Source organism: Camelus ferus, chromosome 10 (genome assembly GCF_009834535.1).
Source record: "Camelus ferus isolate YT-003-E chromosome 10, BCGSAC_Cfer_1.0, whole genome shotgun sequence".
Classification (NCBI taxonomy): Eukaryota; Metazoa; Chordata; class Mammalia; order Artiodactyla; family Camelidae; genus Camelus; species Camelus ferus.
The window spans coordinates 49,301,212-49,510,828 of NC_045705.1; the positions used below are offsets into that span (position 1 = coordinate 49,301,212).

At 37.4% G+C, this 209,617-nt stretch overlaps 2 protein-coding genes and 1 pseudogene across 9 annotated transcripts; 2 read left to right on the forward strand and 1 right to left on the reverse strand.

Moving 5' to 3' along the window:
* Positions 1-47,115: 47,115 nt before the first annotated feature.
* Positions 47,116-110,033, reverse strand: FAR1 (fatty acyl-CoA reductase 1). Of its 2 annotated transcripts, XM_032488975.1 has the most exons (12): positions 109,881-110,033; positions 84,313-84,508; positions 76,398-76,573; positions 70,003-70,182; positions 67,111-67,288; positions 65,978-66,022; positions 65,737-65,855; positions 64,654-64,721; positions 62,978-63,149; positions 54,668-54,797; positions 52,354-52,481; positions 47,116-50,616 (listed from the first exon to the last, which is right to left on the reverse strand). In XM_032488975.1, the coding sequence occupies exons 2-12, from the start codon at positions 84,499-84,501 to the stop codon at positions 50,454-50,456; spliced, it is 1,548 nt and encodes a 515-aa protein (XP_032344866.1). In that variant the 5' UTR covers positions 84,502-84,508; positions 109,881-110,033; the 3' UTR covers positions 47,116-50,453. The 2 variants fall into 2 exon arrangements, with proteins under 2 accessions (XP_032344866.1, XP_014420788.1); XM_014565302.2 differs by lacking the exons at positions 62,978-63,149; positions 109,881-110,033 and adding an exon at positions 62,500-62,671.
* On the forward strand, positions 100,198-100,848 carry LOC102504456 (annotated as a pseudogene).
* Positions 110,034-110,376: 343 nt separating the features above from the next.
* On the forward strand, positions 110,377-206,278 carry PTH (parathyroid hormone). Of its 7 annotated transcripts, XM_032488978.1 has the most exons (7): positions 110,377-110,707; positions 114,817-114,948; positions 155,202-155,290; positions 202,392-202,585; positions 203,670-203,862; positions 205,516-205,606; positions 205,723-206,278. In XM_032488978.1, exons 6-7 carry the CDS (start codon positions 205,521-205,523, stop codon positions 205,982-205,984), a joined length of 348 nt encoding a protein of 115 aa, XP_032344869.1. In that variant the 5' UTR covers positions 110,377-110,707; positions 114,817-114,948; positions 155,202-155,290; positions 202,392-202,585; positions 203,670-203,862; positions 205,516-205,520; the 3' UTR covers positions 205,985-206,278. The 7 variants fall into 7 exon arrangements, 6 of the variants coding, with proteins under 6 accessions (XP_032344869.1, XP_032344870.1, XP_032344867.1 ...); XM_032488979.1 differs by lacking the exon at positions 202,392-202,585; XM_032488976.1 differs by lacking the exon at positions 155,202-155,290.
* Positions 206,279-209,617: the final 3,339 nt, after the last annotated feature.

A 209,617-nucleotide genomic window follows, 5' to 3' on the forward strand; every position in this document is an offset into this window, starting at 1 on the left:
GCAAACAGTTAAATGCCTGTGTATCAGGCTCATGTTAAAAGCTTGGGAGGACTTTTGAGGCAGCTAAGGCAGTCTTCACAGGGCTCTTGATGCTGACACTGGAAACCTTCACAACTGTAAGTCAACCCTCTTGCATTTTCCACACCTCAATCTTTGCGGTCAAAACAGAGCCCCACATGCTTAACGGACAAATAATCCTTTAATCTCTCACCTTATGAATGTGGCCTTCTACACCTCCAAGAGGAGTCCTGACGATGCAACAGAGCTCACAATCTTCCTTGACCAGAGCCCTAACCTTCCTTCCCCATCAACACAAACAACTTCAACCCAACCATCTATCTGTATGTTCTTTGTCTCCATTTTTTTTTTTAATTGAAGTATAGTCAGTTACAATGTGTCAATTTCTGGTGTACAGCATAATGTCCCAGTCAGGCATATATATTTTTGTCTCCATTTTTATTAGTCATTGCAAGAAGCCTAGGTCCCCAAGTTCATTCCTGTAGATCCCCAAGATCTAATCCCCAAAATGTTCTAAATGTTCTTACCCCATCTCATCACACTCTCCAACTTCTAAAACCACTGACTGTCTGGAAATCATGGTCATAATCTGCAATGTCCCCCAAACCCTCAAGCCTTCTCTATAGGCTGCCTTCACCTTCTGGCTCTAACTGAAATATATGTACACACAGTCTTGGGGGACTGAGCCTTCACCTGTGGGATCTGACACTGTCCAGGTAGATAGTGTCAGAATTGAGTTAAATTTGTGGGACACCTGGTCAGTGTCCATGGAGAATTAAGTTAATTGCTTGGTGGTGTGGAGGAAAAAAAACATGGAATATGGATAGCATATCATAACTCACAGATTTATTTCTGCAACTTAAACTCCTCCCCTAACTCCAGATTCGAATATCTGTCTCACCATATCTGTCTCATCTTTATGGACGCCCAATTGTCTTCTCAATCTTAACATGTACAAATGGACCTGTTTGATAAGAGTGAACCCAGATTTGGGGGACCTAAAGCCAAAAAACAAACAAACAGGAAATTATTTGGTTGGCTGCAGTGTAAAGCATAGTGGGCTATTTGTGACTGGTTGTTCTTACGTTTCAATTTTGTATCCTTGGGGCAAAGGCTTACACTTTGGTTTGCTACACAGGTCACCACCTCATTAGAGCCACCTCAGCCTAATGACCTCCCTTGTTTAATTAATTTAGCAAGAATGAGAAAAAAAAATACAACTAGATCCAAATTTTAAAAAGGTAAGAAAACCCATAAACATCATAAAATCCAGAAACATAACATTTTGATGAATTAACTGCCTGGTACACCTTTATAATACTTTATCCTCCCATTTTGGGGTACATAATCTTTGATCAACTCTTCATCTCCTACAATTGGGTCTTTCCTCCAGCATGGTTTGTAGAAAGCAGAGTTTTAATATCGGTATTTTAGAAAAGTTCCTTCCAGTATCACAACTTATTAATGGTATTGTCATGTAAATTTTTAGGTTTGTTTTTAAATTTTGGAAAACCTCTATCAAGTTTATTTCACAAATGAGCTGTACAATTTCAGAACATTTCAAGCTTTTCTGTTTCTGATTGAACATAAATATTTTTGAATGGACAGTACTCTTTAGCCAGTTTTTATTGATATCTTAGTGTGTTGGCATATTTTGAGTTTTACATTCTCTTCATTAATTTCAAAGTTTTTTGCCAAATTAGCAGTGGATTTATTTAATCAATTCTCTTCATTAACTGGATTATCAAATTTACTGGATTAAATTTATCTCTTTCTTAATGAATTTGGGCTTTAAGTATAATCTGAAAAATTTGTCACAATTCATTTCTCTGTATTAAAATAATTTCTATTGATTTCATTATTCATCTTTATTGTTTTTGCTTTATATGCCATTGATTTTTATTTAAATCTCTCAGTTCTTTTAAAAAATACAGTTAAAGATGACAAATGATAGCCTTCAAAAACATTCAAAAGAGCAGTCTATAATTTCTCACTCATTTTATTTAAACATTCCAAAACATCTTTCCAAATGGCAGTTACAGTAGCATATTCATGCATTACCATATATATTTTTTCATCAAGAAAGAAGAAAATATCTATTGTGTAATTATAGTTGTACCTACTCTATCATCAAATATATTCCTGAAAGGAGAGAACTTCTATTTCTACTCTGCCTCTGTGAAAACTGAATCCTCTGTTTATGACTGTGTCTATCTGATGACTACAATTTCCCATAGGCTAGCTCTGGTTCCATCTGTTTCTGCTTTTTATCCTTCTGTCTATTTCCAATAAAGCCATCAAAGTGATCCTGTTAAAAAGCAAGTCAGGTATGTTCATGTATGACTGAGGCATTACGCTGTACACCAGTAATTGATGAAACATTGTAAACTGACTGTATTGCAATTATATATACACAGAGAGAGAGAGAGAGAGAGCGCACACACGCGTGCGAGCGAGCAAGTCAAACGTCAATCCCTTGCTCAAAATCACCAAACAGATTTGTATCTCACAGTTAGTAAAAACCAATGGCCTATAATGTCCCACACAGCCTGGACCAGCTACCTCTCTGATCTCACCTCCTACTGCGCTCCCCTTTTCACTTTGCTCTCGCTACAATGTGCTCCTTGCTTTTCCTTGAGTTCTCCCAGGATTCTCTGCCTCAGGGCCATTGCACATGTTATTCTCCGTCTAAAAGGCTCTTCTGTTAGACCCATGGTGTACTCCTTCACCTCCAAACTCTTCTCACTTCATCCCTCACTCCCTCACTTCCTTCAGATCTTTACTCAGACATCACCTCAGTGAGACCTTCCTTGATCATTCTATTTAAAATTGTCCCCCAAGTACTTCCTACCACTTTTCTTTATTTTCTTCTAGTTTTCATCATTGAAAGTACTATATGTCCCTAAGGTCTACATAGGTTTTCAATGAAAATTAGTTGATGGAATGAATGAAAGTCCAAAAGTCTGGGCCTTTTTTTGTGGGGGGGAGGGCAGGTTAAATACAACTTAAATGGAATCATTCTGGAATATTATTGCTCATTCTACAGAACTATGTGTTTTATCAAGAATTTGCTCATTCCTTTTCTCAGTCAGCAGATCAACAAGTAGGGTTTAGTTCATGCCTAACACTGTGTAGGTGCCGAGTACACATGGTTAAGGAAAGGAAGCATGGTCTCCGCCCTCCTGAAGCTCATGGCTTCTCAAATAAGAGAAAGGTGATGAAGAAAAGTTGATAGATATCTTGGCAAATCACTACCTGAACATGGATTTACTTAAAACTGAGCAAGCCAGACTCTTGGAAATTTACTTTTGGCATATGCTACAGCTGCATGAGTCCCAAACGTGTAATTAAATAAGACAGCACCGTCGTATGCACTGAACTTCAAGTCAGGCATGGAAGATAATAAAAGACAAGTTTAAGACACAATAAATGTCTTCTTAAGTTTCTTTTTAGTCTCATGTGCTGTGTTAATAGCTTTCATTATTGAGACTTAATGACATCTACAGTCCTAAAGAAAAGAGGGACTGGTGGGGCTGTACTCGGGGTTTTTGCAGAGCTTTCAGGCAGTAAGATTTAGAATCTTTACCTAAAAGCTTAAATATTCAGAGAACACGAACATCAACTTCCCGACTCAGGCTGCTACAGATTTTCAACAGCCTTTCTCACCCTGATCTCAGATGGCCATGAAATTTTTTTGAATATGTGCATCTTTTAATACGTATTTCAAAAGTTTTAATCATTCCAACCAGAGTGTGGGCAAAGGTGGGGGTGGTGTGAGGGAAGACTCGCTGTGCAGAAACTTGAGATTAGAAGCTATTCAAACTGAAAATTGTCTCTATTTCCTCTGAACTCTGTACAACACAGCTCAGAGGAAAGGTGCATCACAGTGTCCAGCACATTGTGGGTTCACAAAAACATACTATTGAATAAATTAACATTTTCCAACCTGTATTCAGGAGATACTGCAGGCAGAGCCACACCCATCCAGGTTGTTAAATGGAACTGAAGACAATATGCTGTTTCCACTAAACTTAATTACACTTGCTTTGGTTTGGCTCATCTGATTGTAAATGTAACCCAGGTGGCCTCAAATCCACTAACCTTCTGGATTCACTTTTCTTTCTTCCTTTAAAAAAAAAAAGTGCAAGCACACACGTGAGAAATAAAACCCATGTGCAGAAGAGTAAGCAAAATAAAGGTACACAGTAGTACCTCCATATCCTCAGTTTTGCTTTTCACGGTTTCAGTTACCTCCAGTCAACCATGGTCTGAAAATATTAAATGGAAATTTCCAGAAATAAACAATTCATAAGTTTTAAATTGTGCAAAGTTCTGAGTCACGTGATGAAGTCCCTTGCTGTCCAGCTCCATCTCGCCAGAACCTCAACCATGGACACTGTCTGTCCCTGACATCCATCTCTGGCCACAGCATCATAAGGGCGCCATGATCCTGGATCACCGAAGGCAAACATCTTCTGATGTCAGGTCAGTGGGAACCTACCGCTGCCTCACAGAGCCTGCGTTATTCCCCTCACGCCATCTCAGCACACAGACATTTTATCATCCACATCATCAACTCACATACTAGTGAGTACAGTTCAACAGGATGTTTTGAGAAAGAGGGTCTGAGACCACATTCACATGACTTTTATACAGTACATTGTTATAATTGTTTTACTTTGTTAGTTTTTGCTAATCCCTTACTGTACCAAATTTGTAAATTGAACTTTATCATAGGTATATGTGTATAGAAAAAAACGTAGTGTATATAGGGTTTGGTACTATCTGCCATCTCGGGCATCCACTGGGGACGCAACGACATAAACTTGGAGACAAAGGGCATACTGAAAGACAATTGTGGTGAAGTTGTGTCCCCCAGAGACAAGGGGGAACTACTGTATGACCACATGATTGGTCACAAAGTAACCAGCATCCAAGTGAAGTCATAGACCACTGCCCAAATCTAGGGAACCCCCTCATGCCCCTTCCCAATTGTATCCCTTCCCTTCCTCCACAGGTAACTATTATCCTGACTTTCATGCTAATCATTTTCTTGAATTTCTTTTTAGTTTAATCATCTGCACATATATCCCCAGATAGTAAAATACAGCTACGCCTGTTTCCTTTTTAACTCTTAATGAATGGATTCATCCAATATGTATTCTTCTCTGTCTAGCTTCATCTTATTATTATGTTTCTGAGATACGCATTGTTGTGTATAGCTACAATTTTCTCATTTAAATAATTGTATAGTATGTATTTTATTGTATGATTCTACTACCACAATTTATTATTAATTTAAGAGATGTATCCAGTTTGGGGTTATGACAAATAATGCTGTTACGTATCTTACTTACACATGCCTCATGGTATCACATGTACATGTATTTCTGTTGGATCTTGTATTGTTATGGGTTGAATTTGTTCCCTAAGAAGATATGTTGAAAGCCTAACCCCTGACTCCTGCAAATATGATCTTATTTGTATATAAGGTCTTTGCAGATAGTTAGTTAAAATGAGATCTTAATGAATTAGGGTGGGCCCTGGATCCAGTATAACAGGTGTTGTTAATAAGAGGGTAAGCTGGACACAGAGGGAAGATGCCCTGTCAAAGTGGAGGCAGAAATTGGAGTCCTTCTGCCATGAGCCAAGGAATGCCTATGGCTACCAGACCCCAGAAGAGGCAAGGAAGGACCCTCCCCTAAAGGTTCCAGAGGGAGCATGACCCAGCCAACACCTTGATTTTAGACATCGAGCCTCCAGAACTGTGAGAGAATAGATTTCTGTTGTTTAAAGTCACTTCGTTTGTGGAACTCAGTTGCGGCTATCCTAAGAAAGGAATAAAGGGGTATACCTAGGAGTGAAACTGCTGGTTCATTAGGTATGCACAGCTTTGGGTTTAATAGATAATACTAAGCAGTTTTTCAAAATGGTTATATCAATTTCTACTCCCACACAGAGATAATAAAAGACAATAAAAATTGTTCCCCATCTTTGGCAAATTTGATATTATCCACCTTTCAAATTTTAGCCATTGTGATGCATAGTTAATGACATCCAATTGTGGCTTTATTTTGCATTTTCCTGATTACTACTGAGATTATGCACCTTTTCATATATTTTTTGGTCAAGAGCAGATAGGCTGTTGTGAGGTGCCTCTTCAACCTTCTTGCTCATTTTTCTATTGGTTCATTTGTCTTTTTCTTATTGATGATAGATATATAATATATATAATAAAAATATACAACCTATAATATTATATATGTAAATATAAATATATATAATATTAATATAATCTACTACATTATCATATTTCTGTATCTATTACATAAAACACATATAATGAATAAGGGGCTCATATTCAGAATATACATAGCTTTCTTTTGATAAATATATGTACAATATATCTTTTTTCAGTCCTTCCCCTTTTTTCTGTGTCCTTATGTTTTACATACAACTCATCTAAAGCATGGAATGAGTTTTTAATCAGGTCTGGTAATCTTTGTATTTAGTCCATTTGTTTTTATTATAATTACCTATATTGGGGGGTTTAACTTACCATTTTACTGTTTGTTTTTCTTTGTCCCATATATTCTTTCTTTTTTCTCTTGAAATTTTTCTAATTGTTCAATTTTTCTTTTCTATTAGTTCTTAGTCCACGACCTTCAAATATATTTCAAATATATGCTGCGCATTTGAAGGTAATATATCTTTGTTCTATTGCTGATTTTAAGATTATTCCCTTGTGTTTCATTTTCAGCATCTTTACTAAGATGTGTTTAGTGTTCTTGGAATTCTTTTTATTGATCCTGCAAGACATTTGTAGGGAATCTTAAAAACACTAGATTTATATCTCTCATCAATTTTCAAAGTTATCAGCCACTGTCTCTTCAAATATTGCTTCTTTCTCATTCTTTATCTCTCTCCCTCTCCCTCCTTCCTTCTCCCTCTGCCTCCTGGCATGTCAATAATACAAATATTAGAACAATATAAGATATTCCTATACCCTTGTGTCTCTCATATTCTACTCTGTGTTTTTCCTCCTTCTGTTTCTCTGTATTTCAGTCTAAATGCTTTCTTTCAATCTATCTTCTAATGTATTAACTCGCTTATTAGCTCTTAAGTCCATTCATTGAATCCTTCATTTTGACTTTGATATCTAGGATATTCATTTGGTTCTTTTTTAAAACATAGCTTTTAGTTCTCTTGCTAAAATTCTAGACATTGTATTTTATTCCCTTGAGTAAGTAATCACCATTATTTTAAAATCTAGATCTGATCATTCTAATATATGAAGCCCTATTGGTTCTGCCTCTGAGGGATTTCATTCTTACTGTTTTGTCTCCTTATGGTCCTAGCCAGTTTTTATCCAGTCCAGGATGCTATCTTTACAAATTGCTTGTGAAAATAATTTGTGACATACATGATCATGTCTTCTTTCAGAGAGAATTGACATTTAATGCTGCCAGGTGCTTGGCTCTGTGGGTTCACCTTCATTTTCAAGAATTGGGTTAGCACAACAGAGTTATAGACCCTGTAGATAGGTTTGCAAACTTTTAATGCTTACTCCTGGAGTACAAAATTTGGGGACCTAAGCCTATAACAAGTAGGGCTCACTAAGTTTCCCCCATGCCCAGCAAGTGAGTTGCTTATGAAGATTTTGTTACTCAGCTTCAAACCCACCCTTCTCCTCTACTCCTCTCTGGATGCTAGCGCTGAAATTCTGCAAGCCACATTGCAAATTGAATAAAACAGTTATTCTATAATTTTCAACCTTTATTACTTTCGTCTGTTAAAATCTGGCATAACTGCTGTGCTAGTAAATGGTTGTGGGTGTATATATTTCATATCTGTACTTGACAAAATAAAAACTGGCAACCTTATGTTTGTCCTTGTTGATGTTTTAAAAATTTTATTGGGCTATGAAACTAAAAGTCTTGGATCAAAAATGTAGTCGACATCATGGGTCTGGATTTCTGTTGGGTATTTGGCAAGCTCTTTATGATGTGCTAGTGGCCAAAATGGAGACAGGAATTAGAAGCAGAGCCTGAGGAGGCAGGGTGACCTGATGGCAATGTTTTATAACATGTCACCCGGACAACTAAACCTCACACATTATGACACTCGCTATGACACTCCAAGTCCCTCTTCCTGTGGTTCCCAATCTCTCTCCTCCACCTCATCCCATCCTCCTCCTGACCCTTGGCTTCATTTCCCATTTACAGTCTTGCACCTGCTCTTTCCTTGGTATTTGCATTTGAAAATGTGAACATAAATGTGCTAAGCATTCAAATTCAAAGATTAAAACAAAGCAAAATAACCTAAAAAAAAATAGGAGGGGATTAATAAAGATAAAATGCTAAAAATAGTGAATCGCAAACAAATTGCCAGCCACAAAAAAAAAAAAAAAAAAAAAAAGGCAGATAAGCCCAATACTGTATAAAGTTTGACTAAGAAAAAATGCAGGACAAATATACATATTTGGAAAGAGAAAGAAGATAAAACTATAGTTGTGAAAAATAGTAAAAATAATTATAAAATGTCATGTAAAGTGTTGTCAATACATGTTCAAATCTAGATGAAATGGATGATTTGCCAGCACAATATAAATTACCAAAATTAATTCAAGAAAAGTAGGCTATCTGAACACACAAGCAACCACACAATACACTAGCAAGGTTTTTCACAGATCCATCACATTAAAAAGTAAAAATAAAAAAGAACAGAAGACCCTGGTGGTTTTACAGGTAAGATCTAACTAAACTAACCATCAAGGAATATATAATTCTATCTAAATTATTCAAACTGTTCCATAATACATAAGTGGATGGTTTCCCAAATCATTTTCTAAATCCAGTATAAGCTTAATACAAAAACCTAATAACATCCAAAAGAAAATAAGCCAGTCTTACTTATGACTATCTGTGCAAAGATTTTAAAGAAAATATTTAGCAGATATACCTACTTGGAGTCTTGCCCCCACGCCTTCTAGACCGTGACCTGGGTGTATTGGACCCTGGATTTCTCTGCACAAATGTCCCTAAAACCATCTGCCTGTCCTGTACAGGCCTAACCATTCTCCTAAGGGTGAACTATGCTTTTAGAATGTCCATGCCCAGCCCAGAAGTGTGGCCAAGGATGGCTCTTTGCAGGAGGCCTAAATGATGCTTGAATACATGGGTTAGTGTGTGTACCAGTCAGGGACAGAAAGACAAGGGGGGCAGGCCATGGGTCAAGGACTAGCTTTTCCCATACCACCACTTCTGGTACAGAACTTGGAGGGATACAGGAATTCTAAATTTAAACCTGGCCTTCCAGGTTATTGTGAAAATATAATTGTCAAGGTAGGAGAATAGGACATATTTGGCTTAACAATTTATTAACTTGATTTGTAACTTTTAAATATTTAGTCATATGATAAGTAAACCTTCACTGTACTCTTACCACAAGCCCCACAAAGTTAAGAATGAAGCAGTCCACCTCTTCTAGATTTGGCACAGGTGAAAACCAATAGCAGGCTAATAAATATAACATGAATAAATACAAGTGGATATATATATACTTGGCATGTATGTGCTTATATACCTGTGTGTATATATACATACATATATATGTATGTGTGTATACATCTATTTACCTATTTATCTATAAAGAGAGAGAGGATGTATCTGTATACTTGTGTGTAAATATACACACAAACATTTACACAATGCACACACACACACACACACACACACACACATGCCAGCACAAACACAGGAAAAGTTGGAACTTCCAGGTCCAGATCAGACAGAAAACTAAAAAGTGCTGCTGTCCGCCTTCCCCCTTTCTAAACTGGAAATGCCAGGAAAGATAAAGGGAGAATAACCAAATTCAGAGCCAGTCCCAGAAGTCTCCTCCTTGGCAGATTGGAGGTAATGAAGTTTCATATAGGAAGGGAATGACATCCTGAAGTTAAGGGTGTCCAAATTCATGGGTGAATGTTGGGGGCCAATATAAAGCTGCTGCATGCCAATAGAGGCTTTTAAGTGCAACTCTACTCCACATTGCCCTGGGTAATCCCTGCAAAAAACAGACCCGGTCAGGTTCTGCCCCACCACCCCATTTACGCTGCCCCTCCTCCAACACTTGGGCACTCTCTGGCCAGATGGGCACCCAGGAAGCCTGAGCTTTTTGCTAAGGGATTGTGTCAAGACAACTCTGTGAGCACACTCATCAGGCTGACACTCTAATTGATGTCCACTGTCACTGTTCCAAGGGAAGAAAAGTAATGGAAGGAAGGGGACACAGTCCAGATAGTGCTTCAGCCCAAAAGAGCAGAAGAGCCTACTGGAGTGGGGACAGACCAGCTGGCTAGGCTTTGGGCATCCACTCAATAACCTGTCATGGAGACTGGCTGTACCAGTTAGCTTTTATATAGCAAATCATTCCAAACTCTCAGTGGCTTAAAACAAACAATTATATATTTTTGATGGACGGTCTGGAGGTTGACTACACATGGCTGATCATGTTTAAACTCCACCCCTTGTGTTGCACAACCTCCCCGAGCCAGCAGGCTAGTTCTGGCATGTTCTTCTCATAGGGATGATGAAACCTCCAGAAAGCAACTGGAAATATTCAAGGCCTTGTGTGCCTAGGCTTGAAACCAGCATGCCATCGCTTCCATCTCATTCTATTGCTTGAAGCAAGTCACATACTCAGCTTGAAAGTCAAAGGTAGGAAAATATATTCTACCTCCTTTGCAAAACAAATGGCAAAGCCACATGGAAAGACTGAAAAATAATCTGCAATAAATTTCAAATGATTAAAATCTTATAGAGTACAGAATCTAGCCACAACAGAAAATAAAACTGAATAGCAATCAATAAAAATAAAATATCTAGAAAATTTCCCCAAATATTTGGGAATTAAATAACACACTTCTAAATAATCCAAGAGTCACAAATTACAAGAGAAATTGGGAAATGTTTCAAAAATGAAAGATAATGGGAGGGGAGGGTATAGCTCAAGTGGGAGAGCGCATGCTTAGCATGCCTGAGGTCCTGGGGTCAATCCCCAGTACCTCCTCCAACAACAGATAAAGAAGTAAACCTAATTACCTCCCCCCACCAAAAATAAATAAATAAAATTAAAAATCAAAAATGAAAGATAATAAAAACACAACATATTAAAATGTGTGGAATGCACCAAAAACAGTGCTTAGAATGAAATTTATAGCTTTAAAAATTAAAGCAGAAAAAAAAGGCTTAAAATTTAAAAATCAGAATTTTCACCTATTCTTGGGGAAGCTAGGAGAAAAAAAAGTAAACCCGAAGGAAGAGGAAGGAGAGAAATAATAAAGATAAAAGTAGAAATAAATGAAATAGAAAACAGACAAACATTAGGAGAAATTAAAAAATCAAAAGTTGATTCTTTGAAATATTATTAAAATTGATAAGTCTCTGGCAAGAAAGAAAAGTAAAGAGAAAGAGAATTCAAATTGCTAATATAAAAAAATGAAAGTAGGGATATCAGTAGATATCCTACAGACATTCAAAGTATAGTAAGGAAATGTTATGAACACATTTATGTCAATAAATTTGAGAGCTTAGATGAAATGAACAAATTACTTGCAAACATGACATACTAAAACTGATTCAAAAAGAAACTTTAAAATCTGAATAACCTTATACCCATTAAGGAAATAGAATTTGTGATTAAAAACCTCTGACTCAAGAAGAAATTAAAAACTCTAAATAGCCATATATCTATTAAGGAAATAAGATTTATAATTAAAAACCTTCTAACAAAGAAAATTCTAAGCCCAAAGTCTTCACCAGTGAATCCTATCAAATATTTAAGGTATGATATCAGTCTTACATAAAGTCTTCCAGAAAACAGAAGAGAACACAACTCCCCTCATTTTATGAGGACATCATTGCTCTGATAACAAAACCAACAAAAATACTGAAAGAAAATAAATTAATGATATAAACATAGACACAAAATCTTCAAGTAAATGTTGGCAAATTATATCCAGGAATATATAAAAAGGATAATACATTGTGACTAAGTGAAGTTTGTCCCAGGAATTCAAGGTTGAGTCAACATTTGACAATCAATTGATACAATCCACTACATGAATAAAATATATGGAAGAAATTATGGTGATTTCAAAAGATGCAGAAAAAATATTGAAAAAAATCCAGCACATATTGGTAGGATGTACATTTGGGGTAATGTGATGAGAGCAGCATGGTACCTCTATGATATTCCTCTCCAAAACCCCAAACCCTAGTCTAATCATAAGAAACACATCAGACACATCTCAGCTCAGCTACATTCCACAAACTATCTGACCAGCACTCCGCCAAACTGTCAAAGTCATAAAAAAACAAAGCAAGTCCAGGAAACTTGTCACAGCCAAGAGAAGCTTCAGGAGTCATGACAACTTAATGTATAAGGTATCCTGGATGGGATGCTGGAACAGTAAAAGGACACTAGGAAAAAATGAGGGAAATTTAAATAAAGCATGGACTTTAGTTGATAATAATGTGTCAATTTTGGTTTGTTAATTGTGACAAATGCATGATATTAATACAAGTTGTTAACAATAAGGAAAGCTGGATGTACGATATACACTCTTTGTATTGCCTGTGCAATTTTTCTATATATCTGAAACTATTTTAAAATTTAAAAGCTTATTTAAAAAAAACTATACATGACTGTTCATACCAGCTTTATTCAAAACAGCAAAAACTGGAAACAACGCAAAGGTCCATCAACAAGTGAATGGATCAATTATGGCATATTGATATGATAGCATGTTATTCAACAATAAAAATGACTAAATTACTGACACACAAAACATAGAGAAAAGAAAGCGTAGTTGAGAAGATATATAAGAAATTCGCAGAAACTCCTCATAGGAGGGAACACATTGCATGCCAAGCAGGACCATAAACTCAGTTTCTATTGTGCCCCTCTCCTGTACTAGGATGTCAACCCATGGGTCAGGGTACAAGACAGGAACACTCTCAGACACCGCCACCAGCAATGAACTTTGTCTCCTTCCTGAATTGCTTTCTCAATGCTTCAGCCCAGACACTTTTGGCTCCCCAGTGTGGAGGGGAAGCAAGCTTACTCTATAAGCATTTTTCCAAACTTATTGTTGAAGTCCAAACACAGTTCTAAGGCTCCCAAGCCAAAAAAAAGGGGGGGCTTATTTTGATTCTCTGCATTTCTGCTGCAACAACTCAGTGAGAGCTGGGACACTGAGGTCTTGTTTGAGATAAGTTTGGAAATAAAAGAGGATGAGACTACAGGAGGAAAACATGTCAGTTATTTTTTTAAAAAAATATTAACCCACCTCCTATGCTTCTTGCATAAATAAATGTTTCTTTTAACCAGAGTTAACAAAATAATTGTTCTGTTAGAGAGGGAGATGAATCTTCCTTAAGGCTCTCCATTCTATGAGTAGACAGTATGAGTGGGAAATCCCTAGTTAGCACTCTTTGGGTCCCTTTATGAAGTTGTCAGCACTTTTCATAAGCTGCATTTGCTCCTGCTTCTCCCACGAAACGCTGCTCTGAAAACATTCTCAATGGGCAGCCTTGGGGTAATAGAAAGAGACAACAATGGCTGTTGTTAATCACTTCCTGTAAACCCCCTGCTGGCCCCCAATACGTCTGACTTCTTAGGCATCCTGAGCTCTAAACCCCTAAGGGGGAGGAGGGTGACCATATTTCAAATATTCCTCATTAAAAATATAGGAATGATTCTAGAACCCAAACAATCCAACACCTGAAACTAATTTTCCTGACACAGTCATGGGCTTTAATGACAGCTTCATTAATTGAATGGAGTCACATGGAGGCAAAATCATGTTTTCCTTAATGACCTGCCAGGTGATGGATTTGTTTGGTTACTTCCTTTACTACGAACATTTTCAGAGGAAGGAAAAAAAAAAAAAGGACTAGTTTTGGATGTCGTATCACCGCAGAGCTTGACCAAGAGGCTGCTTGGGATCTCAGTGGTAAGCCAACTTGGAGATGATGAGGTGGGCTTGGCAGGATAGGGAAGCAGTAAGACGTCATTGTAGGAGACTTGCTACTCAAGGTGAGGCTCATGGACCAGTAGCATTAGCATCACCAGGAAGTTTACCAGAAATGCAGCATCTCAGGCCTCACCCCAGATCTACTGAATAGGATCCTGCTTTTAACAGGATCCCTGGGTGATTCTTAGGCACATTAGGCACATTGATTGGAAGCACAAGATATGGGAGTCCAAAGAACTTAAGTGAGGATTCCTGCTCAACTTAACTGCTGGCTATGAATAGGGCATATTATCTAGCCTAGCTCAGCCTGTTTTTCATCTGTAAAATAGTTATAATGGTATCTACCTCATGAAATTGTGAGGATTAAACAAAATAAGCAATTAGCATATTTCCAAGTATGCAATCTATGTTGAATAAATGGTAGGTAATAGTACTACTGTGGCTTCTCCTGTCTGTCCCATTTGGCAGAGAAAGTGTTTTTGGAATCAGAACTGAGTCCAAATCCAAGTTTTATAACCTGTGATCTTGGTCATGTTACCTCACCCCCTTCTTAGCCTCAAATTCTCTGCCTGTAAAATGGGTATAATTTAAATGTCAGTTAGAGCCTCCCAAGTCTAAAGATAGAGACCAATTACACAGCCTAAAGAAGTCATAAAACTCCAAGATTTCTACTACCAAAGAGTTTACCCTCTCTGACTCTCGTGTTACATCCTCAGATGCTGTCCTTATTCCTCTCTAAGTCTCTCCTGGTGCAAAGTTCAGACCTTTTAACGTTTCCACAAGAAATCTACTCATTTCAGATGTTTCATGAGCTGGGTAGAATTTAGAAAAGAGATTGGAGAGTGGGTAACAAGGAATAATCATATTACATATGGCAGAGCCTTACGCCCACTCCCTGGCTCTTTCCTGTCTTCCTTCTTATCTCCTCTCGTGACAGCCCCCCTCAGAGATAAGGAAACTCCTTCCCTTGTCATCCAGAAGAAAGCTTCACTTCAGCAGATGTCAGTGGAACAAACGTGAGCACAAGGTGAGAAGATGTGTGTTCCCATTCCAGGGCTGCTAGGATCCTTTACTCTCTCTGGGCCTCCACTTCCTCTTCTATGAACTAGGGCAAGAATTCCTCAGTCACAGGGGTGGCAGGAGAACTAAAGATCTCATATTTGAAAAGGCTTGCCTGATACATGGTGGGTTGCCGGTTATTAAGTCATTGTTTCTCGGCTCCAATTTTCCCCTCCTCCTCACTCTGCTTTCTGATACTGGGGCTGAGCCTGGGCAGATGACATGTTTCCTTTGCCAGGTGGCTCCCTGTCAGGCTCTGCCTATCAGGGAGATAGGGAGCTTGAGGGTCGGAGGAGGGAATGCAGACTTTCTCCTTTGTTTGCTTCCCATTCCTATCAGCGTTGCCCCAGCAACATTTCTCACCCTGCAGGGCTTCTGGTTCCAGCAGTGCGGGTGGTTCTGGTTTGCTGCCCTTCCACACTCTTAGAACCGACTGCTTTGTGCTGTCTCAGAAAGACAGCACCAGCCACCAGCCTCTTCTCCTGGGGAGTCAGAATCCCAGCTCCCAGGAGCCTCTTCCCTGGGCTCTGTACTCAGAGCCTTAGTTCCATTTGAGCATGCCCCCTCCCTAGAGGGCTGAGTCCCAGCTCTGCAGCCCTTTTCTGCAAACTTCTAAGATTTAGTAATCCCAACCTCTTCCCTTTGTTCCCCCATCCTTAGGGGAGGCAGCTACCTCCCACAGCTACTGCCTTCACGAAACCTCAGTTTCCCCCTATTTCCTGTTCAGTTATCTTCTATCTGGGAAGCAGTTCTCTTTACATTAAATTCTCTCCACTGAAATAATGGCACGCTTTCTGGCTTCCACCAGGGTCTTGTCTGATATGAAAAGTATGTAAAAGATACTAGTTTCCTTCCAAAAATAAAATCTGTTTTCTAAATACCAGTAAGGAGATTCAAAAGGACAGACCTATGGCTTTTGGAAACAATTTCCAAGGAAAATTTTCCAAGCTATTTTGGGCTCTGACAGCATTTTGGAACAAAGCAGTAATCCTGCGCATTTGGAACAAAGAGTCAAAACATGTTACTAGGGAAAGAAATGCGGAGTTAGACATAACTCCCGTGGCAGAGCTGATACGCAATGTAGAGAGATGCCACCTGTGTAGACAAGGGCAGAAGAGAGGGGAGGGGAGGGGAGAAAGGGGAAGAGCCCCATGAACCTGGTGCAGGGCATCACATTTCCAGTAGTCAAACAGGTCTTGAACCAAAGCTGAGTTGAATAGGATTTAAAAGAACTTGGAAACAGCAGTTTAGTTATTAGTTAGTGACGCTTGAAAAAAGTCTGAGTTAAATTAGTGGTGCTTAAAAAGTCTGAGTTGACCATGCCTTTATAAGAAGTTGCACTTTGAAGATGCTGGCCATGGCTTATATAGAAATTGGAATGGAACTGAAAATAGTATTTTGTATGCACTTAATTAATAAAGACAAATTGATAGCCAAAGCCCTCAGTGTGGGTGATCTTGCTCTCAAACAAGCACCTGCACATAGTTGGTGCTGTATATATAAGGCAAGATATAATAGCTAGAAAGAGTTATAGTGAATTTACAACAGCCAAGACATGGAAGCAACCTAAATGTCCAACACCAGATGATTGGATAAAGAAGATGTACATATATATATATATATATATATATATATACACACAATGGAATATTACTTGGCCATTAAAAAGAATGAAATAATACCATCTGCAGCAACATGGGTGGACCTAAAGATTATCACACTAAGTGAAGTAAGTTAGATAAAAACAAGTATCATATGATATTGCTTATATGTGGAATCTAAAGGAAATGATACACACAAACTTATTTACAAAACAGAAACAGACTCATAGACATAGAAAACAATCTTACAGTGACCAAGGGGGAAAGGGGGAGAGAGATAAATTCGTAGTTTGGAGTTAATATGTACACACTACTATATATAAAATAGATAAACAAAAAAGACCTACTGTATAGCACAGGGAACTATACTCAATATCCTATAATAACCTATAATGGAAAATAATCTGAGAAAGAAATGTGTGTGTGTGTGTATATATATATATATGTGTGTGTACACGTATATAACTGAATTACTATGCTGTACACCTGAAACTAACATATTGCAAATCAACTATACTTCAAAAAAATTTTTTTAAGAGTTATAGTGATATCCCTCTCTTGTGACCCAGCCATTCCATCACTAAAAATTAATCCTAAGGAATTAAGTCAGAAGAATCTTTTTAAATCTATTTTTGTGAAGATATTCATTGAAGTGTTATGTATAAGAGTGAAAAATAACATCATATAATTCATAAATAAAAGGAGACTAATTTAAAATGAGAAGAGTTAAAGAAAGAAGGTTCAACAGCGTGACTCTGCTACCCCAGGGATGAGCCCATAGAGTGCTCTGAGAGGCCTGTAAGGCATCATGCCAACAGAAGATGGTTGGAGCAGGTTAGACAGAATGGAGAAGCCACTTATGAATAGCTGAATCCTCCCTATGGATTTTGTATAGGCTAGAATAGATCTCTTGATCCTAAAATAAAGAATCATCTTAATAATGTCAGGAATGGTCTGTGTGTTTAACTCAAGACAATTTTGTTACAAACTGCAATTCCTCCCTTCAATCACAAAGCAGCAGAATCTTAAGGTGACCCTGAGTTCTTTCTCTCCTTGGGTCAGCACTAAAGGTGGTTTGGCTCCAGAAGAAGGAAGGAGAGAGAATAAAGAGTAGAGACTGAGCCAGACAGGAAAGGCATTTGTGGAAGATTAATTATATCTCAAGTGGGGAAGGAAGCCATAGACCACCGAGTTAAACAGCTGGTTTCTGCAAAAAGCTGTAACAACTGACCAACCAATTAGTTCAAGGTACAATTGGCTGCAGGTGGCAAGTTAAGAGCCAAGTCTGGCCTCTGACCAAAGGGATTTTGCCAGGGCTTGATGCTTGACCTTCTTGGTCAAACCTGGACATTCTGGGGACCTTTGCTTGTTATAGGAAAGCTTGGAGGACTGACATCCTGTGAGCTTTAGAGGCCACCCCTTCCGCAACCCCCAGAGTTCTAAAAGCTATACAGAGTTGGGCTGTCATCTAAGGCACAGAAGTTGTTATTCCACATAGAGGAGGGGATGAAGCGATGATTACCAAGTACGGAGAAAAATTTAGTTTTCCTGGTGGTATTTGCTATTTCTTCAGAGAATCTATGAGGGTCAATTTGTTGGTTGAGATTATCCATCAGCGTTTAGAGTTAGAGAATAACCAGGGTTGGAAGTCCCCATATGAAGAGGCTGGCTTTGTTGGTTGCTCAGTGAGGGACTGGCCACCAAAAACATTCATTTGTTCAGCAAGTATCTTCTGAGCCCCTGTTCTACATGAGGTCATCATTCCACTAGGGGAGATGAAACTGAGTCACTTCCAATAGAGGGTAACTGCTTTTTACAATCCAATTAGCATGGCTTCAAAAAGAAGAGGATGGCTAACTTTTTTAGGAGAGATTTGGGGGGAAGATTTCCTAGAAGATATGTCCTCTGAGCTGAGTTTTGATATGAGTTGATATTTTCTCCAACAGTGTATTACAGAGAACAAAAGGGAGCTTTGTGTAGCTGGAATGTTCAATACGAAGAGGGAAGAACAGGAAATGATATCAGAGATGTGGTCCTGGCCAAGGTCATGAAGGCTCTTAAATGCAGTTAAGGAATTAGACTTTATCTAGATGTTGAGAAACACTGAATAGGCTAAAGCACAGTAAAGAGGTGGTTAGACTTGCATTTTAGAAAAAGGACTATTTGGGGGATGGAAAAGAGTGGGACAAGGCGAGAGGCAGAGAGAATAAGTAGGGGACTCTTCCAATAGTCAAGGAAGAAGATAAGAAGCATCTGAACTAAGGCAGTGGAAACCTTGCCTTTCCCCCACCTCTCCTCCCCTGACGCAGATGGTGTAGCCCTTCCTCCCAACACTAGCAGTCAGCTCAGAATCAGCTGCCCACCTGCTCTAGGCTGGCTGTGGTCTGGCCCTGGCTCAGAAGATGGATGCCAGCACGTGGAGGGGTCATGTGATGGGACAGGCTTGGGAGTCAGAGGAAAGGAAGTCAAATCCCAGTGTCACTGTGTTATGGGCAGAATTGTGTCCCTCCCTCCAACTCATATGTTAAAAAAAACTCCAACCCACAACATGACTCTATTTGGAGATAGGACACATAAGGAGGTAATTAAGGTTATATGAAGTCATAAAAGTGGGGCCCTAATCTCCTAGGACTGGTGACTTTATAAGAAGAGGAAGACTCACCAGAGAGCTTTTCCTCTCCTCATGTCTGCATAAAAGGCCATGTGAGGACTCAGGAAAAAGATGGCTGTCTACAAGCCAGGAAGAGAGGCCTCACCAAACACGAACCCTGCTGCACCTTGCTCCTGGATTTCTAGCCTCCAGAACTATGAGAGAACTTCTGTCATTTAAGCTACAGTAGGGAGGTAAAATATGCCACCTCATATTATACTACTAGGGCATGAGGATTACTTTGAGCTGAAGGCAACTGAGAATAAGCAGATTCAAGAAAAGATCTCTGTGCTTACCCTATTTGCCTAAAAATAGGACTTAAATTCCCCCCCCCCCCCCCCCCCCCCCCCCCCGTTCTACCAGGAAGGACAAAAGTTAACCATTGGAGACAGCTTTTAACCCCTGAGCCTGGAGATGGCATCAGAGAAATCTACATAAACTTCACTAACTAGCCCAGAATTTGTTGCCCCTGGAGTCTCAAGGTTCTTTTGCTTTGTCTTGTCATTTCTAGAAAATGTATTGTTCCTTTGCAACATGACATATGGCATATAAACCTAAGTTCTAACCAACCCTTTGAGTTACTGATCTCTGAGTGCTCCCATATGTAAATATGACACACATGCTAATAAACTTCTGTTTTCTCTTGTTAATCTGTCTTTTGTCATCCCAGTGCAGGCAGTCCCCAGGCACAGAACCTAAGAAGGTTGTAGGAAAGAGAATTTTTCCTCCACTATACCACCCAGTCTCTGATAATGTTACGGCAGCCTGAGCTGACTCATACACACTCTTTGCAGCAAAGTCTCTTGAACAAATCATTTAGGCTGACTGAGCCTCAGCTTCCCTATCTCTGAAATGAAAATGGTAAAATAATAATCCTTAAATAATTCTTACTTTACAGGAAAATAATTCTTACTTTATGTGACTCATGAGGGTCAAATGAGCTATACAGTTAGCAAATGGAGTTTACTTGAAAGCCCTCTGTAAATTGTGCATTAAAATAAATAATAAATATTCCTTCCATGAATGCCCTGGATTGATAAAAGATTAAAATATTTTCAATCATAGCATTAATTTAATTATTATACTTAACAATAATTTCTGTCTCTTGGATATATTTTAAATGCATATAATTAGCCAATAATCAAAAGTTAATTGATCACAGATGTCTAATAAGCTTTCAGTTCAAATTCTAGGATGGTAACCAATGCCAATAAAATCACTTGGGAAATTTCTATATTTTCATTAAAAAAAAAAACCCCACAGAATTCCAAATATATGGAGTACTCCAAATACAGCCTATATAAGAGATTTCTTTGAAATGTTTAACATCTGTAGGCACATTCAGAAACAAGCATCTTCAATATTCATTTTATTTTACTAATATCTCTGTTACATGGAAAGTGTCTGTTAATAAGTATGGACAGAAAGATAATCACATAGGAAGTAATTGATATAAATATTCTTTTTATCACAGAGTATTAAGAATATCTCAGCCTTTTTTCATTATTGCCCCTAAGTAGCCTTTTAGACATTTTTCCCTAACATCTTCAATGAAATTTTAATGTCACCAATATATTGTATACATACATACTATTTACATGGGTGTCTGTGCTTTATACCATGTGAAGCATATAACCAAGAACCAATTTTCACCCCTTTGGGGTGATATTGCCTCTGTTGAGAATGCATGGCTGTAAGATGATTCTTAAAATAGAGCATGTAATTAGTCTTTACAATAAAGCCAATGGAAACTGCATTCAGTGTGAGACATGAAGCCATTTTCAGAGGGCATACCTGGACACGAAGACAAATGTGGCTGGAGGGGCCTGGCTCAGAGCTACACATGACTAGCCTCAGAAGGGACTCTCTACTGAGAACCTATTTGCAGGAGGAGGCCAGGAGCCTTCCAGGAAAGCACACAAATTTGGTTCAGAGTCAGTGAGCCAGTGGAAGAGGTAAGCAGAGGACTAAGCACAGCAGTGTGGTCTGTCCATAGACTGTCCCTCATCCCATTGGGCTCATGCTGAATCCTAAGGCAAAGGAGCTTCAATGTAAGAGAAATAAAAACTGAAATCTCCTACATAACCTCCCACCCGTTGTTCCCATGGTGTGCTGAGAAACAGTGCAGGGACTGGGACTGCGTGTGTTCAGCTGGTGGGGGGGTTCTCACAGCTACTGCAGGTGACTTGTGACTACTGTCCTCATGCCAGTCTCAGCTCCACTCAGCTGGTGGCCTGGGAGCCCTGGACCATACCCATATTCCAAGGGATGTTGAAATGCCCACCCAGTAGCATCCAAACATCTTAGCGCATCACTCAAGGCTCTTTATGAGAGAGGCTGAGCCTTTCTATTGAGCTCCGGTGTTGAAGTCAGTTAGACTCAGGTTTGATTAAGCGACTTCCCCAAGATCACTCAGTGGCAGAAATGAATTCAAATCCACATCTTCTGACTCCTAGTTCCTTGTTCTTCTGTTATATCATGTTGTCTGTCTCTGATACTAAAGCAGACTTGAGGGTTGAGAAATAGTAGAGTCTACTTGTTTTAGGAAGACCTTTGAGGGAAGAATGGACGTGTTTTGTGCTCACAGGATTGCTGTTAGGGAGTGAAGAGATGGTAGCAGGGATTGTCCACCCACCCAGAGGGCCACCACCTTTTTCATAGGTGAGGGGCCTGAGGCCTCCTGTGACCTCTACTCACCTGTATTCCTGTATGCTCATCCTTCCCAATCCCAGTCTCTCACACACACACACACGATTCAGGTAAAATCAAAGAAAGAGTACACCTTTGAGTAAACATCAGTCGTCAGCTAGAACAAAGCTGAACCCACCGCCCAGCACAGGTCTAAGGAAACTGCTTCAGTGAAAAGATCAGGCTTGTGATGAACCCAATAAGGGCAGCTTCAAAACAAGCAGAGACAACTGATTAAGATGTGTATACTTAATCAATTATTTGGGGTTCTATGCAAAATTTTTGCACAAATTGTACTTTTATAAATAAAATCCATTTATGTGCAAAAAAAAAAAAAAACCCAGCCATCCTAATTTTCTCATTTTGGGAATGATGGACAATAAGTTTTGAACTTCCCAAAGAATAAGAAAAAACTGAATTTAAAATAATCTTAATCTGCATTTTCTGGTAAAATAACTAAGTTCATTTATCTTTGTTCTTTGTTGTGATAATCCTTTAACTTATCTTAGATTTTCAAATGTGTTGCCCTTTCCCATGGGTAGCATCCCCAAGATCTGAACCTGCCTCCGGGCAGTAGCACCAATTAATTAAAGATTGACTTGAGCTCAGCGTCCAGTGAACTCAGCCTCCACTCCACCAAGACCAAGGAGAGAAACACACTTGGGAGAAGAAGCTTCTGACCAAAAAAGAAAACATATTTCTTAACAAGTGTCACAAAATAATGACCCAAGGGATAGAGCGCAGGGAGAAAGTGTGTGCTTGAGGACTTTGTAAGAAATGCTGACATCTCTGTAATGCCAGAGTAGGAATCAAAGCCCAGCAGTATCTCCTCCTTGAACAATTACCTACTTTCTTTGTGTTTTTAGGAGCCAGTTAAGCAAGAGCAGCAGAATATGCTGTCCCCAGGACCCTCAAAGGATTGGCTATGTGAACAGACATTCCAATATGGGAGAAATGCCAGGATCAAGAAGTCTTATCAGGAGTTTGTGTCAAATGGGACTCTATCCCTGGTAGGTACAGACTGATTTAGAAATACTTCTTCAAGAGAGTAGATGTTTGCCCCTCTGGGCACCAGCATTGTGACTCTACATAGAGTCACTGATTATTATTATTATTATTGTCATTGATTCAACAAGCACTTATTTGTTGTCCACTTTCTGCCAGGTACTGAGATAATAATGGCCCCAGCTAACATGTTTACTAAGTGCAAAGCCCGGGGCCAACTTCCTTCCATGTGTTACCCAGTTAATCCTCAGGATAATGCTGATTGGTTGCTATTTTCCCCATTTTACAGTTGAAGTCCCCAAAGCCTGCTGAGTCTATGTAATTTGCTCAAGATCACAGGGATAGTAGCAGAGTGAGGATTCTAACCCAGGCATCTGATTGGAGAATCCATGTCCTTAACCACTTTGATAGAATGAGAACAATCACTTGGGACTATTAAGGGTACAGATTTACTAAAGATTGTTCCCCATTCCCCCCGCCCCTTGCTAGAGCACTCAAGAGTCCCATCAGGAAGAGTCAAGGTGATAATATTTCAATACTATCTGGTAAGAGCTATTGTGTTATGTTGTTCAAGACACACAAGTGACACCAAACACACAAGTAACAAGAGGAAAACACACTCAATGGACTTCATCAAAATTAAAACTTTGGGACTTCAAAGGACACCACCCAGGAAGTGAAAAGACAACCTATAGAATGGGAAAAACTTTTTTGCAAATTATATATCTGTACCTTATATTTAGACTATATAGATGACTCTTTATCTAGAGTTCAAATACCCTAAGGATAAAAGTGATACATCGTATGATAAAAAGACATACACCACAATCAAAAAATGAGCAAAGGAACTGAACAGACATTTCTCCAAAGAAGATGAACAACTGGCTGAACAAACATGTGAAATGATGTTCACCACTGTTAGCCATTAAGGAAATATAAGTCAAAACTACAGGGAGATCCAACTTCACACCCACTAGGATGGCTACAATAAAAAAGATAACAAGTGACGGCGAGGATATGGACAAATCAGAGCCCTCATACACCACTAGTTGGAACGTAAAATGGTGCAGCTTCTTGAGAAAAAGTTTGGCAATTTCTCAAAAGGTTAAACACAGAGTCACCAGCTGACCCAGTTTTCAGATACACAAAAACTTGTACACGGATATTTATAGCATATGAATATTCATATTCATGTTACTATTTATGTAGCCAAAAGGTGGAAACAATGTAAATCTCCATCAAATACTGGATAAATAAAATGTGTTTTACTCATAAAATAGAATAGTACTTGGCAATAAAAAGAAATGAAGTACTGATATAAGCTACAACAAGGATGAAATTTGATCACACATGTTGTATTATCCCATTTATATGAAATGAACAGAAGAGGCAAACCCATAAAGACAGATAGTAGAGTAGTGATTGCTAAAGCTGGATACTGTTGGAGGAAATGGAGAGTGACTGAGAATAAGCACAGTGTTTCCTTTAGGGGTGGGTGATGAAAATGTTCTAAAATTAATTGTAGTGATGACTGCACAGCTCTAAATATACTAAAAACCACTGAATTATATATTTTAAATGGGTGTGTTGTATGGTATGTGAATTATATCTCAATCAAGCTGTATTTTTTAGAAAAAGATACGCTGGTAACAAACAGAAGTAATCAGAAGATTGACGCCCACTGGGAATGCCTGCATTTGGCGAAGTTTGCTGATGTGTCGGGGCCGCAATGTGTGTGCGGCGACACAGAAGTGAATCAGATGCCACTTCTACCCTCAGGTTGGTCACAGTCTCTCCAGATGCAAGGGGAGTTCAGACAACTGTGAAAAGATCAGCATTTGTGGGCACCGGGTGCATGAAGCCTAGGAGCTCTTGGGAGGGGCATCCTCACCCTGAGAATATGGAGCGAGGGGCGTGAGGTCACCTTCGGGGAGTGAAACTAGAAATAGGTGTACTATGTCGGAGAGCACAGTGAGTCCCTGACCCCAAGGCTCAGCTGCTGCTCATTTCACAGTATTGCAATACCTACAGCAGTGGTGCTCTAAGGAAATAAATTTGCCCCCAGACCTTTGACAACGCCTGGAGACATTTTTACTGTCACAACTCAGGGGGTAGAGTGCTACTAGCATGTAGTGACAAGGCTCAGTACAGCCACCCAACAACATAGAATCACCTGGTCCAAAATGTCAACAGTGCCAAGAGCTTCAGAAACCGAGATCTGAAGCAAGTAAACACTGTTCAGCAGGGGAATGATCAGCCACAGATAATGCTTAGAGAAGGGAGACTCACAGAAGCCAACTTTCAACAGAAACCATAGGCTGAATTGTGTCCCCCAATCAACAAAAAGATATGTTGAAATCCTAACTCCCAAGACCTCAGTATACAAGCTTATTTGGAAATAGTCATTGCAGATGTAATTAGTTAAGATGAGGTCATACTGGAATAGAGGGGCCCCCCAACACATGACTAGCATCCTCATAACAAGAATGCCACTTGAAGATGACAGCAAATATCGGGGTGATGCATCTACAAGCCAAGGAAGACCAAAGAGTGGCCACAAACCAGCAGAAACTAGAGAAGAGGCATGGAACTGTATTCTTTCTCACACCCTCCAAAGGAACCAACCCTGCCAACACCCTAATCTCAGAGTTCTAGGCTCTAGGCTCCAGAACTGTGGAAGAATAAATTTCTGTTGCCTAAGCCAGTGTGTGGTAGTTTGTTCTGGCAGCCCTAGCAAACTGATACATCCAAGCACTGTTTATGGGAGACAGCATCTTGGCCAATGGACTTTGCACATCCTAGACCCTCATTATTCAGTCCCTACATGTCCCTTAGTTCTGTTTCCAGGCTTATCAGGTTATAGATAATTATGATACTCACCCCCTCCCCATCCCAGGGAAAGGATGGGCTGATTGTTCAGTCCAAGTATGCCAGGCCCAATGTGTCTCTGGCTCGAGCTCTCCTGAACATTGACTAGGGAGAATCTCTGAATCTCTGTCTCAGAGCAGAGAGCCAGACCCAGCTGGCCTCACCTGAGGCTGGTGGTTTCCAAAGTCTGCACAGAGTGTGCAAGGCAAGGGATGAACAAGAACTTCCACTGGAGTGAAGGAAGGAAACATTAGACATTATTTAGAATTTCTTTTAAATTAGAAATAAAGTTTAATAATAGTCAATGCATGAATTGACAAGAAAACCTGTAAATAGCTTGTGGGTAAATATTCACGTATTGTGGACGTGTACTTCAGAACAACAGCAGTGACAGGAGTGGTCACTGCCTTACATCATATCACTGTCATTTCTCTGCTCTGGCTTGAAACTGATTTATTTAAGACCTTAACTGTCAGGCTAAGGGATCTGGCTTCTATCCTGTGGGCTGTGAAAGCCCTCAGAAGGTTTTAAGAGGGAAACAGTAGCAATTCCGGAGGAAGGTTAACAGCATGGCAATTAGTGTGGATTCTGGAACCAGGTGAATAATTTCCAAGCTGTAATATTTACTAGTTTGTAACATCTACAAATATTTGTAATATTTGCTGTTTAACCTTGGGCAAGTTGTTTAGCCTCTTCACGCCTCTGGTTTCTCATTTGTAATATGAGGGTAATAAGAGTAACCACCTCTTGATATGGTAGTAAAGACTGAGAGAGAAGACACATTTGGAGCACCTCACACAGGGCATCTGGCACATGGCAGTCATCAATAAGGGTTGTGATCCTGTTTTAGGATATCACTTTCTTGGACCCACATTTCAAAGTAAGATGCAGACCTCAAGCCACCACATTCTAGAACTAGTTCTTCAAATTTAGGTGGAAGCTGCCTAGAAAACAGTATTTGAAGATACATGAATTCTTTGGCTCCAAAACCTTCTGGTTTATTCAGTCCTGGGCATAATGGCTTTGAATGCCTCTGATAACATGCAAAAGCATGCCTGGAAGGTGTAAGCCATTACATGCCTCATTTTGTGCGTATACAAATTTAAATCCAGGTCTACCATACACCAGTGTACCAAGCTGTCTTTATTCTAAACTGGTAAACTCTAGAACTAGTGTCTCCCCAAATGCCTTATATTTTTACTTCAAAATATTTTTACTTCCTGGTTTCACAGCCTTGGGGCTACACCTGCCCCATCACTAAACAGCCTTAATTGGGGATTTTGAAATCCAAATGAAAAAATGACAGGTGGTGTTATGTTCTTAGCCACTCAGTCTCTAACTGGTTTTAAAATTCATCCCTTTCCCCCTCGGAAAATTCAAGTCATTTTCTCAGTTTAAGGAGTGTTTGCAGGAGCTGAATTTGTTCTTGTTAACTCCGATTCTGAGGGGTCCTCTGACAAATTACGTTCAAGAGCTCCATCTGCTGGCCAAAGTTTAAAATAAAAAAAATGAAAGAATAAGCAGGAGCTTAAATGGTCTTATGCCTTTAATCAGCAGCTTAACTACTTAACCATGAAAATGAGCTTCCCCGGGCTAATGAGACTTGCCCAATTTGCAGAAACCCGGTGTTTATTTTTGTAGCACAATTTTCCAGCTGCCTGCATCCTGCGTTCCTTTACAGTGTGGAGCATCTGCTTATGCTGCGTTGTTGGTGTATACAGGTCTGCTTAAAGCTCCCCCTGGATACTGAGAGGCAGAGGATGAGCTAGGTGTCCCAGGTTTGAAAACTGGATTATGGGATCCAGATTCTGGGTTCTGCCTATCGGGACCCAGGAATTAGGTACAAGTCGCTATATTTCATTATTAAACAAAAAAAAATGGTAAGAAGACAAGGTGAACTTTGATGATACGGTGTAAAAGCAAGGAAATCAATAAGAACTGAAGCAATGTGGTCCACGGTCAGCACATCTCCGGCTCTCTCTCACTCTGCTCTTTAAAAAATGCAAGGATTTCTGCAATAACGAGATCTATGGGTTCCTGGGGGAGAGGAGAAAAACACAGTTTCTGCAAAATGGCAAACTAAAAATAAAAGACTTATGGGCACAATAGGACTGAGGCAGACAGTTTAAAGCTCACACAACTTTGCAACCAGAGCCCTAACCAAAGCAATAACAATCTTAATAAAAAATACCAGCAGAGTTAAAAAGAGCTTAGCACCTAATAAATAAAAAATTCTGCAGAAGACAAAGGAACTTGCCTGAAACAGAAAATAGAAAGAGAACGTAATTTGGTAGCAGGCAATGTGGGAGAAGCTGTCGCCTCCTGACTCTTGGAGGTAAGGGGAAAATGGGCAGGATCGGAGCACTGAGCAGGGAGCACTTCTAGACAAAGACGATGCTAAGGTGACAGGGAGACAGGAGGCAGGGAGAAGTGCACTGCCCTGCCTCCCTCCTCCACTTGCTGCCATCAGCCTTGGTCCTAAACCTTGCCTTCATCTTCTGACAGGCTGGAATCATCACCTACAAACCAATACGATTTCCACGTTTCACTGACATTGTTCCACTCCGCCATTTACTCATCACATTTGAGCTAATTTATGTTGAAATCACGCACAAACACACCAGCGTTATAGCAAAACAGACTGAATGTGGTATGCTTCCCTGGCATACATTTGACACAAACCCCTGCTGAAAGGCTAGATCCATCAGGCCTGCATCTTCCTCTTGCCTCTCTCCTTACAAACTCAATGTTGGGTTCACAATGTCCCCACCTCCTGGCTACAGGGGCACCATCAAGGCTTTGGGCTCCTGGGCTCTTCAGTTATGTCTGAGGTACTATCAGGTAGTTAGCAACACTGTGGATATTTGACAAGCTTATTTTGGTTACTAGTGAGAGACTCCAAACAACAACTATCTTAAGAAAGGATAACATTTTGCTAACCTAGTCAAAAGTCCAGCTGTACATACAACTTCAGGCTTAGCTGGAGTCAGAGGCTCAAATTTGGTTCCTGTCTCTCCTTCTTACCTTCATTCTCCACACTTTCTGCTTTCCTTGGTGATAGTGTCATTCTTTTCCAGGCCCTGTCCCATCAATGGCACCTGGACCTTCCAGACCCATAATCCTCATAGCTAGCAATGCCAGAGAGAAGGGAGCTTCTCCTCCCCAATAGTTTTTGTAATAATAATAATAATAATAATAATAATAATAATAATAAGGAGCAAACAGGAACAATCTCATTGCCGTGGCTTGATACACGTGCTCCCCAACCTTGCCTTAGTCCACTAGGGATGACCGGAGGATGAAGTCTCTGACTGGCTGGGTCAGGTTGCAGGCTGATCCTTGGATTCAGGGGCTGGGTCAGCCCCAGCCAAACCAGCTGTACTTGGAGAGGGAGCTGCTCCCAAGGGAGAGACAGGTCCAGTGCCTGGAAAGGGGGATGGATTAACACAGACACCCATCACCCATAGAGGTCTAAGCCAGGCACTTGTCTAGTAGCTTGGGAGGTCTGGAGAATCTGGTTTCTGATGAACACGGTATCTGAGACAAACTATTTACCTTGGATTTAAACAAAGAACAGAAAAAGATGGATCTGGCCTGCTTGTATATTTTGTTTGGCCTGAGAGTGCTGTTTTTTATTTTTTTAATTGGCTGCCAACAATTAGAACTCGCAAAATTCAGGGCTTCTCTTAAATGGGAGCCACATTGTGCCCATTTTCCCACATGGAGAGTTGAATAGGAGCTGCCCCTTTATTGACCCGTCCTCTCCTGTTCACAGTAGTCCTCACTGGTCCCTGTGCTCCCCCGTCCTCCCCCAGGTCACTCATTTTGTTATCCACTTGGCCCCTGGAGGCATCTGGATTTGCAATCTGCCATGTGAGTTTAACTCTGGCAGCCCGGTGGCAGTTGGCACTAATCAGAAAGGGCTGGGTCAGATGCCATCTGTCTCTCTCTGCTGTCCTGTCTTCATAGTGTTTCAGACAAGCCTGCAAATGAGTCAGTGGTCAGGTGCTCTAATACTAGGACTTGCTGCCTTAGTATGGCACCTTTAAAGCCAACTAGCAGGCATTTACTGAGATACTTACTTTTTCCCCCAGCTGTAGGCAAATGAAAAGGTAACTTTGTCCTCCCCTATTCCTGGAAGGACAGACATGCATTTCTGTCCAAGAAAACTAAGCAACCTTTGCCTTATAGGAAAATTAACAGGCTTTTGTTTTCAAAGACCTAGTCACATAGACCCTAGAGCTGGATTGTTCCAGGGAGGAAAGTATCCCAAAGGCTGAGGAGAGGGAAAACCCCCAAACCAGAAGAGAGGCTTCTTTGAGACTCGAGGCTAGAGGGGAGAAGCTGGATTCATAAATGACCATGACCTTCACTTCACTTAAAGTCCTCAGGAGAAGCAGGAGTCAGTATCTGTTAGAATTTCTTCTATTGTAAATGATAGAAGATACAGCCAAACAGGCTTAAAGAGGAGAAAAAAAGATGAAGAAAGTTGGGTAATTCATTTGTTTGTTACTAAAAAGTGTATGGGTAACTGACTAGTGGTATGGCTTGATCCAGGAATCTAAAATATGCCCTGAGGACTATTTTTATCCATCTCTCAACATTGCATTTCCCTCTCTCCATTGACTTCATTGTCAGGATCCATGTAACGTTCCTCCAGCAGCTGTCTCAAACAAACTCTCACTGGCTTCTCAACAGAATAGAAGTCAATCACTGAGCCAATTACAAAAGCTATGAAACACAGTACTCTAATTGGCCAGTCACGTGCTTCTTCCCTGAAACTGAGAATTGGGTACTATAACTGGAAGAAGTCAGGTATGGATGCTGAGTAGCAAAAAACTATTAGAGGCTCCAAACAGGGATGGCTAAGGACACTGGGTACATGGAACCACGGCTTCTGTTAAGAATCTTGGCAAAGATCTCTGTGTGCAAGCTTGCTGCTTCTGAACATGGGCAAGGAGTACCAAGAGCTGCACCCACCTGCAAAAAGCCTTCTTTTGGGGATACCCATAAGCCCCCAGGGCTCTTGCACAATCACTAGGCAGGAAAGGTGTGTACATAGGCATGCATGTGTGCACACACGTGCACACACATGCACAGAGAGGCACATGCAATGATAGGCTTTGCTTCCCTGATTAATTCTGGCAGATAAAGGACTGAGTTTGTTTTGGACTGTGATGTTTCTAACACTTAAATAACTGGAGTAGATTTGTTTTCATCCTATATACTAAGATCTCCAATCTATTGTCTCTTCCCTGTGGTCTCTGAGCGATTACAACTGTATTCCACTCCTCTCTCTTGCTACTTCCATCATCTCTAAGTCAACTCTTTCCAGGGCTCTTTCATCACCCAGTGCCACATCTCCCTGCCCGCACTTGTCTTTGTTCTGCTGGCATTAAAGCTGTGTACTCCACGTAGTCCTGGCTAATCTATAATCGAATCCTAATCTACATAGCCGAAGGAGGTACTTACATCCCTTCAAAACGCTTCTTCATTTTTGTTAGAAAGACGTGGCCAGAGGACAGACAGCTGTGCCCGACAGAACTGTATATTAACCCACAGGCGCAGAGAGCAGGGGCAGCATGGTTGGCAGGCACCCATTTGCATCAAGGAGTGGAAAAGCATCAATGGACACGCCCTGAGCACAGGAACACAGAAAGAAATACCTGGGAGGGGATTTTGGGACCACCTGGAACTCCTTTGCGAGAAGATGGGACTAGGCAATCAAGATGTGGGATTGTATGTTAATTCAGTGTATTTTACACTCTCAAGCCGTGAAGCCAGGAGGCTCTGAGGTAACATAGATGAGGTTAGCAGTGGCCAGTAAACAGTAGGTGTGGCCTATATGGTCCCCGACCCCGCCCTTTCCCCCTTTACAATAAAGCCCCTCTGCCCAGATTCTGTTTTTGTGTTTCAATAAAAACTCTCCCATTCCACCTTATTTGCCTTGTAGCCCAGCTCCTCCAGGTATACTATGTATAAAGTGAACACACGTTCTCTGCTGCCTGGCAACGTGAGAAAAAGCTGGTGTATGAGGCTCAGTGAATAAGCAGAGATGATGTTACTCATTCATTCATTCATTCAACAAATATTTAGCTTAATATGCACCAGGCATTGTGTCAGTTCCAAACCAAATTGTATATTTGCTTAGAAAAAAAAAACCTAATAGAACTGGCACACCTAGAAAATGCATTTTTTTCTTCCGTATTATGTTTTCTACCTTTCCTATGAGATTTTACAATTGGAAGAACTAATACTTACCACTGACATTAAAACACACACACACACACACACACACACACACACACACACACCCCAAAACCTTCGCAACTTCTGGCTAAATGTCAAAACACCCAGCACATCTTCCTGCTTTCAAATGTCATTCACTCTTAAAATCATGGTTGGACAAGCTGTCCCTCCAGTGGGTAATTACCAAGCTTGATCTGAATTCAGACATACACTAGAAAGAAGCAGTGCAAAAATAACTCTGTCCCAAGAGAGCTTATACCCTAGTTGGAAAGACAAGAGAAATACCTGAAATAACTACATTGCCCCAAAAGGGACAGGCACTCAGCAGGACTACCTTCCTGGCCCCCTTGTGCAGGGGTGGGTCCTTGTGACAAGTTTGGTGTCACTTGCAGGCCAAACATTCAAAGGAATGTCTGTGGAGGACCCTCCAGAGTTCTCTTTCCGTCTGGGACTGGCTGCCAAGATGGCGGAGCAGGAGCCGCAGCTCACGTCCTCTCAGACACACCGAGATCACAGCTAACGCCAACAACCGTCGAGTAAAAAAAAAAAAAAAAAAAAAAAAAGACTGGAAACTACCAGAAAAGATCTTCTATAGCTAAAAAAGGAGGCGGCAGCAGGGGAGGACTCGCGATATAATCAGGTCCCACACCCGCTGGGCGGGCGACCCACGAACTGGAGAATAATTACAGTGCAGAGCTTCTTCCACGGGAGCAGGAGTTCTGCGTCCCAGTCAGGCTCCTCAGCCCGCGGGTCCGGCACTGGGAAGAGAAGCCTCCAGAGTGCTGGGCGTTGAAGGACAGCGGGGCTTGATTACAGGAGCTTCGTGTGACTGAGGACACAGAGACTACACTTAAGGGTTGCAGAGAAACTCTCCCGCTCGCTGAGACCAAGGACAAAAGCGGTAATTTCATAGAAGCCTGGGTCAGACCTACCTGCTGGGCTTGCGGGTCTCCTGGCCAAGCGACAGGTGGCTGCGGCTCACCCTGAGGGCGTAGACATGGTGGCCGACATTCAGGGCTGTTCTTCTGAATGAACTCTCCTTCCGGGAGAATAACATCTTGCTGGGACTTTAGCAGCGAGACTTGGCCCCACCCAACAGCCTTTAGGCTCCAGAGCTGGGACGCCTCAGGCCAAACAACTAACTAGCAGACAGACTGCCTAAGGCTGACCCCACAGCAGCCTCTCCACACGCCCCTAGACACGGCCCTGCCCACCGGAAGGCCAAGAACCAGCTCCACCCACCAGTGGGAAGGCACCTGCCCCTCCCGCCAGGAAGCGGGCACAAGCCTCTAGACCCGCTTCACCCACCAGGGGCAGACACCAGAAGCAAGAAAACTTCCATCTCGCAACCTGTGGAACAAGCTCGCAAACACAGGACAGAAACTACCCTGGGACCAGCTGGTTACAGGCCCCTGGGTGACGCGAGAGAAGTGCACTGCTGGGACGCATAGGACGTCTCCTACAGAGGGCTCCCCTCCAAGGTCGAGAAACGTAACTCACCTGCCACACACATAAAAATACAAATAGAAATTTAGACAAAATGAGGCGGCAAAGGATACCTTCCAAAGGAACAAGATAAAACCCCAGAAGAACTAAGTGATGTAGAGATAGGCAGGCGCCCGAGAATGAGTTCAGAGTTATGATGGTAAGGTTGATCAAACATCTCAGGAGGAGAATGGATGAACAGAACGAGAAGATAGACGTTGTTAGCAAACAGATAGAAAAATAAAGAATAACCAAACAGAAATGAAGAATATAGAATTCTCTTCCCTCTGGCACAGTGACCGGCACCATTTGAGTTACAGCAGCTCCATCATTTGGGGTCCCCGCATGTCTGCCATGAGCACAGCCCTCTGCCAACCCATGATGAACGTGTAGTAGAAACGAGAAATAAATCTGCTTTGGTTTTAAGCCACCAAGGGTTGGAGGTTGGTTGTTACCACAATATAACCTGGGTTATTCTGACTGAAACATGAAAAGGACGTAATGGTTAAACCTCTAGAGCACTCTAGGGTACAGGGAAGGATACGAAAGAACTGAGACTAGCAAACGCAGTGACTTTTTTAAAAAGAGTGTTCCAAAGCTACAGGCTGCCAAGCTTGACATGGACCCTCTACAAGAGTCTGGAAGGAATAAGTAAAGAGAATGGTCTGTGAACACTTAGGGAAAAAAGCCGAGACCATTAAAGAGTCAATGTGGTTTAAAGACAATCAAAACCAACTAATTTTCATTTGCTTTGCAGACAGGTCTTAAGTCCTTCTGGGTCTTGGCAGGTAACAGTGTACTCAAATTAGAATGGCTACTAAAGAGAGTTTTATAAAGGGACTATACACAAAGATGAGCAGGCTGCAGGAAAACCACAAGAAGTAGTGTAGTCCCATGGGCTAGAGTAGTGGGGATGTTACCATCAGAGCCTGAAGGAGGGAGGGGTGAAAAGGCAGGGCACACCGCCTGGCCGGCTATCGTCATCTTGCATTAAGGGAGCTTGGAGAATAAATATCCCAACTCGTCCTTCTCTTTCCCTCCAATTTCTTGTCTCCACTGGCCAACCCAACCGGAAAGCCACCTAGAGGGCAAAGGAGCCATTGATGTAGTCTGGATAAGTCAGAATCCTGGGTACAGAGCAGGACAGAGAAGGGCAGAAAGCAGATCTGGAGGGGCAAATAGAAGATATCCAGCTGAAGATTACTAGGCAAATTGAATATACATGATGCATCTGGACTCGAGTGAGGTATTTGACAAAAGTTGTTAGGAATTTCTCAAATAAGCAGTATTGCTCGCACCCTCTTCTGTGGGCCCATAGCACTGTGTACTTGAGCCCTGGAGCGGGTGGTGGTCACTATAGTTTTATCTTCTCAGCAGGCTTCCCCAACTCCCTTCTGGCCATCTCCCTCATATTCTCCAAGGAACTTGCCCCCAGTCCTTGTGTTTTGGATGTGGTCAATTGCCACACCCTGTCTATCCCTAATTCTCAACTCCAAAGGGTGGACACCTGGGTCAATCAAGCTAGATAGAGTCTTAGGAACATGCCTGCTGACAGTAACAAGAAAGATGCTATCTTGACTCCAGGTTACAGTGCTGGAAAGATGCAAGTTTGGAGCAATGAATAGCTATCTTCCATAGCCTGGCAGGAGACATCATTTACAATAAGAGAGTTTGTGGTCTTCACACAGAGAAACCAAAAAAACAAAACAAAACAAAACAAAACAAAAAACTAAAAGATGAAAAAACATTATATTGCTTGAGTTTCTGGATTAAACTGTTTCTGAGGTTAAGTCACTGCTAAATTTCTCACTTACATGATCCACTCCATTGCCACGTTCACTTTTGCTAGTTTGAGCTGGTTTTCTTTTGCTTACAGCAGAAATCTCTCATTAATCTACCTGTATTACAGAGCTTCCATCTTAACCTCACAGTGGTCTCAATAGTTATTTAATAAAATACATTTTAACTTGAGTGATAAAGGCTAGTACGTGATAGTAGCAACTACTACTGTGGAGTGCTCCCTAAATATTCAAGGGATGAATGATCATCACCCAAGAAATGAAAGCCTTGTCAAAAGACAGGGCAGGACCCAGCTGAGACTACAGAGTCCTGTGTCCCTCTCCTGGAATTACAGTTTCTGCCTGTCCTAGGCCCTCGTATAATGTCTGCCTCTGCTGGAGAAGCCACAGAAGGAAAAGAAGGTCGTGGTCAGTTTCTCCCTTCTTCCTTGCTCCACTGTCTTCCAATTGTTCAAGCTGCCATTTTGGGACTTCTTTCAGCTCATAAACAGGAAGGAGCAGGAGGTTTGAGGAAAAAGATAATGCCCTCCAGAAATAACGTTTTTTTAAATTTTAAATTTACCCATCATCTTTGGGTAAATATCCTTTACCCATTTTATATTATTGAGGTATAGTCAGTTTATAATGTTGTGTTAATTTCTGGTGTACAGCACAATGCTTCAGTCATACATGAATATACATATATTCATTTTCATATTCTTTTTCACTGTAAGCTACTATAAGATATTGAATATATTCCCCCATGCTATACAGTATAAACTTGTTTATCTATTTTATATATACCAGTCTGTATTTGCAAATCTCAAACTCCCAGTTTATCCCTTCCCACCCCCCTAGAGATAACGTGTTAACACAGCTTTAAGACCCAATGGGTAGCAGGTACCAAAGCACTGGCTCTTTCTCCCATGAAGGACTTCTATGGGTTTTTCAAAAACTCTCTTCAGTGGGGCTCTCCCATTGCACCATCCTAAGCTGTGAGTGATGCAAACTCTGGCTGACTGCTCACCCCTGGCTCCTCTCCCTGCTCCCCACAGCTCCCTTGGTACATTCCATGCAGCCTTTCTCTCCTGGTGTGAGGTCCTATGGGTTGGCTTCTTCAAGGTGACTAATGTCCCATGGAGAACATGCCCCTTGCCCTGCCATAAGCACAACCCACCTTATTCACTCTGCTGCTCTGTCTCCTTCCTCTGCCAGCAAGGTCAGCTCTAGCCAGGCTCACTCTTTGACTTTCCAGGCACTAGTCAGGCATCAGCTTCTGTACTATACAGAAGCTTCTCTTGCTTGGTTCAAACTGGAGGAGTGGGACAACTCTCCTCTCCATTAACAGGGGAAGGGAATCACACAGTTCTCCAACTATTTTCAAAGAAATTCTCCAGTTCTCCAGAGTTATTCCAGTTCTCTTCCTCTGATCCCCTAGATTCCCTTACAAATGGTCTAGACATTGATGGTGGTGAGCTGAGGCTCATGAGCTGACTGGAGACTTCCAATTAGCAAGGTCTTCCTGGACGGCAAAATTTCTTTCTTTAGAACCATACCATTCAACATGGCAGCCACTAGCCACGTACAGCTAATGAGCACTTGAAGTATGATTGGTTCAGAGTGGGGTATGCCGTGAGTGTCACCAACACACCAGCTTTCAAAGACTTAGTGTGAATAAAATAATGTAAAATATCTCATAAATATCTTGTATATTCATTAGATGTTGAAATAATATTTTTGATACATTGAATGAATTGAATAACTCATTAAAATTGATTTCACCTCTGTCCTTTTTAATGTGGCTACTAGAAATTTTTAATTACACAGCTCACATATTTCTGTTGGATAGTGCTGCTTTTAAAATGAATGGGAAAAAAAGAAGATAAAAATTTAAAAAGATAAAATGCATGCGCACATGGCTTTAGGGACTGGCCAAACTCTGAGACAGGAAAAGTCTCAGTCAAGAGGCTGTTAGGTGATATTTGTAAAATCCCTTAGACCGCTGCCTGGCACATATTAAGCACTCAATAATTACGATGGGGGAGAGAATAGAGGTGGAAGAGACGTTATTGTTGTAGTAGTAGCTGATGTGGTTAATGATATTCATCTCCCTTCTCCCATCTGTAAAACAAGAAAAAGAATTTATGCCCTGCCGATGTCTCAAGGTTGCAGTGCAGTTTGAGTGAAATAGGGTGTACAAAAGCTCTTTAAACTGTAAATAGCTGCATACACAGTGGTTGCCACAGTGATAATAATCATGATGGCTGCTGAAACACCCTGGCTCACGCGGGGAGCGCCTCTGGAATCGGGCTTCTGGAACCCAGGGCTGGGGCAGGCTGGCCATGGGCCCAGGCACTCCTTCCATTGCATCAGAGCGAATGCTGGGCCACCGCCAGGTGGCAGTGGAAGCCCAGCTGCGGTCCCCGGGATCCCTGCCCCGCTCAGGAAGACGCACCCACTTCTCTGAGGCCCCCTGACTGAAGCACCTTTTGCATTTCAAGCTGGATGCTAGGCACTGTGTAGAATACCAAAGGGGAAAGGGGCAGAGAGTATATAAATTAGGGGTTTGGGATTAACAGATACACACTACTACATGCAAAACAGATAAACAAGGACCTACTATATATATCACAGAGAATGATATTCAATATCTTGTAATAACCTAGAATGGAAAAGAATCTGAAAAAGAATATATATCTATATCTGTATCTATATATATTCTTATATATATTTTCTGTGTACCTGAAACTAACACAACATTGTAAATCAACTACATTTCAACATTAAAAAAGAAGAAGAAAAAAAAGTTTTCTAAGACTTGGTCCAGGCTTCAGGGGCTTCAGGGTAAGGAAGGAAATCGACCCCCAAACAACTGATAGAATAGTGATGATCCCTGCAGGGTCAGAGGATGGGTCTACGGCTGTGACTTGGCTTGCGGGGAATTAGAAGGAGCTTCCAGAGATGTGACATTTGAGCAGGGTTCTCAGGAAGGAAGACTTCTCTCAGTGGAGACGTGGGGGTGGGGAGGGACATTCCAGGCAGATGATGGAGCAAGAGCAAATAGCACCTGGGCCATTTGGAAAAGGGGGAGGGCGTTTGAAAATGAACAATAAGGGTGTGCGTGCTGTAGGCGCTTAGTGCTTGAAGGTTAGTGAAGCCAAATGTCCCGGAATGGGCAGGATTATGTCATGTATTATGAATAAGTGTCCTGCCTGAAATGGCAATAGCAGCCCCATTGAGAAACTGAGAGTCTGGGTGGGGAAGGAAAGTTTGAGTGTGAGATATGAGTGGAAAGATAAATTAAAGCCAAACTGTAAAGGGCCTCATGGCTAGACACGGGCCTTGGGCCCTCTCGCAAGTGACACAGAGACTCCAAACTCCTTCTCATTCGCAGAGAAGGGCTCCCATCATTTCTAAAACCCAACAGACATCCTCACACAGCTCTAGAGGGAGCTGCAGTGGTGGGTGTGCTCACACGGCGCCCAGCTGTGCTCCCTAGGCTCACCTGCTCCCCCATGGCTCTTGCTCCAATTTCTAGTGGTCCTGACTCTGGCCCCAGAATGATGCCATCCTCCCTTGGAAACTACAGACTAAGTGCGGATACAAATTGACACTCAAAAAACATTTGCCAAATTGAATTCACATCCAAGACCTGGTACACCAGCTCAGTGACATATTTAGGTCGTGTATATTTCGGTCACATAAAGGTGGCATCACTGGATTGTCACAGTATTTGCTCTGAGTCTGTAGGAGGGTCTTCATTTCTGGAAGAGGCCAGAGAACTTTCTCTGTCAGCATGCCTGTTAATGATGATAAGAGCTAGCATTTATTAAGCAAGCTGCTTTGAGTCAGGCATTGCTCCTGGTACATTACGTAAATAATTCTACTTCATCATCACCATGACTTGTGTTGCAGGTGATAAAATTGAGGCTAGGAGAGGCAAATGAGTTGCCAAGGGTGCCCACGTGGAGTACCAGGCCTTTTTGTTTTTGTTTTTTTTTGGTTTTCTGGAATTTATGCCTCTTTAATGCTGAATATAAAATCTGAGATTTCACCAATAACTTGAAAGACAAATGCATACAAATTGAAATCTAAAAACAATAATTATGCAAAGTGCGCCCTGACACTTTAGAAAAGATGTTACATGAAAAGCATTTCTAGAAAAAGTAAAACCGAGATCTGTCTGACTCTAAAGGCTCCTGCCCTTTCCCCTACACCAGCCTGTTCCTCTCGGTCACAAGGAAATGGCGCTTTCTTGAAAGGGAGGAAAGGGACCCAATGCTGGCTGACCCCAAGCAGTGAAGACAGGCGTCTTCTTTCAGCCACCTGATAGGACAGGGTCTGCCGTGGGTTCCCTGCCAGATGGTTCAAGGGCTTCACACCTGCTACCCTTCAGGGCCCCACTCAATTCAAAATGGGGCCAAGGGGCCCGTGAAACAGAAGCAGGAAAGGGAGTGAGCTTGGGCAGGGTGTTCTCTCCCAGGACCACCCAAAGCTGCCTCTGCCAATTCCACGCTTTGGGCTGGTGCCTTGGCTGCGTGGAGTGTACTGATTGAGCAGTCTTTTCATGGGGGAAGAGGAGCCTGGGGCCGTGGGGCCAGTCTTCTCGCCCCGGGGCACCATAAAGGCCCATGGCTCACAGCCACCAAAGCCATCGCACAAGCCAGGTCCACCACTGCTGGTTTTTCTTTGCTTCCTCCTGGGTGAGGGCTATTCCTGTCAGAGGGCTATTATCTTGTATGAAGAAACAAGAGCGATTAATTGCCATTGGGGCTAGCCTGTGCCGGGCTGCTCTGACCTCCTTAAATCCCTTGGACTCAGGGCAGGGAATCAACAGAACAGTCTTTTCATCTGGCCAACCATCCATCTATTTATCATCTGCTGTGTCCAGCCACTGTGCTTAGCCCCAGGGAGCAGAAAAGGAATAATAGTCCACTCCTCAGATTTCAGGGGTCCAGTATAGGGAGACTGGAAATATAAACTCAGTGTCCCCAGTCTTCAGCAGCTTATGAATACAAATGGGGGCTCATTCATTCAAATAACTTCTCACTCAGAGACTTTAATCCCCTGCAGTGTCCTTCAAATAGTTATTGAAGTTTCCAAGGAGTGTTTGACCTGTAATCATGAACCAATCCATCAGTTTAGCTGACACTGAGCCCCTACATTACGGCTTGTCGTAGTTCTCTCCTGTCAATGTCCCGTGTCCTCAAAGGGAGACCCCACACAGCACTCTTTCTGGAAAAGCCATGGCTACTCCAAAAGGGCTGCCACAAGACCATAAAGCCTTCTGTGCAAAGCAGAGGAAGTTCTTGCTTGCTTTCAGGGGACTGGAGCCCCACTCCCAACCCTTTGTCTGGGTGCCCACGTGCAAGTCACAACCTGGGCAAGCATACATGGTAGCCTGCATGCCAAGGATGCTCCCCACCACTAGGCCTCAGGGTGCCAGACTGATACCTGGTTCTATGCCAAGGAGAGAATAGCCTCTCCTCACATTTGTGTCGGACTTTGTCACCTGGGGACTTCAGAGTGGTACTACCAGAGCCCAGAATTTCACAAGGTCTGTGACTCACTGCTCCACCAGGACTCACAAATATTTCAAGGGGTTTGGCAGAGAATAAACTCCTCTTCTGCACAGCCCCGATGTCCTTCTGTCTCACAGCTTTCTCTCCGCTGTCCAATCCCACATTCAATGCTTCTCCCCAAACTACCCTCACATACATCAGTTCATGCAAACAGAATCCAAGCAGGTGCCCAGTCCACCAATTCTGACTCCCATTCTAGGCTCAGTTAGAACACTCTTTTGCATAAGTAACTACAATGCGGTGATGACAAAAGCTATCATAGGTACAAGAACAGAGGAGCGTGTAAATCAGATGTGTCTTGGAGAAGGAACATCGGAATTGAGCCTTAAATAAGGAGTAGGGAAAGTTAAAGGGGGTAACATTCCAGACAGAAGGATCAGCATGAGCAAAGCTGCAGAGGCATCAGCTTGGTGTTGCTGGAGTATAAACTGCAAGGCAGGGAGGGAGAAGGGAAGCTGGATGACTCAGGAGGGGGCGGGTCAAAGATGGTTGTATAGACTATATTGAGGAGATCGTACTTTGTTTTAAGGGAGCCACTGAAGGGGTCTAGCAGAGAGTGAGAGATTGGCTGTGTGCTTTGGATAGACTGTTCTGGTTATACACAGAATGAGTTTTAGAGTGCCAGAGAGGAGGAAGTGAGTCTACCAGGGGGTGGTTGGAGTGTTTGGGGTAGGAAGTGATAAGGACCAGAGTAGAGCAGTGGTAGACAAGGAGGACAGAAAGGAAGAGGGGAAGGAGGAGAAGGGGAAGGAGGAGAAGGGGGAGGAGGAACAGGAGAGGGAGGAGGGGGATTGAGGCAAGTCCACAAGTAGAGCAGTGAGGATGACTCCCAGGTTTCTGGCTTGGACATCCATGTATAATGAGTGACCAAGACAGGTAACACAGGAGCAAGAATTGGGGTGGGAATATGACCAGTTCCTTTTATAAAGTGTCTGTGTACATCCTCAAGGAGTGACAGGTGGACTCTGGAGATACGGATCTGAAGCACAGGAGAAGGACCTGAGCCAAGGCTATAGATTTGGAATCACCAGAAGGGCAATCAAGCTTATGAATGGGTCACTGCCAGAGAGCATTTGAAGGAGAGAAGAGGGCTAAGCACAGAGCTTGTGTAACGAGAAGGAAAAAAGAAAAGCAACGTCAATAAGAGGTAGGGAAAACCCAGCATACAGTTGTGTTAGGGAAAGCCAACAGAGGGGAGAGATCGAGGAGAATGGAGTGGTCACCCGTGTCAACTGGTGCAACAAGGTCAGAGGAGATAAGGACTTGCTGACAAGTGCCCGTTAGGTGTTGGATGTGACTAGCCAGAGAACAATGTGCTGAAGTGTGCGTGGCAGGGAGGGAGCTGAGATAGAAAGGCAAGAGAGAACTGCTATTTCAAGATTGGAGGTGACAGGAGAGAAACAAGAAGGAATTTGTGTGAGTAGCCAGTGGAGGGAGTTCCTACCTCTACATGAGGTATGTTTGAACAGGTGGCTAGGGGAAAGGGAAGGAAGCAGGGAGAGCGAGAGATTAGAAAGAAACATAGACAGGTAGGTGTCCTGGAACAGTTAAGGCAGGAAGGGCACCTGAGCAGGGGGTAGGCCTGGCCTGCACCAAGTGGAGCGATGCAGCTCCTGAGACCCAGGGAAGGGCAGAAGCACTGAGGTGAGTCTGTAAGTAGAGGGGTTCACGCCTGAAGGTCTGTGATGTGGGGGGAAGGAGTCTGAACTGATGTGGGAACTCCAGGATACTGGAGAAGACACTAAATGACCACCACAGAAGGGGGCAAAGCAACCCACCAGGGATGCTCAGAAGAGTTGCGCTTTGTTTCTGTTTGGTTGCCCCAGAAGCCTAGGTGCAAGAGAATGTGCCCCGGCAGAAAAACAACAGCTTGAGTATTCGTGTGAATCCTTTCTTTTTCCTTTCGCTTTTCTCCAAAAGGCAAGTGTCTTGCGAAACCTTAAGCTGCCTTTTTCTTCCCATAGATGCAGCAAGTGTCAGGGATTTGATGGGAGGCCTACACTGCCCAGAAATAATATTACTGCTTAAGTTTCCAGAAGGCCTCGTCAGGCCTTCTTCTGGTCCCGCCTCCTTAGGCCCCGGGCAGGCAACGTCTATTGAAATATTGGCTGCAGGGTGCCAGACCTCTGAAGGCCATTTTTCCTTACAGCCTGACTGGACCTGCCTGGTTGAGAGGTGGCATAAGCAGGTATGTTTCAGACATGGGAGCTATGTCTCTGCAGCAGGCGGAGAAAGCATTTCCTGGTTGAAGAGTAGTGTAGAAGGGTTTGGGGCTTGTCTCAAGCTCCCCAAACAGCAGAGGCCTGAGAAACAATCTCAGGTATCTCCCTCTGCCTCCCCTCTGTCGGCTGAAACCCTCAGCAGAGGGTCTCCATCAGCCAAGTGAAACCCTCCAAGACAGGTGCCCATTTCAGGGTAGATCGTCTTTTTTCTCATTCACTGTGGCTTTCTCTCTTGGAAGATCATGATGGGTGAGTCTGCAGTCAACCCCTTAATCTAACCTCCTCCGAGGTCAGCCCTGGGTGGGGACAAGGAGCAGGCACACGAGGGAGAGTAAGGAGACACTAAGTAAGCCCATCTGAAAAAGAACCTTTAGAAACAGGAACCTCAACCCCAGGAGGGAGTTAACCTTCCTCAGCTGTCTGAATCTGGGCCTCTCCCACCTGTCACAGTCTCCATTGGTGCCCCTCACCTCACCCTGCTCCTACATCCACCCAGCCTGTTTCCTCACCCCTCATTTCTGGATTCACTGCCCTTTCTCCAGTCCCTCAAAGCTCGGCTGCATCCTGTGCCAGACACCTTCTAGCAAATACTTCTTGATTGCACAATCTTATATATGAGCAGGAAATGGGACAATTCTGGGACTGATGGAAGGAAAGACAAACTTCAAGTTATCAGTTAAGCTGAAACATTTACTGAGCATGCCAGGTACTTTAAAAAATAAACCGTCCTATGGGAGAGCTCACAATGGAACGGAGAAAACGAAGTAAAAGGTATTTTCAGTCTAAATGGGGATAAGTCCTGTTTTCACATAGCTGAAGGCAAAACCCCTAATCATTTCAGATTTTCTCAAGCAAGACATTCTAAAATTAGCAATTTGCAACTGCCTGCATGCTATGGTAATTATGAGAGATTCCAGGGCACAGGCTCTAGAACTCAGCTTTAAGGACAGAAATACCTTCTCAGTCTACCAAGAATTGAACAATCTCTACAGGAACTGATTTTCCATATTGATATATGTAAGCATTATAATGGGAATTACAAAGCTAGCTGTAGGACTGTAGTTACTTGGCTACAAAGACAGGACCTACACTCCTGGTTGGCACCAGAGAAGGACCGAGTAAGAACCAGTAAGCACAGAACTAAATGTATTTACCAAGTATATCAAAAACAAATCAAACACCTGGACAATTTCAAGAGCTATCATAGCCTAGTAAGTTGCTGTTCTCTAGTCATGAGACAAAAGTGCCATCTCAAGATCTGGAGTTAAAAACCCAGAATAAATGGACCTTTTTTTTTTTTAAACACTTTTGTGATTTTTCCAGATTCCACGCACCCTAATCTGTAAGTTACTTAAAATAAAAACTACTTTGGTTTACCAAAAACTCAGGTCATTGCAGAAAACGTGGAAACTATGACAGAATAGGGGACAAAAAGCTAGACCATCCTTAATTATCACATAAGGCTAACTTCTTGAACATTTTGGCATTATTCCTGCAAGGTCAGATCTTTTTCTATATAGGTATTTTGTGTCATATTTTACATACTGATTTTTAGTTTCAAGTGGGACTTTCCAGACCTTGTCCTAGATCCTAGGAATGGACTCTACTTGGACCTTGTTGGTATCTCATGAAGATGGACTACACATATACAGACCAGGGTTCTCCAACTTTAGTGTGCATTGCAATCACCTGGAGGACTTTTAAGAACAGGTTGCAGGGCCTCAACCCCAGTTTCTAATTCAGTTAAGTCTGAAAGTTGCATTTCTATTGCGCTCCCAGGTGACGCAGATGCTGCTGCTGCTGCTGCTGGTCTAGGGATCACACTTTGAGAAATCACAGAAAACTGAAAAACAGAGATGAACTGTTTAAACACTGGTGTGGTTCTGTATTCTCAAAAACACTTAGTGACACTCTCTGAGTAGAATTTTTTCTCTTAAACTGATTTCATTTAGAAAACAAATACAATGGGTCAGTTCGTTGAAAGTCCAACATCTATTCAAATTTAATAGGAAAAGATGTGCATTAGCTAGGAGAATCTTCTGAGAGTTTTTGACCACAGCCATTCCACAGCCCACAGTGAATTCCAAGCAGGCAAAGCCCTCCGCTGGTCCCCAACTGCCTCCCTAGTCTCATCTTTCCTTAGCCATTTTATCCTTTATCACCAAAATATTTCCTCACTGCTCCTCACACTTCCCTTTCCATGTGCCCTTCTCTGTGCCTGGAATGCTCCCCAGCCCGGCATTCTACCAATCAGACTTAAAACCACAATTCAAATGCCGTGTCTGTATGAGCTCTTCCCTGAAATACTAAGCAGTAAATCAATCCTCTGTGCTTTTAGTACTTTGTTCTTTACTTTATGTTATATTAAAACTATGTTTACTTACCCATGTTAAGTTATACCACCCTAAAGGGTAGGTGGCATGACATATTCCGGTCTGGACCACTGAGAAGCTTACAGTGTGCTGAGCGGCTGAGTGACAGACAAATGAACTTATAATTGCAATATAAAACACAGTGCCTAATCCAAGCACATGTCAGAGAAAAACCTGTGTTCCTACAGTGAAAGACAGTATACTGTGATGGACAAGTGCAGTGGGCTTTGGAACTAGACTACCTGCCATTAGCAGTTTAACGTGAGTAAATTACTAACTTCATATACCTCAGTTACCACACCTATAAAACGTGGGTAACAGAGATGCCTTCTTCAAAGGGTGTTGTAAGGCACAAATGGGTTAATATAAGTAAAATGTTTAGAGTAGTGCTGGGCATTTTTGAGTGAGTGCTCAACAAATGTTCACTAGTGTTATTTCTACAAACTGAAAGGTACAAAGCTGGTTTTCCTCTCAAGAAATCAACAACCAAGTTGGGAAAAAAAGACCACAACCTGTGAAAGGTGTAACATAAAGCAGAAAAGAAGGTATTAAATGTCAAAAATTAAGAACTGATGAAATAAACATACAATCTCTTGGGATGACTATTTTAAATAAAATCCCATTCATTTGTATGTTTAAGTTCAGATGAACTTATTAAAACATAAAAACCAAGAAAGCAGCTCTAATACTAGGTTGAATCACATGAAATTATCTTTATAGGTTAAGATTATCAAGTATTAGCATTTTAATGTGTTTCAATGTAACACTTTCTAGTTGTGTACTTTGCTCTCAAAAACTGAAGATAAGCTCTCCACAGATTTACATGAAGAGAGAGACAGAGAAAGAGAAAAATAGAGAGAAAGAATTAGGTTTTCTGTACAAAAGCAGAAAATTAAGGAATTCTATCTCAAAATCACCTCTGGACACCTAATTCAACCCCATAAAGATAAAACATAAAACTAAAGTCAAATGTCTAGAAGAACATCTTAAGGTAAATATTTTGAAGAGATTAGAAATACTTGTATATTTTAATGAATTCAAAAAAATCTCCACTGCCTCTCTTAATGTATAAAAGTATAAGTATTGTTATGTGATCTGTGACCAAAAAAGGAAAAGAGAAGAAAGAAAAGAAGACAATTAATAGTCTCATTCGCCCACAGTAAAGATATTAAACTCATACTTATCACTTCACATTTTTCTATATGAGTGTATTTTATAGCCATCAACTGCAAATGAGCACTTCAAACCTAATATTACTCAAATTTTTCTTTAATAAAGAAAAATCAAAGGAATTATTTAACAAATATGCACAACTATGCTCAAATGACAAAAATGATCTGTTTAGAAATCTTAAGGGTAGCAGAGATGTATGCTAAGAGGGTACCACCATTAAAAAAAAGCCCCAACAAATTCATTCTATGACTAGAAAATGTCTTAAGAATATTAATTCATTAAGAAAATATTTCAATTTTCTTCTATCACAGAGACTGTAAATTTAATCAACTCATTTCTATATCAAGTTACACAGTATATATTCCTTTCTCTAGTTTCTCATGCAAAAGATTTGAGTTTTTCTCAAAATAGAGCAAGTCAGTGCTAATGGTTTCAAGTCAGGGCTTGGAATCAGCCTAGAAAAGCTAGCTTGGAAGGTCTTTTATATTCACTTGTACCCTAGCCTAATAAGAGCTCTCTCCTTTTTTACAGTTAATCTCTATTACTAACGAATGATCCCTTATACTTACTCAACAGATAAATTACAACAAACATACCTATAGATTAATACAGTATCGTTCAATGAGAACAGCTGGAGGCTAATGACACCCTGGCAGTCTCCTGGTACTGTTTTTAGAAATCAGAAAAACTACCTCATTCCAGCTAATACATAAGAATAATACTTTAATAAAAAGCGTTTATCCTGCCTATGTGCTTCCCCTAAAAGGCAATGTAAGGCTCAGAACTAAATAAAATTAGAATACAAAAAGTAATGAGTACACCTAAAAAAATGTAAGAAGAAGTGTGAGTGAGAACTGTTTCCTATAATCCTAACCACATTACCTCATGGGTAACTTTCAGAGTAATTATTGTAAAAATACAATAAATACTATAATGGAAATATAGGGATTCATTTATTACTTTTTGGTTTACAAACAAAGGCACCCAATAATGCTTCTATTTGCTTTTTATAAAAGACTATCAATTTACATTTAAAACAAAAAAGCAAAAAACCCTGAACCAGTTCCTACAGATAAGCACAAAAAGGAGGAGAAATAAGAATTTTTCCTCCCTGCTTCCAAGCTTTATCACACAGATTCAAAAAATGTTTATTTTACACCATCCTTAAGTCAAAGAATATATTGCCATGCTTCTCTGTATTGAGTTTTAGGACGTATTAATGTTGCCAAGTCAAATTTAAATATAGTTACCATGACATCACAATGACAAACGCATATGCCAGAATTATAATTACAAGAGTGAAAAGGGGAAAAAAACCCAAATGTTTCATAGTATCGCTTTATCAAATGAGTTAAATGAAATATTAAATTTATTTAATAGGCTATCCTGTTAAAATTTGAGTTCACATATGAAATAAAATCAAACAGAACTAAAAACCATGTGTACCAAATAACATAAATAAAAATGATTTCCAAAATCTTTGAGTTAAGCTTAAATTTAGTTGGTGAGGAATAACAACCTATATACTTTTTATACTAATTTTAGAACTTTAAGTTCCAGAATGACATATTAATTTATTCACTAGTTTTCTTTTGACAACAGAATTCTAAACAAACACACAAAATTAATGCAGTGGCCTCAGCACCCTCCCAGTTAGCACTTTTTTAAGTTAAGATTACAAGAACAATGACAGAGTTCAGAAACATACACCTCCCATGTACTTCATATGCCTGCCAAAGTTGTTCCTGATTCTTTTTCAAGACACAAAAACAATTCATCTGATTCTAAGTATATTCAGCAGATGTATAAAAATCATACAAGTTAGCATGTTTTCAACACATTATGGAAATGTATTTGGAGAAATGGAGTATTCAATGTACAGAGCATCTACTGTTAATTATGTGGGCCACTTTAAATCAAAGGCATCATCATTTATTCCATTTTTAGACACTGTCATGGTCTCTCATAACCTTACACAAGGTATGGTCCTGGACCAAAGACTTGAATATCATCCAAAGAAAAATATATATTTATATACGTATTTCTTTTAAAATAACGTTTCAAAAGTTTTACTACAGAAAATCTGGCTTCAACATGGAAGCATTTTCCTTTTCAAGATTATACACCTGCATGGAAGAAGGTGATTTCCTTTACATTTAGTTTTTTCACAATAACAAAATAAACTTCTTATACACTGCATTTAAACTGACAAAGAAAATTAAGTTCCATGTAACTTTTTGTATTGTGAACTGATTTCATTACATATATTCAAGATACATTGTTAATGACTTAAATATACTACAACTTGCTCAGCTAAACTGGAACATGTTATGCTGATCTGTTAAACCAAATTAATGTTAAAACAGTAAGGAGAGTTACCATTAAGGTTGAAAGTGAATTATAATGTATCATTAAAATATACATTATTTTTCTTGCTATTACTTGTTTCTATAATGCATTTCTTTCTAAAAGCTAAAATCACATGCAGAAAAAAATAAATGATATCTTCAAACTCATCCAACAGTTTGCTACTTTATATGGTACGTAAATAAAGTCCTTTATTTAATTTTATACACATTATTTTACGCATTATTTTTCTTGAAGGAATTCAGCTCTAGAGGTCAAGAGTTAGTATGTGTTTACACACGTATGAGAACATTTTCTTAATATTATGACTACCTGCAAATACATTCTTTCATAATAATGTACTTTCAGTTTTCACTGGAAAGACTGTATAAGCCTTTAAAAGTCCTATTAATAAAACTTATAATGGGAGGAGAGCACAAGTATGGTAAACTTCTCCCCACATACACACCTGCTTGTCAAAGTCTCAAGTAGTCATCCAGCTTCAAAACATGAACAAAATGTCACAGGACTGATTTTTATTTGGTCATAATGTAGACAAGAAAAGTGTATTCCTATTCTTTTTGATACTAATAGTCTTACTGAATTTTCATTTTCCTTCTAAAAAGACATAGTATATGTTGATATGGAGTCTCAAACTCATTTAGATCCAGTAGGGTCTTTACATAATAACATACAGCCTTCTGATTATGAAAGCAATTGATTGCTGATAGAAAAGTGATATGCATCAGACCTCTAACCAAAGAAAGGAAAATGAGAACATATCTTTCATGTCTGAGACCACTCAATAACTTACAGGATGATGTGAAAATAATTTGGCTGTAATTTAAACAAAACTAAAACCCACGTCAACTGATGAAAAAAAATCAAACACTGAAGAATCAAATATCTACCTACTTAGCTAGTATTCTTGTCCAAATAAAATGCTTTCCACTGCACTAAATATTAGAATTAGAAATTTACTATACGTTAAGGCATATTTTAATTAGTATGTTCCAGAATTGCACAGTTATACTGGTCAACGTTCCTATTTCCCCACTTCTACCCTCACCCCATCCCTTTTCCCCAGGAATCAAAACGTTAGGTCATGGTTTTGGTGGCTACTGTAGATTTGAGCTGGCATACCACAGTGTATTCACTAGGTTTTCATGAGCATAAACATTAAAATGTTACATAAAATGTACCACACTCTGATCTAAGACGGTTTAATATCTTGACAAAAGGTGAGATGACTTAAGTACATTTTACATTTTGTGCATTTAGACCACCATATGCATAGATGTTCTAATGCTAAATTCTTGTCTTCAGTATCTCATAGTGCTGGATGCTCGAAAGTATGACAGAAACTTGTAACACAGACTAACCACAAAATACCAGATGTTTCTTGCCATTTGTGATCTTGCGATAAAAATGCGCCAAATCAGGATCACAAGGATAGTATTGAAACCATAACGTATGTTCCTCAACCTGGAAAGCAAATCAAGAGATAAATTGGATGAATACTGTTGGATAGCAAATAACTTGATGTTCAGTTTTTAATCTAATCGAAGTTCAAATATGTATCATTATGAAACTTACTTAAAAACTAACTAGAAGTCCTTAAATCAGAAAGTTAACAAAAGTCAAACAAACTGTGCACACACTGGACAGCAGTCCATTAAACAATGCATTACCTCTATTAACAATGAATAACACAAAGGTTTTTTTACAACGGCATATTTGGGATAATTTATTTATTCAATAAGTATTAATGTGCATTCTTCTGTGTGCCCAGTACTGTATTAGGCAACAAGTCTATTAGTAGGTAAAACAACATGACCCTCGCACTTCCAGAGTTTCCTATCTAATCTAAAAAGGTATATTCATTATATATATCATCCTACAGACAAAATAAACACTTTTTGGACATCTTTATCTGCTTAGAAGTTGTCAGACAAGTGAATTTACTCCTTTAGTTATACCTGACAGTCACACGATCAAAGGCCAACTGGACACAAATGAAATATGGCACCTGCTCTATGCAGGAGGACCCAGTCTCAAAGAGCAAAATGCACATTATCTTGCTCACGTTTCAAAACATTTTTGATGTTTTTTCAGTGGTGTTAGAAAGGAATACAAACACAAAACTTTAGATATGCAATAGTGCTACATATATTCCATTAACTTCAACAGGCAGTTTGAGATATAGGACCACAGCTGATCTTTGAACAATGCGGGGGTTGGGATACCAACCCTCCACACAGTTGAGAATCCAAGTATAACTTTACACTCAGCGCTCCTTATCTGTGTTCCTGCATCAGCAAATTCAACCAACATCAGATTGCGTAGTCCTGTAGTATGTATTTATTGAAAAAAATCTGCACGTAAGTGGAACCCTCTCAGTTCAAACCCATGTTGTTCAAGGGTCAATTGTACAATATATGAATAATGAATGTAAATAAAAGAGCTTTGAATTAGGAATCAAAGATCAGTATTCTAATTTACTCTGCCACTTAATACAATATGACCTTGTCAAACACAATTTCCTAAGCCTCAGTTTCCTCATTTATACAACTAGCTGCCCTGTAAGGCCTCATAGAGTTGAAAACACAAGGAAAATGTGAAAGTTCTGAAAAATTCATAAAAATTGTATTAAAAAAGCTACTACAAATAAAAGAGATTACTTTTAAAGTTAACTGCATCTTTGAGTGATAGATTAACAGTAATTTTTCCTTTCCTATTTTCTGAATTTTTAAAAAACAATCAGTACGTATTACTTTTACAAAGGGACTAAGGGAATATTTATAATTATTTTATAAACAAAGAAAAATATTCTACACTTTTCCTCTTCCAAAGATGTATTTAAGTAGGGCAAAAAAACAAACAAAAACTAATCTTTAAATTACCTCCAGTTTAAAACACATTTTTATTTTCTCCTAGTATCTTTACTACTTTAGTAGCAATATAAAGGAAGGTAACAGTGATTATTAAAGCTAAATTCCACCTGAACTTAGTACTAAGGAACAGTATAAATAGATGAAAATAGTAAGTTTCAACACTCATAGGCTAAGTCAATACTACCATAGTTACAGTCCAAAGGCAAGCACTTTTCCTAAATACAGTGAATGAAAAGATACTGCTAATAATATACTGTATCAGCTTACCAAAAAACCTCTAACATTTCATAGGGAAGACAAGATAAAACCAAGCCCATATAAAACTTACTTGTTCAGATGTTTTCTAGCTGCAGGGAGGCCAGACATTTCTTCATTCAATACGTATTTCTTAGTTCCCATACAGTAGTTCTCTATATATTCTGCCCAATGTAACTGCCGTACATCAATATTAAAGGTCTACATAAACAAATATTATTGGTTATTTTCGTAAATAACTTTTTTCACAACCAGTCAAAAACTCGTACTTTTTCTAAAGGCTAGTTCCACATGACATGATTACAAAATGTTTACAGTATTAATTTTGAATGCTATTCACAGAAAATTCTTATTCCTATTTCACATCTTTCATTAAACACAAAACATTTTAGTATAATCTGAAAACTCATGTCAACATTTAAAGAAGACTATATGAAGTACACGTGATTCTAAATTTGAAAAGATACTTAACCTCATTAATAAAAATGGATATGCAAATTAAAACTAGACTGAGGTATTTATTACTTACTAGATTTGTAAAAAATGTAGACTTTGACATCATATTCTGGTGAGGCCTTGTGCAAGTAGGCATTCTCATACATTGCTAGAAATGTGTATCATTCTCCATTCTTTTATTTTCAACTTTGCTGTATCCTTATCTTTCAAATATTTTTCTTACAAGTAGCATACAGATTTTTTTTTCAGTTTGAGTTTTTGACCGTTCCTTCATCCCACTGTACAACACATACTGCCCAATGGATCATTAGAAGGGGAGTACCCAGGTGAAGAAATAGATTATTATAAAACCCAGAAGATCCCCTCATGGCCACTCCTAATCACTATCTCCTCTCTCCTCCCACTAGTAACAACTGTCTTGAATTCTAACACTAAATGTTGTGTTATTTTTTCATTCTTTTGTTGATAGACATTTGAGTTTTTTCCAGTTTTTGGCTATTGGGAATAAACCTTCTATGAACCCTGTACACACATTTGTGTATGGTATGTATCTAGAAATAGAATAGCTGAGCCAAAAGATATTCATATGTTCAATTTACTAGCTAATGCCAAACAGTTTTCCTAAGTGGTTGTATCAATTTACATTCCAAGTGGCAATGTATGAGAGTTCCTGTTAATCCACATCCCTCCCAACTCTTGGCATTTTAATTTAAATTTTTAACTTTAGCCACTTTGGTGGTTGTGTAGTAGTATCTCAATGTGACTTTAGTATGCATTTTGTATTACATAAAAAGCTTATATAGAAATGGTAAAAGGTGTTAGTAATCCTACTGAAAAATAGTCTAGAGAGATGAACAGTTTACAAATGTGCACGTGTCTAAGACATTCAGATCCAGGAAGCGCAACTGAAACAGAATAAATTATTTCTAAATTACACCCAGATGCATTCATAGTGAAATCACAGAATACCAAGCATAAATAAAAACTCTGAAAAAGAGGCAGGAGTAATAGACCACCTATAAAGCAACAGCAAATTAGACTGATTTTTTAACAGCAATGAAGTAAGACAGAATATAAAAAGAAAGTTATCTTTAATGTGCTAAAATCATGTTACAGAAACAAGCATGAAATAAAGACATGCCAGACAACTGAAAACTGACAATTCACTACTGGTAGATCCCCTACTCAGCCATATTCTGATATTCCGGATATATTTCAAGCAAGAAGAAAATGATCCTAAAGAGAAGATCTGATAGCAAAGACACTGATAATTACATAGTTAAAGTAAAACTGAACAAAATAATCATTTTTAATTATGATGTTTAAATACAGAACTAAAGTAACATATAAACATGTAAGTTAGTGGGGGTGGTAATCAGAGCTAGAACATTTTATGGTCCTAAATATCATTCAGGAAGACGATATAGAAATTGTTCAATTTAGACTTTGTTAGGTATGCATATTCAAGTATCTGAGGTAATCTCAAAAAGAAAATACACAGAGTTTACGTTTCAATCTAACAGAGAACAGAATGTGTAATGATAAAATTAAGAGTATATGAAAAACAATTTCTGAGAGAAGGTTTTCCCCTTAAACTTAAAGAAAACATGGTGTTTGGGGGGACAATGCATAAATAAAGTAAAAGTTCTCTTTGAACCTGACATTAAAGAGAAAAAAAATCAAAATTTCAGTCATGCTTTGACAATACCTGTTACTCTCAGATATTTACACTATAAATTCTAAGGTAAAACAATTTTATTTTACCACCACTTATTATGACTGAGATTTAATGAGAGACTATAAATAGATGAATGACTTTCTTACTGCATAATGGTTGTGGAAAACATCCAATTATTTCTCAGGTTACTAATCAGTATGCTACTCATTCTCTAATTAGTATGCTAATCATTATCTAAAATAAAAACACTTGCCTTTTTATCTTCAGGGCTTAGCTGATTCATTAACATATTGACATTGTCAGTATTCCAAACCCAAGAATTACTTGTGAAATATTCAAGAAACACCATAGCTTTGTGAAGACGAGTTATTGTTTTCATCATCCTGTATTATAAGAAAAATTGAGATTCATAAATTTGCACAGATAAGGGAAAATGTCATCACCACCCAGGGTACCAGTTTTTACACTGAGACATTAATAGTAAAATTGTAATACGTAATTCAATTTAAGTGTACCAAATCACCAGGGAGTAAGAATATTTCTGCATCTTAGAAGGACATTTTATAAACCCAAAATGAAAAGAATTTAAGCAGCAGTAAATGAATTTAATACAGCCTAAATACAGTTCTCCTGATATATGAAATTAATTTTCTAAGGAAATAAAATAAAGGTCAAATTTTCCATATACAATACTAAGCAAATAAATGGATTCAATTAGTATTCCCTTCCTTTTTGTTCCTTAAACCACACTTGAATTCAGCTGATTTTACTAAGATTTTCTGAATTCATAACATATTGTGTTACATTATAATCTCAACTCTTCAGGATTATAATCTCAATTCTTTTGCATCATGGAAGCAAAGTACACAGAAATATTCGTTTCCCATTTAGACAACTCCCTCTATATATTTTAAATAATTTTTTCTTTAAGATTGATAGGTACCACTCTCGATTGTCTGGATGTGTCAAGAAATCAATGACTCATGTTGACAACTTTCTTAAATAGATATTCAAGATACTCACTCATCTCCCCAAATCCCCAATATCCATCTTTATAGAAGTAAGAGTTTGATACTTTTTTTGTTTCTTTTTAAAAGGGTGAGGAGCTTTAATCTTTAAATCTGTCATTTTATATATCATAGCTCACTGTAAGTCATTGATATCATAACACTTACCAGAGTAGTAACAATCTATACAATAATAATTACCTATTATAAGCAGAGAAAGGAAAGAAAGAACTTTTTGAAATAAAACACACATCAAAAATTCCTAACCTCTGCCTACAGAATGGGAGAAAATTTTTGCAAATGAAACCAACAAAGGCTTGATCTCCAGAATATATAAGCAGCTCATACGACTCAATAAGAAAAAAACAAACAACCCAATCCAAAAATGGGCAAAAGACCTAAACAAGCAATTCTCCAAGGAAGAAATACAAATGATCAATAGGCACACGAAAAAATTCTCAGTATCACTAATTATCAGAGAAATGCAAACCAAAACTACAATGAGGTATCACCTCACACCAGTCAGAATGGCCGTCATTCAAAAATCCACAAATGACAAATGCTGGAGAGGCTGTAGAGAAAAGGGAACCCTCCTACACTGCTGGTGGGAATGCAGTTTGGTGCAGCCACTTTGGAAAACAGTATGGAGATTCCTCAAAAGACTAGGGACAGACTTACCATATGACCCAGGGATCCTGCTCCTGGGCATATATCCAGAAGGAACCCTACTTCAAAAAGACACCTGCAGCCCAATGCTCATAGCAGCACTATTTACAATAGTCAAGACATGGAAACAGCCTAAATGTCCATCAACAGGTGACTGGATAAAGAAGATGTGGCATATTTACACAATGGAATACTATTCAGCCATAAAAACTGACAACATAATGCCATTTGCAGCAACATGGATGTTCCTAGAGAATGTCATTCTAAGTGAAGTAAGACAGAAAGAGAAAGAAAAATACCATATGAGATTGCTCTCATGTGGTATCTAAAAACAAACAAACAAAAATAAAAAAAACCCCACAAATACAAAACAGAAACAGACTCAGATAAAGAATACAAACGTGTGGTTGCCAAGGGAGCAGGGAGGGTGGGAAGAGACAGACTGGGATTTCAAAATGTAGAATAGATAAACAAGATTATACTGTACAGCACAGGGGAATATATACAAGATCTTGTAGCTCACAGTGAAAAAAAAATCTGACAATGAATATATGTATGTTCATGTATAACTGAAAAATTGTGCTCTACGCTGTAATTTGACACAACATTGCAAAATGACTATAACTCAATAAAAATGTTAAAAAATAAAAAATAAAATAAAAAATACAAAATACTATGCTTGATATACCTATAAAAAATTCCTAACCTCTGATAAACAGGAAAATAATTTGTAGAGAGGTACTTAAAAAGAATTCTAGTTATATTCCCACAATAAGGATTAGCATTACATGCAGTTTAGAAAGTCCCAATCTTAGGGGCTTTAGAAATGAGGGAAAAAGGAGTAAACTGAAACATGAGAAATGAGGGGGGGGGGGGAATCAAAACAGTAACATTAGCTAAGCAATTACGATGACAAATTTAGACAAACACATTTAGAAAGAACCCTGAATCCAGAATACTGAAAGAAAATGAGGCAACGTGGACTATGTAAAGAAAAACTGTAGTTCAAGCAAGAAAGTAATTCCAAAATAAAACCTTCATTAAGCATGAAAAGAATTACTGAGCATCAAGATTAAATTTGGACGGAATAGTTCAATACATAGAAGGCACTTAAAGGGAAAAAAAAAAACCAAGACATGCTGCTTTTAGAAAAGAGATTAGGCAAATTTTTTCCCTAAAAAGCAACAAAAAGATTTAACAGATGTGTAATTAAATCAATATCCACCATCATAGCCAGTTCAGTACACTGGAATCACACACATACACATATTTTGGTTAACAGTTTTCCAACATACATCCTATTAAAAAGTTTTTGTTTCTAACTCCCCTTTCACTGATAATTCTCATGTAGTCTTATTTTCAGATTCATTCACATGACAGAATTACCCTAAAACCAATCATTGATTCAGCCTTAATTATAATAAAAAATTAGAGAAGGAGAAGGAAATTTGAAAGGTCATATATGTGTGAAGTTCACAGTATTTATCAAGCAATAAAAGTACTGCATTGAATACTATGGGGGATAAAGAAAAACTTAAAACTTTGCACCATCAGTCTTTGGTTAAACATGCTTTAAGAAGAGATGCCTAGAACTACACTGCCATGCATGTTCTGAGTATTCATCTATTCTTTAATACAGTAACCTGCAAAAAATAATCAGTCATAATCCTTTAGAGTAGGGCAAGATCTTAAAGGTAATCTAGTGCAAGGTTTCTCAATGTGAGCACTATAGGTATTTTAGGCCAGATAATTCTTCATGGCAGGGGGTTGTTCTATGCACTGTGAGATGCTTAGCAGCATCCCTGGCCTCTATGCACTGTAAGTGGCCAGTAGCGCCCATCCCCCAGCTGTGATAACTAAAAACAGCTCCAAAACTTGTTTGATGTCCTCTGAGGGAGCAAATTTGTCTTCTGTTGAGAATCACACAGATAAACAATATCAGGTTCAGAGAAGTTAAGCTAGAGAAAGTTAAGCTAAGTAACCAAAAAACAAGATCATGGAACCATTTTTAAAATGTCATTTTTAAAAGCAATGAAATATCTGCTATACTTCAAGAGCTACAGTGAATAATTTATACTGCTTCTACATGTAATAATACCATGCATACTAGTCTCCATGGCTACTAACCAGGAATCCAAATAAAGCATATCTGGCTTATACTTTAAAAATTATGCCAAGATATAAAGCAAGTCAGATTCTTATCCAGCTCACACTCAGAATAATGTAAATGATTAAAATGGACACCACAAATGAGAAGATTGACATTAGTTTAACGTAGAAGTAGGCATTATATTAAGGCCCAAATATAAGGTATAGAGCCAAGTAACTTGCTCAGTAAATACCTGAACAAATTAAATGTTACAAAACTTTATATTTAACATTTATAAAATTGCCTAAACATAAAACTTTTATGTCTCTTGTTTGCTTTTAGACTATAAGCTCCCAGAGGTTAAGGATCATTATTGCTTTGATACTTAGCATTACAAAGGACAAACCTCAGGTAAGATTCTTTATTTGACGTTTCTTATTTGTAGTTGATTTTAATTTCCAAAGGTGGCTGCAAAATTATCTCCCACCCTATGTGCTCACCTACAATATCACCTTAACTATCTTCCCTGTTAAGAAGTGAAGGTAACTCATACCAACAGAATGGGGTGGAAGTGACACTGTTTGACGTCTGCAGGTAGATAAGGAAAAGCAATAGAGCTTTCTGCCTTGCTCACTGGAATACTCACCCTTGAAGCCTTCAGTGGTCATGTATGCTGTCCAACTCCCCCTGAGGCTGCCATGCTGTGAGGAAGCCCAAATTAGTCCATGTGTAGAGACCACACGGAGAGGTTCTGAGACTACATGAAGAGAGAAAGATGCCTGGCCACCCAGCTGCTCTGCACCTTCCCCTTCCTTTACCATTCCGTCATTGTACCTGCTCCAGTCCCTGTGACTGCAACTGCTTGAAAGATCCTGAGCCAAAACAATCCTGTCAAAGCCTTCTGGAATTTCTGACCCACAGAAATCATGAGTGATAAGTGAAATGACTGCTGCTTTAAGATACTAAGTTTGATGTCAATCATATTTCAATTTCTTAAAAAAGAAAGATACTAAGTTTAAACGATTTGTCATGTAGCACAGATAATGGGAACAAATACCAGTACTGGAAGTGAGGGGCTGCTATGATAAAAATCAGGAACACAAAGTTCTGGCTTTAGGATGAGGTGGTAGACAGAATTTGGAAGGCCCTTGAGGAGACCACTGGTGAAACCTAGAAGGACCAAGAAAAGAATGTCAGTAGAAGCCATAAAAGGGCTCAAGGAAGCTGTTGGTGAGTGTTTCAAGGTAAGTGAGGAAAATAATGTTGGAAGTCAGAAGAATAAAACTGTCACCTGTGGTCACACGAAAATAGAAACCATATCTAATAAACTCAATGATCTAGCCAAGATTTCCTCAAAGAGGACAAAGATGATCTTAAAAAATGAACTATCTGAGTAGAATTTGGAAGGAATGTAACATTCCAGCCAGGAATTCTTTAATAAACGTGTTCTGAGCACAGGTCAAATCTAGAATGCAGATCTAAGTTTCCTTATTAAGACCTCAGAAAGATTTAAGGTAGTACACCTCATAGAACATTTCAGACAAACAAAAGGCTCACTCCAGATCTTAAAGACATGTCTTATAGAATTCCCATTTTTTAAGAGGCAGGATGTAAGAGTCTAAGGATCTAAGAGGTAAGGATCTAAGAACCGAGGGTGCTGTCCCACAGCAACCTCATAAGGAACCCAAGACAGAGAAGGATGTGTCTCAAAAAGATCTGTGTGTATGGCTCCGGTCTAATGGAGTGGATTGTTTTAAAATAGATACATGGGAAACCCAGTTTTAAAAGGACTTATATCAGTTTACATTTAAAAGGACAGAGACAGTACAAAATGAAAAAAGGCCTCTAGATCAAGGGCCAGCAAACCAGAGCTTAGGGACCAAATCTACTGGTTTTTATAAATAAAGTTTGATTGGAACATGGTCATGCTAATTCGTTTACTTATTGTCTGAGGCTGCAGAATTGAGCAGTTACAAGGTGGAAGCTATACTTAACAGCAGAATTGAGTAGTTGCAACAGATACCATAAGGTTCACAAAGACTAAAATGTTTACTATATGGCCCTTTACAGAAAGTTTACCAATTCCTGCTCTGAAGACTCCCAATATTTTGTGGGCAAGAAGTAAGGTAAGTTGCAAACACAGGCCATTTTTTTATGGGAGAAGGAGGATGACTCTGAGGGGAGAGGCAAAAGCCTCAGAGAACAACCAGACAGTGGGAACGAGTCCTAACTAACAAACCATCAAACACACCTAGCTAGAATTCAGAACAGTTATGGACCAGTGATTGCTGTGTGCCTCTCATTTTCTGTGTTTTCAACAAGGCTGTCTAAAGTATTTCCCATGCATGTTTCACCATTATATGTTGAGTGGAGGGGCAGCAGGTAACTTGTCACTTTAGGTCACAGGTTTTCAGACCAATACTTGAGTTACCATAGTTTAAAAAACACTCCTACAGAGCTGCAACTGTACCAGATTTTGTTGACCACACTGGCTCTAAGCTGATGTCAGAGAGGTCTTTGGGGGAAGACGCAAGTATATTTTCTATGTAGGAGGAGTATGAATTGTTGTGGCCAAAAGGCTGACTGTAGCAGCCTGTGCTTTCCAAAAATGGCTACAATCATACCGTTCACTTCACCTGTTCTTATGACATGATCTCGACCACTCTCTACATCCCCTTTCCTTGAATCCTGGAGGATCTGTGACTCACTTGTGACTAAAAGAATGAGGTGGAAGTTGTGCTGCAAGACTTCTGTAGGTAGGTCAGAAAACGTACATAGCTTCTACCTTGCCTGCTGAAGCACTTCTTGAAGCCTTCAGTGCCAAGTAAGCAGACCAGTTCCCCTAAGGCTACCACTGGTCCTTATAAAGAGGCTCTATGAAGAGATCCTGACATTATGTGAAGAGCAGTGATACTAGCTGTTCCATCACGCCTCCCTTTCAGCTCCATCTGACCATAATCATACAAAAGATCCTCAAGCCAAAGCTGCTCAGTGGATTCCTTCCTGAATTCCTGATCCTGAGAGAAATAGTAAATTGAAAGAATAAAATGACTGCTGCTGTTTTAAGCCACTAAGTTTGTGATGATTTGTTATGCAGCAACATTAACTATAAATTATTGAATAAACTTTACCTCTTCCCTCATTTAAATTTACTAAGCCCCCTTTCTGAGTAAGGCATTATGATGTAATTAACCTTTTTTTTTTTTTACTTTTTAGACCTAGTTTTGACTTTTCTGCTCTAACTTGCAACAACTCTATTAATATCAAGACGACACGCATTGCCATCAATCATAAATTAACATGGGCTTTTTAGCCACGAAAGACTGCTAATGACAAATATTGCACTTTGCAGATCACCCTAGAAAAATATGGAAGATTACTTTTTGATATATTTTGGATTTTTTTCCCATTAAGTATTTCTTTACCTATTCTAAAGTTGTTCAATTCAACACCTCATATGTTTCAATCTTTAACATACAGAGTTAGAAACATAATGGACCACTGAACCCACAGAAATTCCCTACATGTAACTCAGATCCTGATACACTATAACTGGCAGATACCTCACTTTTACTTTTTGAGCAGTTGATGGAAGTTCTGGAATCAGCATCTTCTTTATACATAAATACTCAAATCCTGAACTCTCCAATCAAAGGCTCCACTGTAATGCCAATGTAGTTAAAAACATAAATATTTTTATGTACATTTCACTATAATTGAAGTAAAGGCAGTAGGTTTACTTTTGTGGGGTTTCAATAAAAAAAGAAAAGAGGAAAGAAAGGCTAGAACAACTATAAGGAAATAGAACGTTTTCGATTTGTTAACTTTTGTTTTAAACTATGACATTTTCAACCTGGAAAATTAGTCAAAAATTGTAATTACCATATTATAAGCTGAACGGGAAACTGAGATATCTCAAGCAATCAATTTTCTAGAAGCATCCTATGTTTTTTCATATAAAAATGGACAATCTGCTTAAAGCAAAACATTTAACCCTTAATCCCCTATAAAACTCACCTCCAAGTTTTTAAGGGGGAGAGGAGAAGGGTTCAATTTCAGCTTATAATAACAATGACAACCTTGACGTTGGACATTTCCTGTATTTCGGGATTTTGGAGGATCAATGGCCCAATAAGAGGAGATCCACAGTGAGTCTCCCCAAATATCCTCAATTTCTAAGAAATGTCCTAGCATCCTGATTGTGATTGCGATGAATTCGGTTAGTAGTTCTAAAGGTAAAGCTCATGCTAGCGACTTTTTGTCTCTCCAGCAAGCTTCCACCACCTTACCAATATATAGTGTATTTACTGCTATTCTTCTTACCACGGTTTCTGACCTGTCAACCTGAGTGCAAGATCGAGCAATAATGCAGGTACTGTATGTCTGACACCCTTCCAATAATGAAGCATTAAGTTGTTGGAATACAACTTAATATTGGGGCGCCTGAATACTTGATTTAAAGGATTCATCTTGAAGAAATGATTTAGATAATACCCTGTAGGGAAAATAAGCGTCAAAGCATTTTGAATGTTATTTGTTATTCAGAAAAAATACCTAAGTTAGACCTATAATTCAGCACATGACAATAATTTATCATCCAAACTTCAGAATAAATTAGAGTGAATTACAACACTACCTTTGCTTTTCTGACAAATTCTTAAATTCAAGAGTCTTCTTGTTCAAAAAGGCCTTTCAGCCTTATTATAATCATAAACAAATACAGAGTTAATATGCAGTTTAGAGTAAGCATGGGTTGTTTAACAGTCAGAGGAACAGATAAGACAGAGCTAGTCACCATTACCTTGGGCTTCTTCCAGTCATCCTGAGGTAGATATCATACAGGAATGCTGGGGCCTTATGGCTTACAGCAATCCAGTAATGATATAAAAGGTGATTGGAGGTTAGATTTACATTGGGCCGTCTGAAGGCCTGTTCGAGAGGATTCCTCTTGAAAGTGGAAATTACATGGTATTCTGAGGAAGAAAAGTTGTGTAACAGCTTTGATAATAACCATGTAATGAAGTTTTGAAAAAAAAAATCATGTTTTTACATAGCAAAATATTTTACCAAGTATGTCAGAGTTTGCTCATTTAAAAAACAAACTTTTCTACTCTCTACAGTAGCTAAGAGAATACGGGTCTCAGACTGCTTGCTGAACACAAGTAATTTTACAACTGCCACTATTTGAGAATTTTAATTAGATGAATGAATTTTTGCTAAAATTCACTCTTAAAAATCCTTTTAATGTTTACCTATATCAGTTTACAATGTCACTTTCTATATTTCACCTCTCACGATAGCTTCTTTCTTTCTGTTCCTCTTTCCAGATTCTTATTACCGTACTTACTTAAAAAAGAAAAGGAAAATCATCATCCTTTGCTCATGAATAATTGTTGTTCAAATTTACATACATCAACAAACTTAAAACAACCCAAATTAATTTCTGTTGTAATTTATTTAGGTTATGCAATATCAACACAATCAAATCTATTATCATCTATGTTAACACTTTAATGGAAGGGTATACTAGGATATTCACTTAAAAAATGCTCAACTTGATTTTTACTAAACTTTATAACACAATGAAAGACTATAAAAAACCTAACTCATTTAAAGTGTTTTAAAATTCTTAAAAGAATACAAATAATTATCATAAAATTAAAAGTACCCTAGATCTTTTGCTTTTCTTATATGTTCTAACAGTCAATCTTTAAATTGAAATAAAAATGCTATTTAAAAAAAAGCACTAGGACAAAAGACAAAGATTTACTTTAAAATCAAAAAACTATTCCACAAGGGCTAACAAAAATTGTTCAACTGGAGGTAAAATAAGACCTATTATTAAATCAACATTGTAAATATACTTCACTTTAAATTTGAAAACATAAACCAACAACTTAAAAATGATTCAATTGCAGCAGGCTTTAGGTTACACTATTCCTATTTTTGAACAAGTAACATAACATTCACACTACCTGCTGTGGATCTGTGAATTTAAATAGATTAATAAATGTAACAAAATATTCTGTCAAAATATATCCTACTTACTAACTCCTTCAGTTATTACTCTTTGGACAACTAGTTATCTCTTGTGATAAACCAACTCCTGTAGTTGGAAGTGATACTGCCTGTGAATAGGGAACATCAGGATTGAGAGTACCCATGAGGGAGGAAGGAAAAAAAGACACCACAGGTATCTTTGGGCACGGCTGCAGATGGCAGCAGAAAAATAGTAAGGGTCAGACAAGGGTGAGATGAGGAGGGAATATACAGTAGGATATTTTTAAATTTGTGAAGCATTATTAAGGACCAAAAGGCAGTTCTAGTAGAAGATCTAACATGGCAATTAAAATAAGAATAAATTGGTAATTCAGTGGCTTTAATGCCTCAAGGGTTATTCTAACATAAAAACTCAGCGAACATTTAAAGTTCTTTAAAAATTTATTCTAACATTCAAAAACACAGGTAAAATCATACCAACTTCACCCCAGTGGAAAGGGTTAGTGCTGCCTGTTGTACAATTATACACCATGATGTTTCTTGGTCTGCAAAGACAAAGATCAAAGCAATGAAACATAAAAAGAGGCCAAACTTAACCAATCTAAATCCTGTATGACATTTAAGTAGGAGGAAGTAAAAATGATGGGTATCTTTTCTACAGTGAATATTTCAAAAAATTATCTTTAAAGGATTAATTTTGGGGTCTGAACAGCTATTTACAACTACTCTTTTCCCCTACCCTACCACAAAAATTATAAGACAACAGACTTCTTTTCATATTTTTCTTTCTTGTATTAGCAGGAGTATCTGCTTTTTATGTAAGGAAAAACAACAACAAACCCCAGCTCTTCCTATCTCCTTCCCATTTTCAGAGGTTCTACTTGAAAAAAATTATGGACTGAGTTCCATTTTACCAGAAACAATATATTCATATAATCATATCCCTCCTTTTTTAGGATATAAAATACACTTCAAAAATAAGGGCCATTTATTATTTAGAAAAAAAGTTATTGAGAAGCTTAGGTGTTTAGGTTTAGGTGTTACCTGTAAACGCTACTACCTTCTTTTAAAAGGAGGCCTATGAGTTGATCAAAGCAGCTCTAATGTGCATATTTGATATATGTAAGCCATTCTCTATGAATTTCAGCTCTTTACATATGCTGAGTTTATACCAAATTTTAGTTTGAATTAAAAAAAATAATGCAGGGAATTGAAAAAATTTTTTTAAATCTCTAATGACCTTGTCTACCCTGTAGGTGGCACACAAGAATTTATGTTTTTTTTTTTTTTTTTAACAGAGATACTGGAGATTGAACCCAGGACTTCACGCATGCTAAGCATGTGCTCTATCACTGAGCTATACCCTCCCCCATATGTTAGTTCTTAAATTATTGCTGATGGAACCACTTTCTACATTGCCTGTGATAAACCATTTCTTGCAGTTTAAAGTGAAATGCCTATAAACATTGGTATGGGTTATTAAACATTCCTAAGTAGCTCTGTTTTCCTGTCTCAATTACTATATACATATATAACAAGCAACATTGTCACCTCATATACCTATTAACTCCGGAATACCAGGCTGCTGCAAGACTCGTGTTGACAACTACATCTACAGGAACAAGATCTGCAAGGGCATTGTTGGAGGCACGCATTGTTCGAAGAATTCCTTTCCCTGCCTTTGTTGAAATTGAAAACAATACCTTAAGATATACAAGCCAAAGTGCATATATACAATATAAAGATACACAGAAAACAGAAAAATGTATAGCATATTCAATAAAACAAAAGGCTTACTTACCGCAATAAAGAGACCACTTGGCCCATTAAAGTTATCAATCCATCCCTAATACCAAAAATTAAAAAAAGGAAGGGAGCTTAGAATTATTATGAAACTAGAGATTTATTATTTGAAATTTACAACTCCACTATATACTTAGTAGTTTTCTTCTAAAAACTAAAACATAAGACTAGATGCAGGCCAGAATATTTCCTCCCATCCTAAATAGAAGCAGTCGTCTTCTGGGATTGCAAATGACTAAGTAAAACCATTTTCAAGGGATTACCTACTCTACCATTAACTCTCTGCAAAGAGAATTTTATAAAAAGGAGTTTATATATATATATATATATATATATGTCAAATATTAAAACTGTTCAAGTTTGATTTTGTGCTATTTACCCAGGCAGTATCCTAAGATTAGGAGGAAATGGTAAATCCTCCTCAAAATCACTGAATAAAACAGAAGAAAACAGAATAATGTCAAAGCAACAACAACAGCAAAAGAGCTTCATTTACTACCATTAACAGAGACCTCAGTTTTTCCTAAATCAACTTATCTGTTAGTTTATGTCTCTGTTTTCTCTTATGCCAGGGATTCACAAATACCATAATGCCTTGCTTCTCTACAATGGATCATAGAAATCTCTTATCTTTCTTGGCTTGTGATCTCTACAGAGAGGAGTCGACCTCTTGGAAGGCCTGCCTCTTTTTTAGTGTACTAAAAAGCAAGTGAAATAATAAGATCCTGAATATTCTCATCTCTATTCCCTTTACCTCTGCATGAGAAACTAATCAGCAAATAATTTTTAAAGCCAACAAAAGTTGCTGTGTCAGAGTCCAATCTGTTATCAATCTCAAAGATAACTCATAAGGCACAGTCCCCTTTGACTCCAGAGAATACCACAGCCTTTGATTTAATTTTCAATTAACATTTTTAAAATGTTGATATGCATTTCTATATACTCAGCATAAATTAGAAATGAAAGTACCAATAAAAGTGTCTCTTTCTATTAAAGGGAAACAACTTTGCCATAGTAAAATCATGTTCAGTAAATAAGACCTGCTCTTAAAAAACTGCCAACTCTTTTTATACAGAATAACGACTTAAAATTCTCATTTCCAATTATTTACAAAGATTTCTAACAACTTACTGGAAAAGGTTCTTTCCAACTGGCACCAACAATTGATGGCCTTACAATCGCCACATTTAGCTTTGCTCCTTCTTGTTGTACAACATATTCTGCCAATGCTTTTGTGTATATGTATGTATTAGGTCTGTCTCCTATCAATTTTGGTGTGATATCATTTACTAGGCCATCATCCATCCACCTGGTAAACAAAGAAATTGCATGCAAAAATATTTTCAGATGTTTCTACTATGAAGTGAAAAAGTATTTTGCATATTTCAAATATATCTGTTGCTCTACTCAAGTGATTTCACAACTTTTACTAAAAAAATGGAAGTTAGTTTTACTTTCATTAAACATCAACCACAAGTCCACATCTCTTACATCCAATTTCTATATCCAAAAGTCTGAAAACCAAAAGTTCTTTCATAAATCATACAGTAGGTAGCAAAAGTGAATTAGAACTGTTTTATGTTTTTTTTAAACAAACACTTAGTGTAAGTATTCATACACATCGTATGTGTTTGATGAGGGTGCTACCCCAGATTGAATTGAAATTATTTCATATTACACAATACATAGATTGTATTTCCTTTCTAAAGTCTAAATAAATTCCAAAATACATCCAGCCCTAAGGGTTTCAGGTTAGGAATTATAGACTTGTATATAACCACTGTAACAGCATAACATGTCAATTATATACATTTAAAATGAACATACATTTACAATTAATATAAAATGTCTAGCAATCTAAATAAGGTGAAGGACTGAAAACTGTTAAGCCTGCACTAGCAAGACTAACAAATACTGGAGTAAATGATAAAAATAAATTAAACCATGCTATAAAAATTCAATTAGCAACCTACTATGAAGTCACAAAATTCTTCCAATTTTCTCAATGTCTCTGAAGAAAAGGTCTACTCTGATAATCTGAAAAAGGAGGGTGATACACTAGGTGACCTCTATGGTCTTTCCCAGTCTAAATGTCTAATTCCAATGTTATGTATTTCTTTTCAGATACTTTTTCTTATTGTCTATAATACTATGCAAACTTGTATACTCAGTACTATTATATACTAATGATACCAATACTACCTGATGAGGATGGATGAAATGGAGATTATCAAGATATATTTTCTTTTGTATGTGGAAGTACTTTTTGTGTGTGGAAGTACTTTTGGTGTGTGGAAGGAAAAGAATACTAACAAAATTAAAGGGAGGCCGCTACTCAAATTAGGAAAAATCCCATGGTGGAGATGAGCTTTGAAAAATGGAAGAGATAGTTGCTACATTCAAAAAAACAAAACAAAACAAAACAAACAAACAAAAAAACCTGGCTAACCTAAGGAGAGACTTTAGCCAGTAAGCTTTATCACTGGAGTGAGTTTATAGAGCCAATCTACAAGTTATCTTAAAATTATCTGCTGGCCAGATTTCTTTGTAAGTAAAGAAAAGAGACAACAGAATTAGAAGGGTTTAGGCTCTTTCACAGCAACTTAGATGTTTGGATATACCAACTACTAGTAACAGAAAAAGTAAAAAGCTTTATTAACTTCTACACTCAACTTTTCCCAGACATATTAAACACTTCTGCCTACTGACCTGTGAGGAAAATGAGGTAGATATTTCAAGACCATCTAAGAAATGGAGTCAGAAAACAGAAACCAGGGAATTACCATTAGAATGTCTCAGTAAGCTCCCATACTTACTAATTTTCTTACAGCCTATCTACTTCCTCATAGTGACTTCCAGGAAAGCCTTAAAGAAAAGGAATTATGTGCTTATTTTAGGAGAAAACTTAGAGAAGGAGCTATGAACACTCTGTAGCACACTTGGGAAGAAAAGAATTTGATTGACAAAACAGTGGATGGTAACTAAGGAGATGAAAGTGGACAGGATCTCTTCGAAGAAAGGAGACCTAGGGGAAACAAAGAATAAAGGAGGAAAAAGCCTACAGGAATATTATATGAGAATTAACAAATACGTGAAGATATGATAGATACTGGAATTTTCTATATAGTCTAAAAAGAAGGGAAGACTCTTCTTTTTATTCTTGCTCTGATCCTGTCTGTTTCAATTAATGAGAAGGTGCAGGCTGAAGCAAATAAAATCTTCGCCATGCGTACTTCACTTACTCCAAATCCATCAAATATACACAAATATTTCTTAAGCAATAATTGATGGTAGGTCCTGGTCCTCAGAAAGATGATAAACAATAATACTAGGAGCATCAATTAAAGGACCATGACTCCTATGATTTCCTAATAATTGAAGGCCCTTCTGTAGATATACAGTCAACCCTTGACAAACACCGGGTTGGGGCACTGACCCCCAGCGCAGTCAAAAGTCCACATATAACTTCACAGTCGGCCCTCTGCATCCACAGATTCAACCATCTGCAGATTGTATAGGGCTGCAGTACAAATTTATTGAAAAAAATCCCCATACAAGTGGACCCACATAATTCAAAACCCATGTTGTTCAAGGGTCAACTGTACTCCACTGGGCAAAATAAAAAGGATAATCTTTTAATAAATTAAACCTTGCTATTAAATAGGCAGTCATTAGTCTCCTTGGATATCAGGCACTTCTTAGTGGCTAAGATTGATTCCCTGAAACTGGAGACCCCAATGTCATGGATGAGTTATTCAGAGGCTTTTCTCCCACCATCACACCTGTCAAAGTGAAAGCTCCACACTGACTTCACCAAGAGTAATTTAGGTACAAATCTATACAATAAAAATAACATAGTAGATACAGAATACTTTGTTGAATAAGAAAGAGAAAAATGTATACATATGTGTGGGTTGGGGAGAGAGAAAAAAAAACTGAAATAGACCAAGAGATAAATGTAAATAGATAACCCTGGACCTAAAGTTTGGGATCAAAGCAAATGTATATAAATGTCAAACATACTCTAAAGAATCAATCAGCTTCTTGGGATCCACAGGGGGTGGATAGACTACTTCATCAATATGCTTTCGATTGCAGTAGGCATACGCTGTTGACACATGCATGAACACTTCCAGATTCTTCATCTGTTGTGCAAGCAGAATAAGCTGTCGTGTAGCAATCACATTTAACTGAACAGCATCTCTGCAAAAGAAAAAGTGACAATAAAAAATTGGGAAGCTATGTCATTTATTTCACCTGCTAAAAAAAAATCTTATTTCCATTTTAGTAAGAGTCAGAGACAGAAAGGGACAAATAGATTTTTGTTTCTTTGCAACTGATCCCTTAGCTCTGATTTTGTGTACTTGTTTCAATATGAACTATATCCATTCTATCAGTTGTGTTTAAAATTTTTCTGAACATAAAATAAACTTCGTATTAGGATTTTAAGCATAAATGCACAAATTAAAGATTTAAAATCACCCTAGATAAGGACACATGATTTCAGTCTATGGCTTTTATGCATACATTTTTAAGTAATTTTTTACTTCCTCTGCATCTTGATTTTTGAAAGTATAATGTTTCATGATATGGCTGTACCAGAAGGAGAAATAAAGATAGTTAAATGATTTTAAAATGCTAAGGTAGCATTAACAATAAGGGTAAAACAGTCAATGAAAATTTAAAAACATTAAACTATATTAACATATAATCAAGTAGAAATATGTTTACTTCTCTCTTTCTAGCAATTAATCTAAACACCTTTTTAAGAATACCTTACAAAATTCAAAAGGGTATTGTAATAAAATGTACATTTGTTACAAGAGGCACATGCAAGACCCCAAGATGATCTACATATTCCCTTCTTGAAATTTATTTGAGGTTTATAGTTTCACTAATGCAAAAGTATATATGCAGAAAAATAACTGATGAAACATCATCTAATAATAGCAAAAGCCTGGAGAGCCCAAATATTCACTTATGAATGAAATAATTTAATAAAGTAGAATTTTATTGGTATTTTATCACAGTGAAAGAATACAGCCATTAAAATAATTATGACAACTATAAAAACATGGAAAATCTGTTTGAATAATATTTTAAAATATACACATTATGAAGTGAAGCAGGATTAAAAATAAGACTCTGGAATAAGACCTGGGTTCAACCCTGGCTTGGCCAACCTATCAGCTAGGATTAAGTGACCTGGTAAAGTCACTCAAGCACTCAGGCCTCAGTTTCTTCACCTGTAAATGAGAACACATAATGGAGACTACCTACTAAGATTTGTATAAAATTAAATGAAATAAAATAGCTCGCAAGTATTAAGCATTATTCCTAACATAGTCCCCAAATAGGCATTCAACAAATACTACTTAAGGAATAGGTAGTTTTGCTTTCTATTACACTTTTCTTTATAGCTTATTTGAGAAAAAAAAAAAAAGGTGAAATACTCAATACCAGTAATACCGTGACAAAACAAGGGAAGTAATACACTGTTGGTGACACTATAAACTGAGACAACTGACCCAAAAGAGACTAGGACAAAGTACCTGGGTATTACAGAAATGACATGGCTATTTAGATAACCTACTGAAATTAACAGAGAGGAAAAACTTGTTTTAACCCTAATTTTTCAAACAGAAAGAAATTAAATTCCCTAAATTTGCTATACTAAGTGAATATTACATAAATTATGGTAAGCAACATAATGAGATACCACTTCATGATAACTATAACTATGAAGAGAGAAATACAGAAATTGTTTCAATAAGTAAAATCACAAATTCTGTTTATATTTTGCAGAAAACAATATATTTTCAAAGAGAGACCATCAGGAAATTTTTTTCTAATAAAAATAATTTTGAGTACTTTCTAAAATTCTTACATTTCAGTATGTAAGAAAAAAACCCAACTATTCTTTTAAAAGGCCAGGACATGTCACAGAATCCAGTCCACTTGACTATAAAGCAGTGCTCTGAACCCTATTACTTTTGCAAAACAATGGGAATGGGGAGGGTACTGTTTTGGAAAAGGTATACAGAGAATATTCTGTTACAAGGTTCCTGAGGACAGGACAAGTTCTGGGTCACCAGGAACAAGAAATAATTCATGAGAGGAGAAACTCCTGGGCCTTACTTTATTTTAATTTAATAGTATCTGAGAATCTATGAAAACATACTAGAAGGAAAAAAAAATTTAATGAACTAGTTGGATTGGGGTCTTACAATCATGAGTGTATCTTTTTTTCTTCCTTATCTCAAACGAGGGGGAAAAATCTGTTGAAATAGATATCTAGCAAAAAAGACATTTCACAAAGAGGATACTGTGCACTAGACTGTAAGGCAAAGAGCTATTTTCTTTTGCATTTGCAAAACAATAGTGGTAGGGAGAGTAATGTTTTGGGAGCAAGACACAAAGGATATTCTGTTACAGGTTCCTGAGGATGTTGACAGAATTTCTGGGTCACTGAAAGTAAGGAATAACTTGAGAGAGGAAACACACCTTTGCCTTGCCTACCCACCCGCTTCCACCAATCGGTACCTGACAGCCCATACCTGAAGGCATTTTTGTTCCCACATAAGTAATTCTCAGTATCTCTGCCAGGCTGGTATCCTCACTCTGTTTTACCACCCCCCTCCCAATTTCTACTTCACTGAAATTCATGCTCAGTCCCTGACACGTTAGATCAGAAAGCATTTAGTAGTACTAAGCAAAAAATAAAATTCTCAGCATGTTTTGGTTATATGGATTCATAAATGCATCTTTTATAACACTGGCTTTTGGGAGGGGCAAAATGAACAATTATAGTCCATCATTAATGTAGACATAGAAACCACTTTAAAAAAGGAAAAAGCTCAACTTGGAACTGCCAATAAATTTTCTTGTTCACCTGTCTTCTACAGACATCTTGCGTTGTTCAAAATCTATGTCGATAGTAACACTTCTAAGACTTTTGAAACCAGAGATCACATGCTTGGCATGACAGATACCTTTGAGCTTATTAAAAAATGCTGATTGCTGGACCTCATCCTTAGACACTTTTAAGTGTCTGAATTGAGTCCTCGGAAACTACATTTTAAATAAGTTTCTCAGACCATTCCGATCTCTCTCCCACCATCCCCTTCCCCACCTCTGAGAAAATACTACCTAGATGACAGCTCATCACAATTGCTGCTGATTTTTTAAAACTTAATGAAGATACAGACAAAGATGTCTAGAGGCCAATTAATCAATCAGGGTAAGGGACTCAGACATTTGTAATTTAAATCACACCCAAGGCTCTTGCTAAAAATGAGGACTCCTGGTTATTATCTCAAAACTATAGGATCTGAATTTGGCAAGTACAGTCCAAGATTCTGCATTTTTAAACATTTTCCAGTAATTCTTAAGATTCATAATACATTATAATGTCTGAGAATCAATGCCCTTAGACTCAACAGTTTCTTGATCTTTTCTAATCATCCATCTTTACTTCCACTCCTTTCGGAACACCTACTCTCATATTCCTACCCTGGACCTTCTCACCCCAAAATGCCCCATCTCTGAAATCTCATACTCTGAATTTTCCTCAGGCCACACCATCTGTCCTTCCATTTCTGCCTTTAATCCTGTCTTCTGTCCTTATCATGGTCTCTTGTCTCTTGACACTTGTTTACTCTCAACTCCACTGGCCTCCTACCTTCACTTTCCCAAGGTATACCAGACCCTATGATCAATTACTTAAGTAACTCCTTTTATTATCCTCAATAACACTCTCCTTTTTTTTTTTTAATGGAGATACTGGGGATTGAACCCAAGATCTCATGCATGCTAAGCATGTGCTCCACCACTGAGCTATATCCACTGCCCTCATCTTTTGTCAGTATTTCTTTATGATTCTTAATCTTGATACACATTTTTTCCCACTTCAAGATTTATAAACCACCATATCTGAAAATAAATGAGCTCTGCCACCTCTCAACTCTCATAGCCCTTTAGTGTATGCTCTTTGACAGTAACTTTGTATTTCCTATCCTATTTTATGGTTATTTAAGCATGTTCTATCTCCTCTATTAGCCTATATGGAATTCACAAATAGGATTTGTGTGTAATTTATCTTGGTTTCTCCCAATATATTGGGTATAATATTGGGAATAAAGTCTGGATTTTTTTGCCCTGGCAGTAAAAGCTCTGATCTATTTTTTATTAATCATTAACTTAAAAAGTGGTTATAAAGAGTAACTGTTTTGTAAGTAGTTATTATATGCCAACCTACAGTATTTTAGAACAACTGGCCCAAATCTAATGTTGCAGTAACACACCTTAGCCAACAATATTCATTAGAGTTGCATCAGAAAATAAGTTTCAATGTAATGACTAGAGTTAGGTCAGTAAACATACATGCCTTGACAAGAAAGAGAAGAACAATAAATTTTCTTGTTCACCTGTCTGTCCCTTCCACTATGGTATCTCTAGTAAAAAGAAGAAACAATAATAATAATAAGATTCCCCTTTCGTTACTGGCAATCTTGCTTACCCTGAGGGAATAGAAAAAGGAGAGAACCTTCCCTGAAAATATACTTTGGTCCTCCTTGTAAAGGTTACTTGGATGAATTTCACCCTAATAATGTTGCCTGTTAGCTAATTAATTTTCCCTTTAAAAGCATCTAATTTTCCCTTTAAGCCAATGAAAACTATACCACAATTATCCAGTATCTATATACCTTTTTTTCTTGCAAACAGTTTCAGAAGGCTACATGAATACTTTTTAGTTATGAAAAAAATAATGAAAGCTAGAACTATGGGGGGAAAATATCTGTTAGACTGACTATTTCATATTAAAAAACTACCTATAATCACAGAATCCAAAGAAAATAATTGGCCAATATCAAAAGACATGTATATAAATACACATACATGTAAACACATATTTTATGAAATGAGATCACACTATCATTCTAGTAAGATTCTTTTGTCACTTTTGAATCATGAACACTTGACGTCTGCATAGAAAGAACTAAGAAGTAAATTACTATCATCAGATAATAAAGGATAAAGTCAAGATTAGAACTAAGGTATGTAATTCCAACGCTCATGCCCTTTCCATTACATAGTGCTGCTTCAGCTTCCTCAAGTATAAAATGGATTTGTACATTATATTACAGTGGATAATGTAAGCATGGAATGAAATAATGAATGAGAAAAAACCCTGAAACTATAAGGCATTTTTACAGAAATGTAGAGGGCTATTACATTACACACTTGTGATATAGGCAAACCTGCTATAATGCTTTGGCATTTAACTGTCACGTTACATAATGTAATGCTGATTAAGATTTATACTTCTATATTATAGACAATATGGGGGATAATCTCAAAACCCTTTATAATCAGAATTGAGTTTAAAAACATTTTAAGAAGATACCCCTCAAGCAATTGTGAAACCTAAAGAAGTCTGCATCATTTTAAATGGCCTAAGACCATACAATCAGATTAACGTTATAAAACTGATTTCAGACATAACATAAGAAAAAATGCTCTGAGGGGGGTGGAGGGTGGGAAGGGATAGACTGGGATTTCAAAATTGTAGAACAGATAAACAAGATTATACTGTATAGCACAGGGAAATATACACAAAATGTTATGGTAAGTCACAGAGAAAAAAATGTGACAATGAGTGTGTATATGTCCATGAATGACTGAAAAACTGTGCTGAACACTGGAATTTGACACAACATTGTAAAATGATTATAAATCAATAAAAAATGTTAAAAAAAAAAGAAAAAATGCTCTGAATTAAGAATCATTACTTGAAACATATATTTGTTAGAAATTTTAAAACATAGTGACTGTTTAGAATGTTATTTTTTTCTTGAAATAGGCATCTTGGAGGAAGTCCAAATTACTTTTAAATTGAACTTATATCCAATGTACCCTGTCCTTAACGCTGATACCACAGTTTTAAAACAAGAACAAGGTATGACTTCAATTTATAAGCTGTTTAATCTTATTTTGCAAAACCTGAGCTTAATTTTTTAAAAATTTTCAAATGGATATGTGTAAAGTAGAAAAATGAAGCTGTTGGGGTATATGCTTCTGAAAGAATGGAGAGGCAAGCAAATAAACACTATTGTTAAGACTAACACTCCTACCCAAGGTAAATTTCTCTTTCTTCAACTCCACACTTTCTATTTCTTGCTTCCTCCTTATCCCATATTTAAATTCATGGCAACTTCTTCTAACAAACATATACTAGCTAACAAATGTTTTAAAATGATAACAAGAGGAAGGAAATTCTTTTAACACTCTGTAGGACACTGAAAGCCACAATTAACAGAGAGCAAATATTTTCAAAGCAACTTGACTAAAAAGTAGAATGTGAATTAGATCTTTTAATTCTGTTGAAGTTCAAATATCATATAAATACCTTTACTTACCTTAAATTTTCATTAAACCTTACTGTAGCTGCACAGTGGAATATAATATTGGTAGAGTCTATGATGACTTCCTTATCTTCTTCACAAAGAGCCAGTGTAGGTTGGGTGAGTTCACTGTTGATTGCTATAATTTTCTCCCTAAAATCTGGATTTTCATCTCTCAATCTGTCAAAAAGCTATTAAGGGGAAAAACAGTTTAGGGCAGTATTTTTCAAATCTCTAAAACCCACTCCCTCAATGATGAATATTTTAAAAACTTCAACTATGCAAATTCTAAGGTTGCTATTCTTAATTGCTATCATTCTGTATGAAAAACACCTGGTGGGGCCCACATTATTATTTTACAGATGAGGAAACTGAGACACAAAGAGATTAAGTAACTTGCCAACGACACAGAGATGGTAGTTTGCAGAGCTAACTTTGAGCTGTCCATGTCTTTGCTGATTAGATTACATTATCCCTCAGAACAGATGTTAGTAATACAAATATCAGGACAGATTAAAATGATTATCTGGATTTCTAAAACCCAATCCTTAATTTATAACTTCATTTTATTTGGGCTTTAGTCCCTTTCAGTAGATTAGAATAAAATACCATTACTCATATTCTTCCTAAAATCTTAGAAAAATTTTAAAGGGGGAAAAAAAAGTAAGTACGCTAAAGGAAAAAAAAAGTTGGCAAGCAAATATACAGATTGAATCTGCACACACTTGAGAAATAGCATATATATAAGGATTCTAACCTGAAAAGTTAGTATTCCTTAAGTATACTCAAAGAAATAAATTTACCTAAAGAATCAAATTGCAAGATGATTATAGTGTAAAGTCCCATTCAATTGTGAGTCAAATTTAATTTTTTATCCCAGATTTTATAGAGGAAAACTGATGCTACCTCCAGATCATTACTCTATTACACTCTAACTCTCTACTCCATTTAAAGTCCATACTTGCAGTTTAAGCAGAGATTCTTAATATGGGAAGAAAGTCTATACAACACATATGGTGCTCACTTTCACCTTCCTAGATGACTTCAGTAAATAACAATCTTCCCCTCTGCCACGGTTGGCTAGTGACTTCAACATTAATGAGTTCTTATTTAATAAAATATTTACTAAGCATTTCAAATGAACCAAGCACCTTCTGGACACTGAGAAAACAAGAAAATGACTTTTGTCTCAAGCTACTCAAAGCCTAATAGGAAAAATTAAACAATTAAATGGACAATTAAAATATAGTGTTGTAAATAAAGTAATAAAATAGGGGTAATATTACAGTATTATGAGACTGCACAGTCCATGATAAGATATGAGGGATAAGGAATATAAACTTCATGCGGACAGGGACCACATATATTTTGCTCACCACACAGGTAGCAGCAGTGATCAGCCCCTTAGATCCAGACTATAAGAAGCTTTCCCCAAGGTTCATTTAAAATACAACCATTTATCTTACATAAAACACAAGTGGTTGGACCTGGTAGGAAGAGATCAAGGCCTAGGACAAAATTCTGAAGAATATTTAAGGGGCAAGCAGAGAAAAAGGAGTCTGAGGAATGACCAGAAAAAGTACCTTTAACACGCTGAATTCACAGTTTTTCATTTTCCCAGATTGCCAATGACCTTTAATTCCCCTTCATATAAGATATCTCTACCACTATCACCAAGACATGATCACACCGCTTCATAAGTTACTTTTCAAACTTAAGGCTCTTCCTCTCTCTAGCCACTATCTCTTTATTCAGTATCATCTTTTCCAGTGCTTTTAACCCACTGGTACCCTAATTAGTTCCTTCTTTACTAAGTCTACTAATGCCCTCTTTTTTTATTATTTATTTATTTAAAATGGAAGTTCAGTCGGTTACAATGTGTCAATTTCTGGTGTACAGCACAATGTCCCAGTCATGCATATACATACATATATTCCATATATTCGTTTTCATATTCTTTTTCATTAAAGGTTATTACAAGATATCGAACATAGTTCCCTGTGCTATACAGAAGAAACTTTTTTATTTTCAATATATACTGGCTAACATTTGTAAATCTCAAACTCCCAAATCTGTCCCTTCACACCCCCTTTCCCCAGTAACCATAAGATTGTTTACTATGCTGCGAGTCTGTTTCTGTTTTGTAGGTGAGTTCATAGTGTTCTTTTTTCTTTTCTTTTCTTTTTCTGTAGATTCCACATGTGAATGATATCATATAGTATTTTTCTTTCTCTTTCTGGCACTAATGCCCTCTTTCATGTGCTTTCTTACCTTTCCAGAATTTATTTCATGGTCAACTATTTTAATCTAATCCTCATTAGCAATGGAATTTCTTTCCCAGAGACATTACTGTTAAATCAGTGGTTCTCAACTTGGGGCAGTTTTGGCCCCCAGGGAACATTTGTTGATGTCTGGAGATATTTTTGCTTTGTCACAACTGGAATGGTGAGGAGAGGGAGCTGCTAGCATCTGGGAAGCAGACGTTTGGAATACTGATCACCCTACAATGCACAGGACAGCTCCCCATAACAAAGAATATCTGGCCCAAAATGTCAACAGTGCTGAGGTCAGGAAATTCTGCTATAAAACAATGTCCCACTATAGTATATGCTCTTTGCCCATGCTCTTCATTCCTATTTCAAAATCACAGTAGGCTCTATCTGTAAGTTTCTTACTAACTTTAAGTGTACATATTCACTGCTACTTAGTATAAAAAAGGACTCATTTTATTGATTTACCAGCAATGCTATACGTAAGGGAGAATGCATGTCCCTAGGATTAGGTGGCAGGATGTGCCAGGAGAGAATTAAAGGCATAAGATACAATGACATAATTTTATGAAGCATTTTGTCAAATATTTAGACAAATATTTGGGGGCAAAGCATTTTTATACTGAAAATAATGGTCTTATGTTTAGACTAAACCAAAAAAGTTCAATGAAATTTCAGGCTTTAAGTAGAAGGTAATAATTTTCTTTACAAATTAGACTTACTATGGAGGAAAAATTTTAGAAGCATAGCCTGGAGACCCCAGAGGAAATGCCCAAATCTTTTACATTTTACTCAGGCCCTCAATTCCAACCAAGACATCAATTTCAATAGTAGCTCTTACTCAGTCTCTCTTAACACCTGTACAATCTCTTTTATCCATCCTCTCTCTTAAAAACTCTCTATCTAGACAGTAGGCTCCATTAAGGCAGGGACTCTTTTATCTTATTTATCCCTGAATTGAATCAGTTACATCAAATCAAGTGCCCAGCCTTGAATATGCACCATAAATGTTTTCTGAAAAATAAAAAATGAGTAAGAATAAACAACCTCTCACTAGGGAGAGGGTGGGTGTTGAGAAGGGAATTAAAGTATACCAATTATAGCAGTTCATGATAAAATGCCAAGATGAGTACACAAAGGGCAGAGATGACAACGAAACATACATGGGGGCATTTTTACTTAAAATAAGACTTGTGGTCTTCTAGCCCCCTTGATGACTCCCTTCTCAAAGGTTTTAAGGGAAGCAAGGAATTCCAAAAGGATTCAGCAAAGAATCAGAAAGAGAAAAAAAGGTGAAAGGAGACTAATGTAAACTATTTGTATAGTTAAAAAGAAGCATAGAGATAATGTCTCAATTTCTAAGAAGTGTACAGAAATGTGTATCTTACAGTTAAATAAAAATAAAAGCAACATAAATGTTTACTGTATGATGTCAAAGAAAAGCTAATGTGACATGACAACTAGTTACAACAAAGATATATGAAGTTCATTCAAAGCAAAAAATCTGGTTAGTTTCGATGTAAGGGTTTGCTACTATTTTGGTTTCTTCCAACAGGACTATAAGAATTTAGACATTCAAATGATCATCATTCTCATTTCAAAACAAATGTTATAATCAACATTTCTTTAGGGGATACGTCAAAGAGTTAGAGCCCTTATGTGTACCAAAACTGAACTCATAGCTTTCTAATCACTTTTGTTTCTGACTTCAACTTCATTCTCTGAATCTCTACTGCCAAGCTTGATTTCACATTAATTTTGGATGTCTCCAAAAGTCAACTCTCTCCTTAAAGCATGAACATTTGCCCCTATTTCGTATATCCATAAGAATGTGCCAGAAGGCTGTTCCCAAAGGTCTAAGTAACACTGTATATTCTTAATCAGCAGCAGTTCTCAAAGCACAATAAGATCCTAAAAGTTCCCGAAACTATTTCAGGTAGTTCACAAGGTCAAAACTATTTTCATACTAAAACTAAAACATTATTTGCATTTTTCACTTTCATTCTCTTACAAATGTAGAGAAGAATTTCCCAAAGTCTACATGTATAGATGACATCATCATTCTGATGGCCGATGGAATTAGTGCCTATACATATATCCTTAATTTTTAAAATTTCTCAGTTTTAACTTCTACTATGATAAATATCAATAAGATATTTGAAACAAAACCTCTTTGAAGTCCTCAATAATTTCTAAGAGTGTAAAGGGGTCCAGAGACCAAAAGTTTGAGAATCACTGCCTTAAATAGACAGAAACTTTCAACCTATTTGGAAGATATGAAAAAGTATAGCCATAGGGTAATATTAGTCTGCAATACATTATAGTCAATTTACATTATCAAATAATTTGCTCACAAGTTAAAATTAATGATCACTTGGGGGAAAAATGCTACAAATTAAATCATGTTTTTAAAAAATGTCCTTATACTAGGCTATCAAATAGTTTTCATTTTAAAAGGATCCTGAACACAGTCAATCCTCAGTTCTCAGGAAGAAACTGGAGATGAACTTTGTACCTATCACACTTTAAGAAGGCAAATTCTTTAAGCACAGTTATTATGCAGCTACCTTTTATGGTGGTAAATGCTGAAATGCTAACTCAAATCTTTTTTTTAATTGTCTGTAGAGAATTTAGAAACAATAATAAAACTGACAAATAAAACTTGCCTTTTTTTATTGAGGTACACTGGTTTACATAAGTTTCATGAGTAGGACATTATATTCTGGCTCCTATATACACTACAGTGTGCTCACCATGAAAAATTTAGTTTCCATCTGTCACTATACAGTTGACCCCCTTTACCCATTTTACCCTAACCCTACCCACCCCTTCTTCTCTGGTAACCACTGCTCTATTCTCTGTTTTTATGTTTAAACCACATCTTATTTTTAAAAATAAGTACCTAGAAAGTTCATGTGGTAATTCCTTAATCTAAGAGTTTAAAGTTAACACTAGCTATACTTTTGTCATGTTTAAGTATAAATATTCATTTGAAGCCCTCTTCCTCAAGTCAAATGAGCAAAAATTTTAAAGAATAAAAAACTAATAATTTTTAAAGGCAGAAACCTCATTTGGGGAGAGGACGAGTGCTGGTAGGAAATATTCTAGCACTTGATATTTATTTAATATGCCTTACTCAGCTTCCAATAAAACAAAAACCACGGCTTGCTTTGATGTTCTTTGAACCTGCAGAGCAGTTCTCATTTCAGAACCTTCACCCCTGCCGTTTCCTCTACCTTTACCACCCTTCCTCTGCATACACACATGGATTCTTCCTCACTTCATTCAGGTCTCTGCCCAAACGTCATCTCAAGAGAGAACTTTTCTGACCATCTTACCTCAAGTGCACCACCATTACTTTCAACCCTCTTTATCTGCTTTAACTTGTCTCCCTAATTAGAATATAAATTCCGAAATGCTGGGACTTTGTTTTGTTCACTGCTATACCTATAGAAGGACTCAATCAATATATCTTTGCAGAGGGAGGGCAAACAGGAAGAACACAAGTGCAATGGGAAGGACGCTACTAGAGTGTAACTAGCCATATGAGCTATACTGTCACTGAGTAGCCCTTTAAGAAGTAGATTTGTTTCTAAAAAGTAATTCAGAGAAAAGAAGTTTTTCTAGTTAAAGTAAGGATTATTTAAAGTTTTCATATGGGGACTTAATAAACAGCAGAGACAAAAGTAATAAGTATTATTATTCTTTAGTGCCTTAATAATAGTTTCAAATTATTTCTAAAAGGAAAAACTAATATTAATTTACACCCCACTGTTAAAACCCTGTGGGTCTTTATGAGCAGAAAAAAATATAAACAAGAAAAACATGGAGGCTTTACATAAGTGAAATTTATCTTTCTGAACCAAAATTATATGTGAATGGGAATCATTCTCAAATAATCTAACACCTTAGTAAAGAAAACATTCTAGTTTAACCTTTTCTTAATTTATTATAAGTCACTGTAGTGAATATTGGTGATTATATTTTATTATAATGCTGTGATGTTTAGAAAATTAAAGTTTATTTAATTTAAATTTTTAAATACTCCTGTAAAGGTCTTATTGTGCATCTTTTCTCTTTACTCTCTTAACTGTCCTTCTGTTATCATACTTTGTCACTCCCAGGACACAAGCTTCCCACTACTGCCATAACCCATAAACTGACTTTTATTCCTGCTGTTTTTACCTCTGTTATTCTCAGTCGTCCTTCACCTTCTTCTGATTTTGTCATCTTCTCTTCTAATTTTTGTCAACTTGGGCACCAAGCTTTTTGACATCAGCTTTGGGAAATTAAGCTATTTTCACTCAGTGTGTACCAGCTACAACTCTTACAACTAGTAAGCTATCCAACACTCAAGATTACTTTCCCCACTGTATCAAAAAGCCTTCCATCATCTTTGCCTTACTTTTTTATCTATTAGGGAAGTAATGTTATAAACTAGAAAGAAATTTATTATATCAAGTCATTTGTGTTACCTCTGGCATCTATTAGCTACACAACTTCAGATAAAATGACAGCTTCTGAGATTCACTGTCCATATTTGTAAAATGGGATATATCAACATCTAGCCTATCAGAGCATAAGCTCTAGGTTCAATTGTCAGAGTTCACAGACACTGGATCTAGCACTATGTAACCTTATAGAATGGGAACAGCACCAGTACTTATGCTATAGAGTTGTGATAAATACATATAAAGGTGCTTTGCACACAGTGCTTGGCACAAGGTAAGCACTCAATAAATATTAGTCATTATTAACTATGGATTCCTATTGAAAGATCAAAACAGACTGGAATACAAATGTCTAATAAATTATTTCTTAATTCTAGAAAGTTGTTCATCAATAATTAGTCATCATATCTTTTGACACTTTTTCAGCAATTCTTTGCTCAGAGCAACTCAGAGGTTTCTGGGGTTTTGGGGTTTTTTTTGTTGTTGTTGTTAGTATGTAAGTCAGCTGCCCTAGAAGCTTAAACGGTATCAGATACCTACCTAATAACTAAAAAACTACATAGCTACTGCACTAAACCACCATCGTTAAATGTCAGATAAATTCATTCATTTTGAGAAAATTCAAAAGCTTCTGATTGTGAAATAATTTTATTCCAGCTCATTTCCATTTTTTCTCAGTGATTTTTTTTTTTAAGGTTCAAAATGTATGACATATTCTTGTATTCTGTACTATCTCTCTGTCATCATGTTCTCATTCGTCAAATGGGAATATGTGACTTTGCTACCTCCACCTCCTAATACTGTTGTAGGGAGCAATTAGTGCTTACAAATTTTTAACTGTTATCAAAGCACTGTGTCTCACAGCACAGTAGCATAATTAGAAACCACCTCTTAATTGTTACTGTTCTAAAAACCACTTAAAATATCTAGTAATTACAAATAACCTGCCTTAAATATTCTAAAAACACATTAAAGAGCTACCATAAAGGTAATTTAGAATTTGTTATTCAATTTTGCCCCCCATAGATGAAAGCTTTTTTCTCCTACTGATCACAAGTCATATCCAGTTTATTGCTGTTCTATAGGATTTCTTTTACTAATATTTTTCAGGGTATTGAAGAAATACACCAAACTGTTGATGATTACAGTAATTATACACACAAACAAAGATGTTTTTCTCTCCTCCAAATGATCATTTTCCACACTTACCTTGCCACTAATTACTTCTTCTACTCGCTCCTGGGGTGTCTGTCCAGCTTTCTGTCTCACCAAAACATACACTGAATTCACCTTAGGACAAGACCTCAGCAACTTTTCCAGAAGTACCTTCCCAAGGAAACCAGTAGCTCCAGTGAGGAGGACATTCTTGCCTTCATAGTATTCTGGGATTGAAACCATTCTGATCCTAAGGAAAACATGACAAATAAGCATCAGTTCAAAGATTTATGTTCATTGTTATGTACTAGAAGTTAAAAAATCTCTTAGTAGTTAAGTAAGTATTTTAAAGAACTGGTAAAAATCATAGTTGAATATTAACAAGAGGGGATATTAACCTCTGGTTCATTGTGGTAAGGCAGAAACTACACAGAACTGAGACACTAGCTTCTAATCCCTGTGCTTTTTCCCTGGATCACCTCAGACAAGCCACTCACCTTCTCTGCGCCTGAGTTTTGTTAGTATAGTTTGTACCAAACGACCTCTAAAAATTCCTTCAGCAATAAGAACCCAAATCTTCATTTAAACCTCAGTTAAATCTGAAACACAAATGGTGTTTCTCTGTCTCTGAAAGTATTTATAACGCCAAATAGAGGTCAGCAGCAAGACTCAATAGCCTAGCTTGTATAACATGGTGGGGTGTCATATTCACCTATCACCACCAGTTGAAACAAGAAGAGGTTAACACCAAGTCCTTTCTCCTACATGTCTATAGTGACAATATATCCAAAAGGTGCTCAAATCTCCCTTTTAAAAACAGTCATAGTAAGAAATACACAGGCTGACTTATCCTCCCTACCCAATTCCACTGAAACAGCAGAAAAGACAGTCAACTAAGAGAATAAACAAACAAAAGAACCACGATGAATGGAAAAAAACAAGATGCAGAAGGATTCATGAAATATGTCACTATTCAAAGCTCAGCACATTCAAAACAATGCTATTTATTGTTTAGAAATGCACACACAATAATATTAATAGATACATGAGAGAAAGTGTAATACAATTAGAAAAGGCAATAAAGAGCTTTCATTGTATTTGTTTTCTCTAAGCTGAGGAGTAAATACGTGTATTTTATGTTCAAAATTTTCACAATTATAAAAAGAATAAATTCATAACAATTTGAAAAGCAGCAGCAGGCAGGAAGGAAGGAAAAAAGAATTTCCATTAGAAATAGATGAGACTAAATTGACAGAGAAGCCATAGCAGAAGAAATAACAACCCAGGCAAACACAGGAAAAGGACCATAAGGAGGCAAGAACTGCCCCAACCCCCTAAACACCAAGCTCAGGATCAAGAGTCTGAATCAAAGCATAGGGGAATAAAGGTAATTAAAGATTGCTCACAGAACAGCAGAGCCACTTCTGATAGTCTTACTTCCTGTATAAATTTTAGTTCTCAGGCTTACTATCAAGATCTGCTGAGAAAAACATCCAGCATTGGTGATAGGGACAAAACAGAAGTAGGGCTGAGCTTGAGTATGATCTAAAGATCCGCAAATGGAGGTGAGGAAGTGGAGGAATGAGAGAGTAAACAAACAGAACCAAAAGAAAGTCTTCAGAGCACTGGGCCCCAGAAATAAATTTTAGGTCCTCATACTATCTGGCTGCTGCTGGCCTTTAAAACAAACTTATGCAGAGCTCTCAGTTGGGAATTCCACTTGAAGAAAAGCTCTTTTGGAAAAACAGATCTCAAAAAACTGAGAGGAAGCCAGTATCAGTTACCAAAACCAACAGTCTAGTCCTTCATAAATATGGATAACCACAGATCACCAGATATTTAAGAGATACCTACAAAATTAAGGACCAAAATAAAAAGCAACAGAACCGACCACAGCGAAAACTATAATGAAAAATTTAAAGAAAACTTGAACTCTAATACCCTCCAAGCCATTCGTAAGTATATCGCATCCATCAAATAAGAAACTATAATGAAAAAAAAAAAAGAATAAGAAAGCATTTGGAAATCAGAAATTCAGATGTAGAAAATTTAATCTATAAACAATCAGAATTATCAAGTAAATTTAAGAAGGTCACTAGATACAAGGTTTATGTGGGAAAAATAAATGTATTTCTATACACCAGCAACACACAGAAAATGAAGTAAAAAAAAAAAAAACCTATACCACTTAGAATACCATCAAAAATACCAAAAAATTATGGAAAATATCAAGTATTGACTGGTGAAGATGTAAAGAAATTGGAACTCATGTACCTTGCCAAAGGGAAACAAAATGACTCAGCTGCTATGGGAAAGTTTGGCAGTTCTTCAAAAAGTTAAACACAGAATTATCACATGGCCTTCATTCCACCCCCAAAAAACTGCAAATAGATACTCAAAACAAGTATATGTACACACGTATACAGCAGTACTGTTCAAAACAGCAAAACAGTACAAACAATCCTAATGTCCATCAACAGATGAATGGATAAACAAATTGATATATACATATAATGGAATACTACTCAGTCATAAAAAGAAATGAATTACTAATACATACTACAATGGGGGATGAACCTCAAAAACATTAGCATGGTGAAAAAGTCAGATATAAATGATCATATATTATATGATTTCATTTATATGAAATATCCAAAAGAGATAAATCCATAGAGACAGAAGGCAGACTGGTAGTTGGCAGGGGCTAAGGAGCGAGGAGAGAGGGCAGTGGAGGAAAACTGCTTAAAGAGCTTTAATTTTGAGTGATGGAAATGTTTTGGAACTAGACAGGTGGCAGCTGCAAAACATTGTGAATGTAATAAATCCCACAGAATTTTTCACTTTAAAATGGTTAATTTTATATTATGTGAATTTCACCCCAATGAATCATTTTTTTGAAAACATCAAATATTAGAAATAAATGTAAAGGATGTTTAAGACTAGTATTCTGAAAACTACAAAACAGAAATTAAACAACACTTAAATGGAGACATATACTACATTCCTGGATCAGAAGACACCTTTATAAGATGTCAACTCACCACCCTTAGATTCAATATAATCCCAATCAATATCTAAGCTGTGTGTGGAAACTAAGATTCTTAAATGTTACAGAAATGCAAAGCCAAGCCAAGCATGAAGAATAACAAACCTGGAGAACTTACATTACCACATATCAAGATGTATTATAAAGCTACAGAAATGTAGTATGTGGACAAGAAGTAAATAGTATAGTCAACTGGATATCCATACAGAAAAAAATGAATCTTGATTTTATCTATATCATACCACACACAAAAATGAATTCCAGGTAGACTATATACCCAAATGTGAAAGGTAAAATAATTATGATTCTAGAAGATGACAGAGAATATCTCCACTGATCCTAGGGTAGGCAAACATTCCTTTAATAAGACACAAGAAGTGCTAATCAAAAAGGAAAAATATGGACAAATTGGAAGACACTAAAACTGAGTTCATGTCACAACACTATTAATAGGGAGAAAAGGCAAACCAGGTAAAAGATATCTGTAATTATGTATAATGACAACTGATTACTATTGAGAATATATGAAGAACTAGAAGTCAGTAAGAGAAAAAACAATAGAAAAATGGGAAAGGCTTAATGGACACAAGGAAGCATAAAGAAGGAGAGTATCCAAATGGCATTACAAAAAATATCCAAATGGCCTATTAGCACATAAAAAGGGCTGAACTTCATCAGTTATCAAACCTCAATGTCAGCCCACTACACTGTCCCCAGAATGGCTAAAATAAAAAAGACAGACAATTCACAGCATTGGTAAGGTTGCAGGTAGAAAAACTGGAACTCTCACCGACTGCTAGAGAAAGTACAGATTGGTATAACACTTAGTAAAAGTAGTACTACCTAATAAAGCTGAATAATCACTAACGTGATAAAGCAATGCCATTCCTAATGATACACCCAACAGAAATGAATACATGTATTTACCAAAAGACTTATAAACAATGTTTACAGCAGCACTATTTTACTGGCCCCAAATTTTACAAATCCAAATGTTTGTCAACAGTTTATCATATAAATTGTACTATATTCATACAATTTATACAATGGAATATTAAAAAACAATGAAAATGAAGTAACTATCACTACACTACACACAACATGGATGGGGCTCACAAAGAGAACACTGAGTCAATGTGGTCAGATACAAAAAATATATTATATTCTATCATGTACATAAAGCTCAACAACAGGCAAAACTCATATATGGTTAAAAGTCAGAACAATGGTTATTTCCCATGGCAGGAAGAGGTAGTGACCAGAAGAGGGTGTGTGTGAGGGAGGCTTCTGGGATACTGGTTATGCTCTATTTCTTGATTTGGGTGGCTCATTTTTAAAAACTCATCAAGCTATACATATGGACCTTTTAAACGTATGTTACACATTAATAAAAAGTTTACTTTTAAAAGTAAAAGCAAACATAGGGTGACCATATGTCCTGGTTTGTCTGGAACATGGTTCTATACATTATCCAAGCTTAATTTTGATTAGAGTCCCCTTTTCAAGAGTGTTCCAGTTTACACTACTTACAAGCTGCTTCAGGTCCTCAATAAGACTACTTCAAGATTTCACTGACCCAAATCCTAATTAAAACTACAGAGCATTAAAATTAAAATGTTCTCACAGGGGACAAATAAAGAATAATTCTGCATCAATATACCTGAGGAATCTGGTAGGCATTAATGACAATTACATTCTAAATACATGTTAAACACAGTATCCTGAGCACATGACCTAGAACAAGTTATCTAATTCTCTGAGCTTCATTTTCTTTATATGTAAAAATTACTTCAACAAATACTTGTTAAGAATCTACTAAATACCAGACACCAGGAAGTTTTCTACAGGTGTTAACATGTATTTAAGACAGAAAAAGATATTAAGCAATTTTTCCTTTAATAATTGAGGATTTATAGCCTGACTATGTGATTGGCTTAACCCTAAAGAAAACATAACTATGTGCTTTCTTCCTCATCTACCAGGACACCCTCCCTATAAACCCTAAACAACATATCTGTTAACACCAAATAGCAGAAAACTTTTACCAAACAACTCTCTCTCCTTAACAGTATAAAGATTATCTGCTAAGAGTGGCAGAATGAAACTGCTTTTTATCAGTTTTAGGTAACTATCTTAAAGCTACTTGCATGTGATTTTATCCTACTATAAATATAAAGCTTTATGGTTTTCTTCATGGAAGAAAGAACAGAATTCCCACAACTCCCCCACTTATCACAAAGCAACCAAAAACACTACAAGCACCAAGTATTTTTAAACTGTCTCCAGGTATTCTTGGAAGTATTCCACCCACCAGTACACTTTACCCTATTAACTTAATGGCAAAGCCAGCACAAATGAGAATTCTTTTAAAGGAAAAGTGTAGACATCACATCTTTCACATAGTCCTGCCAGATGGCCAGAAGCTACAGGAAAAGCAGAAGTCAAGAAAAAAGTGCTACCGATTCTCCCAGCACATGCTGTCTAGATTCATACTATGTGATTCTACAACACAGTGAGATATTTAAGGCTCTGATCATCTACTGAAAAGAAGCTGCAGCACTGCAATAAGGAAAGCAGTAGTACCATTCCATGTGCCAGGGTAGAGGAGCTGTGAAATGTGATGCAAATTTATTTTCACTGTACTTGCGCTGCCTTAGGAAACACCACCTAGCAGTGGCAGCTGGGTATTTTCTTTAAAAAAAAAAAAAACCTTATCCTGTGGTTCAAAAGTTAAAGAGGCAAAATCTTTCCGAAGACCAGCAAAATGGTGGGTACCAAATATCAATTATTTTCAAGGCTTTCTTCCTCAAATGAGTTTTCCCAGTGGGTTTTTTGTTATGCATTTATATTTACATTAAGAGAACATACTAAAAAGCTACTTAAACTCCTAGCGATGAATGTATCTTAGTTAAAGTCCAGGCTTTGCCACTTTGAAACTATGAGATCCTAAGATAAAACTACTACTTTGAACCTGTTTCCTTATCTGTAAAAGGAGAACATGCAGGTCTCACGGGCAAAAAGAGCCTGAAATGAACACAAATGGAGAAACCACAGAGAGATTCTAAGATAGCAATCACCTACTCAATATAAACTGCACCCTTGTAAAATAATTGCAGTCTCTTAATAAAAGTCCTAATATTGATGGAAGGCCAATCATGTTGTCTCATTCGTTTTAGAAACCTAGTTAAGATAAATAGAGAGAAGATCCTCTCTCTCATTTTCAACTTTAAAAAAAAATTCTTTAAATAGACAAAGCAATTAAAGTTAGAGGCTGGGGTATTACAATAACAAGAAAATCACAAAAATCTACTTTAAAAAAGCAATCCTTTAGTGCCAAGAAATGGGAATTCTTTTGCTTGTGTTAGAGCTGAAAACAACTCAAATTAATTAAAACTTTTAATATACTGTCAACTAGTTGTTGCAGACACTTGCTAAACAGAAAGACAAATGTGAATAAGTATATGGAGATTAGGGTGGGGTAGGAGGAAGGAACAAGAAAGAGGCAGGCCCATGGGCTTGAAGCTAGCAATTTTGTCTAAGGTCACTCAGCACACATATATGGACAAGACAAATGTGAACCAGTATCTTCTTTTTCTTAAAAAATTTTTAAATTGAAGTATAGTTGATTTACAGTGTGTTAGTTTCTGATGTACAGCAAACTGACTCAATTACGCATACACATATTCTTCTTCAGATTCTTTTCTATTACAGGTTATTACAAGATATTTAATATAGTTCCCTGTGTTATACAGTAGGTCCTTGTTGTTTCTCTATTTTATATATAGTAGTGTGTATATGTTAATTCCAAACTCCTTATTTATCCACCCCCACCCCTTTTCCCCTTTGGAAACCAGTTTGTTTTCTATGAGTCTATTTCTGGTTTGCAAATAAGTTCATTTGTGTCATTTTTTTTAGATTCCACATATAAGAGAGATCATTTATTTGTCTTTGTCTGACTCACTTTGAACCAGTATCTTCCTAACTAAATTCCACATTTATAGAGGGTATAAAAAGTTTCTACTTGTCTTATAGTGAGGTAAAGACAACAACTCATGAGTAAGGTCTAAGTGCACAGCACTGGAAAAGAAGTTCAAAGAAACTAAAGAGGTTGTCTAGAAGGTCCCTTCCATTGTTAAAGTTGTATGATTCACTGTAAGAGGAACAGCATTCTTCACTACAGGGCCTTCTTGGCTTATAAGAGACAAGAATGTGCTCCACAGAAATTTTAGCATATGAAATAAGGCAAATCCTGGCTAAAAAAATTCTTAAAATTCCGTACCACTTCACAATAAAAGTTGATAGGCTACCAACACAATTTAGAAATGAGACTACTGACTGGTTCAGGTAGACTCTTAAACAATTAAAATTCAAAGGCAATTAGACTTTACCAGTATTTCCCCAAGGGCCATTTCCAGAGGCACCCAAACAGAGTGAGAAAGGAAGAGGTGTACAGTCAAACTTAGAACTTGACTCAAAAGACCACCTAGATGTACTTAATTATTGCCACTACAGTTTTAAATAAAAAGATATCATTCTCAGGTTAAGAAATAAGCACTTACCAAAAAGGTTAGTGGATTTATTTCCAACTCTGCTCTATCCACTGAAAGACCTTTCCTAAACAGAATCATTTATTGGAATGTTGGAAACAAAAAAGGGCAGTAGAGGTAATAAACTAAGGTAGAAGACAAGAAGCTCTGGGGTCATGCTTAAGATTAACAACAAAATTCAAACATGTTTCTAAAAATATCTATACCAAGATATACAAAAATCTATAATGAATACATATATTATGTGTTGGACTTAACTACTTTTGAAAAACAGTGAGTTTTGCTTAAGGGAGCATAGAGGTTCAGAATTTGTACCCCAAAGCATATCACTATGGCATGTAGGTTACTTTGAACTGAAGGAACAGATCCAACAGATGCAGAAAGAAGTCTTCTTAAAGCTTCCCTTATCTGATTAAAAGCAGAAACTTCTAAGAAATGAGGACTGCCACAAGAAGGACTCTTTGGGTGAGTTTCATGGCCATGAAAAGTATAGAAAGTTAGCACTGAGATGAGTTTGCACAAACTTTACTAAAATAGCCTACATCTTCTGTTAGTTTTCCCATATATTTACCTTCCTACAATTTACTGCCACTAGTAGCCCAAATGCCTTTTCCTTTGTCTAGTCATTTCTCTATAATTATAACCTTTTGTTAATATGGTGTATAAGCTCTCAAGTCTAACCATCTCTTTTGGAGTTTTCACTTCTTTTCTGTGAAGCCTTCATGCACATTTTAAAAAAATGTATGTATGCCTTTTCTCTTATTAGTCTGTCCTTTGTCAGTTTAATTCACAAGAATCAGTCCTAGAACATAAGAGGACACAAAAAAGGTCTTTTCTCCCCTACATCTCTTGAACTATTAAGAAATCAAATCTCTAGAGAAGCCAATTTCAGTACTATGTTAAGTCTGGCCCTGCTATAAACTGCTTCCTGATAAATAAGGTAGGCCCTTTGCGGAAACAAGTCTTTTCAGATAACCCAATGCCATGCTGTAGTGGGAACCCATGGACTCAGTCTAGCAAGGCTGGGTTGGAATCCAGGCTCATCCATTCATCTTGGGGCTGAGCTTACCTACCTGTTTGGCTCTGTAATTTCCTCATCTCTTAAACATATAGCATACACACCCTCTCCCTTCACTTCATAGCATCATGTATAAGGATTAAATGTAATAACACATAAAAGGCTGGGCACATAGTTACATTTCCTTATTCATCTTCCCCATACTTCTTTGGCACTGATTCTTGGTACGGTCCCTTAGCAATCAGTCCGATCAGTGATATTTCAATCTAAAAAAATTTAATGCTCCTTTCTTCTGGAAATAATTAATCATTTACTTACGAGTATAATTTTTAGAGTAGGAAAATCTTTTTACTACCAAAGTAAAACTAATTACTATATTATCTGTGAACTATATACTATTATATTCACATGCACATATATTCATTTTTTAATTCTGGGAAGGAAATTAATGATTTTGGGAGAAGTAGGTTTAAACCAAACCTCTGAGGGCTTGAAAAACAACTGACAAGCCATACCTACTTATGCTGAAAGAAGGGTTAGCAAGCCTTTAAATGCTTCCTAAGGTAGGAAATCAGACTAGCCTCAGAACAGTTTTATTAGTAGCAATGTACTTGGGTAATCCCTCTACCCTGGAGGTTCTCAAACTTGTAGATGGTGGTATAGAACAACTAGATGGGTAAAAAATATAAATAAAAAGTAAACAGGAAAAAAAAGGCTCTTATCCATCTTTAAAGATGTTCAACCTTAGTCATTGAGAAAAATGCAAATTAGGACTACAAGATTGATTTTTTTCACTTATGAGACTTAAAGACACACAAAAAAGATAAAATGGACATAGGGAACAGAGACCCCTATATTGCTGGTAGGGCCTCAAATTAGTACAGTGTCCATGGGGGGGTAATCTGGCCTATCTATCAAATATTAAACGCTCATTACCTTTGACCCAGTAATTATACTTCTAAAAATTTAGCCTGAAGCTATTCTTACATGTGTGTGTGAGCTGATGTATTCATTGCTGCATTGATAGCAAAAGACTGACAACCTAAATGTCCACCAGTAGGGGACTGGGCAAACAAACTGGCATATTCCTGTAATAAATAGTATACTCCACAACTAAAAAGGAAAGCGGTGGTTCAACAAATATTGATATGCAACAGCATTCATAATAAAATTTAAAAGCCAAGATGCAATATACTATATGAAATACCTTTTATGGAAAAGGAATGAAAAAATTCATATGCTTATAAATACATACTTCTCTGGCAAAACAAAACAAAACAAAAAACCAGTAAAGATGGCTGCCTCTGGGAGAGAGAACTGGATAACTTGGGAACAGAGATGATGGGCATTTACTTTTCACTATATATCTTTTGTTCATTGTTCAATTATGTAGTAAGTGCGTGTACTACCTATTTTTAAAAACCACTGTTTTTGTAAAATGGAAAAATCAAAAGGTACCAAAAAAATATTTGAAAGCACTGACGTTCCCCTCAATTAGCTAGTTTCCACTATCTTTTGTCTTATAACACTTGACAAACTTTTCATCTATTGGGAAACAAGTCTGAAAAATCTTTTTTATAGTGAAAATAAAAGACTACCATTGTATTTTTAAAAAAGGTATTATCTTTCTTCTGCTAATCTTTATGTCTTAAAATTTTAATTTCATTTCCTTTTTAGATAGAAAATCTACTTTTTAGATTAAAAACCAGGTGATGATTTAACTATAAAACTGTTGCTTAACAGGACTCTTAATAGGCTGGATTTCCTAAATGGAATGTGAAAAATTCTTCCCACATCAGAGTAATGTTGATCTTGGAATCAGATGCCCCCCCCCATCTCCTGAGAGAATCCCTACGTTCACCATATTCACAGAGAAGTCAAGTACACAAAACTCCCAAATACAGTCCTGCAGTGAACTTTAGACTGGCTCTGCCTGTATATTTCTTTCTTCAGTATTTATTGAACATAAATAGTAAAAACTGATAGAGTATTTGCAAGAACTCTTAGTTTCATGTTTTAGGTGCTACAAATTTATTTAGGGAAACTTAACACTGATATGAAAAGTCTCTAGACAATGTCTAAACATTCATTCCAGTTTCCTACAAATTTCCATCACCTACAGTTATACCTTAGAGTAGGGTCTCTTTAGTTGTCTTCCTCTTAAAAATTGGCTCCTCTGTGCCTTTTGGAAGTAAACAAACCCAAAGTAAAAAATCTAACAATGGAGACAGCGGGGAGAGAAAACAAAGAATTAGCTATTTCATCTAACTGTTCATTAGGATTTACAGATTGACTCCCAATCAGGGGCAATTTTATATTTAACACAGCCACATCCAATGCTGTTTTGTCCTGTTGTCCTATAACTCTAAGCTGGAGGACCACTTGGCAGGAGTATTGAAGGAAATTCAAGCAGCAGTAGATAGAATGCTGAGCTAAATGGTCTTTTAATATCCCTTAGATTCCATGATTGAAAAAGTAAAAAACAAACAAACAAACAAACAAAAAAACTTCAAATATCCTTAAAAGGAGGGAATTAATTCCAAAATATTCTAAACGAAGAGTTGGCAAAGGTTTCTTTAAAGGGTAAAGTAGTAAACATTTTCAGCTTGTGGGTCATATAATCTTAGTAGCAACTACTCAATTCTGACATTTGGAGCATAAAACCAGCCATGAACATTTAAGTTAAATAAATGGGCATGGCTGTATTCCAATAAAACTTTATTTACAAAAACAGGAAGACAGTTTGCAGATCCTAGTTTGCCAACCTTTGTTGTAAATAAAAGATTCTGAATATACTACATTTAGAAAAATGAACTGCTGAGAAGAGTATCAATGGGAAACCACAGCACGGTCGAAATGTCCATTGCGTATTATTCCACTATTACTAGAGTTACTGTGCATAACACTCTAAATTTTCACTTGTTTTTCCACTGAAAGGGAAATGGAGATTGAGTATTTCTATCAGATAGAAATTAATACTCTTTAATCCAGAAGTTCATGAATAGGGTTAGAGGGGCGGGATAGGGAATCTAAGAATATGTTAAAGTTTCATGTAAAATATTGTTGCGAGTGTTTGTATGTATGTGTGTACAAGTATGCACTCCCATGCATATCATCTGCACATTTTTCCAGGGGAAAAACCCACTGTTTTTATCAGATTCTCAAAAGGGTCAATGAGCCTAAACAGTTAAAAATTACTATCAAATTTTATATGTACTATTGTATATGCTAGAGGCAAGGGAGACTTAAAGTACAAAGAAAAGAGCTTCATGGTCACTGATTAAAAACCCCATTCACATCTAATCTGGAATAAAATTGTGTAAATGGTTAAAACATAATTATACCCATCTCCCTAGAAGACTGTTACAGATTTAACTGTGTTCCCCCTAAAAGGATATATTGAAATCCTAACCCTTAGTACTTCAGAATGTGACCCTATTTTGAAACAGGTTTGTTGAAGGTGTAATTAATTAAGGTAAATGACATAACACTGGAGCAGAGTGGATCTGTAAACCAACATCACTGGTGTCCTTACAAGAGAAAGGGCACGTGAAGACACAGACACACACAGGGAGAACTCCACGTGACAACAAAAGCAGAGACTGGAGTTACACAGCTACAAGCCAAGACGTGCCAAAACTGCCAAGAAAAAAACTACGAAGAGGCAAGGAAGGACTCCCTTACAGGTTTCAGAGAGAGCATAGATTTTGGACCTCTAACCTCCAGAACTACGAGACAATAAATTTCTGTTGTTTCAAGCCACCCAGTTTGTGGTACTTTGTTACAGCAGCCCTAGGAAATTAATAGAAGGCCAAATATTTTGGTAACTAAAATTAAGGTACAGAGCAAAAGGCCTTCTAAAGATGATCAAATGCCCTCATGCCACAACAAACATACCATGGGTACTTTCTTATACACATGACACAGTTTCAATTACCAAAATACAATCTACTAAATATTTAAGGATGGAATGGCTTTTCCAAGTGGGTACGGGAAAGAATGGTAGAAAAAAGTTTTATATATCAAAGGTAAAAGATCAAAATACAGTTAATGTTCAAATTCCAGAACAAATCACTAGGGTGTATCACTGACTGTACATCTGTGTACAGTCAAATCTCAGTATATAGTAGCTGATTCAGGAGAACTGATGTTCTGAATATCTATTGTTATGTAACAGAATCACTCTAAAAGTTTTTTAAACAACAATAATCATTTTATTCTCTCTCACAGTATCTGCAAGTTAGGAATTTGGGAAGGGCTCAACTAAGCAGTTTTAACTGAACTAGGTTCTAGCTCCTGATCTTAGAGCCTCTTCACATGGTCTCTCCACATGAGGTAGTATGGGCTTCCTTATAGCATGGCAATCTCAGCCTACACTGCTTACAGAGCTGCTGAAGATTCAAGACCAGTATTCTGGCAAGTTGGATAGAAGCACACCTTTTCTGACCACATCTTGGAAGTCAGTATAGTATAACTTCTGCTATATTCTGTTGCTTGCAAGTGATTCACAAGACCACTCAAATTCAAAGGAAGGGGACATAAACCTCACCTCAGGATAAGAGAGTAGTCAAGATCACACTGAAAGATCATGTGAAAAGGGAGATATTGTTACAACCATCTTTAGAAAATGCAACCTGCCACAAAGAACATGATGAAGTAACTGCTTATTACTCTTGAGACCATCATCTATTTGAAACCGTACCCTTATAGTTAACAGAAACTGGTGAATAGAAGAAATTCTTGAGCTTGTCTTACAGAATAGCAGCTAAGGTAACAGCTTATTAAAAACCCCTCTGCTTGTAACCTAACTTCACTGATCAAGCTCACCTTAATTCTTTCTTTTGACTCCTTAACTGCCCCCTATAGATAACACCTCTGTTGTATGAGTCCCTAAAGTATTGGGGGCTTACACTGTTTTTCAGAAACTTGGAGTCAGCTCTTCTTCAGTTTCAGCCAGCTAAGATAGGTTGGGACCACTGACCCTAAAACTGGGCCTGTGCAGGTGTTCAGTGAATGACCTTTTGACGTTAGAGGGCCAAAAACTCCACCCTCAGATCATGCTAAGTACCTCATTTTTTAACATCTCAAGAAGCATGTAACTCAGATACATCTGCAAAGAACACCAATTACTTCACCGTTCCCCTACCTCCAATCACCTTTCCTCAGGCCTAAAATCACTCTGCTTCTTTACTGCATAGAAATCTCATGCCGCTTATCTTCAGGGGAGGTATATCTGAGATTTGTTCTTCTATCTACTCCACTTGGCTGCCTCCTGAATAAGCCCTTTCTCTGCTGCAAACCTCAGTGTCTCAGCATTTGGCTTGCTCCATGTCAAGCAAATGAACCCGGCTCAGTAACAGATCTGACCCATGCTGAACCTATTTCATGGGACTGTGGAACAGCAGAGTATTCCTTACTACATTTTTAAGCTACCAAGTACAGATGATCCTTGAACAACACAAGTTTGAACTACATGGGTGCACTTATATGTAGGTTTTTTCCCCAGTAAATGTGTACTAAAGTACTACACGACATGCAGTTGGTTGAATCTGAGGACATAGAATCATGGATACAGAGGACCAACTGTAAAATTATATGCAGATCTTTGACTTTGGGAGAATTGGCACCCCTAACTCCCACTGCTATTCCAGGGTCAACTGTATTTTTACTACCAAATAACTTCATTCACTGAATAAAAAGTTCATTTTCCCATATTTGCTTAACTGTGAACTTCTAACAAGCAGGATACCACTTAGAGTTGTCACACTTCTAGCCAAAAACAAGCCAATTCATTTCAGTTAGACTATTAAGGGGCCTCACATTGCAGGGAAGTATATCTTTTAAGATGTCTGATAGACTCCCATCTGGAGGCATACTGGGTACCACTGGTCTAGTATCTTATTACTGTATTTTAATAACTCTAGAGTCTTTAGTGTTTTGGTTAAGACTCAACATAAAAGAAAACCTCCTCTGCAAGTGAGCTGTAAGCAACAAATGAAGGACCAAAATGCAAATTCAAAATGTACAAACTACTGCAGTCAAACTGATAAGAACAGTGGGTTCCTTTCTCCTTTCAAAAATTAAGGCTTATAAGGCATTTTTCCACAAACAAAAGAATAGCTCTAACATCTTGGTTAACATTTCTTTTTTCAATAAAAGATGCTAGTGTCCAACCCTGCTGTAAGCACTCATTGAAGTAAATATAATGGCCACTCTGTTTGCCTACACAGGCACTGATATACCAATATTTAACTCTCTGTATCCAATTTTCCCCAGCGTCTAAGATATTTCTTGGTAGTAAGGAACTCAACTGATTCATTAGTTCTTAGGGCACTGCACAGCCACTTTGTATACTGATGTTGCTCTATAAACATGGCACTTCAGCAAGTTAAAATGCTTCTATGACTTCATTATCCTGGAAAATATCAGACACCAAGAAAAATCAGACTAAATTCCTTGAGTGATATAAGTGATATAAAAATCAAACAAAAAAATCTTAAAAAGTCAAGTTCAGAGAAGGAGAAGGCAATAGCTCAGTGGTAGAGTGCACGGTTAGCATGCACGAGGTCCTGGGTTCAATCTCCAGTACCTCCATTAAAAAAAAAATTAAACTAAAAATTTTTCAAAAGTCAAGTTCTACTTCATCAGAGAGGAAATGTCAATTCTATAGTATTAAAATTACCTGCTGACAAGAAAAAATTTTTAGCAATATCCACTTTCCTCTGTTTCTGTCCTCAAGGCCTGTACCAGAAGGGTAACTGCTCTACTGTAAAGCACACAGAAGGGCTGTGCTCTTGTTGACACAGTTTGGTAATAAACAGTTCCACGGCTTGCAAAAAATGTATTCAATTCCATTGTAAAATTTTTAAAAAGTAATCTCCAAAAGTCACATACGATTCTTATTTAGATACTGTGCTACTGTCTCTCCTTAAAAAGTTTTCATGTTAAGACCTGTAATTTTTATCTTAATATGTTCAGACTCAGGAAAGTGGAATATAGGATTCCAGTATACAAAGGTATAAATATTTTAAGTGTATTACCAAAGATAAAGCTTCTCAAACTTTACCAACAGAGGAAACTGAAATATCCTGTTTTGTTCAAAATTCATGAAAGCTGAGCATCTCATTCCAAAAGGTAACTAAAGATTAACATAAAAATATTTCACTCTGAAAAATATGAAAACAAATACATGTGTATTCATGTATGACTGAAGCATTGGGCTGAACACCAGAAACTGACACAACATTGTAAACTGACTATTCTTCAATAAAAAAAAAATGTTTTTTTTTACTCTTTTTCTCCCTGACTGCTTGATGATCAGCCATCTCATGAATGATACAATAACTCTCTAGACCAGGAAGTTCGTGACCAACCGACTACTTTAGCAGAAACAAATGGTCATCGATGTCCTTCACTCTGGGAAAGCAAAGCAGCTAACACAGAAATTTGGGGAAAACTAGCCAAAATGTACAAGACCATACCATATGTTATGTTTGTATTTGGATTCAGGACCCATTTTGGTGGTAGCAAAACAACCGGCTTTAGCAGCATTTATAATTCCTTGGATTATGCAAAGTAAAACGAACCCAAACATAGATCTGCAGGATAAGGCCTGTATGAGAAAAAAAAGACTTTGAGAAAACACTAGAAGGAACCTTTTTGAGAAGAGGCAAGGGGATTGCAAAGGCCAATGTTGGTGCTGGCAAAAGAAAGCTGGTGAATGGACAACGGAAGGAGTAAAGATTCTGCAGCAACTGTATCTGTAGTGATTCTGCAGACTTTTCATTAGAGGATTAATAAACTAGGAACTTTAATATGAAAAAAGATATGAATGTTTCATGTTACTCAGTAAAACTGATTTTAATAGGAAAATGTACCACATATACCCTAAACACTACACGTAGGCTACATACAAGTTTATCCCCAAAATTGCCTCAGGCTAATCATGTTATCTTGTGTGGTCTAATTTAAAATTACTGAAGCCTATTCATTAAGATTAACAACTTTCTTTTTAAAAAAAATTTGTTGTTTGGGGGGGTAATTAGGTTTATTTATTATTATTGTTATTTTTTATTTAAAGAATGTACTGGGGATTGAACCCACAACCTCGTGCGTGCTAAGTATGCGCTCTAATCACTGAGCTATATCCTCCCCTCAGCCAACTTTGTAGAATCAGGTATTCCACTGGTTGTAGAAGCATTTAGACTCTGATTAAAAGTAGTTTATACTCAGTCTGATTATTATAGCAAATGATTGGCAACTCTTAACTACAGAAAAGTACTTTGAACCTCCTGTTGTATGCTGTATTTCCTCTATGTTTCTTTCATATCACTTTCTCATGAAGCCTTCTGAATCTGTTCCCAGCGCTGAACCTAAAAACAGGCTCTATTCTGCCAAGGCAGCATTTTCAAATTGTGCTAAATGGGGCTGGGAAACTGTATATTTTATCCTCAACCAGGAAATCAGCAAAGTACATTAGCAAATCAAAGACCTACAAAATTTCCTGAGGTAAAAAACCCATAGATCTCTTTTCAGGCCTAGCCCTTCACCAATTTCCCAACACAATTAGGGAAACAATGCTTCTGAAAAGCTCACTGATTACCATATCAGCCCTCTAAGGCAATGATTGCACAGACAGGGCCAAACCTCCCTATGGACAATGATTTAGAAAGCCATGACCTTCCTTTGATCCATAAGGCTACTTTGAATAAACTATTAAGCCAGTTACAAAGAGCTGCAAAAATGAACATGTTATTAGAATGTACCAAAGACTTCAGTTTATATACAATTAATAACTGATTGCTGCAACTCACAATGCTGCAAAGCTCCTACCACATATACACACTCAAGAGCTGGAATTCAGTAATTTTTAACAGGAATAATCGCTGTCAGTGAAACTCTGTTGTCTTCAGCTCGTCATAGTTTTCAATTATCATTATTCTCATTTTCTAATTAAAAATCACCATTAGTTGAGCTTCATTATTATCATTTTAGTTGTCTTATTACACCTGCAGAATATATTATACAATTCCACCACTGGAATTTGAGGCTTACAGTTTTCCAACTAGTCTAGACTTAAAGCATATTCAGTGATTCAATTAGGAAACATCCATATCCCTAACTGCTGAAGAAAATCACTTTCCCCAAAAATGCTTATACTTTGACAATTTAGTTATTATTATTCCACTAGAAAGTGGGAATTATTGAGGTAAAGAATGACATAGCTAAAGGGCCTAGATTAAAAAGAGCTTGAGGGTCACTGTTTAAAGGATCCTTACGCCAGCTATGGGGCCACTAATGTAGGGGCTGGTCTTCTCCCTGGCCAGCAGGTCCACATTAACCAAATGTGGCATAAAGAATTTGAAATCAGAGCTCTTCATGGAAGCTCTTCTCTGAACTTGGATGTCATCCCTCCAGTCTCTAGTTTTAAGTAGGAAGCTTACAGGAATGTCTGAAAACAATTAAATCTCATAACAAAGCCTCTTCTCAAAATCTTTTCCTGATTTATCTTTAAAACTTTGCCAGGTTCATATGTACAGCTTGTAATTAAATGCTGTCAAGCAGGAATCGACATAGAAAGGTATAGAAAATAGGAGGGAAGTGTTTGATGGCTTTGTGGATTCTTAGTGTCTGTTTCCAGCTGTGAAACTGACTTCAGCGCCTAAGAAGCCTACCCAGTAAGCCTTGTAACTATGGGTTACTGTGCTAAAGATGGGATGAGAACATATACAGCAAAGTAAAAACTTTAGCTTTAGCGTATAAAACCTCAGTAAATTCTTAGTCAATTATTCAACAAAGAATCAGTCACAATGCTGAAAACTCTAGCATTAGATATTTCCTTCTCCAGAAACTGAAATCCAGAATGAAAAGACAGCCAAGATAAGTAAGTGCAACAGACTTACCAAAAATAAGGTAAAGTAATGAAAAACTACACTGTTGGGACTGCTGCTAACCACCTGACCTTGGGAAAGTCAATTAACTGCTCTGTTCATTCATAAAATTCATTGAAGGGGAGCCAAACCACTGATGGATAAAGCCCCTTCTAGCTCTCAAAGTTTATATATTACTATGTACTAGAATAAGTTGTTTCCTAGTAGTACCTTAGATACTAAGAAAATTATTAACTCCAACGGGTCACAAGGGTTATCACTTTAAAGCAATACACCTAGAATTCACTGATCTTCAAACAACCTATGCGCTGCTCTGTAGGTCAAATGTCCCATTAGCAGGTAACTGACCTGTTTCTTTCTATCTCCTAAGGATTCTGCTTATGCTCATAACCGTTACAATGATTATATTTTAGGTACAATCCACAAGTTTTTAAAACCATATATTTCTAAATAATTTATTTAGGACCGTTCTTCAAACAAGATGGATGATAAAAACTTATGATATCAGGGCTCAACTGAGAATCAATCCTTTGTCAGCCCAACATGCATTTCTAAGCTGCTGTATCATATCTAGGAGTTATTTTAACACAAATGTGAACCTCAAAATACTTTAACAGTTCCTTTCCTCCACAGATCTTAACTATTTAAAGACAAGAGAGGTCAAAGAAATTTCTTCCTTCACCTCTGAAAAAATAGTATTTAGGCATTTATTCATTCTTCTTTTTTTTTTTTGCGGGGAAGGTAACTAGATTTTTTTTTATTGGAGGTATGGGGATTGAACCTAGGACTTCCTGCATGCCTAGCACTGAGCTATACCCTCCCCATTTATTCATTCTTAAGTTCTTAAGTCTTATACTACTTTCTGTTATTTCAGGATGGACAGCAGCCACTATATAAAGTTCCATACACTGATTCCAAAAATGTTGGTAAAATCATTCCTACATATTCATTAAACTGGCTACAGCTTCTTTTTCCCCAAGAATCCAATTCAGAATTGGTCTTTTTTCAAATTAGGCATTTCCATAATGAAGTTTATAATTTCATTCAATAATGAAAAACACTTGTTTTTAAAAAGTGAGGCACACACAAATAAATTTATGCTGAATTTCAGCAGTATGCTTTCTGCCTATACACTAAAGAATGAATTATTAAACCAGAATCCATAAATCGTCGAAGATACCTGAATGGCTTTTGAAAGTCTTATTAACCTTCTGAAATTATATGAAAAAGTAAGTGTATACGTAAATTTTTTTCTGAGAAGAGATAGCACAAAGCTTTGAGGAGATACTGAAAGAGGTTCATGACCTCTGACTAAGACTCTCTGCATTATACAATGTATTTTAAGATCTTAATTCTCAACTAATATTTCAAAGTATTTAAGTTAATACTCAAAAACAGTAAGATACAGTGGTAAGAATTCCTTACATCCAAGGAGGATTTCTCATGTGACTATCCTGCCAACATTTCTGGCAAGAATTCCATAAAAGACAAGAATGATCTAGGACTAAATACTTCTAAGTAATCTTAAAACCATCAAATGGTTAAAATTTAAGTTAAACACACACAAAAGCACCAAGGTCATTTTCCACTTAGAATTTATAACATTGGCATAGGATCTCATGTTGCTACATTTGTTTTACATATCTATATTCAGTCTCCCCAACTACTTATCCCTGCCCTACAGTAGATTATTATATCTAATTTCTCTTGCTCAGCCCAGTATAATATACAGTGTCATGCTGTATGGTATTAACTGGTAAAAATGTCTAGGAACTTACTTCAAAATTAAAAAAGTGGGAGAGTGGGTGGAGATACAGATGAAACAAGACTGATCACAAGTTGAAAACTGTTAAAGTTGGTGATATGCATATTTCTGTATTTTCATGTTCCTAATTTTCCATAATACAAAGTTTAAAGACACTTGCCACTGCTATTAGAGTAGACAGCTTCTTAAAGACAGATCCAGGAGTTTTCTTCTTTGTATATCTGCCTAGTAGAGAGCAGATATTTACTTTGCTAAACACATTTCATTATTCATATGAAAGGGAGCAGTACTACCTTTCAGTGAAATTTCAACAACTCTTTGATGGTATTTTATTTAAATGATTCTTTTACTAACTTACATAAAACATATTCACTCGTTCATTAACTACTGAATATCTGCTTTCTCAGATCTCCTGTCTTGGTAAATGGAGGATATAAAAAATAATCCATACTCTCTGGTAAAGTAAGAATCTGACAATACCCTCAAGGATCCATGGGAAAAAGGCAGGGAAAGAAAACAGGAATATGAAGAGAAGGAAAGAAAAGTAAAAAGCAACAAATACAGTTGCTTTAAAAAGGGATCTAAGGCATCCATGTTTTTAATTAGAAAGAAGGCATACAGTTTGTTCAAACTAGACAGGTCTAAAAAGTTCCTCTCCCCACTCCATTTTACAGATGAGGAAACTAAAGCTCAGAGAAGGGAAGTGACTTGTCACAAGTTACACATCAAGTTGCTAACAAAACCAAAATTAAAATTCCAATTTGCTGATTCACAGTGCAACGTGAATTTTCTACATCAAAATACTTTCTTCTACACCATAATATTCACAAACTAAAGAGAATGACTATTTTATTATTAATATATACTTCAATTCTGTATTATACCATAGTTAAAAAAAAAAGAATAAAAAAAAAGGCTAAGTAAAGGGAGGATGCTGGGAAGAAAATGCACACAACAAACTGCCAAGACAGTTATACCTGAAGACTACGTACACATACCACATTTCCTTAATTCTGAGACATTTTTGACTTTAAGACATAGTATCCATTTTGTAAATATTAAACAAAAAAACTATAGACACTGTAAAATATTCATTTCAAAAAATACAAAAATGTGAAAACATACATCTCTAAAGCAATAAAATATAATGTACCCTATAAGACACACAAAAATCAGCACCATTTAAGACCATGTCTCACAAAGCACAAACATACAGAGTAAGAATCTCATCTTCTAAGGTAACAAGTACTTACTAAATACCAAAGGCTATGTGGCATTTTTTTTCAGTTGTATGTATTAATATAAAACAATTCCTTCTTGCTGTATGTTTCATATGCAAGAGTTTTGAAGTTAGGTAAAGCAAAGTTTGAATCTCAGCTCTGCCACTTAGCTCCCCCACCTTTGGAAAGTTACTATTTTCTCTAAGCCTCATTCTCTTAGTAAAATGAGATAACCACCTTAGACAATTGCATAAGAATTAAATGTGATAATTTATTTAAGGAACATAGTACAGTGCCTAGAGGAAATATTAAATTTCCTCCCATAACTCCTATGGGCCAAATTAAATTAAACTAAAAACTAAGTACCATTCTTGACTTAGAAGGTTGGAATAAATCTACTAACCCTAGGGCAAATGATACCAAACTGCTTTGGAATAATTATCTGATAAGAAAAGCTTATTTTCTTGAAATTTATCTCTTCTTCAAACTGGGAACAGAAAACAAGGATGAATTTTAAGTGTTTAAGTTAAATTTGTTATATGCAAATTCAGCACTTCCATGTTGCCTTAGTGAACTGAGACTTTCCTAAACCCATTACAAACCCACTGAAGAGAGGAACTATAAATCAATGTGTGGGTGGAGGGAAGGCTGTAAGGCCAAAAGGCAGTTAAAATGACTCAACTGCACAATTGGTTTGGTTTTTTTAAACCTTAAATTCATTCACTAAACAATGTTTAGAAAAGCCAAGACCGTATCACCATGATTCAGGGTGCTTCAGTAACCTGATCCCTCAGATTAAGCAAATGTAGTTTCGGGATATTTCTACCGGTAACAACCAGCCATTTCCAAGATGGGATTGTGCCTACCAAAGTGGCTCATATGCAGCAGGCACTGAAACAGGACCGTATTCTTCATTACCCCAAACACAGTACAGATTAACTCATCCACATATTCCCTCACTACTAGTTCATTTTAGTTGAATGATTTCCCCCCACTAATTACAAAACAATGCTCTTTTTTAAAAACTTGGAAAAATACAAAAAGTACCCACATTTTTAAACTAACCATGATCTTAATAGCCAATGATTAAAATATTGCACAGGGACAAACCAACATTCTTTCACAGAATCTGACCATAACTGTGATCATTCCAAATTTCAAATTTGCATAGAGCACTTGCCACTAAACATAATTAACTACCAGCTTGTATCTTACTATCTTCATTCTGGCTTTCTTAAGACTAAATTCACACTACTTTTTTTCCTTATTTAACAGTCTCTTCTCAATCGTTGTTCTTCTGAGTCTCTCAGTTACACATTTTGTTGCTGACCACTTCCTCTTTCTTAAAACTTTACCCTAAGTTTCCCTAAACAGTATATTCCTCAGTGTCTAAAAAAAATCTCTCCAACGAACCTTTTTGTATTTCTTCATTGGCTCGCTTCTGTTAACTCCTGACAATCTCTAAAAAATGGCCCATGTCTGACCTTGGATTTGCTTGTCAACTTTGAATCTCCAGCACTTAACACAGTGCCTGGCAAGAAGCAGATGCTCAATTAGTATTTATTTATTGACTCTGCCAACCCTGACCTACCACTCACTAGCTGTGTAACGTTGGGCAAAAAAATCTCTCTGAACCTCAGTTCCTTCATCTATAAAGTAGGGATAATCAAAGGAAGATGATGCTTGAAAACCTCAAGACAGTTTTTGGTACAAAGCAGCACCCAATAAATTCTGCTATTATTATCAATATAATCTAGTACAGGACCCAAAAATATTTCTGCTTATTACATATGGTTGAATACCAAACCTACCTCTCAACAACTCAACTTACTTTCACCACATTTCTCTTATCACCACCATCCAAAAATGTTTTTGTAGGGGAGAAGGTATAGCTCAAGTGGCACAGCACATGCTTAGCATGCACAAGGTCCCGGGTTCAATCCCTAGTACCTCCTCCAAAGATAAATATATGAATAAACCTAATTATTTCCCCCCTCATACGGCAAACAAAACAAGCAAAAAATATTTTTGTACTCTTTCCTTCACTACCAGTCTCTACTCCATCATCAACTATTCAAATTCTTATCTTCTAGCCAACATACAAAACCACCATTTATCGATTACGGCATAAAAGACTTAGCTGACTTCCATACCCTTAAATATTCATCCAAATCTTCAATTCTACTTAAAAACCATGTTTGTCGGTCTTGTTCACAGTTGCTTATAATATGTCCATGCTACTGAAACATCATCCTCATGTCTTCCAATAACCCACATCCCAACTTCTAGTCCAAAAGAGCTCAAAACTTATCTCTTCCTGGAAACCTTTCCCTGATTAACTCTACACCACTCAGATTACTTCTCTGCTCCGAGTCACCTTAGCACCTCAACACTTAGGTACTCTGTTATACTAAGGATAAAATGTAATTAGTGAACAGCATTACCAAGAAATTACTTTCAAAAATTATTTCTACATCCTAAATGGTCCATTAGCTATAATTTTTTGTTGAGTTGGTTAACAAGGAAGCCTCCTATACAACAAATGCTGTCTTTGGTGTTTGTCCTTGACACTCCACTATTTTACGTTTGAAAAGAATTAACTCTTCACAGTCTTTTTGTTCTATCCTCAAGTAGAAATTATACCTCAGTAGTATCACCTCCTCCTGTTTAAATCCACTGGAAGTATAGAACTGGGCCGTTTTCTTTTCTACTACCCTTTCTCTGCCTACAACCCACAAATAAAAATTCTGAAACCTTTAAACAGAAAGGTAGTAGCAGTGATGCCATTTTTTCTTTCCTCTAAGTGAAAAGAACTTTGAACCTACTTAGCTACAAAACTCTTTCCAAGATTGAAATATACCCCAATAAGCACGATACATAAATCAAATTCTGCATCAAGACGGTTGATCCTATAGAGTAACAGGATTGTACCTATGTTCATTTTCACTTGTGTTACTGTAAGAGATCTTGCATCATTTTTAAGCTACACCACATACACCGAACAAGATAGTTGAGAAATTCCCCTGTAGGGCAAATTTTCTTAAAATATCTTCTGATGTTGCCTTTAAACCAACACATTCTACTTCTTAACATAAAGATTTAAGGGATTTCTCACTGCCATCCAATCAAAAGCAAACACTACTTGTGCCATTACTCCTGAGAGGATGAGTTTGTGTGCTGCTGAGGCAAAACACTGAGATAAACTGTCATAGGAGCGGGAGGAGGGATGCGTTGGGCGGACGATCAGCCTCAGTGGTGAGAGTTAACAACTCTAAGTATTTAGCCCTCGATGAGAGTAAATGAATCTGGCTGACTGGCTCCTACCTGACAAAACGGACAGTTAATCTTGCCAACTTACTCATAAAAGATCCACACCCTTCAGCTACCATAAGTAAACCTATCCCGTTTGATCCTTGTGAAATTTCTCCTAACTGGCCACCTAACGCCTTCTACTCAAACAGTCTACAGCCATACCTCACCCAAAACCTCTCGGTCACCTTCTGCCTTCAGTAAATGCCTCTTACTCCAGATCCACGTGTCCCTATTTGTCCAGCGACCTTAACCTTCAAAACCCAAGCTTGTCCTCCCTTCGTTCCCAGCTGATCTCGCCCCCGCCCCACTCTCTTGTAATGCTTTTTTCCAAGAGGCCAACCACACGCCCTGGCACCTCAACGTCTCCCCGGGCACCCTCTTCTGAGCATCAACCTATTCCCCTCACTGTCTTCGTCCCCAGACCCAGAATTCTTCCACCACAGGCCTCTTCACTGCCACCGTCGAGCACACAAGTCCGCTCCTCCGTTAACTACTCCGCCCCACCTTCGCCACCTCTACGCGGCCTCGCCACCCCAGGCGGCGCCCCTAGGCTCCGCGGCTGCAAATCAGGCCCCTCCCTACCGCCCCGTTAGCGGTCGGGGCCCTCCGAGGGAGACGGCCCGGCCGAGCCGCGCAGACACCATTCCCGCTGAAGGGGCGCCTCCGTCCGGCTCGCAGCAGCCGAGGGCGGAGGCGGGGGCGGGGCGGAGGGTGTCGCCCCCGTCTCGGCCCGGCCTGACTCCCCTGTTCCCACAGCCCGGGCCAAGACCAGGCGAGGAGAGGCCCGCAGCCCGCCTCTCCCGCCCGGCGTTCCTGCCTCTCACCTAGACGCAGAGGCTCGGGCCTCGCTTTTCCCCCGGCCGTCCAGCGAGTGCTCCGCCACCGCCGCCGTCGCGCTCTTCTCACTCCCTCTTCCACCGCTCCCGACCTGCAGCTGAAGAGCGGACGGGTAGTGGCACGACCATTGGCTACGGCCCGCACTCACGTAAGCCGGCCCCGACCCGAACCTCGGGATGTGACTGGCTGGCGCGGCGCCTCTTTTCCACGTCTGGTCCTGATTGGCTCTCTCGCACCCCCTTACCAAGAGGATCGCTCACCCTCCTCCAGGCTTCGGCCTCCCACCCCTTCAACCCCGTTTCCATCCGGGCGGGAGGGGGACCGGAGAGGGCGCGGGTGCGACGCGAACTGCCAATAGGAGGGCGGAGAGAGGGCCGGGAGGTGGGCTCTGCGGCCGGCCGGCCCGCGGGGAAAGTTCAGCCAATGGGCGCGCACCCCACATCCCGGGCTCAGGAGCGCCCCAGCCTGGCCGCTCGGGTTCCGGCGGGTCGCGCCCAGGGCTACGCCCCGGCTGCTGGTCGCTTGGGAGGGGCGCCCACTGGAAAGGTGGGGAGGATGCGGCGAGGCCGGCGGGGAGACAGTGGGCAGCCATTGTGGCGTGCTCCCTCACTGTCTACGTGAGGCCGGGCGCGCCTCTAACGGGGCTGGCTCGGGTCGGTGAGAGCGGGGCCGTCCTGTCGTCCGCTGGAACCTCGGCGGGATGCCCCATAGGGAGCAAGCCGAGCGTGCGTCTCGTCCAGCCCCGCGGAATTATGAGCCAAATACTTCCACTTGACACTTCTTCCAAAATAATTTCATACAGAACTTATTTATGGTAAGAGAAGTTAGACTAATGGTTACCTGGGAAGGGAGGAGGGGAGAGGGGGAATGGAAGAGGCATAACGGTGCTGGAAGCGTTCTGTCTCTTGATCTCAGTGGTAGTCACAGAGGTGGTGTGTGCAGAGGTAAAAATTCACCGAGCCATATACTTAAGTTAGTGCACCCAACGCACTTTACGTATAATATCTCAATTTTTGTAATGATAAAAGGATTCTGAGAAAAACTCTGCAATAATATTATCGTAACCTTAGGCTCCATGAAACATCCATGATATAAACAATCCTACTGGGATTTAGCTATCATTCAAAAACTAGAAACCATAGGAAGAAAAAAAAAGTGTGAGAATTTAAAATAAGTGAAAGCTCCTGGCATGGTAAATCACACTCACAAGCTTGTACTTTAAGGATGAGCCAAGATGGTTCAGAATTTTTCTTTGAGGATTTAGAGCTTGTTTTAGTGCATGGCACTGTTAGTAGAACAACAGCAGCCACGATCTTGCACCCAGTTGGAAACTACAGAAGTTTAATGAGCTGCCTACTTTGTGGGCGACCTAAGTTGTAAACCCAGGAAACTTTAGTTTGAATACCATGACTTCTCCTTGGAAGAGCTCACGGTCCAGCACCATGTACAGTCATCCCTCGGTATTTGTGGAGGGATTCGTTCCAGGACCCTCCAGGACCACCCTCATACCAAAATCCGCAGATGTTCAAGTTTTTTATATAAGACGGTGATGTACCTTTGTTTAAAGTACTTGTTCCTGAACTTGGCATATAAAATTAGATAAGACAGTATTTTCCACAGAGCATGGGTATAATAGGGAGACAGACTTAAACAGATAATTCTAATATAATGCAGGATGAAGGAATACGTATAAAGATCTAACCCAGCCTAGAAAATGTAGGGGCATCTTTTTAGAAGACACAGAGCTAAATTAACTACTGCTAACATAACCACTATGCACATCCTCCTGTATACTTTAAATCATCTCTAGATGTCTTATAATACCTAATACAATGTAAATGCTGTGTAAGTAGTTGTGAATACAATGTAAATGCTGGGTAAATAGTTGCTGACATACAACAAATTCAACTTTTGCTTTTTGGAACTCTTCTAGAATTTTTTTTCTGAATGTTTTTAATCCACAGTTGGTTGAATCCACAGATGTGGAACCCACAGATACGGAGGGCTGACTGTACAGTCATTCCCGGAGAAAGGCACAAAACACAAAGCTGACACAGGTGCCTACTCACAGGGATGAGTCATTCATTAGGTTAGGCAAGATGTATGTGCCTAACACCCAGCCCAGTGGCAGAATTCTGAAATATCCAGGGTCAGATCAAAGACTTCTTAGCTATGGGTCAATAACATTTTTCCCAAAACAAACATTACAATTCTGGGCCAAATTTTAGCCTGTGTAAGGGCACCAGGAGCCAAATGGGTAAAGATGACAGGATTATTAATTTAGTCATTTATTAGCCATTAAGCTGTTCAATTCAGATAAATTCCTTTGTTTAAAGTAGTTGTCCTTGAACTAAGCTCATGAAGTTAGTCAAGACAGTACTTTCCACAGAGCACAGGGAGACAAACATAAACAGATAATTCCAATATAATTCAGGATGAAGGAATACATACAAAAAGGATCTAACCTAGCCTAGGGAATTTAGGGGCATCTTCTTAGAAGACACAGAGCTAAGTGAACCACTGCTAAGTTTTATCACCATGCCATATGCAATTAGACACTATTTCTAGTGACTCCTTTCATTACAAATATCTTGATCTTTTAAAGTAGCTATACATAAATATAATAATATAGCTATATATAAAGACATAAATTAATATTTAGTTCTGAGAATAGAACATGAAGAAATTAAGTAATTGCTTAATGAGCACATTATGATTTTCAAAAATAATTTTAGGGTTGAGATCATAAAGGCATTTATTTGATTCAAGTCAATGTGTATATAACATGTCTCTCCAGCAAAGACCCCCTACAGTGGGACAGCGTGCTTCTGGAAGAGGATGTAAAAACAATGGTTTATTATTCAAGGTGGTACAATCTCATGGGGAAGGCATGTTATATAGTTAGTGTCCCTCACAGTGCACCATCATTCTTAAGTGAATTCCAAGAAGTCCTATTTCTATAAAAAGTGAGTAATTGTCTTCACAAAAGGAATTCATTTTTTGCCCAGAGTCTAACCTATAAAATACAGTAACACCCAAAAAAAAGGTAATTATTCATTCAAATGCTTTTCCCATCTTTCCTCAACAAAAGCCCTGAAAATTGGGCTGCCATATATTGGAATCAACAACATTGTAATTTTATTCAAATATGAAACACCTGTATGTGCTTTTGATTCTTGCTACAGAAATACAGTTCTGTAAATGAAGATAAATTACACCAAGCGAAAAATGTACTATTATCATTGACAGCCTAGAGATACCATATATTACTGAGAAAATGCTTAGGAATAAACACCAAAAACACATGTGCTACACGTAAAAAGTAGTTACAGCTATTTTATACATCCCTCAGCCTTTTTTAGCTTCTTTAAAAACAGAAGACAAGTAAGGTTGAGCATCAATTTTTTTATGCAAATAGTACCTCTTCCTGCTCTAAGGAAACACTTTTCTTACGGCATGTATCGTTTTCTAACTCATATGATATATTGTTCTGTCAGTGTCTTATTAAACACAGTTCTGTTGAGACTCTTCAGTCTGTCTTCACAGCATTCCTATGCAAATATTCATCTAGTCATCTGAATTTTGTAGAAGAGAAACTTGAAGCTTAATGAGACAAGTAACTTGCCCAAAGTTACACAGCTGTTAGGTGGCAGAAGTGGGATTGAAATCTAGGTCTATTTGATTGCAAACTCCATAATCTTTCTATTGTGCCACATTTGCCTCCTCCAAAACAAGATCAGGTCATTTTGCCTTGTCCTCATGTCTTTGTATTCTCCACAACGAGTAGCACAGGATCTTACATATGTCTTGGAACTCATGGAATTAATCATTATTTTCACCATGCTTTATCTTTGCAGATTACATGACAAGGGAGAGTGTGAACTATTTAAAAGTAACTATTTCACATTAAAAATGTCTGTTTTAACAAGACTAAAATGAACACAACTTTCTTTGTAGTTGCAGTGAAGAACCCATTACAGCTATCTAGAATGCATCAGAGATGCTCACTTTCACAGCACTGGAAAGAGTTTTAGGCAGCTTTTCTTAAGAAAGCCAAATTTGTAGTATGCACAGTATCCCCCGCAATTCATTTGGTGATCTCTGCTGTGCCTTGTATTCAATTATGACATTCAGAATTTGTCTGCTTTAAACATTTTCAAAGCCTCTTATTTAAAAAAACCCAAACATTTCTACCAAGTTTCTAACATTTCCACTAGTGCCTCAATATTCAGTCTAAACAAGTATAGACAGGTTTCTGTGACATTTCCTCATCTCTAAAGGATGGTTAAACCTAATGCCCAGTATCTGTTCTGACTGTTTCAGAAATCTGGAATGTAAGTTTGGTTTTCACCTGGAGGTGAAGCATCTGACCCTCAGTTATTCAGCACCGTTAGTCTAGGGGGAACAAAAACAGAGCTGCTATGTTCTTGGCTCTTCTAAATCATTTCTTGTGTCCTGACCACTGACCTTCTGGTTCTAGAAGGGTGGCAGAATATGCCACCCCAAAATATGCCACTTTAATGCAACAATTATTTTGAGCTAAAGGCACTTAGGAAGCAGAGGATGCAAAGAGAGATGTCTAATCTCCCTGTCTCTTCCTGAAAACAGGAGATTAAAACTCCCATGTGAAGGATGCTCTTCTTATACCAGGAGAAAAGAAACATGCTTCAATGCGAAATCAAAGCCGAGAGACTCCTATCTACATATACTTTGTTGAAATAGTTCTTACCTTCCATTAGCCTCCCCATATAGTTTAGTTACTTTTTCACAATTGCCTTTCTTTGTTCAACCTAATATAAAAGCTTGTAGATTTTGCCATTTCTTTGATCTTCCATTTCCCATGAGAGTTTCTGTGTCACAGAAAACATATAAATTTGTATACAATTCCCCTGTTAATCAGGTTAATATCCATTTAATCTTCAGGCCCAACCAAAAAAACCCTATGAAGACAGAGATAAGATTTTGGCTCTCCTATGGTTTCTGGTGGTGAGGATGGGATTTCAATGGTTGGGGCACTGAGAGATCCTGGGACATCTGACAAAAAGCCAGCAGAAGGTAAGAATTCTTACCACTTCAGTCACTTAGATCTCTGCCTGCATGGCCCAGCCAAAGCAAGAATAATGAAAGTCTCCCCTTATCGTTTTTCCTTTCTAAATGTAGATTGGCAGGAGAAAAACATATGTAAAATTAGTTCTTTGAATTGTGACTGTAAATATGGTTCTGAGTATACCCATTGGTTATGATCCGCAGCCTCCTAGTCTTTGTTTTTTTTTTGTTTTTTGGGTTTTGTTGTTGTTGTTGTTGTTTTGTCTGTCTTTAGTGGTGTTTGTCATAAGGAGGAGAATTGTAAAATAAGATGCTCCTTTCACCTTGTTTCATGTCTTCAGAGCTTGGCTTTGTGACCAGTGAGAATATTCTCTCTGGTCTCCCCAAACTGGAGCATACAGATGTTGGCTTGAATCAGGTAACCAGCCAAAGAGGCTGGAAACCAAGACATAAAATTACAAGCAGCTCTTTGTCTAACCTTGCCAGCTCTCAAGGAAGTTTGTCTTAGTGAGAGGTTCCAGTGCGTAAGGAGACTTTGTGGTCTTACCTTCATTTTCTTCATAGTGCTAGGAAGCCCTTATCCTAATGTCGCCCAGTGGGTGCTGCAGGTTAGCTGGTGCATAGCTGGAAGCAGCTCACATTCCTGTAGGAAACAAGAGACACCGGTTTCACAAATACTGTTCGTACTGCCTGTGACAATAAAGCGCTTTACATTCCTAGGCTGGCTCTGAGAGTACACTTGCTGGATCTTGGGAGGGCTGCACCTTTGGTGCTCTTTGGGGTTGCCTCTTGTGTCCATGGTTAAGCCATAAAAAGGCTTGTTGATTTTTTTGGTAGCCTTTAAAAAAATGGACATATAGTTGATTTACAGCATTGTGTTAGTTTCTGGTGTACAGTAAAGTGACCCAGTTATATATATATATATATACACACACACACATATATATACATATATATTTTTTATATATATGTGTATAATTCTTTTTCATGTTCTTTTGCATTATGGTTTATTACAGAATATTGAATACAGTTTCCTACTGAATACAGAATACAGTGCTATATAGTAGGACCTCATTGTTTATTTTATATATAGTAGATTGTATCTGCTAATCCCAGACTTCTAATTTATCCCTCCCTCTCCCCTTGCCCCCCCATAACCATAATTTTATTTTCTATATCTGTGAGTCTTTTACTGTTTTATCAATAAGGTTGTATCATATTTTAGATTCCATATATAAGTGATATCATGTGGTATTTGTCTTTCTCTATCTTACTTCACTTAGTATGATAATCTCCAGGTCCATCCATGTTGCTGCACATTATTTCATTCTTTTTTATGGCTGAGTAGTATTTCATTATATATATATATATATCTCGCATCTTCTTTATTCAGTTCATTTGTTGATGGACATTTAGGTTGCTTCTATATCTTGGCTATTGTAAATAGTACTGTTGTGAACATTGGGGTGCTTATATCTTTTCAAATGAGAGTTTTCTCCAGATGTATGCCCAGGAGTAGGATTGCAGGATCATATGGCAACTGTATTTTCAGGTTTTTAAGTTATTTCCATACTGTTCTCCATAGTGGCTGTACCAATTTACATCCCCACCCACAGTGTAGGAGAGTTCAAAGGCTTTTATGTTTTAGCCATAAAAAAAAAGCTTATTGGTTTTGAGTCACAATTAAAATAGGTGTAGTCTTGAATATTTGGACTTTTATATCTAAAAGGATTTTTTTAGAGAGATCTCACCATAAACAAATATCCTATTATTACCTATAGGAAGATCAAATTGAAAGGAAAAAATTAATAAGGCAAAGATAACTCTTGTATAAGTTAGTAAATTTTGTGTTTCTGAATTTATGCCTAACTCATGGCTAAGATTAAAAATGAAAACTATAAGATCTCTTTTTGCATCTTTGTCTCTATATGACTATGTGTATATATATTTTTCTACCTCCAGGTGATATTACCAAAGTTACTTTGTAAAAGAGCTCTGTTTAATTGGTTAAAAAAAAAGTGCTTATATAAATTAAGTTTTCCTAAAACTCTCAGAAATATAGAAACTAACCCAGATATTTCTCAAGTTCACAGAATCTGAGATAATCTTTGGTAAATAAAAGCTAGTTTAAGTTTGTTGGTTTAATAAAAGCAGTCATGTCTACAGGGTTGTCAACATTAAACAGAATGAAGACATACAACTTTTTCTATTTGGGTTTACTAGTCACATGAGTTTATGTTATCTCTACTAAATGTTTAAGATTGTAAAATTTTAAATTAAATTGAAAATCAAGTTGTACAATAAAAATAAATTGCTTGATGTATGTCAAACACAGCAGTACATAAAATAAGTTAGAGAAAGTCATATGTTTTAACTTTTAGGTTCTTTAATTCTGTGATTTGTAAAAATAGTCACCTGGTTTATAGATGAGAAAACTAATTTAAGATTATGCTAGCTTTATTTCAGAGTCCAGAATAGAGGAAATTTTAAAGGGGAGGAATAAAATGTGGCAGAATATGCCATTCCAAAATATGCTACTTTGACATAAGGATTATTTCGAACTAAAGACATTTAAAGAATAGCAGATGCAAAAGTGGCCTTCTAATCTCCCCATTTCTTCTTGAAAACAGGAAATTTAAAACTCCCATGTGAAAGGTACCCTCCCTTTAGAAAAGAAATTCTTCAATGGGGAATCAAAGCTGAGAGAATCCTATAGAAACACACCTATTAATTCTTATCTTCCTTTAGCCTCCCCATATAGTTTACTTTCCCACAATTGCTTCTCTTTGTTCAACTTAATGTGAAAAAAGGCCTGTAGGTTTTGCTTCTTCTTTGGGACTTCATTTTCTTATCAGAGTCCCCGTTTCACGTAAAACATTTGAATTTGTATATGTTTCTCCTGTCTTGTGTCAGTTTCATTCTCAGGCCCAGCTGAAAAACCCTAAGAAGGTAGAGGTAAAATTTGTCGTCTCCCCCGCTCTCCACCCCCCGACCCTGGCCCCCGCATTCTCAACTGCCTCCATCGATAGACCCTGTTTATTGATAACGGTGTTCTGGTGTTCTCTAGCTCATAGGTATTTAGAGAAAGAGGAACAGTATTTGTAACATTTCTTTAAATACCATCTGCTGTCCACTTTCCAAGTATCACTGTGAAAAGAAGAAACCATTTGGCTGGCCAGTTTCTTCCCACATCTGATTAGATGGTCATTTGCCCTTCTTTTGTGGGTGCCATTGTCATTGTTTGGAGCTCATTTGGGGGGCAGTAGTAATTCAATAGAATCCTGAGACCTGGAGATTACTTTTTTCTGTCTTTTTTTTTTCCTTCCTTTTTTAGGGATTTTTGTACATGAGTCAGGACAGAGCTTCTGCCGATGCCCAGAAGTAGGCATAAGTAGTTCATTATCTGTATTCTAACCTCACAGTATGTCCGAGGTGTAAGGCACAGACTCTGCTTCCCGCTCTTTGGGTGGTGCTTTTTGAGAACTGTGCCTAAAGTCCCTAAGATCAGTAAGTCATCTCACCCTTGAGCTTCTAGGGAAGGGCCAACTCCCAGCAACATCTGAAACAAAGGACCTGAACTGGGGGAACCATGGGCAGCAAACCACACCTATGTATAAAAAGTTGTCAGTGTATACAAATGTATGACTCTTTAAGGAAATAAAACTTAAGCTGACTCAGTCCCTAATCTCTTTTTCCCCAGAGCTGAGAAGTGTACAGATTGGTTTCTTTATAAACAAAGCCATTTAGTCACTCTGTTATGATATTTATTAAAGCAGCCAATTTTAGTATTCTCGTAATAAATTAGTCAGTGGTTGGCTTGAGAAGAGTAGAGCCCAGTGATTCAGAGTCCTGACTCTAGCACTGAGGGCCTGAGTGTAGAATCCCAGCGCTACCAATTAATATCTGTGTAACCTTGGGCAAGTTATTTACCCTCTGTGCCTCAGTTTCCCAAGGGTGAAATGGAAATGATAGTAATGGCGCTTACCTCACAGGGGTGCTATGAAACTGAATGAGTTAATATTTTAAAGCATTTTAGCACATTTTCTGGAACATGGTAAGCCCTACCTAAAGGCTTACCTTTAAGATTGTTAAATCCTAAGGGGGAAAAAAATAGAGTGAAAGAATTCCCAGAACCAATTATAATGTCTATCCTTTATTTGTTGAAGATACAGTAATATGACAAACACTTTATAGATATTATTTCCAAGCCTCACAACAAGGTAGTTACTACTGTCTCCATTTTACAGATGAAGCAGTGAAAAGATTGGGGAATTTAAATTCTAAGAGCACATAACTGAGTGGTGGAGTTCATAATTCTAACCAGATGTGTCTAATTCCAAAGCATGTGCCCTTCCATTGCACAACATTGTCTCCTAAAACTTATCCGACCATTCATTGTTTTCATGACTCAACTCTAATAAACGCTTTACCTTTATTTATATCTTTACCTATTTTTGAACTGGTCTAAGAGTAACTTTGCCCATCCCCTCCATCTTTCACAAATGAGAAAATTGAGATCTTAAGACAATAAGTGGCTTTCCCAAAACTACCTAATTACTTAATGACCATCAAGTAGCCGTTGAATACCAGCTATCATTTGCTGGTAAGAAAAGGCTTATCACAGTGCCTTTCACATGGTAAGCAATCAACACTAGCTATTTGTATCATTGCTCATTTATTAATTCATTTATCAAGCATTTATTAGGCATTTCCGACAAGTCAAACACCTGGGAATACAAAAATGAACAAGATATGATTCCTTTTGGATCTCACATTAGTTGTTCAGTATGGGAGCCACTAGCCACATGTGGCTATTGAGCACTTAACATGTGGCCTGTCTGGATTGGAATATGCCGTAAGTATTAAGAACACACAGAATTTTGAAGACTTAGTACAAAAAAACCAAGGTATAATACCTCATTAATAAATTTTAATTACATGTTGGAATGATAATATTTTGGGATATATTAAGTTACATTAAATTATTTAAATTCCTTTTCTCTTTACCTTTTTAAATGTGGCTACTAGGAAAATTAAAATTACATATGGCTTATTATTATATTTCCATTGGACAGCATTGGTCAAGATGGTAAAGAGGATGAACACAATAAAATCTAAGTGCAGTGAGAATAGTCACTAGAATGTCTGTGGGAGCACAGAGGAGAGACTGCCTTGGCGTCAAGAAGAAGAGGTAATATTTGACTTGACTCCTGAAGGATAAGTAAGAATATTGTCAGATGAGTATTTTCCAGGCAGTAGGTGAGCATGTAGAATGTCATATACACATGAAAAAATAACTGACACATTTTTAATTTGGGGCTGGGAGAATGGAAAGGAAGAGAGGAGATTTTAGATGGCCATATTTTGAGCAATGGCAGTGGGAATCTGTAAGAACACAGAACCACAAAAGATATCTCAGAAGTAAAACTGACCAGACCTGGTAACTCATGTCAGGGAAGCAAAGAAAAGAGAGCGATCAAGACAGATGCCCAGATATATTTGTACATGGCTATGTAGTGACATTTCCATCTGTCCCTCTGTTCATTCACCAGACATTTATTGAAGGCTTACTTATGTGCCAGGGAGTAGGTAGTAGTGTTTAACGGGCTCCTGGTGACAATGTCTTAACATTATGTGATTATGTTTGAAATATTTATGAGAGATCAGAAAAGGATAAATTATTAAGTCCACATTTAATTATTGACCCACTAATGAAACTTTTATTCTACTTCTGTGGAATAACATCTTATTTTCAGGGGCCTTAAATGGTCAAAAGTCTTGTACTAAGACGAGAGTGGGGATTCCTCATCTAATGAGATAGTCAGTTAGAATAGGAATCTGGTCCCTGAGGGGAAAGGTCAGTCCACAGACTGACAGGTATGAAGTTTGATAATATAAAGTTTAGGAAATGATGTGAAGAAACAGGAACTCCTTCATAAACTGCTTGTAAATTAGCACATTGCACTTTGAAGAGCAATTTCGCAGTTTGTAGTAAAATTGAAAGTGTGCGTTTCACAGAATTCAGCTGTTGGATTTCTGTATCCCTGAACACTGCTCTGCAAAGCAAGGCTCTAGCACCCCAGGCATGTGTGGGAAGAAAATATGAGAGCTTCTATAGATGTATTTTATATATATATATATAAATGAAAAAGAAATTGAGCTTTTTAAAATTTAGTATAAGGATTGAAGCTGGTACCTTTATTCGATCTGTGTATCAGGTATCATGTGGATGCTGACAACTCTAAACTTTAAACATCGAGACTTGTCCTCTCTCCTGAACTTGGCCTACTAAGTATCTTCACTTGGAAATATATGATTACAGTTGAAAAGATGGAAAGAATAGGCAGATGACAGATCATTTATTCATAAAACAAATGAATCAAGAGATAGCAGTATATGCTTATTATTTAAGTTTATCAAGGTAAATGACAAAATTCTATCTTGAGGTGCTAGAAGCAAATCTTCCCTCACTGCCATTCCCTGGAGGTGCTGTTCTCTTCCCTCTGACAGTGAGAGTGGACTTTGGTCAGTGCCAGGTCAGTGCAAGAACGGCATGGCAGTGGAGTAGGGTGTGGGGTGGCTGAGAAGCAGAGAGGACAGGGGCTGACCAGAGGCTGAACCATGAGGCAAGAAATTAGTGTAACAGAGAATCTAAAAGAAAGTTCTATGACAAAGGGCAAAGCAGTATGTCAGGGAGTGGGAGAATCATGTGAGAAGAGGTATTGGGATAGAATTTGCCCTTTCTTACTCCTCCTTTTCGTAAAATATTAACTTGGGAAGTTCCCAGTCCAATCAGCCTTTCTTGACCATAAGGGTAGTATAAAAGTTAGGAGGGGGTGAAGAGGGTGATGAGGAAGGACATGGTGTTGAATAATACCATGACAATAGCAGGTTGGGCTATTTTTCCCCTTTCTGGCCTGCTTTCCCCTTCACCTCTTTTACCAGGGCACAGTATGGAAATGGGAATCAGAATGGAAGGGGAAACTGAGTCAAGGACCTGGGACCCTGGCAAGGATCAGCTCCCAGAGGGAGGAATGAGGAGGGGTTAACTGCTCATCCGCAGTGTAAAGGGAAGGAAATTCCCCACTCTCTACCCAACCCTGGGAGATAAATTCACAAAAGTCAGGCATTTCTAGGCCCAGGCTTGTCTGTAGTCAGGATAAGACAAAAATTCTCTCAATCAAAAACCACCCTATCCATTTCTTAAAGTTGCTTTTACTTACTATAGTAGTCACACATACACAAAATTATGCATAACAAAGTTTGAACAATGAAACAGAAAAAATACTCAGCAACCTTGGTTTTCATTCTGGCTCACTTAAGAAGATACTCCGTGTGCCTCTGCTTGACTCATTAACACATGGTAGTTGTCAATGTAGGGTTTGGTGAGCTTTGAGTGGTAAAGAAAAGCTCTTGGTTATAATAACTGTTAAAAATTATTGACAACCAGGTTAGGGTCATGTTGGCCAAAAGAACTTGAAGTTCAAGGCAAAATTTCAGATCAGATAAAAAGTGAGAAAGGGGAAGAACTAATACTTGAAATACGCATGGCACGAGTACTTCTCCATCTATGAAAAGAAAAGTGGCAATTCAGGTTGCACAGGCCTTCAAACATAGAGTGATAAGGAAAAGCACAAACAATGTACACAGAAATGAAAGAAAAATTAGTTTTACAGGAGGGAGAGAATCAAATTCTTTCAACACAGTGAAAACCTGGTAGAGGCTAGATTCTAGAGTCATTGTTTATTGCTATTGTGCCCTAATTCTTCCAACATACAGCCGTAACTTTTACTTAATAAAAACATCAAGGGGGCTGAGGGAATCTCACTTTTGAAACTGGTATTCATGTTGTTCAAGAAAGTAAAAGGAATGCCAAGATATCAGAGATAGGCTTTCTTGTATATAGCATGTATGGTGTTACTGGAGGTATTGCTGGGAGAGCTTGCTTCCGGGAGGCCTAATGGGCTAGAAAGCAACGTGGATAAAGGGGTGGGGGTGGGAGGTGGTGAGGATTTGGGGAGGGAACCCACCAGATTGTAGGGTCTGAATTTGAGACTTGCTAGTCCAAAGAGTAGACTTTGGACCCTATAATGAGCAGATTTTCAGTGAGAAATTCATAACAAAATTTTCTGAGTCGGTACAATTGGCTTGAATGCTGGATGATTGATTTGTAATTAGGGGCTGTATCTTTCTTGCAACACTATGCTCATGTGCCCTCTTCACTGCATTCCTTTCCCAGGACCACAGTCCCTTGTAGGCTGAATCAACAATCCAAAAGCTGTTGGATAAGCAGGGAATTCCACCCAAAGAATACAATTAGACCTAGGCATATTTCAGCCAGTTCAGGCCTGGGGAGATATTCTTGACCCACTGAAGAACATTTTTATTATACTAGACACTCTGTCAGAATTTGCTTTTCAGAACTGTCTATACTTTTAGAATAATTTTAGATTAACTAAAATGTTGCAAAAGGAGTATCTAGATTTCCCATATACCCTTCATTCAGCTTCCTCTACTGTCAACATCTTAACACAAACACCATACAGTTGTTAAAACTAAGAAACTAACATCGGTATAATACCATTAGCCATGGACTTTATTTGGATTTTACCAGTTTTTCTACTGATGTTCTTTATCTGTTCGAGGTTTTGAACCAGTATCCCATGTTGCAATTAGTCATCACATTTCCTTAATCCTCTTTGATCTTTAACAGTTTCTCAGTCTCCTTGTTTTTCATGACTTTGACAGTTTTGAGGAGTACTTGTCAGATACTTTGTAGACTGTCCTTCAGTTTAGGTTTTTCTCACGATTACACCAGCATTATTGAGTTTGGGGGAAATTACCACAAATGTGAAGTACCTTTTCCTTACATCATATATCAGGGGGTATATGATATCAAAATGATTTATCACTGATGATGTTAACTGTACCCACTTGGTTAAGGTAGTACCAGGCAGTTTTCTCCTCTATAAAGTTACTATTTTTCCCCTACACTCTGTTCTTTTTGAAGCAAGTCACTAAATCCAGCTCACACTGAAGGAGAAAGAAATTACCTCTATCTACCTCTTGGAGAAGAAAGTATCTGCAAATATTGTTTTGAATTCTTCTGTAAGGAAAATTTATTCTTTCTCTAGCACTTACCTATCTACTTATTAATTCATTTGTTTATGTCAGTATGGGTTCATAGATATTTATTTCCTTATTTGGGTTATAATAGCATGTCATTATTTTGTTGCTCAAATTATTCCAACTTTAGCCAAATTTTTCTAACTCTGAGAGCTCTTTCAGGTTACCTCCTGTGTCCTTTTATTGGATAATTGTATTTAGAAACCAAGATTTGAGTGCTGGGTATGCTCATTGCTCCTGAAGTGCCATTGCTTCTAGGCTCACTCAGTGTGCAGAGCTAGCAAATATGAGTGTTTGTGTATGTGTGTGTGTACACATAAATATTAATCCATGTTTCTGTATCTCTCTGCACATAAAATAAACATGAGTTTGTACAGACATCACCAACACTAATGCAGTGCTAAAGGATTAGTTCTAGATTTTTCTCCTTGATTAATTTTTAACTTTTTCTCTGACATTTAGAAATCTGGCTCCTATTGTCTACAACTTATTTAATTATTCTACCCTAGTATTTATATAAAGGAGTTTCAGAAATGCTGACTCATATCAACTGGAGTATAGTGGTTTTATATGTGTGTATGTATACACACACACACACACACATACATATATACATATATATCTTTTTGTCTTTAGCCTGAAAGTATCCAATCAAAACATGATTTTCCAAATTTACTTAGGTCAGCTCCTGTTTTGTTTCCCCACTTCCTTCAGTCAAGTTGTATCATATACTTGTAATACAATTAAGTTCATTTGTCACTGTCTACATTCCATCCTGGGATCCCTGGACATCCTGGTTGATATCTCTAAAGTTTGTGTGTGGAAGTTCACTACTTGTGATGCATTATTCTGTGGGTTGTGACAAAGACATAAGTCATCTGTCTACAACTACAGTATTACATAGAATATTTCCATCACCCTAGAAATTCCCCTGGACAGCCCATTGTAGTTTAAACTGCTTTAAAATACTAGTTTCCCCTATTAATTTTTTTATTCACTTTAACTGCCTAGCTGTTCTGAGGGTCTTGGAGACATTTTACTGGCTTCTTATATGTGCTGAGTTGATAAATTTAGAATTCAGAGAGCACTTTTCTTTCTCATTTCAAAGATTTTGGAAGGCTCCTTAACTGCTGCTCACTCCACTACCATGAAATAACTAAATAGCTCACCCATAAAGTCACAAGGACCCAAAAATTGCTTCCCAAAGACTCATTTGAGACTGAACTAATGGGACTGTTCCATCCCACCTGTAACATCATATCAGAGTATGGATATGGAAAACCTTGTTGGAAAGCAAAGATATATATTTAACCTATTATTTGCAGTTGGTGAGGACTTTGTATTTTTGTAATGAGTAACTCCCAAAGCAATCTGTAAGGTGCTACTTGTTCAGATATTAAAACCTCGTCTTCAAATGTCAAAAATGCTCCACTCAGTTGAGATGTCTGTCTATACTGGCTCCTTGATGGTTCTTCGCCGGTCTCATACCCTTCTAGAGTCTTCCGAGAATTTGATAAAAACTATGAGCTTATCCCAAAAAAAATGCATGAACATACATCCACTTGATGCTGTATATAATTGGAAAGTATCATGAACTTACTATCCCCACCGGAAGATGGGAGACCCTCTAGAAAGTCCATGGATTCCAGGTTAAGAATCTTTATCTAAATACTAGTAAGGCAAGTTGATGAACACAACTTGGGATTTGTTGTTAATTAATGGGTGTGTTCTACTGTAAAGTAAAATGTACATATTTACATTGTGATGGTTAATTTTATGCGTCAACTTGGTTAGATCATGTGCCCAGTTGTTTTGGTCAAACACACCAATCTAGATATTACATAAGGGTTTTATTTTTTTTAACATGTGATTTACTGTTTAAATCAGTCAACTTCAAATAAAGCAGGTTACCGTCCATAATGTGAGTGGGCCTCATTCAATCAGTTCAAGGCCTTAAGAGCCAAGATTGAGGTTTCCTGAAGAAGAAGGAATTCTCAAGACTGCAACATAGAAGTCCTGCCTGAGTTTGTAGCCTGCTGCCCTTCAGAATTCTCCAGACTGCAGCATTCAACCTGAATTGCCAGGCTGCCAGCCAGCCCAACAAATTTCAGATTTGCCAGCCCTTCTAATTTCATGAGACAATTCCTTAAAACACACACATAGAAAGCCATACCTCACATATGTAGAATCTCCTATTGGTTCTGTATCAAACTGTAACAAATACACAGTGAATTCCCATAGAAATCTCCAGTTTGCTTCTTACTATGAAAAATGATGAAAACTCTTCCTTAGTGTTTAGCTAGGTATTGCCTCTGTTTTGGTTCCTCTTGTCTTTGCACTATTCGAGTCCCGTAGATAATCTTTGCTTTGTCTCATGCTGTTCTTATTCTGTGTCAGCCTGTGCTTGGATATTCTGTTGCTGTGTAACAGGTTACCCCAAACCTAGTGGCTTAAAACAATATAGACGTCATTATCTTACAGTTCTGGAGATCAAGTCTTAAATAGGTGTCACTAGGGCTACATTCCTTCTGGAGGCTTCAGGGGAAAATCGATTTCCTTGCTTCTTGTAGTTTGGAGAGGCCACCTGCATTCCTTGGCTACGGCCCTTTCTTTGCATCACTTCAACTATGGTTCCATTGTTACATTTCTTATTCTGACTCTGACCCTCCTGCCCGTCTTTTATAAGAACTTTTGTGATTATACTGGGCCTAACAGGAAAATCAAAAAATAATCTCCCTATCTCATGACAACCTAATCAGATCTTAAAAACTGCTTTTGCATGTATGGTTAACACAGATTCCAGGGATTAGGTCAAGGGTATTTTGAGGACTCATTCTATCTACTACAGATGTCCTTTTTTCTAATTTATTCTCTGTTTAACTTAACCTTTATTTTTATAAAGTTATTTACAAAGTTCACATTAAATACAATTTTGATTAGTTTATTTTATAGGTCTAATACTCTGCAGAAGTATTTTTCACTTGTTAAATCCCAATTGCTTTTCTCTTTTTCTGACTGCAGGATTTTGAAGCATTTCTCTCTGTATATCTAAGACCTCTACATTCTTTATGAGTTCTGTCCTGCCCTTTGCATGTCAAAGGAAGGACAGTTTAGCAACTCTTTTGGTAAAAAAAAAAATTATTAATATTCTAGCTGAAAGTGGGCTTCCTCCCACTAGAGAGTGGTGTATAGATATGTAGTGCATATGCTCAACCACTATTCTCCCCTTCATCTTTGCCAATATTGGTTTTGGTTTGATTTTGGTTTGAAGTTGTGACATTCAAAAATGTTTGCAGATATGGGCAAATGTCTCCTGGAAGGCAAAATCATCCTCAGTTAGGAATCACTGTCTTAGACCAATCATACAAATCTGGTTCTCCCTTTTCAGTGACTTATTTAGGGAAGGGTATATGATCAAGTTCTGGCAAAATGAAAGGAGAAGTCTACTCAGGGGTCGGGTGGAAGGAAGAGAAGTTCTTAGGAAGGCTTCCCTTTCTGTAAAAAAAGAGAGCTAAAAAATGATAAAGCTCTTTCAGTCCCTCCCCTTCCTTGCTGCCTGGGATGCTGGAGTGTATGAACTTAAATCTTGGAGTGGTGGCAGCCGTCTTGTGGTTTTGGGGTGCGTCAGAGCAGAAAGATGGAAAGAGCCTAGATCCTTGATGACATAATTAAACTACAGAAATAACCTTGGAGCTGACTACATCTAGATACTAAATGTGTAAGATAACAGAATGTCTTTATTGTTTAAAACATTGTTGGGACCTAATTAAACTTAAAAGCTTTTGCACAGCAAAGGAAACCATAAGCAAAACAAAGTGACAACCTATGGAATGGGAGAAAATATTTGCAAACAATGTGACCAACAAGAGATTAATTTCCTAAATATACAGACAGCTCATACATACAGCTTAATATCAAAAAAACAAACAACCCAATCAAAACATGGGCAGAAGATCTAAATAGACATTTCTCCAAAGAAGACATACAGATGGCTTACAGGCACATGAAAAGATGCTCAACACTGCTAATTATTAGAGAAATGCAAATCAAAACTACAATGATATATTATCTCACACCAGTCAGAATGGCCATCACTAAAAAGTCTGCAGATAATAAATGCTGGGGAGGATGTGGAGAAAAAGGAACTCTCCTACACTGTTGGCGGGAATGTAAATTGGTACAGCCACTATGGAGAACAGAATGAAGATTCCTTAAAAAATTAAAAATAGAGTTGCCATATGATTCAGCAATCCCACTCGGGGGCATATGTACAGAGAAAACTTTAATGCAAAGAGATACATGCACCCCAAAGTTCATAGCAGCACTATTTGCAATAGCAAGACATGGAAGCAACCTAAATGTCCATTGACAAATGAATAGATAAAGAAAATGTGGTATGTATATACAATCGAATATTACTCAGACATAAAAAAGAAAGAATGCCATTTGCAACAACATGGGTGGACCTAAAGATTGTCATACTGAGTGAAGTCAGAAAGAGAAAGAAAAATACCATATGATATCACTTATATGTGGAATCTTAAAAAAATAATACAAATGAACTTATTTACAAAACAGAAATAGACTTGCAGACACAGAAAACAAACTTATGGTTACCAAAGGGGAATGGGGGTAAATTAGGAGTTTGAAATTAACATATACACACTACTATATATAAAATAGAGAAACAAGGACCTACTGTGTAGCACAGGGAACTATATTCAATATCTTGTAATAACCTATAATGGAGAAGAATCTGAAAAATAATACTTATGTATATCACTTTGGTGTACACTAGAAACTAACACAACATTGTAAAGCAACTATTTGTAAATAAAAATTTAAAAAAAATTGTTAGTTAGAGATTCTGTTATTTTAAGCCAAAGCATCCTAACTGATAGGATTATATAATAAAACATAATAGAAATAAGGACCCACATTAAACATTTTCCACCCCCTACAAAGTACTCAAATGGTGAAAGTTTAGGTGAGTGTGGGTTGTTAAAGAAGAAACATCTGTAACTATTTAAATACTTTGCAGAATAAAAATGTTCATGAGTACACCTAAGGAAAATTTAATAAGAATTTCAATTCAATAAAGTAAGAGCTTGAACACCAGATAAAACAACAACAGGAGATGGAAAGGGAAATTGCAGAGTTTTGAAAACAATTCAAGGACCAAAATCACACTGTCTCTAACAAATTAATATGAAATAGGAAGAAATAGAATGGATACAACTGAAAAGATATTTCTAACACAAAAGAAAGCCTGGTTAATCCCTATAATTGCAGAAGGAAGAAAAACAAAGGTTAAAGCAATTAGAAGTTCATCATTGCAGAGGATAAACATTATCCAACATAAGACTAATTATTGTCCCTGAAACAGTAGGCTTAGAAAATGCAGCAGCAAAAAAAAGCATTAAAAGAAATTGAATGTGTAAATTAAAGTGCCCATTTTGTTCTAGAAAAAACGTGGTGTGAAATGATCTACTTGAGATGAAACTTGTCAGATTAAGTTGAACTTCAGGAATTAAGGAATGTTCTTCAAGCATGCACACAGAAAAAGAAGGTCATCTATAAGAGGAGAAAATTGGATTATTCTTTGACTCTTCCACAGGAATATTCAATGCCAGAAAATAATACAGCAGTCTCTAGAAAGTTAAAATGTGAGACAAGAATACTACACGTATAAGGAAGCATATTAATATCCCTAAGTAGAAAGGAACCCAGGAATCACGTTACCCAGGAGCCCTAGCACAACACTACTTTAAAAAATCCATATATTTATGAAATTTAAGTATAGAGAAGTTAAAGTAAGAGGATTGGTGGTAAAGAATGAATACATTTAAATATGGAGTTTAATAACTCTGATATAGAGCATGGTCTGAAATGATGTTCACCAAATATTTCTGATAATTATTTCTGGATGATAGGGTTTTTATTTCTTTTTACTTTTGAATTAATATGTTGCTGTGCTTCTTGAATGCTTTTCAAGGAATCTGCTATTTTTACATTTTCACAAACACAGTAGTCATTAGTTTAAAAATAAATTTATGATATAGCTTAAATAAATTATCTCTAGAAAGTTTAGGAGCGGGTGAAGCAGTCTTTCATTTTCTTGGCCTTAGTTGCATTACTAAAGTCCTCCCCATACTCTCCAAAAAAAAAAAAAAAAAAAAATGGAAGAGTAGAGAAAACTTCCCAACTCATTCTATGAGCCCAGTATTACCATAATACCAAAACCAAAGACATCACAAGGGATAAAACAAAACTACAGACCAATAACTCTTGTGAATATACTCACAAAAATACTCAGCAGAATAATAGCTGCATATTTGTGCATTTGCAAACCTCATCTAGCCTGCATATAAAAGGATTATACACCATGACCAAGTGGGATTTATCCCAAGAGTGCAAGGTTGGTTTAACATACAAAAACCAAGCAATGTAATACACCACATTAATAGAATAAAGTTTAGAAATCATATGATTGTCTCAATACTTCTGATAAAATACATTTGACACACTAAGAATAGAAGGCAACTTCCTCAATCTGATAAATGGCGTCTGTGAAGAAAACCACGCTAACGTCCTAGTTAATTGTGAAAGTTTTAAAGCTTTCCCCTAAGATCAGGTGCAAGAAAAGAATATTTGTTCTTGCTACTTCCATCCAACATTGTGCTGGAGAGTGTAGTCAGTCCAATTAGGCATACACACACACACACACACACACACCCCAAAAAAGAAAGAAAGAAAAAGAAAAGAAAAAAAAGATGTAAAAACCATCCAAATTGGAAAGGAAGAAGTAAAACTACTTATACTTGTAGAGGACATAATCTTCTATGTATAAAATCTCAATATTCCTATTAAAACCATTAAAACTAAGAAATGAATTAATTCACCAAAGTTGCAGAATACCAGATCAATACACAAATAATAATTGTGCCTAGGTACACTAGCAAAGAACAGCCAGAAAATAAGATTAAGAAAACAATTCCATGTTCAATAGCATCAAACAAATAAAATATTTCTAAATAAAAATTTTAATTATTAAAAACTTTGAAAAAAATTAAAGAAGACCTAAATAAATGCAAAGACATGGTCACAGATTGGAAAACAATATTGTTAAGATGGCAGTACACCCTAAATTGATCTATAGATCCCATGCAATTCCTATCAAAATACCAGCTTTTCTTTTGATCCTAAAATTTACATGCAATAGCAAGGGATCCAAAATAGCAAAAACAATCTTGAAAAAGATCAAAGTTGACAGACACACAGTTCTTGATTTCAAAACTTACTACAAAGCTACAGTAATTGAGACAGTGTGTTACTAGCATAAACATAGCGATATACATTAATGGAATCAAGTTGAGAGTCCAGAAATAAACCCTTATATTTACAGTCATTTAATTTCAACAAGGGTACCAAGACAATTCAATAGGGAAAAGAATAATCTTTTCAACAAATGATTCTGGGACAACAAAGTATCTATATGCAAAAGAGTAAATTTGGACCCCTTACTTCACACCATATACAAAAATTAACTCAAAATGAATCAAAGAACTAAATGTAGAGGCTTAAAACTATAAAACTCTTATTAGAAAACATGAGTATATGGTTTCATTACTTTGGATTAGCCAATGATTTATTAGGTATACCACCAAAAGTACAAGTAACCAAATAAAAAAATAGATTAGACTTCATCAAAATTAAAAACATTTGTGCTTCAATGACAAGAAAGTGAAATTAACCACAGAATAGGAGAAAATATTTGCAAATTATATATCAGGTAAGAGACCAGTATCCAGAATACATAAATGGCACTTTCACTTAAACAATAAAAAGACAATCCAATTAAAATATGGGCAAAGGATTTGAATAGACATTGCTCCAGGGAAGTTACACAAGGAGCCAGTAAGCACATGAAAAGATGCTCAACATCATCAGCCATTAGGGAAATGCAAATCAAAACCACAATGAGATACAATTTCACACCCACTAGAATGGTTAAAATAAAAATGAAGGACAAATGTTTTTGAGGATCTGGAATGGAACCCTCATACTTTGCAGATGGTGTTTGCCAGTTTCTCAAATATACATAGAATTACAATATGATTCGGTAATTACACTCCTAGATATATATCCAATAGAAGTGAAAACTTGTACGTGATGGGGGGAGGGTATAGCTCAGTGGTAGAGCGCGTGCTTAGCATGCATGAGGTCCTGGGTTCAATCCCCAGTACCTCCGCTAAAAAGAAAAATTAATGTAAATAAACCTAATTACCTCCCCACCAAAAAACCCCAAAACAAAAAAACACAACAAATAAAAAAGTGAACTTAAAAAAAAAAACAAAAAATTTGTACATGACGTTCGTAACAGTGTTATTTACAATAGCCATTAAGTGGAAACAACCCAAATATCTTATCAGTTATGAATGGATAAATAAATAGTGATATAGCCATACAATGGCATATTGTAGCCATAAAAAGAAATAAAGTACTAATATATGTTACAACTGTTACAACATGGATGAGGCTGGAAACATTACACTAAGAAAGGAAGACAGATGTTGTGGGCACACTGGCGTGTGCCGGTAAGGTGGGTTGGTAAAAGAATTTACCAGAGATTAAGTATGGGAATAGAAAAGGAGTTTATTAGGGTACAGTGTCATAGGCAACAGCGGGCCACGTGGACAAGGGGTGCCTGTGTGAGCCTGGGATGGAAGTACAGGGTCTTTTATTGGGGGGAGGAGCTGGTGGTCACAATGGGATGGGGGCTGTGTGATTAGCTTGTGCACAAGATCTGATTGGTTATAGGTGAGGTAAGAAGTTTAGGGTCTGGGAAGGGTGGGGGGGTTATGACTCTGATAAGGTAGTCACCTTGATCTGTTACGAGATTAAGCATTCTCTAGGGCTATCAGTTTGTTAGGGCAAACACGCCCAGCAAAGAATGTACTTTATCTTTTGAGGAATCGCCAGAGCCCAGGAATGGGGGTTGTTGGACTTTGAAAGACATCAGCTGGCCCCACAACAGGCACACAGTGCCACATATTGTGTAATTCCATTTATGTGAAATGTCCAGAATAGGCAAATTCATAGAGACAGAAAATAGACTGTCAGGATTTGAAGGGAGGGAAAAACAGAGTAACTGATGAAAATGTTCTAGTATTATATAGTAGTGATAGTTGCGCAAGTTTGTGAATATACACCAACCACTGAATTGCATTCCTTAAAAGGGTAAATTTTACGACATGTGAATGATATCTGAATTAAAAAAAGAAAAGAATGAGGGAGAGTGAGGGCCCATATATTGCCCCTGTTTAGGCTATCTCTGAGTCGTACCATGTTAAACATTAACTGAGAAAGGAAATACTATAATATTATGACTCCTTTCCCTTCCCACATGGAAAATGTGCCAAGAGAAAGCTGACAGAAAAGTTAAGAGAATCAGCAGAGCCAAAGACTCTCTGCAGAAGCAATTTGGAGTCTTTTTGGTGAGGTTTTAATAATTTCTGTAGGAGATAGACAAAGCAAAGCAGAAGAGCGCCCTTTTCCTCAGCAGTCTGCCTCAGCTGTCTCTGTTAAAAGGCACTGAGAATCATTCAAGTAACAGTTCTGGGAACTCTGAGTCCTGGGGAACTCACAGGAATACAAAGACAGCAATCGCAATCACGTGGGAAGGCCTGTGGCAACTCAGCAAAGAACAAAAAGCCATGTTGTTGGGCAGTCAACAGTTCTTGGTTTGGCTTCCCAAATACCTTTTCCTCTTCTTAGCACCCCCCTTCCCCCTCCCCCTTCCACTTTGATTAATTTGGTGGTGCTTTTATTTGAGGCTTGGCTTATGACCCAAGCTAGAGGAGAGACTCCTGACCCAAGCTACGGCATTGTATATTCCCTCCTTGGAATTTGAATCTCTAGCACAGGGACAAAGAGACTCAAGCTATCAATGATCAGATTTACTCACCGTCTGTATGGCAGCATGTTGACCAGACCATTTCTGCCACTGAGACAGCTGTTATCTCTAGGGCTGTCTTGGTTCCCACCAGTTCTCCAGTTGACTCTTCCACCTACTGTCAATTTGATTATATCCCTAATGCCTTTTGAATAAATTCCCTTCTGCTTAAGTCAGTCAGAGCCACTGGCTGGGTCCTTTGGGACTGGGTGGTCATACAGAATCCAAAACAGCTCTTGGGTCCAGCAGTAGAAGTTCAAGAACTATCTCTCTAGTGAAACATGACCAACAACTCTGTCTGTCTGCTACTCTCTGAGTCTTTTTCCCTTCCTACTGCCAGTTCTTCCTCACTCTTTATCTTTTCTCCAGCTCACACTTTCTGTATACTCAAGCTTTCAATTATTCTCTTCAACACACACTTGGCCCCTGCAGGGGAGGAAAAACTTTTCCTCTACACTCTTAGGTTCTGTGACAGGCTTGAGATCTAAACTGACGGAAGACAGATTAATGGGAGAGGTACACAAATTTTATTTAATACTGTTTTGCGCACCTTGAGCCTTCATAGGAAAACTGAAGACCCAAAGAAGCAATTAAGACTGGGAGCTTATATATCTTTAAAAAACAAAAGCAAAAAAACCCAAAGAACAATAAATTTGTGGGGAAGTGACAAGACAAAGAAAAAGTTGAACCTCCTAGGAGTGGTATATTTTAAGAAAATGACTAGGAAATATTAGGGAAAACTAACGGAAGATAAGGGTTGTTTTAGTAGGTTGTTTAGTAGATCCATTTTGGCATTGACTCCCAGTCTCTTGGTGGTAAGAATGTCCTCTTCCTGGTACAGAGAAGGCACTGATGTGCTTTTAAGTAGAGAGGAGGAGTTCAGAGAGCCCTTCCTGCATCTCCTGTTTCTCAAATGCCATGTCAAAATAATCAGCATGCCAAAGTGGCATATCTGGGGATGGCGTGTTCTGCTCCCCTCCGGGATCAGACTTCTGAGCCTCTGCTCTCATCTTGAATTTACTGAATCTTTCAGGATTCAGCAATTAAACTCCTGTGAGTGAGAGTCTGCCACAGGTCATTCCCCAGTAATCAGAGTGCCACACAGGGCCAGGACCTGGGCGAAGCAAGCAAGTTTCCCAGGGATCAGAACTTCAGAAGGCATGCACTCTGTGATGCCAACCATGCACTTGTACAGTCCTGAGAGGGAGTGCCTCCTGACGTGTTGTTTTCTGGAGGTCTTGCTGGCCTCTCCCTAGTGCTGGCCCTGGACTGCCTCAGCGTAGTGTTTGGAAACTGTGCCTTATCCTACCCCCTTGCAAGAGCCAGCCTAATGCTTGCTAGAGTACCCTTGAGCCAATTTCTTCTCCCTAATGTACATTCCTCAAATCCCCAAGGTCCAAGGAAAGGGAATTGCTTTTATCTTTCCTACAGAGTCCTCGTTTCATGCTCCAGAGTTTACCTCATCTCAAGATGATTAAAGGTGGAAACTCACGTTTTCTTCACCTCCCGTTCTTGGGGCTGTCTGCCCTTACCTTAGGCTCTCCCCATAAGGTTCCTCTGAAAATAATGAACAGTCCATTTTCCAAAATATGAACAACCCAGTCTTTTATAACATACATGTAGGCTTACAACCAGACAGTTAAGGTCGTTTTGAGATAATTGCAGCTTGTCTCTAGTTCTAATTTCCTATTTTTAATTACCTGAACAAAAATCACATCCATTTCTTCAAAATAGAGTTTTTAGGTATAGTCTATTCTAATTCTAGATTGGGGGAAAATGATTTTAATATCATTTTCAGGGACACGTTTCTGCTAAAAAAAATTACCAATTTACTTTTCTAAATAGGACACTCCATTTTTCAACTCTCTTTATTTGGGTATTTTTTTTACTGAATTCCCTAAGAAAAGTTGGTAGGTACTTGACTCACGTTCATGTAACTAAAAAATCATGCAAAAATAGTACTTTCCAGAGCACAGAGAAGGTCTTCTCCTAAAAGTAACCTGTTTTTCCTTACTGGATGGCAGAAGGTACTTTCAGCACATAAAGTGAAAATGTTCTTGCATCCACATTTTTTGTAAAGTTCAGTCTTTCATAAGCAAACTCCCTCCTCGATTAAGGCAAAGCATTTCATGCTGTTTCATTGTAGAGGATGTGGGCTGGCCTATGTATTTGTTCTTTAGGCAGGAGCCTACCAGACCTTAATTAGCTGTGGCCATGTAGTATGGGGTGAGATGGTTCCATAATACCCAAAAGGTTATTCAGTCTGGGTGGGTCATGGATGGTACTGGGCACATGGCAGATATTTTGATGACTCTCTGGCATTCAGTATCAATCCAAGTATGTCACAACCACAATGAAGAGCTTGATGCAGACACAGAGAACAGCACAGTGTTATCACAGTGTTCTAAGAGTTGGCATATAGCCCCTCCCTATTTTCCAGAAACAGTGTTGCAAGAAGCAACCCAAGTTCCTCTTTGAGATTTCTGTTTTTACTGAGTAGCACTGTGCATTTGTCACAGGAAGAGCAATTGTCCAAAGACCAGAACAGAGCAGGTGAAAGGAGTTCACTACATAGTGAGGGGGCTTTAGAGGTGTTTGGTCATTTTGTAGGAGTGAAATGACTGGTTTTCTAGCTTTAGGAATGTAACCCTTTATTTGGTCCTTTGAGTTTCCTTTGTGCAGCCCAAGAAGAAATCAGCAAGTGAGATAAATTGTTAGGTAGACACCCTCTGGCTTAGAATCACATTCAGTGGGACATGATTTTGCATTTTATTTTATTTTGTTTCTTTTTTTTTTTTTTTGTTCTGCTTTGTTTTTAAGCTTAAACAGATGATAAATTAATAGATGAGACAGAGGATGGAAAATGTTTGCAGTTCCTTTCCTTTTATTTCCACCTTCAGGAACATTTTTGATTTTGTAAGCATTTTTATTTACTTTGTTCTTTAAAAACATTTTCTGATTGTTGTATGTCTGGCTTCCCTTTCTCTGAAATAGTGCCTTCCTTACCTGGCTCTGACTCAGCTTTTGAAAAAAATTCTCACTTTTTAAAAGAGCTTTAGAAATTTGCTGATTTTATCTCAGGAGCAGGGAGATAGGTGGCTTATGCCTTATGTTGCTATAGACTGGGTTTATGAGGACTGTTGTTTTACTATATCTGGAAGTCTCCTCTCTGAGTCACAGGATAACTTTACTTCTTAGTATAGAACTTGGTAAGACTGATACTTCTGCATAAAACGTAAGTTTAAAACAGAGGGCCCCAAGTCAAATTTTATCAAGTTGCCCATATTTAATTAAGTCTTGGATTCCTATGGGAGCATGGAGTGGGGGAAATGTACCATTTATTGAATACATAGTGTCCTAGTCACTACACATAAAATTTGTATTCAATCCACATAACTGTTACTGTAGAAAGTGCCATTCTCTCTACTTTACAGATTAAAAAAAAGAGATACATTTAGGGACGTTGAGTAATCTACTGCCCAAGATCACCCAAATGGATAGATAGCAGAGATAAAATTCAAACTCTGGTGGGGGAGTGTATAGCTCAGTGGTAGAGTGCATGCTTAGCATATGCAAGGTCCTGACACCTCTGTTAAAATAAATAAATAAAAACCGAATTACCTTCCTCCTGAAAAAGAAAAGATATGAAATTGTAAAAAAAAACAAACAAACAAAACAAAACTAACAAAAAACCCCAAAACAAACAAACTCAGAATTTGCAACATTAAAAAAAAAGAATTCAAATTCTGACCTGTTTTACTTAACACTACTTTTCTCTTGCATCACTTGAGACAGTGACTAGGTAACAGTTACATATTGTTTATAAAAATTTTTGCCCTTGTGTCATACAAATGTTAAATACTTAAAGAACTCCAGTTCTATCTTAAAGCTTCTTTCTAACTCTGCCATTTCACAAATATTTGTGTCTTCCTTTCCTCTAGAAGTGACTCTTTCTTGGATGACCCTGCTATGCCACTTTTTACATAGTCAAAGTGTAAGTGGCATATTTAACTCAGTTTCTCTAACACCGTTACATCTTTAGTTGACCATCCGATCATGAAGCTTTCTATCTGGCTGCCTTCCAAGGTAACTCAAATAGGTTTAGGGCTGCTATCGGCTTCCTTGAACTGTAAGGCTATGAGGCCAAAGATGGAGTACCTTTTACACTCTGTCAAAGATCCTAGGGCCAAATGATGAATAACAGAGTCATATCTGAGATAGAGATAGGGTAGTATGTATAAAAAGGGGTCTTACATAGTCAGGAATGCCAGAGGCAAGTATTAGGAGCCTAGGTACAGAGCTAAAGAAATGAAGAGAACCAGGAAAGGAAAGAGTAAGAAGTAGCAGTCATTCCCAGACTTGTATGTACTTAAAGAGATTGTGGCCTGTAAATCTGGGCTAGAAGCAAGGTATTTGTATCATTAACAAAGGCCAGAACTGATTCTAATATGAGAATCCCTGGGAAGAGCATCACTGAAAACAGGAAGGTATCTACTGATGAATTCCCCATTAAGGAGAAGGAGCAGGGGCTATCAGTGGTTGGGATTTGATCTCCTCCACTCTCAGCCCAACTTGGTGCACATGGAACTGATCCATACAAATGGGCAAATTTTCAGAGAACAGGGTGAGGGAGTAGAATATTTTGCTTACAACCAAGACTTCCAAAGGGTAGAGTGGATTAGAGAGCTTGCAGAGGATTAAGATATTAGTTAGACTAGCTAGAGGATACTCAGAGCCATATAATTTTGCAATATAATTTTGCATGTCCCCAAATGTGCTTCTTGACCACACTTCCCCTTGCAAATGCTGCTTTATTTCTCAAGGCCACTTTACTGCAAAACTCCTCAAAAGAGTTATTTATTATCCCTATTTTATTTCCTGTCCTCATATTCCCTCTTAAATCTTCCCAATCAGGCTTTATCTCTGCAACTTTGGCAAAGTTATCAATTTTCATGTTTCCAGATCCAGTGGTTATTTTTGGTTTCACCTTGTTAACTTCTCAGCAGTCTTTGATACATTTGCCCATTTCCTTTTTCATGAAATGTTTCTTCACTTGGCTTTCAGGACATCATATCCCTTTGATTTTCCTTCTACCTCATAGGCCATTCATTCAGAGTCTCCATTGTTGATTTCTCCTCCTCAACATTTACTGGAGTCCACCAAGGCTTAACGCCCAGCCCTCTTCTTTATCTACCTTCCCTCCGTACATTATTTCATCCAGTCTCATCACTTTAAGCGGCATCTATATGCTGATGACTCCCCAAATTCTTATCTCTAGCCCTGACCTCTACCCCATCCCAAGTCAGTAACTTTTCCTACCCCTTCTTGGTAACTCCACTTGGAAAGTGTAAAGTTTATATGACTAATAACTATCTTTCTTCCTCCAAACCTGCTCCTCATATAGTTTTTCTTATTTTAATAAGTGACAACTCCATTCTATTGTTCAGAACAGAAAAAATCACCCTAGATTTCTCTATTTCTCACACCTCACATCCAATCCCTCTGGAAATCCTATTTCTTCTACCTTTAAAATGTAACTAGAGTCTGACCAATTATCACTACCACTTATGCTCCTGGATTCAAGCCACCATAGCTCTCAACTGGAATAATCAAATCTCCTCATTTACCTTCCTGCTTTTTATATCCCACCTTCCCAAATAGTTTGTTGTTAAGTCAGCAGCCATAGTGATTCTTTAAAACAGAATTCAGATCATGTTACTCTTACACAACCCTCTCATCCCACCCCACCCCAACCCTTCAACCCCTGCATTTCCAATCAGTGAGAGGATACATTTTCAGTTCTTGGCATTGGGGTATTCCTTTGGCTAAATTTTTTTTATTGAAGTATAGTTGATTTAAAATATTATATCAGTTTCAGGTGTACAACATTAGTGATTCAATATATTTTATATGTTACATGTCATTTAAAGTTATAAAATATTGGTTGTATTCCCTGTGCTGCACAATATATCCTTGCAGCATGTTTATTTTATACATAGTAATTTGTACTTCTTATCTTGCCCCTCCCCATTTCCCTCTCCCCACTGGTAACCACTAGTTTGTTTTCTATATCTATGGATATGTTACTATTTTGTTATATTTATTTGTTTGTTTTATTTTTTAGGTTCCACATATAAGTGGTAACATATGGCATTTGTCTTTCTCCATCTGACTTATTTCACTAAGCATAATATCCTCCAGGTCCATTCATGTTGCTACAAATGGCAAATTTTATTTTTTTCATGGCTGAGTAATATTCTACTGTGTGTGTGTGTGTGTGTGTGTGTGTGTGTGTGTGTGTGTGTGTGTATCCCATCTTCTTTATCCATTCATCTGTTGATGGATACTTAGATTGCTTTCACATCTTGACTATTGTGAGTAATGCTGCTATGAACATTAGGGTGCATGTACCTTCTTGAATTAATGTTTTCATTTTCTTTGGATAAATACCCAGGAGTGGAATTGCTAGGTCAGATGATAGTTCTATTTTTAGTGTTTTGAGAAACCTCCATATTGTTTCCCACAGTGACTGAACCAATTTATGTTCCCACTAACAGTGTACTAGTGTTCCCTTTTCTCCACATCCTCACCAACATTTGTTATTTGTAGACTTTTTGATGATAGCTATTCTGACAGGTGTGAGGTGATATCTCATTCCTTTGGCTAAAATTTGAAGTAAGAACTCCGTATTTGTTTTCTATTTCTATTTAACAAGTTACCACAAACCTTGTGGTTTAAAGCGACACAAATTTATTCTCTTAGAATTCTGGAGGTCAGACATTTGAAATCAAGATAGCAGCAGGGCTGCATTCCTTCTGTAGGCTTCAGGAAAGAATGTATCCTTACTTTTTTAGGCCCTAGAGGCTGCCTTGCATTCCTTGCCTCATGGCTTACTCCTTGTAGCTCTCCAACCTCTTGCTTCCTTCACTGTCACATCTCCTAGTACTATTTACTCTGATCTCCTGCCTCCTCCTTATAAGGACCCTTGTGATTACTTCAGACTCACTCAGATAATACAGGATAATTTCTTCATTTCAAAATCCTTAGTCACATCTGCACAATTCCTTTTGCCATATTTGATAACATTCGGGGTTCTTGGGGGACCACTATTCAGCCTACCACAATTTTTTTCTCACATTTTTTACAAAAATAAATTTCAGACCCATGTTTAAAAAAAACTATATCTTTCAAAGAATAAAAGGAAATTTAAGGGAATATATTTATAACCATGGAGGTAGAAAGTTCTTAAAATGAATTTCAGCAATCTAAATCAGAGTGACATAAGTGAAAATTTTAAAGAAGGAGGGGAAATCCAAAGTTCTGTCCCTCCACAAAAGCAGTAAGCAAACTGGCAAAAAGCTGTCACAACCAACTTTATCAGAACCTCTAGAAACTAATAAAAAGTTGACAGTAACCAGGCAAATACTTAATCAAGAAAAGAACAGCTGAATCTTTTTTTTTAGTTAATTTTTTAAAATTTTATCTTTTATTGAAGTGTAGTTCATTTGCAATGTTAGTTTTGAAAGAGCAGAAAACTAACAAGATGGCTCTTGAGTTGTTCAGGCCTGTACTTTTAGCTAAACTGATCTTATGACTAACACACTCCCCTCCCTGTGCACTCTTATCGAATAACTTATCCTTCTGTCCTAGATATCTTGAAAGAACATCATGAACTGAACCTCAAGAAAAGGGGCAAAGCCTCCTAAATTCCTCCATAACAACAGCAAGCTCTTATCAAGATGAAGAGAATGTAACATCCTGTAAAATGCCCTGATTGTGATCACCTTTTCTGTTCCATCCAGTTTTTCTATAAAACCTCAAGACCCCAATCCCAAGATGGATTCACAGTTTCCAAGGCATTAGCCTACTGTGACTCCCCTTTGCTGGGCAAAGCAATAAAGCTGCTCTTTATTTTGCTCCCAAAACTCTGCCTCCAAGTTTGAATTCACTTTTTGGGGTGCAGAGGCTGATTTTTTGACAACAGTTTCAGGTGTACAGCAAAGCACTTCAGTTATACATATATATAATATATATATATTTTTTCAGATTCTTTTCCATTATAGCTTATACAAGAAATTGAATGTAGTTCCCTATGCTATACAATAGGTCCTTGTTTATCTATTTTATATATAGTTATGTATGTCTGTTAATTCCAAACTCCAAATTTATTCCTCCTCCCTTTTTCCCTTTGGTAGCCATAGTTTGTTTTTGATGTCTGTGAGTCTATTTCTGGTTTGTAAATAAAATTTGTATCTTCTTATTTTAGACTCCACATATAAGTGATAACATATGATATTTGTCTTTGTCTGACTTACTTCACTTAATGTGATCATCTCTAGGTCCCATGTTGCTGCAAATGACATTATTTTATTCTTTTCATGGCTGAATAGTATTCCATTGTATAAAATGTACCACAGCTTCTTTATCTAGTTATCTGTCAGTAGACATTTAGGTTGCTTCCATGTCTTGACTATTGTTAAATAGTGCTGCTATAAACTTTGGGGTTCATGTTCTTAGAGTTTTCTCCAGATATATACCCAGGAGTGGGATTGCTGGATCATATGGTAACTCTGTTTTTAATTTTTTAAGGAACCTCCTTACTGTCCTTCATAGTAGCTGCATCAATTTACATTCCCACCAACAGTATAGGAGAGATCCCTTTTCTCCACACCTTCTCCGGCACTTATCATTTGTGGACTTCTTAATGATGGCCATTCTGACTGATGTGAGTGGTACCTCATTGTAGTCTTGATTTGTATTTCTCTAATAATTAGAAATATTGAGCATCTTTTCATGTGCCTGTTGGCCATTTGTCTGTATTCTTTGGAAAAATGTCTATTTAGGTCTTCTACCCAGTTTTTGATTGGGTTTCTTATTATTTTGGATATTAAGCTGAAACAGCTGAATCTTGATATGAAAGCTTTGTGATATTTTAATTTTCACTCCTCATCCTCCATCCTCCACTCTCTGGTTCATTCAGCAGCAGCCTTTAAGATAACACTTTGCATTCTAGGCATATGTTCCAAGTACTAGAGAGGGCAGAACAGACCTTATTCTCAAAGAATTGTGGTGATTTCTTTTAACTTGTCTGGTGGTTCCCTGAAGGACCAAATAAAAGGGCTTGTCTTCATTTCATCTAACTTGGGCCTCTCCCAATGCTAAGGCAGTTACCTGGAAGTATTTGTCAAAAACATTTAAAGGCAAATGTATTGTCTGTTGCTGCCTGAGGAAACAACAACAACAACAACAACAACAACAACAACAACAACAACAACAACAACAACACAGTTGGAACAAGCAATGGAAAAATAGAAAAGTTTGGGAAGATATCCTGGGAAATGAGTTTGGGGAATAAGGCCTTTGAGAAGTTTCCACATCTTCCTGAGACTCTAGAAGGCTGGCGCATGCCCAGGGCTGGTGTATGTTCAGAAAGACCACCCGAGAAGACCCTGAACTCTCACCTCTAGCTGGCCTTCAGTCTCTGCTCAAGTGGGGAGTGAAGGCTAAGGCAGAGTTGTTACCATCTGAGTGTTGAATGTGTATCATAACATGCACATGGAGGTCCTTAACAAACTGGGAGGTTTTCTGTAGTTGTTGTTCCAGGGATTAAAGGAAATTCTCTGTCAAATTATTAGCTGATCACTAATAATTGAACAGAGACTTCAATGGCCCCACAGGACAAAAAAAGAGTTTACCAAATTAATTCAGAAAACTCAATAAACAAATAAACAAACAACAACTACAACAAACAGGCTCACTAAACCTTGGGGAGGGAAGAATATGATTTCTGGAGATGCCACATTATAATATTCAAAAGGTACTTTGTACAAAGAAGTAAAGGATACTGAGAAAACAAAATCTCATCAAATAGAGGATATCAATAAAGAAATAGAAATTATTTTAAAATGAACCAAATAAAATTCTGGAGTTGAAAAGTATATAACTGACATTAAAAATTCACTTGAGGGGTTCAACAGCAGATTTAAGAATGCAGAAGAAAGAATCAGTGAGCTTGTAGATAGGTCAATTGAGATTTCCCAATCTGAGGAGCACAAAGAAAAATGAATGAAGAAAAATGAGTTTCAGAGACCTGTGAGACACTATTAAGCATATCAACATATATGTAATGGGAATCCCATGAGACAAGACATGGCAGAAAAAATATTTGAAGAAATAATGGCTGAAAACCTCCTAGATTTGATGAAAGATGTGAATCTTCATATTCAGAAAGCTCAGTGAACTTCAAATAGGACAAAAATTGAAGAAATACACACCATGACACATTAGAATCAAATTGTCAAAAATCAAAGTCAAGGAGAATCATCAAAGCAGCAAGAGAGAAATGACTTGTCAAGTACAAGGGATCATAAGTAAGATTAACAGTTGATTTCTTAACTGAAACCATGGAGGCCAAAGGGTGTGAGATGCCATATTCAAATGCTAAAAGAACAAAACTGTCAACCAAGATTTATATATCCAGCAAAATGATCTTGCAACAATGAAAGAGATATACTTATTGCAGCATTATTCACAATAGCCAGGATGTGGAAGCAACCTAAATGTCCATCATTGGATAAAAGGATAAAGAAAATATTGTACATACATACAATAGAATATTGCTCAGTCTTTTAAAAGAAGAAAAATTTGCCATAAACTACAGCAAGGATAAACCTTGAAGACAGTATGCTAAGAAAAATGAGCCAATCATACACACAAAAAATACTCTTCAGTCAATTTATATGAGATATCTAAAGTAATCAAACTCATAGAAACAGAAATAATAGTGGTTGTCAGGGGCTGGAGTGAGAGGAAATTAGAGTTGTTGTTCAGTGGGTACGGAGTTTCAGTGATGCAAGATGAAAACATTCTAGAGAACTGTTGTACAACTATATGCATATAGTTGTCAATACTGTAACATACCCTTAAAAGTTGTTAAAATGGTAAATTTATGTTGTGTTTTATACCACACACACACAAAATCTAACAAAAAAGGGAAGAAACCAAGACTTCCCATAAAGATAAAAACTGAGAAAATTGTTTCTAGTAAACCTTCCTCTACAGGAGATGATAAAAGGAGTCCTTTAATCTGAAATAAAAGGACACCAGACAGTAAACCCCAATTCAGATGAAGAAATAAAGAACACTTATAAAGGTAACCACACAGCTAAATAGAACTATCTTGTTATAAATTAAGATGTCAACTGTAATTCCATGGGCAACCATTAAGAAAATAATTAGAGAATATATAGTAAAGGAATTAAAAAGAAAAAAATTACATACTAGAAAACTATTATTTAAGTAAAAACTATTTAGCACAAAAGAAGGCAGTAATGGAGTTAACTAAGGAATAAAACATATAAGACATATGGAAAACAAATACACAAATCACAAAAGTAAATCCTTCTCTATCAGTTATTACATTAAATATAAATGTATTAAACTCTCAAATTTAAAGCAGAAATTGGCAGAATGGATAGAAACTTTATCCAACTATATGCTGTCTATAAGAAACTCATTTTAGATCCAAGGCACAAATAGACTGAGAATGAAGGAATGGAAAAAGAGATTTCAGTACCAACAGATAGCAAACAGTAAGCAAAAGAGAACTTGAGCAGCTATTCTAATATCAGACAAAATACACTTCAAGACAAAAATTGTTACACAAGATAAAGAAGGACATTACATAATAATAAAATAGTAAATTCATCCAGAAGATAAAACAATTGCAAGCATACATAAAACTAACACCAGAGTTCTAAAATGTATTAAACAAAAACTGACAGAGTTGAAGGGAGAAATAGACAATTCAACAAAAATAATTGGAAACTTCCACACCTCATTTTCAATAATCAATAGAACAACTAGACAAAAAAAATAAACAAGGAAATATAAGACTTGAATGGCACTATAAATCAACCAGACCTAACCGACATATATAGAATACTTCAGCCCCAAAACAGCTGAACTAACATTATTCACAAGTGCATAGAGAACATTCTTCAGCACAGAACATGCTAGGCCATGAAATAAATCTCAATAAAGTTTAAAATATTGAAATGATATAACATCTGGCAACAATGGTATAAAATTAGAAATGAATAAAGAAGAAAATCTGAAAGATTCACAAATATGTTGAAATTAAACCACACAGTCTTAAACAACCAGTGGGTCAGAGAAGAAATCAAAAGGGAAACTAGAAAATACTTTGATATGAATGAAAACAAAAACACAACATACCAAAACTTATGGGATGGAGCAGCAGCAGTGCTCAGAGGGAAATTTATAGTTGTAAACATCTACATTAAAAAAAGAAGCCAAAATTGTGTATAAACAATATTTTACAGTAATATAAATGGAGTTAAAAAAAAAAAAAAGAAGAAAGATCTCAAATCCACAACCCAACATTGTACCTTAAGGAATTAGAGAAAGAAGAGCAAACTAAACCCAAAGCAACTAGAAGAAAGGGAACAATAAAGATTAAAGCAGAGATAAACAAAATAGAAAACAGAAAAACAATAGAAAGACTCAGTGAAACCAAAAGTTGATCCTTTGAAAAAATCAACAACATTGACAAATTTTTGGCTAGAATGACCAAGCAAAAAAAAGAGAGATTTGAGATTCTTGATCTCAGATTAATGAGATGAAGAATGAAAATAGGGACATTATTTTCAATCTTAAATAAATAGGTTTATAAGAGAAGGCTATGAAAATTGTACACAACAAATTAGATAACCTGGATGAAATAGACAAATACCTAGAAACACACAAACTACTAAAACTGACTAAAGAGTATATAGAAAATTTGAATAGACCTGTAGCAAGTAAAAAGATTGATTCACTTATCTAAAAACTTCCAACTAATAAGAGCTCAGGACTTTCATTCACTGTTGAATTTTATCAAAAATTTGAAGAATTAACATCAATTCTTCTCAGATGCCTTCAAAAATAGAATAGAAGATAACACTGTCTAACTCCTTGTGTGAGGCCAGTATTCCTTTGATAGCAAAGCAAGACAAAGAAATCACAATAAAAGCAAATACAGACCACTGTCCTTAATGAATATAGGTGTAAAATTTCTCAGCAGAAGACTAGCAAGTGAAATCCAGGAGCGTATTAAAAGGATTATATACCATGACTAAGTAAGATTTATTAGAGGAATGTAAGGGTAGTTCAATATGAAAATCAGTCTGTGTAATGCACCATATTATGAAAATGAAGGGGGTAAGTCACATGATCACCTCAGTAGATACAAAAAAAGCATTTGACAAATTCCAACACACTTTCAAGGGGGAAAAAACAACTCTACAAACCAGGAAGAGAAGGAATCTTCCCCAACCTGATAAAGGGCATTAATGAAAAACTCACAGCTAACATCATACTTAAAGGCTTCTCCCTAAAATCAGGAACAGGGCAAGGATATTTGCTTTCATCACTTCTAATCAATATTGTATTGTAAGTTCTAGTCAGGGCAGTTAGACAAGAAAAAGAAATAAAAGTCATCCAAATTGGAAAAGAAGTAAAGTAAAGCTATTTCTATTCACAAATAACATAATTTTAAATATAGAAAGCCCTAAAGAATCTATTTAAAGAATAATAGAGCTAATAAATGAATACAGTAAAGTTGTAGGATACAAGAACATATACAAAAATGTTATGTTTCTGTACTCTAGCAATGAAGAATCTGAAAATGAAATTAAGAAAACAATTCTATTTACAATATCATCAAAAATAATAAAATACTTAGAAATAAATTTAACTAAGGTGCAAGACTTATAAACTGAAAACTGTAAAACACTGCTGAAAGAAATTAAAGAAAACTTGAATAAAGAGAAAGACATTCTGTGTTCTTTGATTGGAAGACAATATTGTTAAGATGGTAATATTTCCCAAATTTACAGATTCAATGCAATTTCTATCAAAATTTCAATACCTACTTTTCAGAAATGGACAAGCTGATCCTAAAACTCATATAGAATAGTATGGGACCCAGAATAGCCAAAACAATCTTGAAAAAGAACAAAGTTGGAGGACTCACAATTCTAAACTTCAAAACTTACTACAAAGCCATAGTGATTGAAACAGCATGGTATTGGTATAAGGACAGACATGACACATAGGTCGATGACATAGAACTGAAGGTCTGGAATAAAAACCTCACATTTATGGTCAACTGATATTCAACAGAGGTGCCAACACTATTCAGTGGGACTAGAACAGTCTTTTCAAGAGATAGTGCTGGGACAACTGGATATCCATCTGCATTGGAATGAAGTTGGACCCTTCACACCATACACAAAAATCAACTCTAGATGGATCGAATTCTAAATGTAAGAAGTAATATAAAACTCTCAGAGGAAAACATAGGTGCAAATTCCATTTCTTGGATATGGCAGTGAAATCTTAGCTATGACATGAAAAACAAAAGCAAAACATATATAAGAAATAGAAAAGAAAAAATAGATCTTAGACTTTATTAAAATAAAAATCTCTTGTGCATTGTAGGACACTATCAAGAAAGTTGAAAGACAACCCACAGAATGGGAGAAAACATTTACCACTCAAATATCTAATAAGGATCTACTATTCAGAATATATATACATGACTGAGACATTGTGCTATACACCAGAAATTGACACATTGTAACTGACAGTACTTCAATTAAAAAAGAATAGATATAGATATAGATATAGATATAGACATAGATATAGATACTCTTACAACTCATCAACAAAAAGACAAACAGTCCAGTTAAAAAAAAATAAGAAGAGGATTTGAATGGACATTTCTCCAAAAAAGATATAAAAATGGCTGATACACATGAAAATGTGTCTGACAGCATTAATCATTAGAAAAATGCAATTTGAAACCAAAATGAGCTATCACTGCACATCCACTAGGATGGGTATAATTTAAAAATAGGAAAATAAGATGTACTGGCAAGAAAGTGGAGCAACTATAACCCTCATAAGTTGCTGGTGGGAATGTAAAATGGTGTGGCTATTTTGGAAAGTAGTTTAACAGTTCTTCAAAATGTTAAAACACAGGGTTACCATAAGACTCATCAATTCTATTACTAAGTATATATTACAAAAGAATTGAAAAAAGATGGTCAGACAAAAACTTGTACAGGAATGTTCATAGCAGCATTACTGATAATAGCCAAAAAATGAAAACAGCCCAAAATGCCCATGACTGATTAATGAATAAATAAAATGTGGTATATCCATATAATGGGGTATTGTTTGACAATAAAAAGAAATGAAGTACTGATACATACTACAACACGGATGACTCTCAAAAATTCTAAGTGAAAACAGCCAGACACAAAAGACCACATATTACATGATTCCATTTGTATGAAATATTCAGCATAAGGGACATAGAGACCATAGAGATATAAAGCTGATCAGTAATTGCCAGGGGCTTGGTGGGGGAGAGGGATGTGGCGTGAATGTCTAATACTTACAGGGTTTCTTTTTCAGGTGATGATGTTCTGGAATTAGATAACGGTATGGTTGCACAACATTGTGAATGTACTAAATCACCAAATTGCATACTTTAAAATGGTTAAGATGGAGTGGAGTGGGTATAGCTCAGTGGTAGAGTGCATGCTTAGCATACAGAAGGTCCTGGGTTCAATCCCCAGTACCTCTTCTAAAACTAAAAAAAGTTAATTACCTCTCCCCGCCTCAAAATAAAATAATATAATGGTTGAAATGGTAAATTTTCTGTTACATGAATTTCATCTCAGTTGAAAAGAACAAAAGTCATAAGACTTCATCAACATATAAAATTTCTTTTCACCTAAAAGACATTAGTGGTAAGAAAATGACCACCTGTATAAAGCATAAATGATATAAACAGACAACTTACAAAAGAAATATAAATGGCTGTAAGAGATGACAAGACACAGAACCTTACTAGAAAACAGAAAAAAAAAAATTATAACAATGAGGTAGCATTTGACTTGGTAGATTTGCAAAATTGAAAGAGTTTGAAAATATCAAAGGTGGCTATGCATTGAAAAAAGAGATCATCTCATACACTGCTAATAGTAGTTTAAATTGCAATAGTTTTGGAGGGCAGTTTGGCAATAAAGTATTAAAATATTAAACATACCCAGCCTGTGACCCAGCAATTCTGCTTCTCCATATCTATCACAAAGTAATAGCAGTACAGGTGCATAAGGAAGCATGAACAAGGATATTCACTGCAGCACTGTTGGTAAATGCAAAAATAAGAAACAAGCCAACAAGTGTGGAGAAATAAATTGTGGTAAAGAGAGACCACAAAATATTATGTAATCGTTAAAACAAATAATATGGAAAGATTCCTGAGATATAATGTTGAACGGGAAAAAGCAAATAACATTATTTATGTAAAATATAAACCAAATGACAGAATACCTTTGTTTCCTTTGGGTATGTATGTGTGTGTGTATATAAATGCAGAGACAAAATTTTAGAAGATCAAAAACCAAAGTGACATCAGTGGTTACCTATGATGAAAGGGATAGATGGATCCAGATTGCTGAAGGTAACTGAAGGGGATTTTAGCCTTATCTAAAATATTTCTTACACAGAGAGATGATAATAAGAAGACCAAAAAAAGTAGATTCAAAAAATCCAAGGTTTAAATAGTGAATATATTTTAACTCCAAATAAATAAATTTTGGACTGCTCAATGTGGAAGTTGAAAGAAAGAGTTGATTAATATTTTTCTCTCCCTAAGGGTAAAGGGGAATAGTAGTGGACAGGGAAAATATATTAGACTAATTTCTAATTTTACTCTGTCAAAATGAAGGCCAGGTGAGTATCAGGTAATGGTTTTTAAATGCATTGAATCAATTATTTAGTCATATAAAAAACTCATTAGAAAAGCTTTTTAAAACATCTAAAACCTTAGAATTTATCAGTAAGGAAGTCTATCTCCAAATTATCTCTCAAGAAACACTTGAATTGGGTCCTCAAGATCTCTAGATAAAATAGACATGAACACTAAGGAAAGCTTGTTGTTGCTGCATATAATTATTCAGCACAATAACTATGTGGAAAAAGAAAACAAATTAAAAAGCAAAAAGAGAAATGGCCCAAAAGGGAAGGGGTGGTATTTTAGAATACCAATTGTGACAGAATGTAAAAAGCCCAGAATCTGGAGACAGTAATCTAGGCTAATACCAACTCTGCCACTTTCTCATGTGACCTTAAGCAAACCACTTAACTGATTTGCAAAGTAAGAATAAGAATATCTACCTTGCTTACCTCACTGGGTTGCTGAGAAAGGCACTGTAAAAGGAAAAATACTAACAAGATCAAAAGAGTTAGAAAGTTGATCTTTCAGATCAACTCAATAATGTAAAATCCTCTGGGGGTGAAGAGCTGCCAAAAGACTTGGGACAGAGTGTCCAGAGAGGCTCATTTTAAAGCAAGCCCAGCTTTATTCTTTATCCTCTGCATAGTAATACACACCAGCCTCTGATTATGCCCATGTTTCCCCCTCATCATTTCAGGAAAATTGCTCTTGAATCAACACTAAATTATTTCTATCATTTCTATCTCACAGGTTCATTGACTTGATTAAAATATGCATCAGTCTCTCCCACTAACTGAAACCATGTGTTTTTGAAAATTATGCAATCAAGTGAGGCAGTATCAGAGAATAATTAAGATAAGAGGCTCTTGGGTCAGATTGCTTTGGCTTAAAGCTGTGCTCCACACCTTAACAAATATGTAGGCTTGGTAAATGGATAGGCATGCCTCAATCAAGTGGGTTAAGAAAAGTATCCAACATGTAAAATTGTTATGCAGTGAAATGACAAAACAAATGAAAATTTCTTAGAACAGTGTCTAACACACATTCAGCACTCAATGTTAGCTCTTTGTTAACAGTCCCTTTGTCTTCCTGGGTCTGTCTTTTGTGGAACCTAAATGAGTCCTTTCTGAATCTTGATTGAGGAAATTCCTCATCTCAAAGGGATGGAAATATCATCAGGGCTTTCATTTTGCTGAAAGAAAAATGAGAAAACTCAGACTCCCCACCCTCACTACAAGGAGGTCCGATTTTTCCACTTCTGTAAGTTCATATATTTTCTATTCTTAGACATCACCACCCACCCCTACGCTGAAAGTAATTTGAAACCTAAATAAAATACTTATTTCACCAGCATAGCTACAATCCCAGAGCTGATCACTGCTGATCATATCTCAGCTGTAATTCCGTATTTCCATGGAACTGATGACAAAGGACCATGATGATAGCCAGCATTTATTAAACACAATTATGTACAGAGTCTGCTAGTACTAGGCACAGTTCTGTGTTTTACATATAATTCATGTTACCATAGAAACAATCCTATGAGGACACTGAGGTTAAATAATGTGTCCGAGATCACCCTGCTACTAAATGGTGGAGCCTAGACTGCTATACCCCTATTCCCTGCAAAATCTTAGTTCCCTTTGCGATGATGTGGAGTATTTTACAAATCAAATAAAAATCAGAAATCACAGAAAGTATCAAGTCCTCTAACTAGAGCACTCCATTGCTAATGGGAGTGTAAACTGGCATAACTAATTTGGAAAACTACTTGACATTGTATACTGAAGTTGAATATGATGCATTCCCTATGGCCCAGCAAATCCATTCAGTTTCTAGGTATGATCCTTAAAGCAGTAGTTCTCAAATTTTTTTTTGGTTTGAAGACCATTTATAATCTTAAAAATTATTAAGAATCCCAAAGAGCTTTTGTTTAAGACAGTTATAGCTATCAATATTTCCCATATTATAAATTATAACTGAGATATTTTTGGAATCTTTTCTTTTAATTCACTTAAAAATAACAATAATAATGAGCATATTACATGTTAGCAGAAATAACATTTTTGTGGACAACAGCTATATTTTCCAATACAAAGCACAGTTGACCCTGGAAAGACATGGATTTGAGCTGCAGAGGTCTACTTATATGTAGATTTTTGTTTTCAATAAATATGCATTGCAGTACTACATGATATATGGTTAGTTGAATCACAGATGTAGAACCACAGAAAAGAGGGCCGACTTGTAAACTTATATGTGGATATTCCACCTCAAGGAGGGTCATCACCCCTAGCCCCCAGATTGTTCAAGGGTCAACTGTAGTGAGATGAGTGATCTACGACACTGTGTTCATTCCAGGTGCGCAATGTAGTGATTCCATATTTCTGTGTTACTAAATGATCACCACCATTAGTTACCATCTGGTTAACATGCAAAATTATTACAACATTATTGACTGTATTCCCCATGCTGTATATTTCATACCCTTAACTCATTTATTTTGTAACTGGAAGCTTGTACCTCTTAATCTCCCTCACCAATTTCACTCATCCCCCCCACCACTCCCCTCTCCCCTGGCAACCAACTCTTTGTTTTCTGTATCTGTGACTCTCTCTGTATTGCTACTTTTGCTCATTTGCTTTGTGTTTTAGATACCACATATAAGTGAAATCATACGGTATTTGTGTTTCTGTGTATGACTTACTTCACTTAGCATAATACTCTGTAGGTCCATCCATGTTGTTGCAAATGGCAAGAATTCATTCTTTTTTATGGCTGAGTAATATTCCATTGTATATATATCACATCTTTGTCCATTCATCTATTAATGGGCACTTAGGTCACTTCCATATCTTGGCTATTGTAAATAATGCTGCAATGAACATACATCCTTTCTAATTAGATTTTTTGTTTTCTTTGGATGAATACCCAGGAGTGGAATTACTGGGTCATATGGTAGTTCTAATTTTAATTTTTTTTTTTGCAGAATTTCCATGCTGTTTTCCATAGTGGCTGCACGAATTTACATTCCCACCAATAGTGCGCAAGGGTCCCCTTTTCTCCACATCCTCACCAACGCTTGTTATTTGTTTATTTGATAATATCTGTTGTGACATGTGTGAGGTGTTATCTCATTGAGGTTTTGATTTGCAGTTCCCTGATTACTAGTGCTGATTAGTGATTTTTTCATGTGCCTGTTGGCCATCTGTATATTTTCTTTGGAAAAACGTCTATTCAGATAGTCTACCTGGAAAAATATCTATTCAGATAGTCTACCCATTTTTTAATTGGTCTGTTTGATGTTGAGCTGCATGAGTTTTGTGTATTTTGGATATTACCCCCTTATTGGATATATCATTTGCAAAAATCTCCTATTCAATAGGTAACCTTCTTGTTTTGTTGATAATTTCCTTTGCTGTGCAAAAGCTTTTTAGTTTGATGTAGTCCCATTTGTTTATTTTTGCTTTTGTTTCTCTTGCCTGAGGTGACATATACAAAAAGAAAATGTTACTATAAAACCAATGTCAAAAAGCTGCTGTCTGTGTTTTCTTCTAGAAGTTTTAGGTCTTACATTTAAGTCTCTAATCCATTTTTAATTTATTTTTGTGCATGATGTGAGAAAGTAGTCCAGTTTGATTCTTTTGCATGTAGCTGTCCTTTTCCCCAAACATCATTAATTGATTCTTAATCCAATTAGAGCCCTTCTTTCTTGAGAAAAAGGGAACATTGTAAGCAACAGTACTTCCAAGACTGTCAGTGCTCATCATGGGTGATAAAATGACCCAATAGCCACTTTCACAAATCCCAACCAACTCAGAGAGGCTCAGGTTTTCACAATGATGGAACTTTAAGTTTCAAAAAGCCCTGTCCAAGTCTGGGAGACCACTAATAGAGGATGACTTTCTAGACACATTTGGGTCCTTTGGTTTATGCTCACCCCAGCAGTTTTCAATAATTCATGATAATTATCTTTCAAGGTGGGGTTAATAAGGGATATAGAATGGAGTTTAGTAATCAAACCATTAAGTGACTTCCCGATTTCCTTCCTGGACCTAGCCTTCATAGGAGCAGCTGATGCTTGTGTTCCTGAGCTGTCTACCACCATGTTACCCCGAGCCAATTTATGTTTTCCAAGATGTGTGTCAGATGTTGTGCCTCCAGATGATTCACACAATAGTCAACAAGATATTCATCCTCTATGAAGGGAGAACACTAGGATAATCAAGTTTCATAAATTACACTCTTTGGGGCTAAGAAATAGGCTTAGTTTATCTCCATTTACTTCAAGTAATGGAGGATGTGTAATTCTTTTCTGTAAAATTTTTTTGCTCTGAGACCCTTTCCTTGTTCTGCCTTGAATTGCAGGGAGCTCTGTGTCTGAGGTTCCCTTGCCAACTGGCTTGCAGGTAGCTTCAGCTAATGGAAGAAATCAGGAGAAAATTGAAATTCAGAAGGTAAGGGGGTAGCCTGGGAATTTCTTCATATCTTACCATGCCTAAAACAGTGTCTCTAGTTCCCATTCCTGATGGACAGCTCCCCTCTGCATGGTCCCTGCTCCCTGTGGACAGCATTCTAGGCTCTTGTAACACCACTTCCTTCCTTGTCATTTGGCCATAGATATCGTAGTAGATCTTGCCATTGCTCATCTAGGGGTTGACTCGTACCCTCTTTGGCTTCCTAGTGCTTCCATTACCTGTGTAATTAATTCTTGTATTAAATTGCAGCTGGACCAAGACTGACAAAGTATGTTTATACTAAACCTTCATGTGTTTAGGAAACCAGGAATAGTCAGACAATGGGGGCTTTGGAAGAGCAGGATTTGTAGTACAGGCATGCTTCACAGGAACAGAAATTGGATCCAAGGCAGGTCTCAAGACCTCTGCAGCAGGAGTCTATTAATTCTCACTTTAGTACTCTGCCATCAGTATGAGTCAGTTATTCTTTCCAAATGCTTATCTCTTTACCAATGACTTCCTCCTCTTCTACTCCTGCTGTGTCCTTTGTGTGCCTCATAACTTTGGCTTCCTCATAAGTTTTGGATCTCTCTGTCTTAACTTTATAATGGCCTATCATGATTTTGACAGCTTCTCTCTACATCAGAAACTTTCTGTTTTAGCTCCCACTGATGATACGTCTTATCTCTCAGTATTTCTTGGTTCAATTCTATGAGAAAAGTAGTCTGATTATCCAAGCTCATATTTTTATATTAGACTATGTCATAGGTTGTGGTCAGTTTGTGGATTGGGTAATATTTCCAATTCAGGTATAATCAGCTACTACCTATGTGTTCGTGCTACTTTCTCTGAACTTCCGTTTCTTCACCTGTAAATTGGAGATAATAAATGTGCCTATTTAATATATCCATTTTACATGTGAAGAAATGGAAGTTCAGAGATCAATTATGTGTAAAATATCTACCACAGTGCTTGGCAAATGGTAAGCCTTCAATATTAGTTATTATTACTACTACTAGTAGTAGTATAGAACAACTCCTTCAACAAGACTATGAGTAAGATGGTTCCTCTGAGAAGGAGGGAGAGGGACATACTCTATTACTGATACTTTAATTATATGGGGATATTTGGAAACTGTTTAGAATTGGTGATATTATAGACAGCTGCACTCCGTTCTTTAACTTCATCTTCCTGTTAACTGGTTTACATATATATATATATAATTTTGCTCTCTTTATAATCCTTTCTTTCTATGCTGTAGCTATAGAAAGCTTTCAAAATCACAATCTGATTGTGCTCCATTGCTCTTAAAATGGTTGAAAAATTTGTCCCCAGGGCCCTGCGTGGTTTGACTCCCTCTTTCTTCCTTTCTCATGGTGGCTTTTCCCATTTGCTCTTTTTGCTGCTGTCCAGTTCCTTTCCTGCATTAGGATTTAGAAAATATTCTGAACTTGCTGAAGTGTTTACTGATAAAATAATGTGATGTCTGGTGTTTGCCTGAAGATGTCTCAGGCCCCCAAAAGTATTGGTGAGAAGGAGCAAAGAGAAAAAGATTTGCAAAATGTGAAAGGTTGTTGAAGCTGGGTGATGGGCAGAGGAGGTTCATTATACTATTCTCTATTTCTTTGTGTGTATTGAATATTTTTACAATAATTTTAATTAAAATATATTTAGTTGAATGATAAGGAAAATACTTTGTATCAAAATTGTGAGATGTATGTAAGGCCATGATCAAAGGGAAGTATGTAGCCTTAGATACATCTTTAGGAAAAAAGAAATGCCGTACAGAATTGAGCTAAGCATCCACCACAAGAAATGGAAATGGTAACAGCAAATGAACTTCAAATAAGAAGGAGCAGAAATTAATGAAACAAAACAAATAATATGGAGAATCTGCAAGACAAGATTGCTTTTTGGGAATATAACAACTTTCCTAAATCTGGTGATTATGATTAATTTTTTTAAAAGAGAGAGAAGAGACAAATTGCTTGTGTCAGGAAATAAAACTTAATAGCAGACAATACAAGAGTCACAAGAGGATATTATAAACATCTTTATGCCAATGACTTTGCAAACTTAGATTAAAATGGCATTCTTAGAAAAATATAATTTACTTAGGCAAACCAGAAATCTGAAGAGTCCTATATCTATTAGAAAAAATTTAAGTCCATAATTTAAAACTTTCCCAAATGGCTTCGCTGGTGAATGCATCCAAATATTTAAGGGAGAAATTATACCAATCTTCCACAAATATTTACAGAGAATAGAAAAGTGGAGAAAACATATCAATTTATTTTATAAATAAAGGATTACTTGAAAGTAATGCTCAATTTTTGTATAAATAAAAAAAACCTGTTGAAAACACAAGAAGAAAGGGTACTGTGAGTAATTCTCACTCATGAACATAGAGGCAAAACCCTTAAACAAAATATTAGCTAATCAAATCATGCACTATTTATATAAATCAATAAGAAATAAGTAGAAAATAAAATCTTAAAAAACTTTTTTTCCTTTTTCAGTTTTATTCGGTAGAATTATTATAGTTCAACTCCACATACATATTATATTGCATGTAAATACATATATACAGTATAGTGCACATTTTTTTAGTTTACATGTATGTACTGATCATTGTTTCTAAGAACAGATTAAAGCTTTAACTTTTTAAATTTACATAGTTATCAAAGGAATAAAGCTAACTACAAAATACGAATCAACAGAATGTGGTAATCCAATCATAAAGGACAGTCAAATGTGCTTACTCATATTCAAGAAATCAATAATCTTAGTTATAAATAATAAGTAGTTCATTTGTGTCATTATTATTATTATTATTTTTTAGATTCCTCATATAAATGATGTCATATGGCATTTTTCTTTCTGGCCCACTTCACTTAGAATGACAGCCTTCAGGTCCATCCATATTACTGCAAATGGCATTATTTTATTCTTTTTTATGGCTGAGTAGTGTTCTATTGTATATATGTACCACATCTTCTTTATCCAGTCATCTGTTGATGGACATTTGGGTTGTTTCCGTGTCTTGGCTATTGTAAATAGTGCTACTGTGAACGTTGGGGTGGAAAAGATGCTCAACATCACTAATCATTATGAAAATGTAAATCAAAACCACAATGAGATATCACTGTCTTATTAAGGGATAGCCCTTTTTCTTAATACAGATCTTATTGACCCTGGTTAGTCTGTAGCTCTGGTCTGAGGGACAGATATCACCTCATACCTGTCAGGGTGGCTACTATCAAAAAGAGAACAAATAAATGTTGGCAAGGATATGGAAAAAAGGGAACTCTTGTGCATTGTTGGTGGGTATGTAATTAATGCAGCCATTGTGGAAAACAGTATGGAAATTCCTTTAAAAAGTAAAAATAGAAATACCATATGAACCAGTAATTTTGCTCCTGGGTATTTACCCAAAGAAAATGAAAACACTAATTAGGAAAGATATATGCACCACCACGTTCATTGCAGGATTATTTACAATAGCCAAGATATGGAAGTGACCAAAGTTGCTTAAGATAGATGAATGGATAAAGAAGAGGTGGTATATATGTTCAATGGAATATTACTCACCCATAAAAAAGAATGAGATCTTGCCATTTTACAACATGTATTATTTTACGGTATTATGCTAAGTGAAATAAGTCAGATAGATAAAGAAAACTACTCTATGATTTCATTTATACATGGAATCTTTAAAATAAAACAAATGAACAAACAGTAAAATAGAAACAGTCATAGATATAGAGAATAAACAGATGGTTGCCATAGGGGAGGAGGAAGGGGAGAAGAGGGAAATAGGTGAGGGAGGTTAAGGTACAAGCTTCCAGTTGGAAAATAAACAAATCATGAGTATGAATACAGTATAGAGATTATAGTAAATAATTATAATATCTTTATGATGAGAAATGATAATTAGACCTATCCTGGTGATCATTTTGAAATGTATAGAGATAGGAAATCACTGTGTTGTGTAACAGGAACTGACATAGTATTGTAGGACAATTATACTTCAAAACAAAGAAACTCATAGAAAAGGAGATCAGATTTGTGTTTTCCAGAGGTGAGGTTTGAGGTGGGAAGAATTGGATAAAGACAGGCAAAAGGTACACACTTCCAGTTGTAAGATAAATAAGTAGAAGGTATGTAATGTACAATATGATAAACATAGTTAACACTGCTGTATGTTATATATGAAAGTTGTTAAGAGGGTAAATCCTAAGAGTTCTCATCACAGGGAAAAAATGTTTTTATATTTCTTTAATTTTGTATCTATATGAGATGATGGATGTTCACTGAACTTATTGTGATGATCACTTCATGGTGTATCTAAGTCAAATCATTATGCTGTAAACCTTAAATTTACACAATGCTGTATGTCAATTATATCTCAATAAAACTGGAAGAAAAAAGATAAAGAAAATACTTTGGCCACTGTGTAAGAAGCTAAGAGCGAAAGTAGAAAAACCACTCAGGAAGCTTTTGCAACAATCAGATGGGGTTGGGATTAGCTAGGGCTAAGATAGTAGTGGTGGAGGAGGTGAGAAATGACTAGGTGTGGTTATATTTTGGTATTAGAGGTAAACTGGATATAGGACATGAGAGAAGGAGAAGAAGAGAATCGACAATGACTTCTAGTTTGGGTCTGAACATCTGAATGAGTGTGTCATCTGAGAGAAGGAAGACTGGAGAAGAAGCAAACCTGGGGTGTGGAGGACATCAAAATTTCTGTTCTGGATAAGCTACATTTAAGATTCCTGATAGACATCCAAGTACAGAAATTGAGAAATCAGGCAAGAGCAACTGGTGTCACCAGAGTCATGGGGTATTCAGAAGTGAGAGGAAAAGCAAAGCCCTGAGTGAGGGGAGAGATCAATGAACAAGTAAGGATTTTCCTTAGATAAAAGCATGCCAGTTCCAACCCTTATAATACAAGGATCAACAAAGTGGGTACAGATGCCAGAGGGTTGGTAGATTTGTGGTGAGCAGGTAGGTGCCTGCTTGTCTCTAAAAGAAACAAGATTATCAATTGAGGGTAAGGAAAGGGAAGGGAGTGTTGGAGATTTGGAGTGGAGAGTAAAATAGTAGTTTCTAGAGAGTGTAGGACATCTTAGCATAAATATTTATGATATAACTGAATGCTGGCAAGTCCGTGTCTAACAGGTACAATGCTTGAAGCTATATAAGTTAGAGTAAGCAATCTAGAGGTTAAAGAAGTGAAAATTAATAAGAACAACCATCACTTCTTTGATTCATCCTTTTTCCTGGGAATTAGCCCAAAGTAGCCATTGAAAAGAAAATAGTTATGTGTGGCAAATGTTGATTTTAAGTTTTATTGGTGTCATTAATAAAAGTTTTACTCAGTGGGTAGGGTATATAGCTTAGTGGTAGAGTGCATGTTTAGTATACACAAGGTCCTGGGTTCAATCCCCAGTACCTCCTCTAAAAATAATCAGTAAACCTAACTACCTCCCTCCCCACAAAATAAAAGTTTTACTCTACATGTTACACAACCTAAACAACCATTTGTAAAGTAGCCACTGGGGAATAAGTCAGTGGGTCCCATTTCCGAAGCATAAGGGAGAAAGAAAAATTGGCTCTCTCACCTACATGCTTCTATGCAAGTGATTCAGGCCATTCCTGATCTGGCTCCTGTAGCCTCATCTCCTCCTGGTGCCATCTTATACTTAATGCTCTAAAAGCACTGGGTGGCTTGTAGTTGGCAGTACAAAAGGCATTAAGTTCATTCCTAGGATTGCTCAAAGGATTGTGCTGTTATGTATTCGGTACAGGTGCTGAATCAGAGGACAAATTCAAGAGAGAAAGAGTATGGATTGTCATCCTTATAGCACCTGCATTCTATGCAATTTTTCCCCAGTTCTTTTTTTTTAAAATTAATTAATTATTTATTTTAAGTGAAGCATAGTCAGTTACAGTGTGTCAATTTCTGATGTACAGCATAATGTCCCAGTCATGCATATACATACATACATTCGTTTTCATATTCTTTTTCAGTAAAGGTTATTACAAGATATTGAATATAGTTCCCTGTGCTATACAGAAAAAAATTGGTTTTTACCTATTTTTTTATATAATGGTTAACATTTGCAAATCTTAAACTCTCAAATTTATCCTTTCCCCGGTAGCCACTATATTTAAGGTGATGCAATACCTGAGTAGATATGCCCTATAGGCAAAAGAGTTCATAAGCCTGGATAAGAAGATATTGGGATAAGAATGGTTGTGAAACTAGTAAGCAAGAAGTACGGTAGCCTAGGGAATGTCGCTGGGGTGTGGTGGGAAGAGAGAAGAGAGTACTGGAGAAAACAGAGACCAGGTGTTCAGAAGTAGGAGACCCAAAGTAATATAATATCTGGACAAAGTTCACAAGACATAGTTCATGAAGCTGAGAGCAAGGTTCTTGTGTTTAATGCAATGTAGATATTACGTGAAACAGAAGAATACTGATCATTGGATGTGGCAATACAGGAGTCCTTGGCAAGAACAGTGTGAATGGTGAGGTTAGGAAGCCACGTTTCAACAATTTAAAAAACACTTTATCTGAGTCGGATAGAAGTGACTAGTATAGATCACTTAAGAAGTTTCATAATGAAGGAATAGCTGAACCCCTAGAAGGTACTCAGTATAACCTTTATGCTTTGAAAGTGTTAGATTAGATTTGATTTGATTCACAGGTAATTCTCTTTTGGAAAAGAAATTCCATACTAATGTGAGAGTTTGTCAAGTGAACTTGAAGATAAGTGCCAAAGTAGTATAGAAATATAATGAAGTTTATTTTAGAGAAATTTTTGTTGAACAATATTATTCAGCGTGGTATTATTAAGCAAGAAGAAAAGAAGAAGAAGGAGAAAGAGCAGGAGGAGGAGAAGAGGAATCTGTCTGCCATCTTGCTAACATTTATCCTCTTTGACAAAAATATCACATGGCACATTTGAAAAGGATAAAAACAATCTTATGTTGTGTTTTTCTGTGTCAAATTAAATCTTATGCCAAGGGAGGGGGATAAGTTCAATATCAGTCATTCTTCATAGCTCCCTTCTCTTTCTTCGAACTTTACCAGGATTCCAGAGCTTGTTGAATTCCAGTGTAAACGAGGAGAGAGACCTCTGGCCTTTTGTCTGTTGTGATCAGTACCAAAGATACGCTCAAGGCTCAGTCTCATTTAGTCTGTGAGTTTTGTATCTCATTAGATACCACATTAGACAGAAGGTAGATGGCTGGGTTATGCCCACTCAGCCATGGGGAACTGTGCCATAATCACCAAGCCATGGCACTGAGGGTTCTCCCTGGCTTAATGCAGCCACCTGTGTTTTTCCAGTGGTTCTAATTTCTAGAAGAAAGCCACTACTTCCCCACTTAATACTGGCGTCTCCCACTTTTTCCTAATCTACCTCTCCAGGGACCAGGCTTTTCACACCTCCAACACTTGATATTTTTGTCGTAGAGGATAAATGTTGGCAAGATGGCAGACAGATTCTTCCTCTTCTTCCCCTTCCCCTTCCTCCTCTTCCTCTTCTCCTTCCCCTCCCTCTCCTTTTTCTTTTTCCTTAATAATAGAGTGATGAATAATAGTGTTCAACAAAAATATTCTCTCAAGACACCCAGGCTTCCTTTTCTCACTACTTTCTTTAATAATGGACTTAACAGTTCATTAATAAGGTCTAGATATTTTAAACAATGAGAACCCAATGCCAACATCATAAAAGAATATTTTCTGGGGATAAGATGCTCCCAGTCTTTAGAAAAATAATAGTCTCTCAGGGATATGCAGCATACTGCTTCTAAGCAACAGAAAATAAATAATGCTGTTGAATGTTTACATCCAATCTTACCCCATTTAATTCTCAATAACTCAGCCTGTTGTATATTTGTCTTGGTTTAAGGGGCATCGTTAGTGTTTCCTGGTTAATCTAGAAGCTAATTGGTCTTTCTTGGGAGGAGAAAAAAGGCACGAAGGGATAATGACCAAATGATGTGAGCATATCACGTATTACCAAGCTCTTAGAAGCTTGGTAGGGGAAGCTTGGTGAAATAATTAGGAAAAGCCTGGTGAAATAATCTAAGAAATTGTCTCATATATATGATGTTAGTGTTTTGGTGGCATAAAGTGGCTCCTGTTTAGTAGAATGCCTAGGGAAAGATATGTCTGGGCCATGCCCTCAGCTCACATAGTAAGTCAAGGACAGGGAGAAGTTGAGCACATCCAGCATATGTGATTGGTCAATATGGGGCAGATAGAGACACAGAGAGTGGAGAGGTGACATTCTTCCAACTTTACCCTCTGACACACAGCTGTGGAAGAAACCTGTTGTGAGAAGGAATGATCAAAGGCACAGCTTTCAGGAAGACGCTTTCTATTTTCTTGACCGTGTCCTGCTGAATGGTTTCATGGCCCACCGTTAATGTTATAATTAACTATTTGATTTCTTTATTTCATAAGTTATGTTTATTGTTAAAAAAGAAGAAAATTATAGACGAGAAAAATGAATTTATAAATACTTACAATAGCTCCTTGGACTTAACTACTGTTGGTAATAATAAAAGAAATTTTTACGTACTGAGATATGGAGAAGTCATTCTGGCTTATACATGAGTTAACCTGAATATTATGCTAACTAAAACAGCCTGTTTGTGGCCTATCAAACATACATTGCACATCTGCTTTCATTATTAAAGAAAAGGGCACCTTGACCATAAGTAAAGAATGTCTATGATAAAAATAAAGATTAAATGCCTCCCTTCATGGGACACCAATGCTGGTCCTCCTTTGATGATAAGACTCCCTTCCCAGGTGCCAAGGCCACATTGTACATGCTGTACGTGTACATGCTGCTCTATTTTTCTGAAACCTTGCAGAAATGTATCCCTGACTTGTTCAATGTTCTTTGTTCTGACAAGATATAAAAGTGTGCTGAAAACCCTGCTTCTCTGGGGCAGTTTCTCAGAGTAATCTGGGAGGCAGGCTCCTCGGCTGGTCCTTAGTTTGGCTCAGATAAAACTCTTTTCTATTCTTATTATTGATTGTTTATTGATCATTTTTGTCAACAATTATATATTCCATCTAAAGTTTTTTGTATACAGATATAGACATTTTTGTTGAGAAAAATAAAATGAGCTCAAACAGCACGTACTATTTTGTGACTTGCTATTCTGAACAACTGGTAAAAAACAGACAAACAAATAATGGTTTATTGTGGTTACAGCAGACTCTGCAGGTGTTTGAAATACATCAGAGACTTCTTTGGGCTAGGTTCCACAAAAGATCCCAAAGACTTGAGTGGATCTAAAGTTTTGTAAGGTTAGCGCTGAGACTGAAACAGGAGGAAAAGAGGCATATACTCTCTCTTCCCCATAATCTCCCTCTCCTCTTAGATGTTAAGAGCTGAGTCATGCAGCTCAGCTCACAGCATTACTCCAGAGTGACTATGCCTCCCTCAAAGTCCCAGACCATAAGGTCAAGAGAATGACTAAGGACCGAGGAGCCATGGAAAGGCCAATTCTGCTCTTGGGTTTCACTTATTAAACTGTTCCTACCTTATTGAATACTGCTTCCTTTAGGCTATTTTGTTTTTTGATTGGTGTAAACAGTCTGATTTTCTCATCTCTCTCTCCTAATATAATTCTTTGCGGAGTCCAGAACTAGTCTCTTAGAGATTTCTTTGCAGGAATAATGGGAAAGTGCCAAAACGACCACCCAGGAAAACCCATATCATGTTTAAAGATTTCCAAGACTGACTCTGGACATTATTTGTCAGGAAGGAGTAGAGCAGGGTAGTTTAAAGCATGGCTTCTGGAGACCAAGACTGAGCCTCCACCCTGGCTTGACTATTTGCGAACTGCATGGCACAACCAGGGCAAGTTACTTAACATCTCTTTTCCTCAGTTTCCTCATTTGAAAAATGAGTGATTGTATTATAACCTACCTCATTAGGTTGTTTGTCAGGTTTAAATGTGCTTTTACACATAAAGTGCTTAGAACAGGACCCAACAGATGGTGAATCCTCAGTAGTAAGTGTTAGCTATTAATATTAACTCAGGTGCTCTCAGTCTTCTATTTTCCCTCACTCAGGGAGGGTTCCTCCTTCAAACATCCAATCTCCTTATCCCCTCTTCCTGTGTCTAATTCAGACTACTCCCTGAAAAGCAAACATGCACGTTTATGCTCCAGTGTAAAAGCTGCATTTGTGATATCACCAACCTTAATCTGAAATGATGGAACTAGAGTTGTAGGTGGTGTAACATTTGGAACATGCCTCCTGCAAGATGACTCTCAAAGCTGGCTGACCCAGGCCAGTAGGGAGAAGTACCTTCCTATTTCGAAATGGTGATGCAAATCTAATTGTTCCACATTACTAAAAGCTTAAAATCCGTAACAAATATTCTGTGGGTCAGAGTCTACTACAGCCCATTCAAGTGAAGGCTGCTTTTCTTTCACAACCCTATATACTTCTGTGTATCAGGTCCACAGCTGAGGTCAGAGGGCTCTTTTCTCTCCGTTTCTTAATGTTGCTTTCCTACCCTTACTCTTCCATCTGCTTGTTAAAAACCTCTGTATTTTCAAGGTTCATGCCATTTGGCTATATCACCTTTTAGTCTTCTTGTGTCTGTCATCTCTTGGCATCCTAGGCAATACGATTCTCATTTATTGAATACTCAAGCTCTCAGCTCATAAACCTCCCTCTCCACCCTACTTCTGACATCCATATGAGTGACTTCAGTATCTAAAGTGTACTACTTATCCAACACCCTGGCTTTTGGTTTCTTGATTTTTTATTTTCAGTAACCTCCACCCCTCTCACCTTAGGCACACTTCCCAATATTACACCCTGCTCCTTGTCTTCATCTCAAATTATTTTGCCTGTAAAATCACTAAATTAGACAACCTACTCTCAGCCACTGTCTCCCATCATTTCTGTTTATTTGCTTTTCTACTCCCCATATACTTGTTTTTCAGACTAACTTCTGGTCTTTCTCGGTACCCATTTGCCTCCTCTTGTCCTCGTTTCCTCTCAGTCCAACTTGCAACCAGTCATTTCTGTCATTCTTTTGACAGTGATCTATATTCCTTTGTCCCTTTGTCCTTTTGGTTCATTTGAGGGAAATGCTGAGTCCCAGGTAAATGAATTATTGGATGAAAACTTCAGTTTTATCTACCTTCACCATGCCTTCCCATGGGCTTCTGAGCATAGCCAGAGAAAAATCACATAACCAGGCCTATTACTATAACTATAAATTCAGGGTCACCATGTTCAGCTGCCTTCAGGGCTTCCCAAGACTCTTACTGTATCTCTCAAGTCTTACTGTTCTTCTACTCTTTGTAATGGCTATATCAAACTTCCCTCTCAACTTCCAACCTCTTCTCTTCCCATCTCTGCCCCCTCATCAAGTCTCAGGAGATGAATCTGCTTCTTGTTTCATTGTGAAAGGAGAAGCCAATAAACTGGTACTCCTGCAACTCTGCCACAAAATCCTCACACCCACTGGCGTGTGGATCCAATTCCCTTTGTCCCTTTTGTGATCATGTAGCAAATATCCCTCCTTTTACTTCAGACTAATACTTGCATTTTTGCTTTTGATATCACTCCCCATCTCTTCTTAGTAAGCTTGCTCCATTATTCATCTTTCACCTGTATGATAAATAGCTCCCTTCCTCTAATATTAAAAAAAAGCTCCTAGAAACTGAGAAGAAAAAAGCCAACAACCCAAGGAAAAATTGATAAAGATGTAGACAATGAGGCTTTGAGAAACAAAGTTCACTATAAAAAAGTACAGATTGCCTTTAAACATATGAAAGCATGTCCTACTTCTTTCATAATAAGATAAATGCAAAATAGAAGTATAGTAAAATACCAGTGACTACTCTTCAGACTACAAAAAAATTCAAAGGTGTGATAGCATTTTCTGTAGCTGGAGGTAGAGGAAACAGGCACTTTCACATAGTGCCTTGGAGGACAAAATGGTACAAACCCAATGCAAGGCAATTTGAAAATATCCATCAAAATTTAAAATGCATTAATCTTTAATTCAGAAATCCCACTTCTGGAATATAAGCCTAAAAATATACCTACACATACAAACTTTCAACTGTACAAAGTTATTCAATGCAGCATTGTTTATAGTAGCAAAAAGTTGGAAACAACCTGTGTTCCTCCATAGGTACTAATCTGGAAAGATACACAAGAGCTATTGTTAAGTGAAAAAAAAATCAAAGTTGTGCTACTTTTGTGTAAGAAAGATGGAAAAGAATATTAATTTACATTAGTATTTGCTGATATCTGCACAAAGAAATAATGGAAAGTTTCAAAAAAACTAATGGTGGTTACATATAAAGGCCAGGATAGGGGATGTGGATTATGGGGAACTAGAGTAAGACTACTCAATGTATAATTTCAAAAAATTTAAACCAAGTGAATTTCTTACTTACGTAAGAATAATTAAATTGAATTTTTTAACATTTTGCGATCTGACCCACATAGCTGCTCCAGATGCTAACCTAGCTCACTCCTTCCTTTTGCATTCAGCATTTTCTCAGAATTGTTTTTCTTATAGTGTCTAGTTCCTTAACCTCCTACTCATGAACTCATTACAGTCTGGCTTCTGCCCCAATTAAGTAACTAAATTGTTCTTACCTGTTGTCATCAGTGACCTCCATATTGCCAAATCTGGTATGTATTGTTTAGTCTTTCTCTTACATAATCTCTCAGGAACATTTGACAAGTGACCTCCTTGTTCTTCCTTTGATTCATGTTCTTCCCTTGATTTGCATGTCTCCGCTCAATCCTAGTTTTCCTCTCACCTCTCTGGATGCCCTTATCTTTCTTTTCCTCTTCCCCCTTACCTTTTCTCTTTTGGTCAAGGGCAATGTCTAGAGGCAGATGCAATTGTTGAACTTCTAGCAGCCAAATTCCTGGCAGTTGTGGAAGGGAAATCTCCAGAGGGAGCACCACCGCACCCACTGCAGGTTATGTATTGTGAATATTTTCCCCTAGTATGTGATTTGCCTCTTCATTTTCTTTTCAGTGTCTCAATGAATGGCTAGTTTCAATTTTTACAAAGGCCAATTAATCTTTTTTTTTTCTTTTATGTTACATGCTTTCTTTCTGTAAAGATTTAAAATTTTTTATTTTGGTAAAAAAGACATAATGTATAATTTACCATCTTGACCATTTTAAAGTGTACAGTTCAATAATGCTAAGTAATTCACTTTGTTATAAAATAGATCTCCAGAAATTTTTCATCTTATAAATCTAAAACCCTATACCCATTAAACAACAACCCCCATCTTCTCCCCTCCTCCAAGCCCTGGTAACCACCATTCTACTTTCTGTCTCTATGATTTTGACTACTCTATATACATCATATAAGTGGAATCATACAGTAGTTGTCTTTTGATGACTGGCTTATCTCACTTAGCATTATGTCCCTAAGGTCCATTCATTTTATATCATGTGACAGGATTCCCTTTCTTTTTAAAGCTGAATAATATTCCATTATATGTCTATACCACATTTTATTTATCCATTCATCCATCAATGGACATTTGGATTGCTTCCACCTCTTGTCTACTGTGAATAGTGCTACTATGAACATGGGCATGCAAATGTCTCCTTGAGACCCTGCTTTCAGTCCTCATGGATGCATACCCAGAAGTGGGATTGCTGGGTCATCTGGTAGTTCTATTTTTAAATTTTAGGGGAACCTCCATGTTGTTTTCCATAGTGGCTGAACCATTTTACAATCCCACCAACAGTGTCCGTGAGTTCCAATTTCTCCACACCACACCCAACTCCCATTCTCTCTCTCTGTCTTTTTTTTTTTTTTTTTTTGCAGTAACTATCCTAATGGATGTGAGGGTATTTAGTGCTTTTAGTGTCTTCTTTAAGAAATATTTACCTATCCCAAGATTTCAAATATATCCTTCCACATTTAAAGTTTTGGCTTTTACGTTTAAGACTAGATTCATCTCAAATTAATCTTTGTGTGTGATATACAGTAAGAGTCAAGGTTCATTATTTTCAGTTGAATATCCAGCTGTTCTGGCACTATGTGGTGAAAAAAATTTTCCAATCTACATTGAGTTTTTTTGGCACCTTAGCAAGTGTCTTTTGACATTGGTTATAAGAAGCATTCCAAATTTGGAAATGTTAAGCTGTGGGGGAAAAAGTGCATCTTAGAATTGAGAAAATTGGAACTTCTTTCTAATTCTTACAGCAGCTACCACAGTGTACGTAGGTCACACACAGGGAGTGGCACAAGGCGTTTTGGAAGCAGATGAATCTGAATTGAGACCCAGCTCTGCATAGCCTTAAACGATTTCCCTAATGTCTGTTTGCCTCAGTTTATACCAGGAGGATCCGATGTTGTGATGAGAAATTAAACTATGTAAAATGCCTGGTGAAGCTATTCAATAACTATTCCTTTCCCCTCGTATTTTCATTTTCTCCAATAAATATTTATTATCTTCATCACTTAGTGACTTGGGGTGAGAAAGAAATTTCTCTAAATTCTCTGTGTTTAAAAAAGACTTTCAGATTGATTTCAAGTCTCCTTGCCTTTAGCAAGATATACCGTCTAGTGTTAATCCTGTTTCTCTGAAATAGTCACTTTTTCAACTTCTCGAGAGAGGTTTTCACATAATTATTCTGAAACCATCATGTTAAGGAGAAATTTAGTCACAATATTATCTGATCACTAGAAGTTAGAAATCCTTCAGCTTCAGTTAGACTAAAGCAGAGCTTCTCAACTTGAAGAGGCACACGACTCACCTGAATTCCTGATGCTGGCTCAGGAGGTCTGGAGTGGAGCCTGATTTCCTGCATTTCTAATAGGCGCCAAGGGGATGCTAATGGTTTTGGTGTGAGGACCATATTTTCAGAAACTAGGGATTAGAGGCTCTAGTTCTCTGGGAAAAAAAAAAAAATGTTTTTAAACCCTGAGGTTCATGAATAAGATTTCCCTTGGCTGAGGATGCTTTGGTTGAAGGAAGAGAGGGAACTTTTTATTGAATTTTACCATGCACATACCATACAGGCATATGTATGAGGTGAAGCCCAGGTAGACTGAGCACAAACATTTTCTCTTTGAGGAACTCTGGATTTGGAGTCAGACGATATCATTTCACATCCCAGCTTTCCCACTTTTTATCCATTGTGACCTTTGGCAAGTTGCTAAGCTCTCTAAGAGTAGTTGTAAGGATGAAATGAGATAATATAAATCCATTTATCCTGGCTTCTCAATAGCATTTACTAGGTATCACCTAAATATGAATTTCTTTGGAAATTCTTGGCAGACTAATTCATTAAATAAAAATAAAGGACACTGGCTAGAGTGTCCAGACTTGGGTTTAAAATCTTACCTTCCCCTGAGTAGCTGTGTGATCACTAGACAATTGGGAGCTAGTATCTCTTATACATCAAATAAGGAGATTGACGTGGATGTCTTACAGTCCTCACAGTCCTGAGGGCCCTCACATCCTAATAATCCATGTGATTCTTGTGACTTCTCTGTAAGGCAGACTCAGGCAAACATTAAAAGAAACTGTTTCTTGAATCAGGATTATCTGAATTGATATAAACCAGGGGTAAGGAGAAGAAAGAAAGAAAGGGAAAAGAAAGATCCTGGAGTGGTGCTGGCCCATCTCTTTGGTTCTTTCAGCTCATGCCAGCTTTCAAAAGTAAGACTTAGCTTAGGTAAGCTGGCCTCCAGAGACACCTCATCTGTTTCAGTAATAATAAGGGTTTCATCCCCTTAGTCACCACTCACCTTTAGGCATAGGAATAGTGGGGGAAGGTGGCACATAAAGTCTGCTCAGTCAGTTGTTGACCCTGAAGTTTGATCAGAATGCAGTCATGTCTCTTGCCAAGCATATATGAGACTCATAAATCCCAAACACACAATTAGAAACTATAAGGTAAAGAAACCCAAAATGACACTGGATAAAATAAGAGGCAAGAACATAAATCTCTCAACCACATTTCAAGTTCAGTATATTTTGCAAAACATCACAGAAACATGTATGGGAAGACATGAGGTACGAAGTAAACAGAGATCAAACCACATCAACAAATCATTATACTACTGAACCATATTATGATAGCTTGTTTTTAAAACTGTGAACAATGCCAATGGGTAAAAATCTTAATGTCGATCTCCTGATTTGAATGTAAAAATGACCTTCTGAAGTAGGTACTGTTATCTACAGTATACAGTTGGGAGTCCTGGGCCTTAGGGAAGTTAAGCCGTTTACCCAAGATCACAGTTAGTGGGCAGCTATTATTTAAACTGAGGCAGTCTAATTTCTGATCCCGCGTTCCTGATCATTATACTCCACTGCCATGCAGCTCTGTGGACCTGACTGAGATTTACTTAGTTTCAAGGTCTTTGGTCCAGATTATGTGGGGTTAAATTCCTCTGAAATCATGAAGTAGAGTCCAAGCCCCCTGTGCAGCTCATGGTGAGGCTAGATTATAAACAGGGGAAAGAAGGATTATCTCTAATCTAGTAATGATAGCCTCATGATGTAAGAGCCCCTGGTGGAAGAGCTGGGAGGACAAAGACAGAACCAACACTAGGGTTTCCCTCCCTGGACGTGAAAGTCTAATGACCTCCTTTTGGCTCTGTAAGGCCCTTGAATTTTAGATAATTCAAGGAGAATAGGAAGATCTAAGAGGAAGATATGGAATCATCTATTGATCTAGTAGCTGGGGACACTAGTGATTTATTTAAAAAAAATGGACTGTGTTAATATTTCTTTCCTGATATTTTGGGGTGGTTTATACTAATTGTACATATAATGGAATAGTATATAGCTGATAAAAAACTTACAATACAGATATACATTTATATATTTGCTTCACAGAAAGATGTCCACAACATATTGTGAGGGAAAAAAGCACATTATTAGGCAACATATATGCCATGATTCCATTTATGTAAAATACTTCACAGAGAAAAATAACAAGTATACCTTCTTTATTTGCTTGAGAATAAAATAGTCATATTTCTTTTCCTGTTTAAATGATAGTAACCTCAATGCTATTCTTCTCAGCTTAGCAGAAAATACAGTTTACCTTCTTGAGTATCCTGCCCCAAGATACCTTAATGACATTCCTCAATGTCAATTTTGTTGATCTTTTCACAGAACCAACTTTTGGTTTTGTTGTTTTTTTCCCCTACTATTTTTAAATTCTTTATTTCATTGATCTCTGTTTTGGTTGTTACTGTTTTCTTCCTTCTAGCTTTGGGTTTAGCTTGTTTGAAGGTGCAAAGTTAGGTTATTCCTCAAGCGATGAGACCCTTAAACACAAGTCTTCTGAATCAGAGCTTGAGGATACAAATACATCAGTGCTTTCCAAAGTAGGTCTTGACTTGCCGACTTAGAGCTCTTGAGGGACAGGGTTTCCCATTGCTTATATGCACATCACTCACTAGGATCACAAGCTTCCTCTCATATGAGCTGAAACAGGGCAGAGGCTGGTGTCTGCTGCCCCATCAACCCCAAACCTTCCTCACACTTGGTTTCAGGGCAGAAGCAGGTCTACCACCTTCTCTGTTTTTGATGGTCATGGGCATTTTTTGTCTCAGCAACTAGTTGCCTGCCACCCCAAACTGTTTAAGACCACTGCTTCAGTAACTCTGAATATCAAAGAAGGATCTGGAACTTGCCTCTCTCACAGGCACCAGTGCTCCTTATATAAATTTTCCCCTCTGCAGTAAATTTCAGATTCTGCATATCACACACATACATGGAAATATGACTGGAAGGATTTTCACCAAAATGCTAATGATGGTCATGAAATAGTTCAGGTGATTTCTACTTAAAAAAAAACTTCTTGTATATTGCTGACTTTTTAGAATGATAAGCATATATACTTTTTATAATCAGAAGAGTAAGAAAGAACTGGCACTTACTAATCACTTACTATGTGCAAACATTTTACATTTCACCCTTCACAAGACCTCTATGAGGTAGGCACTATTGCTATCCTCATTTTATCAATGAAGAAACTGAGGCAGAGAGAAGTTAAGCAACTTGCCTGAGTCACACAGCTAGAAGTAGCAGAGTTGGGGTACAAACCTAAGCAGTTTATTTTTACCTGCTATGCATACTGTACAAAGAATTTTTATTGGCATGGAAAAGAGTAAACTAGTAAGAAGCCAGGGAAAATGTAGATTATGTGCTCCATATATTAATATTAAACTGTTTGTGAGTTACTAAAAGATTAAAATTCTGGGTGGGCCAAAAGGCATATTTCAGGATCTTGCTAAATATTTATCACCGCTAAAAAGCAGAAAGTAAAAATGATCCTGCAGCATATTCATATGCATGACTAAATGATTTTGCTTTTCAAATTTGTTGGTTTGCCCAGCAGTACTTATTGTTTCCAGAAATTATGTGCTTATATTATTGTAAATCTAGAAACTTTTTTCTCTATTTTTTATTGAAATATAGTTGATTTACAGTGTTGTGTTAGTTTCTGGTATGCAGCAAAGTGATTCAGTTATATATATTCAGTTATATATATTCCAGTGTAGAGCACAATTTTTCAGTTATACATGAACATACATATATTCATTTATATATATAGATACACATATATATATATATACACTCTTTAGAAACTTTTTCTAACACATTACTGAAGGCTTGGGGCAAAGCTAAAAATGATCACTAATCAAGACACTGCAAATGATAGAACTCCAAAGAACATTCTGTAACTTAAAGCAAGTTGTAGTTTTATTGAGATACACCAGCCAGACAGGCGGTTTTTAGAAATTATTTTTCAAGTAAAGAAAACGTGAATGATTATATAGTCATTCATGTTTTAAAGCAAAAATAGGTGAGCAGGAAGGTGAGGTGAAAAAGGTGAGGTTACTGGGTATAACTGGAGAGAACAAGTAAAGAGACTAAACTGAGTTCTAGATTCTTGACTTGAGCAAGTAGGGGTGTACTGATGCCACTGACCAGGAGAGAAAACAGAAGAGTGGCAGATCATGGGGAAAATAGTGAACTTGATTTCAGGCACTGAGTTGGGAGGCATGTGACGGACGTCTAGGTGAGACTGACTAATAGAGTGTTGGAGACACAGGTCTGGGACTTGTGACGTTCTGGCTGCATGTGCCAGTGTGGGAGTAGTTAGCATATATACTTCAAGTTGTCAGACTCTGGATAAGTTATCAAGCTTCTCTGGGTCTTAGGATCCTCACATATAAAGTGAGGATAACTTAACTGTTCTGTCACAGAGACATTAGGAGGATTGAATCAACTACAATATGTAGAGTGTCTGGTATTTGAGTCAGCACAATGCAATGACTGAATGAGTGACACTGAGAGCTGAATCACTGACTGATGATGACAGGTCCAGGTAGCCAGGGAACTTGCAGTATTGTCAGGCAGTGAGCACCTCTGAACTGGAGCAAGTTGACTTCTGTGCCATTACATCAACATAACTTGGGCTAGATTGTATATATCCAAATTTTCTGTATTAATAGTTTCTCTGAAAGTAGACCAAGACCTAGGAGGAAATTAGTGACAGAAAGGAAGTGACCTAAGTATATCAGGGCTTTGAAGGAATATGTTCTTTTTTTTTTTCCCTTAAGATGCATTAAAGTATGTTTTTATTTATATTTTATTTTTTAAACTTTTTTATTGAGTTATAATCATTTTACAATGTTGTGTCAAATTCCAGTGTAGAGCACAATTTTTCAGTTATACATGAACATACATATATTCATTGTCACATTTTTTTTCGCTCTGAGCTACCACAAGATCTTATATATATTTCCCTGTTCTATACAGTATAGTCTTGTATATCTATTCTATATTTTGAAATCCCAGTTTGTCCCTTCCCACCTCCCGCCCCCTTGGCAACCACAAGTTTGTATTCTATGTCTATGAGTCTGTTTCTGTTTTGAAGGAACATATTCTTGAGAAATTATTGCACAACAAAAGACAAAAGAAGCTATGATAATACAATAATTTAGCTATAGCTAGAGGTTGTTTTTGCAAGAATTTTGTTACTTTCATTAATATTTTTCCACCACAATTGGCACGGCTGTCTTGTAAAACACAGTATGTTAGAGTACAGTGAGCAGAAGGTTTAGAATCAGAAGGCCTGGGATTGAGTTCTGGGTCCATCACTTACTGGCTCCAAATCCTGTGATCTACATGTATTTAATGGCAGGGTTACCAACCACCCAGTGGTTCAAACTTGGAGTCATCGTCTGATTCTCCCTTTCTCTTAACCCCCCAAATCCGACTGATCACCCACTTCTGATAAGTCTGACTCCTAGTATTTCTTTAGTCAGCCTGTTTGGCCTCATCCTCATTGTGTCAGCCTTGGTTGACACTGTCATCATCTCATGCCCGAGGACTCCAACAGTCTCCAGCTAATCCACCTCCCCAAGCACAGAAGCTACATTGGCTCCAGAGTTATCTTCCTAAAACATTACTCTGCTGATTTTATAAACAGTGGAAATACGCAGAGATTTTAAAAATCCAAACTCTTTAGAATGACATACAGGCCCTTGACAATCTGGTTGCAACTGTGTTTCCCAGGCTCAACCCTATGACTTCTCATTATTTATCTGATGCTCTCCCTAGTCAATGGAATTTTCACCTTTCTCTCACTGCCTCAGTTTTCTGTGTTCCCATATTTTGCGCATTTTTTTTTCTGCCTGGAAACTTCTTCTTTCTCTACATAGCAAATTTATTTATACTGTTTGAGATTCAACTTGTTACTCTAAAGAAATATTTCCTAACTTTCCCTATCATAACTGGGGGCTTCCTCCTCTGTGTTATAATTATTTTACATATTTACAGTGAACAGTTAGGTTCTTGAATTTATTTCCCCTTATATCCCTGGAACCTGGCCAAAGTTATGGTCCATAATGGAAATTATTCAATTTTAAAGTGCTTTCTAGAAAAGTAATTCTGGGCAAATCTCTGCTTTTCTGAGCTTCAATTTCCTCATTTGTAAAGTTAGAATAATAATAGCTACCTTGCAGAGCTGTTAGTAAATCAAACCCAATAATTTGCATAAGAGCATTTTGTAAAGCCATATATTTTGTAACATTTAACTTTTGATTCTAAAGAGATGTCTCCAAGTATCTGTTCTTTATGCATTAACCTAACACCAGGTAAATAACAGACTTTTAATAATGTTTGTTGAATTACATCCAATTTGAAGGTATTCTGCGTTAGCTAGACTATGTCACTGTGAACAAGATGTCAAACTAGCTCTTTTGGTTGTTTTACCCGAGTGGTTCTCCTCGCTCCACCTGATGGCAGTGTCGCTCAAGAGCAGCTTGTTACTGCATCGCTTGAGTGCAGTAACAAGAAGCTACAGCAGGGGGCTCCCTGGATTTTCCAAAATGAAATCTGTAAAAACATCCTTCACCAACCTAAATAGTTGTGTTCTCAAGTGAAGTATTTGCTTTCTTTTGGAACAAGGCAGTAGAGGAACACAAAACAAGTCACAAGCTTGGAAACAGCACCTTTCATTTCTATCAAACCACTGTCTGAGACTTTCTTAGTTTTCCTTCATCTTTTAGAGACCTGACAGGGATATTAGCCCCCTTTTACTGATGGGATTTCGAAACTGTAAGACAGTCTGTCATTCAACTGGGGACTACAATGAATTATTTATTATCAAGAGGCTTGCTCACAGGTTGAGCTAAATAGGAGACAAACCTGATAATACAAACATTTAATTACCATGTTCCCAAGAAGATCCAGCAAATAGTAGAGGTGGGGAAAACCAAATAAATCAAAGTACATTTGTTGCTTTTCTTCTAAAAAAAATCTGCAAGTTGTAATGCAAATAGCCTTAGATTAGGAGTCAAGGACTGCTATACTCCTTTAGATCTCAATTTGTTCATCCTTAAATGAATTTTTTGGGTGATGCTCTTTTAAAACATTAGTTTTAATGAGGTATTATTTGCAAATTCAGTGTCCCATTTTTATCTGTAATTTGATGAGTTCTGAAAATGTATATCGTCCTGTAACCACCACCGTCGTCATGGTGTAGAACATTTCATTTTCGTCACCACAGAATTCTGCCCCTTTGTGGACAATCTCCTTCTCTGGCCAATGGAAAACACAGACCTGATTTTTATCACTACAGTTTTGCCTTTTCAGGAATTTCATGTCTGCTTTCTTTTATTTAGCATAATGTTTTTGAAATTCATCAGTGTTGTATATATCAGTAACTTGTTTATTTACTGTTGAATTGTATGGTATTGTATGAATATATCACAAGTTTTATTTGTCAGGTGATGAACATTTTGGGTTGTTCCAGGATTTTTTTAAAACTTATATTAGTAAGTCTACTATGAGGACTCATGTACTTAAGTCTTTGAGTGAACATGTATTCGTTTCTCTTGGGTAAAAACCCAATAAGTGGGATTGCTGGGTTAGATCGTTAAGTACATGTTTAATTTTATAAGAACTACAAACTGGTATCTAAAGTTGCTTTACCATTTCTCATTCCCATTGGCAATTCAGAGAGTTCTAGTTGTTCCACATACTTTTTAACACTTGTCAGTCTTTTTCATTTCAGCCACTCTAGTGGGTGAATAGAAATATCTAATAGTGGCTTTAATTGGCATTTTCCTCATCAATAATGATGTTGAACATCTTCCCTTATATTTACTTGTCCTTCATGTATCTTTTTTGGTCAAGGAAGATATCTTTAAATCTTCTACCCATTTTAAAAAATTGAGTTGTTTGTCTTTCTATTTTTGAGTACTTTGTATATTCTGGGTAAATGTCATTATCACATAGATTTTTTTTTCAAATATTTTCACCCAGCCTGTAACTTGCCTTTATAGTTTCATTTGAAGAGAAGACCACTGATTCATATGTAAATGCTCAAATTCTTCAGATTCTTCACATTCAAAATGTGGTCTTTGAATAAATGTCCTTTGCTTTTTATAATGGTTTAAGTAAGTTAGATTATTCATACCATGAAATTCACCCTTTTAAAGTGTACAATTTTGTGGTTCTTGGTATATTCAGAATTGTACGACTATCACTGCTATCTAATTTCAGAATATTTTCATCACCCCAAAAAAGGAACTCTATAATCATTAGCAGTCATTCCTCCCTTTCCCAGCACCTGGCAACCATTAGTCTAAGTTTTGTCTCCATGAATTTACCTATTCTGGATGTTCATGCAATGTTTGGTATGTTGTGTCTGGCTTCTTTCATTAGCATAATGTTTTCAAGGTTTATCCATGTTGTAGTATGTATCAGTATTTCATTTTTATTGCCAACTAATATTCTACTGTATGTATATACCACATGTTTATCCATTCATTAGTTGATGGATATTTGGGTCATTTTGACTTCTTACTTTTTATGAACATTTCTGTATAAGGTTTTGTGTAGACGTATTTTCAGTTCTCTTAGGTACATACCTAGGAGTGGAATTTCTAGGTCATATGGTAACTCTATATTTAACATTTTGAGGAAATAAACTTTGGTGTTCCAAAGTGGCTACACCATTTTACATTCCCACCAGCAAGGTATGAGAGTTCCATTGTTCCACATTCTTACTAACTTTTTTTCACCACATTTATTTAAATAATTTTCTGCACTATTTGTTGAAGTTTTTCTTCCCCACTAATGCTTATTACTGTTCATATTTTTAAATAGCCATCCCATGGGTATGCAGTGGTATCTCATTGTGGTTTTGATTTGCATTTCTCTAATGACTAATGATGTTAAGCACATTTGCATGTGCTTATTGGCCATTTGTATATCTTCCCTGGAGAAATGTCTATTAAAATCCTTTGCCTATTTTAAAATTGGGTTGTTTGTCTTTTTGTTGTTGAGTTAAAAGAATGTTTTATATATTGTGAATATAGCTCCCTTATTTAATATGTAATTTGTAAATATTTGCTCCTATTCTGTCTTTTTGCTTTTTTGATGGTGTCCTTTGACACAAAAGGTTTTAGTTTTGATGAATTCCGATTTATCTTTTTTCATTTGGTTGCTTGTGCTTTTGGTGTCATATTTAAGAAACCATTGCTTAATACATGGTCACAAAGATTTACTCCTATGTTGTCTTCTAAGAGCTTTGAGGTTTTAGTTGCTAAATTTAGGTCTTTGATCCATTTTGAGTTAAATTTTGTATATGGTGTGATTAAGAATCCAACTTCATTCTTTTGTTTGTGGATACTCAGTTGTCCAACATTATTTGTTACAAATACTATTCTTTCTGTTTTGAATTGTCTTGGCATCCTTGTAAAAAAATCAACTGGCCATAAACAGTGTAGTATTGGCATAAAGACAGACCTATATAGGGGGGAGGGTATAGCTTAGTGGTAGAGTGTGTGCTTAGCTTGCACAAGGTCCTGGGTTCAATCCCCAGTCCCTCCACTAAAATAAACAAATAAATAAAAATAAATAAACCAAATTACCTCCCCCCACCAAAAATTTTTTCTGAAAAAGAGAGAAAGAAAAAAAAGACATATATATAGACCAATGGAATAAAATAGAAAGCCCAGAAATCTACTCTCACATATACTGTTAAGATTTTTGACAAGGGTTTCAAGACAATTCAGTGCAGAAAGGGCAGCCTTTTCAGCAAATGGTGCTGGCAAAACTGGATATTCACATGCAAAAAAAAAATAATAAATGGACTTCTTTTATCTAACATGACATACCAAAATTAACTCAAAATGGATCAAAGACTTAAATGTAAGAGCTAAAAGTATAAAACTTATGGAAGATAACAAAGGACAAAAGCAACACAACATTGGATTTAACAGTGATTTCCTGGCTATGACACAAGAGCCACAAACAACAAAATGAAAAACAGACAAATAGGACTTCATGAAAAAATTTAAATTTTGTGCATCAAAAAACACTATCAAATTTACAATAGCCAAGACATGGAAACAGCCTTTAGTAAATGTCCATCAACAGATGACTGGATAAAGAAGATGTGGTATATTTATACAATGGAATACTACTCAGCCATAAAAACAGACAACATAACGCCATTTGCAGCAACATGGATGCTCCTGGAGAATGTCATTCTAAGTGAAGTAAGCCAGAAAGAGAAAGAAAAATACCATACGAGATCACTCATATGTGGAATCTAAAAACAAACAAACAAACAAAGCATAAATACAAAACAGAAACAGACTGATAGACATAGAATACAAACTTGTGGTTGCCAAAGGGGTGGAGGGTGGGAAAGGATAGACTGGGATTTCAAAATTGTAGAATAGATAAACAAGATTGTACTGTATAGCACAGGGAAATATATACAAGATCTTATGGTAGCTCACAGAGAAAGAAATGTGACAATGAATATATATATGTTCATGTATAACTGAAAAATTGTGCTCTACACTGGAATTTGACACAACATTGTAAAATGATTATAAATCAATAAAAAATGTTAAAAAAAGACACTATCAATAAAATAAAAAGGTGACTCATAGGATAAAGGAAAATATTTTTAAATGATATATATGATAAGGGATTAATATCCAAAATATATAGAGAACTCCCAAAACTCAACAACAAAAAAGCAAACAACCTGATTAAAAATTGGGCAAAGGAATTGAATAGGCATTTCTGCAAAGATGATATACAAATGGCCAATAAGCACATTAAAAGATGCTCAACATCACTAATCATTAAGGAAATGCAAATCACAACCATAATGAGATACCACCTCACATCCATTAGGATGGCTACTATAAAAAAAAAAGGCAGAAAATAACAAATGTCAGTGAGGATATGGAAAAACTGAAACCCTTATTAATTGCTGGTGGGAAAGTAAAATGGTACAGCTGCTTTGGGAAAAGATATGGCAGTTCCTCAAAAAATTAAAAATACAATTACCATCTGAGCCAGCATTCCGCTTCTGACTATATGACCCAAAGAATTGGAAGCAGGGACTCAGGTTATCTGTATACCCATGTTCGTAGCAGTATCATTCACAATAGCTAAAACATGGAAGCAACCCAAGTGTGGTATAAACATATAATGGAATATTATTCAACCTTAAAAAGGAAGAAAATTCTGACATATGCTACAAAATGGATAAACATTGAGGACATTATACTGATCAAAATGAATCAGTCACAAAAAGACAAATACTGTGTATTTGTACGTATATGAAGTAGATATTTACAGTAGTCAAAATCATAGAGAGAGAAAGTAGAATTGTGGTTGCCAGGGGCTAGGAATGGAAAATGGAGGTTATTGTTTAATGGATATAGGGTTCAGTTTTGTGAGATGAAAAGTTACAAAGATGAATGGTGGTAATTATTGAACAACATTATGAATGTATTTAATACCACTGAACGGTACATTTTAAAAAGGTTAAGATGGTAAATTTTATGTTGTGACATTTTACCTCAATAAAAATATTTTAAAAAATCAACTGATGATAAATGTGATAGTTTATTTCTGGACTCTCAATTCTATTCCATTGATCCTTATGTCTAGTCTTATGCTGGTACTGCACTGCCTTGATTACTGTAGCTTTTCAGGGTGTTTTGAAATCATGAAGTGTGAGTCCTCCAACTTAGGCCTTTTTCAGAGTTGCTTTGAATAAGAAAACAGCTTTTAGTTACTTTCAACTTAGTGTTCTATGAGATAAGCCTTTAAGGAACATTTATAATATATATGAAACTTACATATGCATCCCATGTAACCCTCACAAAAATCCTACAAGGTAGTATTCTGATTTTATTAATTAAACAATCATATTTTTATCGTGTGTTACATATCAGGCATTGTGGGCTGATACTAAGGCTACAAGATGTGAAACATTATCCCTGTTCTCACACATGAGGGAACCGAGGCTCAGAGAGGTTAGGTAATTCTCTCAAATTGGAATACAGTTCTCTTGACTCCAAGTCCCATAATATTTTCACCCTAGAAAGGCTGAAAGGTTGATTCCTTTTGTAGTTCTCAAACGTCTTCTACACTTTGTCTCTGACCTGGGCTAGGTGAGTGGCTGCCTGAGTGGCATGAAGACCAGGATAAACACTGAATCTTATGGCCTTCTCATTTAGGTTGGGAGATCATTTGATCACTCATTCATTTAAAGAATATTTATTCAGGGCCTACTGTGTGCCAAGAATTAGTGATATAATCAAGACTAAACAATGTCACTGCGTTGATGAAGTTTACTTTCTTGCACCGGAGACGTAGAACAAAAAAATTTCACAACTAACAAAACAATTACAGCAAATAGTTGCAGGCTACTGGAAAGAGAAGGCAAGTGGGCCATGAGAGAATATCAGAGGTAACTACTGTTGATGCGAGTTTTACAGAAAGCCTCTTTGAAAACTTAAAGTTTTGTCAAGTCATGAAGAATAGGGAGAATCAGCCCCACCAAGAGCATTCTAAGCAGAGGAAATATAACAGGCAGGAAAGAGCTAGATGTACCCTGGGAACTGACAGAAAGACAATGTGACTCAAGTTTACTAAGCAAAGAGTACAGTAATACTGGAGATGGAAGCAGGCAATATTTACAGGGCATTGTAGGTTACTCAAGACTTGATTTATCCAAACTACAATTATAAGCCATTAAAGGGTTTTAAACCAGAGAATGTTGTGATCTGATTTATATTTTTAAAAGCTTACTCCTGCGATGTATGTAGAATAGATTGGGTGTCTAGAGTAAACAAGGTCAGAATCAGAGAGTCTGGCTAGGAGGCTATGGCAGCTGTCAAAATGAAAGGAGGATGTCTTACACCAGCATGGTACTAATGGAGACCCATGGAGAGAAGCGAAAATATTCTAGATGTATTTTAGAAATGAAATTAACAGGCTAACACTCAAGTTTCTGGCTTTAATAACTCACTGGATAGTGGCATTGGATGCTGAAATGGGGAAGAGTAGAAGAGAAATAAAGAATATATAGATTTAAAAAAATCATCCAATATGTAAACGAATATATGTATGTATATGCATGACTGGGACATTGTGCTGTACACCAGAGATTGACACATTGTATCTGACTGTACTTCATTTAAAAAAAATCATCCAGAATTCCATTTTAGACATGTTGAGTTGAGTTTGAAATGCCTATGAGATATTCAAAAGGCAAGCAGGATCAAGGTCAGACTCTTCCAGCAAGAAAAGCAGCTGAGGCAGAGGGCCTGCTATCTGGGTAAGTCTGACTTCCTGGGTGCTGGGGCAGGTGTCAGATGAAGGAGGCTATTATCCTAAGAAAAGATAACCAAGAACCAAGACTAATAGTGCTATTTCAGCTCATCTTAGCAAATATTTTTTGAATACCCATAGGAATCACCATGAGGCTAGTCTCAGGTATTAGAAAGAGGCATGAACTTGAAGAGAGAAGACGTGGTTCAAAGTCTGGTGACTTTGGCAAAGTTTACACTTCTTTGATCTTTTTGGACGATTGTGAAGTTTAAATGGAATAATTCATGTGAAAGCATCTGGCTATATAAATGGAGATTTTTATTGTACATTCTGGGAGCAGGCATTATTATGAGCAATCAATATAAAAAATACTGTATACCTATAAACATTGCTTTCTGCAAAAAACCAGCAACTTTGATGATGACTTAACATGATCAAAGTAAATGTATTTTACCCTGTACAGGCTAGCTCTTGCATCACCCAGGTGAAACAGATCAGGATAAAATGATACCCAGAAGACTGACATGTGTACACTGAGCTCCCATGTGGGTAAATAACATACCTCAGAATCAATGGGTCTCAGCAGATCTTTACCTTGATTGCATGTGACCATGACTAGCAGCCACAGCTTGATTACACTGGCTGCAATCTCTTTGGCATTGCATCCCAAACATATCAGGGTGTTGTTTGTACATCTTGTACCCTCTTTTAGGGCCCGTCTGTCAGCATTAGCCCACAATCTTGGTAAACATGGCAGTGATGACCTGCCTTCCCTCCCATACAATCTCATAGACTTGCTTCTTCAACAAAATAAGCATTTTTTCACTCCTTTGCAGAAAATCTCATTTTTCTCAAATACCATGTACTTTCTCATTGCCAAACCTTTGTTCTTAGGCCTAGAATGTCCTCACTACTCACTTTCCTGCTGAGTTGCTATTTATACTTACAGGCTCAGATAAATGTAAATTACCATTTCTCCTCAAAATGCTCAATGGAATACATTGCATCCTCATCTATATTTCCATTTCACACTATTTATAATTCAATATACTTATTCAGCAAACATTTATAGAATGCCTGCTGAATATCAGGACCCTTTAAGATCCTGAAACCCAGTCCAAGTAGCTTAAACTAGCTCACCATGTTTCCATCCTAACCTATATTTCCATTTTACTCTATTTATAATTCAAAATACTTAGTCAACAAACATTTATAGAATGCTGCTAAATATCAGGACTCTTTTAGATGATAGAAACTCAAATACAAATAGCTTAAACAAGGGAAGCTCACCTAAGAAAGAGTACAATGGAAAACATGGTGCTATCCAGGCATTCAAATGATGTTATTTGTACTCAGCTTTCTTTTGTACAGATTAATTAGTTGGGTTCCCTAGAAATAGCACCTTAGATAAGATTCTTATGAAAGTGATTTATTGAGGGGATGCTTTCAGGAAGAGGTGTGTGAGGGAAGTAGGGGACAAAAGCTAATTAAGAATGTGGCCTCCCCTGAAGACTAGCTTCAACTCTTTCCCATGGGAAGATCTGAAGCACGAATCACACCACAGAGTTTATCCCACCTTGAGTCAAGGGGGTTCTGCCTTTTGCACTCCCTTGTCAATCACTCAAGGGTTGTTAGACCAGAAGGTTTGTGTTAATCTCCCCCATGCAAGGGATATGGGTGGGGCAGCAACAGCATCCATGTGGCAGGCATGATGGCTGCCAAGATTCATTTGCAGCCAGGCCAACCTCAGAGGAAAGAGTCTTCTCTTTAAATCTCTGAAAAGTTCCAGGGAGAAATCTGATGTGTGCAATTGTTTTGCAATACAGATGGGGTCTGAATCAAGTAAACCACATGAAGTAGATGCTCCACAGGAAAGAGGATTCTTCTATTAAAGAAGAAGGAAGAAGGACTGGTAGGCAACGACTAGTATCCACTTTACCAGGCACGGCTAAGGGCAAAGGGTACAATGATGAGTGAAAAATACACACATCTCTGCTCTCGTGGGGCACATCAGCCTTGTTAGGGCAAGATGTACTAGCAAGAAGCCGGAGTGTTGTAAAATAGATGCTTTGGTAGAGGAAGGATAGATTGCTATGGATGCATTACGTGGGAGGAGTCACCTCACTCTTCTCAAGGACTCATGTTTTATAGCTTTACATATCCAGTGCCCAAATAGTACCCTAAGTATTGTAAGTGCTCAATGGATGATCCCATGCAGCTTGGTGTGTGAATTCAAGGGTTTGGAGAGGAAGTAGCTCCTCTCCAGTAATTTTCTTTTTAGTCAGTTTTTGAGCCATGCAAGAAAATCACTCACTGCTTTATGGCTACATCATGCCATTAAGTAGAGTGTTTTTTGTTTTTGTTTTTTTGTTTTGTTTGTTTGTTTTTGAGTAAAGGTAGATTTAATGACCCAGATAGTCAATGAGTTCTCTTTATTTAACTTAGTTTCAAGTTTTAAGTACCAAAATTTGGAGAGACAGTTTAGATAGACATTCTCAAAACATGATTACTCTTATAGAGTTTACCCAGAAGCTCTTATTTTAAGTAGTGTTTCTTATATCTGACTCCTAATGACTTTTTGCTTGTTCCCAAATTCTGAAACCATTTTCAAAGGGTAGACCCACCCAACTTTGAGGATATTTAATTACTCTCAGTTTAGTTCAACATATAGCTCATTGGTCATCAACTTTATGTTAATAGAGTGCTAAGTGTTGCAAAAGATACAGAGATGAATAAGCCCTAGAGCCAGCAAGCTAAGAATTTAGGACGGCTGCCTAGCAGGATCAATGTAATCACTTGTAATAGTGAGGAATGCAAATTTTATTTTGGGCATTCTCTGGAAAGCAGCTGGGGGAATTGCAGGTTTTAAAACGTGATCTTGATTATATTTGGTGTCATTGAATCTAAGGCCAAAAGGACATAAACCCCGAGAAAGAAGCTTTTACATAAGGGCGCTCAACACAGGAGCCACAAATAGTCATCCTTGATTTTTATCTAATTTTTTCCCTCAGTCTCTAGTCTCACCTACAGATCAAATCTCCCTGCCACCATCCTAGTCCAAGTAGCCCTCATTTCTCACCTGGTCTTACTCTCATCTTTCACCTGTGAGAGAGCCTCCTAACTAGTCTCTCGGATCCTATATAGTGCATCCTTCCTATCCATTCACCAACACAGTAAGCAAAGTAATCTTTTGAAGTCATAAATTTATTACATCTTCCCCTAATCCCCAGATCAGCCCTATTTAAATTCCTGTTTGGCTCTCCTATTGTGCTTGGTATAAAATCCACCCTTTACAGTGTCCTGTTGGGCCCTACATGAACAGCTACAGCTTCTTTTCTCTGCTTCTTATTATTAATGTCCACCATCATTGGTCTGTCTTCAGTTCCGCAGACACTAGAGGGGGAGAGCCTTCACATGTGGGGCTCCCTCTGCTTGGCACATCTGACTCCAGCTCAACTTTTAATTGGCTTAAATAGCTTGACCTTAAAGAGGCCCTCCCTCACATCTTATTTAAAGAGGGTATCCCTCCTCATACCCCTTTATTGTCTATCATAGCACCCAAGCCAGTTCATCCATGGTGCTTATCTCAATTTGCACTTAAGTATTAAATAAACGGTTTATTGCCTGTCCTCTCTACTAGGCTGAAATTCTAGGAGGGCAAGGGGTACTATTTTGTTTTCCAGCAGTGTGCCTATTACCTGGCTCTGTGCTTACATATAATAGGTGCTCAGTAAACATTTGCATTAATTCAATTCAATTCATCCATCTATTCAAAAATATTTTAAGCCATAAGATTTAAAAAACAGTTTTGATAGATAAATGTCAGGTGTGTCATTTTCAAGATTTAAGCAATTCTTTTTTTTCTTTTAGTAAAAGATCAAGACTTGTTTTGCTTTGTTTGCCTTTAAGGAAGACCTTACTTCATTTGGGGGAAACCACTTGAAAAATGCATGCATACACACACACACACACACACACACACACTATTTGTATATATATGTATATATAAAACAGAACATATATATACATATACATATCCCATACATACATATGTAATATATATATACACACACACTATTTATATATATATATATGTATATATAAAACAGAACATATATATGTACACATATACATATACTGTATATATGTGTGTGTGTGTGTATGTATCTCCCAAGTAGCCATCTATTGTTTTTCAAGAAATTGAAAATAACACGAAAGCAGGTGTTTGGGATGAAGCAGCTCAGTTTTCTGTTTGATTACATAAATTTGATGTGTTTTAGCAGTACTATGTAGAATTTTGCATATCATTATTCTTTTGTTTGATTAAATTCAAACAGCTTTATTGTTTGTTCTTATGGAAATATGAGAGTGTGTTTTAACTCCAAGAGATCTGGAAGTCTGAAAAATGTATGAAAATGTGAGGCCCCAAAGTTTATCTGGAGCTGGAGAAAAGAATAGGAAGGAAGGAACTAGACTGAGCTGGGCTGGACTATTGATGTCTACAAATAATTTGAAGAAATAACCCAGTTATGCTGATGTTGAAATATTTTGATCTAATGAGGTTGCATTTTTGTGAGCCATTCTGCACTATAACCTTCTTGTGGGTAGGAGAAGGGTTTCTTATGGTTGAAGTGGAGATTTCCACTCCCACTCATTCTCTGGGCCTTGAAAGGCATTGATTCTGGAACAGAAAATGAGGACCAGTGGGATGGACCTAAAACTTGCTTCACCATAGGTGGAACTTCAGCTTCATGGCAAGCAAGATGGTCAGGGGATTCTCTTTTGTGAGAAAGAAGATGGCACCACCCAGAACGTGGTTGACTAGCCGCCAGGCAGGGGGCATCCTGCCAGGACCCTGACAGAATGGGTCTGAGGCTTGGTCTAAACACTGAGCGACCACATTCAGCAACAGGTGTACATTATTTCCTCATTCTACCTTCTATTCTTTATCAATTAAAGAAAGTGTCTATTTCCTTCTCTCACTGCCCTTGTCAGAAGGATTGTGACAGCATGTGTTTGAGGATGGATGATAATCCCCAAATTTCAGCATGTGATTGGCAGAAAATGAATGGCCATGCGTGTGAATAGAAAAGCAACTTTCTGAGGCCAGCAGCTTAATTAGGTAGCATACCCCACCAGGTTGGATTTGTGAAACATGTAAGCTTCTCTGATTTTAAAACTACTTGGAGAAGATAGTTCATGGAATGACTAAACTTTCTTTAGTCAAGTGGGATGGGGGCACAAAGCCCTCATAATTTGAGTATTAAAGAACTCACTTCATATTCCTTGTTTGGGGAGATTTTAGACCTAGTAAGTCCATGACAAAGTACCCTAAGGAAAATGAAAAAGAACTTGCATCAAGTTATTTCCCTTCTCAGAGCCCCAGATTCTCTGTTAGTGCCTTAGTCAATTCAGGTTGCTATAACTTTCATAGACTGGATGACTTATAAATAGAAATTTATTTCTGTTCTGGAAGTTGGGAAGCCCAAGATCAAGATGCCAGCAGATTCAGTGTCCGGTGAACCAACTTTCTGGGGTCATAGACAGCTCTCTTCTCTCTGTGTCTTCACATGTTGGAAAGGGGTGAGGGAGCTCTCTGGGGCCTCTTTTATAAGGTCACTAATCTCACCCATGAGGGCCCCACCCTCACTATCTAATTACCTCCCAAAGACCCCGCCTCCAAATACTGCCACATTGGAGATTAGGTCTCAACATACTGATTTTCTGGAGACAAAAACCTTCAGTCTGCAGCAGTTAGTACCATGAAGATGCTGGTTTAAATCATCTCTAATGACCTTTTAAATCTGAAATTATGTTTCTTTCAGGCTCCCTTCCATGAATTACTTTTGATCTAGTTGTAGAGACAAGATATACATGTAAAACTGTTAAGTAATAATAAAATTCCTTACTTTCAAGACCCAGCTAGAAGGTTACCTCCTCTGAGAAAGTTTCCTTTCTACTCTCTCTCCCCTACCCTGGGATCCAATAGCACTTTTGTTTCCATAGCTACCATTAAGGCATTTATCCCATACATTTATGTGGATGTTGGTATGGAACTAAAAAGACCAACCAAATGAAAAAAGCAAAGTCTATTTATACTGAGCTTGCTACAGCAAGGGAGTCAGCCACTGTCACTTGCATTTTGTCGGAGACTCAACAGCAGGCAGAGGAGGGATAAAGCTTTATGGTGGGAAAAGGGGAGCTTCAGGTGTGCCCCGATTAGAGGCTGTTGGCTTGGGGAAGCTATAGGTGGGCTAATTAGAAGTGGAACATCCTATGTGGTTGGTTAAGGGTACGTATTTAGCTTTCTCTATTTGGTCCTAAGTTGGAAGCAGGGACAATAACTAGAGAAGCAGTTATAAATCAAATCCTTGCCATTTTGGGCCAATTGTTACAGAATTTATTGTCTAGCTTCCTGGGCTGTTACTAGAGATAGCAACCTAGCTTTCTGGAAGTCTGATTTATAGCAGACTGGCTTCCTGGGTTGTTTATTGTGGATGAGGGGTTGTTTCCTGAGCATATTGCTGCAGGTTGTGGGCCAGAGTCCTACTTTTATATATGGCCTGACCATTGTCCATTTGTATATTCAATCTCTTATTGGCTCCTGGTTCTCTTCCCTAAATTGTGAGCTCCTCAAAGTCAGGTACCATCTGTTTTCATTTGGTTTTATGCCAACATCTAATCCAAACCTGACACATAGTAGGCCCCCAATAAAGATTTGGTAATGATTTATTCAAGAAGCCAGGTAAAGCATGACATTGATACTTTCAGTTAGGACACATGGAGTCAGAGACTAATAGGTCAGAGATCCAGCTAACAATGGAGATATACGATCAGAATTTGGGTGAGCACTCAAGACTAATAACATTTTAGAGTCATTGGAAAATTAGAATTTAAGCCAAACAATATTCAGTATTCAAATTTAGAAAGATGACTATAGCCTCAGGCAATATCTTGACTACAACCTCATAAGAGATCACAAAACCGACCAGCCATGCCACAGGTGAATTCCTGATCACAGAAGCAAAAGAAATAACAATTATTGTTTTTTAAGCCATCAAGTTTGAGGGGCAATTAGTAATGCAGTATTGGAGTAACACAGTATGACCTGTGTTAGAAAGGGTTCCCCTTGCCTCAGTTTGCACCGTGGTGCCAAGTAAAGATATCAGACATCAAAGTGTGTATGAAATAGATCTCCATCAATAGAATTTACAAAGGAAATGAAAGAAAACCAATTCCATGACTCTGGAACTTCCTCATCCACTTTTAGATTATGAAGTATAGAAGAGATTTTGTGAAAGAGGTATCTTTGAAGAAAATTGTGATTTTACCTTCAAACCTAGTAAAGGAGGTTTCTGCAGTGCTGGTGTAATATGTGACCCCTACAGTTAACAGTGCAAAATTGATTGTACATATATGTGTAAAGCAGGAGGTTAATGTGGAAGAGACTTGGAAGGCTTTCATTGGTCCTAGAAATTAATGGCTTGGAGCTTATTGGGACCTGAGGGCAACTGGAAGGTGAATGGAATTTGCCATGGAGGAGCCAAGAGAAATGTGCATAGTGCCTCAGTCAGAGACACATGATATTGCTCAAGGCTGTTTATGCCCCATAGCTCAGAAACATGGGTACACTTGCTTTCTCTCTTTAATCTCAGATAATTTAAGGACTGATTGATGGGGTTCAGGCAAATCAAAAAATTCAGCTATGAAAAGAGATGATCACAGCACTCAGAATCACTATCTTATGCTCTTTGTTTTCCTGAAAAGACAATTTCCAAATCTCCATTTCTCCGTTAGCCCCCAGTTCTGAGATTCATTGGTGAGTCAGTCTGCAAATGTCACAGCTTAGAAGTTAATGTGAGCGGCAGTGGGAGGTGATGGAAACAGCTGGACTTGGGTTCTAGCCTTGGCTGCCACTTTCAGTGCTTTGGTAGATGAGTATAAAGTGCCTCAGGAATATCTCAGTGGTCAGTGTTCAGGGAGGCGTCACGGAAGCGATTATAATTGGTCTGGAATTTGTCAAGTGGCCAAGGGAGTAACCAGAACCTACAAACAGAGACTTGGCTCATGTAAAATTTCATAGGAATAGAAGCAGACTGCTCTTAAATGATTTAAAATTGTTCATATTATTTGTTAAGCAGTGGGATCCTGAGGAAATTCTGCTATAGGATATTTTTTGAGTAGAAAGAATAGGCTCAGAAGCCAACTTTGAAGATGTTTCTAAATCTAGGAATCCATAGGTAGCATTATGGTATATAAAATTTTCAATATATGTTAGTATTAGAATGTTACGTGAGTATCCTTTGTTCTTCCAGATAATTAATAAGTAACTTCTTATGTGATTGGTTCTAGTAAAGTATTGGCATTTGAGGAGCTCATTACCTGTCAGGATCAATCCTAGCTGGAGTAAGCTAGTGGGTGGAATTTTTCTCTGGGATGCTCTCCTGCCCTTCCTTGCTATCCCAATGGATAGATACTTGGTGTCTACCTTTCCTCTTCAAGCAGAGGGTAGGGTCTTCCCTTCTTGGAAAAAAAATATTTTCATATTTCTCTTTTTAAAGATATGAATTATTTTATCTTGTCCCCTGGAAATGGTAACATCTAATATAATATTGGTAGAGGCAGATCACTAAACTTCTCTCTTTTTTCCAGTAATGTCTCTTTTACATGAGTTTCCCAAGATCAGTGTTACCACCTTTGCTGTCTACCCAATTGAGGATCAATACACTTCAGCAGTGGAAACTTCAAGTCAAGGAAGAAGGAAGGTAATATAACATGTTAGGGAGTGTCTTCAAGACTCTTTGGAGTAAGACCTAGTGTTTGCAAAGAATTCCCACTGAGACCAGTGGTATTCAACAGAATTAGTAGATCATCCTCATGACTCTGTTGCATGTCCTTACCACTAACTACATTGTTTCTCATTTCTTCCTGTTTGGCTCCCATTTTAGACTATAGCTTTGGCACTTCCCTGGCTCCTGGGTTAGCGATTAATGTTTCTGGATTCAAACTACCACCTTCCCTCCTTCCCAGCTGTAGACAAAAGTAGCATCTTGCTTCTGGATTATGGATGGAACCTGTGGTTTCTGGGTGATCCTATACACCTCTCATTTTAATTTTTCTCAATCAGTTCATTTGCACAAGGATTGTACAGTACGTGTTTTTGTGTTGGAGAGGAAAGGAGGGTGGAGGTGGGTAATGAAGGGAGCCAAAACAAGCCAGTTGGGGAAGATATTTGAGAGGACCCTGTGAAGGTACTCATGTAACATCAAGTAAGCAGCGGTTAGTTCTGAATAGGTGTGTGTATAACACTGCCACTCAGGGCAAGCACCATGTGGGCACTGGGTCCATCTGCACTCAAGCTTCTGTGTTTATTGAGTGCTTACTCTGTGTCAGATACATAATAGACTACTTAAATGCATTATTTTATCATCTAGTACTTTCCTGTTAAAGTATCCTTTAAATTTTAAGCATCCATCCAAACTCACATTTTTTACAACATAAAGTAATATATAGTTATTTTTAGAGCTTTGTGCCAATAAAAGTCTCAAAAAAAGGTAAAATTCTTTCAGATTATTAAATCAGCAAATATTTAGTGAAGGCCTCCCATATGCCAACCTCTGTTTTTTTTTTAAACATTTTTTTATTGAGTAATAGTCATTTCACAATGTTGTGTCAAATTCCAGTGTAGAGCACAATTTTTCAGTTATACATGAACATACATGTATTTATTGTCACATTTTTTTTTCGCTGTGAGCTACCACAAGATCTTGTATATATTTCCCTGTGCTATACAGTATAATCTTGTTTATCTATTCTACATTTTAAAATCCCAGTCTGTCCCTTCCCACCCCCCGCCCCCTTGGCAACCACAAGTTTGTATTCTATGTCTATGAGTCTGTTTCTCTTTTGTATTTATTTATTTATTTTAGATTCCACATATGAGTGATCTCATATGGTATTTTCCTTTCTCTTTCTGGCTTACTTCACTTAGAATGACATTCTCCAGGAACATCCATGTTGCTGCAAATGGTGTTATGTTACCAGTTTTTGTGGCTGAATAGTATTCCATTGTATAAATATACCACTTCTTCCTTATCCAGTTATCTGTTGATGGACATTTAGGCTGTTTCCATGTCTTGGCTATTGTAAATAGTGCTGCTATGAACACTGGGGTGCAGGTGTCATTTTGAAGTAGGATTCCTTCTGGATATAGGCCCAGGAGCGGGATTCCTGGGTCATATGGTAAGTCTATTCCTAGTCTTTTGAGGAATCTCCATACTGTTTTCCACAGTGGCTTTCCTTGCTTCCCTCTCCCACTCTTAATGATTTAGATGTCTTCTTTTACAATTTTGTGTTTATTCTATTTGTAATTCATGGTAGTTATCACCTTTCCAGTTATGAGTTTTCATTTTTGTAGCATCTTGCTTCTTTTCTATTTATAGTAGACCTGTCAATATTTCTTTTAGCTTGGGTTTAGTGTTGCTAAACTCTTTTAGTTTTTGCTTCTCTGTGAAGTTCTTTATCTCTCCTTCTATTCTAAAGGATAGCCTTGCTGGATAGAATATCCTAGGCTGCATCTTTTTTTCATTCAGGACTTTGAATATATCTTGCCACTCCCTCCTGGCCTTTAGTGTTTGTGTAGAGAAATCAGCTGAAAGCCTTATGGGGGGTTCCATCGTAACTCAGTCTTTGTTTTTCTCTTGCTGCCTTCAGGATCATTTCTTTATCCTTGACTCTGGCCATCTTGATTATGCGGTGTCTTGGTGTGGGTCTGTTTGGGTTCTTCCTGTTTGGGACCCTCTGAGCCTCCTGTACTTGGATATCTGATTCTTTAGGTTTGGGAAGTTTTCAGTCATGATTTCTTCAAATACCTTTTCAATCCCCTTTATTCTTTCTCCCACTTCTGGAACCCCTATTATGTGTAGATTGGCATGCTTTATGTTATCCCACGGGTCCCTTTTATTGTTTTCATTGTTTTTTATTTGTTTTTCTCTCAGCTGTTCTGATTGGGCGCTTTTTGTTGTCCTGTCTTCTAGGTCACTTATTTGTTCCTCTGCATTATCTAGCCTGCTTTGCACAGCCTTTAGGTCAGCTCTCATCTCAGCAAATAAGTTTACTAATTCTACATGGTTCTTCTTTATAGCTTCTATTTCATTTTTGACATATTTTGTATCTCTAAACACTATTTCTTTTAGTTCCTTCGGTACTTTGATCAGTCCTTTTTTGAAATCTTGATCTAGCAGGCCATCAATGTCTATTTCCTTGATCGTGCTTTCAGGGAATTTCTCTTGATATTTTAACTGGGAGTGGTTCCTTTGCTTCTTCATATTGCTCATATCTCTCTGGCACTGTGGCCGGTGGGCAGGTGGGCCACTCCCCCTCCTGATGCCACAGTCAGATGCTGCTCTCGGGAGAGGCAGGTGGGCGGATTGCACCCCCTCCCAGCACCATGGTCAGGTGCTGCGTTCCTGCCAGGAAGGTGGGTTGCGGCCCGCCTCTCCTGGTGCCAGTTGCTCCACTGCTCTGTGCAGCTGCCCGCTCCGTCTCGGGTCAGCACTCCATAGGTGGGCTCGGGGAAGACCGTGGAACAGCCCCACCCCTGCTCTGCGCCAAATCTCAGCTCCTTGTTTGTCTTGGCGGCGTGAGTTATCTGAGGTGCCAGAGCAGAAGGATCCTATCTGCCTCGGGCTGTAAACAAGTCTCAGTCCTGCCTAGGAGGTTGCAGAGCCCCCCGGGTGCGGATTCAGTGCTCGGCCCCACCCTTGCCCAGGCGATGAGCACAGAAGGAGATAGCGGCTGTGGCTGCACCCCACCTCTCTTCTCGTGAGAAGCGCCAGTAATGGCGCCGTGGGTCTGAGACAAAGGCTATGGCACCCCTCCCCCCGGGCACACCAGACTCGTTGCTTTGTTTTTTTTTTGCAATTTATGGGGGAACGAGGTTGTTCTGCTCCGTATCCCCTCCCAGCCATGGCATGCAGCCCCCTGCAGTCCCCCATGGCTGCCTCAGTGCAGCCACCCCAGTCCTCCGCCCGGCTCAGGCAGCCTGTCCCGGCCCCAGCTGCCGGCTTGCATCTTGGGCTGGGTGTCGTGGGGACCCGTTGTGCCCGTTTAACTTAGTTCTGTCAGTCAAGGGTGCTTGGGGCAGGTCTGAGCCTCGGAAGCTCCCCCTCCGTCCTGCTGGCCTCTCGGTTGCAGAGGGGAGACCCAGTGAACGAGCGCTATTCCTCCTTTGGTTAAATTTACTTTTAAACATTTTATTATTTTTAATGCTATTATAAATGGAATTGCTTTCTTAATTTAAGAGGGATTGTTCATTATTAGTATAAATAAATGTGACTGGTGTTTGTGTGTTGATTTTGTAGCCTGCAACTTTGTTGAATTCATTTATTAGCTCTAACAGGTTTGTGTGTGTGTGTGTGTGTGTATAATCTTTAGGATTTTATACATATATGATCATGTTGTCTGTGAACAGATAATTTTACTTCTTCTTTTCCAAACTGGATGCCATTTATTTCTTTTTTCTTTCCTAATTGCTCTGGCTAGGACTTCCAGTACTATGTTGAATAGAAGTGGCAAAAGTTGACTTCTTTATGTTGTTCCTATTCTTAGAGAAAAGGCTTTCTGTCTTTCTTCATTGAGTATAATGTAAGCTGTGGGTTTTTCATATGTAGCCTTTATTATGTTGAGGTAGTTTCCTTCTAATCCTAGTTTGTTGAATGTTTTTATCATGAAAGGGTATTGAATTTTGTCAAATGCTTTTTCTGCACCAACTGATCTTGTGGCTTTTACCCCCTTCATTCTGTTAATGTGATATTGTACAATGATTGATTTTTACAGAGTAAGCCATCTTTGCATTCCAGGAATAGATGTGTGTGTACTTGAACTCATTTTTAAACGAAATCAAATTAAGAATTTTTATGCCCCTGCTAACTAGCTCTTGGGGAACTTGAAAAGATCAAAATAGTTTTAGAGACCAGAGAAACTGTATTTCCTCACCTATAATCTACAGTATAAGTGAACACGCTTTAATATACTGTTTCAGTATATGTGTTAGGGAGGGTAGGCGGACAATATACCATAATGATTATAAGATGCATTCTGGAGTCACACTCCTCTGTTCAAATGATGTCTCTGCCACTATAGTTTGATAACCCTGGACAAGTTTTAAACTTATTTTATGTTTCAGATTCCTCAGTTGTAAAATAGGAGTTAAAATAGTTCCACTTTAGGATTGTTGTAAAGATTAAAGATATAATGTTTATAAAGTACTTAGAATAGTCTCTGGTGTATAGTAAGTGCTCTATAAAAGTAACTATTATATTATTCCACTCTGACTAATGAAAGGTATGAGTATTTTGCTGAATCCAAGCTTAAAATCAGATTGCCAGCTAAACTATTTAGTGGCAAGGAAAGCACTTACAGTTGAAAAACTATAGGCAGAAACGTTTATACCAGATGAAAGATTGTCAGCTTTAACGTTTGAGTGTGTCATCTCATTTACACCTGAAAAGAAAGCAAGATGCCTGTCCTTCAGTGTTCCCTGAGGTAAAAAGAAGTAATCTTCCAATCTGCGGAGATTGCATATAAGTGTAGGAGTCTGACCTTGAAACTGTTTACTTCCAGCAGGAATGAGGTTGTGTGCACATTAAATAGTCACATCTGCCTCTCCTCCCAACTCCAATGGACCTGGTATTATTGTAAATCATATTGTCTCTCTCCCCTGCCAGCACATAAATGCCTCAAGGTCAAGGTCTATGTCTGACCCTCTCTATAATCCTATATAACATGTGGCCTCAACCTTAGCAGATATGTTCTGGATTGAATCCCCTGCCTCCATTCTATTTACCTTTATTCTCTGCAGTCTGACACTGAAGAAAAAGCCATAGATAAAATAGATGTAGATTTAAATTCAGACCTTGTTCCCTCACTAGCTGAATAAACTTGAACCAGTAATTTCCTAAGTCCAAGCTTTAACTTCTCACTTAAAAGATAGATAGAAATAACATTTACCTAACAGATACTATGAGAACCAAAAAAAAAAAAAAAAAAAGCATAATATAAAGTGCTGTGGAAAGTGGATTAGATGATCAAAATAATCTTATTTGACTGAATTTTCCTCTCTCAAGTCACCTCTCTAATTCTCAATTTAATTCCTAAACTTTTTTGTTTCTGAAATTTCCAGTCATTTATTTATCTTGGCTTACCATATCTATGAACTTTTAAAAATTAATAGACTTCATTTTTTAGAAGAGTTTTATATTTACAAAAAGTTTGACCAGATAGCACAGAGCATACCCATATATCCACCCCTACACACAGGCTCCCATACCATTAACATATTATATTAGTATGGTACATTTGTTATAATTAATGAGTCAATATTGATACATTGTTATTAATTAAAGACTATAATTGATTCATATTTCCTTAGTTCTTACCTAATGTCCTTTTCCTTGTAGGATCTCATCTAGGAAACTATATTACACTTAGTTGTCATGTCTCCTTAGGCTCCTCTTGGCTGTGATAGTTCCTCAGACTTTCCTTATTTTTGCTGACTTGACAGTTTTGAAGAGTGCTAGTCAGGTATATTGTAGGATGCCCCTCAGTTGGAATTTACCTCTTGTTTATCTCATGATTAGACTGGGGATATGGGTTTGGGGGAGGAAAATCACAGAGGAAGAGTGCTACTTTCATTACATAATATCTAGGGTACCTTCTATCATGACTTATCACTGTTGATACTGACCTTGATCACCTGGCTGGAGCAGCATTTGTCAGGTTTCTCTATAAAGCTACTCCCTTTCCCCTTTGCATACTGTATTCTTTGGAAGAAGTCACTCTACCCAGTGCACACTTAGAGTGGGGAATTAGGCTCCCACTATACAAAGGTATACTTAGTTTTAATTTAAATTTTATAATTTCTTGTGCAATTAGAAAATTCAGAATGAAATTTATGAACATCATAACTACCTACTGCCTCAGAGTTGTTTGCACTTCAGGGGTCTGGGCTGGCAGGTCTTGGAGGCAGAGCTCAGACTGGGCCCTGAAGCTCAATTCTCTCCATGTTTATTACTGGGGACTACTGGTGTGATGTGGACCCATGTGAGAGGATGGGAAAGGGCAGATTTAGATTTAACATGCATGTTTTGAATGCCATTTACATGCAGAACACTTTCATATGTGATAGTTCATATCTGAAAGCTCATAACTCAAAGGAGGGAAGGCAGTATTCTACTTTGTGATGTGGAATTTGAGATTTAAAAAGTTAAGATGCTCAAACTTAAAAAAAAATCACATGAAAACAAACATCAGGCAGAAAATTATGAGCAGGGGAAATTGCTACTGTTTCTTTGACTGGCTGATTTTAGGAGCTCAACAGATCTTTACTACATTGGATTGAAACAGTAATTCAGAAGGCCCTGTTGGCATTCCTAAACTCAGACCACATCGTTAGACTTAGAACTTCACTAATGGAAAATCAATACCCCTTGTCCTGGATTTTTTTTCCCTCACACTATTTTAAAACACAAAGAAAGAATCAAGGTACACAGCCTGTTGGCTACAGTTGACTATTGGGAAGGGATGTGAAAGATGTATTTTGTTTTCTTTTGGTATCATAAACTGCATATGATATCTACTGAGGGTAAAGGGAGAATGGAGCAAAACTAAGAAGCTATGCATTCCAACTGAAAATTCACATTAACTGAGGAGAACATATTATCTGAACTCCGAATGAAAACACTTTGTCTGAAAAGTATGAGTACATTTATGAGACAATAAAAAATAATATTTATTATTATTTTTTGAAGTATCGTTAGTTACAGTGTGTCAAATTCTGGTGTACAGCATAATGTTTCAGTCATATACATACATTCTTTTTCATATTCTTTTTCATTATAGATTACTACAAGATATTGAATATAGTTCCCTATGCTATACAGAAGTCTGTTTTTTATCTATTTTATATATAGTAGTTAAAATTTGCAAATCTCGAACTCCCAATTTACCCCTTCCCACCCCCTTTCCCCTCATTAACTATAGGTTTGTTTACTATGTCTGTGAGTCTTTTTCTGTGTTGTAGGTAAGTTCATTAGTGTCTTCTTAAAAAAAGAATATTTAGAACCAATGGTGACATCAGTGGTCTGGTCAGCCCACTGAAAAGGGTCACTAAAAATGTGAGACTTCTTCACTTCTTCATTAAATTGCTATAGCTGTCCAATATCCTTATGGTTCCAAAATAAAAATGAATACTCTCAATTTAGCCTACTCCTCCCCCCCCCCCCCCGCCGCCACTATTTCTTTAAGAAACAGAGGGTAGAAAGAGATTAAATCTCAGGAGGTTTTGAATGAGGGACACTCAAGGACTTGTTCATTCCTTACCTATGTCATAAGAACATTACAGAGGCATTTGCATAACTAGAAATCTTTTCAGTCAATACAGATCCTAAGTCTTCTCCAAGTGGCACCCTGGTTTACGTTGTGACAAGACAGAGACATTCCTTGCTGTATTTAGAAAGCCTTTCTCATCCCCGGCATCCAATATCTTATTATTTACCCTCAGTTCCCACCTGTAGAGATGCCTCTTTCTGATGGTGAAAACAGTGCTTGTCATCTTAACACTCCTCCATTCCACGTAAACATGGAGAAGGCTGTAAACACATGCAGGGATGGATGCTCATTGATACAATAGACAAAAAGCAACAAATAATATTTATTTGTGAAGGTAGCTACATATTTCATCTTTGAAGGGCTACTCAGGTATAATGGATCCCAGGGTTTATAACAGCTCATACGTACAAAGAGATCAATGGCTTATTAAATGCTGCCCATTAGAGAACCACACTCACAATATCTATCAATATAAGATTATGGAGGAAGAAAAGTAAGAACTGAGTATTACCAAAAAACACTTGGAAAATTCAACAGTTATTATGTGCTATCCTTTAATGCTTTTTTGCTCATTGTAACAACAGAAAAGTCTGGGGGCTGGTGAACAGGAGGGAGGAAAGTTTTTTCTGACCAATCAAGAAAAATTCAGTACTTCAATATTCCACATGAGAGCTTAAAGCAAAATTGTAAGTCAACTCCTAAGATAATCCACCATCCAATCTGTGAACAAAATAGGGAATTAGGAGAGTGACAGCTGGATTTCCTGACCCTGGAAGTTTCTTCTTGGTGTTAAGTCCCCAAAGCTATCCTCATTCCTGTTGAACAAACAGAAGGAAAAAGTGTCAGTCTCAAATTAAACCTCCCATAATGCAAGAGGAAATAACACACGGCCCTTTAACCTTCCCAAATGTGAAGGATGCAGTGGGTTGTTTGACCCTAGCTTCAGAGAACTTGAGAGTGCTGAGAAAGGCTGAGCTTTTTCAAAGCAAAAAGTTGTGCTCAGCTCTTCTCTGTCACTGTGACACCAGCCTCTTGAGCCCACATAGCCCCTAGCCCTCTTATTCCTAAATGGTTTCCTTCTATCTAACGTCTGCAGTCCCAGAGGCTGATGGTGCAGATAAACTGTGTGCCAAATCTTGGCAGCACTATCTCTTTGTGGGAAGGTCAAATTAGTACTTTACAAAATCTGAAGGACACAAAAATGTTACTAATGCACACATGAGTTTAGAGAGGACTAGGTGGTACGGTTCCTTGGCATACACACAGAGAAGCCTTCCTTAATTTGTACCACACTTACTTTTTAGGGTCATTACCCATCTCCCCTCTCCTTCCACTAGCACATATTCAGTCTTCATTGCCTCCATGCCTTTGGACACGCTTTGTTCCCTCTCGTCCTTTCTCACCTTCTCTTGTGGAAAACTACGTTCATCCTTGAGAACACTTCAGCTTCTCAGTACAACAGTTTCCAACAGCTCCAGGGAAATTTAGTCACTTCTTCCTCTGTGCTTTTTATAAGCGTTTGTTCATATAGCAATTGTAACACCTAGCACCTTACATTCCAATTTATGTGTCAAATTTGAGGGCAAGGATCATGTCTCAATCATCGAGTGATTAACACAGCCTCTGGCAAATATCTAGTATATACTCAATGCATTTTCTGAGTGAATAAACATCTGTTCATTTTCATGTAAAAGTAGTTAATAATGTGTTTGTCTTCAATATGAAAATTTATTCTTAAATAAGTGTAATAGGAGGAAGACAGTGAAAGCACTAATTGCATCGCTCCTGGAAGGCTGTCAGTTATGTCAGACTTACCCTAAGAAGGGGGTAAAAAATCTCCAAATTAAAATGTTAAACATGGCTTTATAATAACAATATAAAATGTGTTTATAAAACCATTTCTTTTTGCAGTTCTCCTTCTTCTTAACACAGTATAACAAAAAATGGTACAGAAACTTCAGGTTTAGACTTTGTATGAGAAGGGGACTTTTAAAAGATCAAAACAGTAGATTTTTTTTTAGTCAAAAAGAACCCCTTGGTTATTTAGTTTAACCCTCTGCTATGTATGAATTTCTATAATGTCCCTGATAAATTCTCACCTAGCTTCTACTTGAATACTCCCAGTGATGGGGAGCTCACTACTTAGAAGGACTACTTAGGAAGGTAGTTGCTTCCTTATTTTGACAATTATTATATCCAAGTTGAGCCCAAATCTGCTTCCCTGTAATTTTTAGCCATTGGACTCAGTACTTCCTTCTTTTTTTAAAAAAAAATTTATTGCAGTTTCTTTTTTAATTTTTAAATTAATTTGGGGGGGATTTATTTATTTATTTTTAATGGAGATACTGGGGAGTGAACCCGAGACCTTGTGCTTGCTAAGCACACACTCTACCACTGAGCTATATCCTCCCCCCTAGTAATTCCTTCTTAAACCACAGAAAATATTCCTTCTTCCTTATGGTAGCCCTATAAAGAATTAAAAACAGCCATATCATCAACCCAAGTGTTTTCTTTTCCAAGACTTTTCTTTTTCAGTTTCTTTCAGCTCCTCCTGATATGCCATGTTTACCAACATTTTCACCAGACATATCCTTCAGACATGTTTCAGTTTGTCTCTAACACTTCTGAAATGTAGCCTGGAACAATACTCCAAATGAGGTTTGCCTGATGTAGAGGATTTCCCAGAGCAGCACTAACACATATCTTTCATTCGCACAGCCTCTGTACAGGTATGTTAAATTTAGACCAGCTCTTCTTGATGTAAAGTCAAACCTTGGCAAGAATTAGCAGGAAAGAGGAAAACATGAAGCCTAGATAGGAGCAGAGCTCAGAGTACTGGTCCAATTCTGGTACTTCAGTTGGAAGGCAAGCTGCCTAATTGAACCCTAGATATACCAAGGGGATTCAAAGGGTTTGGGGCTGAAAGACTGGGACCAGGCTGGAGCAATATTTGAAATTAGACAGGTGGCAGCATCTTGCCTCCATTAGGTTTTAGAGCAGGCCCTCCATCACCAGGTGGAGAGCATGAGAGACAAGACTCCACTCCTGGGCAAAGAGGTTGCAAAGGGTTAGGCAAATTAGAGTCAAGATGACTGGGGTTCAAAGAAGGGCTCCATTTCTAAGGGGAAACCGAGATAGTAAGAATCAAATTGGCTCTGGAGTCATAAAGACCTTTGTTGAACTCCGTCTTCTGCACTTTCCAAACCTCAGTTTCTTCATGTAAAAATGGGGCTAATTATAGTATTTACTTTAAAGGATTGCTGTGAAGACTTAGTGGGATAATATATGTAAAGTCTGGCATACAGTTACTGCTTTTCAGATGTTTTTTATTGCAAATTAGAGTGCATAAATAAAATGTAAGTTGAAAGAAATTTTAAAGTAATTTCACTTTTGAAGCCTTTAAAATTATGTACTAAGAGTATGTTCTCAAAATATTTTTAACACTTTAAGAAAAGCATATTTTTTGCAAGATGATCAGGAATGATATGGATTGGTTGTAAAGTAAGCATAATGTAATATGATTAATTATAATCTTCATCACAATTGTGCCAATATTATGGTTATAACAAATATACTTATTTTCAGATTTTACTTTCAAAGAAGATGATGACTTTACTATAAATCTTTGAAATCAGTCTTTTTCTGTAATATAACTTCTTTAATGCAGTCAGAATTACAGTTCACTGTTTGTTAGAAATCTTTGCATAAACCCTTTCCCAGCCCCGCACTGTTTTCCTTTTAATATCCAATTATCTAAAATTTAAGATGAATGAGCACCGCCCCATGGGTGTGTGTACTGCTCTGATCCTATAGTTAAAATTCAGAGAATTGGAAGTGACGTCATCTCTGACAAAAAAGCTCCTCTTGGTGTGTGGAAGACCTATATATAAAAGTCACATCTAAGGGTCCACAGCTTAATTCATCAGCTTTCTCAGGCTTACTCAACTTTGAGTGGCATCAGCTGCTAATACACCTGAAAGAAAATCGTGTCCTAAGACATTGTGTGGTGAGTAATCTTTATTTTCTCTTTTAAATTTTAAATGAGTTCTTTTTTTATGATCAAGCAATTATTTAATGTGTATCATTTTCTGCTAATGTCATGCTGTTTGTTCAAGGTAAAATGTTAAGGGAGGGTTTAAATTATATTTAATACAAAAATGCCACAATGCAAAATAAATTTATGCTACTAAAATACTGTTAAATCATTTATTTTTGTGATTAAAGTCTTTTGTAATACCTTGCTTTTTTAAAACTCATCTGAAATGACATGAAAAATAATTAAAATTTGGCATGATATGTTACTAAAATTTTGAAGTGTAACAGTCTAATGAGGAATGAATAATTCTGATTTAAATAACCAACATAAATTCATTATGTTGAGTTAAAATTCTATTTTTCCTGCAGAATATCCTCATAGAGAGCTCAATCTGTGTACTGTAGTTGGAAAAACTCAATTTTACTGCTGAATATTTATTCCCTTTACATAAGGCCTTTTATAATTTTCTATTCTGAGAACTATACATGAATTTTAAGGATGTTTTACAACTGTTTTTCAGCTTTTTAATGACATTCTGGTAAGATGCTCATCTCTCTATTAAGAACAAGAAAGCAAGGCAGAAACAGTAGCTGAATGTGACAAAGCTAGAGTGAGACACCAATGCTCCTGTCTTCTAGCTACAGTGATTATTTCTAACATAAACCAAAAATGAAGAATATTTCTTTCTGGCTCCTTCAATACCTTTATATTGCACAGTAAAAATAAATAGATTATAATGTTTCTTATGCTACTTTTAAATGATGCAGTTTCTCTTTACATAGCCACCCTATGTGTATGTTAAAATGGAGAACATTAAGTATTAAGAAAAGGCATTTCTATGGTAATAGGCTTTACAATTGTTAAAATGCAGATTAATTAAAGACTATTCTATTTTGAGATGAAAAGCTTTATAAGCAAAAGAAGAAAGTAGTAAAAATTATACTCAAATAAAGTTGTTAATAAAATAAGCTGAAAAGATACAGGCAAGCATTTTATCTGGAGCCAAGCTCTAGGTTCACATAACAAGTAATTAATTAGATGATATTTAAATGTTTTGATACATTCTTTTTAATGGTAAGAGAAGTGTATGTAAATTCATAAACATCTCTAAATCAGAACCTATTATGGTATTTATGGTTGTCACTGCAGTTCCTGAATGAAGTTTACTTACGAAAAAGAGATTTTCTAAGTAAATGAAGTGTTGACAATTTACCTAGTTAAGAGAAGTCGCCATTTTCAAGCAAAATATGAGCATTTAGTCATGACTAACACAAAATGTGGGAAGAAATTCTCAAAAGCAAGCTTTTTGATTCCTCATGTAGCTTAACATTCATATATTAAAACTTGAGCAAGAACTCTCAAAAAGATACCTAAGAAAGTAAAACTAATCTAATTTCTAAGTCCAATTATGTGTACGTATAATATAATTAGTAAAAGTACTAATGTATCTGTGAAATAAAGAGGTTGATTCCAAAAGTCTCTCATGAAAACCAATCCAATTAGTTACTGTCACACTCTGTGCAAAGTTATATGGTTGTAAATATAAACTACTACAAATAGAATTGTATCATTTGAAATATTACAAATATTTTTAAAAAACCTCCATTTTGCTTTTTCTTTTAGTGAAGATGATGTCTGCAAAAGACATGGCTAAAATAATGGTTGTCATGTTTGCGATTTGTTTTCTTGCAAGATCTGATGGGAAGCCTATTAAGTGAGTACTGTAGCCTTGCATGGTGAGGGCATGGGAATTGGATTTTTAAGGTTGGCTTTATGATTTGGAAGAGGGCAGCTAAGTGGAGTGATCCTCTCTGATTCTGTTCCCTCCAGGAAGAGATCTGTGAGTGAAATACAGTTTATGCATAATCTGGGCAAACATCTGAACTCAATGGAAAGAGTGGAATGGCTACGGAAGAAGCTGCAGGATGTGCACAATTTTGTTGCCCTGGGAGCTTCTATAGCCCACAGAGATGGTGGTTCCCAGAGACCCCGAAAAAAGGAAGACAATGTACTCATTGAGAGCCATCAAAAAAGTCTTGGAGAAGCAGACAAAGCTGATGTGGATGTATTAATTAAAGCTAAACCTCAGTGAAAACAAATATGATCAAAGCACTGCTCTAGACAGAGTAGGGCCACAATATTACATGCTGCTAATATTTTCAAGCTCTACTACAATTAAGTGCCAATATTTCTAATATTACCAAACTTTACATGTAATCTGTTGATAGCTATGATAGCTGCAATTTTAATTGATTATTTTGATTCTACTTTTATTCAATTTAGAGCTCTTTTAATAATTCTGTTTCTATTGATTCTAAATAAATGAAGTTAAGTATTTCTCCCTTGTTATAAAAATGTCTTTTGGTTACGAGTAACACCGATATATTTAAATTGATCATGACTAAGAACAACACAAAATGTGTGTTTAACTAGATGTTTCACATTCTGATGTTTTGAAATTATCTTTTAATGTTATCAAAGTACCAGGTCCCCAAGTCATCACTAGCTATATACTGTTGTCCTCTTCATTTCAGGAAAGGAAATGAAATGCTCAGCAAGAGGCAGAAAGCGGTCTGAAACTTGAATGCAAAAGCATTTGCCTATACCAAAGCCAATGGTCATATTCCTAGTCTGGACCCCAATTACAAGGAATAGAATGTGTTTAATAGAATATAACTTCATTCATTTGTCCTTCCTTATGTGCATTTCTAACAAAATGGACTGACTTAACCAAAGATAGTTTAGAATATCAGTTGCCCTTATAGGGAAATAATCCTGAAACTCAATTTTCTTAAAACCAAATTGGACTACCATAGCTCTGAGATTTCCAAAACTGAGTGAAATACCTATTTTGATTGATATTTTGAGGCCTCCAAATAGCACCAGGACCCTAAAATTGCCTCTGTGCAAAATAGGATTTTAAGATTAACTGAGGCAAACAAACAATTAAAGAAAGATAAAATGGCTTTGGAAGCCTCGTGCTCCTCTTCCTTGGCTCCCTATGCTCAGGCTTCACCTCCAGGGCCATCTTCCTCCTTCCCTTCTGTACTGCCTACACCTCCTCTAGACCCTCAGCTCCTCCTTACTAATTCTCTCACCAAACTTCCCTATTTGTCTGAAACCCTCCCCATGCCCTTTTCCTCTGAACTTATCAGAACCTGTCCTGTTAAAATTGAGCTTTCCGAGGATCCAGAGGCTAACCCTTGAATTTCTTATATTTCCTGGACTAAGGCTGAACTGCGAGCCATAGTGAAAAATTTTCCCAAAGTAACTGAAGATCTTCATAGATTTGCTGAGGAATTTAATGTAGTTATTCAAACTTGTCAACCTATTTCTCTGACTTACATCAGTTAGTTCATAGGCTTGTTGGTAAAGGCCAGGCCTAGCACTGGATGAAAACTGCTAATTAGGAAAATCCTGAAAAGTCTCTAGAATTGCAACTGGGAGACCAGCCTGCTAACTTATTATATGATCAGGCTTGGACAATTACTAGGGAACTTCATGGAGCAATTCCTAGGGTTTTCCCAAAGCCTTTTGATTATAGCAAAATTCAGGTTTGCACACACAAAAAAATCTGATGAATCTGTTCATGACTGCTATAATTGACCTCGGATGATTTTTAAAGAAAATTCTGGTCTTCCTTCAGCTGTTGATTCCACCTGGGTAGCTTTTAATTCTATGCTTATTAATGGGCTGAACCAGGACATTTCTCTTCTAGTAAAAAGGGCCAGGATGAAACAGGAAACTGTCCACTCCAGATTTAGTTAATGTGACAAACTTCCTCTCTTACATTCTAGATGAGTCATCTAAAAGGAAGACCACTAAAATTCTTAATCTTCGACTCCAGCAAGTGATGGCCCCTAAAAAAACAAAACCCTCCTAGTTTCTTCTATAATTGGAAAGAGCTGGGACACTGGAAAAGAGATTGTTATAAATTTAAGTGATTTAGGCACTTTCAGCCCTCTAACCAGCCTTTCCAACGCCTTCCCAATTCTCAAAGATGGGGGTCTGAGAAACTAGAGGCTCTTCCCAATCATCCTTCTTAATCAACTTGGAGAAACATTTCTCCAGATTGAGGATGAATCTCTTCCAGTCCTGACACCACAGCCACACCCTTAGTGCTCAACTCCACTACTATAAAATAGCCCCTGCCTCAAAGTACTAAAACAGTTCAAAAAGTGGGGATCTCTGATGAGCTTCAAGAGATGCATGTCTCTAACCTATTTCCTTTTGTTTAGGCCCTTTGAGAGATACACACTCTTTTCTCCTTAGTTCCTCCACCCCATCCATCTATCAGGCTGAGACTTCTTAGAGAAGTATCATGCTGGAATTTCTTCCAAAGGGAGAAATAATTCTAGAACTTGATAGTGATCGTCAAAGTAACCAACCAGGTGGATTAAATCGCCCCTTGACATCTTTTATTTGCTCCATCTCTGATGGTTCTAGAGCTGATTCTAGAAACACTGATGTTTTGTCTTTATTGATTCAGCTACATCCTCCTTAGGGGCAAAATCTTTAACTGATATTGGCAAAATTCACAGCTCACCTCCCATCAAGATTCAGAGAGATCCCTCAAAATCTCTGCTCAGAATTAATCAGTATTCTATAAGTAAAGACTCCCTTCAAAGTATATAGCCCATAATAGAAGATTATAAAGCTCAAGACCTCATTCCTTGTACTAGTCCTTGTAATACTCCCATTTTACTAGCAAGAAAACTTAAGGGCTGAGAGTGGATGCTTATCCAGGACCTTTGAGCAATAAAAAACATTGTTATCTCTCAACACTCTGGGGTTCCTAACCTTCATACACTGCTAATACCCATTCCCACCGGAAGCAAATTCTTTACTGTAACTGATTTATGCAGTGCATTCCTTAGTATTCCAGTTGATGAAACTAGCCAATACCTTTTTTACTTCACTTGGAAAGAAAAACAGTAATGGACAGTAATGCCTCAGACCTTACTTGTCTCTCACAAATCCTGAAGGCTTATCTGGATAATATAAAGATTCCTAGAAGTCCTACTTTGTTATAATATGTGGACGAAATCTCTTTGCTCTTCTTTTCAAGGCTCTTCACATCCATCTGCTAAAGCTTTTAGCCTTAAAGAGGTGTAAGGTTGCCAAGGGAAAAATGCAGTTTGCCCATACCCAGGTTTGATATTCAGGGCCTCTGATATCAGAACAAGGGCCACACCTAGATCCAGATAGACTTCATGAAACTTAGTGCCCTTTGATTAACATCTCCCTTTTTCTCCCTTGGCCAACACTATTCTACTCTCTGCTTCTATGACTTTGACTATTTTAGATTCTACATGTAACTGAGATCATACAGTATCTATTTTTCTGTGTCTGGCTTATTTCACTTAGCATAATGTCCTCCAGTTTCATTCATGTTGTCACAATGGCAGGATTTTCCTTCTTTTTAAAGGCTGTATAATATTCCAACACACACACAGACACACACACATATACACATACACACACACACATATACTGTATTTTCTGTATCTATTTCTTTGTCAATGGGTATTTAGGTTGTTTCCAACCACATCTTGACTATTGTGAATAATACTGCACTGAAAATGGGAGTAAAGATACCTCTTCAAAATCCTAATTTCATTTCCTTTGGATATATATCCAGAAGTAGGATTGTTGGATCATATGGCAGTTCTATTTTTTTCTAATAGTTTTATTGAGGTATACTTGACAGTATACCTTGACATAC

Coding starts and splice junctions, on each gene's coding strand:
- PTH (XM_032488978.1), top strand. CDS start 205,521: ATGATGTCTGCAAAAGACATGGCTAAAATAATGGTTGTCATGTTTGCG. Junction 205,607..205,722: donor TCTGATGGGAAGCCTATTAA/GTGAGTACTGTA, acceptor TGTTCCCTCCAG/GAAGAGATCTGTGAGTGAAA.
- FAR1 (XM_032488975.1), bottom strand. CDS start 84,501: ATGGTTTCAATCCCAGAATACTATGAAGGCAAGAATGTCCTCCTCACT. Junction 76,574..84,312: donor AAGAAGTAATTAGTGGCAAG/GTAAGTGTGGAA, acceptor TCCCCTTAATAG/CTTTTTGACAGATTGAGAGA. Junction 64,722..65,736: donor TGGTATTCCGGAGTTAATAG/GTATATGAGGTG, acceptor TTGTCTTTGCAG/ACCAAGAAACATCATGGTGT.